The sequence below is a fragment of the Delphinus delphis genome, chromosome 11 (assembly GCF_949987515.2).
Source record: "Delphinus delphis chromosome 11, mDelDel1.2, whole genome shotgun sequence".
Lineage (NCBI taxonomy): Eukaryota > Metazoa > Chordata > Mammalia > Artiodactyla > Delphinidae > Delphinus > Delphinus delphis.
Genome location: NC_082693.1, coordinates 26,054,381 through 26,323,435, shown reverse-complemented (window position 1 = coordinate 26,323,435; position 269,055 = coordinate 26,054,381). Strand labels below are relative to the sequence as shown.

Here is a 269,055-nt window from a genome sequence, read left to right as displayed (position 1 = left end):
GTCTGATAACAATTGAGCTATCATCTGACCTTGTGATTTTTGCCTTTAAATATGTGCCTACATTTTTGTACACGAGCCAATTCTCTAATAACTGGACACTCTTGCAAGTGCAAGTAAAAATAATTTATCCCCGTACTCAAATTTGTTTTTAAGCGTTTTTTGAACAAGTTATTTAATTATACTTATTAGTTGTATGTCCTTGGGCACATTATTAAACCTTCCTAATGAAGGGGATTAGGATATGCCATTGTGGCACAAGAATTATTTTGAGCGAAAGAGTTTCTGAAATCTCTTATCTGCCTAAAGCTGACTCTCCCAAAAGAACTCAACTGTCATAAAACTCCTCCTTGAGAACAACTTTAATCTTCTTGGACTTGAGAAGTGGGCACCACACCCAAACAGACATTGTCTCAAGGCTATCATATCTCCTATCTACTCTCCTAAAAAAACATTTATCTTTACAAAAAGTCACTCCCATAAGTGCCCTTTCTCTCCTTCCCCATCACCTATGATGAAATAAAATATATGTTTTCTAAGGCAGGACAAGAGAATTTAAGCATAGCAGATGCCCTTCCTGACAGGGCTCTTCCTAATGTGCAGTATGCATCTACATTATACATTAACCAGATCTCCTCAAAGGCAGGAATGTCTGCTCAACCATAAAGATCATTTTTTCCCCTTCTTCTGACGCCAGCAATATAACTCCTTAGAAGATAACATTCTTTTCTTAATCCTGTAAGGGGTCATGGTGACCTGCTGCTCCCTTCCTACATGTAGGTCTGGACTTTGTATCTCTGGTTAACGTTATGTAAAATGTCAGTGTGTCATTTTGATGAACGATCCTTTGTCTCAAAAATGTATATAAATGTGCTTTCGACTTCTAACTAGGGGAACAGTCCTCAGAGTTTTCTGAAAGACTGTCTCCAGGGTTATAATCCTCAGGTTGGCTCGGAAAAAAAACCTCTATTTCTTCTTTAGATTGACTATTAATTAATTTTTCATCAACACCTACTAAGTTAGGTATATAAACACAAAATTTTAACCACCCCCTATGAGTTATTCATCACTGAATTCTCATGTGCCTATGCACTGCATGTGTAAACTCTGTTTTTTTTCTCCTGTTAATCTGTCTTTTGTCAGTTTAACTTGCAGATCCCAGACACTGAACATAAGAGGGTAAAGGAAAGTTTTTCCTCCCCTACACTAAGTATCAGTGTTCTCCTCTGTAAAATAATAATGATGATAATAATAATGTATTGGGAGGATTTAATGGGATAAAAAGTAAAGTGCTTAGCACAGTTCCTGGCATATCGTAAACGCTGTGATTATCATTATTGGAACTATGGAGTTAGTGCTGGTAAGACGCAGACTGGAGGCTGAAGATCAGGTTTTCAGCGAAGAGTGAGGGGATCAGATTTGAGTTTTAGAAAACCGTTTTAAGCTGCTGGTATCAAAGAGAGAGGTTGGATTGAAGGAGACATCCCTTGAAGAATGTGGTGGTAACCCAAGCAAGCACTGATGAGGGCATGGAAAGAATTGGACACATCTGAATGTGACTCAGGAAAAGCCATTAGCAGGACTTGGAGAGCAATTAAATATGCTTGCTTAACCATAATGAGAGACAATCTAAGGGAAAGATATCATTTTTTCTTTATCAACTTGACCTGAATGACCGTGCTATCTGATCTCATTCTTCCTTGCTTGAAAGCCTCTCTGGCTCCCCATGCCTTCAATATCAGAGCCGAATTCCTGATCACAGCTTCCGAAGCTCTTGGTAATCAGTCCCTACTTACCCATCCTGCCTTGTTTCAGAACCCTCCCCTCCTCTACACTTTGCTTTCTTGTGGCAAGCCCTTGTCCTCTCACTCCATGCATAGCTTAAGACAAAGTTGCTGGGGCCACCACACATACACCCTCTCCTCACTGACCCTAACCACGTCCTTACCCTTCAGAACGCAGCTCAGAGTTAAGGCCCTCAGAAATGGCCCCTACACACACACTGATCTTGACATTTTCTTAGCTTCCTATAGATATATCTGTAAGGCCAACTGGCCCGAGGCAGGGGAACGCAATCAGACTCACAGGTTGCATCAGACCGAAACTTTCCGGACCACCCAGTTCCAGGAACTGACCTGGGGACTTTCTGGACCACCCAGTTCCAGGAACTGACCTGGGGACTTTCCACCCGGCCCAGCCTTCCCGCCTTTCGAGGGGCGGGACTAACGGTCCCAAGACTGATGCAACCGGCACTAGATACTGCCACGATAGCCGAAAAGACCACCAAATAAGGAATACTCTGTGCGCCCTCCCGGATTCACCACACCCCTTTCCCTTCTTCCCCTATAAATTCTGCCCAAACCCTCACCCGGGCGCGACTTCTCTGGCCCCTTTCTCTCGAACCAGTGAACCTCGCCCGGGAGCGTACCCAAATAAAGCTTGATTAAGCTCTCCTCCGTTTCTTGCTGCCGTTCCTTACAATATCCAGCAAGAGCGCCATGCAGAACTGTCACTGCCTGCCTCCTCTACTGGGCTTAGAGGCAGACCATCTCATTCCTCTTTTACCTTCTGCCACAGTTAAGACACTCAATAAATTCTGTTAAATGAAAGAGAAAGCAAATAAAGGAGGAAATTAACAAATATATATCAGTGTCTCATTTCCAAATGTTATTTTTAACAGCTTTATTGAGGTATAACTTACGTACAATAAACTTCACATATTTAAAGTGTACAATTTGGTGTTTTGCTATGTGTATACCCTCGTGAAATTGTCACCAAAATCAAGAGACTGAACGTATTCAGGGCCCTGTGTTATCTCTCCCTCCTGTCCTCCACATCCCCTCCATCCCCAGGTAGCTGCTGATCTGCTTTCTGTCACTATAGATTAGTTTGCATTTTCTAGATTTTTATATAAATGCAGTTATACAGTATGTTCTCTTTTGTCTTTGCTTTCACTCAACATGATTATTTTGAGATTCATCTGTTGTTTCATGCATCAATTGTTCACTCCTTTTCATTGCTAAGTAGTTTTCCATTGTATGTATATATAAAATGTGTTTATCTGTTTATCTATTGATGAATATCTGGGGGGGTTGTTTGTTTGCTATTACAAATAAAGCTGCTTTGAATATTTGTGCACATGTCTTTGTATGGACATATGCTTTCTTTTCCATTGGGCAAATACTTAGGAGTGAAATGGCTCGATCACATGGTGGTGTGATTAACTGCAAACCTTCTCCAAAAGGGTTGTCATTTTCCATTCCCATCATCAGTGAATGAGAATCCCAGTTCCTTCCATGTGATGAGGAAAACAATTTCATTTTTCTGAGTTGCGGCCTAGTCGTTTTACAGTATAAAAACACCACTCACATCTAGAGTCTGAGCATTTAGAAAAAAACTTGAGTCGAGGATACCCACAGTAAGTACCCGCTTTGTGTTTCCCGGGGCACCTTTTAAAATAACCACTTTGGGTTAAGCCTGCTGAAAGTTAGTGACCTCTGCCCAACTACCTCATGAGTAATAGGTGCTTGCTACCCTGCTCTCCATCTCCTGCTCGCCCGGCTCTCCCTTCCCCCAGCTCATTGCACCCTCTTGCTTCTGGGGTCTGTAAGTAATAATAAATCTTGTGATTCTACTTCCTTTGAGTGGGTGTGCTGAAATTGCATCTTCAATCAAAATGACCTGTGGGGCTTTACTTTCCTAAATGGGAGCTCGGATGCTGAGGCAGCCTGACCCTGGATGGGTGTCTTGTGCCCCTTCATTCATCAGGTCATAATCTACATGTTCTTTTTTTTTTTTTTTTTTTTTTTGCGGTACGCAGGCCTCTCACTGTTGTGGCCTCTCCCGTTGCGGAGCACAGGCTCCGGACGCACAGGCTCAGCGGCCATGGCTCACGGGCCCAGCCGCTCCGCGGCATCTGGAACCTTCCCGGACAGGGGCACGAACCCGTGTGCCTTGGATCGGCAGGCAGACTCTCAACCGCTGCGCCACCAGAGAAGCCCCCTAGGCTACCTTTTAAACACCGGTCACTAAGTCATCCCTAAAAATTCCGGCATCTGGCCCTTTAAGACCAGTTTGTTGTAGAAAGGATTGCGCGCCCACTGAGAAGTGAAATCCTCAGCCAACTAAAGCTATAGTGCCATCTAGTGGTAATTTAGGTGCGTCTGAGCTAAAGTGGTAAAAATAAAAAAATAATAAAGAGCAAAGATTCTCACCCACAATTTGACCACACACTGGTATACTTGTTTAGTTGTAGGATGTGGCAGGAATACTTCTCACTGATAAAAGTTAAGGCCTGGGCCTCCCCTGGTGGCGCAGTGGTTAAGAATTTGCCAGCCAATGCAGGAGACACGGGTTCAATCCCTGGTCCGGGAAGATCCCACATGCCACGGAGCAACTAAGCCCCGAGCACCACAACTACTGAGCCTGCGCTCTAGAGCCTGCGCACCACAACTACTGAAGCTTGTGAGCCTAGAGCCCGTGCTCCACAACAGAAGCCACCGCATGAGAAGCCCGTGCACTGCAACGAAGAGTAGCCCCCACTTGCCTCAACTAGAGAAAGCCCACGCGCACCAACGAAGACCCAACGCAGCCAAAAATAAATAAAATTGATTCTTTAAAAAAAAAGAAAGGAAAAAACGAGTTAAGGCCTAAAATTTAGGAAAGATTTGGTATCACCCATGACACATTCTCCATCTCTGGCTGTCTCCTTCTCTCTCTCTCTCTCTCTCTCTCTCACACACACACACACACACACACACACACACACACCACACTCCACAACTAACCCCCCAGGAAACCTGTAGGCTCTACCTTCAAAATATACCCAGAATCTGGCCTCTCTTCACCACCTGCAGTACTTCCCTCTAGTACAAGCCACTATCACCTCTAGCCTGGATTATCGTGATGGTCTCCTAACCAACCCCTTGATTTCTGCCCTTGCTCCCTGTGGTCTATTTGCAACAAAAAAGCCAAAGTGATCCTTTTAAAAGGAAGTTAGGTCCTGTCGATGCTCCACTGGAACCCTCCGACATCACCCCGTTGCCCATTCCCGTCACATCCAGCCCAGCCCCTTCTCTGACATCCACTCCTACTGCCTTCCCCTTTCGACGACTTTTCAAATACACTCGACCAAATTTTGTTTTGCTTTTGCTGTCCTGCGAGGCTTGTGGGATCTTTTTCTCCCCACCAGGGACTGAACCCGGGCCCTCCTCAGTGAGAGCACGGAGTCCTAACCACTGGATGCCAGGGAGTTCCCTCCGCCTACAGTCTTGATGTTTTGCAAACACACCTTGCTGTTTCCTGCTTCAGGGTCTTCACACTTGCTCCACCAACAGCCTGGGTTGGTCTTGTCTTAGACGTGTGCACAACTAACCCCTCATATCCTTGATTTTTGTCAAATGCTTTTTCTGCATCAAAGAGAGGATGGCGTGGTTTTCCCCTTCACTCTGTTAATGTGGTGTATTACACTGATCAACTTTTGTATTTGAATCATCCTTGCCTTCCAGAGGTGAATCCCACTTAGTCATGGTGTATAATCCTTTTAATGTGCTGCTGAATTTGGTTGTCTAGTACTTTGCTGAGGATTTTTACCCCTCAACTCCTCTAAGTCTTTGCTCAAATGCTACCATCTCCATGAGGTCTGACCACCCTATTTAAAATTGCAAACAATTTCCCATCTTTGTTTTTTTTTAATTTATTATTATTATTTTTTAATATTTATTTTTGGCTGTGTAGGGTCTTCGTTTCTGTGCGAGGGCTTTCTCTAGCTGCGGCAAGCGGGGGCCACTCTTCATCGCAGTGCATGGACCTCTCACTATCGCGGCCTCTCTTGCTGCGGAGCACAGGCTCCAGACGCGCAGGCTCAGTAGTTGTGGCTCACGGGCCTAGTGGCTCTGCGGCATGTGGGATCCTCCCAGACCAGGGCTCGAACCCGTGTCCCCTGCATTGGCAGGCAGACTCTCAACCACTAGCGCCACAAGGGAAGCCCCCCAGTTTTGTTTTTCTCCATAGACATTCATCACTTATTTGGCTTGTTGAACTCCCACGAGGACAGGGACTTGCCGTGAGGACAGAAATTTGTTTCCTTTTTCCCTTTTTTCTAATTGAGGTCTAATTCACATAGGCTGAAGACACAAATCTCAAGTGAACAGTCTGATGAGAATTTTGAAATGTAATGCACGTAACCATGTAACACACACCTATCGAAACAGAACATTCCCGTTGCCCCGGGAAGTTCCCTTCTGCCCCTTCTCAGTCCGTCTCACACATCCACCCACTCACTGTGTTGATGTCTATCACCATAGGTTAGCTTTCCTTGCTCTGGAGTTTCATATAAATGGAGTTACACAGTTTGTACCCTTTTGTATCTGGCTTCTTTTGCTCAGCATGTTTTTGAGATTCAGTCACGTTGTTGCTTGCGGTGGTCCTTCGCTCCTTTTTCTTGTTCAGTAGCATTCCACTGTGTGAACATAATTCAGTTTGTTTACCTCTTTTTCTGATTATTGACATTTGTGTTGTTTCCGGTTTGAGGCCATTATTGATAAAGCATCTATGAACATTCTTGTAGAACTCTTCTTGTGGGCATATGTTTTCATGTCTTTGGGGTAAATAACTAAGAGAGGAATTGCTGCACTATAGGGTAGGTGTATGTTTAACTTTATAAGAAACTACTGAACAGTTTTCCAAAATGATTATAACATTTTAAGATTCCTACCAGCTGTGTGTAAGAGCTGCACATCATGGACTGTGGTGTCAGCCATCTCAATTTTAGCCATTCTGCTGGCTGTGGGGTGGGATCTCATTGTGGTTTTTAACGTGCATTCTCCTATGACTTATTTCCACATGCTTTTTTTTATATATATAAATTTACTTATTTATTTTGGGGCTGTGTTGGGTTTTCATTGCTATGCGCAGGCCTTCTCTAGTTGTGGCAAGCGGGGGCTACTCTTTGTTGCAGTGCATGGGCTCTAGGTATGTGGGCTTCAGTAGCTGTGGCACGAGGGCTCAGTAGTTGTGGCTCACGGGCTCTAAAGTGCAGGCTCAGCAGTTGTGGCACACGGGCTCAGTTGCTCCGCGGTATGTGGGATCTTCCCAGACCAGGGCTTGTACCCGTGTCCCCTGCGTTGGCAGGAGGATTCTCAGCCACTGCACCACCAGGGAAGTTCCCTCCACATGCTTATTGAAGGCTGGGATTTTGTCCATTTTATTTATTGCTTTATTTCCTGCCCATTAGTGCAAGGTGGAGCCCATATTAGGGTATCAATGAATATTTGTTGAATGAATTAATCAATGATTTACTCTAAGAAATAAACAAATTAGATTGGATTCAAGGTTGTTATCCCTTAATAATAACCCAAAGAACATTCTCTCTGACTTGGATTTTGAAATCTTTCTTTAGTGGAAGAGAAAAGATATCCTAGCTTAGTTCACTAGGAATGATATTCAACTCACAGCCCATTTTTCCCATTATGAACTAATATTACATTGATAGTCATGGTAGTTAGAATTTGCCATAGTGCTTTAGTTCCCTAAAACTTTGTTTATATTTTTTCAAATTATTTTATGCCCATAGTGCTGTTGCTACTTTTGAACATCATCAGGCTTTTATAGCTTGGGGAGAAAAAAAAATGTAAGAACTTTTAATAAAATTTAGGTAACTAATTGGAAATTATCCTTGGGTTTTTATTTGATACGCTCAGAATTCTTAAAGTGTAATGGCTACCATTTGCACAAGCTTTCATAAACTATTACCTTATTTAATAAAGAAAAATTAGGCTGGGAATAGAGGTGTTAAACTATAAGAATCTCTGAGGTTAGAATTTCTAACAGTAGTAGGGAAAATTTTGTTTTAATGGAAAACTATGCATTGTATAGCCTACAGCCTCTCTCAGTCATCCGAGTCTGATTCTCTGGGAACTATTTTACAACTTTGTAAATTGTAGACAGCTTATAGCAATCCTAAATAAATCCCAACCATAGTCATGTAAATCTTGTCCTGTCCAGTTTCCTTCTCTCCTGCTCTACAGAAAAAGAAGCTAGTTTTGCCTCCATCTGCAGATTCATTTCAATTCTCCTGCTCTATGAATGAATCTGTTGGAGTCCTCTTTGAACTGGTTGTAACAGCTTACCTGTGTCAAAAGAAAATTCAGAGGGAATTCCCTGCCGGTCCAGTGGTTAGGACCCAGCGCTTTCACTGCCGGGGCTGGGCTCGACATCTGCTCATGGTACTAAGATCCCACAAGCCAGCGAGGTGCGGCCAAAAAAAAAAAAATTCAGAGAGCTTTACTTGATATGAATATTTTATTGAGCAAGAAAAACTTCACAAACTGGGAGACTTGAAAACCAGAAGGGGTAAGACACTCACTTTCAGCAGCTACAGCTCAGTTAAATGAGGAAGGATGTTGTTTTCTATCGCGATTGGTTAATAGAAACTTACATTCTTGCAGGGAGTGTAGCATCGCACAAGCTTACCTGTTTAGAGCTAATGGGCTAGGAAGCTGTAAGGGCATGCTGATGTGAAGAAAGCTTAAGTTTTGTTTAAGGTCAGAGTCAGCATCTGGGGGAGATCAGGACAGTTGAAGCTTTGGTTATGGGGCTAGGTGTGATTGCTTAGGGTATATTCAAACTGTGGCCTCCATGATGGTTTTTCTTTGACACCAGCTTCCTCATTAATGAGTTTTTAAAAATATTTTACACACGTTCGTTTCATAATATCTGTATGGGAGTAATAATTTTGCCCTTTGGAGGATAATTATCCTTTAATTAAATAATTGGCTGATCAATTAAAGAATTAGTTAACCATATAAGAAGGCTTATAATTAAGTTCTAACTTTGGGAATCTGGTTCACCTACATGCATCATTAACAGAGAGAGGAACTGTAGTAACTGGGATCTGGCTTAGTTTAGCCAGAATTAGTTTAGTTGTTTTTTCGCCCTACACTTACCTACTGATCAAGCGGATCAGATTGCAGAGAGGTAATTAAGGTAATATTTGATCAGAAACTTGGTCTTCATATATAAATAGATAAATAAAAGGTCCTACTGTGTAGCACAGGAAACTATATTCAATATCTTATAATAACCTATAGTATAAAAGACTGTGAAAAACAATATATATATTCATATATATACATATGGCTGAGTCATTTTGCTATATACTAGAAGGTAATATGGCATTGTGAATCAACTATACTTCAATTTAAAAAGCTTTATATTACAAAAAAAAAAGAAAGAAACTTGGTCTTCAATAGACATGGTTCTTATGTCTTTTAAAAACGAAAGTTGTCTAAGATAGACTAGCTCTATATTTTCTCTGCTTCAAAATATATTTTAAATGTGGCTTGTGACAGGAGCTATTCTTAGAAACAAACAAAATGCTATCTTTTTTCCAACAGTTTCATATTAAGAGACTGAATATACAAATGAACAATGACCAGTCTGTATGACAATAGACTCTGAGTCACAACCTTGGCAGCAAGCAGTCCCAGGAGCCAAATCACAACCTCTGCAGCTATTAGTCCAGAATGATCAGATGAGGTCAATGACTGCCAGCTTCCTTAATATTTGCCCCACTTCCAACTCAGGAGCTACCGGAGAAAGGCAAAATGCTCCTCAGACCAAAAGCATAAGATGCCCTACTCTAGTCAGCCCACCTCCTGCTTCCGGTGCCAGCAATCTCCAATCACTGCTCACCTGGGGACTCTCATGCCCCTGTGGGTCTCTGCCCAAAGTAAGAGATGCTGGCTGATTCCCTTGCTAGAGCAAACTCCCAATAAATACCTCTGTTCATTCTCATCTGGGTGCCCTTTGTTTATTTTCACATAATACATTTACTTCACTAGAGAATCATGAAACTTACATGAAGAATTTATTATTGGCCCAGAGGAAACACTCAGAAAACTACAGGTTCATTCGTTCTTCCTGGAGATCAAAAAGTAGCTAGAAATTCCTCAACTATATTACTGATATGAAATCATACAGAAAAGTTGTGGGACAGCAAACAAGAGAGTTGAACTCTAAGGCCAGTCATTTTTGTTATAAATAAAGCTAATATTACAAATGAAACTTTAAAAATAAACTTGATTTTAATTTTCAGTACAGGAAAAAAGGTCCCTTGTTCCCAGTTTCTCAATCTTAAAGGTGAAAGGGACTTGTCCCTTGCCGAAGTTCGTTGTTTACAAAAGTCAAAATGGAGATCTGGGGAGATGACGCAGTTTACCAGAGAGCAGCGGGGAACCCCAAGGATAGCCTGGGTGTCTTTGGCCATGAACCCTTTCTCCCAGTAGCCTCAAATAAGCAAACACCCTAAGAAGAAACCATTTGCAAATAGTTTCCAAACACGTCCCCCAACATTCCTTCAAGTCATATTGTAACCCCTAAACTCTGAACCTCAAATCTTACTTACTCCTACTTCAGTTTTCTTTCTACAACATCACTTCACCTTCGTCTGTTTCCAATTTTCTCATCAGCAAAAACTGTTTCAAATGAAATATTACCCAGAGCCCAAGAAAGCACGTGGGCTCCTCTTCACAGGTGCCTCGGTGCCTCCCCTCCGGAGGGCGCTGCACTTGTCTTGCATAAACGTTAGGAATCAGAATTAGAATACCTGCACCTCCAAGTACCCCAGGGCAGTGCTTTTCAAACCTTAATATGCAGACCAGTCACCTAGGAATCTCGTTAAAGGTCAGATTCTGGTTCAGGTCCTGGTGGTGTCGGAGAGTCTGCATTCCTGTCGAGTTCCCAGGGAAGGCAGTGCCAAGCCCCACCTGAGAAGAGTTTTAAAATCACAGACATGGGGCTTCCCTGGTGGCGCAGTGGTTGAGAGTCCGCCTGCCGATGCAGGGGACACGGGTTCGTGCCCTGGTCCGGGAAGATCCCACATGCCTCGGAGCGGCTGGGCCCGTGAGCCATGGCCGCTGAGCCTGCGCGTCTGGAGCCTGTGCTCCGCAACGGGAGAGGCCACCACAGTGAGAGGCCCGCGTACCGCAAAAAAAAAAAAAAAAAATCACACACGTATATCCCTCACTACTAGTTTAGGTGCACATATTCAGAGCAGAATCTGGGAGCTGTCATTTTAAAAGCTCCAAGGACCAGTTCTGTTTACAAACACAGTGCTACAACAACGTATTCCAAACTGCCCTGATGATAAGAACCACCTAAGACACTGGATTCAATGCTACTTCTCAGGTCTTCGCCTGGAGGTGCTGATTTAGTAGGTTTGGGGTGGAACCCAGGAATCTATTTTAAAAGGGACACAAATGACTAGCAGCCCAAAAGTTTGGCAGACGATGGCCCTCAAACACAATTTATAAACCATTCCATTCTGCTTTCCAGCTTTTGGATTTCTTCATTCTTTGATTCATTCGACTTTGTCACGACCGTCTCGGATCGGGTGGACTCCGACTGGGTCCTTTCCTTGCCCAGTGCCGACGGTGCCAATTGAACGAGACCAGGTTTGGCAAAGCAGAGGAGAAACTATTTGTTGATCAAGGAGTGGGCAAGGGAGAGCTCCTGCTCTGAAGACCCCTTCTCCCTGCTGGGGGGTTGGGGAGAGCAGGAAACTTAAGGGGTAAGAGGTGGGTGCACCACCAGAATTTTGGGAAAGGGGCGGAAAGTTCCAGAAACAGCTGGAACATGTGCAGTCCCTTGAGCTCCCTTGCACACGGACTAATTGTGCCTGGCAACGTGCAAGTCCCACCTTTGGGCGGAGGTCCTAGCATGGTAAGGGGCAAAGGCAACTTTTAGACACTTTGGGGCTCTTCTGTGCAGGCGCTGCCCTCATGGTCAGGCTGGAGCCGGTTCAGGGCAGTTGACTGTCCCCATCTTGGGCCTTTCTAGCTCTGCCTGGTTCTGCGGTTTTGCTTATGTGGCATCTGCCATAGTTCCTGTTAAGCGAGCACAGCTGTGGGCATAGATCAATGGATTGTGGTGGGAAAAGAGAAAGTAAGTTAGTCTCCATACACGTGTGGGTCTCCTCCCTGTGACAGCTTTGGTGTTAACTTCTGAATTATCTCCTCCAGGGCTTGATAAACTGCTGTTTCTTCAACTTTGCCATAATCAGACTTTCAGGTGGTGATTCTGAAAGGACCCTAGGCATCCCTCAGGCATTTTGGAAAGTTTAATTATTGTTTATGTAGAAAAAAATGAACCACAGAATCTAAGCATGAGCCTTTATTTGAGAATACCTGGCATGAGAAATCTCAAGAGGTGCAGTCAGTTTAGGGGAAAAGAGTAGACTGTTTTTTGTTAATTTTTATTTATTTATTTTTGCGGTACACGGGCCTCTCACTGTTGTGGCCTCTCCCGTTGCGGAGCACAGGCTTCGGACGCGCAGGCTCAGCGGCCATGGCTCACGGGCCCAGCCGCTCCGCGGCATGTGGGATCTTCCCGGACCGGGGCACGAACCCGTGTGCCCTGCATCGGCAGGCGGACTCTCAACCACTGCGCCACCAGGGAAGCCCGAGTAGGCTGTTTTACGGGACTTCAGCAAGAGGGGTCTGTCAAAATCCAGATCGTTCTGGGAATAGAGAAGAATTGCTCTTGAAGATTAGCAGCCATATCTAGCCATCTGGATTTTGCTTACAGTGCTGGGAAAGCTGATAGGAGCTAAAGTCCTGTGCAAGAGGGTTGGGCAGAAGAGCCATTGGGACAAACACCTGCCAGGTTCTCAGTGGAAATTTTCTAGTCTTTCAGGGTCTTGCAGTCCCTAATTTTGGTCGACATGGATACTGAGTCTCATATCTAGGTCTTACCACATCTTGGTTTGTTCAGTTCACTAGATCTATGTTACTCCTGACGATTGCTATCTCAGACTCTGCAAAGAACAGGCACCCAAGCTTCCCATGACTTTTGCCTTTGTAACTCCAGTCACTTGACAAGTGAGTGGTTGCACAGAGGAGAATATAGCAAATGACTGTGGAGACAAGTATTAGCATGAGATTTATCAGAAGACCTTGAACAGTGCCTCTCAGTCCTGTTAATACTGGCTGTCATGGACCGCATGTTTACATCCCCCCAAATTCAGATGTTGAAACCCTAATCTCCAATGTGATGGAATTTGGAGATGGGGCCTTTGGGAGGTAATTATGTCATATGGGTAGAGCACTCATGGTGGGGTTAGTGCCCTTATAAGAAGAGACAGGAAGGAACTTGTTCTCTTTCTGCTCAGCACCATGTGAAGATACAGCAAGAAGATGGTTGTGTGCAGGGGCTTCCCTAGTGGCTCAGTGGTTGAGAGTCCGCCTGCCGATGTAGGGGACACGGGTTCGTGCCCCGGTCCGTGCCGCGGAGCAGCTGGGCCCGTGAGCCGTGGACACTGAGCTTGCGCGTCCGGAGCCTGTGCTCCGCAACGGGAGAGGCCACAACAGTGAGAGGCCCGCGTACCACAAAAAAAAAAAAAAAAAAAGGAAGATGGCTGTGTGTAAACAGGAAGAGGGTCCTCACCGAGAACCCAAGCTGCTGGCCCCTGAGTCTATAGAGAAATAAGATTCTAGATTAACGGGTCTGTGTAACACTCTCTTTGCTCATCTTTCTCATTTTCCCAAAGTAACAAAGATTAAGGGAAGAAACTTTATGAATTTCACTTTAGCAATAAGAGGTTTAAACTAACAGAGAGAGAAAAGATAGCCAAGCAAAGGAAGAGAAAGAGACCAAGAAGAGTTTGGCAGTCACTTACTCCAGGTATGCCTGCATCCTGATTCCCAGGTCTTGGGTAGAAACTGCTCATAGATAGCCACCTGCTGTGTAGTCTGAGGCTCTTGGGAAGATGGTCTCCTTCATGATGCTGCTGTTTCTGGTAACATCCCAGTGATGCTCAAGACAGTCTTATATTGGTATGATTTTCAATAAGCCAAAGTCTCTGGGATGAAGGTCATGCAGAGGTTCCTATAGTTTACCTTTTGGAAAAGCTGCTGGACCCATTTTATAAACTGGGATATTCTGCATTCACCCTCTATCACCTTTTGCCATATTGGACTGTACAAGAACAGAGTCAAGGATGAGGGTGAGATCCACAGACACATGGAGTATTCAGCGAGCAGCAGATGTGGGGATTGTCTATGAGTTCCTGCTGGAGTGACCCGAAAGGCCATTAGAGCCTTTGGCTGTAGTAGCCAGAGTTGCTCTGGTAGTTTCATAAATTACCATTTATTCATTTAATTTTCTCTGAGGACTATTGGTGATAAGGCAGCAAAGCTTACGTGTGACAGGGCCCTAGAGATTTCCTTAACTACAATTTCAGTGAATTGGGTTCCTCAATCACTAGACAAATTAGGTGAGTTTTCTTCAAGTGGGAAACATAAATACTAAAAAAAATTTTGCTACTGTCATAGCAGTTACTTTACAATAAGAGAAGACTTCAACCCAAGCAGAAAACAGAGACGGAGTAGTAAGAACACATTTAGAATCCCATGAGAAAGAGACTGAATTAAATCCATCTGTAGAGTTTTAAAAGGGCATAAAGGTTTTGGCTCATTTCAATTTTCCTTCTTTACAGTTTTCCCAGGAGTGTGGTTTGGATGGATGGATCATTCCAGAGATATCCTCTGAAGTCTTATGAAAGATTTCCCACAAAGGCTTATTGAAGACTCTGATATAGTAAGATATGTGTGTTTGGTCTTTGTTCCTAGTACATGTTGTACCTTCACCCTATCTGAAAAAAGTTGGGGTTAACAGTGAATGCAACTGTATTGCCTGGTGTTAGAAATAGCCCACTAATCTTATAACCCTTCCCTATGTGACTCAGGGTGCGCTGGGGCAGAGGTAGTTGCTAGACTAGTATTGCTGCCTGCAGTCTAAACCAGCACAGTGGCCAAACCTAATGTCCCTTCCAAAGGTGGAAAAGTTTGGGTATAGGTAGAGAGAAGGAGGAATAGTAGCTGAGGGTAGAGGAACAAATAAAAGAGTTATGAAATAAGGGAAATCCAGTATTACATTAATACCTCAAAAGAGGCTCAGAGCAAGAGATGACATTGTCTCTCAGCTCAATTTATCAGGAGCCTAAAAGGGTAAAAGCAGATATTGCTGACAGCACTCCTGCTTTTAGAATCTGACGAGATGGAGTGGAAGGCTGCAAACCTGAGGGGCCTCACCCTGGAGACATTTTCATACAATATGGATCCTGGACCGGACTAATTATTAATGACTGAATGGGCTCTAGTCATGTGCTGCATCTCTTAACTGTTAGGATCCCCAGACCTGTGGTGTATTTTTAAATATATATATGGTCTTTGTCCCCAGTTCCTGGCACAAAGCTTCTAAAACCCTTGGAATTTCCTGCGATAGGAGCATCTTTCATTCCTCATAACAAGCCCTTTTCAACCATCCCTGAGTTTAGGTTGATGAGGTGACTCTTGGTAGACCTTTACTTTTTATTATTATTTTTAATGCAGTTTTTTAAAGATTTTTTTTTGATGTGGACCATTTTTAAAGTCTTTATTGAATTTGTTGCAATATTGCTTCTGTTTTATGTTTTGGTTTTTTGACCACGAAGCATAGGGGACCTTAGCTCCCCGACCAGGGATCAACCCACACCCCCTACATTGGAAGACGAAGTCTTAACCACTGGACCACCAGGGAAGACCCTTGGTAGACCTTTAGACAGCTTCAGGATGGGGGCTGGTCAACAGAGGAACCACCCTTATGACTAGAGGGCTGGAACTTTCAGCCCCATCCCCAGAACTCACGGGAGCAAAGACAGACTGGAGATGGAGTTCAATCACCAATGGCCAGTGATTTAGTCGATCGTGCCTACATAATGGGACCTCCATAAAAGCCCCTAAACGATGAGGTTCAGAGATCTTCTGGGTCGGTGGACGCATCGAGATTGGGGGAGGGTGGTGCACCTGGAGAGGGCATGAAAGCTCTGCCCTTCCTCTCTCCCCAGTACCTTCTTCTATGCATTCTTCCATTTGACTCTTCCTGAGTTGTAAGAAACGGGTAACAGTAAGTAAAGCCCTTTCCTGATTTCTGTGAGTTGTAGTGGCTTATTGAAACTGAGAAAGGGATTGTGGGAACCCCTGACTTTGCAGCCAAGTTGGGCAGAAGTGTTGGTAGCCTGAGGACCGGGTCCTTGTGACTGGTGTCTGCAGTGAGGGCAGTCTGTGGGATTGAGCCCCTGGACCTGTGGGGTCTGATGCTAACTCCAAATAGATGGTGTCAGAATAGAAGTAACTGGGCACCTAGTTGGTGTTCAGAGAATGAGAAAATTGCAGAAATATGAATTTTACAGTTTTCTTTCTGTGTTGTTTGATTTCCACATATTTGTGAATTTCCCAAGTTTCATCTGTTGCTGATTTTTAATTTCATTCCATTATGATTAGAGAACACACTTCGTATGATTTAAGTACTTTTGAAATCATTGAGACAAGTTTTTTTCACCCAGCATACTGTCCATCCTGGAGAATGTTCCATGTGCACTTGAGAAGAATGTGTATTCTACTGTTATTGGGTGTAATGTCTATAGATGCCTGTTAGGTCTAGTTGGTTTTGTAGTGTAGTTTGTCTTCTATTTCTTTGTTGATCTTCTGTCTAGTTGTTCTAGCTATTATTGAAGCTATTATCAAAGTCTCCACTTACTAAATTTTCTACTTCTTCCAGTTCTGTCAATTTTTGCTTCCTGTATTTTGGGGCTTCATTGTTAGGGTGTATGTGTTTATAATTATAATATATTCTCAATGGATTGGCCCTTTTGTCATCATATACTTTCTTTCTTTGTCTTTCATAACCATTCAGTATTTTTGTCTTAATTGTCTGTTTACCTAATATTGTTATAGCCACTCTAGCTCTCTTTTGCTTACTCTTTTCATGGAATATCTTTTTCCATTCTTTTATGTTCAACCTGTTTATGTCTTTAAATCTAAAATGAATCTCTTGTGGACAGTATATAGTTACACCATGGTTTTTTAAAAATCCATTCTGCCAATCTCTGCCTTTTAATTGGTGTTTTAATCCATTTAAGTGTATACTGTTAAGGAAGGACTTACTTCTGCCATTTTGCTACTTGTTTTTTATATGTCTCATGTCTTTTTTGGTCTCTTATTCTTCCATTACTGCCTTCCTTTGTGTAAGTAGATCTTTTCTGATGTACTATTTTAATTCCCTTGTTGTTTGTTTTGGTATATATATTTTTAGTTATTTTCTTAGTGGTTGCTCTGGGATTACAATTAATATATTAACTTATAAAAACATAGCTCAGATTAATACCAACTTAATTCCAATAGTATACAAAAACTTTGCTCTTATATAACTTCATTTCTTCCCCCTCTTTCGTGCCATTAATGCCCTACATATTACATCTTCATTCTATGCCCATTAACATAAATTTGTAATTATTGCTTTCTATAGTTGCCTTTTAAATCAGATAGGATAAGAAAAAAGTGTTACAAACCAAAAAACATTTCTAGTGTCCTTTCATTTCAACCCGAAAGACTTCTTTTACTATTTGTCTGCTATTAACAAATTCTCTTGGTTTTTGTTTATCTGGAAATACCTTTTTTTTTTTGGCTGCACTGGGTCTTGGTTGTGGCACGCTGGATCTTCTTTGCAGCACGCGGATCTTCATTGCGGCACACGGGCTTCTTAGTTGCGGCATGTGGGCTTTTAGTTGCGGCATGCGGACTCTTAGTTGCAGCATGTGGACTTCTTAGCTGCAGCATGCGGACTCTTAGTTGTAGCACGCATGTGGGATCTAGTTCCCTGACCAGGGATCGAACCCGGGCCCCCTGCATTGGGAGCATGGAGTCTTACCCACTGGACCACCAGGGAAGTCTCTATCTGGAAATATCTTAATTTCTCTAAAATAGACAAATTCCCTCAGCTCACGACCCACCTTCTTGGTAGTCACCTTTTCTTCAGGCCACAGAGGGGTCCCAGCTCTGTTCTAGAGGGTTGGGTTCTACCAGCTTGTCTGTACTATGAGACCCTGCCTCCTGATTCAGATGGCCTAAGAAAGAAAATGACTGAATTTGGACTTGGAACCAACTGACTCTTAGGAGTTGTCAGGGAACATATTTCCCACCAAGCAAAATGGACAGTAGATGTAGATAAAGCCGTGCGTGGAGAGTATAGTGTATCCAGGGCCTATGGAAGATACAAAGAAGTATCAAACACTGTTCTTATCTTCAGGGAAGTGTGTCCAGGCCATAAGGTAGTCCTTAAAAGTCAATGATAAATGAATCAAGGTCCTCAGGAAACTTATTGTCTCCTGGAGAAAATTAGTAGAAGGACTAATTGTATTACAGTTTGATCAACACTAGCACTGAGCATAGGGTGCTGCAAGCACTCAGAGGAGGTCCTCCTAATGCAAACTCAGGGCCGGGGAAGGAGAGGGTTCAGTAAATGCTTTTAAGAGAAGCCGACATTAATTCTTGTATAATAGTAGTTAACATTATTAACAGATTACTATCTCATTTAATCCCCTCTACAGCCCTATGTGGTAGGTACAAACATTACCCCCAAGTTACAGATGAGGAAACTGAGCTTTGGTGAAGTTCAGGGACTTGGCTAAACTTCCCAGTTCTGGCAAGAAGGTCACACAGCTGATAGTGGTAAAGCTGAGCAGCCCTAACCAGGCATAATGAGCTTTAACCACCCATATTCATAACCACTGTGTAGCATGACAGATCACTAGTAGTTCACTAGGCTGGAATGGGAAAGGGGAACTTCAAGTCAAAGGAGTCAGGAGGAGAAAGATGGAGGGGTGAGAGTACAGGATGTGTTCTGGAAACTGAAGTAGTTCAGTGTGGCCGGATCAAGAGAGTAAAGGGGGAAATTTTTGGAAAAAGGAGGAAGAGGTAGGTTGGCGGAGGGACTCATGAAAGAGAACCATTGATGATTTTAAGCATCAAGAACTAAGATGAGACTTTTAAGGTATGCAGAATGGATTGTGGAAAGGGAAGGTGTATGACTACTCAAAGAAACAAGGCAGGATGACAGTTGCTTAGTCCCCAGCAAAAAGGATGATCTTAATTAAAGTTGTAGCAGGAATGGAGAGGAAGTACAGATTCAAGAGATGCAGAGACATTATACTCAGAAATGTGGCAGTCAGCTGTTTTTCTACCTGAGCACCACACTCTAAGGGGCCTTTTCAGATTTTTGGTAAAATCTAGAAATTTTGCAGAGAACTAAGGCAAATGCACTGTGGACTTTTTCCTTTGATGATAACACCTAGCTTTCTGACTTGAAAAACTATATGTAATTAGTGGCAATACTCCCCTGATTAGAGAAGTACAAGAAGAGGATTTGGGGTGGAATACATAAATTCCAGTTGGGTTCACCTTGAGTTTGAGGTAAGTAAGGGACTCTGGGATTAAGGGAAGCTCTAGAGGCAGTTGATATACTTCTGGAGTTCAAGAGAGTTCTGGTTTGGATGTTGTGTAGACAGTCTGCAAGGTGATCAATCCTCCCAGGTGCCCAGGACTGAGAGCTTTTCTGGAACATGGGACTTACAGTGCTAAAGCCAGGAGAGTCCCAGGCAGAGCAGGACAGCTGGTCACCCTAGGACTGGTCTGGGGCCCCAGAGAGAAAGCTGAGTTAGAAACATATATGTGGGCAGCACCAGTCTGTAAGTGACAGCAAGGAAGGGATGGAATCACCCAAGAAGAATGTGGTGTAAATAAAAAACTGCCAAGGAACGAATCCTGAGGCATGCTAACACTAAATGAAAAGGTAGGGAAATAAAAAACTGGCCAAGGTAGTATGGCTCTGTTGGTTGGTTACCGAGTAGCCATTCTCCCTTGTGGCTGGTCCCAGCCAATCGTGGCAATCCTCTCCCCCTTTCCATGTGGGTCTAAGGGTGGACTTGTGACCCAGTGCTGACAAATGAGATTCTTTGGTTCCTTCAGCAAGCGGGGACTGATTGCCTACCAGGTGCCAAGGCTGTGGGGATACAGATGAGAAGAAAATCCTTGACTTCATGGAGTCTACTTTTTCATGGATGAGAAAGATAATAAAGAAATAAAGGCATATGTCAGCTATTGATAATACCTAAGAAGAAAAAGCAGAATAAGGGGAATAGGGAAAATGGGTTGAGGTACAGTAACATTTTATATGGAAAGTCAGGAAAGGCCTCAGTGGTAAAATGGCATGAAATGTATGGGACACTGTCCTGGTGGTAGGTACAAATATTACCTACCAGGGGTTTCAGCGCCACCTTGTGTCCACAGAGGGAGGTACCACTAAACCATGTCCAAAGGAAAGAGCCTGGATTCTTGATTGATATCACTGAGCAGCCAAACCCATCCCTACTGATACAGGGATGGAAAAGGAAAGAAAGAAAGGTGGGAAGAAAGTCAGAAAGAGCTGTGTCCTAGAACTAAGGGGAAGGAGAGTTAACAGTTTCAAATGCTGCAGAGAGGCCAAGGAAGATAAATGTTTGAAAGTGTCTAATGGTGACCTTGACCTGGGCCGTTTCAGCAGAGCCACAGGGAAGACGGGAAGCACATGACCACACCTTTTCGAGGACCTTGCTGTGGAAATCGAAGGTGAGGAGAGGACGCAATCTCCAGATGAGGGGATACAAACCAGAGGATGAAATTCCTAAATTCATAACTACGCCTAAGTTTGTTTTACATTGCGGAAAAGTAAAAAAACAATAGACAGGGAGAAGCTGAGCATATGGGAGTTAATTGATAGAGACAGTACCCAGGGGGAAAAAAGCCACAAATGTACAAACTGCTTTTCTTCTAATGAAAAGCCAAAGTCCTTCTTGGCTTTCAAGGCCCCCACTAGAGCTCTCCTCTCATCCCCAGCCCTCTCCCCACCTGCCCTCTGAGGATTTGGTCACCTGGCCTTCTTGCTGGTCCTCCCACTAGCTGCTGTTCGCTCTTTCCCCAGATATCTAAGCTCTCCCTTCGTTCCATGCTCTGCTCACAGATGATCTTTCTAAGCAGTCTCCTTGACCAACCGATATAAAATAACAACGCCATGCCCGCACCATCATTCCCAATCCCTCGCCTAATTTTTTTCTGTCGCATTTATTACCACCTGACCTACCATACATCTCACTTACTTAATCGTCCACTGCCCGTCTCCCCACTAGAACGCAAGCTTCATGAAAACAAGGCCTTCACTTTGTTTTCAGCGTTGAGAACATTGTGTGGCACATGGTAGGCATCCAACCAATATTTGTGGAATGAACAAATATGTGGCAAAGGAGTAGCAGAGACAATACGTGAACTTAGAAAAAGGAGTCATTGTGACACTGGGCGATCACAAAAGGCTCAGGTCCAGGAAGGCAGCATGAGCAATGGCAGCTCACATTTCTTGGCTACATACTACCCACTAGATACTGTTCTAAGTGCTTTACATAAATTGTCTTTTAAGCTTCAAAATGGGTCTAGAATGTGGGCGCTCCTGTGACTTCTGTTTTACAGGTAAAGACGGAGGCGCAGGGAGGGTAGGTCATGTGCTCAAAGTCTCATAAATAATTTGCAGCAGGGCTGGGATGACGAACTCAGGCAGAGCTGGGCATGTAAAGATCAGGCTGTAGTCCCTTAGCCTTTAAGGATTTAGACTTGCTGATGAGAAAGGAGAAAGATATTTCAGGCACAGCATTTCTGAAAGGCCAGAATTTACAAGTTCATTCTGGAGAGAATAAAGAGCCCAGTCTGACTAGAGAGGATGTTCAGGGGCTCCAGGAAATGGGAGAGAAAATTAGAAAGATAGGGTGGGGCCGGCTGGTGGACAGCTCAATTGCCAGGCTTGGATTCCATTAGGAATTTCAACTGGGAGTCATGGTAGGTGTGTGATCAGAGGAGTAACAAAATGTAAACAGCAGTTCAGTAGCTGTCAGCATGTTAACAGCCTCTGAAAACAAAGCAGACACAGTAAGGAGTATTGGGAGGGTGAAAGAAAAGCTTTCTCATCACCAAGTTCAAACTACTCTGTATTTTAATTATGCATTTTAAACAGATGAAAAGGTAGCCTGGCAATCCTCACCAACTTTCCCTGGCTCCAGCAGACAGATTTAGATGTCCCAGTCAGTAATTAGCCATTGTTAATAGTGATGATGCAGTCATGACCGTATCACCCGAGTTCTACATTTCACATCCTTTACATAAAGTATTTCATTTAATCTGCACAGCAACCTGTCCATAAGAGGAAACTGATGCTCAGTTCTAGACTCATAGACTGTTAGAATGGAAACAAACTTTAATATCATCCATGCTATGGTTCAGTTTTCTCTGCAACATCTGAAACTCACCAGAGTCCTGCCTGATTCTGAGAGGGGGGATGGGCAGCATTTCATAAAGTCAGTCTCTCACCCTCAGCCCACAGCAATCCTCAGGAGCTACAAGAACATCAGAGGAAAATATCACGAATATCTCAAGGGTACTAAGGGCTGCCTGTATTTGCAGTTGCAAAAATCTTTATCCATATAAAAATGTAGTCCAGGAAAACTTAGTCTATTTTCCCCTTCTGGACTCAGCCTATTTCTACCTCATCATTTTTTCATATGCCAGAAGTACAGGAAGGGAATTCAGGGGAAAGTCAAACAATATGTATCATGTGTGACTGTATGGCAGGCTCTTTACTCACAATATCTCATTTACTTCTCCTAACAACCTTGTGAACTAGATTACTAATCTCAGTTTTAATACAACATAGGGAAACTGAGGCCAAAGAGCTTAAGTAACTTGCATAAATTCACCTGGGCCTGGCAGTGGCAAGAACCTGGATTCTGATCCAGGTCCATCTGGCTTAAGACTTCATCTGCATCGCGTCCTGTGCACTCTCTTCTCTCTTCGTTGCTTCTTCCAGTATAGTCTCCAGTTGTACCCAAATTGCTGTCCGTCAGTAAGCTGCTTGGACAGCTTTTGGCTTCAACACATAATGCCTTTAACGTCTGTACCAGTGCTGGGGAGGAAACAGCGGGCCCCACCCACTAGAGACAGCATCCAGAAGCATCTCCCACTACCCTTACTCCCACCCGATCGTGTGGCAAAACACTTCAAAAGGGAAACCCAGGAACTATGCCCTCTCTGTTTACTTAGGTGACTTCCATAAGAGCTCACATCACACACAGTGTCCTGGCCTCACCATATTTGGCAGTGATCAGCAGGTAGAACCCAAGGTTTTACAACAGAGACATGAAGGTTGAATGGGTGGGACCAGAGCAAAGAAGGTGCATCGGGTATAAGGTGCCCCCTGACCCGGTCACATACTGCTAAGGGCTGTGGGCTGTGTCCCTCCCAGTCAACTGTGGAGGCTAGAGGGACTCACCTAGGCCAGCATCCCAAGCTACTCGTCAGCTCTTTGGATTAAATCAACATTTACAGCACTGAGGTTTTTCACATTTGCTAAAGTATGTCCCTCGGGGGCATATTAAGAACACAGAAACCTTGTGTATGATGGACAATAGTAACCACTAGAGAGCGGTATCCCCAACTAGCTCAGTTGTCAACAACTCTCTTTTGAGAATCTGCTAGGGGTGGACGCTGTGGGAGAAACAAGAATGAGTAAGGCTTGCTGCCTCCCTTCAAGGAGCTTGAATATGAATCTCAGTAGTTAACTGCCTATGTGACAAAATAAACTCTATAAAAGAGCAGAGTACAGTGGCTCTAAAGGCAAACTGTTCCCCCACTTAATAGCTCTGTGAGCTCGATTAAGTGACTTAACCTCTCTGTGCTTCAGCATCCTTGTCTATATATAAAACAAGATAACGAGAGGTAACTGTCATAGGGTCGTGATGAGGATTAAATGAGTCAATGCTTATAAGCTTCTTAAAGCAGCGCCTAGAAGACAGAAAACATTCAATAAATATTTATAATAATTATTATTATTTAAAATGCCAATAAGTATATCTCTGCATGAGTCAAATCAGCTAGAATATTTATAAATTAGCACAGGAAGTCCTCATCTGTTCATTGTTTCAGGAGTTAGAATATGTATATCTTTATACAGAAACATTGTAATAGATGTAATAGATGACGTTTAGTTCCCAGGCCCTCAAACAAAAGACTCTTTAAGCCATGCTATCACTTAAGACTTTCATGTTTGCAGTTTAAAAACAAATTTTAAACCGTTCTATTGTAATAATAGAAAAAACAAAAAAAGATTTAAAATATAATCAGCTTTTTATTTATCTTGAAAGTTGACACTTTAAGAAAAACAGGGTAGATTTTTAAAAATATTTATTTATTTAATTTATTTATTTGGTTGTACCAGGTCTTAGTTGCAGCAGGCGGCCTCCTTAGCTGCAGCTCCAGGGCTCCTTAGTTGCAGCACGTGGGCTCCTTAGTTGTGGCATGCGAACTCTTAGTTGCAGGATGCATGTGGGATCTAGTTCCCTGACCAGGGATCGAGCCTAGGCCCCCTGCATTGGGAGCATGGAGTCTTATCTACTGTACTACCAGGGAAGTCCCCAGGGTAGATTTTTAAATGGATGAAAACGAACATGGAAATTTCTGACAAGATGAAAAGAAACATCTGGGTACTTGAAAGGCTTTAGAGGTCGACACTCCTAAGTTTTTAGAAAGTCTTATTTCATTCAGGACTTATATGGCTTTTTTTCCCAACCACTATTAGCAGTGGTTTTGCACCTGTACCGGGAATTAAAAAGAGGCAGAAGAGGACGAAATATTTTCCTTAAAATGATATGTATACATGTGGAAGAAAAAGCTGTCTGGAATGCAGTTAACTCCATTTAAAGAAAAAAAAAAGCAGGATAGAATCCCCAAAAAGAAAAATAAAATATAACAGTCACTGATTTTCAACCACTGCACATTTCAAACCTGCACTTTTACATGGTAAACAACGGTACCCAGCAAAATGTTGGAGTTGGGCCCTTGTTTGAGGTTTCTGCCAGCCAACTTTACAGGATGTCATCTTTGGCAGTTAGCCCATATGATTTAATACCTTACTCTGTTTTCTCTTATTTTAATTAAAAAATCAGAGAAAATTAAAAAATAAAGACCATATTAATAGAAAACAATTGAAACAGAGATGGTTCTCAAAGGAACACCTCCTAAGTCTCAGTTGAATGTCCACTGGTCAAGCTGTGAAGGAAAAGAAGAAAATTAAAGACTATGTGCCCAGTATTAGAAATATATATTTGAAGAGTGTGAAATACAATTAAAGATTTGATTTTCCGTTTTAGTTCTCTAGCAATGAAAACTCCCATAACACATAAGTTCATATAGACCACATAAATCCAACTTTTTAACTTTTGATTTTCAGAAATGCTGCACATCGGTACAAGAGTAAAGAGGTGGCCAGTACAAATCAAGGAAGCACCTGTGCCAGGTGATTCTCCATGGTGGCCACCAGGAGGCACCATCAGCTCATTCATAACTGCCTTGGTCGGGGAGCTGTAAGTGAGGGAGGGCGTTTCCAGTGTGGTTTAAGAAGGAAAAAAAAAAAAAAAAAGGCTTCCCTGGTGGCGTAGTGGTTGAGAGTCCGCCTGCTGATGCAGGGGACACGGGTTCGTGCCCCGGTCCGCTAAGATCCCACATGCCGCGGAACGGCTGGGCCCGTGAGCCATGGCCGCTGAGCCTGCGCGTCCGGAGCCTGTGCTCCGCAACGGGAGAGGCCACCACAGTGAGAGGCCCGCGTACCGGGAAAAAAAAAAAAAAAGGAAAAAACAAACTGCTGTTTAAAGCATTCATTCAGCTGGGACTTTTACAAATTAGTATTTGTAACTGAGAGACTGCCAGAGATTCAGAATGTGTTTCAGCAAATGATTTTGCTGTCACTGACATCCCTTGTATAAATGCTTTTAAATGCAGTCTTGAAGGTAACTGATTCTCACTTCTCCATTCTCTCAAGAGCCTGTAGAATTATTCCAGTTCTGACAAGTCCCCAGTAGCTTTGTCTGCTGGAGTAGATTATCTTATCTCTTTGAACCCTGAAACACCAAATCTAAGTAAGAATCTGACCTTAGATCTTTATTTAAATTTGATAAACTGTCGCACTTACATTTATCTGCGTAAGTGCTATTGGTGTCAAGACAGGAGTCAGATTCTAGACTAAATCAAACCCCGAGTCAAGAAAATGGCAGTCATGCAGCCCCTCTCAGTTCCCAGGGCTCCACTCCCAGGAAGACACCTAGTGTTGCTGCGTGATGGCTATAGGCCCCCCTTCTCTTGCACTAATGTTGTCCAGTATGCTTTCCCCTTTCAGCTGTTTCCTATTGCTGACAATCTGCTTACTTTAAGGCCTAAGTTACTCTAAACTATTTAAAAGACAACTGGGCTGTGTGAAAAGTTTTGGCTGGTAAGCCTTGCCGGCTGCTAAAGAAGGTCTTCCTGGGAAGCAGAAAGCTGGTGGGGACCTCACAGTCGGGGTCTGGTCCAAAAGCGAACTTTGGCAGGGCACAAAGATGGAGTCTTATACTACCACATTCCCAAGAGACTATGGTACAAAGAACAATACACTGCAACTTATTACATCATAATGAACAAGTAGGGCAGAGGAGCACTGATGGAGGCACACGGTTTGATGGAAAAAGCTCTTAGTTATTGAGTTGTTTCAACTGATAGTAGCCAAATCCATTAGATGTGGGTTTTGTTTGCTGATGTCTCAGGGGACACATCATTTCCACATGTGGGGAATGCATTTTCCTGTAATGTCCCGCACAGACTACAGTATGAATGTGCCTTATTTTACAGTCACTTACCACACTGTACGTCCCACATGCTGTTCCTTTGCTCCAGTGAAGAGTAAGGAAGATCACAGCACAGTGTTAAGATAGGCTAGGCTATACCGGGTAACAAACGAAACCCTGAGCTCTCAGTGGCTGAACAGTATAACAATTTGTTTTTCATTCATGCTGATGTTCCTGGTCAGAGCATTTTCCAGGACAGCTGTTCTCTAAGCAGCAAATTCAGGGATTGGCGCTTCTCCTATCACGTGTTTCTGCCATCTTGGAGTCTTCACTTCCAGCAGCGCAGATGGAGAGACAGCCAGACTGAAAGAACGTGAGAAAGTTTTATGTAAGGGATGCTGGGAAATGTAGTCTTCCTCTGAGCTCAAAAAGAAAATGAAATGGTTTGGTGGACACATATAATCAGCTCTGCCATGATCATGAATCTTTATTTCTAACAAAGGACCTTTCTGTAAATATCAAGTTCATCTTTCCCTTTCAATCCCACCTTCTGGGATTCTGTAAAATTTCTAGTAACAGGGAGAAATTAAATAAAACTTCTGCATCCCTGTGAATTTATCACCTATATAACCTACACAAGCATCTTAATCTACATAAGATTTCACTTAACCTGGAAGAATATTCTAATTATAAGCCACCCTCCATAGATGGAAGAACAATGACCACACTCCGCCTCACCCTACCATTCCCACCTTTAGACTTCACACCATGTTACACTTAGAACCTACAGCCATTTGTAGGGTCTTGCTTCTCCACATTTGCAAAGCCTTAATCCCACCCCAAACACAACAAAGAACATTGTTTCCAAATTCCTGACAGATATTAATCTTTGGGATTTAGGGATGAGATATCAGAATTCCCAAGAATTCCTGAAACCATAAGTTTTTCTTAAAATACTGCCAACATTATTCCTACTCTTTATTCACGATGATGGATATAGGAAACAAATTTATTTAATAATTAATAAATATTACGTTTAGTGGTATTACAGAGAACTACAGTCTATGGCAGATATCCAAACACTGAATAAACGTGGGTGAACATTAGTAGATAGTATTTGAATAAGGTAACAGTCATACCTCCCAGCAAGGTTAACAGCACTACCAGAATCACGTGAAGAAACTGCCAACCTAAGCATTTGTTTTGCTTCCCAAATGTGTTATTTTTTGTAACACCACTCGCAGGATTTGTATAAGGTATATGATGCATATAAATGTATTGATATTTATTTTATTTGCAAGAATGACTCACTGTTAGCAGCAGATGGGGCCATGAACACACACCTATAACATGGCAACAGCTACAAGCAACATGGGCTGATTGGATGGTGACCGCTTCTCTCTTGACTTCAACCTTCAGCTCCACATGTCAGCAAAACCTTACGGAGCAAAGCTCAATGGAATTCTGACGCAGACGTGGTAAATCAGGGCAAGTGCAACCAACTCCCGTACCAGGACTAGCTCGCGCTCACTGATTGCCAGTCTCCTGCCTGCTGTGGCCGACCTTTGATGAGTCCTTTGCCTTTTACCCTCTTCCCAGCACTGACTACTTCCCATTCACTTGGTGAGACCTCCTGAGCTCTGAATGCTGCTTCCCTCCAGCTGTTCCTTCTCAGGCTTCCCACACACACTTCCCTGCCTTACCTACTGCCTACCTGGCCTTGGTCCCGCTGCTTAACTCCAAGACCTGAGCACTGCCAGCTCCCATTTCCATCGATGCCCTGTGTAACACACTGATGATAACTCACCTTACCTATGTGGGCCTTAATGGAAAATACATATATAAATAATATCTTAGGAAAAGGAACCCTCCTACGCTGTTGGTGGGAATGTAAATTGGTGCAGCCACTATGGAAAACAGTATGAGGTTCCTCAAAAACTTAAAAATAGAGTTACTTAAAAATATAAAAATAGAGTACTTAAAAAACTTAAAAATAGAGTATACTTAAAAATATAATCTAGCAATCTCACTCCTGGGCATATATTCAGAGAAAACCCTAATTTGAAAAGATACGTGCACCCCAGTGTTCACAGCAACACTGTTTACAATTGCCAAGACATGGAAGCAACCTAAATGTCCATCAACAGAGGAATGGATAAAGAAGATGTGGTACATAGATACAATGGAATATTACTCAGCCATAAAAAAGAATGAAATAATACCATTTGCAGCAACATGGATGGACCTCGAGATTATTATACTATGTGAATGAAGTCAAAGAAAGACAAATATTTGATATTACTTATATGTGGAATCTAAAATATGATACAAATGAACGTATTTACAAAACAGAAACAGACTCACAGACATAGAAAACAAACTTATAGTTACCAAAGGAGAAAGGAGGGAGGATAAATTAGGGGTTTGGGATTAACAGATACAAACTACTATATACAAAATAGATAAACAAGGACCTACTGTGTAGCACAGGAAACTATATTCAATATCTTGTAATAAACCACAATGGAAAAGAAAAAAGCAATAGCTTAAATTTATATATTGTACTTCATATATGATCTCAATCCCATGACACCTCTGAGAGACAAAGATGATGGCGGACTTTATTTTCTCCATCTTAAGATGAGAAAAATGGATGCATATGGAAAGTGCGATAAATTTCAGTGGTCAGCTTTTCATAGGGCTGGACTGGGACCCGTGTTTCTTTTTTATTCTTTGAATAGATATTTGAATGCCTACTAGTGCCAGGCACCTAATGCAGTTTTTATTTCATTGCTTTATATTCCCTAGGAGGGAATGTGCTTATATTAGTGGTGAAGAATAACATTCTACCACTATAACATTTGAACCAGATATTCGTAACAAGAGGTTATGGAGGTAGAGTCTGTGTTGGTTGAATGTTATTTAGAAAGCATTAATCATATCTGAGCACTTTCATTAATTGTTTCTTAATGATTGATACTAAGAGCTGATTCATCCACTTTTACAGCCCAGAGAGGAAGGCATGGGGCACTGTCAGAGACAGGCATGAGGAGCACTTTGCAGCTTATAAAGTGCTTTCACTTATATGTCCTCCAATACAATCCTCAATTTTCTGAAGGAATAGGGCCAGGATTATCTTCATTACATAGATGAAACAAAGACAGCAGCGTAAAATGAGATCCAAGGAAAAACCTACTTTTTCACTCTTGATAAATTGGAACAGTATTTGGGGAATCACACTGGGGGTCAGCAATGTGGCAAGAAAGTGATTTTGAAGAAATATTCCCAAATTTAATTTTACCCAACTGACAAAGACAGTTAAGTAAATCTTGCAGTTTGGAGAAACCCACCCTAGTTTTTGACAGTGCATAAAAGCTTAGATCTACTGCATTTGTTGCTTCAAGTTACTAGCACTTTCTACTGTGTTCCTATTGTGTTTAGACCACAGCAAAGCTTTGCAACAGCCCAGGTTCAGGTGCACAATGTTACCGGGGTGACCACCATTGCAGTCTCATCAGCCACCACTGAAGAGCCACATAGCACGAGCATGTAGCCCACTCAGCTCCTGTGGTTAGCAGACCGAAAAGCATCTGGGGTGATACTGAACTGGCCACTGGCAGGCGATACAGGGTCGTGATTGAGAGTTTGGGACAGAACCCAGAGAGCCTGAGTTCAAAATCTGGCTTCATTATTCACCAGTGGTGCAACTTGAACAGCTACCTCCTCTGTGATTCCGGCACCTTATCTGTAAATGGATAACTGATGGTATGAGCCTCAAAGGTTGTTGTGAAGATGAAGGGTGGCCAAATATGCCACCCCAAAACAGGCCACTTTGGCTTGAGGATGATTTCGAGCTAAAGGTACACAGCAGATGCTCTGACTGGCCCCCTTTTCTTCCTGAAAGCAGGAGATAAACTGCCCTATGGGAGACGTCCAACAACCGTATCATCAAGGGTGGGAAGTTGAGGGCAAGAGACTTCTTTGCAAACAGACCTTGTTAAAATAACTCTTAGCTTTCTTTAGCTTCCCCGTTTCCTTTAGTTGCTTTTCCACAATCGCCTGTCATTGTTCAATCTAGTGTAAAGGCATTTAGGTTTGCCACTGCTTGGGGTCTTTATTTCCTTATGAAGGCTCTCATGTCACATAAAATTTATACTAAATAAATTTGTATGCTTTTCTCTGGTTAATCTGCCTCATGTCAATTTAATTCTCATGCCCAGATGAAAACTCTAAGAGGGTAGAGGTAAAATATTGCCTCCCCTACAAGAATTAAATAGTGTATCTGAAACGCATCAATATGGAAGAAACATTTACTATTGTTATCTGCAAAATATGTGCGTATATGTGAGTGTAAATGCAAAAAAAAAGATCTGGAAGGGAGCACACAAAAGTGGTAATAGTGGTTATTGTAGGGAAGGGGAGTGAGATTTGGGGGAGGGGTTGGGACTGATGGGTGACTTTTAACATTTACTCTGTATTTTTCTGAATTTTAATTTTTACATGAGAATTTATTTCTCAGTGAATTATTTGTGGAACTTTAAAAGTGATGTATAGACATGAACTGTCAGTCATTGCAGTACTATTAGAAAATATCACATCATATACTAAAAAAACCTATCATTTCATTAAGTAATACAGGTTTTGTGTTTTCTAAAATAACCTGAAAATATCTAGAAAAAATACAAATCTGAAAAAATTCACATTGATTTTTACCATAGGAGAGGATTGCTTTAGGAAGTAGGTAAAGCAGTGTCATAGAAAACTGTATTAATGTGCTCCAATCACATAATTTAAGAAACGTCCTGTGGTGTAATTATAACGGAAGTTAGTACGTGACGATGCCATCCATTTTCATTACCGCGTTGCCATGTAGAGCAGTCATCGCCTTTAGCCTGCTGCAGTAATATCATCATGTCCATTTGAGTTTCCACATCACCATCTTATATTCATGTAACCAAAAAAAGTTCCAGAAATGTGCTGCTGTCATTATTTCATCTGGGCCACAGCCATGGGTTGTTACGTAGGACATGTTTTATTATAGGTAATAAAAGAAAGTCACAACAAAAATAAACTTTTAAATTTAGAGACAATATTCTGCACTAATCCAGAGGTTTTTATTTTTTTAATTATTTATTTATTTTTTTATGGCTGCGTTGGGTCTTTGTTGCTGCCCACCGGCTTTCTCTGGTTGCGGCGAGCAGGGGCTACTCTTCGTTCTGGTGCGCGGACTTCTCATTGCGGTGTCTTCTCTTTGCAGAGCGTGGGCTCTAGGCGTGTGGGCTCAATAGTTGTGGCACGCAGGCTCAGTAGTTTTGGCTCGTGGGCTCTAGAGCTCAGGCTCAGTAGTTGTGGCGCACAGGCTTAGTTGCTACGTGGCATGTGCGATCCTCCCGGACCAGGGCTCAAACCCGTGTGCCCTGCGTCTGCAGGCAGATTCTTTTTTTTTTTTTTTTTTTTTCGGTACACGGGCCTCTCACTGTTGTGGCCTCTCCCGTTGCGGAGCACAGGCTCCGGACGCGCAGGCTCAGCGGCCATGGCTCACGGGCCCAGCCGCTCTGCGGCATGTGGGATCTTCCCGGACCGGGGCACGAACCCGTGTGCCCTACATCGGCAGGCGGACTCTCAACCACTGCACCACCAGGGAAGTCCCAAGACTTTGTGTGTGTGTGTGTGTGTGTGTGTGTGTGTCTTTTTGTGATTCGTGTTTGGGAATATTAGTAAGAAGAATAATTTAACTGAACACTTTTATCCTTCATTTCAAGGGTGCAAACTTTGGGAAGAGGAGCTGTGGTAGAGATGCTTCTGGAGTTCCTATTCCCACAGGGAGAGCCTAACTGTACCCACAGAGGCCTCTGCTGACCCCCTTCCTCCCTTTTCAGGTGTATTGAGAAAGCACAGGGACTGTAAAGGCTGAGGCTTGAGATTCCCCAGCTGGTGAAATTGAGTTGAAGATAACTAAGTTAGAGAGACCTCTTCAGTATGGTAAACAATTCACACTATCCCAAAGGAAATAAAGCCTTTTCCAGAGGGAGACTGGGGGATGGGGGAAGAGAGCTGGGGGAGAGGTTAAGAAGAGGGAAGGAGGAGGACTGCAAGGCAGAGAGGGGAAAGGGAGTGGGCTTTGAGGAACTTCCCAGACAGACGCTCCTGCGATTACATGATACAACCACCAGGTGGCGCACAGCCCGCCAGGTTCCCACCTGTAGTCAAACAAAGCAAGGGCGACTGTAAACACCGTGGAACGGTGCCGCATCTAGACAAGAGAGAATTGGGAGGGCTTATAATAGGATTGGGGTTTCTGTTAGATGATTTTGGGAAGCGTTCAGCAGAGTGAGGATTGCTCCGGATTGGGTGCTGTCAGAAAGTGGGGGTATCAAAAAAAAAAGAAAGTGGGGGTATCTTAATGATTTGGTGATTGAGTATCTTAATGATTTTCATCGAAGAGGTGACAGGAACGGCATCTAGCTAACGCTGTCACCCGTAAAGAAGTGGTAATTGCTCATGTTAACCAGGAAGGCGGGGTGGGGGCGGGGGCAGGGGATGGGGGGTGGTTGTCTGCTCGTTTCTGTGGTTCTCTCAGCTGTTTTGGCTTGTGCTAAAGGCACAGTTGCAGAGTGGTCTCTGTCTCACCCCACAGAGTGATCTCAGGAGACAGTGCTAGTCTGCGAAACGGTTTAGGATTGGTAGGTGTAAAACCAGTTCCCAGCTGTGGAGGCCAAGCCGGTTCCCAGCTGACAGCTGTCGGGATTCTTTTTCTTTCTTTCTTTCTTTTTTTCACATGCTTCCTATCCACAGGGGTGCCAGCTGTTAGAAGGAGCATCCCAGGAAGTCATCCCCAGGAAAGCCCATGGCATGATGGCTAAATGCCTGAACTGTGGCCTTGGACCGACCTGACTTTGCATCCCAGCTCTGCCATTCACTGGCTGTGTGACCTTGGATAAGTTATTTAACTTCTCTGTGCCTGTTTCCTCTTTTGTAAAAGAAAGTAAAATTAGTACCTATCTCTTCTGGAAACTGGGGAAATTAAATGAGATAACATGTAAACACAACAGTGCCTAACACATGATAGGCATTTAACTTAGACTAATCTACCCTATTCATTATGTGTCAGAGGTCACAATGGTCAGTGCACTCTGGAAACCCATTTAGGAGACTGAAGAATCAAACAATTATTAAAAAAAACTTCTACTATCAGCATATGCTCATAAAGGAAGCTGATGGGTTGTCTTTCATTTCTGGTTTGTCCAAAACATATATATTCCAGACTTAGTAAGGTGATACTTGTATTCAAAAGAATTATTGCAAGGGGTGAGAGGAACTACTGCTGTGAGAGAGGGCTGTGACCATAGATCTGCAAACATCTCAGAGTTAGGCAAAAAAATTTTCCTCGTTATAGAGAGGAGTAAACAAGCCTGGAAAGAGCTGGGCTCGGGAAAGTGGGATGAAAGAGTGGCACGAGCGGATGGTAGATCAGAGAACGTTTGACCCTGAGGTCAGCCTATTCTCAGAAGCTGAGGGTGGGCCAAAGTTCAAGGGCCTGGAGGAAGAAGAGAGCTTAACCAAAGTTTGGTTAACAGTGTTTTGTTGCATTGATCAATGGGGACAAGCAGTTCAGCTAATCATTTATGAGGCAAAGAAAGGGAATCATGAGGGTCTGTGTCTGGCCTTGTCACAGGTGAACAGGGGGCATCTTAAGTCAGATGAGAAAGGACCGGTCTTGGCATTAAGCAAAGACTGTTGGGGGATTTCTTAATCCTCACCAACGTGTTCCAGGATCCCAGGGCTCAGGTAAAATTCAGCGTTGTCAGGTTGCAAATTACATGTTTCCCATTTCTCAAAGTGCTGTGTTTCAGATAAAGGATGAAATTTGGGCTTTAATATGACCTGAGAGATCCTGGATCCTTACACAGAGGCTGAGGTCTGTAAGGCAGAAGGGCCAGGGAAGAGCAGGTTTATTTGCAAAGCCCTCGGCCAACTGGACTGTTTAGAACATACGCGTTGTGTAACTTGTGTGGCTCTTGCATTGCTTCTGACCTACAAGTGGATCAATAAGAAATAAAACTTGAAATGAGGCAACATCAGCACAAAGGCTGAAACCGTGCTTTAGTTGAACCCGTGTTGAGGGCCCAGCTCTCTGCTGGTGCTTTGGGGAGTCTCAGCGCTGAAATGCTGTTCCGCCCACGCCCCCTGCAGAGCACCCTCTGCCCTGCCCACCCACCCCCAACCCCCCGAAGTAAGCTGTACTGCTTTCTTCACTTCGCCTGTATGGGTTCCAGCGTTTGGCTGGCGTGTCAGGGCTTTCCAGCCAGGGCACCCTGCACCTGGAAAATCTCCCTCTCATTCTGTCCTCTCCTTGCGTAGCCTTTCCTTCTCCGTTGACACGGCTTGAGGGCTGCTCATATAGTCCACCGTGGAGAGGGGCAATCTTGTAATTCCTACAATTTGCGATGTGCCCTGGAGGCAGCCTGGATCTGGGGTAGACCCTGAGAGGCTGCCCACGCCTGCCCCCCACCTTGCGGAACGTCCTTATTACACGCTCCTGCCACGTTCTGAGCAGTCAAGCTTTGATTTACTTTCCCTTGCAAGAGCCGAAGGAATAAAGCTGTCAAGTACAAGCTGACGATCTGAGCTAATTCTGCGGATTTATGAAAATGCTCAGAATCCAAGCGGGGTGTGAGAAGCAGCAGCCTGACGCTTGCAGCTGGGAAGTGGGCGCAGTGGGTCCCGCCACCCTCCCAGCCCCGCCCCTTCCTCTTTCCCGAAGGGATTTGTCTCCCCTGCTCCCTGCCTGTCAGGAGCCAATGCCCTCTCCCCTTCTTGAAAACAAAACCAAACCCTGCCTGTTCTGAGAGAGGGTGTGAATCAGAGGATCCTGTAACGGGCGGGAACTTTACTGACTTGTCTGATCCACCTCCCTCCTTTGGGAAAATACCTGTCCCTCCGCTTTTGGAAAGCTGGCTCTGGCCCTTTTTCTTTACATCTAGGAAGGTTCTAATTATGAATCTTCCTAGGGGTGGAAGGAAAGAAGTAACCTTTCATCTGTTGGCCTCCTTCCTTCCCCTAGAGGCTGCTTCCTCCTATAGAGAAGGGTAGTCTGTGGCATCTCAAAGGAGACGTGACCAAATATTTAGAAATATCCTCGCATCCAGCGCATTAAAGGAAGGCTGAAGCAGTGTGGACCGCGGGCGTAAAGATAACACTTTTAGAGGGAGGCATTGATTAAATAGAGGGGTGGGGGTGAGCTGAGTATTTAGTCAAATGAGGTTGTGAACCAATACTGCTCTCAGTGATGCCCTACTGTCTGCAGAGAATTCCTGCAAGGGGGGAGAATGTGTCGCTCGTAGCACATCTTGGGCAGAGTACCCCCTCCCCCACTTCTAGTCCCTGTGCTCCCAGTGACGCTGACTCAGCACCGGGCATAGAACTTGGGGCCCAGCTTAAGCCAGTCAGTACATCCTCATCCCCAGGCCACCACAACTGGTTCAGAAATGGGCGCAAGACCTCAGATGGTCCAGCCGTTGAATCCCGGGACTTGTGCTGCAGCTCTCTGGAGCTCTCTCTCTCTCCCTTTCGTTGCACTTGAACCTAAGAGGCTGTGAGGCTGGAGCTACTGCTTCAACCAGCGACTCAGAGCCTGAGAACAGAACCAGCACACAGAGGAGAGAAGAGTCAGCCAACAGAGAAATCTGTTTCTTCTTCGCGCTCTTTGAGCCCTGAGTTAGGCCTTTCCTGAAACCAGTCCTCAATTCTGTGTGCTGATAAATTCCCATTCATCTGAGCCCAGTCTGAGTTAGTTTCTGTCACTGTATACTCAGTCCTAACTGGCAGAATCAATATGCCTAACACATAATAGGTTTTGGAATGAATGTATGATTCAAGCATGTGTTTATCTTTGATGTACTGGGCAGGTGTCCCCACACACTCCGTCCTCTCTGGTTCCTTTCTTCACGTGAGTTCAAAGAGCATCATGTGTTTAAATTCAAAGTAGGTGAATGGTAAGTATTAGTTTTGCTTGAAGATGAGCAGAGCTTAAAGTGGGGGGAATAAGACGTGAGGCTCTCTTAGCCTCAGAGGAGCATTGCCGCCTGAACCATCCCCATGCCCTGACCACCCCGCCCCCCACAGTCTGTGGAAAGACTGTCTTCTGTGAAGCTGGTCCCTGGTGCCGAAAAGGTTGGGGACCTCTGGTATAAACTGTTTCGATCCTGTTAGAAATGCTTTTGCCAGCATTTAGGAAAATTTTTTTTTATCTTTGACCTATGTTTCAAATACATATTACTAGCTAACTATCACAAAATGTAGGGCTTAATACAACCATTTATTTGCATGCGGTTTTACAGGTAAGGAGTTTGAGGAGGACTCCCCTGGGCAGTCTGTCCGCCTGCCTTCATGTGGGGCCGTCAGGTCTGCCCCTACACTTCTGAGGTGGCGTGTTTGCTCATGGGTCTGATGTCTTGATGCTCCTGGGCTTTTCTTGTTGTCCACCTGGGGCTTCAGACCCCAGAGCTTCTTTATGTGGCTTGGGCTTCTCATAGCATGGTGATCTCAAGAAAGTTGCACTTATTAGGAGCAGGAAATAGATGTTACTAGGCCAATTAAGGGCTGTACCCGAAACAGGTGCACTATGGCACTATTGCCATATTCGATGGTCAAAGCAGTCACAGAGCCTGTGGAGGTCTAAGGACAGTGTCAAGTTCTCGTTGCAGAAGAGCAATGGGTTTGGGAGATATTTTGTGGCCATCTTTAGAACATACAGTCTGCCACAACCCATAATCTTCTAAGGAATGTATCACATGGAAATAATGAGAAAGACGGTATAAAAACACAGAAGTTCATTATGACTTTTGTAGAAAAAAACCCCAAAACAGTGGAAACAATCTACATGTCTACCAATGGCTAAATGACTAAGTCAACTGTCACACACCAACTAACAGGAATAAAAAGCCATAATAATTGAGAAGATTATGAAACAACATGAACAAGTGTTGCTATAAAAAGAGAAAATGTAAAATTCAAAAGCACATGCAGGGGCTTCCCTGGTGAGGCAGTGGTTAAGAATCCGCCTGCTAATGCAGGGGACACAGGTTCAAGGCCTGGTCCAGGAAGATCCCACATGCCGCGGAGCAACTAAGCCTGTGCGCCACAACTACGCCTGTGCACTACAACTACTGAGCCCGTGAGCCACAACTACTGAGCCCATGTGCCACAGCTACTGAAACCCGCGTGCCTAGAGCCCACTCTCCGCAACAAGAGAAGCCACCACAGTGAGAAGCCCGCACACTGCAAAGAAGAGTAGCCCCTGCTCATCACAACTAGAGATAAACCCGTGCGCAGCAATGAAGACCCAACTCAGCCAAAAATAAAATAATTAATTTTTTTAAAAAAGCATGTGCACTATGATGATAATTATGTAAAAACCTGCACACATCTGGACAAAGTCTGGAAGGAAATATGTAGAAATGAAAATAATTGCCTTGAGGTGGTAAGATTCTGCATGACTTCCATTTTCCTCTTTATTGTTACAGCTTCATGAAAAATGAAAATGAGAAGGAAAGAAGATAATTAAAGCTTTAATTGTCAGTGCTCAGTACTTGGCAGGTACCTGTACTGAAGACGTGCAGGAAAGATATAGGGAGAACACAGTTCTTCCTGTAGTTCACTCATTCAGATAAGCTGCCAGGTCAGAGGATCCACAGATATACTTATTTATAATTAACTTTCTGTTATGACCTGTCATCTTCGGTATGCTGATTGTCACGGAATCAATAATTATTATATTACCCTTGCTACGTTCCTAAGGCTGTTCATGATATGAGACTGAAAACGCTTTAAAAAGCTACTATGACATGTAAACATAAGACGATATTTTATTTAATCTTTTTCATAATGACTCCATCTTATCCAGAGTTTCTAAGATTGTCAGTGGTAATTTAGTGTGGGAATTTATCCTAGAATGCTCTAGTGAGAACCTAGTTTACCTCCAGTCTCACGGCCCCTGTTTGCCTGGGGACTCCATGTTTTGTATGTGAAGAAAGAGGCTGCGGAGTCTGGAATAGTCTATGCTAATCAAACTGCATGTGAAGTTCCTGGAGTGGCCCCGAATTTAACCTGGGTCTGGGAGACTAGGGACCAACCAGCCCGCCTGGGACTATGACAGTCATAGCTGTAGGCGACCTCCAGCCCTTCACAGCCAAATCCAACCTTTGAATGGGCAATGCTCTCCAATGTTTTACTTGCCAGTCATTACTGTGTCTTTTTTTTGAAGGCCTTTTAAAACTTATTAAGGAAGGTGAAAGAAACTGCAATAAAGGTCAAAGTCTTAAAAAAGTCTGATTAAATAATTGCAAAAACAAATTTTAAAAAAGAGCTATCTGATTAGTTGTCATGACCACTAGTTGTGTTTGAATAGTTAATGACTGGAGAAAACCTGGAAGAGGGAAGTGTTTAGATTACTTTGATTTAGGGCGATTGCCTTTTGGCGAGTTAAAAAAAAAAACAAACTTATCTACTGGTTGATTAACGTAACTGCTGGTATTCTTAGAATTAACATTTCAGTATTCTTTTTTCCTGAAATTGGAGTTTTATTTAACAAATGCTTATCTACCAGGCATTATGTGGCATTATCCTGTACTTTACAGGTAATAACTAACTTAATTCTCAAAAACCCATAATGCAGGTATTGTTTTACAGATGAGGAGACTGAAGCTGGAAAAGGTTAAGAAACTTGTGCAAGATCACCAGCAATAAGCATCTGACCAGGACTCAGACCCATGTAGCCAGACTCCAGAGTCTTTTACTACTGTACTGTGCAGCCTGGGTAAGGATTCCCTTAGAATTCCATGTTAACAAATAAAGCTACAAAGATCTAATAAATCTAATAAAATATTTCCATATCTAGGTGTATTCTTTTCAATCAAATTGCAGCAAAGACTCCTGTACTCAAAATAATTCATAAGCTTTCTCTTGTTCTTATTCATACAACTCTACATTAGGAAAGATACTGTAATTTGCAATACAGCCAAACCCTTTTAAGAGGATTTACTTGCTCTCCAGCTACCAGATGGTCATAATAATGAAAGGTTAAATGTACTGTGCCTTTGCATGGTGTGCTTGTCAATTTCACTGGTTCGCCCGCCCAACCCCATGAAACACTCCTCCTGGTATTGAAGACCCTATGTAGTCCCTTGAATCTGGGCTAGCCTTGTCGACACTATTAACCAATAGAATATGGCAGAAGTGATGCTGTGCTACGTCCAAGATTATGTCTTGAAAGGGCAGTAGCTTCCACTTTTTGCCGTTGGGAGCCCTGGGCTGCCGTGGAAGAAATCCAATTACCTTGTTGTAGAGACAAATGAAGAGGTCATGTGGCCAGGGAGAAGGAGGCCCCACTGAGCCCAGCCCCCAGTCAATATGCCAGCTGATTGCAGATACCCAAGTGACCACTGGCAAGATCAATAGAAAAATCACATAGCTGAGCCTAGCCAAATTGAACAGTTGTTTTAAATCACTAAGTTTGGGGATAGTTTGTTATGCAGCAATAGATAACTGGAACACCAGATGCCTTTGCCTTTTATTAATGTGCTCATTCCAAAATATTTATTGACTGTCTACCATGTGACAGTTCTAGGAACTGGATATAGTGGTGAAAATTAACAATTAAACAAATAAGTAAACACCTTCTAAGGAAGTTGCTTTCAGGTAGAGATCTGAATGATTAGAAGGAAGCACGTTCTGGAGGTGGTGAGGAGATGCAGTCAGAGAGGTAGGCCGGGACTAGATTATGTCTGGGCCCTGGAGGAGTTTGGATTTTATTCTATGTAGAATGGGGAACTATTGGAGAGTTTTACAGAATGGAGTGATATTCTCTAATGTGATCTCTGAAAAGGATGGCTCTGGCATCTGCGTGGAGTAAAAACTGTAGGGGCACCAGGCAAGATCAGGGAAATTAGGCAATGGCCCAGGCAGTAGGTGAGGATAGCTCAGACTAGGGAAGCGATTCTCAAAGTGTGGTCTTGTCAGCTTAGTGTTTCCTCAAACAGTTAAACATAGAGTTGCTCTATGACCTAGCAGTTCTACTCCTTGGTATATACCCAAGAGAACTGAAAATACATATCCACACAAAAGCTTGCACATTAATGTTCATAGCAACATTATTGATAATGGCCAAAAAGTGGAAACAACCCAATTGATGAATAAATAAAATGTAGTATATTCATGTAATGGAATATTATTAAGCTATATGAACAAATGAAGTACTGATACATGCTACATATGAACTTTGAAAATATTATGCTAAGTAAAAGAAGCCAGACAGAAAAGACCAACTAAAGTTCAATTTAACTTTTATCAAGCACCCAGAATTGGCAAATCCATAGAAAAAGAAAGTAGATTAGTGGTTATCACAGGCTGGTATGAGGGGCAATGGGTAAAGACTGCTAATGGAGTGATAAAGATGTCTGGAATTAGATAATGGTGATTATTGCACAACTTTGTAAACATGCTGAAAACTATTGAACTGTCGATCTTTTCGTTTTTTCTTTTTGGCTGTGCCACACAGCTTATAGGATCTTAGTTCCCCGACTGGGGATCGAACCCAGGCTCCCAGCATTGGAAGCGAGATTCTCAACCACCGGACCACCAGTGAATCCCCTGTTGATCTTAAAAAGTATGGTAAGTGAAGTTTATGGTAAGTATAGCTCCATATTTTTAAATGTTAAAAAGTGTTGTCTGGGGAGACCTGGAGATCCCTCTGAGACATTCTAGTGGGTCTGCAGGGTCAAAAGTATTTTCATAATAACACTAAGACATTACTTGCCTTTCTTATTCTCCTTCTTTCATGAGTATACAGTAGAATTTTCCAGACGATGGGCTTCCCTGGTGGCACAGTCCCCAATGAAAGGGACACAGGTTCGATCCCTGGTCCGGGAAGATCCCACATGCCATGGAGCAACTAAGCCCATGTGCCACAACTACTGAGGCTGTGTTCTAGAGCCCTTGAGCCACAACTACTGAGCCCACACACCACAACTACTGAAACCGGTGCACCTAGAGCCCGTGCTCTGCAACAAGAGAAGCCACCGCAACGAGAAGCCCGCGCACCGCAACCAGAGAAAGTCTGCATGCAGCAATGAAGACCCAATGCTGCCAAAAATAAATAAATAAAAGAATTTTCCAGAGGGTAGTGACATGTGATATTGCAGCAGATTGAACGCAGAAGTAGATGTGAAAATGCAACCTTTTTTTTTTTTAAAGTCAGACATTAAAGAGATTGGCAAAAAAGTAAAGCAATGCCACTATTCTCTCTAAATTTTGTGAGGAGATATGTCTACTTAGAAAAATATATTATTTATATTAACATGATATGGACTTATTTTTTAATGGGCAAATAAATATTTTAAATTGTTTCAGCTCAGATTTCTAATACTAATGATAAGTATTAATATAACTCACATAAACAAAGGTCTTGGGAGTCCACAATACTAGTTTCCAAGAGTGTGAAGGGACCCTGAGACCAAAAAGGTTGAGGACTGCTGCTGAACTAGAATAATAGCAATGGAGGTAGTACAAAGTGGTTTGAAGGTAGACTCCATTCCTGGGGGTTTAGATGTTAGTAGTAAGAGGAAGAAAAGAGTCAAGAATGGCTTCTGGTTTGGGGCCTAAGCAAATGTGGATGGTGATGCCATGAACTGAAATGGGGAGAACTGTGTGAGGAGGAGGTTTGGTACCGAAAATCAAGTTCTACGTCAGAAATTTAGACGTTTGGACATTGAAAGATGACCTCCTTTAATACTCCCTCCAATCCAATGAGTTAGATATTACTGTCTCCATTTTACAGGTGAAGACATTATAATTCAGAGTTTGCCTAGAACGCAGGAGATAGATCCTGATCTGAACCAGGTCTGACTCTGAAATCCTGGCTTAGCTCAGTCGCCCTAAACTAAATTCACCTGAACTCCCAAACAGGAGGAAATAATAAAGGGATTTAGGTAAAAAGTGACATTTAATATAGGTAACAACCAGCGTGGTACCCTGTGGAGGCTGCAGTTCCCAGGAGTAGCAACGGCAGGTTTTCTGTGGGATTGCAGAGGGTGAGGGGGACCAGGTGGGCATCAACCATGTCCACTAGGGTGCCGGCAGAGTTGCCAACCAGAGCCCAGGCCTGCTCCACTCAGGGCAGGAGAAGCCAGTGGGCGGGTTGGGGGAGGAGGAGGAGGAGGCGCTAAGGTAAGTTCTCACATTTTAAGAGGAATTTTAATATTTTAACAGAGTGCAGCTATAGCAGTGTAAAGCCAGCTGAAAGTGAGCTGTGGTGCTGGGAAGGTGGATGTTAAAATATTTCTCCTCTCATTCCGGGTTCAGAGAAATTGTTTTCAAAAGCAGAGACGTGGGCTTCCCTCGTGGTGCAGTGGTTGAGAGTCCGCCTGCAGATGCAGCGGACACGGATTTGTGCCCCGGTCCGCGAAGATCCCACGTGCCGCGGAGCCGCTGGGCCCGTGAGCCATGGCCGCTGAGCCTGCGCGTCCGGAGCCTGTGCTCCGCAACGGGAGAGGCCACAACGGTGAGAAGCCCGCGTACCGCAAAAAAAAAAAAAAAAAAAAAAGCAGAGACGTTGGGTTTCCGTTTTGCTCTGTTTCTTGTCCTGTAAATAATCAACTTGCTTCATTTCTACTCCTCGGATAAAATCAACCACCCAACCAACCAACCTATCACATATGGGAATGTGACTTATAACAGATACTCATTTTAACATAATTTCAACACAATAAAACAATACGTGGAAATACTTAAACTCAAAATTCAAATTCCTGCAACTTCAATCTGAAAAAAAATTTTGTATTACTACTATTATCTAAACTAGGTGACTATCAGTAAGAATTTTAATATTACTTACTGTATATTATTATGATTGTGCCTTTAAAAAAAGAGTCAATCTCTTAGATATACATACTACAGTATTTTCTGGTGAGATGATATTATATCTGACAGTTGATTTCCAATAATCTAGTGCAGTGGGGGTGAGGAGACAGTGGGGTTATAAATGAAACAAGATAGACCACATATCGATAAATGTTGAATCCAGGTAATCAATACATGGGGACTCATTATTCCGTTCTTTCTTTCTACTTTGTGTGTTTGGAAATTTCCAGAACAAAAGTTTAAGAAAAGAGTTCAATATTTATCCAATGTTTAGAGACTGTTGCTGTTCAAAAAAAGGACACAGGATACAAGACTGTAAATTGTTTTCTATATTTCACTTGCTTTAGGGTCTTTTTTCTTTAAAGGATTCTGTAAAATTGTACATTTCAAGACGAATATAAAAAGTAGTGTGTATTTATCCATAATCTCCTTTATCGCAGCTTCTGGGTGCCTCCTGTACACTTCCAATTATAGCAATGAGAGTAAATAATTCCCCCTAATTTGGTCTTAATGTTCAACTGTTGTCACATTAATTGCTACCTTTGTGTAGCTACTGCCTAGTAATACATCACTAGACAAGACAGACATTTTAGTGTCTAAATTCAGATGTTAACCATGCAAGTTTTTCATTTTTCAGTAATTTACTTGTTTTAGGTGAAAAATTTTAAATTCTGTTTTAACTTAGTTCATTATTGTAATCTGGGCATATTTTGCCTTAGAGGCGTCTCCAGAACTCACTTTTTACCCAACGATGTTGAAAAGGTGGTTCCACAATATTTTAACATTTCTAGCTATAAATTATTTTTACACCCTGAATAAGATACTCCTGCCACCACCACCCCCTCGCCACACGTGAAGACGCAACTTGAAGACGGCCGTCTGCAAACCAGGAAGAGGGCTCTCCCCAGACACCCAATCTGCTGGCACTTTGATCTTGGATTTCTCAGCCTTCAGAACTGTGAAAAATAAATTTTTATTATTTAAACCTCCCAGTCTATGATAATTGCAGCCTGAACTAAGACAAGGAGTTTGGTGTTTTATAAGCCTAGATAGCAATTTTGTAAAGTGATAAAAAGTTAAGCAAACTTAACTTTTAACTAAATTTAAGGACAGGACAGCTTAATACAGAAAGTTGAAGTTATGTTATCCATCTCAAACCTTGAAGAAATGGGAGTATAAATTTAAAATGGTTGTTTCATGCTCTTGGTTCTTCACTACTAGATAATGCTCTTTCCTACTCTTAGTTAATAACATGCATATCTAAAATTAAGCCTCTTGTGTTGCCTTGGATTCTGTTACTTTAAATAGGCACCAACCAGATTATAATTTTTACTTGTTTGAAGGTTGTTGGAGTCTGATATTAATTTCTTTCCTGCCAAAAAAATCACAATGGGCAAGCTGGAAGTCAGAAACAATTATTCAGGATAGCACAATTAAATTGGCTTTTCTCCCGGCATCTTTCTTGTTACCTTTACTTATCGCTGGAGTCTGAAGTTCAAGGAAATAGTCATAGGAGAATTCTTTTAAAAAAGTGAGAGAGAGAGAGAGAGGCTATAGTTTTCCTAAAACGGAATAGGTACTTTCCAGAATGTATTCCAAAAAGTATTATGTAATCTAAAATTGCTCCCTAGAAATCATGGAGGGGGTTCTAAGCTTGGAGGATAACAGTTGCTTAGAAGCAACTAAGATGAATAAACATGCTGCAATTTCCTCCTAAGATTTCAAGCCTAATTCAATGATGGGATTATGTCTAAATTGCTAAGCTTAAAATAATTGCCTCACGAATAGTCGTATTGATTATGACTGAAAAACACAGAGGATCTGTGTTCTATTTTTAGTTTAAATGTACACTCTTTGCTGAGGAAGCTGAGGGATGCATTTACAGTTTTCTGAAAGAATAAACTGTGATGTGTGGATGTGAGGAAAGAGAAAACAGTTCTTGACCTCCGTAAGCTCTCAGCTGCACAAGTTGGAAAGAAAAGATTTATATATCTGAATTAGTTAATATTGCAAGACTAAATTGTGTGGGACTAATTACAAGTGCCTCTGAATTCAGGGTGGGAGAGAATTGATGAGTGAGATTTCTGTGATTTAAAGGAAGTATTAGAAAAATTGTATATGAAGTCTGGCACTGAGAACTCAGGTTTACGTTCTGGCATGTGGTAAGGGTCTAAAGATGTTGGGTCCAAAACACGCCCAAATCAAGATCCGTAGTTTTATTTAGCTGGCTCTTCAATTCAGTGCTGTCAGCTGTGAGGTTTATAGTTGAAACTGAAGAAGGTTACACATTTATAACACGAAATCGAGTTCATCACTGAATAGCCAAATTAAATGGTTTTGATGATTGAAAATTATACACACATAAACATTATACTTTGCTACATTTCGACATTTATAGTTACTTATATTCTTGAGACTATCTTGGATCTCATTATGTGCAACACTGTATATCTATAGGACGCATTGACATATCACTAGAACACTGCCTGGCATACGGTAGGCACTCAATAAGAATTGTTGAATAATGAATGAATTGTCAACATTCATACTCCTTTATGCATGCATGTGTATATATGCATATATGAATATATCTATAGTCATTCAAATTGATCTTAAGAATAAGTCAATAAAAGAGTTACAAGTTTGAGTTATTTATGAAAATAATCATGATTCACAATGTTGACAATCTTTTCTCACAGAAAAATACACATACACACTTAAAAAGGAAAGGTTTTGAATTACAAAACTGCAACAGATGCCTGTTGTAAAATTTTTTAACAATTTATAAATTTCATATTTGAGATATGAAAAATAAAAAGTGGAAGCTCTTCATATTTTCTAAGCAAAAACATAAGTATAGAGTTTCTTTTTAACACAGGATCATACTCTATATTTTTCTTTCTTGATTTGATATATTTTATATATTCAACCATACAGTAGATAATTTTTTTTCTATCCGTGCATCCTTCTTTCTTACATTACACCACATAGATATACCATAATTTATATAACCATTTCCTTTTGGTAGAAATAAGATTGTCTCCATTTTTTTAATACCATGAACAATGTTTCAGGTCATATCACTGCACACATATCCTTTGCTTGTGTATTTTTGTAGGAGAGATTCTGAGAAGCAAAATTGATGAAACAAAAGGTAGGAGTGTTCTAAATTTTGATGGAAGATCTGTATTTTAATCGCTACTCTTATATTCTCAATCTTGGTTTAGAGAAGGAACCCATCCAACCAAGGAAACTATCCTCTACAGCAGACTGTTAAGATTTCTTCCTCATCCTATGGTCCCTGATTCTCAGGTGGAGCCTGACCTAGCTGCCTGAGATTCTAGTGGCATATTGTTGTTACCTCCTTGAGAAGAGATAGCACTGGGGCTTTTTCCAGAATATGGAATTATATATTCTTTCCTTTTAGATTTAGAATATGTATAATTTTATTTTTAACTGGGAGGGAACTTACAGATCAATCCCCTTATTTGGGGGGCATACTTTTAGTTGCTAGTAAAAGAAAATAACTCAAACCGGCTAAAACAATAAAAGGAATGTATTGGCTCACATTAACTGACAAATCCCAGATATTGACCTGGCTTCTTGTGTGATTTGATCCGGAGTTCATGATATAATCTGCTTTTCAGAGTTCCTCTAGTCTCTGCCCTGTTCTGTATGTTGCCTTCATCCTTGGCCTGGCTTTCCTTGTAGGGCTACCAGCAATTCTGTATACTTCCTCATTTACATCCAAGACGAGAAGAGGTTGTTCCTTCCTCCAGTTATCAAATGAAAGTTCTGAACCTCACACTAAGTAGACCAGCTTAGGACAATTGTCCATCTTCAAATCATTAACCCTTAAAGGGACATAGGTTCACAAAGCCTCACCCTAGAGCTAGCAGTAAGGCCAATCCCACCCAAACAACATCAAGGCTAAACAATGAAGGGAGCGGAATGGATTCTGATTAAACAAACACTCCTTAGGGAGGAACTTCCTTTCCTCTTGCCTCTTTTCCATAAGGAGGGACTTCTACTACCGTAACACTCATGGCCCCTCCTTTGCCCCTTGCTTACTATTCTCTTGAATGATGGATAGCAAAGTCTGACATTCATGGTCCTCATTTCTCTGCTGGATGGAGCTAATCTAATTAAAGGTTGTAAGCATTGAAGATTCAGCTATTTTCTTTCCACCTGGAGCTTATGTGGGGCAGCAATACTAGGGTAAATGTAGATGTTCTGCAGTCTCAAATGTTCCCTTCTGTGTGCCGTGCCAGGGTCTGGCTTGGGGGAAGATTTCTGAACACAAAATGTAATCTATCAACAATTGAAAAAATAAGTTTATGATATTTTAAATATAGTCTGCTATTGTTTCAAGAAGTAGATAAGGTACAATTAGTTTTTATAGGTTTATGTATTTATAGTTATATAAATCTTGAAAACATATACAGAGTTACAGCTTCTCTTCACGTCTTTTCAATTGGGGTTGGGTGGATGCGTAGAGAGGTATTTATACCTTTTAGCCTGGGGTAGCCAGAAGGTTTTGCTTAATCCTTCCTATCAATATTCTCCAGGCCAAATCACACTTACATATATGCTCTTTTGGCTGCAAGGGGCAGAATCCCAATTTAAATTACCTTAGGCAAAAAAAAGTCAAATTCATGATAACATTAGAGGATGCTTGCTCCATTTGTGTCCTCTGTCCTGAGTGTCATCCTCATTCTTCTCTCTTGCTGCAGATTATCTTTCTTCCCATAACAGAAACATGACCACTGGTATCTCCTGAGTTTCTCAGCTTACAATGCTGGCCACCTGCAGAGAGACCACCTCAACTCTCTAGGTTTCAAGTCCAAGACCAATGAGAAATTGCTTATTGGCCCAGCTTGGGCCACAAGGCTTCTTCTAGACCAATCAATTGTTTTGAGAGGAGGGAGAGATGTGCGTGTGTGTGTGTGTGTGTGTCTGTGAGATGTTGTATCACATCATTGTATCGATAGCTCCTAAGAGAGCAATTTGGTTGGAATAAAAGGAACAGGGTTCTCAGAAGAAGGAGGCGGTCCTGAGAAAATAATTACACATAAATCTACTATAGTATTATTGGAAAAAAGAGAAAGAATAGGACTAGATGATGGATAGGAACTAATGTTTGGTATTTTATATGAGGTAAAGGGAGAAAAGAAGGTCTAGAGATTTCATTGAGAAAGTAAGGAAACATTCATGTGAAACTTTTTTTTTAACATCTTTATTGGAGTATAATTGCTTTACAATGGTGTGTTAGTTTGTGCTTTATAATGAAGTGAATCGGCTATACATATATCACCATATCTCCTCCCTCTTGCGTCTCCCTATTTTTTTTAATTAGGATTTTTAAAAAAAAATTTTATTTATTTTTGGCTGCGTTGGTCTTCATTGCTGTGCGTGGGCTTTCTCTAGTTGTAGTGAGTGGGGGTCTACTCTTTGTTGTGGTGCATGGGCTCCTCATTGTGGTGGCTTCTCTTGTTGCGGAGCATGGGCTCTAGACGTGTGGTCTTCAGTAGTTGTGGCTCGCGGGCTCTAGAACGCAGGCTCAGTAGTTGTGGTGCTCTGGTTTAATTGCTCCGCGGCATGTGGGATCTTCCCAGACCAGGGATCAAACCCATGTCCCCTGCATTTGCAGGCGGATTCTTAAGCACTGCGCCACCAGGGAAGTCCCCATGTGAAATTTTAGATAGTACAGACATACTCAAAATGTTGACAAATGTTATGCCTTATTACTTTCAAATACTTCAGTAAAAAACAGATGAAACAAAATGGCAAAATGTTAATATTAAAACTAGGTGATGGGTATATATGTGCTCATTATCCTAGTCTTTCTGTATGTTTGAAAAATGTTCATTTCAAAAGAAAAAAATAATCAAATTCCGAAGTGGATCTCTGAAAAGAAGTCATAAGCAGCACAGAGGGGAAAGATTAGTCAACTCAAGTAAGGAGATGTCATAGACTTATCAACATCAGAGCTGAAAGGGCCTTAAGATATCCTACAATCCAGTCTTTTAGGCTTTGTTCCTGTCCTGCCACTAACAATGTGTGTTTGGGTAAGTCACGAAAATTCTGTGGAACTTAGACATTTTTATTTGTAAAGTGAGAGGGCTGGCTTAGCTGATTTCAAATATTCTGTGTTAAACTCACTCAAAACTAGCTAAGACTAGGGACTTCCCTGGTGGCACAGTGGTTAAAAATCCACCTGCCAATGCAGGGGACATGGCTTCGAGCCCTGGTCCGGGAAGATCCCACATGCGGCAGAGCAGCTAAACCTGAGAGCCACAAATACTGAAGCCCCTAGATCCTGAGTTCCACAACAAGAGAAGCCTGCGCACCACAATGAAGAGTAGGCCCTGTTCACTGCAACTAGAGAGAAAGCCCACACACAGCAACGAAGACCCAACACAGCCAAAAATAAATAAATACATAAATTTATTAAAAGAAATCATTAGCTAAGACTAGCTCTCAGGTATCAGTAAGACTTTAAGAAAGTGAGTCACCCCCATTTGCCTGGCATTGAAGGCTCTTCATGCTCTGGCTCCAACTGAACTATTGTCCTCTATGCACTTTTATACCCCAGTCATTTCCTCTGTGCCTGGAACGTCTTCCTTCCCATCTCTACCTGATGAACTCCTATTCCTCTTATAAGGCCACCTCAAATATTACCACTTTCTTGATGTCCTAGTGGATTCCTTAATAAGATTTGACCTCTGCTCACTAAATCCTACATCACTTTTTGAACTTGTCCTGTGGAATATACGACATTTTACTTTTTATTATCTCTTTTTGGTATTTTAATTATTATTATTAATTTTTTGCGGTACATGGGCCTCTCACTGCTGTGGCCTCTCCCGTTGCGGAGCACAGGCTCTGGACGCGCAGGCTCAGCGGCCATGGCTCACGGGCCCAGCCGCTCCGAGGCATGTGGGATCTTCCCGGAACGGGGTACGAACCCGTGTCCCCTTCATCGGCAGGCGGACTCTCAACCACTGCGCTACCAGGGAAGCCCGGTATTTTAATTATTTTTGAAAAATATTTTCCTTCCTGCTAGACTCTAGACTCCTGAAGAAGAGGGATTGTGTTTTATTTAGTCTCATATTCTCAAAGCATTAGCATAATGACTTACATAAAAGAGATTTTTTATAAACTTGGACCCATTGTATACAGTAGAAACAGATTTATGCAAAATCGCGAGATGGCTGTTTTGCTACCAAACTCTTATTGGCATAAACTGACACTTTTTCTGAAACTAATGATGAGGGAATATGGTTATTGATTTTCCAAATAACTTTTCATTGTGATAAGATTTTCCCAGAAAGCTAAAACCCTGGCAGAAGAAAATGTCACTCAAGAAAACGTCACTCACAAAAGAAAATCTTTTGTTGGAATTGTGATTATTTGGCATGTTTTGTGCTATGTAGAGGTTAAAGCTGGGATTGTTTTCTCCATTGCAGGTTCCCAGTCAGGCAGCATATGTACAAGCAGAATGCAAGGCCATGCTCTAAGTATTTGATCAATGATCTGCTGTCTCTGAAGGACTCTCTGGTAAAAACTCCAATGGAGGGCATCACTTATGCTTGGAGAGGCTCAGCCATGCCAGGGTCTGCTGCCTGCAGGAAGCACAGGAATGAGGAATTGACTGAGCACGGCTAACCTGGTGGCATATCATGTGGTGACTCTGACTACTAGTAAAATGCGGTCCAATGAACATCTGGGACTCTGAATAGTTACTTTAGCAATCCCATCTCTCTTGGTTGTATGTGTGGATGACATGGTGGAAATGAAGGACGGTACCGACAGAGGTTGTCTTAGCATGGGAATAGGGATATGATCTCTCCCCTCAACACAACTTAAATATTTTGTAAGATTTAAGTCATTTTTGTTCACTTAGCTAATTTATTTCTATGTCATTATTTTGGAGGAAAACATGTATGCAATGATATATAGTTAATTCTTGGTTATCCTTTCAGCTTTTTTCTTTTTTGTTTTTTGTTTCGCGGGCCCCTCACTGCTGTGGCCCCTCCCGCCACGGGGCACAGGCTCCGGACGCACAGGCCGAGCGGCCACGGCTCACGGGCCCAGCCGCTCCGCGGCATGTGGGATCCTCCCGGACCGGGGCACGAACCCGCGTCCCCCGCATCGGCAGGCGGACTCCCAACCACTGTGCCACCAGGGAAGCCCTCAGCTTTGTTTAATTGCAGCTTAATGCAGAATATACCTACACATTGTCATTCTGAAGTGATAATTAGAACATATCCAGGTATCTTCAAATTAGAGTTTAATCTTGTAATGTGTGACAATTCTCTTGAAAGCCTTAGGGGCGATTTTAGAGATTTTGTCTATTTTGATGAAATTTATATATCATAATTGAATGCATAACATTTGAAAAGTAACTGACTTATGAGTTTGTAAGCCCTGCATTACAAACTCATAAGTCAGTTACTTTTCAAATGAACAAAAAGTGACATATCCCTTGGCTAGTGCAAACAGTAAATTAGTTTTCTATTGTGCTTTGTTTTATTAGTCTAGAATCTAACAAACAATCTGTAAGGATCTACCAGCAAAGACAGGAGAAACATACACAACCTGTCATTCCCTCCCCCCACCATTAGTGAAATTGTTTTACGTATTTCAGTACTCTGTATATGAGAAACAGCAATCATTGTATAATAGCAAATTAGCATATGTTCATAAATATGTCACAGATATTACAGTTTCTGTATTTTCCTAGTAGCATCAACAACTTGTTACTACCTAGATAACCACCCTTCTTTCATTCATTCTATAAACATAAATTGAAGGACTACATGGACCAGGGTTCTGATAGATACTAGAAATAGGAATAGCAGGATGGTGACTCCTGCTGTGTGGAGCTTACAACCCAGATGAGCAGACAGACACAGAAAAAGTCATTATAAGCGTTTTGAGGGAAAAGTGCAGGGTGCAACAGGAGCTAATGGTGCGTTTCCCAGGCTGTGGCTCATTCTGATTTTTTGATTCTTCTTACCCTTCAAACTTGGAGAGAAAGTGAGGGTACAAGCTACAGTAATTGATGGTATGCATGCATACATATCTTCCAGGAAGAACATTATTCAGTCAAATAATTGAGGTTCGTCCTCTCAGTCCACCTCCCTGGAAGGTTTGCTTTTGTGTCTAGCAGCGTTGTTCACGATGCACACCCACACGCCCCCCCACCCGCCCCGCTCCCTTATCCCCAAATCCCGAAGGAAGAGAGTACGGAGTGGTGTGGAAGGGATGACACTGTGGAGTGGGATGGATTCAGTTTTTCACCTTTCAAGAGAGGAAGAACTGACTGGTGAGCTCGTTCTGAATAATGTGAAGTCAGAGGAAAGGGCAGGGTAAGAGAGCCATAGTCTTGCGAAGAGCAGAGTTCAGGGTCTAATTCCTGTTGCTTTATCAGCCGCTGATTGTACCTGCTGGGAGAGCTGATAATATCAAATGAGTACAGAGCTGGGGAACTGGAGCGCCTTGGCTACTTTACACTGACCTGGAAAATGTCAGGATAAATTACGGAATGGGTCGAGGAGGGGAAGTTGGTAATTGAAGTCCTTTTAGAAGTCTCAAAGCTTTGTGGATATTGAGTATTGTTCCCCCCCTGCCCCCTTCACCATTGAGCTGGCACGAATTCAGTGAGGAAGGATGGCTTGTGAATGGGGCTGAGGGCTGGGAGAAGGATTCAAAGACTAGGATCTTAAAATGAGATTGGCATCTGCACTTGTCACAGTTTAAAACATGTTGATGGTCCAGATCGTCGTGGGAAATGATTTCAGAGCGCCGTTAACCTTTCCCAAAGCTGCATTTCTTTTTTTAAAAAATCAGGATAGGTAGCATCCCGTTTAGAAAGCATAATCCTGCTCTGCGGCTTTGCCTCTTGCGGGCAGGTGGAGGCCAGGAGCCGCGTGTGTGGGGTCGCCCCCGCGCCGCAGCCCCCGCCGGGGGGCGGGCACGAATCCCGCCAGCCCTGGGCTCTCCCTCCGAGCCCGCTGCACGCGCGCGCACACACACGGCCGAAACGCGCGCTCCCGCCCCTCGCGAGCGCGCCCTCCTCTCCGCGCCCCCGCCCCACGCGCCGGTCCTCCGCGCCCCCGCGCTCCCACAGCCCGAGCGCCGGCTCAGCTGACCCGCGGGCGCCAGACGCCGTGGCTCCCAGCTCGCGAGTGCAGCTGCGGCGGCGCGGGCCTCTCACGGCGACACTCCGCCCCCCCCGCGCCCCTCCCCCACCCCGCACCGACTGCGCGCGAGCTCGCGGCCCCTTCCCCGGCGCTGAGCGAGGAGCCAAGCTGCGGTGACGAGCGGCGGCTGCGCGGCCATGGGCGCGCCCGGGTCGCCCTAGGGCGGGCGCGCGGAGACCAAAGCCCGAGCGGCAGTCTCGGCCGCGAGCCCTCTCGGGAGGCGGCGGCGGCGGCGGCAGCAGGAGCAGCGCAGCCGGGATGAGCGGGAGCGGCGCGGCGCCTGGCCCGGGCTCGGGCTCCTCCCCGGCCGCTTGCCGTTTCGCGCACTACTTCGTGCTGTGCGGGATCGACGCGGACAGCGGCCTGGAGCCCGACGAGCTGGCGGGTAAGGCCGGGCTGCGGTGGCGCGGGGGTCCCTTCAGGGACGCGGGGGGTGCTGCGGGGACGCTTGGGAGGCGGCGTGCGGGCTCCAGACAAAGTCAGCTCCCGGCGGCGCCCGCTCTCTGGCCGGTAGGGCTCTCGGGCGGCGATTAATGACATTGTTATTTATTCCGCGTGCAGGGTGCGCTGCTGAGCCCGCGGGCGCCCGCCGGGGGCTTTTGCCTGACGGGCGCGGGGTTAGGAATAACGGGTGCGGGGGCAGTGTCGGGGTCGGCCCCGAGGGCACGGCCCCAGCCCGGCGCGCCGGCCCCCTCGCCCGCAGCTGCCCGCGGAGGCGGCCGGTGAGTCACCGGGCGCATTAACTCCAGGCCTCTCTGTGCTCCTGCGGCTCCCGCCCGCTACCCTCCACCCTCCGCCCCGGCTGCGAAGTTTCAGCCTCGGCACGTGACGTGGCGCCCCGGCCCCCTCGGGGAGGGGAGTTGGAGGCCGCGGGGTTCGCGCCCACCCAGGTGGTGGTGGCCCGTGGGGCGAGCACCGGGCGGGAGGCTGGTTGTACTTCATCCCTGACTGTTCCCGGTCTGCGCCGCCTCACGCCTCGGGTTCTGCGATGACCGTCGAGTCACCTTTTGGAATCCTGTCGGTTTGGCAGTGTCACCGGAGCTGGCGACGATCTTTGAACGCTCGGGTCCCGGCACGACGCTTTGTTGACACCGCTTATACTGTTCCGAGTTTAAGTAGTTGGATATTTCCCCTCAGTTGGGTGCACCGAGTGTTGCCGCCTGGGTTTTCCTGGAGGGGCATTGGCCCGTCCTCTTGACTCAGTTGGTGGCGCAGTGCAGGACTGAGCTGGGGAACCGACGCTGGGAAGGGGGGCTATTAAAGGATGGTGGTGGAGGGGCCGGGGGTGAGTGCACAGTGTCTGGAGGAGGCCGGGGAGAAAAGGCTGATTTCATTTTTCATGCCTGTGTCTTTCTGCTTGCCTTCTTGGGATCTGAATCTGGATTTTTTTTTTTTTTTTTTAATGGGTGAGATAAGTGACATCTACCGCTTGAACTTTATCTGTGTCAGTGTTAAACACTTAGGTCATAGCCTTTCAGAGCAGCTTCTTTTGGACATAGCATTCTTGATTGCACCAGTGTGTATTTTTCTTTTCTTTTCCTTTTTGGAGGGGCGGACTGGGAAGAATGTATTAAATAATAAACAATAGTAAACAAAACTGTTCAGCCTTAAGATACAATACCCAAGTGACCTCTTAACCTAAGTGAATATCTTAAGTCGGTTTCGCAGCAAAACATTTTCAACAAAAACTATGTCTAGTTTTACTTAATTTTATTTTTTGAAAAGAGAGAGGAGTACCAGGTTTTCTCTATGTGTAATTATATATTCATGTTGTTTCTTCAGTTAAGATTTCATGTACATATTAAGAATGGCTTTATTAAGGGTTATGGAGTTAGAAAAAAATGTTTGCAGAGGAATTTGGAGAGATTCCTCTTTTGGGATTGGTGAAGGGATTATTTTATGTTTCTAGAATCCCTTTTCCCCTAAACATCTCCCTAAGCATTTGTGGCACTGAGGCTCTTGGAGACCTTCTGTCAGTGGCGACTGATGACTGGAAAAAGCCTGTATTTTTTTCTTCATCAAGTCTGTATGCCTAGTAAAGCTAAAACAACACCTGTAAGTGTGGCCTGGGACTCTTTAGGCATAGTGCAAATGGCTTTAACAAAACTAAACAGTAAAAAAACTTTTAATGCTTTTTTTTAAGGCACAAACTGGCTTCTCCTTTTGCAGTACTATGGGTGAGTGTGGGTGTTGTTTGAGATTTCTGCCCCTCATAATACTTGGTGTTTTGAGGTAACAATTTTGTCTGATAATATTTTCATTCGTTCATTCAGCAAATAGTTTTGAAAGCCTTTAGGTGTAGATTGTGTTCTAGGCCCTGGGCTCAGCTGTAATCAAAGCAGTCAAAAAATTCCTGCCATCATAGAACTTACATTCTAGCATGACGAAATAATAAAAATATATAGTTTGTCAGAGGTTAATAAGTGCTATGAGGAAAAATAAAGCAGGGAAATGATGGTAGGGCAGTGCCAGCAGAATGGTGAGACTTGTGGGGTCGTAACGATTTTAAATAAGATGGTTAGGGAAGGCCTCACTGATAAGGTGATATTTGAACAGAACCCTAAAGGAGGTGAGGAAGCAAGCCATGTGGATTGTCTCAGGGAACAGCATTGTAGGCAGAGGAAACAGCACGTGCAAAGACCTGAGGTGGAAGGGTGCCTAGTTTTGCAGGTAACAGCAAGGAGGCCAGTGTGGTTGATACTGAGTAAGAGGGAGGTTAGTAGATATGATCATTGAGAAGGGGTAGGGGAGATTCTGTAGGGCCTCATAGACAGACTTCTACTCTGAGGTGGAAAACCATCTCACTGGGTTTTGAGCAGTGTAATGAGATCTGATGTACCTTCTGAAAAGATGGCTGTGGCTACCATGTTGACTGGAGTATATCAGGGGCAAGGATAGAGATGGACCAGTTAGGAGGCTCTTTTTCACTGTTGGAGGTGAGAGTTGTTGGTGGCTTGGACCAGGGCAGTAGCCGTGAAGTGGTTAGAAGCTGGATATATTTTGAAGGGAGAGTCAGCAGGACTTGCTGATGAATTGAGTATGGTATTCATACTCAAAGAAAGTGATCAGAGATGACTCCAGGGTTTTCTGCCTAAGCAATTATAAGCACCTTTATTTACTAAAATTGGAAGACTGATGGAGAAGCTGGCTGGAGAAGATTAGTTTAGCTTTGGACATGTTAAGTTTGAGGTTCCCGTTAGACATTCAAATGGAGATACCAAGTAGGCAGGACATATTTCAGGGGTCTGAATTTATTTTTAGATATGAATCGAAAGCCATGAAATTGGGTGACATCACCCAGGGAGTGGGTGTAGATAGAAAAGAGGATTGAGTCCTGGAGACATTCCAACATTCAGAGGTGAGAAGGATGAGGGGAAAACAACCAAGGAGGTTAAGAAATGTGACCAGTGAAGGGCTTCCCTGGTGGCGCAGTGGCTGAGAGTCCACCTGCCGATGCAGGGGACATGGGTTCGTGCCCTGGTCCGCGAAGATCCCACATACCGCGGAGCGGCTGGGCCCGTGAGCCATGGCCGCTGAGCCTGCGTGTCCGGAGCCTGTGCTCCACAACGGGAGAGGCCACAGCAGTGAGAGGCCCCCCCGCCCCGCCAAAAAAAAAAAAAGAAATGTGACCAGTGAGAGGAGAGGAAACAAGAGAATGTAGTATCATGTTCCAGCTAACAGTCTTCTTAACTGTTTCCACAGAGTTACATTTAAGGATCAGGAAACAAGGCCAGTGAGTTAGGCAAATTAGTCAGAAGGTTGTTTCTGTTTTGCTGCATTAATTTCAAAGTTAATGATAGTTAAGTTTCTATTTTACTTTTCTGGAGCTGATCCATTTTTATCACACTGTTTCTTAGCAAGTTGTCACCCTGCCTGTAGAAGATCTTAATTGACTTCTATTAAACGTAAATTCTACCAATTGCTTTATAGACTTTTTCTTAACATATGCATATTCCTAGAACTCACACTGTGCAGGTGGTGGGACATTGTTATCAAATGAAGGACACAAACCATATGATGAAGTAACAATTAAATAGACTGAGACTTTATGAGAAATGAGACCTTTACACTCCTCCAGTAAGGTGCTGCTTTACCAACAATGGAAAAGACTTCTTTCATCTCAAATAGGTCTTTTAACAGCAGAAGATAATTTAAATATATATAAATTTAAAATATTTTAAAATGGAAGACCTAGAAATTTTACGGAGATATCTCTCTCTATGTATACTGTTACAGCAGTATTGCCTATTGTCCTTTCTCTACCATGTCTTAGCTGTTGTGCTTCTCCTACTCACTGTATGTTTTCAAGATGTACTTTATCCGTAAACAAAATTGTCCCTTAAATGTTAAAGCAGAAATGTTTAAATTTCTCTTAATGTTAAAGAAAACAAAAAGTTTCAAACTGATTCTTTATTGCATAAAGAAGAAAGGGGCTGTAAATAGAAGTCACTGGAATTAGTTGATGTGAAGGGAAGAAGGTGTCATTTTGAAATTTTCTTTTATGTCTCTCATTTCCTCCAATACCTAGCTGTAGGAATTTATGTGGCTTGATTTACAGCACAGATCTTTCAGGCAATGGAAAAGTGAAGGATGTGGGGCTTCCCTGGTGGTGCAGTGGTTAAGAATCTGCTTGCCAGTGCAGGGGACACGGGTTTGAGCCCTGGTCCGGGAAGATCCCACATGCTGTGGAGCAACTAAGCCCGTGCGCCACAACTACTGAGCCTGTGCTCTAGAGCCCACGAGCCACAACTACTGAAGCCTGTGTGCCTAGAGCCTGTGCTCGGCAAAAAGAGAAGCCACCGTAATGAGAAGCCTGCGCGCTGCACGAAGAGTAGCCCCTGCTCGCCACAACTAGAGAAAGCCCATGAGCAGCAACGAAGACCCAATGCAGCCAAAAATAGATAAATAAATAAATTTAAAAACAAAAAACAAACAAAAAAAAAAGAAAAATGAAGGATGTAATTAGACCTTTATTTAAGTAACATAAATATGCGAACCCCCAAGAAGGAAAAGCCTTTGCCTCTCTCTTTCATAGTACCTTATACATAGTACATAGTGTTTAATAAGACTTACACATGAGTCTACAAATTGTGTGGTGACCAGAATATTCTTAAAGCTTTCCCATGGTAGCTTGGATTCAGTACTGCTGATAGATATGGAAGTCTGATGGGTGAGCACTGCCACAGACCTTTGTTTAGAAATCTTCCTTGGTGCCTCCAGCTGTTTATTTTTAGCCTTGGTGTCTTGGCTCTGGTTTCCAGAAGAGTTTAGAGGCAGTGGAGACCATGGTCTAAATTCAAGTATAAAATTTAGTTGAGACTGACAGTATCATGCCACAGTAGTGCTGGAAAGGATCTTAGACATCATTTAGAGTGAAGAAACCAAGGCTGAGAGTTTAAGGTCTTAGAGATCACATTTGACCAGTGCAGGCACCAGACTAAAGCCTGTTTTTTGGGTTTTTTTTTTGCCTTGTCTCGCGGCTTGTGGGATCTTAGTTCCCTGATCAGGGATGGAATCTGGGGTCTCGGCAGTGAGCGCTGAGTGAGTCCTAACCACTGGACTGCCACGGAATTCCCAAGCCTGTTTGTTCTAATACACAAAGCTCCATAGTTATTTAAGCTCAGAAAAAAGATGAGGTTTACTCAAATTGCAAGCATTTCAGGATTGCCCTTAATCCAGACTGAATGTCAGTAGTCAAGTCTGTGCTAAAGTCTTTTAAAAACTGCCGCCAGGTGTACGGGCGTGGGTGGGGTAGGAGCTTCCTTCATCTGACTACATTGGTGGTGCCTCAGTTGTTAGCCTTGTGGACATCCCTGGCCCGCAATAGATTATGTTTGGGAGTTTGGAAGGTCTGACCTGGTAACTGGGAGGCTGGGGAAGGAATAATACAAGGATCAATTTCCATTCTAATGGGGCCAAAGAAGATTCAAGGTCTGGTTGCTGTGGTATAGTGATAACTTGATTTTAAAAATCCACTGGGAGGGACTTCCCTCGTGGTCCAGTGGTTAAGACTACGCACTCCCAATGCAGGGGGCCTGGGTTCTATCTCTCGTCAGGGAACCAGATCCCACATGACACAACTAAGAGCCCACGTGCTGCAACTAAAAGGTCCCGCGTGCTGCAACTAAGACCCGGTGCAGCCGAATAAATAAATATTAAAAAAAAAAAAAAAAGTTTAAAAAAATCCACTGGAAATAAAATTCTTCATGGTGAAATTGGCCCAGCAGTGAGAGCAGCTAAGTCCCTGTGGTAACCCTAGGGCTCAGGCACCTGCTGCATTGGTTAATGCAGGACCTTCCAGCATAGGGAGCTCAGAAGACCAGAGAAGACAAGATGGATAGGGAGAGGGGAGGAGGAAGGGGCATAAGTGTCTTTGGAGGAGGAGAAAATAGTAAGAGAAAGGGGAAGAAAGGGGACGGGAAGAGAAGAAGAAGGCTGGAGGAGGGCAAGTACATAATATCCACTGCTAAGGAGTTGAGACATACTGTTCTGAAATTCCTGAGTATATCCTTTTGTTTGCATTTCCACTTCTGGTCACAGACACTCTTGGAGTAATAGAAGTTAGTCATAATTTCCATGGAACTCCATATGGAAGAAAACATTTTCTTCTTCTATAATTTGTTAGAGGGTAGAGGTGGTTCCTACATAAGGTACTTTAGTCTTCTATACTTCAATTAAAAAAAAAGTACTTTAGGAAACAAGTGTTATATGTCCAGATCCTTAACAGTTTTGATTAATAGTGACCTAAATTTTGTTTTTGGTAAAGCTGTAACTACTATTATGCTTTGGATTAATTATTCAATTTTTTTTAAATGAATTTATTTATTTTCGGCTGCGTTGGGCCTTCGTTGCTGTGCAGGGGCTTTCTCTAGTTGTGGTGAGCGGGGGATACTCTTCATTGCGGTGCATGGGCTTCTCATTGCGGTGGCTTCTCTCTATGTGGAGCACGGGCTCTAGGCCTGCAGGCTTCAGTAGTTGCGGCACGCAGGCTCAGTAGTTGTGGCTCACGGGCTCTAGAGCACGGGCTCAATAGTTGCGGTGCACGGGCTTAGTTGCTTCATGGCATGTGGGATCTTCCTGGACCAGGGATTGAACCCGTGTCCCCTGCATTGGCAGGCAGATTCTCAACCACTGCACCACCTGGGAAGCCCCTAATTATTCAATATTAAATGCTTACAGTGTGCCAGGTTGAGGAGTATATAGGTGACACTCACTGTTCCGAAAAAATCTACAATGAAATAGCAATAATAAAATAACATTTATTTAGTACTTTCCACATGCCAAGCACTGGCATAATACTTCATGATTATTACCTCATTTAATCCTGACAACAACCTTAGGAAGTGGCACTATTTTCTCTATTTTCCAGATGAGGAAACAGGCTAGAGAATTTAAGTACTTTACCTAACTTCATATAAGAAGTGAGAAACCTGGATTAAAATCTGACATGATCCATCCATGCTCATAACCACTACATTTGCTGCCTCCTTAGTAACATATACTGTATCACACAGATTATAAAATCTACCAGTACTCTTCATGGATAACCTTATAATCAAATGAGATTATTTTTTAAACTCCTCTGTAGAGGAAAGATATTAAGAGGGAGAAGACTGGTCTTTATGATCTTTAAGACCTGACTTGACTTGTCTCTTCTTAAAGGTGGCACTGCATGCATTCTATCATTCATTTATTTAAAAAAAAAAAAAAAGAATATATAATTGATTTACTTTTGTTCTTTTCTTGTGGTATTAAATTTTTAAAATATCTTTATTGGAGTATAATTGCTTTACAATGTTATGATAGTTTCTGCTGTACCAAAATATGGAATGCTTCACGACTTTGCGTGTCCTCCTTGCGCAGGGGCCATGCTAATCTTCTCTGTATTGTTCCAATTTTAGTATACGTGCGGCCTAAGTGAGCACTACTTTTGTTTTTATTAATGTATATTTATAAAGATAAGATATTATATAGGTATAAGGCATTTACTGCATAAATAAAAATACCACTTTCAAAAAAATCTTAAACCTTTTCATTCTTCTTACTGGGTTTTATACCTGTCTTTTCTTAGCATAAATTACTTGTCCTTAGGTAAGTTTGTAGTTTTGAAGAGGAATGTTGGTTGCTTGTGAAACCATGGCTTGCGTGGCTGTCAGTACAGTTGTTAAAGCTGGATGCACAGTCAGAAGCTGAGAGTCCCATCCTGGGCCTGTTACATAGGACAGCTGTGGGCCTCAAGTGTTTTTTTGTTTTTTGGGTTTTTTTGAATTTTATTTTATTTATTTTTTTATACAGCAGGTTCTTATTAGTCATCCATTCTATACACATCAGTGTATACATGTCAATCCCAGTCTTTAATTTTTGCCAATTTGATTACTATGTGTTTCGGTGTGTTTCTCCTTGGGTTCATCCTGTATGGGACTTGCTGTGCTTCCTGGACTTGGGAGGCTCTTTCCTTTCCCATGTTAGGGAAGTTTTTGACCATAATCTCTTCAGATATTTTCTTGGGTCCTTTCTCTCTCTCTTCTCCTTCTGGAACCCCTATAATGTGAATGTTGTTGTGTTTAATGTTGTCCCAGAGGTCTTTTAGGCCGTCTTCATTTCTTTTCATTCTTTTTTCTTTATTCTGTTACACAGCAGTGAATTCCACCATTCTGTCTTCCAGGTCACTTATCCGTTCTTCTGCCTCAGTTATTCTGCTATTGATTCCTTCTAGTGTAGTTTTCATTTCAGTTATTGTGTTGTTCATCTCTGTTTGTTCTTTAATTTTTCTAGGTCTTTGTTAAAATTTCTTGCATCTTCTCGATCTTTGCCTCCATTCTTTTGCCAAGGTCCTGGATCATCTCCACTATCATTATTTTGAATTCTTTTTCTGGAAGGTTTCCTATCTCCACTTCATTTAGTTGTTTTTCTGGGGTTTTATCTTGTTCCTTCATCTGGTACATAGCTCGCTGCCTTTTCATCTTGTCTGTCTTTCTGTGAATGTGGTTTTTGTTCCACAGGCTGAAGGATTGTAGTTCTTCTTGCTTCTGCTGTCTGCCCTCTGGTGGATAAGGCTATCTAAGAGGCTTGTGCAAGTTTCCTGATGGGCGGGACTTGTCTCAAGTGTTTTTATCTGTCTCGAAGGGGTTAAGTGAGATTATTGATTTCTGAACTTACCACTCCTGTCTTCTATGGGCCTGAAATTATTTTTGAATGAAAAACTAAGTATATCGGTTTTTTAAAAGATTAATCCTAAATGATATAGAACATGAAGACTGAATATACCCCATATTTCACATGAGGACTGATGGAGTAATTATAATTTCATCCACAAGGAATGGAAAAAAATAAGTTAGTCTATGCAGTGCCCTTTACAGGAAAGGTGCAATTTTTAGTAAGCTTTTTGAAATATTAGTATCAGTTCATGGGCTCTCAGTTGTTATCTGCATGGACTCTTAGAAACCCAGAGATCCCTGTTTGAAATGACGATATTATATAATCTCTAGAAGTCTATATTCTAGCATTATGGATGATACTGCCAATTCTCCACAAAATAGCCAGTGGGATCTGAGAATAATTTTTTCCACTTAAAATTCTTCAATAGATTCCTTTGTATTCAAATTCTTTAATGGTATCTTAGTTTGTTCAGGCTGCTATAACAGAATACCATATACTGGGTGGCTTATAAACAGCAAGAATTTATTTCTCACTGTTCCGGAGGTTGGGAAGTCTGAGATGAAGGTGCCGGCAGATCGGCTGTCTAGTGAGGGCCCACTTCCTGGTTCATAGATGGCTGTCTTACATGAAAGGGGTGAGGTTGCTGTCTGATGTATCGCTTATAAGAATATGTATGAATCCCATTCATGAAGGTTCCACTCTTATGACCTAAGCACATCCCAAAGGCCCTACCTCCAATGGTATTCATCACATTGGGGGTTAAATTTCACCATAGGAATTTTGGGGAGGGACACAAATATTCAGTCTGTTCACCCTGGTTGGCAAAGCTGTTCATGATCTGCTTTCTGCCTGCCTTTCCAACCTTCTCACTCTTTCCTGCTACATTGGTTTTCTTGCAGGTTCTTAAACACAGCAAGCTGCTTCTTTTTTTTAAATTTTAATTTATGTATTTTATTTATTAATTTTGGCTGTGTTGGGTCTTCATTGCTGCATGTGGGCTTTCTCCAGTTGAGGCAGGTGGGGGCTACTTTTGGTTGTGGTGCATGGGCTTCTCACTGTGGTGGCTTCTCTTGTTGCGGAGCACGGCCTCTAGAGCGCAGGCTCAGTAGTTGTGGCTCGTGGGCTCTAGAGCACAGGCTCAGTAGTTGTGGCGCACGGGCTTAGTTGCTCTGCGGCATGTGGGATCTTCCCAGACCAGGGCTCGAACCCGTGTCGCCTGCATTGACAGGCAGATTCTTAACCACTGCACCACCAGGGAAGCCCCAGCAAGCTTCTTATCTCATGGCCTATTCATCTTCTGTTCTTTCACTAGATCCTCTTCCCCTAGACGAGCATCGTCCATTGTAAATATAATGTGAGACACGTTTGTAGTTTTAAATTTTCTAGTAGCCACATTTAGAAAGGTAAAAAGAGACAGGTGATATTAATTTTATTTATATGTCTAGGAGATTATTTCAACATATAATCAATATAAAAATTATTCATGAGATATTTTACATTCTTTTTTTCTTACTAAATCTTCAAAATGCAGTGTGTATTTTACTCTTTCAGCACATCTCAATTTGGACTAGCCACATTTCAAGTGTTTAGTAGCCACATGTGGGCGGTGGCCACCCTTTGGGCAGTGCAGCCCTACATCTTTGCAAGAGTGGCTTCTTCTCCTCGTTCAGGTCTTTGCACAAGTGTTACCTCCTCAGAGCAGCCTTCCAAGACCACCCTGTATAAAATAGTATCCTTCCTCTCCCTGCCTGCCCCACCCTGCAGTCGCCCTGCTGTATTTCCCTCACACTTATTACCACAGCACTTATTAGTACCGGACAATATATTGTGAATGCATTTGCTTGCTTTTACTTTTACTTTTTATTTGTTTGTTTGTTTATTTTTGGCTGCATTGGGTCTTTGTTGCTGCACGTGGGCTTTCTCTAGTTGTGGCGAGCGGGGGCTACTCTTCATGCAGTGCATGGGCTTCTCATTGCGGTGGCTTCCCTTGTTGTTGTGGCTCGCGGGCTCTAGAGCGCAGGCTCAGTAGTTGTGGCGCACGGGCTTAGTTGCTCCTCGGCATGTGGGATCTTCCCGGACCAGGACTCAAACCCATGTCCCCTGCATTGGCAGGCGGATTCTCAACCACTGTGCCACCAGGGAAGCCCTGCTTTTACTTTTTAATGTCAATCTTCCCCATTAGATTGTCAGCTCCTAGAGGGCAGGACCTTGTCCCTCTTGTTTAGTATTGTATACCCTTTGACTAAAATAGTGCCTGGCCCATTATGGGGACTCAGATTGTTTGAATAAATGAATGAGATAACTTGAGATGGACAAATATAGAACTTTTCCTTTTGTTACCAACAATAAAAGTTAGTATATTTGTTTTTTTTGTGGGTTTTTTAACCTCTAAAATGGACTAGAGTTTTTTTTTTTAAATGGGAAGCTTGAAATTGATTAAAAAAACCGAGAGAGTGGATGAATGATTAATTTTTTAAAAGGTGTATGTCAGCTTTGTGGAAAGCTACTAAAATTTCTTATGTCTGTAATATTTATTAGCCTAATCCTTCCCTCTTGAAATAAGGTATGATAAATAGATAAATAAAATTAATAAACTTTTTTTTTAAACACTAGTTTTATGCAAGCAAGCATGCAGATACCAGCAATGCTTTGATTTTTTTTTTTTTAAGCAAACAACATGTCTTACTTATTTATGAACTAGTGCCAAATTATGAGCACATAAATGGTGGGTAGTGTTTATGAAATTTCAGAAAGTGTCTGTACAAACGAGCACTGGTAGCTTCAGTTGTGTCTTTAGAGGAATACCTTAGGAAATTGCATTCAGTTTCCTTCTTCATGGGCATCCACATCAGTTTTGGGCCTGATCAGCCAGGACAGTTCTCTTCTATAAAGTTTAATCCTTTGTATTTTTTTTCCATTTATACTCTGTCTTTTTTTTTTTTTTTTTTTTTTTTGCGGTACGCGGGCCTCTCACTGCTGTGGCCTCTCCCATGGCGGAGCACAGGCTCCAGACGCGCAGGCCCAGCGGCCATGGCTCACGGGCCCAGCCGCTCAGCGGCATGTGGGACCTTCCCGGACCGGGGCACGAACCCGTGTCCCCTGCATCGGCAGGCGGACCCTCAACCACTGCGCCACCAGGGAAGCCCCTATACTATACTCTGTCTTTATCGTACCTTGTATAATGTTCTGTTCTGCCTAAGGCTTGACTTTTTAAGATGGCACCATTTAATAACCTAGAGATTCCCAAAATTTTCAGTATGAGGCTGTCTTCTACATTACTTTTCAAACAGAATGCAAGGATATCTGTCTTAGTGTGAGGAGGGTAAGAACTGAGAATTCTGGGAATAAAAATGGAAGTATTTTATGCACTGCTGAGACAGCACGTCATGAGCCTAGAAGAACATGAAACAGTTGCTTTCCCCTTCATTCCTGTACCTTTCCCAAGAATCCATGATTTTTACTAACTTTATTCTAAATTAAATATTGTGACTATTTTAATTAGTGGATTTCTTAAGTTAATGCCTTTTAACTTGTATAAAATGTATACAAGTTATACATATATATCATGTATATAAAAAATATATTTCTTATATATAAAATGTATAAAACTTGTATACATCACTGGTACAGAAAGTTTAATTTTGAAATAACGCTTTCTTTAAATGAACTTTCAAAGATAACGTGCTAGCACTATTAAGTCAGAAGTAGTTCCAGGAAATCACCTTTATATGATGAAGCTGTGAAAATAGTTAACATTTATTGGGCCATGAACTGTGGTTGGTTTATAAACATTGTCTTTAATCCTCACGATAACTCGAAGGTATTACTATCATCACTTTACCGGCGAGGAGGCTGAGGTTTGGTGAGTTGTTGCCCAAAGTAACAGAGACAATAAAGGCCAAAGCTGGAATTGCATCCCGGTGACCCTCCTCCACTGTGCCCTGCTGCCCCTCCAAGTCTTCCAGACCAGCTGTCCTCAACTGCTGGGTGGTGACATATTACCGTGCCTGGCAGTTGTGAGTTGGGTCACAAGTAATTATTAATAATAGTTGAAACACTGAGGTTGTAAATGGTATGTATTTTTAAATAAGTGGGATGAATTCAAGGTCTTCCCTCTAATGATGTCAGTCTCACTTACATTCCTATGTGCTTTTATTGAGTGGAAGAGAAAGAGGTGGCATTACATGCACCATACCAGCAATTGTGAATAGCCCCATACATGATGGGAAATCTATCTTGTTAATGCTACTGCCAAGCTAGTTATTGATGAGCTGTGAATAGTTTTCATATATTCATGTTCTCTTAGGAATACCACTGCAAAAGTAGTCTATTTGCTTCCCTTCCCTGTATATTTTTTTAAAAATTTGTTCATAGTCCAAGGACACACATGGGAGTATGTTTTTCAACACTTAACATTGATCTAGATTGTTTCTAGATACTTTTCTCAATTATAAAATATGACAGTGATTTGCAAAGAGCTTTTAAACTATAGAATACAATAAAAATATGAGGTAGAATTATAATTTTAGAGTTGTAGAATTTTTAAAGTTCAACCCTGCTGTGGACTAGTAGTCTGAATCCTTAGATACAGCTTGTAGACCTCTAGGTTTTAAACTGTGAAACCCAGTTTAAAGATATTTTAAATAGTTTGTTTTCTATATCCCAGAGGCCTTGTGATGTAAATCCACCTGTTTTGCATAATTGTCTCCTGCCCTGGCCTAGAGAATCCAGGTTTCTGCTTTGAAGATCATGTTTTCTTGCCTTCCCTGTCTCCCTCTTTTCTAGTACAACACACTCTCAATTTTAACACAGAAAATTATTCCTATAGTTTGAGGAAACATTCATGTAGAAGTGATATCTAAATTAAGTTTCCAATAGTCAGCATGGCACAAGTTTGCTCATAGACCAGGCTTTTGTACTTTTTTTTTTCCCCTAATCCCTTCTTCACAGATCACCCTTATTTTCATCTTAGTCCTCTTAAAACCACAACCTGCTCTTTTGGTTCTTTTTTCTATAACAACGTGGAGAAGGGGAAATAATTTTTTGGCAAAAATTTTCACTGTCATTAACATCTCATAGTGAAGAAATTGAGGTCTCATGAATCCTCCAGTTACCTTCATCCCCAGCACAAACAGGGAGGAGGTTTGTTTGTTTTTTGGGCTGCGCTGCGGCTCGTGGGGTCTTTGTTCCCTGGCCAGAGATCGAACCTGGGCCCCAGCAGTGAAAGCCCCAGGTACTAACCACTGGATCACCAGGGATTTCCCAGGGAGGAGTTTCTAATTTAATTTTTTTTAATGAATGCATGCATGAATGAATGCATGCATGAATGAATGAATTTATGGCTGTGTTGGGTCTTTGTTGCTGCACGTGGGCTTTCTCTAGTTGTGGTAAGCAGGAGCTACTCTTTGTTGTGGTATGCAGGCTTCTCATTGCGGTGGCTTCTCTTGTTGGAGCACGGGCTCTAGGCACACGGGCTCTAGGCACATGGGTTCAGTAGTTGTGGCGCACGGGCTTAGTTGCTCCGCAGCATGTGTGATCACATGCCAGGGTTTGAACCCGTGTCCCCTGCGTTGGAAGGTGGATTCTTAACCACCGTGCCACCAGGAAAGTCCAGGGAGGATTTTCTTATTTCCCACAGCTATTCAGGTTCCATACTTTCTGTTTCTAGTATCCCTTCAATTTCCTTCCTTTTCCTTCCCTCATAGGCCTTTGGGAAAACAGGGACAATCTGCTAGATCAACAATATTCTTTCTATATATTAAATTTATATCATTTTGTTTCCTCCCAGCACTAAAATAACAAGGAGAGATTGTTTCCCCGTAGGCAGATGAAATGTGAATTGTTTTGGGGGAGGTGAGCATCCCGTACTCTCATACAATTCCCTGACGTGGAAGTCCTCCCTGTCATAAGAATCAGTACCAGCATATCAACTGGAATTCCATGAGAATGAGACTTTAATAAGAATAGTTTGGGCAGTAGGAATTTAGGACTGCTTAGTAGGTTTAAAGCTTATGGATGATTCACTTCTAGGACCACAGTGTTTTGTTTTACTTTCCAGGTTAGTTTTCTTCACTGTAAGTTTAACCCTAACTTTTAAGGAAACTTAAGTGGCTGGGGTAACAAGATAACAAATTGTTTAAAAATGTTTCCCCATCTCCAATCTCAAGTGTGTCTTAATGAACTTTTGTCCAAATTTCAAAATATTCTGGCTCAGCTCCAGGAAAATGAGCTTTCGTACTTGATTCCGTTTGCTTTGTGCCATTGTTCATGAGAACAATGACTGTGATTTCACAGTTTATTAAACCATAAGCATCCGTACCATTGAGGTGTTTATGCTAAAATAGGTTATTTTGTTTAGTTGTTCTCACTCCTGTCTGGCAGTGCTTATTTTTCCATTGGCAGCCCTAGTTACAATTTTATTTTAAATAAATACATGAAAGCCTTGTGGGCTCGAATGTAAAATCTTGTGTATTCCTCACAGTGAAGGACTGACAGGCCTCGTTTACTGTGAAGCACTTGTAAACCATCTTGTCCCTGGTGGAAGGGGCCGGTGGAGAGAGAGTTAAAGTGTGCGCGTATAGAGCATGGAAGACAAAAACTTAAAACCACACCTGTTATTCCAAAATCCTCTTTTCCTGATCTCATTGATCTATCTCTTACCCTCTCTTCTACATGGAACACAGATTTTGTGGTTAGAGTGCGAGAAATGGTACAGAGATATCCAGACAAATGCCCTAGATCCTGGAGTGCCCACAGTAATTGTGCTAGAGGAGTCATTACAGGGTCTTCTGTACAAATGTCACACCTGCTAAAAGTTTAACAGAATCATGTTCACTCTTCCCTGGGATGAAATCTTCTCTAACTAGGAGTAAAGATGTAGCTTTTTCTGAATGTGGCCATAAGGCCAAGAAGTAGACATATTTTGTTGAATCATTAGAGGGCAGAGGCCTTGCTGTGAAATGTCTGTTGACATGTATGCATATTTAGTAGTTATTTCCGTGCCCCCGTGAACCCTGTTGAATAGATCAGGTGACAGCTTTTATCTGAAAGTCAGTCTTTGAGGGGCAGCTGAAGCATGGATGTATGTGTGTGAGAGATTGGTGTTTTTTTCAGTGTAGGGGAAAGAAGTAACTTCTTAAATTCCTTGCTCTTAAAAGTAAGGAATTCCTTCATAAAATTCAGATTTGCTTTGGGACTTAAAGGAAATGGTTGTATTATTTTAGTGAACATGACTGAACAGTTTTTGAATGTCTTCTGAGATAATGAGATACAGCCTCCTCTCAAGTGTGGGAACTATTTTGCACCCTGTTCCCCTGTTCCCTGACCTCTGCCTTTTGACCCTGCTGCTTTGTGTGAGATTATGGGCCTTTGAGCTTTTCACCAGTCGACCCAGGTTTCCTCATACAGAAACATAAAGCTTTAAGCTTCCTTAAAAGGTGTTCTTAGAATTGGGGAGAACATTCAGATTTAATTGTGGGCATGACTTTTGTAAATATTTTTTCTTTAAAAAATCTGCTTTTTTCTGTCCAAAGTATCTATATATTTTCTAGTAGGAACTCTAAAGTTTTGTGACTGTGTATATGACTAAATATGTTTTTTTCTTTGGAGAAAAGTGTCACAAAGTAAAGGTGTTTATTTAGGGAGAGACTTAAAATTCGAGCTTTCCAGGATAAGGGAACCCAAGAGAAACCCAACTGTTTGCTCCCTATCGTTGTTTCTTTAGGTATGAGAAGTTAAAAATCTGTATTCATAGGGTGTTATGCAAGAGCAACAAATCGAATATTTTCAGAGAGAATCAATACTTTAACCTGCTTATCTTTCAATAAGCACTTTTTAGACAAAAAGTGAGTAGGAAGAAAATTAGAGACAGACAATAGGAGATGAACGCATTTAGTTTTGCTACTTGTTTGTAGTTAATGTTTTTGTTTTGTTTTTGGACAGAGGGTAAAATTAGTGTCACAGATAAAGGTTTGCAGATTGTCTATGTATTTTATTATTGTTTTGCATATACTGTCTTCAAGTTTATCCAGAAAACTACGCATTTGCTCTGTTTTGGACATTTTAGTAGGACTTTCTGAGGAATGTGTGTTTTACACACTGTCCGAAGGCTTTATAATAATGAAGCTTTTGGACTTTTGTTTACATGGCACTTTGCTGCTACTGAATATCCTACCAGAAGTGAGGATAGGTAAAATAATTGGCTTGAAATAATAAAAGACAATAAGTGCTTTTAAAAAACGTATGTGGCTTTTAAATTATAAAAATAATATATGCTCAATTCAAAAGCTGAAGAACTGAGGATTGTATTAAGAAAACACAAGGATCTGTTATCCCAAAGGGGTGGAATTTAAATTAAGAAAAGAAGTTCTGATTTCTGGTCACTAGTTAGAAGCCAGAGTGACCATTTTACTGAGGTGTTGTGGTTAAATAAGCTGAGCAATAATCTGAGAAACACAATAAGATTTTCTTTTGTCCAAGTCATTGCCGTTGATTTAGTAAGACAGTTGTGATGATCTCTGTGAAGAATTGTTGGTTGAAGGAGTGAATGAATAAATAGTATGGAGTTGTCTACCTCAGGTGTTTACTTTGAGAGATAAAATTAAATCCTTAGTACTTACAACACAATCTTTTAAAAACCAAAATCCTCTAAGATCAGTAATTAAAATGAAATGGAAAAAGAAAGAGTAGCTTTGAATCTCAGGAGTTTAACACTAAAATGATATATTAAAATTTTTTTTTCATTTTGGAAAAGAAAGAGGAAAGCACTGGTACACAAATGAGATGGAAAGACAGAGGAAAGAGAAGCTGGTAAGCAAGAGACAGTTCAGTGACAAATGAGATAAAGTCTTGATCTCCATCTTACTGGGAATCCAATTTATTCGTAGTCACATAGCAGAATGGAAATACGTTTAGATGGCATAAGAAACCTCTGATGGAAAATCTGGTTGTCTCCCCTCAGGTTGCTGAGTCTAGAAGCAGCAGCAGACCTGACACTTGTCCCTCACAGCTCCCTTCCTGTCTCCCACGTGGGGGCTGTGTAAACATTTCAGGAGCAGTGCTGGCACTGGCCTCAGAGAATTCAGAGAGCAGGGCCTGCAGTTTCCCTTTTCATGTAGCAGAATAATAAGAACAGGGACAATTTTTTGATTGTCTTGCAATGTTTTGGCTGTTGGTTCTTTTAGATCCTTTCTGTAAATTACTTTCCTCCTAAAAGACACTTAGTCATATGTTTAATGTGTTTAACCAACCAACCAGAGACACCTTAAGATACCAAAGAAGGCATGTTTGTCATTGTAATTGGAAAAACTTTACAAGGACAGATGTGTTTTTCTCATTTTCTTTAAACCTGTCAATTTCTTGCCATGAATATTAGTTTTGTTAGTAATGACCATGCATTCTAAAAATTTTGAGTAAATGAGGCAAAATGTTTCCTCCAAAGGAAATTTTTTTAAGGACAGAGAGAGAGGGAGAGGGAGGGAGAGGGAGGGGAGGAGGGAGTTCTTATCTGGAGAGTATTATTTGCATTTTTGTTTCTGTTTAGTTGTTTTTTAGGAGGGCTGAATTGAGGTGAATATTAGTTGCTCCAAACTCTGAGACTAGCAGTGGTTCTTTAAACCAATTTTTGAGAATATTAGCACATTGACAAAAGAAAGTAGAGGGGCAAACCATGGGGCAGAGGGGGTTTATTTATGCCCAGATCTCTGCTCCCACTGTTTGTTTCTAGAACTGAATGTATAGCTTACACATTTAAAAGAGGTATATAGACTAGCCTCCTTTAAGCATTTCATGGAGTGGAAATGAGTTGTATCCAGCTTTTAGAAGACTTTTCTATCAGAATGCTTGTGACTATAGGTCAAACAGGACCTAAGAAATGAAGGAATTTGGCTGGTTCACATAACAGTTTTTTTGGGTGGAGGTGATCAGGTATAGTTTAAACAGAGCTCTCGCCCAGGCTCACTGCAGTTCTTTATGCTCCGTCTGTCCCCATCTGGCTTCACATTTGCATATCACATCTTCACTAGAGGAGATTTAACTTTTCCTCCTCCACTCCCCATTCTGGGTCTTTGCTATGACCAGTCCACTTTAGGTCACACTTCCCTAAGGCCATCCTTGAACCATTAGCGTGGCCAAGGAAAATGGGGTTAAACTGACTGTTTAGAGACCAGTTTGGGATGAAAACTACAGGGCAGCTTCACAATGGAAGAGTGGGGGAGTGGCTGCTGGAAAGCATCCTTGCTGAATGCTAGACTCTGAAGACAGAAAAAAGCCCCTCAGAGGTTTTTAACAAGGGAATGGCATGCTCCAGGATGAGGGGTGTAGAATAGAATTAAACTGGGAGCCAATTAGGAGATTGTTCTCCAGAACAAACTAGAGGGGAAAGGCCTGAATTAGGATAGTGGCAGTGGGAGCAAAGAAGCAAGGATGGTTGTAGGAGATAGGGTAGACATAGGATGAACTGCACTTGGCAACCTTAGTGTATGTGAGGTTAAAGGGGTGGTGAGATGCACATGACTCGACTTTGGGCCCAGGCAACAAGGATATAAGAATGTCATTCATAGAAGGAACACAGGAGGAAATAAATTTCAGAGGATGTGGGTGAGTTTGGTTTTGAATTTGTGGTAATGATGGTGCTGGTATGACATTATTTTCCTTTGTAGCAGGGTGGACCAAAACCACTTTCTCCACATCTTATTATAATAGTAGTGATTAACTATGTTGAAGGATGTGTGTGTGAGCAGGTAGTGGAGCTAGAACTTGAATTCAAGCCTTCAGACCCAGAATTCCATGATCTTTATATTATGTCACACTTACTTCTATTTATAGATATAACTCTTTTCTCTTCCTTTTCTCTCCCTCCCTCCCTCCTTTTCTTTCTTTTTCTTTTAAGGGAGCCAACAATGTGTGTATGTTAATTTAAAACTGTGTTTTTAAACATGAAGTGTAAAAATACCATAATTAAGAAAAATATAGAAACTGCCCAGGACACAAGCTGAGAGACTTATTTTTGAGTTAGGGTAATTTGTTGGGCATTAATTAGTAAGCAATTTACCTTTCTCCTGCAGTGCTTCAGTTTGTAGTTAAAATGCACAGTTTTTGTGGCAGGCTTTAGTAGAGCATTTAGAATGCGTCTGTATTCTTCAGCTATGAGGCAGTGAACCATATGCTGCATAAACTCTTTGGAGTTTGTACAGCAGACAACTACCCGACCAGTACTGAATGTCTGCGAGTGCTTGTACTGGGTTCTAGGCATTCCCACCTAGAACGTTCAGGTCCTCTGGTACTCCTGTAGAACTATGCATACCAATTGGCTGAAAATGCTTGTATAGTGGGTACTGTAGAGGCTGGTGAGATATAATTGCTCAATAAGCATCAGCTACTACCCTCTTTAACATAATTGGTTGGATTAAACCTCAGACACTGGTGAGATTTAAGATGTTGCTGGAATTCTCCTTTAGACATTAAAAGATAATTCCTAGGATTGCATCCTTTTTTTTAAATGACAGCTAATCTTATCCATTATTTTTAAATACGTAATACGTTTACGTGGAATCATTTTCAGAAGATACAAAAAGACTATGTTAAACAATATGTCCCCTTTCCTCAGCTGTCCAATTCCTTTCCCCAGACACAACCATACAGTTATCACTTTCTTGTGTATACTTCTAGAGATATACTGTGTTCCATGACATGTTTCTTATTAATTCCAGAGTATAGTCTTACTTTTGAACTTTGATGTATTTCTCTTACCCATGTTATTGCCCTTTTACCTCACTTTATTTAGTAACGTTAACGATAAAGGTATTGCTCAAATTATATTTTTTATTGCTTATAGCAGGTCAGGTACAAACCCTAGTTTGCAGTTGGCAGTCGTGTTCAGAGATGTTAAATGACTTGCCAAAGTTTGCATTGCTTTTGTAGAATTAGAACCAGAGGAAGGTTCTTCTCCAAATTCAGGCCCCCTTCCCTACAGAAGAACTTAACTATTCTCATGGGTAAAAGAGCCCACCCGTTTTATCTATTGGAAAGCAGAGCGCTTATACTTAAAAAGAACGATAATAAACTCATTAAACTTAAATCGCATTCTGAATGAAAGCAAGACCAACTTTGGGCTGTTGTATGCATGAGAATTACAGATTTTGTTGGTTGCCCATCTATTTTAGGAATAGATTATCTACACATACGGACATACCTTGTTTTATTGAGCTTTGCTTTATTGCTCTTCACTTTTTTGCGTTTTTACCTTGTGTCCAGCAAGTCTGTCAGTGCCATTTTTATAATAGCTTTTGCTCACTTTGTGTCTCTTTGTCACATTTGGTAATTCTCGAAATATTTCAGACTTTTTCATTATTACTGTAATATTTGTTATGGTGATCTGTGTTAAGTGATCTTTGATGTTACTGTTGTAATTGTTTTGGGGCACCACGAACCAAGGCCATATAAGATAGAACTTAGTATATGCGTGTATTCTTTTTTTTATTTTTAATAGAGCTTTATTGGAGTATAATTGCTTCACAATACTGTGTTAGTTTCTGTTGCACAACAAAGCGAATCAGCCATATGCATATACATGTCCCCATATCCCCTCCCTCTTGAGCCTCCCTCCCATCCTCCCTGTCCCACCCCTCTAGGTCATCGCAAAACACCAAGGTGCTGCTTCCCACCAGCCCACTATTTTACATTCGGTAGTGTATATATGTCCATGCTACTCTCACTTGGCACCAGCTTCCCCCTCCCACCCCAAGTCCTCAAGTCCATTCTCTATGTCTCCCTCTTTATTCCTGCCCTGCAACTAGGCTCATCAGTACCATTTTTTTTATATGCATTATTTGTTTTTCTCTTTCTAACTTACTTCACTCTGTATGACAGACTCTAGGTCCATCCACCTCACTACAAATAACTCAGTTTTGTTTCTTTTTATGGCTGAGTAATATTCCATTGTATGTATGTGCCACATCTTCTTTATCCAGTCATCTTTCGATGGAGATATAGGTTGGTTCCATGTCCTGGCTATTATAAGTAGTGCTGCAATGAGCATTGTGGTACATGTCTCTTTTTGAATTATGGTTTTCTCAGGGTATTTGCCCAGTAGTGGGATTACTGGGTCATATGGTACCTCTATTTTTAGTTTTTTAAGGAACCTCCATAGTGGCTGTATTAATTTACATTCCCACCAACACTGCAGGAGGGTTCCCTTTTCACCACACCTGTTCCAGCATTTATTGTTTCTAGATTTTTTGATAATGGCCATTCTGACCGGCGTGAGGTGACACCTCATTGTAGTTTTGATTTGCATTTCTCTAATAGTTAGTGACGTTAAGCCTCTTTTCATGTGTCTCTTGGCCATCTGTATGTCTTCTTTGGTGAAATGTCTACTTAGATCTTCTGCCCATTTTTAAACTGGATTGTTTGTTTTTTTGATATTGAGCTCCATGAGCTGTTTGTATATTTTGGAGATTAATCCTTTGTCTGTTGTTTAATTTGCAAATATTTTCTCCTGTTCTGAGGGTTGTCTTTTTTATGGTTTCCTTTGCTGTGCAAAAGCTTTTAAGTTTTATTAAGTCCCATTTGTTTATTTTTGTTTTTCCATTACTCTAGGAGGTGGGTCAAAAAGGATGTTGCTGTGGTTTATGTCAAAGAGTGTTTTTCCTATGTTTTCCTCTAACAGTTTTATAGTGTCTGATATTCAATTTAAGTCTTTAATCCATTTGGAGTTTATTTTTATGTATGGTGTTAGGTAGTGTTCTAATTTCCTTCATTTACATGTAGCTGTCCAGTTTTCCCAGCACCACTTATTGAAGAGGCTGTCTTTTCTCCACTGTATATTCTTGCCTCCTTTGTCATAAATCAGGTGCCCATATGTGTGTGGATTTATCTCTGGGCATTCTATCCTGTACCATTGATCTATATTTCTGTTTTTGTGCCAGTACCATACTGTCTTGATTACTGTAGCTTTGTGGTGTAGTTTGACGTCAGGGAGCCTGATTCCTCCAACTCTGTTTTTCTTTCTCAAGATTGCTTTGGCTATTTGGGGTCTTTTGTGTTTCCATACGAATTGTAAAATTTTTTTGTCCTAATTCTGTGAAGAATGCCATTTGTAGTTTGATAGTGATTGCATTGAATCTGTAGATTGCTTTGGGTAGTATAGTCATTTGCACAATGTTGATTCTTCCGATCCAAGAACATTGTATATTTCTCCATCTGTTTATGTCATCTTTGATTTCTTTCATCAGGGTTTTGTAGTTTTCTGAGTACAAGTCTTTCGCCTCCGTAGGTAGGTTTATTCCTAGGTGTTTTATTCTTTTTGTTGCAGTGGTAAATAGGAGTGTTTCCTTAATTTCTCTTTCTGATTTTTCATTGTTTGTGTATAGGAATGCCAGAGATTTCTGTGCATTAATTTTGTATCCTGCAACCTTATCAAATTCACTGATTAGTTCTAGTAGTTTTCTGGTGGCATCTTTAGGATTTTCTATGTATAGTGTCATGTCATTGGTAAGCAGTGACAGTTTTACTTCTTCTTTTCCAATTTGTATTTTATTTCTTTTTCTTTTCTGATTGCTGTGGCTGGGACTTCCTAAACTATGTTGAATAAGAGTGGAGAGAGTGGACATCCTTGTCCTGTTCCTGATCTTAGTGGAAAAGCTTTCAGTTTTTCACCATTTAGTATGATGCTTGCTGTGGGTTTGTCATATATGGCTTTTATTATGTTAAATTAGGTTCCCTCTGTGCCCATTTTCTGGAGAGTTTTTATCATAAATGGGTGTTGAATTTTGTCAAAAGCTTTTTCTGCATCTATTGAGATGATCATATGGTTTTTTTCCCTTAATTTATTAATATGGTGTAGCACATTGATTGATTTGCATACATTGAAGAATCCTTGCATCCCTCGGATAAATCCCACTTGATCATGGTGTATGTTTCTTTTAATGTGCTGTTGGATTCTGTTTGCTAGTATTTTGTTCAGGTTTTTTGCATCTATGTTCATCAGTGATATTGGTCTTTAATTTTCTTTTTTTGTGATATCTTTGTCTGGTTTTGGTATCAGGGTGATGGTGGCTTCGTAGTATGAATTTGGGAGTGTTTCTCCCTCTGCAGTTTTTTGGAAGGGTTTGAGAAGGATTGGTGTTAGCTCTTCTCTAAATGTTTGATAGAATTCGCATGTGAAGTCATCTGGTCCTGGACTTTTGTTTGTTGGAAGATTTTTTTTTTAATAAATTTATTTCTTTATTTAATTTATTTTTGGCTGCGTTGGGTCTTTGTTGCTGTGTGCAGGCTTTCTCTAGTTGCAGCGAGTGGGGGCTGCTCTTCGTTGTGGTGTGCGGGCTTCTCATTGCGGTGGCTTCTCTTGTTGCAGAGCACAGGCTCTAGGTGTGCAGGTTTCAGTAGTGATGGCGCACGGGCTTAGTTGCTCCGCAGCGTGTGGGATCTCCCCAGACCAGGGATTGAATCTGTGTCCCCTGCATTGGCAGGTGGATTCTTAACCACTGTGCCACCAGGGAAGTCCCTGGTGGAAGATTTTTTTTTTTTTTTTTTTTTTTGTGGTACGTGGGCCTCTCACTGCTGTGGCCTCTCCCGTTGCGGAGCACAGGCTCCGGACGCACAGGCTCAGCAGTCATGGCTCACGGGCCCAGCCACTCCGCGGCATGTGGGATCTTCCTGGACTGGGGCACGAACCCGTGTCCCCTGCATCGGCAGGCGGACTCTCAACCACTGGACCACCAGGGAAGCCTGGAAGATTTTTAATTACGGTTTCAATTTCATTACTTGTTATAGGTCTGTTTATATTTTCTAATTCTTCCTGGTTCAGTCTTGGAAAACTGCACCTTTCCAAGAATTTGTCCATTTCTTCGTGGTTGTCCATTTCATTGGCATATAGTTGTTTGTAGTAGTCTCTTATAATCCTTTGTATTTCTGCAGTTGCAATTTCTCCTTTTTCATTTCTAATTTTATTGACTTGCATCCTGTCCCTTTTTTTCTTGATGAGTCTGGCTAAGGGTTTATCAGTTTTGTTTATCTTCTCAAAGAACCAGCTTTTAGTTTTATTGATCTTTGCTATTGTTTTCTTCGTTTCTGTTTCATTTATTTCTGCTCTGATCTTTATGATTTCTTTCTTTCTACCGACTTTGGGTTTTCTTGTTCTTCTTTCTCTAGTTGTTTTAAGTGTAGGATTAGATAGTTTATTTGAGATTTTTCTTGTTTCTTGAGGTGAGATTGAATTGCTGTAAACTTCCCTCTTACAACTACTTTTGCTGTGTCCCATAGGTTTTGGGTCGTTGTGTTTTCATTATCATTTGTTTCTATGTATTTTTTTATTTCTTCTTTGATTTCTTCAGTGGTCTCTTGTTTATTTAGTAGCACACTGTTTAGCCTGCATGTATTTGTGGTTTTTTTACACTTTTTTTTCCTATAATTGATTTCCAATCTCAAAGCGTTGTGGTCAGAAAAGATGATACAATTTCAGTTTTCCGAGGCTTGATTTGTGACCCAAGATGTGATCTATCCTGGAGAATGTTCCATGTGCACTTGAGAAGAAAGTGTATTCTGCCACTTTTGGGTGGAATGTTCTATAAATATCAGTTAAATCTATCTGATCTATTGTGTCATTTAAAGGTTGTGTTTCCATATTTATTTTCTGTTTGGATGATCGGTTCATTGGTGTAAATGGCGTGTTAAAGTCCTCTACTGTTATTGTGTTAATGTTGATCTCTCCTTTCATGGTTGTTGATCTCTCCTTTCATGGTTGTTAGCATTTGCCTTATGTATTGTGCTCCTGTGTTAGGTGCGTAATCATTTAAAATAATTGCTATATCTTCTTCTTGGATTGATCCTTTGATCATTATGTAGTGTCCCTCCTTATCTCTTGTAACAGCCTTTATTTTAAAGTCTATTTTATCTGATACGAGTATTGCTACTCCAGCTTTCTTTTGATTTTCATTTGCATGGAATATCTTTTTCCATCCCTTCACTTTCAGTCTGTATGTGTCCCTAGGTCTGAAGTGGGTCTCTTGTAGACAGCATATATATGGGTCTTGTTTTTGTATCCATTCAGCCAGTCTGTCTTTTGGTTGGGGTATTTAATCTGTTTACATTCAAGGTTATTATCAATATGTATGTTCCTATTGCCATTTTCTTAATTATTTTGGGTTTGTTTTTGTGGATCTTTTTCTTTTGTGTTTCCCACCTAGAGAAGTTTCTTTAGCATTTGTTGTAAAGCTGGTTTGGTGGTGCTGAGTTCTCTTAGCTTTTGCTTGTCTGAAAAGCTTTTGAGTTCTCCATCGAATCTGAATGAGGTCCTTGCTGGGTAGAGTAATCTTGGTTGTAGGTTTTACTCTTTCATCACTTTAAGAATATCCTGCCACTCCCTTCTGGACTGCAGCGTTTCCTCTGAAAAATCAGCTGATAACCTTATGGGGATTCCTTTCTATGTTAGTTTTTGTTTTTCCCTTGCTGCTTTTAATACTTTTTCTTTGAATTTAATTTTTGTTAGTTTGATTAATATGTGTCTTGGTGTGTTTTTCCTAGGGTTTATCCTGTATGAGACTCTCTGTGCTTCCTGGACTTGATTGACTATTTCCTTTCCCATGGTAGGGAAGTTTTTGACTATAATCTCTGAAAATATTTTCTCAGACCCTTTCTTTTTCTCTTCTTCTTTTGGGACCCCTATAATTCGAATGTTGATGCATGTAGTGTTGTCCCAGAGGTCTCTGAGATTGTTTTCAATTCTTTTCATTCTTCTTTTCTTTATTCCTCAGCAGTTATTTCCACCATTTTGTTTTCCGGCTCAGTTATTCGTTCTTCTGCCTCAGTTATTCTGTTAGTTGATGCCTTCTAGTGTATTTTTTTTCTTTTTTTTTTTTTTGCGTTACATGGGCCTCTCACTGTTGTGACCTCTCCTGTTGTGAGGCACAGGCTCCGGACGCACAGGCTCAGCAGCCATGGCTCATGGGCCCAGCTACTCTGCGGCATGTGGGATCTTCCCGGACGGGGGAACGAACCTGCGTCCCCTGCATCGGCAGGCGGACTCTCAACAACTGCACCACCAGGGAAGCCCTTTCCAGTGTATTTTTCATTTCAGTTATTGTGTCGTTCATCTCTGTTTGTTTGTTCTTTTGTTCTTCTAGATCTTTTTTAAACATTTCTTGTATTTTCTCAATCCGTGCCTCCATTCTATGTCTGAGATTCTGGATCATCTTTACTATCATTACTCTGAATTCTTTTTCAGGTAGATTGCCTATATCCTCTTCATTTATTTGGTCTTGTAGGTTTTTACCTTGCTCCTTCATCTGTGACATATTTTTTTGCTATCTCTTTTTTTTTTTCATGAGTGGGATTGTGTTCCTGTCTTACTGGTTGTTTGGCCTGAGGCGTCCAACAGTGGAGTTTGTAGGCTCTTGGGTAGAGCTGGGTTTTGGTGCTGATATGAGGAACTCCCTGAGACCTCACTCTGTTGAATATTCCTTGAGGTTCTCTGTTAGTCCAGTGCTTTGTAGCTCCCACCGCAGGAGCTTTAGCCCAACCCCTGGCTCATGAACCAAAATCCTGCAAGCTGTGTGGGGTGGAAAAAAAAAAAAGCGCACAATAACAAAGTAAAAAATAAAATTAGACTAGGAAAGTAACAGATATGTTAGAAAGAATATAAAAATAAAAATATAGATGGATAAACAATCGGAAGGTACATTAGTAACACAATAGTAAAAAAGAGGAGGAGGGAAAAGGAAAGAAACAAAAAAAAGATGGGGAAAAGGCCTTGGCTGTGGAGGGTGGGGCCTAAGCAAGGGTGAGGTTTGGGCAGTGGGCAGGGCCTGTGCTTAGGACCCACAGGGCAGGAAAAGGCCCTGGGGTCCGTGGGGGGTGGGGTTTAGGGTCAAGGAACAGAAGGGGCCCAGGCGTGCCCCCCACCCCTGGTCTCAGAGTGCAGGGGCCCATACCTGGGAGCCCAGCAGGCTTCCTGGGCTCGAGTGGGCAGGGCACATGCCCTCCTCTCCTCTCCTCTTCCGGTCTGGTAGGGCCCCTCCTGCCTGCCTCTCCTGATCTCCCCAGCCTCAGGGGCGCCGATCCTGTCTGGCCTCCACTTCTCCTCCCCTCTCAGTCCCCCTACGTCCTACCAGTTCACTTTGGGGTTCCTCCCATCTCCTTGAGTGTTAGAGTTTGTCACCACCGGCCGGCAGGCCCCCTAGTTGTGGGGAGACACTAACTCCGCATCTTCCCACGCCGACATCTTGACTCCGCCTCCTATGTGTGTATTCTGACTGCTCTGCAGATCTACTGTTCCCCCGTCTCCCTCTCCTCCGGCCTCCCTGTTTCCTGAGACACAGCAATATTGAAATTAGGTCAGTTAATAACCCTACAGTGGCCTTTAAGTGTTCAAGTGAAAGGAAGAGTCGCATGTCTCTTGCTTTAAATCAAAAGCTAGAAATGATTAAGCTTAGTTATTAAGGCATGTCAAAAACCGAGACAGGCAGAAAGCTAGGCCTTTTACACCAGTCAGCCAAGTTGTAAATGCAGAAGATTGAAGATGTGACTGAATTTCTGCAATCTCACGATTAAACGTGAATGGATGAGGAGTTCCTTCTTATGGATGAGCAAAGAAAGTGCTTTCTGGAGATGGAATCTACTCCTGGTGAAGATGCTGTGAAGATTGTTGAAATGACAGCAAAGAGTTAGAATATTACATAAACTGAGTTAGTTGATAAAGCAGCAGCGTTTGAGAGAATTGACTCCAATTTTGAAAGTATTCCCACTGTGGGTAAAATGCTGTCAAACAGCATTGAATGCTACAGAGAAGTCGTTCATGAAAGGAAGAGTCAATCGATGTGGCAGACTTCACTGTTGTCTTATTTTAAGAAATTGCCACAGGGGATTCCCCGGCAGTCCAGTGGTGAAGACTCTGCGCTTTCATTGCCTAGGACGTGGGCTCGATCCCTAGTCAGGGAACTAAGATCCCACATGCCGCAGGGCAACTAAGCCTGTGCGCCGCAACTACTGAGCCTGAGTGCTCTGGAGCCTGCGAACCATAACTACAGAGCCCAGGCTCTCGGGAGCCCGTGTGCCACAACTAGAGAGCCTGAGCGCCGCAACAAAGAGCCCTTGTGCTCTGGAGCCCAGTGCCACAACTAGCGAGAAGCCCGTGTGCCACAGCGAAGAGCCCACGTGCTGCAGCTAAGACCCGATGCAGCCAAAATAAATAAATAAATAAAATAAATTCAAAAAAAATTTTAAAAAACTTTATTATCGGGAATTCCCTGGCCGTCCAGTGGCTAGGACTCAGTGCTTTCACTGCCAAGGGCCTGGGTTCAATCCCTGGTTGGGGAACTGAGATCCCATAAACCACGCCACATGGCCAAAACAAACAAACAAACTTTATTATCTAAAGAAGTACAGAACACATGTTTTGGTTTAATTAACCTTTTTCTTTGGTAAGATACATTTCTATAAATTATGTGACATCACCTGGATTTCATGGAGTCTTGGTATGTTAAGTGGAAGTTTTGATGGATTATGGTAGTTAAGTAGGAAATTAGTGACTTCCCTGGGGGCGCAGTGGTTAAGAATCCACCTGACAATGAAGGGGACACGGGTTTGAGCCCTGGTCCAGGAGGATCCCACATGCCGCAGAGCAACTAAGCCCGTGCGCCACAACCACTGAGCCTGCGCTCTAGAGCCTGCGTGCCACAACTACCGAGCCCACGTACCACAACTACTGAAGCCTGCATGCCCAGAGCCCATGCTCACAACAAGAGAAGCCACCACAATGAGAAGCCCGTGCACCACAACCAAGAGTAGCACCCGCTCGCCACAACTAGAGGAAGCCTGTGTGCAGCAACCAAGACCCAACACAGCCAAAAGTAAATAAATAAATTTGTTTTAAAAAAAAGTAGGAAATTAGCCAGTGTAGAGTATGTTTTGTTTTGTTTTGTCTGCTTAGAAAAAAAACCAAAAAAACAACAAAAAAACCCCCTCATTAGTATGGAAAGTTTGAAGCATACATATAATGGATCCACTTGTGCCCATTAACTAATTATCAGCTTACTGCCATATTATTTTATCTTCACCCTCCTCCCTCCTTACTCCTACCTACCACTACAGAATTATTTTGAAACGAATGCCAGATTTTGTCATTTCAACCATAATCTTTTAGAATGTTTCTCTAAAGATAAGTACTCTTTTATGTACACTTTAATGAAATGAGTTTTGGTTTTCTATTTAATCTTCAGGTCCCAGGTACAAACAATTTACGTAATGAATAAACAATATGAAATGTTTCATTAACCAAATGCAATAATTAAGTCAAGAAGTAAATCTTGTGTGTGCTTTTAACATTTTGAAAGTTAAATTGACATAATTTTAAAGATGTGACTAATTTTTTTTTTTTTGGGGGCCATGCCACGTGGCATGGGGGATCTTAGTTTCCCGACCAGGGATTGAACCCGTGCCCCCTGCAGTGGAAGTGCAGAGTCCTAACCACTGGACCACCAGGGAATTCCCAAGATGTAACTAATTATTAAAAGCATCAATGTTATTCTAGTTTAGAAATTTAGATTTTTTTTTTCCTGTGGTCTTTCTCTACTTTTTTTATTGAGATATAGTTGAGTTACAATATTGTATAACTTTCAGGTGTACAACATAGTGAATCACAATTTTTAAAGATTATGCTTCACTTATAGTTATTATGAAATATTGTCTATATTCCCTGAGCTGTAAAATAAAAGGCCCTTTCTTTTAACATCTTGTTATAAGTAAGCTGTCAGTAGGGCCTCTTGCTTGTATTAGTTAACTATTGCTAAGGAACAAATTATCCTAAAATTTAGTGCTGAACAGAAATGTGTATTATCTTGCATACTTTCTGAGGGTCAGGAATCCAGGAGCAGCTTAGCTGGGTGCTTCTGGCTCAGAGTCTCTTTTAAGGTTGCAGTCAAGCTGTTGGCAGGGACTGCAGTCACCCCAGGGCCCTGCCCAGCTGTGGCTGAAGAATCTGCTTTTACACTCATTTGTGTGGCTGTTAGCAGGCCTCTGTTTCTCACCACTTGGGCCTCTCTGTAGGCTGCCTCTTTGTCCTAATTACGTGACTGCTGGCTTCCTTCAGAGCAAATGATGAGAGAGACATACAGACAGACACAGACAAACAGATGGAGAGAGGGCCCATGATGGAATCTGTGGGTTTTTTATAACCTTATCTCAGAAGTGGCATACCATCATTTCTGCCGTATGCTGTTCGACCCACAGTCCAACCCTATTTCACTGTGAGAGGGAGTTCCTCAGGGTTGTGGATGTCAGGAGGCAGGGGTCATTGAGCCATCTTGCGGGCTGGCTACCACAATAATTTTGGCAATATTAAAGCTTTTAAATCTCTGATTTAGGACTTAAAACCTTCAGCAGTGATTTTAAATAGAGTATGTCAAAGCTGTACTAGTGGGCAGGATTTGAAGCAATCTGTATTTGAAAGAAATAATACCGATCTGCTCTTTTAGAGAGGCAGCAGCAGAGTTTGAGTGTAGGCTCTGAAGCTGACTGCTTTGGGCAAGTTACTTAAATTCCCTTTACCTAATGATAATAGTACTCTAGCTCCTCTTGGGATTTGTTGATCAAATCCTACTATGCCTGGCGCATAGTAGGCGCTTACGTGTTATTTGTAATTTTAATTTTTATTGTTAAAAGAACTTGAGTGAACTCAGCTGCTTTTGTCTCTGGAATATAGGGTACAGTGTTGGAAGATGAGTCTGGAGAGGTAGGCGGGGACCAGTGTGCTCTGGGAAGGATGAGCTTTCCCCTCTGTCAGCTAAGCAGAGTTGATTTGTGCTTATGTTTGATAACGCTTGGCAGTTAGTGTTTATTTTAAACTACTTTGTTTACGAAAGAGTGGTTAGGCTTTTGTAGCACTTCCTTTGTCCATTTTTGCTTCAGCAGTAACACCTAGCTAGACTCATGCTTTGGCCTCAGCAGTACAGGGCGCACAGGTGTTCTTTTCTTTTCTTTAAAAATTAAAAACAAAAAACAGTCCCACTTTGAAAGAGAAATGATGGTGGTATTGCTCTTTAAAAAAGAAAAGAAAAAGGAAAATGAAAAAAAAGAATGAAAAGGGTGGTAGTAGAAGGGAACTGAAAAGTGCTTGATAGATTATGTAAGGAAGCATTTGGCTTTGGTCAGAAATTTAGTAGTTAGCCAGCTGCAAGCGAACCCATCTGGCACCCTTTTTCATTATTTTTCTGAAATATTCATGGGCTCTAACAGTCCCTACCTTGTTTCCATTAGAGTCTCACATATTCTCAGTTTTGGTAGCCAATCTGGGGTGGCAGTGGGTTGCCCTTGTTTTCTTTCTTTGTTGTTGTGGATGTAATCAATAAAGAATAGACACTCAAGGAAAAGTTTGTGTATACTCAAATTCTCTTGAAAAATAAACTGTGAAACAAATTAAATAATGTCAGATTTGAATAAAGTAACCACTACAGTTCATTATGCTTAAAAGTACGTATGATACTCTAAGCATGTCTGAATTATGACTCTCTTTTGATCTTTAAAGAGTACCCTTCATTTTCATAAAAGAAATTTTATTTTTGATTTAAAGAGCATATGATTAGTAAACTTAAAAAAATTTGTTTGTAAAAGACATTTGCATGTTTCTTATTTCTTAGAGATCTCTTGAAATCATTCAGAATGTAGATCAAGAGAGAGCACAAGGAATCCTTTTATATTTTAAGATTAGCTTTCTTTATTGAATTACAGTTGATTAAAAATATTAATTTCAGGTATACAACATAGTGATTCAATATTTTTATAGATTATACTCCATTTAAGTAACGGCTGTATTTCCCTGTGCTGTACACTATATCTTTGTTGTTTATCTATTTTATACATAGTAGCTTGTATCTCTTAATCCCATACCCCTAACTTGTCCCTCCCCCTCCCCTCTCCCCACTGGTAACTGCTAGTTAGTTCTCTGTGTCTGTCTCTTTCTGTTTTGCTATATGTATTTGTTTTAGTTTTTAGATTTCCACATATGAGAGAACGTAGATTGTCTTTCTTTGACTTATTTCGCTAAACATAATACTCTCTAGGTCCATCTATATTGTTGTTGCAAACGGCAGGATTTCATTCTTTCTTATGGCTGAGTAATATTCCATAGTGTGTCTGTGTGTGTGTGTGTGTGTGTGTGTGTGTGACATCTTCTTTATCCATTCATCTGTTGATGGACACTTAGGTTGCTTCCATATCTTGCCTCTTGTAAACAATGCTGCTATGAACATTGGAGTCCATGTATCTTTCTGAATTAGTGTTTTCATTTTTTTCAACTATATACTCAGAAGTGGAATTGCTGGATCATACAATAGTCCTATTTCTAATATTTTGAGGAACCTCCATACTGTTTTCCACAGTGGCTGCATCAGTTTACATTCCCACCAACAGTGCACAAGGATTCCCCTTTTCTCTACATCCTTGTTATTTCTTGTCTTTTTGACAATAGCCTGTCTGACAGGTGTGAGGTGATATCTCATTGTGGTTTTGATTTGCATTTCCCTGATGATTAGTGATGTTAAGCATCTTTTCATGTGCCTTTTGGCTATCAATATGTCTTTGGAAAAATGTCCATTCAGAGCTTCTGCCCATTTTTTAATTGGGTTGTTTGGGTCTTTTTGATATTGGGTAGTATGAGCTGTTTATATATTTTGGATATTAACCCCTTATCAGTCATATCATTTGCAAATATTTTCTCCCATTCAGTAGGTTGTTTAACTTCTTTTACCCCAGATCATTGATACTAGAATTATTAGTTAACATTCCAAAAAAACGTTCTGAAAATTGGTCTTACAAATTACTCTCTAAGCTCATGAAAATGCTTTTTTCACTCATCTAGCTATTCCTACTTCTTTTTTTTTTTCTTTTTTTTGGTTGCTGTTGTTTGTTTGTTTGATCTCAAACTCCCTTGATTTGGGCTTTAATGGAGGGACATCCTGGCACTTTGGAGGCGATGCTGTTGTCTTAAGAGGGATGCCTTGTGAAAAGCTTAAAGAGCCCCCTTACCCAGTGCTTCTTTTTCATTATTTTTTTGTTGTTGTTTTCAATTTTATTTTTTCTTTTTACTTTTGGACTCCCTTCATCAATTTCTCTAACTCCACCTCCCACCTCTGGCAACCACCAATCTGTTCTCTGTTTCTATGAACTTGGTTTTATATATATATAAAACTATACATATATATATATGTATAGTTTTTAGATTCTGCATATAAAAGAGATCATACGGTATTTGTCTTTCTCTGACGTATTTCACTTAGCATAATGCCCTCGAGGTCCATCCATGTTGTCATAAATGGCAAGATTTCATTCTTTTCTTATGGCTGAATAATATCCCATTATGTATATATATATCTCACAATTTCTTTATCCATTTATCCATTGATGGACACTTTGGTTGTTTCCATATGTTGGCTATTGTAAACAATGCCGCAATTAATATTGTGGTGCATATATTTTTTCAAGTTAGTGTTTTAATTTTCTTCAGATAAATACCCAGAAGTGGAATTGCTGTATCATATTGTAGTTCTATTTTTACTTTTTTGAGGAGCCTCCATACTGTTTTCCATAGTACCTGTACCAATTTAAATTCCTACCAGCAGTGCACGTGGGTTCCCTTTTTTTCCGGCCCCGCCGCGTGGCTTATGAGATTTTAGTTCCCTGACCAGCAATCAAACCCAGACCCTTGGCAGTGAGAGTGCACAGTCCTTACCACTGGACCACCAGGGAATCCCCAAGGGTTCCCTTTTCTTCACATCCTTGCCAGTACTTGTTATTTATGTTCTTTTTGATGATAACCATTCTGACAGGTGTGAGGTGATATTTCACTGTGGTTTTCGTTTGTGTTTCCCTGATGATTAATGATGTTGAGCATCTTTTCATGTACCTGCTGGCCATCTGTGTGTCTTTGGGAAAATGTCAATTCAGATCTTCTCCCCATTTTTAAATTGGATTGTTTGGGGTTTTGTTTTGGTTTTGGTTTTTTTTTGGCTACTGTAAGAGTTCTTTCTATATTTTGGCTATTAACCCCTTACCAGATACATGATTTGCAAATATTTTCTCCCATTCAGTAGCTTGCCTTTTCATTTTGTTGGTGGTTTCCTTTCCTGTGCAGAAGCTTTTTAGTATGATATAGTCCCACTTATTTATTTTTGTTGCTTTTTCTCTTGGTGTAAGATTCAAAAAATCATCGCCAAGACCTATGTCAAGGAGCTTACTGCCTGTATTTTCTTTTGGGAGATTTATGGTTTCAGATCTAACATTCAAGTCTTTAATCCATTTGAGTTAATTTTTGTGTATGGTGTAAGATAGTGGTTGAATTTCATTCTTTTGCATGTGGCTGTCCAGTTTTCCCATCATGATTTGTTGAAGAGACTGTCCTTTCCCCATTGTATGTTCTTGGCTCCTTTGTTGTAAATTAATTGACCATTTATATGTGGGTTTGTTTCTGCATGCTCTACTCTGTTTCATTGATCTATGTGTCTGTTTTTGTGCCAGTCACATACTATTTTAATTACTATAGCTTTGTAATATAGTTTGAAATCAGGGAGTGTGATGCCTCCAGTTTTGTTCTTCTTTCTCAAGATTCTTTCCCTCTTTGTTCTTCTTTCTCTTCTTCTTTCTCTTTGTTCTTTCTTTCTCAGGTTTTTTTGTGGTTCCTTACAAATTTTGGGATTATTTGTTGTTTCTTTGAAAAATGTCATTGGAGTTTTGATAGGGATTGCACTGAATTTGTAGATTGCGTTGGGTAGTAATCACATTTGAACAATCTTGATTCTTCCAGTCCATGAGCGTGGAATATTTTTCCATTTATTTGTGTCATCAATTTTTTTTTCATTAATGTCTTAAAGTTTTTGATATCCAAGTCTTTCTCTTCCTTGGTTAAATTTATTCCTAAATATTTATTCTTTTTGATGCAGTTGTAAACGGTATTGTTTTCTTTATTTCCCTCTCTGATAGTTTGTTATTAGTGTACAGAATTGCAACAGATTTTTATGTATTGATTTCATATCCTACAACTTTACTGAATTTATTATTTCTAACAGAATTTTGATAGCTTCTTCAGGGATTTCTATACATACCTACTTCTTTTTTTTTTTTTCTACTTCTTTTTTTAAGAAGAAACTTTTCCACTATTTAGGAATGTCTTCAATGGTCAAATATGACTTTCTTCTGTTAGCTCCCTGTTTTACATGGGAAGAAAACCCTTGTATATATTTTTAAAGAGGTTAGCAGTTTTTATTCATACCAACTGCTGAGATTTTACCTAGTTGAGTGATAGATTAAGATTTTAAAATCAGAGTGGGGTCAGTCTTTTCATTTTTGTAGGTTAACATTGTGAAGGCAGTGTTAAAAAAAAGTAGGGGCTGTTTGTGTCACAAATTTGTATGATACAGATTTTAATGTTTGTCTGATCTTCCTTTGGTTTCTCTTCTTTTAGCTTTGGCTTCTTTGTCTGCTCTGGTCTTGCAAGATGAAGAAACATAATGGCTTTATTGGGGTCAGTGCTTCTCAGAAACCTGGCTGGCTTTATTGGTCAATAGGACCCATTTGCCACCTTTTAAACAAAGGAATTGAAGGCCTTGCAGGCTACCCATCTGTCTTAGGAAGCTTTGTGTAGCTAACGTGTAAAAAGAAGTTTTACTTAGAGGCAGAAGGAAACCTTTTCTACATAAGTATTTAGAATCTGTGAAAAAAAATTTCTAGGTGAATACTTAAAGTGGCTTTCAGTTTTGTGCTATATTAAAGTCACCTGATTTTGTTCCCATGTGTTAGGAAGAGATGAGTTGGACAGAATTGGAGGTCTTGTCACTGAAGTAATTAAATTGAAGTTATTGCAAATCGGCCTTTTTAGAGTAGAAAGGACTTAGTTGCTTTTATCTATTATTGTCATTCATTTTACTTCTCTTGTAAAATTGCTGTCATTATGTAAATCATATACAACTATAAGCTATTTATTTCTTTAAAATTAAATTTGTTGGGGTTCCTTGGTGGCGCAGCAGTTAAGAATCCGCCTGCCAGTGCCGGGGACACGGGTTCAAGCCTTGCTCTGGGAAGATCCCACATGCCATGGAGCAACTAACTCCGTGCGCCACAACTACTGAGCCCACGTGTCATAACTACTGAAGCCCACACACCTAGAGTCCGTGCTCCACAACAATAGAAGCCACCGCAATGAGAAGCCCGCGCACCTCAATGAAGAGTAGCCCCCGCTCGCTGCAACTAGAGAAAGCCCGTGTGCAGTATCGAAGACCCAACACAGCCAAAAATAAATAAAAATAAATAAATTTAAAAAAATTAAATTTGTCCTTTAGGGAGTAATTCTGTAGTATAAAATGTGTAAATTCTTTACTGTAGGTACTTAATTTGCCATTTTTATTTACCGGGTAGACTTTTGGGCACTAATGAGATGGCGCTGGCCACATGTATTAACATTATTTCTGAGCTTATCTTTCTGCTCTCCAGACTTGAAGCTACTTGAGGGAAGCAGTTTAGCATAACAGTTAAGTACATGAGTCCTGGAGTTTAAAGTGCCTGAGATTAAACCCCAGCTCTGAGACTTGCTAATTTTGCCTCTTAAATTTTCTAAGCTTTAGTTTATCATCTCTAAAACAAGGATGTTTAACTCATAAAATTGTTGGATTAATAAATGAGATAATATGCAGTGTCTGGCATACAATTAACAATAAATATAATCTATTATTCACCTTTATAACCCCTGAGCATCTAGTACAGTGCCAGAATGTGTACTCATTATCAATATAATTGATAAATATGCTTAAAATAAAAGCAAATGCTCATGTGTTTGATATTTGTTCCTCATTTTGACTATAGTCACTACACTCAAGGCCATATCAGCTCCTATCACAGGCCTGACAAATATTAGGTACTCAATACATGTTTGAATAAATTGTTGATTATTCACTTGTCCTTGAAATGACAAGTTTTTCTGTTTGGCACTTCATGTTATGCTAAACTGATTGGAGCTTTAGGTGTCCTTTTTGAAAACTGAAACTATGAATTCAGGAAGTTAGATGTTGGCTAGTCAGATTGCAAAATGATGATGAGGTTTTTTTTGTTTTTTGTTTCTAAAGCTGAGCATCTCAGGTAAGAGACAAACTGTTACAGGTATACGGAGCAGAAATTATTTAATTTATTTGCATGTACCTGGCATTGAGATATATTTCCTTGCTGTTTCTCTTTTGCCATGTGTAGGTAAGGAAATGGTTTGCTATGCTTTAAATTGTGTTTGTTTGTTTTCCCCATGAGCCTCTTACATTAGTGTATACCAGATATATATTTGTGACTCAGATAGGGCCTCTGTGTATAGATCCTTTTTGGTAGCAGAACTCCTCTTTTCTTTGTCCTTTGCACATAGAGTTCTTCAAGTCTCTAAACATGACTAGGGTCTTGATGAAGGGTTCCAGCTAATCTCCTGTTCCATTTTCTCATGGGAATATACTCCCTCTAGTACTAGTACTTTCTTCCACAGTCTTTGCAAGGTGAGATGAGTTCACTGAGGGTGAATTTCTTCCTCCCTGCTTCCCTTCTTTCCTTCCTTCTGCTATATTAAGTAGAGTGGACAGGGTAGGCCTCACTGAGAAGTGATCTTTGAACAAAGACTTGAAGGAAGTAAGGGAGTTAACCGAGTGAATGTTTGGGATAAATGCCTTCCAGGCTAAGAGAACAGGAAAAGCAAAGGCCCTCAGTGGGGTTCTGGTGGTTGTCTTGTGACTTCAGGGAACCTTAAGGGGCCTGGAGAAATGAACAGTGGGAAGAATAACAGGAGGGGAGGGCAGAAGGGTCGCACATGAGGTCAGATCATGAAGGGCTTTGTATCATTGAAAGGGCTTTGGTTTTAACTCTAAGAGAGATGGGCAGCCATGGCAGGGTTTGAGTAGAGGAGAGACCTCTGACTTAGTTTTAAAAGGATCATTCTGGCAGCTGTATAAAGACGAAACTGTAGGGGTATTAGGGTAGAAGAAGGAAGATCTGTGAGGAAGCCTGCAGTAATCTAGGCAAGAGATGGTGGCAGCTCAGAACATATGGTGAGATATGGTTAGTTTCTAGATATATTTGGAAGATTGAAGCAATAGGATTTCATTACCAAATCATGGGATGTGAGAGAAGGATAGGAATCAAGAACAGTTCCAAAGGTTTTGACTTGAGCAACTTGAAAAATGGAGTTGATGTCAGCTTAAATGGGGAAGACTGTGGGTTGCATTGGTTGGAGGGATGGCAGTGCAGATCAGGAATTTATTTTTGGACATGCTGAGTTTGAAATGCTTATTAGATATCTTGGTCAAGTATGTGGTTAAATGTATGAGTTTCAAGTTAGAAAAGGCTGAGCTGGAATTATAAATTATGCATGTATTTAAATCCTTGAGCCTGGATAACATTACCCAAGGAGAGAACTGTAGATAGAGAAGAGGAAAAGTGCCAACGAGAGCTCATGGACACTCTAGCATTAATTCTGTATCTAGTAAGCACATTTAAAACATTTTTAGGGAAAAATTATGAGTATTTTTTTAATATATATATTTAAAATTTTTATTTATTTATTTTTGGCTGCATTGGGTCCTCGTTGCTGTGCGCAGGCTTTCTCTAGTTGCGGCAAGCGGGGGCTACTCTTCGTTGCAGTGCGCGGGCTTCTCATTGCGGTGCCTTCTCTTGTTCCGGAGCACAGGCACTAGGCGTGCAGGCTTCAGTAGTTGTGGAGCACGGGCTTTAGGTGTGTGGGCTTCAGTAGTTGTGGCACGCAGGCTCAGTAGTTGTAGCTTGCGGGCTCTAGAGCGCAGGCTCAGTAGTTGTGACTCATGGGCTTAGTTGCTCCGTGGCATGTGGGATCTTCCTGGACCAGGGCTCGAACCCGTGTCCCCTGCATGGGAGGCAGATTCTTAACCACTGTGCCACCAGGGAAGTCCCGTGAGTATTTTTTTTAAAGGATAGAATAGTAAAGGATAGTGGCTGCACTCAGAGTATCTCTTTTCTTTTCCCTCTTTTTCCTTCTCTTAGAAAATTCTTAAAATTTTTCCTTTGGTAGTAAGCTCAAGGTCAGAGTGAAGATACAGCTCACCCTTTTCCTGGTGGATTAACATCTTTTGATTGTGTTCCTTTAACTGTTTCAGTGATGTTCTAAAATCTTTGATTGAACTTCAAGTATATAATTGCTAAACAGATAGTAATAAATGCTTACTTTTCCATCACACTTTCATTAAGCTGAACAATGAAACAAAATATAGGCAGAATATCTTCACTGGTATAATTGATATATTAATACTATAAATTTTGAAAATGACTAGCTGCTGGACATAGTAGGGTTTAAATTTTTTTCTTGTGATTTTATTCCTTGCTTGAGATAATGCCAAAATATTTGTGATTTGGCAACTTGGTGTGCTTAAGCAGTGTATCATAATGAATGATAGAAAGTAGCTGATCTAGCTGATGGAAAATTCTTACTGATAGTTTCAATTAGTTGAATGGAGCCGATTCTGAACTATAATGTGGCTTAGGAGACCATGTCCTTCTTTCTTCTCTCTTCCATTCTGTGTCCCAGTTCTTGAGCTTGTCTCTGAATTTGTTGAGGAAAAGTAATTTATGGAGAGTAGCTTGATGTGCCATCAGTTCATTTCCTCTACTAATGGAAGGGTTCAACTAAAATAGGTTAGAGACTGATTATTTTCCCTTCCCTCAGTAATAAGGATTATCTGTCAGTACTAGGATGGTAGAAAATTTGCTTTTCATTTTTCACCTGTTATTAAAACTTCTGTTCTAAATAACGTATTTACCACTGAATGAAGGTGTATCTGGTGATTGAATGACTGATATTTGGAAGGACAAGTATACTTTTTTTTCTCCACACAGATAATGCTTCAACAATGCTGATTAAGTTGGCAGTTAAGAGTCTTAAATCACTCCTAATGAGGGATGAAATTGTGTCAGTTGCATTTGTTAATAGAAATCAATATCAAACTATATTCATGAGGTTTCTAGTTTGAACAACCACAGAGTTTCAAATACTAAAATAAACCTTCAATTGCCAAATGGATGCGTAGTCAATTCTTAGATTGATTAGATTGATTGGTTTTTTGGGCTTTACTACTGTAATTAAGCCAGTCCTTTACGGGAGGGAAACAAAGGGGAGTTGATTTAGAGTACTGTGCAAAATGTGTTTCTCTACATCAGTATGGGTATTTTTCTTGTTTTATTCATGGAGTAATGAGTTCAAAGAAGTTTTAGTAAAATGCCCAATTTTATTTGCGAAGTCAGAATAAACCTTGAAAATAAAAGCTTGTGATACTTGGGTACAAACTAAAAGACTAGGGTAGGGAGTTATTTGGATCTTGCATCTAAAATTTAGAAGTTCTAGAGAATAGTTTCTGTTTGACCTTGGACATCTATAAGTCTCCATAGATCAAAGGTTTGGTTTTCTTATTTTGCTGTTCCTTCAGCTTCACTGCGGTAATCTTTTTTGTAATATTTATTCAATTATTTATTTGGCTGCACTGGGTCTCAGTTGCGGCATCTTCGTTGTGGCATGCAGGATCTTTTAGTTGTAGCATGTGGACTCTTAATTGCGGCATGCATGTGGGATCTAGTTCCCTGACCAGGGATGGAACCTGGACCCCCTGCATTGGGAGCACAGAGTCTTAACCACTGGCCCACCAGGGAAGTCCCCTCACTGCAGTAATCTTTGTGAAGTGATATCATTGCAACTGCTTTTTGTTCCAAGCCCAGGAAAAAGAAAAAAAGGAGGGACAGGGAAGTTTTGACCCATACTGATACATCATATATGAAGAAATTTAGAACTGCCCTCTATGAGGAATTACTGAAAATAACAGTAAAACTCTGTGATATACTTCCATGTAACTTCAGAATGGGCTCAGTGTCTGAGGATGGCCAAAGCTAGATTATCATGATAGTGAGCTGCTGAGACTAGTCTGTGTGGCTGGTTTTGTTTCGGGGGGAGGGGGGTGGTAGACTTAGGAGCACCTTCCCGTGCTATGCTTCTGCTGTGGTTAAAGTGGTGAGCTTCTCTGTGGTGTAACAGGTTGCTCACTGTTGCCACCCTTCAGCTCTTTTACTCATTTCTCCTCTTCCCTATTCTCCAAAAGACCTGAAGTGTAGTAGGCAGGTGGGGAGGGCTTTTTGCTTTTATTATTTTTTTTCCATTGTTAAGCTTCCTTATTCACTCTAAGCCTTGAATTTGTACTTCTACTTTTTGCCTTTTAAACAAAATGCATATAATTGTATTTTTAAACTGATTGTAAATATATTATACATGATTTTATAGAAAATTCAAGCAGTACAGGGAAATATAAAGGAAGTAAAAATGAACAGCAGCCCAACTGTTGAGAGGTAACTACTGATATATTTTATTGGACATCATACTTCTCTCTATAGGTGAAGATACAACATATAATAAGTAATTTATTTGTTTATTTAATAGTAACTTTAATATATGACTTAAATGTTTTATTTAATATATTTTCATAATCATAATATGATTTCATTATATAAAACACTATCTTAATCTTTTCAAACTGAATAATATATTTTGGAGGTGATTTCATTTTAGAGCTGCATTATCCTTTTAAGAATAGAATATCATGTACTTTATGATGCACTTATTTATTTACATATTGTCTTCCGATAAGTTCTTGGGTTATTTTGAATTTTTTATTTATAAACAGTATTGCACAAAACTTCCTAGTAGGAAAACCTTTGCACACATTTTAAATTATTTCTTTAGGTCATATTCCTAAGGGGGAAGCTACTGGATCCAGTGGCATATATATTTTATTTTTTAATGCATATTGCCAAACTGCCCTCCATAAGGGCTGTACCGGTTTACTCTACCAGTATTCTTTTTTTGCGGTACGCGGACCTCTCACTGTTGTGGCTTCTCCCGTTGCGGAGCACAGGCTTCGGATACGCAGGCTCAGCGGCCATGGCTCACAGGCCCAGCCGCTCCGCGGCATGTGGGACCTTCCCAGACCGGGGCACGAACCCGTGTCCCCTGCATCGGCAGGAGGACTCTCAACCACTGCGCCACCAGGGAAGCCCTCTACCAGTATTCTTGAAGAAATATTACTGGTTTTGACATTTTTAAAAAATCCTCCATTATTTATTTTGTTAAGAAAAGACACTCCAGTGAAAATTTCAGAATCTCTTTATTCTATAGGAAATAGCTTTCTTACTAGTGTCCTGCAAAAGCCTCTGGAATTTCCAGGTGTTGTAAAGTTCTCTTTTGAAAATTGAGTGTCCTCTTCCAGAAACCCATGTGACAGAAATTTCTTTTTCTAAAAAAATACATAGGGACTTCCCTCGTGGTACAGTGGTTAAGAATCCACCTAAAGATGCAGGGGACACGGGTTTGGGCCCTGGTCTGGGAAGATCCAACATGCTGTGGAGCAACTAACTCCTTGCGCCACAACTACAGAGCCTGTGCTCTAGAGCCCGTGAGCCACAACTACTGAGCCCACATGACACAACTACTGAAGCCTGTGTGCCTAGAGCCTGTGCTCTGCAACAAGAGAAGCCACCACAATGAGAAGCCCGCGCACCACAATGAAGAAGAGCCCCTGCTCGCCACAACTAGAGAAAGCCCGCACGCAGCAACAAAGAACCAACACAGCCAAAATAAAAATAAATTAAAAAAAATACATAGGTACCATAATTAAAGAAACATTTGCCTTTTAAAATAATTTTTAAAATCTTAGGTTTTATTCACAACTTTAAAAATTATAATTTCTTTTCTTACAATTAAGAAAAAAAGACAATGCCTTTTTAGTGTAACAAGGAGACTTGGTTATCACTGCTGATGTGAGTAGATGGTACATTTTAACTCATTTCTGAACTTTCTTACTGAAGCCATAATTAGAAAATGAGTTTGGCTTTCAGTACTGTGCTTATTGATCCTATGCTGAAAGGCCCAAGTTTTCATCTGCACGCAGTAATATATTCTCTGTGTAAGGAAACTATAGTACTCACCATTGAAAAAATACCTAGCCATAAATTAATTAAATTGGTCCCCTTGAGGGCACTCTTGCTGAAAAGGTCCATCCTTTTACCCAAAGAAGGAAAAGGTTTGATTAATTTACAGATTCTGCTCCAGCATATTATATATTATTTGGGAAAATATCAGGCTCTCATGAATTTAAAAAAATTATCCTATGGGAAATTCACTTACCTGTTTATTGAATTAGTTTCCAGAAGGATATGAAAGCCTCAGGTCTTGTGATGGGAGGCAGGTTTGTTGAGAGACAGCGTGTCATGTAAGGAAAAAACCTGGTCTCAGAGTCAGATATCCTGGGTTTTACTCCTGTTGGGAGACTCACTTGACCTCTCTCGGCCTCAGTTTTCTCAACTGAGCAGAGTTGGTTCAGCCGCGCTTCGCGGAGCTGAATGAGCATGTCAGTCACTGGGAGGCAGAGTCTGGTTCAGGAGGTCTGGGCTGGGCCTGAGGTTCTGCATTTTGAACAAGCTCCTGGGTAGTAGCAATGCTGCTGGCCCAAATATCACAATTTGAATAGCAAGGAAATAGATGATATCTTTTTCTTCTAGCTCCAAAAGACTAATTCTAACTTAAGCTGTAGTAGACATTGTTTAAAATCTTAATATTTTAAATAAATATTTTTTTGGCCACACCAAAAAATATATTTTTTGGCCACACCTTGTGGGACCACATCCCACATGTGGGATCTTAATTCCCCGACCAGGGATCAGATCCGCACTCCCTGCAGTGGAAGCATGGAGTCTTAACCCCTGGACTGCCAGGGAAGTTTCCATTTTAAATATTTTTAATACTATTAGGTTTAAGTGAAAGAAGACAAGTGTCTTTACAACTTTTAAGTTTGATAGCAAGAGACTTTCTTCTGATCATGTCCAAGATTTGTTTTAAAGTATTCCACTCCCTCCCTTAAAAAAGTTGGGGGGGAATAGATAAAACAAGAATAACAAAATATTGGTAATTGTTGAAGCTGGATGATGGGTACACAGAGGTTAATTATACTTTTCCCTTATTCTCTGTCCTTAGGTGAAAGTTTGAAAATGTATTTTAAACAAAGAAAAGTAAAACACAAACAAAACTAAATGTGAATTTACCAGGATCACAGACTGATGATATATATATACATATCTGTATCTATTTAGCTTTAGGCACCATTTCTCAGTACTAACTTGCCTAATAGGAAGCAATGTGGCAGTGACCTGAGAGAGTCTTTGAAGGAAAAAAGCACAATGGCTAATGAAGCACATTTGCTGGAAGGAGATAAACTCAGAGCTGCCATTCTCCATGTGCCAATCTTAGGCTGTTTGTTTCTGTTAAACATTGCAGATGTGTCTCTGCCAACTAAACTTGAATGTGTTAATGTGATATTTTTGGAAATTCACTTTGCAAACTGTGAACTCAACATAGATTTTGGTTGCTGTTGTTGAATGTATCAATCAGATATCGCCATTTTTTTTAATAGGACAAAGATACTTAAATTAGTGTACAGGAAATACACATTCAACAATGTTTTCTGCTATTCCAGGGGCTTTTAGATGTGGGGTTATAATGTTGCTTTTATTATTTTTATTTATTTATTTATTTTGTATAAACAAGGTTTTAAAAATTTTTTTTAAATAAACTTATTTATTTATTTTTGGCTGCACTGGGTCTTCGTTGCTGTGCGTGGGCTTTCTCTAGTTGTGGCTAGTGGGAGCTACTCTTCACTGCGGCGCGTGGGCTTCTCATTGTGGTGGCTTCTCATTGCGGAGCACAGGTTCTAGGTGCACAGGCCTCAGTAGTTGTGGCACGTGGGCTCAGTAGTTGTGGCTCGCAGACTTAGTTGCTCCATGGCCTGTGGGATCTTCCCTTGCATTGGCAGGTGGATTCTTAACCACTGCACCACCATGGAAGCCCAATGTTGCTTTTAAATCTAGAGTGATTTTACACTCTGAGCAGAAAATCTTGATTCCCACTAAATATGTATTTTTCAGGGAGGAGTTGAAAACAAAATGGAGAAAGATTATAAGAGAGCTTTGTTTTGGTAAGGTTTCGGGAAAATGATCAGAAAATAGTTATAGGATGACAACCTGTTTAGGAAATAACATTTTGATATGGGATAAACAAATATACTCTAATATAAAGCTAACTATCTAGATTAGTTATTTTATAGGTCATTATATAGTTTATAATTTGAGAATAAATATTTAAAAAGCACAAATTAATGCTAAGTTAATAACAAAAACTAGAAAATAAAAAAAATAAAATATTTTAGAAGTGTAAACCCCAGCCACAGCGATTGTTAATATTTCATTGTATTTCCTTTCTGTTTTTAATGTGATTTTATATAGTTTTTCTCCTACCTTATATATCCTTTTATCCTGTTCTTTCACTGACTGTTGTAAAATATGCACTTTTCATTATTATTCAGTCTTTTATAAATATAACCTGAGTAAAGTAATTCTCTTTCAGGTCAGAGTGAAGACCTTCATGGTCCCCAAATGGGTAGCTTAGAAGTATCTTTCTGCTTTGATTTATTTTTAGACTAGGTCTAGATTGTTTATTATGATGAGAGAAATGGGCATAGGAAGTCATTTTCTGTTGGAGAGATCAAGGCAGTTGCGGAGTCCATTCGATATTTGAGTTTTGAACCGAAAGAGATTCTTATATTCATCCTGGAAAGAATGTAATCCCAGGTTGAACAGAGCCACACTAGACCTTTAGTCCAGACCAGTGACAACTCTGATGCCAGGATTCAGGACTTGGAAGACTCTTCTTGGGGAAGTCACACTTCTGAATCAAACCCCAAAGTGAACCTTTGGGTATAATTAGGATGTGATACAGGTATTTTTTGTCAGCCCAGGGAGTTCAAGCCTCAGCAAAGGACAAAACAAAATAAAAGATATGTATACACATACATGGATTAAGTGAGCTAATACAAATAAAGTGCTAAGAACAATTCTTACCACTTAGTTAGAATATAAATGTTAGGTATTGTGTAAAGAATTGAGGAGACTTTAAGTCAGCTTTTATGTTTAATGTTAAAAGTAGTTACACACTTTAGGGCTTCCCTGGTGGCACAGTGGTTGAGAGTCCGCCTGCCGATGCAGGGGACACGGGTTCATGCCGCTGAGCGGCTGGGCCTGTGAGCCATGGCCGCTGGGCCTGCACGTCTGGAGCCTGTGCTCCGCAACGTGAGAGGCCACAACAGTGAGAGGCCTGCATACCGCAAAAAAAAAAAAAAAAAAAAAAAAGTAGTTACACACTTTTTAACAAGAAAGTGTGAATTTCTTTGAATACTGAATAAACTGAACCAAGTTGAAAATAATGATTAAGGCTGTTTCTGCCTCTTCTTCTCTTTCATGTTTTACCCATTTTACTGAGGACCTTCCTCAGTTTTACCTATTTCTCTAATTTAAAAGCCTTTTTTAGATGCCTGAAGTAAAATGGGAGGTAAATCTTGGCTGATTATTAGAAGCAGGGGGAATTAGCTAATCTCACTGGTAATTGAGAACAGGAATTTAAATGTAAGGTCTTAGGCTTCTGTTCCTTTAAGGTTTAAAGTTTTCAGAAGTAAATGTACTTGTTCTGTTAAGGAATTTCTTTGGAGCATGTTTTCATAAGAAAATTTTCATGGTGTCTAAACATGACTTGAACTTGACAGATTTCCCTTATCATCAGTGTACTTGCTTTTAAAGATGTGAAAGTGTGTATTCTATTTTTAAAATCCAATAAATTTTTAATTTTGACACATTCAGTTTGTGCTTCGATTTTCAGATCTCTAGCAATGTTAATTTTCAAGCCTGAAAGTTTAAACTATGTTGAGATCATGGATCCCATTGAAAATGTAATAAAATGTTTGAACCTTCTTTCTAGAAAAATGTATGTACATTCAAAATGTTGTATACAGTGTGAGATTTTTCACGAATATCCTGAAACAAAAATCCACATATTGTTTTTAAACTGTTGCACCTCCTAAGTTAAAAAACAAAATTAAACTAAATTAAATTAAATTAAATTAAATTAAATTAAATTAAAAAACAAGGTTCCTTCTACCGGGGGAAAAAAACCAAAACTGTTGCTCCTCCTTAGATATGTTACTAGTCTGTTTCCATTTAGTTAATGTCTCATTGTATTAAATTTCATTAAAATTGAACTACAGTGCTATAGTGTTTAGTTTGCATAACACAAAAGTTCTAGATTGTCTCTTTGGAAGCAATAATAAAATAGAGGAGGGGCGGGACTTCCCTGGTGGCACAGTGGATAAAAGACTCCGTGATCTCAATGCAGGGGCGCAGGTTCAATCCCTGGTCAGAGAACTAGATCCCACATGCATGCTGCAACTAAGAGTTGGCATGCCACAACTAAGAAGCCCATGTGCCACAACTAAGGAGCTGCCTGCTGTATCTAAGACCCGGTGCAACCAAATATATAAATAAATATTTTTAAAGAAAATAGAGGAAGGGCAGTTGTGCTAAATGGATTTTTTGGAGGGTGCAGAATTCAAAGCAATGACTACTGATAAGGCAAATATAGCTATCCCTGTTTTATATACTTTATATATTTGTATATACTTTGTCTTTTAAAAATGTAATATAAGAGATTCTTAATAAAAATTGTCATCATTTTGTGTTGGGCATTTTTTTAAAAGGTATTCTCTTGAGTGATGGATGTTTTAATTCTTTTTGTAGGACTTGGAATGCTATATAGCAGTATATATTGTAAAATTTGGGGGAACCAGAAAATCTTTCAAGACATTTAAGTAGTCTGGGCTTCCTTCAGTGGATCAGTTTCCTTAAAGAAATGCTGATAGCTCCATCCAATCTTAAGATGACTGAGGTTATAAAATTTTCTTTGGTTCTTTTCTGCCCTGATGTGTACCACTTTGTGATTTTATAGGTTGCTGTAACTGTCTCCTTTGGTGATCTAGTCCAATATCATGACTTCAGTATAATCTTATATTAGCACTCTACTGATGAAATGTTAAATTTATATCTCTAGCTTAGAGTTTTCTCCTGAAATCCAGACTTTTATCTAACTGCTTTCTTAACATCTCCGTTTTGAATTAGTATCTCAGAAGTAGTATGTCCAAAACTGGAATTCTGTTATTTCCTATAAAAAGTATTCTTCCCCTTCTCAGTTGATGGTAGGTCAGTCTCAAAGCCTTGGAGTCATTCCTGATTCCTCTCTTTCTCTCACACTTCACACTCTGTTTAGTCTATCAGTAATTACTGCCTCAACCTTCAAAATACATCCAGACTCCAGCCACATCTCACCAACTCCACTGCTACCACCCTGGTTAGAGTTACTATCATCTTTTGCTTAGATTACAGCTTCTACAGTCTTCTGCTTCTTCCTTTGCCCCCTCTAGTGTATACTTAAAATTTTTTTTCCTGCACATTCTTATTTTGAAAAATATCAAATCTATAGAAGAGTTGAAAGAATAGTATAATAAAAACCCATAAACCCTTCCTGCTAGATTCACCTGTTGTTAACATTTTGCTACATTTGTAAGTTATCTAGTGAGTGTTCTCTCTCTCTATATGTGTATTTGTTTTTGCTATACAATTTGAAAGAAAGTTACACGTTTTATGAAAGTTCATCTCTGATTCTTTCAATATATAACCCCTAAGAACAAGGATATTATCCTGTAACTGCAATCCTATTATCACATCTAAGAAAATTAATGTTAATTCAGTATCATCTAATGTCTAAGAAACATCTTTTATACCTTTCCCTTCTGTAGTAGGCTGAATAATAGCCCTCTAAAATATCAGATCCTAATTCCTGGAACCTAAATGTTACCTTACTTGGAAAAAATATTTTTGCAGATGTGATTAAATTCACAATTTTGAGATGGAGAGATTATCCTATCCTGGATTATCCTGGTGGACTCTAAATGCTTTTCACATGTGTCCCTGTAAGAGGGAGGCAGAGAGAGATTTCACACACACACACACACACACACACACACACACACACACACACGCATACACAGGAGGAAGGGATGTAAAGACAGAGGTAAATATTGCAGTGATACAGCCAACAAACCAAGGAATGCCAGCAGCCACCAGAAGCCAGGAGCAGATTTTCCTAGAGCCTCCAGAAGCAGCACAGCCCTGCCAACACCTTGCTTTCAGCCAGTGATACTGATTTCTGATATCTGGCCTTCAGAGCTGTGAGGCATTACATTTCTGTTTTATGTCACACAGTTTGTGATATTGTTATAGCAGCCATAGAAAACTAATATACACCCCTTTTAAGGATTTCAGTCGAGGTTCATTTTGCTTGGTCGTTACGGCTCTTTTAATTTAAAATAGTTCCCCTCACCCTTTTTTTTGTTTTTCATGACACTGACTGTTTTAAAGAGTTCAGGGCTGTTGCTTTGTAGAATGTCCCATATTCTGGAATTACCTTATTGTTTTCTCATGGTTAGGTTCAGGCTAAACATTTTTTGGCGAGAATACCACATAGGTGATGTTGAGTAAAGAGTATTTTTAATACAACTGCCAGAGTGATTCTTCTAAAACATTAAGTTGGGGCACAGTACTCTGTGCAGTCTCCAGTGGTCCCCATTCTGTTCAGAGGAAAAGCCAAAGCTCTCCTGTGGTCTGGTTCCTGAAACCTGCCTCACCTTCTCCCCTCCCACTCACCCCTCACTCTGTGCTGCCTTCTCACTGATTGTGGTGCCGCTTCCTGAACAAGCTGGGCGCGCTCCAGTCTTGGAACCTTTGCTCTAGCTGCCCCGTTGCCTGGAATGCTCTTCCTCCAGGTATCCTTTGGCCTGCTCCCCCTCATGTCTTGCTCAGATGTCCTCTTCTCAGTGAGGCCTTTCCACACCACTATTTTAAAAAATCCATCTTTCCTTCCCTCCCCCACTTCCGATCTCCCAACACTGCTTTACTGTTGTGTTTTTTTCCGTAGCATTTATTACCTTCTCACACACCACATAACTTACTTATTAAAGTTATTATTTATTGTCTGCTTCTCCTACTTGAAATACAAGCACCACAAGGCAGAAATCTTTGTTTTTTGTTCACATATTCATCCCATGATCTTATGTTCATAGCAGGTACACAACATTTGTTGAATAAACGTGAACGAACTTTAGATGAGTATATCTAATTTTACATTACTCCACAGTAGAGAGTCTGCTTTAAAAAAATAATAAGCAAAACACTTTACTTTGAAATAACTTTATTTATTTAATATATTTATTTATTTATTTTTGGCTGTGTTGGGTCTTCATTGCTGTGTGTCAGCTTCTCATTGTGGTGGCTTCTCTTGTTGTGGAACACAGGCTCTAGGTGCCTGGGCTTCAGTAGTTGTGGCACATGGGCTCAGTTGTTGTGGCTCACGGGCTCTAGAGCGCAGGCTCAGTAGTTGTGGCGCATGGGCTTAGGTGCTCCGCGGCATGTGGGATCTTCCCTGACCAGGGCTTGAACCCGTGTCCCTTGCATTGGCAGATGGATTCTTAACCACTGCGCCACCAGGGAAGTCCCTGAAATAACTTTAGATTTGCAGAAGAGTTTCTAAGACACTACAGAGTTCCTGTATACCTTTTATCCACCTCTCCAGATGTTAACGTTCCACGTAACCATGGTACATTTATCAAAACTAAGAAATTAACCATGGCATAATACTGCTAACTAAACTACAGACTCTATTTGGATTTCACTAATTTTTCCACTGCTCTTCTCTTTCTGTTCCTCTGCCCAATCCAGGATACCACACATTGCATTTGGTGGTGTCTCTTTAGTGTGCTCTAATCTGTGGAGAGACTGATTCAAAAAGACTGTAAATCTTTCCCAGGAATACTACCTTGTGTAAATTATTGTAAAACACTGCAACTCGTGCATTATTTGAGCAAGTGGCTATTTCAAGGGAAAGAAAGATGGTAAAACTCAGGAACACCAGAATATGTAGCCGTGGGGCATTGGTAAACTTCAGACAAGAAAATCATAGGATTTGACAGTATTTTCTGGTTTAGGTGCAGAGTATACCTATCTAGTCCATTTTCTTCTGCCATCAGAACTTCCCACCCCATCCATGCTATCACTTGAAGAGATGAATCCTAGAATAACACTTAACCATTTTTGACTTTTTAACAGGTAAATTTGACTCAATATGTTTAATTTCACTCATTATTTGCCTATGTTACTCTTTGAGGGTAATTAATTCTGTAGTACACTAAAGATACATTGAGTATCTGCTCTATGTAATGCACTGCCTTAGGTCTTGGGAAAGTGGATGCAAAGAAGAGTAAAAAGTTTTTTACTGTTCAGAAGCTTGTGCTCTAATATAGGTAACATATAACTAACAAACTATAATAACAACTATTTTGACAGTGTAGAGGAAATTATTAATTTTTGCTAGGAAAGGTAAGAAATGGGGGAGGATCATATTTGAACTTGCCCTTAAAGTACTCATAGAGCTTTTAACACAGTTTAATTGAGATGTAATTCACGTACCGTACACATACCAAACATACCATTTAAAGCAAACAATTCAGTGGCTTTTAGTATATTCACAGGGTTATGAAACCATAAGCACAGATCAACTTTAGAACATTTTCATTATCCTAAAAAGAAACCCCATATCTGTGTTGACTCCCTATTCTTCCTTCCTTTCAGCTCCTGGCAACTACAAATCTACTTTCTGTCTCTATAGATTTGCCTATTCTGCACAATCCATATAAATGAAATCATACAATATGTGTCTAACTTATCTCAGCATAATATTTTCAAAGTTCATCCATGTTATGGTACATATTAGTACTTCATTCCTTTGTATTGCCAAATATTCCATTGTACTGGAAGTATTATATTTTATTTTTCCATTCATCAGTCGATGGGTATCTGAGTGTTTCTACTTTTTGACTATTACGAATAATGCTGCTGTGAATATTCACGTACAGGATTTTGGGGGGACATATTTTCAATAGTTTTGGGTATTGAAATTGGGAGTGGAATTGCTGGGTTGAGGAACTGTCAGAATATTTTCTAAGGTACCGTTTTACATTCCTACCAGCAGTATATGAGGATTCCAATTTCTCCACATCCTAGCCAACACGTGTTCCTGTCTTCTGTTTTTTTGGTTTTTTTTGGCTGCCCCACGCAGCTTGTGGGATTTTAGTTCCCTGACTAGGGACTGACCAGGGTCTTCAGAAGTGAGAGTGCAGAGTGTGGAGTCCTAACCACTGGGCCTCCAGGGAATTCCCTAGGGGTTTTTTTTTTTTTTTTTAAATTTTAGCCTAATCCTAGTGAATGTGAAGTGACATTGCATTGTGGTTTTGATTTGCATTTCCCAAATGACTAATGATGCTGAGCATCTTTTCATGTGCTTATCAGCCGTTTGTAGATCTTCTTTTGAGGCATAGAATTTTAATAGATAAAGAAAGGAAAAGGGAAGGGAGCACTTCAGCCTAACAGAACAGGGTCAAAGGCCTGAGAAATGGTGAAGAATCAGTAAAACTATAGAGTAGGGTCTCCAGAAGAAGGGAGTGAGAAAGGACACTAGAAAATTTTAGGGATGCTTGGGTCTCTTAAGTTTATTTTTTGATGAGTCAAGTCACACTGTCCTCTGCTTCTCTTAAGCTTAACATTGCACGAATTTGAAGGATATTCCTTCTTTTGTAAATGTCAGTGTGTTGTGGTTAGCGCATTTGATTGATTCATCCAACCTTAAATAAAGAATTATTGAGGGCTTACTTCATTCCAGGCGTTCCAGTCCTCACTTAGTAAGAGGGGTAGATCAGTGAGCAAAAACAGGCAAGGTCCTTGCTTTTCATGGAGCTTATTTTCTAGTGGGGGTGATTTTTTTACCAATAAAAAACTGCCTGTTAGAGGCTGCCTTTATCCAGCATTTCTGGGCTCGGTAAACAAATCCAGGTCTACTTTGTTCATGCTGTTGCTGATTTTGTTGGCTTGGGTCATAGCCCCTTTCAGCTTTCACCTTTTCAGACCTAAAGTTTAATCTTTAATCATCCCTTACACAGCAGCATCCTGAAATCCCTCTTGGCATCCTTGTTTCTCTTTTTGGGACTGTTACACTTGAAGTTTTTTCCACTGTCGTTTGTACCAATTAATCAAAAAGACTGAAGAACTATAAAGAAAAGTTACATGAATATTTTAAACATTTTCTCTTAAAACATACTATGTGTATTTCATAAATGTTTGTTTTAGGACCAAGGCTTTTCCTTTGAATAAGGATCTGCTGACTATAATTTTCTATGATGTCTCTTATTATAAAGCCCGCATATAATGAATCATCTATGATTTTTAGTTTCCGTTTCTTTACAGTAGAGTGAGAATTTAAAGCCATTTCAAAGAAATCTGAGTGCAAAATCCTTCTAGATTTTTATGATTTTCCATTCCACTCTTTAGTATTTCTGTATCTAATTAGACAGCTTATTATTATTATTATTTGGGGGGAGTCATTTTAATATTTACAAGGAACAAATCAGCAGAACAAAATTATATCAGATAGGCTGTGTACAGTAGCTGCGGCTTATAAAACATACCAGTAATCTGTACCTGGTGAGTATAAAGAGAACCATGGTAGGATTCAGATGTCTTTACAGCCAAGGGAGTACACATGGCATTAACAAATTAGAGGACAAAAAAAATTCACATTTTCTACATTAAAAAAAAAATTACAGATCTCACAAATGTCTGTGAAGACAAAAAAAAAATTTAAAGTTCTTTGAAGGGTGGGAAAGAAGAAATCTGAAATGGAACTCTAAATGTAAAAAGAATTTTACTTCACAAGACCAATTTTCTTGGCTTCTGTTTCATATATCAGTAATCTCCACATCTTGACTATAAAAACTTCTGCTTCTTCATCAAGTACCATGGCAACATCATCTAAAATGCTCTGAGGTGAACTATGAGCCATAACCTTAGAACAAACAAAATCAACTCATGTAGCTTCTTCTCCACCTATGTATTCTATGATTTTTTTTATTAATCCATGGCCTAATTTGTCGTTCCATCAACATAGAATCCACAATAGACCAATCCAGGGGATAAGCAAAGAGCTCAGGTTTGGCTGTAGGGATTTTTTTTTTTTTTTTTTTTTTCCGGTACGCGGGCCTCTCACTGTTGTGGCCTCTCCCGTTGCGGAGCACAGGCTCTGGACGCGCAGGCTCAGCGACCGTGGCTCACGGGCCCAGCCGCTCCGCGGCATGTGGGATCTTCCCGGACCGGGGCACGAACCCATGTCCCCTGCATCGGCAGGCGGACTCTCAACCACTGCGCCACCAGGGAAGCCCATTGCTGTAGGGATTTTTTCAATGAGACTCTTAATGTGTTTGCGCTTTTTTTTCAGTGTTCACAGTGCCTTTGGCAGCATTTTTATTGTCTTCACCATAATCCAAGGGAACCAGTTTCCTTTTTCGGGGTACATCATCACTGTCTTCATTCTCAAATTTGTTAAAGACACTATCTACAGGTAGTTTCTTTCTCTTCACAGAATTAGGCTGACCAGGACTATTGGAAGCACCCAGTTTAAGACTCAGTCTTATTTTTGGCCTATGCTCCTCAGGTTGTTGTTGATCTGGTGAATTTTCATAAGGGATAATAATACCACAGGGAGACTCATCTCCAGGAGTGTTGGGAGTTGCATTGCCACTGGCAGAGGAAACAGATGGGGCAGAACTGATGGACCTCAGAGTTGGTTTGAGACAGGACGTTTGCTCTGGCTCTTCTTCCTCTTCCATGGGTTCCTCTCGTTTTTCTTCTTTTTCTTGCTTTTCTTCTTCCTCTTCCTCTGATTCTGGTTCTTGCTTTATTTGTGGTTGTCTGTGCCTCTCAGCCTCTTGTTCCATCCTCTGGAGCTCTGCATCTGGATCCAGGTGCCCTTCGGCCAAAAGGCGCTGCCTGATTTCCTCTAGCTCTTCCTTCTCTCTCTTCCTATCCCGTTCATCTGCTTCCATTTCCTTTTCCCTATCACGCAACCTTTTCTGAAGAGCGCTTCCTCTATAATATTTGGGATCATCTCTATCATCATCATAATCTTCTAAGAATTCTTTTAGTCGTTTAGCTTCTTTTGCCATTTCTCTTCTTCTTTCTTCTTCTCTCTCAGCCTCTTTCTCATACTCCTGGGTTTTCTTTCGTTCTCTGATTTTCCAATTCTTAAGGTGCTCTTGATAAGCAGCCTCTTTCTCTCGGAGCTTTCTTTCAAGTTTTCTTCGTTCATATGCATCTTCTTCATCCTCTTCTCGGTCCCGCTTCTTGTCTTTTTCTCTTGCGTGCTCCCGTTCCCTTTCTCGCTCTCGTTCTCTTCCTTGTTCCCGTTCTCTCTGTCTCTCTCTCTCTTTACCTCTCCCGTTCCCTTTCACGATCTCTGCTCTTTTCTCTTGATCGACTGCGATCCTTATTCTGATCTGAACTCCTTTCTCGATCACGGTCCCGATCTCTCTCTCGATCCCGATCTCGATCTCTCTCTTTTGTCCGGTCACGATCCCTATCCCATTCTCGTTCTCGCTCCCGTTCCTTCTTCTTTTCTCGTTCGCGTTCTCTTTCCCTTTCTCGTTCCCGTTCTCGCCTTTCTCGTTCCCTTTCACACTCCCTCTCTCTTTCTCTCTGTTCTTTCTCAATTTCCTGTCTTTCTTTTTCCTTTTTGCCTTTCTCTTCTTCCAGTTTCTTGTGTGTCTCTGAATTTGCTGATCTCTCAGGATATCAGGTCTCTTTTGTCTTCTTCCATTTCTATAGCATTTATATCCTGCTTAGTGATGAGTGGATAAGGGATCAGTGGGGCCACTGGAAATCTGCGAAAAATGTCCTCCTTCTTTTCCTTCTTCTTCTTCCTGGGGTGAGAGTCAGATTCTTGCGAGGGGGCATTGAGCTCACTGGAGTATTCCCGTATTAAAACTTCAGTGGCCCCTTTGATCATCTGATCTCTTCTCTTTGTGTCTTCATCTAAGGCTTCTTTGTCATCATTAGTGACGGTTTCTGGCCTGGCATTCCCATTAGAAGCTTTCTTCTTTGCTTTCCATTCATCCAATTGTGCCTTTGTCTTTGCATCAACTTTAACAAGTAGCTTCTTCTCTCCAATCTGCAGGTCATGCAATAACCTGAGTGCACGGAGGGTTGATTCAGGCTCCTTATACTCACAGAATCCAAAGGCTTGAAGTTTTCCAGATGTGCCTTGTACTCTCTTCCAGCTCAAAACCAAGCCACATTTAGCAAGGAGCTGTCTTATAAGCATGTCTGAGGCTTTTTCAGAGATGTTGCCAACGAAAACTGTAGTAGTGGGACCACAGTTTTCATCATTTTCTTTAGCCTTCAAGCCTGGATGATCCTTCCGTGCTCCCAAATGTTTTCCAACCATGGACACAGTGGGTACTAAGACAGTTGGAGCAGGAGCCATAATGCTTATTGGTACAGGAATCATTGGAGTCCCTGGAGGTACAGGTGGTGGAAAGCCAGGAAACTGTGGGGGTGGGATCCCTGGTGGGAGGGCTGGGATTCCCATGGGAGGACGATTCAAATGAGGGGGGAAAGACATTCTTACCACAGTGGTCCGCCGCTGAGGAAATTGTACTGTCTTCGCGGCCTTCTGGGCTCCAGGTTATGAGGGGGTTCCACCAGCTCGAGATTTCTGCACGCCGCTAGCCGGGAGACTAGTGCCAAAGCACCTACTCTCACAGGCCGCCTTATTATTTTTTTAGCAGCTTGCCTATGTACGTATTCAGCTTCATTTTCATAGAAATTATGAGTGTTTTCACAATCATATTTCATAATTTACTTAATAATTAAATTATGAATTCAGTATCATGTGAAACTGGATAAACATGTTGGGAATGGCTGTGGCAAACAAATTCAAGTACAAGATGTGGAAGTGCTACTGGCTATGAGCACTTTTGGCCTACTGTGGACATCAGCCGTTATGTTTTTACAGAAGAAACAGTGTTAGTTCAATCCAAGCTATTGGTTAAGGAGAAATTGCTTAGGACAGCTGTTTCTGTATATTGCAAGTTAAGTACTCTTCCACTGCTTTCTCCTAGCACTCTATATAGACCTCTTTTATAACTTAATTCACTGCTTATAATCGTCTACTTGTTTGTCTTCCTTATGGGATTTCATAGTCTTTGAGGGCAGAGGTATACTCTCTTGTTGTTACATTCATAGTTCCTAGTATATTCTTGGCATGTAATCACTTAATTCACTTTAAAAAAAAAAGAATTGACTGGGACTTTCCTGGTGGTCCAGTGGTTAAGACTCCATGCTCCCAATGCAGGGGGCCTGGTTTCAATCCCTGGTCAAGGAACTAGATCCCACATGCCACAACTAAGATTCCGCATGCCGCAACTAAAGATCCTGCACACCGCAACAAAGATCCCTTGTGCTGCAACTAAAGACCCGGCATGGCCAAATAAATACATTAATTAAAAAAAAAAAAATTGACTGCAAGCTCAATATAACTCAATAATATGACCAGTTCAGTATGATTCCTAGGTTGCACTAGTTGTATGTGATGTTATGTTCGGAATAGTTCCACTGTACTTATGTTGTCTTGAACGAGGGTGATAGATTTTAAGATACATATTGACTAACTTGAGCACATCCCCTAAAAAGTTAATTCAGTGAGACTGAGATTATGTCTGTTATTCACTGCTATATCTCCAGTACATACAATATAGAGTATTAATGCCTGGCAGACCAAAGGTGCTCAGGTTTTTAATTTTTTTAATTACTGAATCCAGGGAATAGAGAATAGGATGGTGATGTTTCTTTTTTATTTCTTGAGGAATGATAAAATGAATAGGGTGTGCTTCCTTAGAAGAGGAGATTAGTGAATATATCAACCAAATTTGAAAATTTGAGGCCTAGTCATACAGAAGAGAATGTGGACCTCAGTAGCTCTAGAGAACTGAACTGGGACTAGAGAGTATAAATTATAGGAAAGCAGATTGTATGTTGAACTATTTTCTAATTATTAAGCCTTTAAAAAAATAGAATGTATTATTTCATGAGGTCACTGGAAAAGAAGTTTAATGACTTATTTGAGGGGTGTAAAAAAATAAATTTTTGTATGAAATGTGCAGTTGGTTTATCTGTACAAACTTAAATTCATCCTAATTTAAGCCCTGTAATCTCTTGTTTCAGTCTTCCATAACGTTAATATTCTTTATCAGTTATTGTCTTATAAGCTATTATAGGTCTCATGGTCTTAAGGAGAAATAAATGACTTTTTATCTCCCCGTTTAATTTTTAAGTTTGGTGGAGAGCAGATACTGTATCTTATTACAATAAAAAAATTTTTAATGGTATGCTTGTAATCCAGAAATCTTGATGGATCCAGAAATCTTGATAGATTTTGAATAGCCCCAATTGTCTGCTTCATTATTAGCGTTATGGATGGTGTGCCAATTAATCTAGCATCAGATTGCTGATAGTACCATAACGTTTGTTGAATCTGATGGGTGCAATAGTCATTACACCCCTCCATATGGTATATAATGAATCTTCATATTATAATGAATAAGTTCTATGAGATATTACTATGAAATAGTACTGCAGAAGTCTGGATTTTTTTTTTTTAATCTTTGCTGCTTTCATAGCACTTTGCAGAGTATCTTATTCATATAAGCTATTCAATAAATATTTATTAAAAGGCTGGAAGATCTCTTGAGTCCTTAAAAAAACCAGTCACCCATTTGAGGAATTATTTCTTGTTTTACAGAAAGTTTACAAGCCAAAAGTACTTTGGTCCAAATGTCAAGGTTATTAAATTATATTGTTAATTTATTCTTATGTCAACAGGGCTTAATTAATGATGCTCCATTTATTTATTCCAAACTTAGATAGATAGCTATAAAAATAATTTTCCTCTTTGTCTAACTTCCAAAAAACTTACTTGCTGTGTACTTCCTCTGCTTTCTTTAGATGGACTTATTCCTGTTTTGCTATATTAACAGTTGTGGGGTATTCCTTTTTGAACTGTACCCCATGTCTAGAGTATCACTTTTCTTACAGATTCACATGTGTGTGGCCAAAGGAACAACTCCATGTTTTCTAAAAGGCCTAGAGAACATGTAGCAGGTACCTCTCATTTGCCTTTGTGTTGGTCATTTTTTACAAATTACTGGAAGTTGGTGGTTCCCGCTGACAGAACCATAGGTTAGTTCTTAAACATCATCTGGAATCTTTTGTTGGGCTTCTTTTGCTTAACAAAGTGTCACTGAGATTCATCCATGTTGTTGTATACATCAGCAGTTTATTGCTTTTTACTACTGAGTTGTGTTCCATTGAATGAATATACTACAATTTGTATATCCTTCTGCTTGTTGGTGGACATTTGAGTTGTTTCCAGTTTTTTTGCTATTATGAGTAAAGCTGACAGTCTTGTGCAAATAATTTTGTGGATATATGCTTCTTAGGAGTAGAATTGTAGGTGTATGGGTTAGGTATAAAACTCACCAACAGTTTTTTAAAGTGGCTTTGCCATTTTATAGTCCCACCAACAATGTATGAGTTCCAAGTGGTCAAGATCCTCACCAATACTTGGTATTGGTATGGTGAGTCTTTTAAATTTTGATCATTCTAGTAGGTTTGAGGTGGTGTCTCATTGTGGTTTTAATTTGTATTTTACCTGACAACTAATGATGTTGAGTATCTTTTCATTGGCTTATTGACTTTTTGTATATATTAAATTTATTCTCTTGTTCAGATCTTTTGTCCATTTTTTAAAAATGGGTTGTCTTTTTAAAAAAAATTATTGATTATAGGAATTCTTTAAATATTCTGGTGATGAATCCTTTGTCAGATATAAGGACTTTTGGTTTTGAAAATTAGTAAAATATTCAGTCTAGAGGTTTCAAGATTCTTTGGGCATCTAAGTAATAGGTCAATTTATTATCGGCAGAAATTCAATTCCAATTTTAAATCTAGGGTTGTAGAAGAAAATTGGTTAGGGGGTATGTGGATTTTTCGGTTATCTATTGCTGTGTAACAGTGTATGCTGTATTCCATAGTGGCTTAAATCAGCAGTTATTTACTGTTTCTCACAATCCTCTGGGTCAGCTAGGCAGGTCTTCTGTTCCACCCAGTGCCTACTTGGGTCGCTAATTTGGCTAGATGTCCAGGATGGCTTCTCTCACTTGACTTAGGTGGCTGAAATGTCTAGTGGCCAGGTGGGCCTCTTCTGCTTCTCCATGCCATCTCATTATTATTTAGTAGTTTAGCCCATGTCTCTTTATGTGGTGGTTTGATTCTAAGAGAGAAAAAACAGGAGCTGTCAAGACTCTTAAGTGCTAGGTCTGGAACTGGCACAGTGACACTTCTGTCACATTCTGCTGGTTAAAGCAAGTCACAGAACCAGCCCAGATTCAAGGGGAGGAAAATAGAACCCTTCTTTTGATAGAAGAGGCAGCATGCACACATACAGGGCAGGGAAGAATTTTTGGTGGCCATTTTTTGTGATATTTTATTACAGTGGAGTAGATGTTTAGAATTTCCTAATAAAAGGTGATTTCATTAAAAATATAATTTGTAAGTTATTCCTATATTTCTAAGTATCTTTCCAATTCTTTTTTTTTAATTTCATGCATTTGTTTATCCCTTACTGCATATATTCTGCTACCAACGTTTCTAAGATATGATTCAAAATTGGAGATGATAAAAAAAGGCTCAGTGGTGTATAACAAGGAGGCTTACTGAGCTATTAAAGATGTTAATTAGGATTCATGTTCTTTAATATGCTAGAAAGAACGTTCTGATGCCACTTTGCTGATGAACAAAATGAGCTTAATCACATCCTGGGCACTAAGTATTCTGACATTATAATCTCTTCTCTCTGAGCCCATCACAGCAGTCTTAGGATTCAAGATCTAATCCTGGGCAACATTATAGGGCCAAGTGTGTCATATACACACAGTGAAGGAAAGTAGGATGGCCTTGGTAATCCTGCAGTATTTTTCTTATCATATACTTGATTTTCATTTTCAAAAATTGAGGTAAAATTCCCATAACATAAAGTTAACCATTGACCATTTAAAAGTGTACAATTTAGTGGCATTTAGTACATTCACAGTGTTGTACGTCTCCTCATATACTTTTTAAAGGAAGGGTTTATGTCAGGGAAATGAAGAACAATAAAATTATGGCAAAAAAGACTAATAAGATGTCCAAACATTAACTCAAAAAGGACACTTCTGGGCTTCCCTGGTGGCGCAGTGGTTGGGGGTCCGCCTGTCGATGCAGGGGACACGGGTTCGTGCCCCGGTCCGGGAGGATCCCACATGCTGCGGAGCGGCTGGGCCCGTGGGCCATGGCTGCTGAGCCTGCGTTCCGCAACGGGAGAGGCCACAGCAGTGAGAGGGCCCGCGTACCGCAAAAAAAAAAAAAAAAAAAAAAAAAAAGAACACTCCTTTGGTGGAATGGTTTAAGAGATATGCTGGGACCACTGCCTTCCCACTGAAGTGCCAGCGTCTGGTCAGCAGCAGCATGGCCTAAGCAATCTCCTTCTTGCCTCCTGCCAGCCTCGTAAGTCCTCTAAAACTGCAAGGTTAGTTCAATTTTATCTTACCTTCTCTCTTCTGAGGATGGTAAGCAGTCTCAGGGAATCTACCACCTTGGTCCCCTCTATCCCAAGGCTTGGGAGTTTCACAGACCCATTCTAGATCTGAGAACAGCGCTTTTCCGGGGAGCAGGGATTGTGGGCATTCATTAGCCTCTTCCCGTCCTTTTCTATGCCTCAGAATGACTGACCCACAGGTTGTCCTGAGGGCCAAGGCTATCTGCAGTAAACTTGAAGTTTCAGGTTACTTGCAGGCCCTGCTCCCTCTTCTCCTAAAAATGGAAAGATATTTAGATACTTTTGTCATTGTTTTACTGGGGTCAGGTAAGGACTGAACAGATGTAGTAAGTCATTAGAGATTTAAAGATGTTTTTAAAATTTGGCTGTACTCTCCCTCACACACCTACAATAGTCTCAAGACTTACCTACCACCTCCCTTGACCTAAAAAGGGGTGGAGGGATGGGGGAAGGAGGAGACATCTGTGAGGAAAAAGAAATACAAAGAAATACTCTGCCCAGAAGAATCGATCATTCCAATATCCATCTTAATGATTAGAATGGGATAGAATAGAAGCAAGAAGATTAAAGAGAAAATAACCTCCTTAGATAGTAGAAGCCCAGTGATTTTTTTTTTAACAAAATGTTGGAAAAGTAGTGCTGATGATTATGGGATACATCAAGAATAATGTTAGCAACCCTACTAATTAAAGTTTAATACCAGTCATAACTTATTTGATATTTCCCTCATCTGTGAAATGGAGATCTGCCTTACTCCTAGAGGAAGGTGCATTTAGGACTGCAGAGTACAGCAAATTTCAATTCCCAATAAGGCCATGGTATCCTAGGAAGTTTCCAGAGGTAATTTGACTCTGATTTTAGCCTTACATGATCACATTAGAGCCAAACCCTTGTAAAATTTGACTCCACTGCACAATGTGATAGATGCTGAAAAAGGGGGTTTAGAGGAGTGCACCTAATGTTCCCTGGCAGGAAATGGGGAACGTTTCCCTGAGATTGTGTCACTGAACTAGGAGCAGATGTTTGCTAAATTAGCAGGGATTGAGGGGAGAATGTATTAAACTGAGTGAAAATATTTGTAAAGGCAGAAGGAATTTGGATTTTTATTCAGCATTAAAGGGCCACTGAAGGATTTTATGCAGAGGATTGTAATGATCAGACTAGCATAATAGCATATTAAGAAGATCATTTTGGCAGCAATATGGAGGCCAGATTGACAAGGAGGCCAGTTAGGAGTCCACTGGTATATTCTGGGCCAGAGATGATGAGTACCTAAACTAAGGCACTCCTTTATGATGAATTGAAAGAGAAACTAACTTCAGTAATCTAAGGCTGTGCTGCTGAGTGTGGGAGCCACTTAGCCACACATGGCTATTGAGCACTTGAAACTTGACTGTTGCAAAATGAGATGTGCTGTAGGTGTAAAATACTCACCAGATTTCAAAAAGCCTTGGTATCTCAGTAAGACGTTTTTGTATATTGATTACAAGTTAAAGCAATATTTTGAATACATTGGGTTAAGTAAAATATATCATTACAATTAATTTTTCCTATTTTTCCTATTTTAAGAACGTAGCTACTAGAAAATTTTTAATTATATGTATGGCTCACATTATATTTTTATTTTTTTCATTGCTGACTAAATTTATTTCAGTTCAGTTACTTGCCTAACTTATGCTAGCCGTTTGATTAGAAAGTGTTTCATTATGGACTTCCCTGGTGGCGCAGTGGTTGAGAGTCCGCCTGCCGATGCAGGGGACACGGGTTCGTGCCTCTGTCCAGGAAGATCCCACATGCCGCGGAGCGGCTGGGCCCGTGAGCCATGGCTGCTGAGCCTGCGCGTCCGGAGCCTGTGCTCCGCAACGGGAGAGGCCACAGCAGTGAGAGGCCCTCGTATCACAAAAAAAAAAAAAAAGAAAGTGTTTCATTTTAACTCATAATAGGTGTGGAAACTACAGAAATGCAAAATGGTTTTCATATATTTGGGAAACAAGGTTGAAAAGCTCTGTAAGACCGTATTTTTATTAATTAATTAATTTTATTAATAAGAGTGTCAACACAGAGTATCTGCAGGAAACTGGCTTTTGCAGTGAGGTCACAGTGCATTTTTAAATCCATTGTTAGGTAATGTTTATTCACTCTTCTGCAAATAAATTATTTCTGCAAGATATGTTCCAAAACTGGTGCATGGGTAAGACTGGACTAGAGAAAAAGTTTATTTGAAAAACACTTTTTGAAACTTTTTAAGTGTTGTCTGAACACTCTGGAGTTTTTTTTTTTTTGCCATGTTCCAATTGACAAAGGCCAAGAAATTCCCTCATAGGTAACAAACATTCATAGCTAACAGGGATGGCTGTTGTATCAAAAACTCTGTCTACTAATGGGTACAGAGTTTTTTTGAAGTGATGAAATGTTCTAAAATTAGATAATGGTGATGGTTGTACAACTCTATGAATATACCCCAAACCACTCAGTTGTATACTTTAAAAGGGTGAATATTAGGGTTATGAACATATCTCAGTAAAGCTGTAATAAAAAAAAACCCTCAATCTTTACGTGCACATCTGTTGCAGTTACTGATTTCCTAGTTATTTAATGAGAATTATGTGAGCAGACACACAAAAAGCAACCATATATACAAAAATTCCTGTGATCACACAAAAATGGTCTGTTCTTTTTTGGCTTCTGTACCAGCCTCACAGATCTGGTGGTAGATGGGAAGCTTAGTGGCCTTCTTTGGTGGGTATTTGTGAAGTTATTAAGCAGTGTTTATCTAGCTTAAGGGATTGAAAGATTGACTGAGTACACTAGATTCTCATTCATATTCTGGTACAAAATGAATGTGATACACTGAAAGGTGTAGACTGAATCCAGCAGGTTAGTAGAAAAAATAATACTCCAATATTTGATCATTTGATGTTGAGGAATTTTCTTTTTTTTTTGCGGTACGCAGGCCTCTCACTGTTGTGGCCTCTCCCGTTGCGGAGCACAGGCTCTGGACACGCAGGCTTAGCGGCCATGGCTCACGGGCCCAGCTGCTCCGCAGCATGTGGGATCTTCCCAGACCGGGGCACGAACCTGTGTCCCCTGCATCGGCAGGAGGACTCTCAACCACTGCGCCACCAGGGAAGCCCGATGTTGAGGAATTTATTCTTAAAGTTTTTAGGCCAAGTTAGAGTTGGTTTATATCTACCTTGGATCTTGTTAGGCATGTCTCCTGTTTCTTGTATCTCAGTTCATCCTGTAGAAAACCATGCCATCTAACTCACTAGATACCCAGAGAACAGCCATGCAGTGTTTTCAGCTACAGAGACTAGCAGAGGATGCATTTACTGTTTCTTTCCTGTATGCTGCCATCTGAAGTAAGATTTTCTGGCTCATCACCAAGCACCTATCATCCCAGAAAGGAAGAAATAGAGTGGATTTGGTGCATCTCTTTTCTCTCCATAACCTCTTTCCAAGTCATTTCCACAGAAGTGCCAAGGCACAGGAGAGAAGCTGAGCCCCGGTTTTTCTGTTAAAAGCAGAACTCGTCACAGATTTTTACACAGCTGCTGCATTTGTCCTAATCCCTTTCCTGCTCAGCCTTGTTACTGCGGCCTTGCTCTAGGGCTGCTTTCAGCAACCTTTCTGACACAGGTTTAATGCTGATTAGTCCCAAAACAATTCTAGGGCAGAGCTCCCTGCCAGGATGAAGAATGAACAAAATTGGTTTGCACACAGGCCAGCTGCAGTTGCTGCAAGTAGAGTCTGTCAAATGCGGACCATTTTCTTGTTTACCAAGATGAGGTTAAATTAGCACAGCATGAAGCAAAATGGATAAAAAAAAGAAAAAAATTGCAAACCATCCATGCTAGTTGAGTAGGATGCGGTGAGTATGGAATTCAGGTGATTTTAAATTAGGTTGAAAAGGTAAGGTAGTATACAGTACTAAAAGCTGATTAAAAGTCACTTGAAAGATTTGCTTGCTCCAGGTGGGACAGGGGCATAGGTGGACTGTATAATCTTTTAAAGATTATTCAGGTCTCGTATGGTATGAATTACTCATTTTTGCAGTTATTTTCTAAAATATTTGAATCAGATTTTATGTGTTTATAGAGCGGTCTCTGGTTGACAGACTTGCAGACTAGATGAGAAAGCAAGGTGAACTATGTAAGGAAAGAACCCCGAAGCCAAGAGGTCTCTGACTTCCCAGGCTTCGGTGCACCAGGCTCTCTTCTTCTTCCTTTTGTGCAGAGCCTGCCCACAGATCCTCTCTTGGGAACCCGGGCTTCTCACCCTAGCATTCAGGGCCGAGTTGAGGGGAAGAGGGGGAGTAATTAGCTGAGGAGCAGAAGTATCGGATGGGAAAGGGGGGAGAAACGGCAAATACGGAGAGTATGAGACGAAAGACACAGTGTCTCATCTGACTCCCGGCCTCTATGCTTCACCCCCCTAGTCCTTCATCCGCTGTGGGTTTGAGAGCTCCTGATCTTCTCTGCGCTCTGACCTTTCCTGGCCTGGGTCGTGAGGTGTTTTACCCCTGCTAGTTTAGGGCTGGGGAGATAGGGAGACTTAACCACCTTATAACACTGTTCCTAAGGGAAATGAATTCTCTTATAGACCAACCCCTGAATATAACCGTTAATGAAATAGACTATTAAACTGCAGCTTGTGTGGTTAGAGAGAGATCCTTCCTTTTACCAACTGTGTACTTCTCACTCAGCACTATACTGTACATTTCATGGCCCTTCACCTCCACTGAGATAATTTACCTTATGTCTCAAGACCAAGGAAGCAACAGGAGTACTAAATTAAGACACAGAGCAGCGTAGTCAGGGCGTTACCTACTCACAGGCCATTGTAAGTTCAGGCTGGAGGGAACTCACAGAAAAAATAAAGATCTGGCTATATTGGAAATAAAGTGGGTTGGGTTTAGGGAAAACAGGAATCACTGTGGGCTACAGTAGGGTAGTTTATAATTTAAGCTGCATCCTGAAAGAGGATGGGCCAAGTGAGGACAGGCTGGTGTTCTAAGCTCCAGGCCTAAAGGGGCCAGGGAGGGGCACAAAGGGGACTTTTATTCCATCTCTAACGTTTTATTTCTGTTTTAAAAAATTGTGAAGCAGATACCGCAACGTGTTAACATTTGTTGAATTCAGGTGGAATATACCCACACAGGTGTTCATTATTTCTGTTCTACTTTTCTCTATGTTTGAAATATTTTTTAATTACAAAAAGGAAAAGAGGAACTTCCCTGGTGGTCCAGTGGCTAGGACTCTGCGATCCCAATGCAGGGGGCCTGGTTCGACCCCTGGTTGGGTAATTAGATCCCACATGCCACAACTGAGACCCGGCTCAGCCAAATAAATAAATAAATACTTAAAAAAAAAAAAAAAGAAAAGAAATAGCCTTAAAGCTAGGCAGTACAAGAGACAAATGATAGAACTTAAATAACATACAAGTCAGTAGCCAGCTCTTGAGTAGGCAGGTGGGTAATGGTAGTCATTTTATCAAGGGTCTTGAAGGAACATACAAATAATGTATTTTTCTGCAACCAAAGAACTGAAAAGTGATTAAAATCACCCATCATGAAAGAGCAAATTAATGAAGAAGTGGAAAAAATAAATAACAGGCCAAAGCTTCTCCATGGTTTGGACTTAACCTCCTTTAGGTTGAGTAGGATGCAGTGAGATATGCTAACACAGAAAATACGTTGTACATCATTGGAGGAAATGAATATAAATAAATGATATATTTTAGTCACTGTCATCGAAAGGAGCAAGTTCAGGAACAAAGGAAGTAAGTATAACCTGTACACCTAGTTTTCACACCTATATATATATCCGTGAAAAATAATCGTAAGCATAAGAATTATTTTTCTGAGAGAGTGGCTTTAATACGTATATTTAGGGAATTCCCCGGTGGTGCATTGGTTAGGACTCCGCACTTCCATGCAGGGGGCATGGGTTCGATCCCTGGCTGGGGAAGTAAGATCCCACAAGCCACACGGTGTGACCAAAAAAAAAAAAAAAAAAAAAAAAGACCATATATTTAAATTCTGTAAAAATATACTATATAGCCTCTCTTTTGTGATATAATTGTCTCTCTTCGCCAGCTTGAATTATTGCCTTTCCAGGAATTTCTTCTATAAGCACTGAGGGAAGAACCATTACTAATAATTTTTCTGTATTCCTAATAAGTTTGGTTAAGCTCATAGAAAGAACTGGATATATTTGTTGGTTGGTGATATAGAATTGTGAACAGTCTGTTAACTACCAGTAATACTGTGTTCCTAGTGAAAAAATAAGTTTAATCTTACTGAAAAAAGTATGTCCATGTAACATAGTTTTTCTAAATGACAAACTACTGATTATTTATATGTAATTGAATGAAGTTTGAGTTTGTTGGATTTTTGTTCATTCATTCATGCAAAATGGAAAGGCCTTTAAAACTTATCCTAAAAGTACCCCTCACCCATGAGGATGGCTGCTATCAAAAAACCAGAAAACAGCAAATGTTGGTGAGCATGTAGAGAAATTGGACCCTTGTGCACTGTTGGTTAGAATGTAGAATGGTACACTTGCTATGGAAAACAGTATGGTAGTTCCTCAAAAAATTAAAAATAGAATCATCATATAATCCAGTAATTCCACCTCTGTGGGTATATACCCAGAAGAATTGAAAGCCAGAGTCTCAAAGAGATATATGTATCAGGTTCGTAACAGCATGATTCACAATGGCTATAACAAGGAAGCAAGCTAGGTGTCCACCAGTGGATAAATGGGTAAGTAAAATTTGGCTTATACTATACAGTGGAATATAACTCAGCTCTCAAAAGGAAGGAAATTCTTCAGTATGCTGCATCATGAATACACTTTGAGAACATTATACTAAGTGAAATAAGCCAGGCATGAGAAGACACTCTATGATTCTATTCATATGAGGTGCTTAGAGTAATCAAAATCATAGAGATAGTAGAATGGTGGTTGCCAGGGCCTGAGGAGGCGGAGGGAATGAGGAGTTATTGTTTAATGGGCATAGAGTTTCAATTTACTAGATGAGAAGAATTATAGAGATGAGTGGTGGTGATGGTTGCATATTATAAATGTATTTAATACCACGGAATTGTATACTTAAGAATGGTTAAGATGGTAAATTTTATGTTATGTGTATCTTACTACAATAAAAAAGTTGAAGGAAAGAATTCATCCTAAAAGAATTTGACTTATTATATTCTCTCACAGAAGTACAATTTAACAAACATTTATGACAATTAAATTTATCCACTATACAAGTATATCTACAAAATTATAAGTATCTGGAATGGTCATGCAGGAGCACAAAATCCATAATGCAGCTTCCCTAGTTATTTCTCAGCTATTTCTACATAATATTGTGAAAGAAACAAATACTTTTACAATGATAGTAACGATAATTTTAATTTATAATTTCGGTATAATTATAATCGCAAGTCTTAAATTCTTACTAAATGACCTTCATACTACTACAAAACTATTATTCTAAAATTTGTACAAACAAGATAAAAATCTTTACATAATGTCAGTAACAACTCATGTTCTTTCCACTAGCCTGTGTTCATAATTATTCATTTACTTAGTGAATGGTCCTTGAATTCATGTTATACTAGGCACTGTGTAGGCTCTGGGGATTCAGTGGAGAACAGCTCTTACCCTCATAGAGCTGCAGTCTTTTCCAGAAGAAATGACTATAAGCTTAGATCTGAAGGGCGGCCAAGAATTTACAGGTGGGATGGGGAGTGGGGGCAATACTGGAAGAAGTATTTGTGGCAGACATACAGCATGTGTGAAAGTGGGCTAATTTGAGGGAGCGAGGTACATATGGTGAGCAGCTAGTAATTTCCTCACGGCTGGAGTATAGAATACAAAGGATATGGAAAATCTTGTAGAAAGGGTTAAGATATAAGCAGTCAGATTATGAAAAATTTTGAAGCAGTGTTAGGCAATTTGAGATTTAAAGTTAGGATAATGAAGCACTATTGAAGGGTTCTGAAGGGGAGTAACCTCGGATCTATATTTAGAAAGATTTCTTGGGCTGCATTATGGAGTGGGGGAGATGGGTGGTAAGCCTGGCAGCAGGACGTGATGATGTTTGTAATAATTCGGGTGAGAGGCGACATTGGATTGGACTAGAGAAGTGGCAGTGGGGATGGAGAGAGTTGGATAGATTTAAGAAAAATAGAAGGTTAAATCAGTAGGATGAAGCAATGGATTAGATGTGGGGAATAAGAGGGAAAGAGGAGTCAAGGATAATTCCAGCTATACACCTTCAGCCACTGGGTGAATGGTTGTACTACTTGAGCTGGAGAAATTACCAGTCAGGGCTTTGGAAGTGATTCCCTGTTTGATCTCTAAGAACTCTTCCTATTGTGAGTGTAAGAATTTCTGATTCTTGACACTTCTAAGAAAGCTCATTATCTAATCTACAGATTAGATCATTTTTACTGCTACTTACGTAAAAGTCATTCCTGAGATGTCCATATCCCTAGTTACTCTCAGAGTTCAAAATAATATGTGAGGTTCATTGTTACAGCTCATTGGTTTATTTATTAAAGTAGAGAGAGTATTGTTTTCTGTAGGCAGTGTATAATTTTGTCTAGTTACATATGTAACGAAGTTATACATAACCCTTTATAGTCAATGTAGCCATGTGTCAAATAACTCAAAAAGTAACTGTAATGATAACAGAGCCACTGTTGACAAGCATGACAACATAAATATATCTAAATAAATTAATAAATGTTAAAAGTAAACACTTGACAATTCTCCTTCATTGCCAGTGGGAATGCAAAATGGTATAGCTACTTTAGAAGTCATTTTGACAGTTTCTTACAAAACTAAACATACCTTACCATATGATTCATTAGTCACACTCCTTGTTATTTATCCAAAGGAGTTGAAGGCTTATATCCGCACAAAAACCCTTACACATGGAAGTTTCTAGCAGTTTTATTCCTTTTTTTTCTTTTTTAATGTCTTTATTGGAGTATAGTTGCTTTACAATGGTGAGTTAGTTTGGTGTATAGCAAAGTGAATCAGCTATATGTATACATATATCTCCATATCCCCTCCCTCTTGCACCTTCCTCCCACCCTCCCTATCCTACCCCTCTATGTGGACACAAAGCCCTGAGCTGATCTCTCTGTGCTATGCGGCTGCTTCCTACTAGCTATCTATTTTACATTTGGTAGTGTACATATGTCATTGCCACTCTCTCACTTCGTCCCAACTTCCCCTTCCCCTTCCCCATGTCCTCAACTCCATTCTCTACGTCTGTGTCTTTATTCCTGTCCTGTCCCTAGGTTCTTCGGAACCTTTTTTTTCCTTCAGATTCCATATATGTGTGTTAGCATACAATATTTGTTTTTCTCTTTCTGACTGACTTCACTCTGTATGACAGACTCTAGGTCCATCCACCTCACTACAAATAACTCAATTTTGTTTCTTTCTATGGCTGAGTAATATTCCATCGTATATATGTGCCACATCTTCTTTATCCATTCATCTGTCGATGAACACTTAGGTTGCTTCCATGTCCTGGCTATTGTAAATAGTGCTGCAGTGAACATTGTGGTACATGACTCTTTTTGAATTATGTTTTTCTCAGGGTATATACCCAGTAGTGGGATTGCTGGGTAGTATGGTAGTTCTATTTTTAGTTTTTTAAGGAACCTCCATACTGTTCTCCATAGTGGCTGTATCAATTTACACTCCCACCAACAGTACAAGAGGGTTCCCTTTTCTCCAGCATTTATTGTTTGTAGATTTTTTGATGATGGCCATTCTGACTGGTGTGAGGTGTTGCCTCACTGTAGTTTGATTTGCATTTCTCTAACGATTAGTGATGTTGAGCATCCTTTCATGTGTTTGTTGGCAGTCTTTTTATCTTCTTTGGAGAAATGTCTACTTAGGTCTTCTGCCCATTTTTGGATTGGGTTGTTTGTTTTTTTGATAGTGAGCTTCATGAGCTGCCTGTGTATTTTGGAGATTAATCCTTTGTCAGTTGCTTCATTTGCAAATATTTTCTCCCATTCTAAGGGTTGTCTTTTTGTCTTGTTTATAGTTTCCTTTGCTGTGCAAAAGCTTTTAAGTTTCGTTAGGTCCCATTTGTTTATTTTTGGTTTTATTTCCATTTCTCTGGGAGGTGGGTCAAAAAGAATCTTGCTGTGATTTATGTCATAGAGTGTTCTGCCTATGTTTTCCTCTAAGAGTTTTATAGTGTCTGGCCTTACATTTAGGTCTTTAATCCATTTTGAGTTTATTTTTGTGTATGGTGTTAGGGAGTGTTCTAATTTCATTCTTTTACTAACAGTTTTATTCTTTTTTAAAGAAAGATTAACTTTATCTTCTTTTTTAATTAATTAATTAATTAATTTTTGTCTGTGTTGGGTCTTTGTTGCCCCACGTGGGCTTTGTCTAGTTGTGGTGAGCGGGGTCTACTCTTCGTTGGGGTGTGTGGGCTTCTCATTGTGGTGGCTTCTCTTGTTGCAGAGCAAAGGCACGTGGGCTTTAGTAGTTACGGCACAAGGGCTCAGTGGTTGTGGCTCATGGGCTCTAGAGCGCAGGCTCAATAGTTGGCCACACGGGCTTAGTTGCTCTGGAGCATGTGGGATCCTCCCAGACCAGGGCTCAAACCCATGTCCCCTGAATTGGCAGGTGGATTCTCAACCACTGAGCCACCAGGGAAGTCCAGCAGTTTTATTCCTTTTTTTGTTTGTTTGTTTTGTTTTGTTTTTGTGGTATGCGGGCCTCTCACTGTTGTGGCCTCTCCCATTGCGGAGCACAGGCTCCAGACGTGCAGGCTCAGCAGCCATGGCTCACGGGCCCAGCCGCTCCGCGGCATGTGGGATCCCCCCCGGACCGGGGCATGAACCCGTGTCCCCTGCATCGGCAGGCGGACTCCCAACCACTGCGCCACCAGGGAAGCCCTACATTTTTTATGATATAACTTTACTCATCATTGCCATTTTTCTTTCTGGAAAACACAGAATCAGTAGTTTACCCAAGGTCACATATAGCTTAGTCATTCTATATTTATGCTCCAGAAACAGAAAACTAAGATTTATTCCCCACATTATGAGAATATTGAACCCTCTTTATTACAGAAAACACTTTGTGTGCGAGAGGAATGTTTATTTCTATTTACTTCCATTCTGTTTTCCTCAGCCTTTTTCAAGAGAGGAGAGAGTCAATCCCTGGCCTTGACTTGGGTGAGTCTTGGTCTGTCCAATGTGATAGCTACTAGAAATGTGTCTTATGCAACTAAGGAACTGAATTTTTAATTTTATTTATTTTTAATTAATTAAAATTTAAATAGCCACATGTTAGTGGCTACTTTATTGAACAGTGCAGCTCTAGATTACCAGTTAGAAGACAGGGCCAGGTTAAACCATAGAATGGGAATGCAGTCGACAAAATTCAAACTGTGGGAAACTCTATCAACAAAGAAACCCCAAGAGGGGAAAAAAAGATGTGGAGTAGAAACCCTAAGATTAAAAGAGACTTAAAGGGGGCTTTCCTGGTGGCGCAGTGGTTGGGAATCCGCCTGCCGATGCAGGGGACACGGGTTCATGCCCTGGTCTGGGAGGATCCCACATGCCACGGAGCGGCTGGGCCTGTGAGCCATGGCCGCTGAGCCTGCACGTCCAGAGCCTGTGCTCTGCAGCGGGAGAAGCCACAGTGGTGAGAGGCCTGCGTACCGCAAAAAAAAAAAAAAAAGAGAGAGACTTAAAGGGCATATCAACAAATCACAATATATGGACTTTATTTGGGTCCTGATACAAACTGTTAAAAATAATTATTACATTTATGAAATAATTGGAAATTTGAATAATGGCTAGATGTTTGATATTAGGGAATTACTGTTTATTTTTTAGGCATAATACATTGTGGTTGTCTTACAGAAGGAGGAGAGTGAGTCATTATCTTTCAGAGAGATGTTGAAATATTTACTTTCTGCCCTTACATTTACTAAGTTTTTCATGAATGACCTATTTTCTTTTAGCATTAATGATTTTAAAAAATTTTCATATGGAGAATTTTGAACATATGTAGGTAGATAGAGTAGTACAATGAACCCCCATATACCCATTATACAGATTCAAGAATTATCAACTCATGGTCAGCATTGTTTCCTCTTCATGCCCCTGTATTATGTTTTAAGCAAATCCCAAACATCATGTGATTTTATTTGAAATATTTCAGCAGCTATCTCTGAAAAATAAGGCTGTAAGCAGTTAGGGTAGGTGGTTCCCGGAGAAAGAGAACCAGCCATTGCTTTCTTGATATAAGAGAAGCCAGTTTTGGCCTAAACCATTTTGTGATCTAAGTCTGGCCCAATGCTTGTCCTTGAACAGGTCTCAGAAATGATCTTTTTTAAAAAAAGAAAACTTTATTTATTTAGGCTTCACCAGGTCTTAGTTGTGGCGTGTGTGATCTTTGTTGCAGCACGTGAACTTCTTAGTTGCGGCATGCGAACTCTTAGTTGTGGCATGCATGCAGGATTTAGTTCCCCTACCAGGGATCGAACCTGGGCCCCCTGCATTGGGAGCACGGAGTCTTACCCACTGGACCACCAGGGAAGTCCCAGAAATGATCTTAAGGGAACAAAAAAATGCAGAAACAAACTGTTATCAGGCAAAAGAAGTAACTTTGCTGTTGTTGCAAAGATCAGTTGTAAAGACTCCCAGTTCTCTGTCAGTGGTATAGGTTAACCTGAAGTGCTCAACCACGAGATCAGTTGGAACCCAAAGGATGATGATGTTGAACTTTTCTGACCCTCCTGACTTCAGTCAGCTAAAGCTTGGACTCTGTAGACCTGTAAACTGCCCAATCCCCTTCGCAAATATGCATGTATCTTTAGCTTAAAACTTCCCCAATTTTGCTGTTCAGGAGACAGTACTTTGGGAAAGATCCCTGGTGTTCTCTTTACTTGCTGTAAGAAATCCTTCCTTTCCTCAATCTTTGGCCTGATTATGTCTTTTGGCTTGATACCCACCAAGAGGCAAACCCAATTTTCAGGTAACAAAGCCTCTTTGTTTTTACATTACTCTAGTACAATTATCAAACCTAAAATTTTTAAATAATATCATTTTAAAAATATTATCTAGTTAATATTCAAATTCCCACTTGTTTCAAAAATTTATAGTTTACATCTAAATGACCAAACATGACAATTCTGTGAATAAACGAAGTTACATGATCCATTTTACATTCACAAAGTGGCAATGTAAAACAAATGCATAAAGTTACTAACTGTGAAAATAATTACGCAGAGCTTTGTGACAGTTATGAATTAAGCCAAAAATAAAACAAGGTGACATTGCATTTGTCAAATTGATAAATCTCTTTGTAAAGATATTTGAAATGTAATGGGAAAACTTTTTAAGAAATAAATAAGATATTAGAGTAGAAACTACTCGAAGGCCTCTGTAAAGCTTTTTTTTTTTTTTTTTTTTTTTGGCTGCATTGGGTCTTTGTTGCTGCACGTGCAGGCTTTCTCTAGTTGTGGAGAGCTGGGGGCTACTCTTAGTTGCAGTGCACGGGATTCTCATTGTGGTGGCTTCTCTTGTTGCGGAGCATGGGCTCTAGGCACGTGGCCTTCAGTAGTTGTGGCACGCAGGCTTGGTTAAGTCCTATAAAACTCTTTGGTTTGGACAACTTGAATCATAGAGTTTATGAGAAATTTAATAATGAAGGTACAGTATAGGCAAGAAAATGGGATAAAATGAATAAGCTGTAAAAGTAATTTACCTTACGTGTTGCTGAAAGGGCATAGTGAAAAGAGACTCCTAGAGAATAGGAAATACATATTTTTCTTTAAAATGCCCTCCTATATTATACTACGTAAATTGTTTAGTATTTGAAAGATTTAAGACCATCCAAAATAAAATATTCTGAGAAATACGAGAATTCCACAGAAATATGGATATACTTAGTTCTTGAGTATACTCAGATCTTGTCTTGAATATACTCAGTTCTTGTCTGTGTCTGGGATGGATGAGTTTCCTAAAATCTTTTCAGATGAGGGAAGGGTAGGATAAAGTTATTTGCATTAAGAGTTTGACCTATTTTGCAGCTACATTTGTACAAAACTATTTGTACATTTGTATAAAATCAGCAGTTAATAAGTTTATAAAAACATTCTTGGCATCTTTTCTCCAAAGATTTCAACAAAGATGCTAAAAACTGTATCTCCCATTGCCCCTCCAGGCTGAGAATTGACGACTATGTAAAGGTAGGCTGGTAGAGTGGAGGGGAAAGGTGCAATCCTAATATGAAAATATTAGGCAACTGCTGAAAATATTACAAAGAACAAATACTTCATAAGATATTGTTATAAAGAAGTTTAAAAATGTATTTATAAACTAGTATTGTAACCCTTCTCCTATTTAAGTAGTAGTTAAAAACAGGTTAGTAGTTAAAAACTTCTGAAGGGCCTAGAAGCAGTGATACCCCAGTAGGAATGAGCACACCTAGTGCCCAGATCTTGTTTGTAATACCATTCTCCAGTTAAAGGATTGAGGGATCCTTGAAGAAATGGCTAACTCTGGAAATGGAGCAGGACGTATTCAAGATGAGCCTGGGGCATCTTATAGTGCCAGAAATTAAGGAAGTGCCAAAACCAAAACCAAAACACAACACATAGATGAGAGTATGTCAGTGGGCCCCAAGAGACAAATGAAAGAGTTCCCAGTGGCCGTGTGAACAACAAAATAAAAGTACATTGGATTATGACCCACAATATAAAATATCCATGAGTTCATACGATGTAAATAAATGATCAAATAAATTAAGGAGGGGAGAGACACATCTCCCTTGCACTAGAATTCCAAATAATTTATGTAGCTACTCTTCCCCCAAGGACATGGAGCACAATGCTCCACTCTAAGTGTGGACTGGTTATAGTGATTTCCTTCTAAAGATTATAGTTGGAAAATGGAGAAAATAGAGGAATTTTACAATGGAGAAACATTGTCTCAGTCCGGTGATCAAGGTGATCATCAACAGTGATAAGTCCTATTGATGTATATTCCTGATATCATGTGATGAAAACGGCACTTTACCTCCATGATCTTTTTCCCAAAATCCTTAACCTCAGTCTAATTATTAGGAAAACATCAGACAAATCCCATTTGAGGGACTTTCTACAAAATACCTGACAAGTACTCTTCAAAACTGTCAGTGTCATCTAAAACAAGGAAAGTCTGAGAAATTGTCCCAGCCAAGAAGAGCTTAGAGACATGACTAAATGTAATGTGTGTATGGGATTCTGGAACAAAAAAAGGACCTTAGATAAAAACTGTGGAAATGAATAAAGTATAGACTTTAATTAATAATAATGTATCAATATTGCTTCATTAATGGTAATGTAATGTTTACAGATGAGGGGAAACTAGTTGGAGGGTATATTGGAACTCTATACTATCTTCCCAATTTTTCTGTAAATCTAAAACCATTCCAAAAACTAAAGTTTACTTTGAAAAAAAAAGTTAGCCATGTAGTCCTGGATTCAAAGCAAAGAATAATAAACTTCTGGTTATGTGATACCACCATGGACATATGATACAGTAATAATATCCTTATGTTCTTATGTTTGAAATAAGGTAGGTGTCAACTTCTAATGTACAAGTCAGCACAAATTGGAAAAGAAATAAAATGTTCTAAAGAAAATGGGCTAATTTTATTCCTTTACTTAAATTACATTTCAGTTTATATAGTCAAAGTTTTGAAATGACTCATTTTCACAGCTACCAATTCTTTAAATAAGTCTTACAAATTCTAGAGTATATGATTCAGACGTGAGAACAATTTTCATTCATTTATCCATTTATGCAACAAACATTAAAGAACATATGTACCAGGCATAGTATTAAGTAGGTGTTGAGGAAGTAAGGATGAATAATGTGTTGAAGAGATTAAAGTCGAAAGGAGGAGATAGAATTGGACAGTGGATAGCAATATGCAGAGTAGTTACAGGAATGGAGTTCCAAAAACTAAACGGTTCTATTTCCTTTAAAAAAAAAAAAAAGGGCATTATAGTTATGTGCCAACCAAGAAAAGAAGAGAAATGCTGTGTTCTGAACCTTAATATCAGTGAGTTTTTATTTTAACACATCAACTAATAGGTATTTAGTACAATGTTTGTACAGTAGTGATTCATTTAAAAATTAAGCTCATGGAATTTAAAAGATGTTGGACCATAAAAATGATCTGTTCTAATTTGTAGTTTTATACTGTGTTATGGAAGAAACTCTTTACTTTTTTTGTGCTTAAAGACCTGTAGGAGCCCAGCAGGGGCCAAATGCAAGGACCAGAGTGAGGCCTTAGGTGCTAAGGGCAGCCCAGCTGACAGGCAGTAAGGGAATGGGGACCTTAGCCCTATAACCGAGTGGAACTGAACTCTGCCAACAACTGGGGTGAGCTTGGAAATGATTCTTCCCCAGAGCTCAGAAAGGAATGCAGCCCTGACAACAGGACGACTCCAGTATTGCGAGACCCAGAGCAAAGGAACCCTTTGGGCCACACTATGCCCAGACTTCTGATCCACAGAAACTGATAATAAGTGTAGGTATTGTTTTAAGTTGTCATGTTTGTCATAATTTATTAAGGAGGCAATAGAAAACTAATATGAGGGAAGACATTCCGGACACAAGATGATGGTCCTTAAAGGGAACTGCAAGTCATTGAGCTCAAGTGCAGGTGTATTGGGAGTGGGGAGTTCGGAAGCCAGAGCTGCACATGTAGACTAGGTCTAGATCACGGTGGTCCTCAAGTGCCATCTGAGGAATCTGGACTGTGGGTGACAGGGATCTGAACTTATGAGATTGGTGTCTTAGTTCACTTTGATTTTCCTGAGAGATAAGGTTTATTCACTTCTTTAAGTCTCTGCTCAGACATCATCATCTTAATGAGACCACGTGACCTCCCTATTTAATATTGCAACTGGTGCTGTGTACTGCTCTCCTCTTATTTTTCTTTAACTTTCCATTGCACTTTTTTGTCTTTCAACATACCGTATAATTTATATTTATTATTTTTGTTTATCTCCTCCTAAAATACAAACTCCATGAGGACAAGGATTTTTTTTGCCTTTTTGTTCACTGTTTGTTCCAGTTACTTATTGTTGCATAACAAACCAAACCACCTGAAAACTATCTGCTTAAAATGACAGTCATTAGTTTTGCTCACAGATCTGCAATTTGGGCAGCCCACCATGAGGCCCACTTGTCTGTGCTCCATGCTGCATCAGCTGAGTGGCCTGACTCGGGCCAGAGGACACAGTTGCAGTTGGCTCACTTCAGGGCTGGTGGGCTGTTGCTCACTGTTGGCTGGGCCCTCAGTTTCTCTCCTTCTCACAGCATGTGGCTGTGTTTTAAGGGCATGTGTCCCAAGAGAACGAGGTGGAAATGCATGGCATTTTTTTATGACTTAGCCTTAGAAGCCATAGCCTCATTTCTCTGGTACTCTTACGTTTGAGGCAGTCGTAAGGCCCTTCTAGCTTTAAAGGCAGGGGACATGGACTCCACCTTCTAATGGAGTTTCAGAAGAGCATGTAGAACAGGAGATATTGTTGTGGACATCTTTGGAAAATACAGTCTGCTGTGCTGTTACATCCCCAAAGCTAGAATAGTGCCTTGGCTCATAGAGCTCCATAAATATTTGTTGAGTGAGTGAGTAAGTGAGAGAGAGAGAGAGAGAGAGAGAACAAGAGGAGAGAGATGATTAGAAGGGGAGTACAATGTACAATGTATGGCAGGGAGACTGTAAGTTAGGAAGCTGTCTAAGTATTCTGAGGCTGGCCTGAGATTCAGAATTAACAAAGTGGCAGTGAAAATAGAAAGGAAAGGATGATTGGGAGGGATATTAAAGAGGCATAAATTATAAATGTAATGGCTATTTGAATATGGAAGGAAAGGAGCCGGGTCCAGGTGAGGGAAGGGGGAGAAATCTAGACTCTAAATCTAGAATGGCTCCCAGTGAGTCAGATGTCCCAGCTACATACCAGGTAGTGCTCTGGGTGCTAGAATACAAGTAGTGGATGTGATACCTTCTTTTTTTTTTTTTTTTAACTATTTTTAAAATTTTATTTTATTTATTTTATATTTGGCTGCATTGGGTCTTCGTTGCTGTGCGCGGGCTTTCTCTAGTTGCGGCGAGCGGGGACTATTCCTTGCAGTGCACAGGCTTCTTATTGTGGTGGCTTCTCTTGTTGCAGAGCACGGGCTCTAGGTGCATGGGCTTCAGTAGTTGTCGCACGTGGGCTCAGCAGTTGTGGCTTGTGGGCTCTAGAGTGCAGGCTCAGGGCTTCCCTGGTGGCACAGTGATTGAGAGTACGCCTGCCGATGCAGGGGAAACAGGTTCGTGCCCCGGTCCGGGAGGATCCCACATGCCGCGGAGCGGCTGGGCCCGTGAGCCATGGCTGCTGAGCCTGCACATCCGGAGCCTGTGCTCCACAACGCGAGAGGCCACAGCAGTGAGAGGCCCGCGTACTGCAAAAAAAAAAAAAAAAAAAAAAAAAGAGTGCAGACTCAGTCGTTGAGGTGCACGGGCTTAGCTGCTCCGCGGCATGTGGGATCTTCCCAGATCAGGGCTTGAACCCATGTTCCCTGTATCGGCAGGCAGATTCTTAACCACTGCGCCACCAGGGAAGCCCGTGATACCTTTTTGATAGAGTTATTTTTAGTGTTAAATTAACTCTCTTCAGAGATGAATAGTAAATAGTAATATTTGATAACTACATGGGTTATGGCACTATTAACAGAGGAAAATCTTTGAGGGAGAAGAGGAGTTAGCTTTGAAAGTGTTGAAGTTGAGGCTGCTGGTACTGCTGAGATGAGTGGAGATTCTTGATGAGAAGTGGGAATTGTGAATTGAAACTCAGGGCTAAAGATCACCTTGAGGGTTTTCTTCTGTGTTTTTCTGGTGGAGAGGGGAAGGAGGAGTTTGTTTTTCCCATAGAGAAGAGGAAAATTCTACTCCCCCTCCCATTTTTATCCTTCTTGGTGGGTTTTGTTTCATGTTAATTTTGAAACCTTAAAAAAGTGGTTTTTCCCCCACCAAAGGTGACCTTCTTCTTTCTTAATATGCTAGACAGTAGCTTTAGGAATCACAGTCTCTTGTAGAAATGGGAAGATCTTGGTCATCTTACAGGTCATGTTCCCCCCATGCCCCCCTCCTTCCCCATGTATGTGGACCGTGATGTCCTGGGTCTGTGCTCAACCTTAATACCATTTTAAAACCTAGAGTCTCGTTAGTTCATTTTAAAGCCTGAGTGTTCTATCTCACATTCAGCATATTAGAGGAGGACCTGGAAGGCCTTTGGTGAAAGTGCACACTGATGCACAGAGACTCAGAGGCTGTCACATCAATGGACCATTCTAGCTACCAGCAACTTCAGGTAATTCTTGGAATAATACTGCTTCTTTTTGATTCTTATAGGAAGATTCTCTTTCCCAGTGAATCCTGTTACTAATATTTATTTTGCGTGATTTTGCTCATGTTAGAATAATTTCATACACCATGGGGCAGTAGCATTAGTAAAACAAATGTTTTACTAATGAAACAAAAGAAATAATTTCTTTTCTTCAGAGAACATGGTTGAATTCTTATGCAGGAATTTTTTTTTTTTTTGAAGAGGGTAGGGGGAATAAAGTGGTATTCCTGTGTAAGTTAATTGATATTCCTGTGCAAACTAAACTGGGTTACACGTGTGTCTGAACACCTTATAATTTTTTTTTTTTTTTTGGTGAGAGCATTGGCAGCAAAAAGTAACGAATGTAAGTGGAGTGAAAGGTCTACGTTAGCTCTGTGCAAATAGCTGCTTCTTTGATTCAAGCAGCAGAAAAGCTTCCATTTGAACATCTCAGAACTCTAGCTCTGTAGTATTACTTGTCAGCTATAATATTTTAATGGTAGGTGACTTTCTTTTGTTCCTAAAGGCAAAGGGTGGCTCTCTTGGAGGCTCTTTAGCAGAGAATAAGTTCTTTAGCAATAGGAGAAGATTTGTTTTATTTTGTATGATAAAATGCAACATGAAGAATAACATTAACATGCTTTCCCAGAAATACATTGGGTAAATGATTCTCACAGAAGATAGATATCTAATAATACTGCATACTAATAATGTGTTATTATAGTAATAAAATAATCTGTATATTATGTATGAGGAAATTTTTGCTCAAAGAAATTGTGATTTGCCCTAGGCTACTAGACTCCAGGATATTCAACTAGAACTGGAACCTTGTTTTCTTTTTTTTTTTTAATTTTATTTTTTTATTGATTTTTGGCTGTTGGGTCTTTGTTGCTGCGCGTGGGCTTTCTCTAGTTGCGGCGAGTGGGAGCTACTCTTCGTTGAGGTGCATGGGCTTCTCATTGCGGTGGCTTCTCTTGTTGCGGAGCATGGGCTCTAGGCGCGCTGGCTTCAGTAGTTGCAGCACGTGGGCTCAGTAGTTGTGGCTCACAGGCTCTGGAGCACAGGCTCAGTATTTGTGGCACACGGGCTTAGTTGCTCCATGGCATGTGGGATCTTCCTGGACCAGGGATCGAACCTGTGTCCCCTGCATTGGCAGGCGGATTCTTAACCACTGGGGCACCAGGGAAGTCCCTAGAACCTTGTTTTCTTGGCTATAATTATTATTTATAACAATTAAATAATAAATAAACCCTTTTATATTATTTATAATAATTATAATAATAAACCCTTTCCTCTTAGAGAGTTTCATGATGTCAGTTATACTACTTCAATGGCTTTTTAAAGCTTTTTTCTTGTTTCATATTTTATTACAAAAGGGATAGTATGACAAGCATGGATTAGGAGCAAAACGGTTTGTTTTTTCATCATTAGCAGAGGACTATAGATCCTGGCTTCATTGTTAAGGTTATTTTTGCAAGTAAATAATGTACTGTTGTGTTCTATGCTTGGTGGTAGGATGCACAGTGCCTAGTAAGAATTTATCTGGTCTTTGTCCTGAGTTCCTGGCACAGAACTTCTAGAACCCTGGGGATATCCTGGTAATAGGAATATTATCCTAATGAGGCAACTAATGATGGGACTCCTAGATAGCTTCAGGTAGAGGTTGGTTACAGAAGGACATTGAACCAACTTAGGAGAGGGGAGGAGATTAGAGACTGAGTTTCGATAACATGGTTAATGATTTTATCAGTTGTGCGTATGTAATGGAGCCCCAAACTTTATTTTTATTTTTTTAATACTAATTAATTTTTTATTGAAGTATAGTTGATATACAATGTTGTCTTAATTTCTGCTGTACAACAAAGTGATTCAGTTATACATATATATACATTTTTTTAATATTCTTTAGCATTATGGTTTATCATAGGATACTGAATACAGTTCCCTGTGCTATACAGTAGGACCTTGTGGTTTATCCATTCCATATATAATAGCTTACATCTGCTAACCCCAACCTCCCACTCCATCCCTCCCCTAATCCCCTAGGCTCAGGTTTTTTTCTTTTTTTTTTTTTTAATACAGCAGGCTCTTACTTGTCATCAGTTTTATACACATCAGTGTATACATGTCAATCCCAATCGAGCAATTCATCACACCCCCACCCCCACCCCACCGTGGCTTTCCCTCCTTGGTGTCCATACGTTTGTTCTCTACATCTGTGTCTCAGTTTCTGCCCTGAAAACTGGTTCATCTGTACCATTTTTCTAGGTTCCACATATATGTGTTAATATACGGTATTTGTTTTTCTCTTTCTGACTTACTTCACTCTGTATGACAGTCTCTAGATCCATCCACATCTCAGCATATGACCTAATTTCGTTCCTTATTATGGCTGAGTAATATTCCATTGTATATATATACCATATCTTCTTTATCCATTCATCTGTTGATGGGCATTTAGGTTGCTTCCATGACCTGGCTCTTGTAAATAGTGCCACAATGAACATTGGGGTGCATGTGTCTTTTTGAATTGTGGTTTTCTCTGGTATATGCCCAGTAGTGGGATTGCTGGGTCATATGGTAATTCTATTTTTCGTTTCTTTTTTTTTTAGACTTTCTTCTTTTTTTTTTTTAATTAATTAATTTATTTTTGCAGTGTTGGGTCTTCGTTTCTGTGCAAGGGCTTTCTCTAGTTGTGGCAAGCGGGGGCTACTCTTCATCGCAGTGTGCAGGCCTCTCACTATCGCGGCTTCTCTTATTGGGGAGCACAGGCTCCAGATGTGCAGGCTCAGTTCTTGTGGCTCACGGGCCTAGTTGCTCCGTGGCATGTGGGATCCCCCCAGACTAGGGCTCGAACCCATGTCCCCTGCATTAGCAGGCAGATTCTCAACCACTGCGCCACCAGGGAAGCCCCTGTTTTTCGTTTTTTAAGGAACCTCCATACTGTTCTCCATAGTGGCTGTATCAGTTTACATTCCCACCAACAGTGCAAGAGGGTTCCCTTTTCTCCACACCCTCTCCAGCATTTGTTGTTTGTAGATTTTCTGAGGAAGCCCATTCTAACTGGTGTGACGTGATACCTCATTGTAGTTTTGATTTGCATTTCTCTAATAATTAGTGATGTTGAGCAGCTTTTCATGTGCTTCTTGGCCATCTGTATGTCTTCTTTGGAGAAATGTCTATTTAGGTCTTCTGCTCATTTTTGGATTGGGTTGTTTGTTTTTTTAATATGGAGCTATATGAGCTGTTTATATATTTTGGAGATTAATCCTTTGTTGATTCGTTTGCAAATATTTTCTCCCATTTTGAGAGTTGTCTTTTCATCTTGTTTATGGTTTCCTTTGCTATGCAAAAGCTTTTAAGTTTCATTAGGTCTCATTTGTTTCTTTTTCTTTTATTTCCATTACTTTAGGAGGTGGATCAAAAAAGATCTTGCTGTGATTTATGTCAAAGAGTGTTCTTCCTATGATTTCCTCTAAGAGTTTTATAGTGTCTGGTCTTACATTTAGGTCTTTAATCCATTTTGAGTTTATTTTTGTGTATGGTGTTAGGGAGTGTTCTAATTTCATTCTTTTACATGTAGCTGTCCAGTTTTCCCAGTACCACTTATTGAAGAGACTGTCTTTTCTCCATTGTATGTCCTTGCCTTCTTTGTCATAGATAAGTTGACCATAGGTACGTGGGTTTATCTCTGGGCTTTCTATCTTGTTCCATTGATCTATATTTCTGTTTTTGTGCCAATACCATACTGTCTTGATTACTGTAGCTTTGTAGTATAGTCTGAAGTCAGGGAGCCAGATTCCTCCAGCTGCGTTTTTCTTTCTCAAGATATTTTGGCTATTCGGGGTCATTTGTGTTCCCAAACACACTGTGAAATTTTTTGTTATAGTTCTGTGAAAAATGTCATTGGTAGTTTGATGGGGATTGCATTGAATCTGTAGATTGCTTTGGGTAGTGTAGTCATTTTCACAATGTTGATTCTTCCAGTCCAGGAACATGATATATCGCTCCATCTGTTTGTATTGTTTTTAATTTCTTCATCAGTGTCTTATAGTTTTCTGCATACAGGTCTTTTGTCTCCTTAGGTAGGTTTATTCCTAGGTATTTTATTCTTTTTGTTGCAGTGGTAAATGCGAGTGTTTCCTTTATTTCTCTTAGAGATTTTTCATCATTAGTGTATAGGAGTGCATGAGATTTCTGTGCATTAATTTTGTATCCTGCAACTTTACCAAATTCATTGATTAGCTCTAGTAGTTTTCTGGTGTCATCTTTAGGCTTCTCTATGTATAGTATCATGTCATCGGCAAACAGTGACAGTTTTACTTCTTCTTTTCCAATTTGTATTAATTTTATTTCTTTTTCTTCTCTGATTGCCGAGGCTAAAACTTCCAAAACTATGTTGAATAATAGTGGTGAGACTGGACATCCTTGTCTTCTTCCTGATCTTAGAGGAAATGCTTTCAGTTTTTCACCATTGAGAATGATGTTTGCTGTGGGTTTGTCATATATGGTCTTTATTATGTTGAAATAGGTTCCCTCTATGCCCACTTTCTGGAGAGTTTTTATCATAAATTTGTGTTGAATTTTGTCGGAAGCTTTTTCTGCATCTATTGAGATGATCATATGGTTTTTCTTCTTCATTTTGTTAATATGGTGTATCACATTTATTGATTTGCATATATTGAAGAATCCTTGCCTCCCTGGGATAAATCCCACTTGATCACGGTGTATGATCCTTTTCATGTGTTGTTGGATTCTGTTTGCTAGTATTTTGTTGAGGATTTTTCATCTATATTCATGAGTGATATTGATCTGTAATTTTCTTTTTTTGTAGTATCTTTGTCTGGTTTGGGTATCAGGGTGATGGTGGCCTCATAGAATGAATTTGGGAGTGTTCCTTCCTCTGCAATATTTTGGAAGAGTTTGAGAAGGATGGGTGTTAGCTCTTTTCTAAATGTTTGATAGAATTCACCTGTGATGCCATCTGGTCCTGGACTTTTGTTTGTTGGAAGATTTTTAATCACAGTTTCAATTTCATTACTTGTGATTGGTCTGTTCATATTTTCTATTTCTTCCTGGTTCAGTCTTGGAAGGTTATACCTTTCTAAGTATTTGTCCATTTCTTCCAGGTTGTCTATTTTATTGGCATAGAGTTGCTGGTAATAGTCTCTTCGGATGCTTTGTATTTCTGCGGTGTCTGTTGTAACTTCTTTTTCCTTTCTAATTTTATTGATTTGAGTCCTCTCCGTCTTTCTTAATGAGTCTGACTAATGGTTTATCAATTTTGTTTATTTTCTCAAAGAACCAGCTTTTAGTTTTATTGATCTTTGCTATTGTTTTCTTTGTTGCTATTTCATTTATTTCTGCTCTGATCTTTATGATTTCTTTCCTTCTGCTAACTTTGGGTTTAGTTTGTTCTTCTTTCTCTAGTTCCTTTAGGTGTAAGGTTAGATTATTTATTTGAGATTTTTCTTGTTTCTTGAGGTAGGCTTGTATAGCTATAAACTTCCCTCTTAGAACTGCTTTTGCTGCATCCCATAGGTTTTGGATCGTCGTGTTTTCATTGTCATTTGTTTCTGGGTGTTTTCTGATTTCCTCTTTGATTTCTTCAGTGATCTCTTGGTTATTTAGTAACGTATTGTTTAGCCTCCATGTGTTTGTGTTTTTTACGTTTTTTTCCCCTGTAATTCATTTCTAATCTCATAGCGTTGTGGTCAGAAAAGATGCTTGATAAGATTTCAATTTTCTTAAATTTACTGAGGCTTGATTTGTGACCCAAGATGTGATATATCCTGGAGAACGTTCTGTGCACACTTGAGAAGAAAGTGTAATCTGCTGTTTTTGGTTGGAATGTCCTATAAATATCAATTAAATCTATCTGGTCTATTGTGTCATTTAAAGCTTCTGTTTCCTTATTTATTTTCATTTTGGATGATCTGTCCATTGGAGTAAATGTGGTGTTAAAGTCCCCCACTATTACTGTGTTACTGTCGATTTCCTCTTTTACAGCTGTTTGCCTTATGTATTGAGGTGCTCCTATGTTGGGTGCATATATATTTATAATTGTTATATCTTCTTCTTGGATTCATCCCTTGATCATTATGTAGTATCCTTCCTTGTCTCTTGTAACATTCTTTATTTTAAAGTCTATTTTATCTGATATGAGTATTGCGACTCCAGCTTTCGATTTCCATTTGCATGGAATATCTTTTTCCAGCCCCTCACTTTCAGTCTGTATGTGTCCCTAGGTCTGAAGTGGGTCTCTTGTAGACAGCATGTATATGGGTCTTGTTTTTGTATCCATTCAGCAAGCCTGTGTCTTTTGGTTGGAGCACTTAATCCATTCACGTTTAAGGTAGTTATTGGTGTGTATGTTCCTATGACCATTTTCTGAATTGTTTTGGGTTTGTTTTTGTAGGTCCTTTTCTTCTCTTGTGTTTCCCACTTAGAGAAGTTCCTTTAGCATTTGTTGTAGAGCTGGTTTGGTGGTGCAGAATTCTCTTAGCTTTTGCTTGTCTGTAAAGCTTTTGATTTCTCCATCAAATCTGAATGAGATCCTTGCTGGGTAGAGTAATCTTGGTTGTACGTTCTTCCCTTTCATCACTTTAAGTATATCATGCCACTCCCTTCTGGCTTGTAGAGTTTCTGCTGAGAAATCAGCTGTTAACCTTAAGGGAGTTCCCTTGTATGTTATTTGTCGTTTTTCCCTTGCTGCTTTCAATAATTTTTCTTTGTCCCTAATTTTTGCCAATTTGATTACTCTATGTCTCAGTGTGTTTCTCCTTGGGTTTATCCTGTGTGGGACTCGCTGTGCTTCCTGGACGTGGGTGGCTCTTTCCTTTCCCATGTTAAGGAAGTTTTCGACTATAATCTCTTCAAATATTTTCTTGGGTCCTTTCTCTCTCTCTTCTCCTTCTGGGACCCCTATAATGCGAATGTTGTTGTGTTTAATGTTGTCCCAGAGGTCTCATAGGCTGTCTTCATTTCTTTTCATTCTTTTTTTTTATTCTGTTCCACAGCAGTGAATTCCACCATTCTGTATTCCAGGTCACTTATTCTTCTGCCTCAGTTATTCTGCTATTGGTTCCTTGTAGTGGAGTTTTCATTTCAGTTATTGTATTGTTCATCTCTGTTTGTTTGTTCTTTAATTCTTCTAGGTCTTTGTTAAACATTTCTTGCATCTTCTCGATCTTTGCCTCCATTGTTTTTCCGAGGTCCTGGATCATCTTCACTATCGTTATTCTGAATTCTTTTTCTGGAAGGTTGTGTATCTCCACTTCATTTAGTTGTTTTTCTGGGGTTTTATCCTGTTTCTTCATCTGGTACATAGCCCTCTGCCTTTTCATCTTGTCTATCTTTCTGTGAATGTGATTTTTTCCCACAGGCTGCAGGATTGTAGTTCTTCTTGCTTCTGCTGTCCCTCCTCTGGTGGATGAGGCTATCTACGAGGCTTGTGCAGGTTTTCTGATGGGAGGAACTGGTGGTGGATAGAGCTGGCATTGCTCTGGTGGGCAGAGCTGTAAAACTTTAATCCGCTTGACTGCTGATGGGTAGGGCTGGGTTCCCTCTGTGTTGGTTGTTTGGCCTGAGGCAACCGAACACTGGAGCCTACCTGGGCTCTTTGGTGGGGCTAATGGCGGACTCTGGGTGGCTCACGCCAAGGAGTACTTCTCAGAACTTCTGCTGCCAGTGTCTCTATCCCCACGGTGAGCCCCAGCCACCCCCTGCCTCCGCAGGAAACCCTCCAACACTAGCAGGTAGGTCTGGTTCAGTCTCCCCTGGGTTCACTGCTCCTTCCCCTGGGTCCCGATGTGCACACTACTTTGTGTGTGCCCTCCAAGAGTGGAGTCTCTGTTTCCCCCAGTCCTGTCAAAGTCCTGCAATCAAATCCCACTAGCCTTCAAAGCCTGATTCTCTAGGAATTCCTCCTCCCGTTGCCGGACCCCCAGGTTGGGAAGCCTGACGTGGGGCTCAGAACCTTCACTCTGGTGGGTGGACTTCTGTGGTATAATTTTTCTCCAGTCTGTGAGTCACCCACCCAGCAGTTATGGGATTTGATTTTGCTGTGATTGCGCCCCTCCTCCCATCTCATTGTGGCTTCTCCTTTGTCTTTGGATGTGGGGTATCTTTTTTGGTGAGTTCCAATGTCTTCCTGTCGATGATTGTCCAGCAGCTAGTTGTGATTCTGGTGTTCTCACAAGAGGGAGGGAAAGCACGTCCTTCTACTCTGCCATCTTGGTTCAGGCTCCCAGTCAAGCCCCAAACTTTAGACACCAAAGCTCAGTGGAGCTTCCTGGTTGATGAACACATTGTTGAGGGGGTGAGGTGGTGTGTAACACACCCTGATTCCACAAGGAGAGAGCATGAAAGTTCTGCAGTCCTTCTCAGACCTCAACCTGTGTGTATCTTCATTTGTCTGGTCCTTCTGATTTGTATCCCTTGTAATAAAATTATAATCATAAGTATAGCATTTTTCTGAGTTCTGTGAGTTATAAATTGTCAAACTAGAGGGGCTTGTGGGAACTTCCAAATGTATTGCCAGTCTGTGAGAAGTGCAGGTGGCCTGCGGAATCTCTGAAATCAGGGCAGTCTTATTGGGCGCCATGCCCTCTAATGGATAATGCCTGCACTAACTCCAGGTGGTTAGGGACAGAATTAAATTGGGGTACCTCCAGCTGAGTTTGAAACAGAATATCTGTATTGTGTACTCCTTTGGTTCCCAGTGAATAAACTTCAGTAATTGAAGGGTATTTATATTTAATGTTAACTAAATAAAGTATGGCTCTTTAAATTTGATGTAATCAAGAAGGAAATATATTATGAGTCTCTTAGAAATTCACAACTTACTGGATGGATGTTGATATACTTTTATTAAGATCTTAATCAAAATAAACTTTTAGGATTACCAGAATTCAGGTTTCTTTATCGACGAACATTTTTCAGTAGTGTCTATGAATTTTCAGAGATCCCTCCAGCTTCTTTTGCTTGATTCCCTTTGTGACCAGCAGCCTCCATCTGCAAGATCACCAGCTGGATCTAGAGGTTGTAGATTTAGAAAGGCTAATAGGCCCATCGTGAGTTAAAACCTGTGGTCTTGATTAGTAGCTTAGTGGTGGGTATATGGCTTCTTCTGTGAAAGGTAGAGAGCATCCATAGAAAGTGGGCAAATTCTATCCCATATTTGAAGAACTATAGTCATCATGCATTTGAGCACAGTAGCAGGCAATGTAGAGCATTACCAAGGAAGAGAAGGTGCAGTATAGTCAGGAATTGCTTCTGATTATAGTCAGAAGGTCAAAACTAACACAAAATTCACGCTAATCCAGAAATACAAAAATAGCTAACTGTTGTAATAACAACCCTAGACTATCAGTGGCTCAAAACAATAGAAGCTTATTTCTCATTCATTGTTTAATCTAATGTAGGCCAAGGTGGGAAGGGGCTCTGTTTTGCAGAGGCATTCAATGAGCCAGGTTTCTTCCATGTGTGGCCTTCCCGTCTTTAAGGCCCCATTTCCATTTGCATTTAGCTGATGAGTAGCAGAAGAAAGACAGGTTGTGTGTCTCAAGCTGGAGGTGACACCCATCACTTCTGCTCCCATTTCATTGGTAAGAAATAGTCTTTTGGCCCCCACCCAGATGCAAGGATATTGGGAAGTAGAGGAGAACATGGATGTTGGTGAGCACCTGCTGTCTGTCATAAATCCAGGACCAGTAATAGCTGTTCACTGGTGCTAAGATAATTGGCATGGCTTATTCAAGTGAGAATGGTTTGGGACTGTCTCAAGGAGTGCCAGAGGGAGAAAAGATAAAGTGGCGAGAGCGCATCCCCTCGTGGATTCAGTGTCCTGTATAAATGTTATCAAACTCAGGTTTGGCTGCTTGATGCTTGAAAGCCAATACTTGAGAGACAAGTGCTGGTAGGAATGGAAAGGTTGCTTTATTCAGGAGGCCAGCAACCTGGGGAGAAAGCGGACTCATGTCTGAAAACCAACTCCAAAGACTCTGCTCTACCGTGAAATTTTTAAAGGGAGAATTATTTGAGGAGGGTGTCAGAGTCTTTGTTCTCTTCCACTCTGTGCAGACTTTCTTCTGATTGGTTGATGGTAAGGTAACAGGGCGGTGTTCCAGGACTCTTGTGCTCAGCCTGAAGTTACCATCCTCCATCTGGGTGGGGGCCTTAGTTCCTGCAGAAGAACTCAAAGGTATTTTGTTAAGTATATTCCTGTGATGGAACCAGGACCCTGCCCTGTGGCTACACCACCCTTTCTTGACTGCTCCTCCTTTGTTTCTGCATTCCCTCCCTTCCCTGATAAGCAACTGTTTGAATCTGCCCTTTGGGACTCAGGGAAGGTCAAGGAGGCTGAATGACGCCTATTTCCTGCAAACAAGAAATGGGTGACATGGAAAGGATTTGTACCTGGGAGGGCTTCAGAGGGTCCTGTTCTGTTTCATAAAGGCTTACAAGGATAAAGTAGGTAAGCTGTATGCTGGGGATAGGAAGTGTGGTTGCCTGGGGAGTACACCCTGTATCAGCCATAACGTAGTATGGAATAGGCAAACCAGCTCTCTGTGTAGAATTAGGAAGGCAAGGTAGGAGAGTGAGAGATCCTCAGAGGATTGGACTCTCCTGATCAGGCCTAGAGCATCAGTCACTGTGTCTGGCATAGTGTAGGCACACTGGAAATGTTGCCTGAATGAGTTAACATCCTCCTGTCTTTAACAAAACAAAACCTGAAACCCTTCCCTCAACCCCACATTCTCCTCCAATATTATCCCTTTATCATCTTTCCAGCAGAACTCCTCAGAAGAGTTGACTATGCTCTCTGCTTTGACTTCCTCTCTTTGCAGTCTTCCTTGGAACAACGCCAGACAGGTTTTCTCCCCCACACCACACAGAAATCTCTTTGTCAAGGTCGCAGTGACTTCCTGTTGTCAGCACCGTCCTTGTTAAAACATTTTCTTTAACTTGGCTTGCATGATGCTTCTGGTTTTCTCTTACCTTACTGACGGCTTTTTCTCATTTACCTTTTTGCCAGTTCCTCATCCTCTTCCCAGCCTCTCAGTGTTGCTTGAGTTCCCTAGGTCTGACCCCAGGCTTCCTCTCTTCATCTACAGTCATTTCCTAAGTGATCTTACCCAGCCCTGTGATGTTAAATACCGTCCTTTTTATGTTTCTAACTCTTCCCCTGAATTTAAATTCGTATATCTAGGGGCTTCCCTGGTGGCACAGTGGTTAAGAATCCGCCTGCCAATGCAGGGGACACGGGTTCGAGCCCTGGTCTGGGAAGATCCCACATGCTGCGGAGCAGCTAAGCCCGTGTGTCACGTCTACTGAGCCTGTGCTCTAGAGCCCGTGAGCCACAACTACTGAGCCCACACACCACAACTACGGAAGCCCGCGCGCCTAGAGCCCATGCTCTGCAACAAGAGAAGCCACCGCAATGAGAAGCCCGCACACTGCAACAAAGAGTAGCCCCCGCTCATCGCAACTAAAGAAAGACCATGTGCAGCAATGAGGACCCAACACAGCCAAAGATAAATAAATAAACAAACAAATAAAAATAAAAAAATTCGTATATCTAAATGCTTATTCAAAAACTTCTCTTGGATATCTAATAGGCATCTCAGAGTTGACATATCCAAAACTGAATTCTTCGTTCCAGCTCCCTGACAGCCCTCCTCTCCACAGTAAAATCCCTGTCTTCTCCATTGTTCCTTGTTTCAGTAAATAGCTACCCTATTCATCCAGGTGCTTAGACCAAAATCCATGGTATCACCATATCCTTCTTGACTATTCGCTTCTCTCATATCTAATCCATCAGCAAATCATATATAATACTTTATGCCTTCAGAATGTATTCAGAATCTTATCACTTCTCACCACCCTAGCACTCTCTCTCTAATCTGTACTGCCGTCATCTCTTGCCTGGACTGTTGCAGAAGCTCCTAGCTGATCTCTTTGCATCTACCCTTGACCACTACAGTCTGTTCTCTCAGCTGCCAGGGTGATCTTTTAAAAACAAAGTCACTTCTCTGTTTAAGACACTCCAGTTACTTCCCATGGTACTTAGTATAAAATCAAAAGTCCACACCACAGCCTACAAGGTCCTGTTTTATCTGGCTCCTGGCTATCTCTCTCACTTCATTTTCCACCACCTCACTCAGATGCATCGGTGTCCTGGTCTTGCTGAATCTCAGCTGGGACAAGCTCACTTGTACCACAGGGACTGTCCACTCGCTATTTCCCTTGCCTGAAATACTTCTCCTGAGATGACCTCGTACATAGAATTAAGAGCACAGACTCTGGAGTCAGACTGCTTAGGTTTGAATTTCCTCGTTATCTGACCTGAGCAAGTTATTTAACCTTTTTGTGCCTCAGTTTCTACATCTGTAAAATGAGAACAATAATGGGACCTACTTCATAGAGTAATTATGCTGATGAAATGGGTTAATATATGTAGAGCACTTAGAATAACACCTGCCTATAGTAAGCTCTGTGCGTTAACTATGTGATGGCTACTACTTCATCAGGTCTCTGCTTATACGTCGCCTGCTCAGAGATGTCTAAATAGTTGGAGAATTATCAGAATGAATGGTGAATATGCAGCCTCCTGGGGCATGTGCTTTGAAGGGGACAGCTTACTGTGGTGTAGAGACAGCACATGTGCAGGAAATGTCTTTCTGTGAAAGGAGTGCCCCTTTATTTTAGTTACCACCGTGAAGGTGCCCACCTCTCCTCACCCACCCCCATTTCTCTTTCCCTGGTCAGTCTCTTGTAGGACCCATTGCTGCCTAGTATTCCCTCTCCCAACTCCTGCTCATAGTAATTCAGGCTGGGTCTTTGGAGATAGACATTTGGAGACCTGTAGGGTTAGACATGGGAAGGAGAAGAGTTACCTCACCACCATATCATCCCTTTTTCTTTGCCTCAGCATGGACTTCTTAGGCAGCATCCATAGTATCTCCATTTCCTCCTCTCACCTTTATCAAAATACTGAGGAAAAATTACTGACTGTGAGTATTCTGTCCGTGTGTGTGTGTGTGTGTGTGTGTGTGTGTGTGTGTGTGTGTGTGTTTTAACTTTACCTTTAGAGAGAAAAGGAACACAGTGAAAAAGGGACAGGGCAGAAGAGATTACCTGTTTCAACTTCCCTTCTGTTTTCATTATTCCTATCAGCAAACTTTCTTTAAAGCACCTAGGCTTCAGTGATATCCCTCAGGGACAGGAGCATAGGGAAGTATTGGGAGACTTGGCCTTGTTTTGTGGAGAAATACCCTGTTCAGAAATAGACTGGTGGAAATGGACAACAAGGGAGGGAACTCACTGGGGCCCTAGGAGTGGGAAGGTTCAGAGAGGAGATGAGTGAAGAAATATGTAACAGGGTCTCTCAGCCTGAGAAATAGCTTCAAGGTTCACAGATACCCCTCTACTTGCAACCTCATGCACAGACTATAGAAATCCTCACCAGTGACTTGGAGCTGGGGGCAGGGTCCCTGACTCCCAGTGCCAATTGAGAGGAAGCATGGAGCTACCAAAAGGCCAGATCTCGTGCTCCCAGCCACAGGGAGAAGAGGTGTATTTTTGGTATTCTAACATCATCTACAAAGTAAGAAGAGGATTAGATTCTTTGTAATATGACATATTTCAGAAACTTTATGAGAGTTAAGAAAGTTTTAGATCTCAGTCCTTCTAGACCTGCCCATATACATTCTAGTATGTTAAGTAAAAATATTAGTTACATCTTTTTTTTTTTTTTTTTTTGGCCACGTGATGTGGCTTGTGGGATCTCAGTTCCCTGACCAGGGATCGAACCCAGGCCCTCGGCAGTGACAGCCCGGAGCACAAGCCACTGGACCACCAGGGAATTCCCTAGTTACATTTCTTTTATAGTTATACATTATCTTTTTAAATATATATGCTATAAAGTAGACTTTGAAATCCAAATTTGGTCTAATGGTGATTCACATTATAGCTTTGCATGAAGCAGATGCACTTATTTCACTGGAAATTCTCTGAATTATTTAGGCCATAATTAATTGGATTTTTGTAATCTGGAGGCAGTAATAAAATAATTGAATCTCAAATCTGTTAAAATTATTTTTGCTTATGTACCATTCTCCGTATAACTGGCCAGAGTAAAATGATCTGGAATAGCTTTCATATTTTTTCTTTTTGTCCAGTAAAACCGGAAACAAAGGCTATATGAAGTAATTGGTAAATATAATGGCAGTGATACTCTGAACACAGCCAAGAGTTTACACCTTAAACAGGGCAGGATAGGCTTTAGATAAGAGCTCTGTAGAATTATCAGACCATTGAATGGATTAGTTTCCCTACTTTGTGTCTCATTTCTGTAAGAGGGATATTCAGCGTCATTTGTCAAATTTATGCTTGCTTTTCTAAATGGGGAGATATTTGTGTCACTTGGAGTAAGTAGTCTAATACTACCCTACCCTGCTACTACTCTAATTAGTAGTTGTTATTCCCCTGACCCAGAAAGAGGAAGCTTGTAGTATATATTCAATGAGTGAGGTCTGCTTCTCCACTTCTTTCATGTTAGTCCCAGTTGTAACAATATTGCCTCCCAGGAGTATGCAGTAACCTGGAGGAGTGCACTGACTTGTGTGCCCACTGGGGCACCCTCAACCAAGGGCTTTGCACACTGGGTGTATTTTGGGGGCCTGTTCAGAGGTCTATTTTGGGTCATCTATCCCTGATGATAGATGGATGTCCATTCACGGTTCTGGCTGTCCCTAAAGATCCAAATAACTTCTGTCGTGATTTCAGGGGGCCCTTAGCCATTTATAATGAGTCAGTTCCTTTATTCCTTCAGTTCAGGAGTTCCATAGGTAGCTTTCCCAGCCCTGTTATTGTTGTTTTGTGGAGGGAGAGCATAGAAAATTTCTGCAAACCTTGTTTGGGATCTAGAACTCTCACAATATCTGTGGATAGATAAATAGCATCCCAAAGTAGAAGCTTAGCCTGTGCTACTCTCTTGGGATCGTTCAGACCTTTGAGATGTGGATAGGAATGTTCCCTGGCTATTCGGACCCTACAGTCATCATTATTTGGCTCTTTAAAGGAAAGACTCTGACATCTCTAAGACATACAGAAGTTTACACACCCTTCAAAGCTTCAAAGCACCCTTACAGAGCTCTAGTGTGAATTTTTTAATACCCTGTGTCCTCATTGTAGTAAATTTTCCCCAAGACTTGATACTTCTTAGTCAATGGTACATAAGAGGATAGTTGACTAATGGAATCTCTGTAGCGAGCAAACTTGAGCTTGTGTTTGCATAGCTTATTTCTCTTAACTGTTACCCTGTACCAAAATAATGAGAGTTGCCATTTTGCTGGAAGTTGTTACTGTGGGGCCTAGCCTCATCTTTGGTGAAGACAGTGCTATAGGTATTAAGAGGAACACAACTGTTAGTTATATTTATGAGACTTGGAGGAGCACAGACAAGCTTCTGATTAAAATAGTGAGCAAACAGCAATGACAGAAAATAATTTATCAGCTGCTTATGCCAGCAAATTAATGGAAAGATATTTTAGAAAAGAGTGCTTAAATGAAGCAGTGGAAAAATGGATAAGAATGTAAATAGGTTACAACACTTAATCTTCTTAAATTAGTAATATATTTCAAAGTATAAATTATTCTGTGAGAAATCAAAATGGTGTCCAAAACTAGTTTCTTACTACAATATGAATCCACAGTCATTTGGAACAAAATGCCACACTTGATGTGTTTTATTACTTTTAATCATTTGGATGGATTAACAGTGAGATATCTGTGTTAGCCTTTACAAAAGGTAGACTACTTATAAGATTGGATATAATATATGTTTTTGTCCTTACATTAAATATTGGAATGTAATTTTTAAAAACAGACTTGATTTTTGGAACAGTTTTAGATTTACAGAAAAATGGAGAAGATAATAAGAGAGTTCCCATATACACCCCACCACACCTCCCTCCATGCACAGTTTTCCCTGTCATTAACATCCTAGGGTAGTATGATGCTTGTGTTGCAGTTAATGGATCAATATGATACATTATTGTTAACTAAAGTCTATACTCCATTCAGATTTCCTTTTGTTTACTTAATGTCCTTTCTCTGTTGGAGGAACCCATCCAGTATACTACATTACATTCAGTTGTCTTGTCTCCTTAGGCTCCTCTCAGCTATGACAGTTTCTCAGACCTTACTTGTTTTTGATGACCTTGACAGTTTTGACAAGTATTCGTCAGGTATATTGTAGGTTGCTCCTCTTGAAATTTGTATTATGTTTCTCTACTGATTAGGCTGGGGTTATAGGATCACATAGTAGGACTATGTATAGCCTTGTAAGAAACTGCAAACTGTCTTTCCTAAGTGGCTGTACCTTTTTGCATTACCACCACCAATTTACGAGAGTTCTGTCTCTTTGCATACTTGTCAGCATTTGGTATAGTCAGTTTTTTGGACTTCAGCCATTCTGATAGGTTTGCAGAAATTGGGGTGCAATTTCCATAGTTGGTCATTTAGTCTTACTACCATATTTTATTATATCTGACTATAGAAACATTGGCTTTCTCCTGATATTTCTCTTTAAATTAGCATTAAGAAAAGTGTGTACTTTTTCCCATATGAATAACTGTTACAGATGTTTCAATAGCATTTCGCTTATTACATTAAAATACAATTACCTATTTTCTTTCCTTTCTTATTACTAATAGCTTATAAGCTACGTACTATTAGTGTTAAGCTGTGTTCCGTTGATGTTAATGTCTCATGTTTAATTGCTTTTGTTTAATTTTTTAATTCTCATTTTCCATTCTTCACAGTCATTTTTGCTTTTTTGTTTGTGTTTCTTTGTTCATAAAGCTTTTTTGTTTCTGTTACATTATGTAGTTTTGTACCAATGGCTAGAAGCAGATCGTCATGGCAAGAGCCAAGGTGCTGCAAATACGACTTCAGGTAAAAATAAAAATAAAAGTTGAGGTGTTAGAAATTATTATTTTAATTCATCCCAAGCCCATCAAATTGCTTCTTTATTCACTTTTGTTTAGGCAAAAAAAAGGTATTATTTTGTATTTCTGTTCTTTCATTTGCATCTTAATTTTTGTAAAGACCTCATTTGCTTCAAGCCTTGAAGAAATTATTTATTCATTAGTGTTTAAGCTCTCTTGGCAGATATGTCCTATTTTCTTAGGAGAAAAGTCTTCATTGTAGCTTAAGGTCAGTAGGAGGTTACTTGGCAATATTACTTGAAATTAAGTCCACTTGTAGTTGTCATGGGGGAATATTAATATTTGCACAAATTTATAATCCTTGTTTATTTCAGGATAATGTTTAAAAGGTGGATTTTAAGTTAAGTAAAGCATACTTATGTAATTTCCATTTCCTGGGAATCCAAATTCTTAGACTGATTCATTTTTCCTGCTAAGTCCTAGCAATAAATTCTGTTAGAGGTTTATGGGTTCAAAGTGCAAAGGTTAGGTTGCTGCTCTGTCTCACACCTCCAAAAGGCATCTCCAAGATTCTCTTCTTTGACTGGTACTAGTAGGAATAGCTGCATTTACTCACTTCTGAATCCTTAACAGTGTTATCAGAATTATCACTCAGATTTTCTCCAAATTTTCTTCAAAATAATATTTGCCAAGACAGCTGTGTATATAGCAATGATCTTACCCCCTTCTAAAGCAGTCTCATAAGAAGTGATGGTGGTGGTGGTGGTTCTGTTTTTCTTTTGTTAGATTTGTATTTCTGTTTCGTGGGTTTTTGTTTTTGTGAAATTCTTCTTCCCTGGAGGTGGTTTTCCTTCTTTCTCTTCTGGTTGATTCATTGTGCTTCAAGGGGGTGTGGTGTTCCTTCCTTAACAGGACAATTATATTGAAAATGGCAGTATCATGACTTTTCTGATTTATTTCCTGACGCATTAGTAACTTGATATATGAATGAAGATAATGTTACTATTTTAACCAAACTGAGGCAGGAATTCATTAAAAGGTAAGTTGCAAGGAGTTATATCCTGCATTATATGCTGCTTCTTCTGCTCCTGCGGTATTTCATATTTTATTTACATTTGTGAATGATAAAATAAGCATTTTTGGTATTTGAGGGTGGGCGAAGGAGAGGGTTTCTTGATGGCTGGGTATTATCTGAGGATATCCCGTTGCTGTGTCACTAGCACAGTCAGCAGCATAAACCTTAGAACCAGGAGAGAATTTTTGTTTTTCTTTTTCTCTGACTTGAAGTGAAAAGTAACCTTTCTTTTTTTAATGAAGAAGTAAATAATCTAAAAATTCTTAGCATTTGCATGAAAATCTAGTACCAGCTTAAAGGTACCATTTACCCTTTCTGAAATCAACCGTTTGATTGATTTCAGAATCAATCAATCAATCAATCACTCCTTTCTTCAGAGTAGTGACCCATGGATGGTTTCACATTTTCCATTGACTTTCCCATACCCTAGAGGCATGGTGCAGAAATTGATAAACTTTCCTTAGGGGTGCATTTGACAGTTTCTCTTCTAGAAGTGAAAGCTCTCTATCTCTTAGAAGATGGAAATATGAGGTAGAAAGACATAGAGATGAAGTGCTTGCCTAAATAAGTAAGAGGAATCCAAAGGAAAATGATCATTAGCCAAGGGCTGAAATTAGAAGTAAACGGTTAGTTGTTGCAGTAAATCTATTTAAATTATGTGCCTTTATTCAAAAACGCTCCTGTGTATTTTATATTGCAGTCTCCAACAAGATTTTATAGTGTGGCTTTTCCCTCCTTCTGTGATCTGATAAGTTTTGCACTGAAAGGTGTTTTAGTATATGTCTTTTATATTTTTACCAGAGTTGGAAACTGAGTCTAACTAGGTGTCCAAATATGACTCATGAATTGCTTTATGATATTTTTATTTGTACAGATACTGGTAGGTGGCATTTATCTTGATACATCAGCTTGTGTTTTGTACTTACTTAGAACTTAACAAGTAGAAAGAACACAGGAGACAGAATGGTATTGCTCCCAAGGTCTTCTAATTCCTTAATCTCAACTTTCTGACACTGAGAATTTGAGATCCATCCATATGAAAATATTTTGTGAAAGTAAGGCATTTGGAGGTAACAGGTCCCATGGGTGTTAATTTAGTCAAGGACATAAAGAGCTAACAATTATTACTGAATTTTCTTATATATAATAATCAAAGGATAGTCTTTTTACCTTTCCAGAATTTTAACAGGTGATAAAATTGGCTTAGAATAGCTTGTTTCTTTTCAGAGGTTAGTGTGCTTAATGTGTTCTGTCTGCTAAACCAGACAACTCAGTAATGATGTTTCTGATTCTATTAATAATGTTACTTGTAAAAGCATGGAGATGCAGTCAAATTTACCAGAGATTTTTGTGGGAACTCAAGCAAAGTTGCCTCCTTTGGGCACTGCAGCATTAAGTCTATCCATGTACAAAATTTCAGGATCTTAAGAAGTATAATTAGCTTAATTTGAGATGTTTCTTTAGTGAGTTAAATGTTTCCAAATAGATTTTTTTTTTTTTTTTTTGGTCACCACATGTTGAAATGAGGACAGTAATTAGGTTACAGCAAGGATTATTTTAGCATGTCTTGATTTTTAGTATCAGTTGTGTAGCCAGGATTTTAAAATTCAGATTCTGAACTTTTAAATGCAGATCTCTTATTAACAGTTCCTTTTCAGTTGTCCATTGAAAAATTTACAACTGAGACTATTAGAGGTAGAAATTGAATCAGATTTCAACATTATCAGTCAGTATATATACAAAATAAAAATAAAACTATGACATGCTTTTGAAAAAATTCTAGATATTAACTAATTACTAATTATCTGTTGTAGGTGAAAATTTTGACCAGAGTCCTTTGAGAAGAACATTCAAATCCAAAGTTCTGGCCCACTATCCTCAGAATATAGAATGGAACCCTTTCGATCAAGATGCAGTAAACATGGTATGTGTTTGTTTTTTTTTTTTTTCCTCTTCAGCCTTCTTTTTATTTTAAGATGACAATAGTGACTATATTTTGAATGTCTACATTATTTCATTTAATTTAACCCTTTAAATAAAAAATTCTTTAAGATATAGTATCCTCATTTTACAGATGTAGAAAATGAAGCTCAGAGAGGTTAAGTAACTTGCCTAAGATCCCCATAGCTAATAAGTGTATATAACAGACCCTCAAAGCCCATTTTCTTTTCCGGCTATTAAGCTGTGTGGTGAATTTGTATTACTTAATACATAGATACTTTGGTAACAGTGATATCATTTTCTTGGCCTGAAGTGGAGCCTCATGGAAGGAGCATGATTACAGTTTTCATATTTCAAGGAATGTTTTATGATGGGTCTTTAATTTATCATATTCACAAAGTAAGGTAGGAAAGGAACTTCAATGCATCATTTAGACATTAGTAGGAATTTGTTTATAAGGAATTTAAATTAATGTAATGAGTTACCAGTGGTGATTGTAAGTCCCTTTAGAGGTTCTTAAAAATACAGTAGGTCATAATTTTCAGGTCATTTAGGAAGGGTCCTTCTTAGAGGCCTGCATGATATTTTGTTCCTCCATGATCTCTGTGATTATAAAAATCAGGGGCCCCCAAAGTGAGTAAATCAGGCGCGATAGGCACAGAAGTGATTAAAAGTGGACAGGGACTTCCCTGACGGTCCAGTGGTTAAGACTCCACACAGGGGGCGTGGGTTCCATCCCTGGTCGGGGAACTAAGATCCCGCATGCCATGCAGCGCGGCCAGAAAAGAAAAAAGGGAAGGTGGAGTGAGACACATAGTTGTGGTTCTTTTTGAGTATTTTAAAGGTGGAGCCAAAAGACCCCATTATGATGTGATACTGTAAGGGAAGAAAATTAATATTTAGTAGTAGATGCCTGCTAGATACGTCATGAATGTTACTTTCACATACATGCTCACATGTACCCAGTGAGGATTCTTATTCATATTTTACAGAGGTTAAGTTTACTTGCCCAGAGTTATACAGGGAGTCTCAGAGGTTAAATCCAGATCATTTTTACTCTCTAGCTCACTTTTTTCCCACCTGCATGCTGCCTCCCCCAAAGAAAAGCTATGTAACTTGGTTTTGACATGCCCCAAAATGATATGGGTCACATTGGATCCTTTGCAGTATTTCTCTTATCACAGTAAACCCATTCCAGTCTGGACTTATTCCAAGGATGGAATAGCATGGTACTTTTTCTAAGGACAGATGTCTAAGGCACTTGGCAGTTCGACTTTGATTCTTTACAGAGCACAGTGTACTTATTTCTCTTGACTGTTACCCTATACCAAAATAATGAGTTGCCATTTTGCTGGAAGTTGTTACTGTGGGGCCTAGCCTCATCTTTGGTGAAGACAGTGCTATAGGTATTAAGAGGAACACAACTGTTAGTTATATTTATGAGACTTGGAGGAGCACAGACAAGCTTCTGATTAAAATAGTGAGCAAACAGCAATGACAGAAAATAATTTATCAGCTGCTTATGCCAGCAAATTAATGGAAAGATATTTTAGAAAAGAGTGCCTAAATGAAGCAGTGGAAAAATGGATAAGAATGTAAATAGATTACAACACTTAATCTTCTTAAATTAGTAATATATTTCAAAGTATAAATTATTCTGTGAGAAATCAGAATGGTGTCCAAAACTAGTTTCTTACTACAATATGAATCCACAGTCATTTGGAACAAAATGCCACACTTGATGTGTTTTATTACTTTTAATCATTTAGATGGATTAACAGTGAGATATCTGTGTTAGCCTTTACCTCTATCTGCATAACATTCATCTCTAAAGCAATTATCAGCTTCCTTGATCTGTCTTTGATATTTTCTTTACCTCTTCTCTCTGAGTTATTTTACGGAAGCAGAAAACATTTCCCTCTGAAGAATAGACACGTAGGCTTGTGTTTCGACGCTTAAGCACCATACAACATTTTGTTTATTGCTGCAAATCTAAAGGGATTTGCTGGTACTCCTTGAAAATCTCTGAAAAGCATCGCATTAAACTAGTCTGCATTTGGGTCATAGATTTACTTCCCTTAATTTCCTCTTTGATTTATTAGTAAGTACATTTGTATGAAGCTATAATTTATTCCTACCTAAAGGTATAAAGCTTTGTTCTTGCCTTTAGCAAAACCCCACTCCAATAAATTATTGCCTTCTGTAATATCGCTCATTCTGCTAACAAAGTGGAGCTTTGGATAAGGGTCATGAATTTCATACAAATTAAGTACCCCAAAGCAATGAAACTTGCTAAATAAAAAAAAATTCCATGTATAAGAGTGCAGTGCATTTATAACAGAAAATAGTTATGTGACATTTGAAATTGCTTCTGAATTAATTGCTTTTATTCTCTTTTGGTTGTGGATTCCCAGATTTTTGTGGGGAAAAAAATGGAAGTATCATAAAACAGAGAGAACAAAACAAGTCATATACCCATCACCCAGAACTAACATGTCAACATTTGACAGATTTGCTTCAGAGTCATACCTTTCCTCTTAAATGAAACAAAACATTGCAAATGGAGCTGAAGTTCCCCTGTCTTCCCCTCACACCCCACCGCCCCCATTTCAGATCTCTTTAAGGAAATCTGCATATTGGCATCCATGACCGTCTATGTAATGTTCTAATTAGATGGAGCTTATCCTTAAGAATGTAGAGAACCTAGGAACTGTTAGGAAGAAAATACGGTTAATACTTTTTAAAGCAAGTTTTACGAAATATAAAGATTCTTTTTTGTATATATGTCCTAAATGAAACATCTGATATATGATATTTCAGGTAACTAAAGAGTAATGACTATTATATAGCTCTTTATAATCTGTAAAGCTCTAAGTTTACAATTTACTATTTGATCACAAAGAAGCATGGAGTGGAATGATGAGCGAAGAGTAAAGGGTAAAGGGTTGGCTGGAAAATACCTATTTAGAGATCCGTCTTGCAAAATGCAAGGAAAAAGAGCACTATATACTTTTGGCAGACTCAGGAAGCACTTGAATTTGAAATGGATAACCCTTAGTTACATTAATAGATCTGACATTGGAATGAAAGTAAGCCCTCATTTTGACCCAGCTTTAAGTTCATGTCTCACAATAAAATCAAAGGAATGGGGGCTTTAATCCAGCCATTACTGGGGGAGCCCACTTGTTTTCTTAACATCACAGCTAGAATATTTCACCGGCATCTCAAACTCAGCATGCCCAAAACTGAATTCACAGTCTTCCCACCAATCTTGGTCAGTGAATGGTACAACCATCTACCTAGGTGCCTAAGCCAAAAATCTAGCATCATGCATGAAAGTTCCCACTTTCTCACCCTCTCCCATATGCAATCAGTTATCATCTACTTCTCTGCGCTTCTACATACCCGCCTTAGTGCAAACCAGCAAGCTCTCTTACCTGGATTCCTGCAATAGCTGTCTAACTGGCCTCCTGCCCCTGTCCTTTCTGTTCTTCACACTACAGCTTCTGCTTCTGCTTTCACCTCTCTTTGGAAGGCTCTTCCACTTCTCCTTCCCCTAGTGAATTCTTCGTATTGACCCTTCAGATTTCATTGTAAACATGATTTCCTCAGAGAAGCCATCTCTAACCACCACCTTCCATCACCCTTCCAGCATTCAGCCAGGTCCCCTTAGGTTCTCTTGGCACCTTGTACCTTTTTGTAGCACTGTTACAGTTGCAATTAATTAATTATGTAGCTGGTTGTCTACTCCCTGTCTCCTGCTATAAAGTAAGTACCATTAGGACAGGAACACTCTCTTTTATTCATTGCTATATCCCTAGCTTTGCACATAGTAGAGGTTCTAATCATTGAATAAATGAAGGTCTATATGCTTGCTTACAGTACTTCCATTCCCTGTCTTTGTTCAGGTGTCACCTCCACTGCAAAACCATCTCTTAAGCAGGAATGGTTAGGTGCTCTGTCTTCTCTATTCCTATAATACTTTGAACACACTCTGTAGCAGTATTGGTTACATTATTTTGTAACTGCTGGTTTATATGTCTTTCTTTCCTATTAGGCTAGAAGCTCCCAGAAGTAAGGGGTGATTTTCATATTTGTGTTTTGAGTTATCAAGATCTAATGCAATACATGACATGAAATAAATGTTTATTAAATGAAGAAAGGAAAGAGAGAGGGAAAGAAAGAAGCAAGAAAGGAAGGACAAGCTGACTCATTGAGAGTTTTATTTGTATAGTAAGAGAGAAGGAGTGGGATTAATAGAACTATAGAAAATGGAAAAAAGAATTGTTAAAATTCTAGCCACACTGCCTAAAAGAGTCCAGAGAGATAATAAGGACATTTGGTCACTCAAACCAGGAGAGGTACACAGCATTGTGAGCCCAATTTGGCTAGAGTAATCTGATTGCCAGCGACAATCTGGTCAGCAGTGACAACTCTAAATTTCTAGTTGTTGTGGGAGAGTAGGGTGGGGAGGGATATTGTTGGTAGACAGCAATATCAGGGGCTAAAAGATGTTGTTGAATGCCATGGTGAGCAAATCTTGACTTAACAGTTTAGGATTATGAAAAATAAACTTGACAAATCATATGATTCTCACTTTTAAAAATGAAAAAGCAATAGCATTTTCCAATTTATGGTTCCAAGATTAGAAATATAATTCTTAGTTTTGTTGATATGTAGAAAGAGAATTTAATAATTCTTACATCTGTTATCTGTAACATAGAAAGTCATTCTTCATTTTGAGCACAACTTTTGGCAGGCTCTTCCTGTAGATGTTTGAATGCATGCTGACGAAAACTACAGATCCTTCAGGGAATATTTGGCAGCTGTTCAAAAACAGTTTGAGCTGGAATTTTGTGGTTTATGATGTCAGGAAACCCTGTCAATTAAATGAAGTCTTTATGTTGACTTTGGAGATCACTGTGTTTCTGTGTGCCTATTTGATGTAAAAAGAGAGCTACAGATTGAATGAAGAGATGAACTAAATCTGATCCTGTACCCCGAGCTGTTGTTTTTGATTGTTTTCTTGTTCATTCATTTATTCATTCAGTCAGTCAACAAATACTTCTGTGTGCCATGCACTATGCTATGCAGGTTTGAGCTTAGCCTGGAGCAAGACTGATTCAGGTCATCCTTCCTACAATCTTTATTGACTATAGTAAATGTGTCAGATGAGTTTTCATTCATAATCAGTAGAAGATCTCATTGACTTGTTATGGTGAAAGCAGCTTTAATTATGAAGGCCTCTTTATGAAAATATTCTGCCATGGCCTTTTATTCCCAAGATTAGGAATAAGCAAAATTTCCCCCAACAGATCGAGGTATTCATGTGTGTTACCTAAATCTATATCTTATTTTGCGCAAATGTACACAGTAATTTAATTTTTGTCAACATACGTATATAATAATAATTAAGTAAAGCTACCGTAGCTCTTTCCACTTCTTATATTCAGTGATATGAAATATAAAGACATTTTCACTGGGATACTTAGCTGAGCTTCACAATTTTTGCTTTTTATCTTTATCAGTCACCATTTACTACAGCCCCAAATAGTGTATTGTTCCATGTGTGGTACTCTTGAATCGTTAAGGCTATTACGAGTCCTTGAGTAGTTTTCAATCTAGAGATGAAACAAAATTTGAGAAACTACTGTGTGTCATTATACAGTGTACATATGTATACTATGGTGCAAGATTTTAACTACTTCATTCAACAGAGACTTTTTAGAGGAGAAGTGACATTTTAACGGCATTTATAGGATGAAAACACTATTTTTTATGGAAAAATAAAGGAAGTCCTCTTTAAGGTAGTATTTATATGGACACTTACAGGAAGTAAGGGAGTGTTTTGGGTATATATAGCTCTATAACAAACCATCCCAATGTCACTTAAGTGGCTTAAAACATAGGCTGGCAGGGGTTTTTTTCCCACAAAGGGCCAGATGGTAAATAGTTGAGCGTTGTGGGCCATGCAGTCTCTGTTGCAGTTATTCAGCTCTGCTGTTGTAGTGCAAAAGCAGCTGTGTAGACAGTGCTTAAATGGAGGAGCGTGATTGTGTTCCAATAAAATTTTATTTTCAAAAACAAGTGGCAGATTGGATTTGACCTCAGGGCTGTAGTCTCTTGATTTAAAACAACAAAATCATCGTTTTGCTTACAGATCTGCAGTTTGAGTAGGGTTTGGCAGGGTAGCCCCTTTGCTCTACTGGATGTGAGTTAGGGTGGTTCCAGGCCGAGGACTGGGATTGTCTGAAGGCCCCCAGCAGAGTAGGTGAGCTGAAGAGCAGGTTTCAGTTCCCCAGAACCTCACATTCTGTCTTCTGGGCTTTTGCACGTGCCCTCTCTGCCTTCTCTTCATCTCACTAACACCTATACACACCTATACTTATCCTCAGGTCTCCGCTTGGGCTTCCTTCATTTTTTCCCCTGGTGGCTTCCTCTTTTCTCATTTATGTCCTCCTGCTGTGTTTTTTCCTAGCAGCCTATATTTACCCTATCGTAGCACTTCCAATACTTTATAATTTTTTTTTAATAATTTTTTAATCATCTGTCCTCCTTACTGGACTGGAAGCTTCAGAGGAGCAGGAACTGTGTCTTTCTCACCATTGTATCACCATCACAGGGCCTAGCTCAGAAAGGCACTTAATAAGTGTTTGTTCACAGTTTGGATGAAGGACATGTAACTCTTAAGTGAATTACATCTTTTTGGTGATGTGGGGATTTGGGAGAACTTCTAAGTTTTACACCAGATCGACTATTAAATCTGAAAAAAAATGTCATAATGTATGGTAAAATTATTTCTATGCAGAAAGTATATTGTAATACAAAAGTAGAAAGGAATAATAGAAAAGTTAATAATGATCATTATTTTAGGATAGTTGAATTACAAGTCCTGTTTTCCTTAGTGTATTTCACATTTTCTGTAATTTGTTTAAAATGTTTTAAAGACTTGATTTTATTTTCTTGTGCTTTGTAAGTATCTTAAATATAGCATCTTTAATTCCTCATGTAATTTTATTCCCAAGTTTGACTCAATCCTGGGTAGTTCCCAAGACCTGGGACATGGTCTCTGCTGGAAATAATCTAAAATGTCTTGTTTCTGCCCTTCTGCTTCAGTAAATAAAAAATCATTTAATTTTCAAAGCTTATTTTCCTAAGGATAATATTGTTCAAAATGATACAAAAATGATACTGTTGTTTTTATTATTCTATGTTTAACTTTTTTTCCATTTATCAAATGAGCCTTCACCTGTCTGTATTCCTCTGAGACATTATCAACATTACTCTAAAAATAGTCCTTAAATACTAAATATTTGTGAAGTGCCCTTGCATATTTTGTCTTCAAGTCACTGATGCAGCAAATGTTGTAGATAAAGAAACCGAGGCTCAGAGAAGTTACATGACTTACTGAAGGTCACAAGCTCAGATGGAGCTTCACAAACATTTTTTTCTGGTTTGAAGTTGTTTGTGTACTGCCTTCTGATGCTTTTCTTCTCCTTCCTCCACAGTTGTGCATGCCTAAAGGACTATCTTTCAGAACACAAACTGACAATAAAGACCCTCAGTTCCACTCATTTATAATTACCCGGGAAGATGGTTCTCGTACCTACGGTTTTGTTCTCACTTTTTATGAAGAAGTTACAAGTAAGCAAATCTGCACAGCAATGCAGACGCTCTACCAGATGCACAACGCAGAGCATTACAGCAGCTTGTACGCGTCATCCTCCTGCAGCATGGACTCACTGGCAAGCAGTATTGACGAGGGAGATACAACTTCCCTTTTGAAACTCCAGCGATACAACTCTTATGACATCAGCAGAGACACCCTGTATGTTTCAAAAAGTATATGTTTGATCACACCGCTGCCTTTCATGCAGGCCTGCAAGAAATTCCTTATTCAGCTTTACAAGGCAGTTACCTCACAGCAGCCACCACCCTTGCCGCTTGAGAGCTACATCCATAATATTCTCTATGAGGTGCCCCTTCCTCCTCCAGGGAGATCACTGAAATTTTATGGTGTTTATGAACCCGTCATCTGTCAGAGGCCGGGCCCCAGTGAACTTCCTCTCTCCGATTACCCGCTCCGAGAGGTCTTCGAGCTCCTGGGCCTGGAGAACTTGGTACAGGTGTTTACCTGTGTTCTTTTAGAGATGCAGATCCTTCTCTACTCACAAGGTAGGTCTGCCCTAGCTTTTAGGTCTCCCAAAAGCAAGTACTTATGCTCTCAACTACTGGGGTATATTACTAGAACCAAATAATTAATGGTCCGAAGTCTCTTCTGTCTCGTGGAAAGGAGAGGGTTTTAGGTAGGACCAGAGGCTGAGAGGTTACTTCTCTTTTGGATGGCAGTGACTGTAGAGAAAAAAAGGGAAGGAATATAAAAGCATTAACTTGGCTGACTTGAGTGTATTTGTTTTTTAATGGAAGTAGCCCTTTTTTTCCCTGATAATAAACATAATCATCATAAAAGAAACATATTTCTTTTTATAATGAAAGTGAGAGAATCCTCTTACTACCGGGAACGTGTAGACTTCTCATTTTTTTACAGGTTAGTAAAAGTTCACATCAAGACTCAGCTGACATTGGAAAGGGTTAAACGAAATCGTTGACTCTGCGGTTTCCTAAGGCGATCAACTTTGGATGGGTTGATTTCATGTAGTGAGAGAAAGGGGTACAGGCGTGTGGAACAGACACGATTCTCCTAGGTCTAATAATTCCACCAAAATTATGTGGGGGTTTTTTGTTTTGTTTTTAATCCCAAAGGAAGTTATCTTTGTGATATTTTTCATTCAAAATTCTCCCAAAACATACTTACAAAACTAGCAGAATTTGGGTTTTATTTTACCAGTGCATCTGTGATGACTAACTTTGAGCCTAGACTAGAGCACTGGTTCTAGTCTGAACGTGAATTTGCAGAGGAAATAGAGATGCTGTGGGTTTTTTGTTTGTTTGTTTTTGTTTTTTTGCGGTACGCGGGCCTCTCACTGTTGTGGCCTCTCCTGTTGCAGAGCACAGGCTCTGGACGCGCAGGCTCAGCGGCCATGGCTCACGGGCCCAGCCGCTCTGTGGCATGTGGGATCTTCCCGGACCGGGGCACGAACCTGTGTCCCCTGCATCGGCAGGCAGACTCTCAACCACTGTGCCACCAGGGAAGCCCGAGATGCTGTGTTTTAATGGATAGTGAATTGAAGGAAAATATAAAATGGTACCTGTGCCTTGATGGGTCTTTTGAAAAATGTGGCACAAATATTGGGTTAGCATTTTGCTAACTTGTACTTAGGCTGACGGAATTGTAGTGCAGTCTCCTGACTGTTGCTGTCAAGCTTATTTTACCAGTTTCCTTTTTTTCTTTTCTATTTTAAATTATAAATGAGGCTGAGCCAAGTAGGCTATATTTGTACTTCCCCATCTTGTGTGTATGTTGACACTGTTTGTGTGTTGACAGCCCTTCATGAGGTTGTATTTTCTTCAGTTTATCCTACATAACGTTCTCTGATAATGTGTTCCAGTGACTCAATTTTTGTTGTCAGGAAGTTCTTCTCTAATGACTAATCTAAATTCTTTCCTGTCCTCGTGCTCTCACTTTCTTAGTGCTGGTCATTACCACAGATCACATCCTTTTGTATCTGAAAGATTTAATGTTAAGTAATCCTTTCTTCTTTTCTGCGTCTTCCTGTCTTGCTTTTTTCCCTGAAGGAGATAGGTGTTGGAGAGTTGCTTGTTGGGGCAGGGGCTTGAAGCTTAATACCCTCAGGTATATTAGCTTATTAGTAAAAAGAATTTAAATCCTAGATTTTCAAGAGATCTTCCCAGTCATTTAGTTCCATTTCCTAATGTTCTGCCTAGAGAAGCAATTTGGGGCAGAAAGAATATTGGTTTTTGAAGTGATAACAATCATGGGTTCAAATCTCTGTTCTGTCACTTACTATCTGTAACCTTGGACAAGTTACATAATCTTCCTGAGTGTCAATCAGTTCATCTTTATGGGGATAACAGGTTTTTTCCTTCTTCTCTCACTGATTTATTGTGAGCAAGTAAGAAACCTGTGCTGACTAAATGATAGCCCATGTTGTTGTAATTATTATCAGTTTTATTAGCCCTACATAATCCTCTATAAAATTATGCACATCTTAAGTTGTGAGGATCTGACATATTATTGCATTCAAAGTATAACTTTGTTAAATTAAATAGTCAAGGCATTTGTTTCAGGGTTGAGAACTTAATAAATGTTCTCTTATACTGAATGTCATGCTTCTTAAAGAAAAAAGCCCTTAGTTATCACACTTCCTGTTTTAAATAGCACTTTATGTCTCTGTGCTCGTGGTCTGTCTTGAGCTCTCATCTTTCTTCTCAGCTAGATTAGCTTGTCGCATTTAGTTTATGGAGTCTGTTGAAAAGTTATAGTTAATTAATATCTACGTATTAATTTCAGTTTCAAATTAAGAAGACTGAATATGAGCATGTTTTTGTACTCAAATGAGTATTTTTTGGTAACTTGGTCTTTTATGCTGAACACAAGAGTCAATCTTGAGATTGTAGAACTCTCATCATACATATATTTTTAAAGTGTCATACAAAGAGAAGGCTCATAAAGTAATTTTTTTTTTTTTTTTTTTTTTTTTTGCGGTACGCGGGCCTCTCACAGCTGTGGCCTCTCCCGTTGCGGAGCACAGGCTCCGGACGCGCAGGCCCAGCAGCCATGGCTCACGGGCCCAGCCGCTCCGCGGCATGTGGGATCTTCCCATACCGGGGCACGAACCCGTGTCCCCTGCATTGGCAGGTGGACTCTCAACCACTGCGCCACCAGGGAAGCCCTAGTAATTTTCTAATCATTCACAGAAATCACTCTATATTAGGAATTGTACTATTAAAGTGCCTTGTACATTTTGGTCTTTTTGCCCCCTGCATTTAATCCTCTCAACAATGAGTTAGTACTGCACATGCTTTTATGAAGGAGGAAATTGACGCTCAGGGAAGCTTAGTAACTTACCCAAGATCACACAGCTATTAGGTAACGTGGTGGAGCTGAGAATGGGCTTGGATCGGTCTTTATCCAGAACACTTACCCATATGTTAGCTGTATTGGACACTGCACTTAACCTTTCCTTATCTGTCTCAGTATTTATTTTAAAATTATAAACTCACCTCTGAGGGTCTTTTGTAAAGGTACCATGTTAAATAATTGTAGATTATCTGTGTAAATGCAAATTTTAACAATGGCAACTGTCTCTCCCATTAGAGAAAGAAGGGAATGAATTAAGTGTTGTTATATTGATTTGTACTCTGGTGCCATTCTTCATTTCTCCTGACTGTGTTAAGGGGTTTTAATAACATCTGACACTTCATTTCTTGTTCACTAATGCCATAAAATTTAAAAACATTGCAAGTCTTGAACAATTACCATGAAAACCCAAAAAGAATAAAAGTAGATGGATTTCAGTGATGAAAATGTCCTTCTAGACTGATTTGAAATTCTTGTCCACAGCCCTTTTTTTTCTTTATTTTTAAAAAAATGCTGCTGCACACATTCCTGGGCCCTGTTTGTTTGTTTGTTTGTTGGCTGCGTTGGTCTTAGTTGCAGCATGTGAGATCTTCGTTGCGCACATGGGCTCCTCTCTAGTTGCGGCACGTGGGCTTCTTTCTAGTTGTGGCATGCGGTTTTTCTCTCTCTAGTTGTGGCATGTGGGCTCCAGGGTGCGTAGGCTCTGTAGTTGTGGTGCATGGGCTCTGTAGTTTGCAGCACGCAGCTCTCTAGTTGAGGCGCCTGGGCTCAGTAGTTGTGGTGTGCGGGCTCAGTTGCCCTGCAGCATGGATCAAACCTGAGTCCCCCCTGCATTGGAAGGCGGATTCTTTACAACTGGACCACCAGGGAAGTCCCCCACAGCCCATTTAAATCTATCCAGTCTGGGGACTTCTCCAGTGACGCAGTGGTTAAGAATCCACCTGCCAATGCAGAGGACACGCGTTCGAGCCCTGGTCCGGGAAAATCCCACATGCCGCAGAGCAACTAAGCCCGTGTGCCACAACTACTGAAGCCCGCGTGCCTAGATCCTGTGCTCCGCAACAAGAGAGGCCACCGCAGTGAGAAGCTCGCACACCGCAATGAAGAGTAGCCCTCGATCACCACAACTAGAGAAAGTCCACACACAGCAACGAAGACCTAATACAGCCAAAGATAAATAAAAGTAAATAAATTTTAAAAAAATCTATCCAGTCTGTTATTTAGAGAGTGTGTACATCACAGTCACTTTGCAGTGGTAACTGGCTAGAAATTTTAAGCAGGGAATGAACCCAAGAGGTAAAGGCTCTTTTCTAGAACCCCAGATCAGAAAAGAGTACTTTTCTTCTGCGGCCTAGAAATACTTGGAGCAAGAGAGTGGGAAGATTGGAGTCTGATCATCTTTTCAGAGGAATAGTGGAGGAATAAAAGGGGAATTTAAAACCAGGGTCCAACTTCTGATACCAATAATTAAGGTCTCAGGAACATTTTTGGATCCTTGCTTATTACCTTCTTTGACTCTTCACGATGGAAATAAGCAGTTACCCACAGCCCACGCTGCACTGCCTGCCTGGGAGCCTTCACAGTACTCCTCTCCCTTCCCCTCCCTTTGTAAGTTGTACATGAATTAACCTTGGCAGAAAGTAGAAGCTGCTTGAAGTTTTCTTGAAGAAGTTGGGAGCCTTGTAAACACAAATTGCTAGTCATGCTCAACTAAACGTTATAGCTTATTGGTTATGGAGTTGATAAATCATAAAGTCAAACTTGATATTTTGATGGCAGAAACTGGGTTCCCATGACCTGTATCCAAAAAGCATTAGAATTTTAACAGCTTTGGCCAATATTTTTATAATACTAGTTTTACTTTGTGATAAACAAAAACTTAATATTAAGACATTTTTCTTAATAAGTTTTCATTATATATTCAAGAAGCTAATCCTTGGTCAGTTATATGAGAAGCACATGTCTCCTTCCAGTTCGTGGCTGTTAATTTTCTTTTAGGGATCTTTTGATGAATTAAGATACTCTTAATCATAAATTCTCATTTACAAATCTTTCTTATGACTTAACTTTCTGTTCTATTTAAGAAATGCTTCTCTATTCTGAGTTTGTAAAAATAGTCTACATTTTTTTCCGAAATGTTTTTAAGTTATATTTAGCATCTCTAAGAAATTGATTTTTGTTTATGTTATGAGGAAGAGATCAAATTTAATATTTTAGAAATATCTGTAATTAGTTATTCTATACTAGTTATTAGATAGACCATTCTTCCTCCCTCTGATCTGCAGTGCCACTTCAGTCATGTATAGTTCCTGTATGTGAAGTTCCTCTATGTATTTCTGGGCATTCAGTTTATTCTGCTAGTTTTTCTGTCCCTGTAGTAAATCACGCTGTTGTAATTACTATAGCTTTAAAGTAAGTCTTGGTATCTTATAGGACAGTTCTCTTCACCACCTTCTTTTTACTGAAATTTCATTGAATGTAGTTTTGAGACAATTAACGTATTTAGAATGTTGAGTCTCCCCTCCATGAAAATGATGTAATCTCTCCATTTATAAGGGCTTTCTTTAATGTCTTTAGGTAGTTTTATAATAGCAAAGTAGGTGATAATGTGCAAATAATGATGGTTTTATTTCTTCTTTTCCAGTCTTTGTCACCTTTATTTCTTTTGCTTGCCTTTTAGTACTAACTAGGCTTTTCAGTACAGTATAGAATGGAATTGATAATAACAGGCATCCTTGTCTTTTTCCTGATGTTAAAAAGAATGCTTTTAATGCTTCACTGTTAAGATGCTGGCATAGTACCTGTCCCTTTGGCATTACTGCTTAGTTCAGTCTATCATCCTACTGCATGAAAATGTCTCCCCGAGCAAGGCCACTGAGGTTTGCAGGGTTCCAGTACAATACATCTTCTCAGGTTCCAACTGCAGCAATATACGGCTTCCCCCTTTCAAGGCATCCGGTATAACTGAGCTAAGAGACAATGTCATCTCTTGCCCCGAGCCTCTTTCAGGGTGTTAATGTAATATTGGATTTCTCTTATTACCTACCATAACTCATTTATTTACTCCTTTACCCTTAACTACTATTCCTCCTTCTTTCCATTTATACCCAAACTTTTCCACCTTTGGAAGGGACATTAGGTTCAGCCACAGCGCTGGTTTAGATTGCAGGCAGCAATAGTAGTCTAGCAAGTACCTCCGCCTCAGTTCACTACCATTCATATTAGGGTAAGGTTACATAGGTACAGAACTAGTGGGCTGTTTTTACCTCCAGGCATTATAGCTGCATTCACTGTTAACCCCCATTTTGCCAGATGGGGTGAAGGCACAGCCCACCCCAGCAGGCTCTTAGGAATTCTGACATAAAGGTTTAAAAATAGAGTTTCATCCCTGCTTCTGGCACTTGTAGCTGTAGTCCTGGTCCTGCATCAGGTAGGAAAAACAAAGCTGAGATGATGTGGGGAAGAAAATAAAAAGTATATTGTCATACCAGCATCCTTACTCCTTAGGAAGAATTGTAGTCATACCAGCATCCATCTCTATCCCCTTTTCCCCAGATCCACCAGAAGAACAGAGGTATCTATCTAGTGGGGACTCTCCCTTAGGCCCCCTTATGTTGAATGTGAGCACACACTTGTGAACGCATGAAAGTCAGCCCTTTATGCTTTTATCTCACACATTTTAGACAGCAGATGTTTCAACTGCCTGTTCTAATTCTCAATTAAACCATTACTGTGAGGGTGATAAGCAACATCATATATCCATTTGATGTGGTATCTTTTCACCCACTGTTGGACACTGTGTGCTGTGAAGCGTGTTGTGTCCCATAGCCTGAAGATGTGTAACTTGGCGGCCCACATTGGTAGAGTATCTTCTGTTCCAATCCTCTAATGGTATTTTAAGCATCTACTGCCTCATATGCAAAGCCCAGTCTGAAGTGTCTATTCCTGGTAGGACCCATTTATAGCCCCCCCCCACCAGGGCTGCTGGCATTAATCCAGTGTAGTCTGCTTGCTGGCTGTGTGTAGTAGGGCCTTCCCCCCCGGGGAGTCTTCCCCACAGCCATCTGCATCCTCTGTCTCTCCTGTTGGCAGACAAAACAGTTCTTGTTGGCAATTTGTGCCTCAGAGGGTATAAGAGGATTATGTCTAGATTCAGCCCATCTCTGCATTGCTGCAGTCCCCCAGGTGGCCACGTGAAGGGAGTGTACCAAAAGGTCCACTTGGTGGTTACATCACCTCCCAAACCTGAAAGTGGGTTCTTCTGATGGGCATTAACATGTTCTACTTTAAAGTGGCCCATAAATTCCCAGAGGGATTTCCATATGGCTGCACCTTATACAGGCATCCTTTTAATAGTCCAGTTTTCCGTTGCCCATGAGTCAGTAAAAACCCAAGCATGTGGGCTTTACCATTGTTCAGTTCTTCCATCACTGCTAGGAAAACAGCATGTAAGTCAGCCCACTGAGCCCATCTGTGTTTACCTTCTTTGATCAGAGTGGTGGCCATTCACCTTGGAACTGTCATACATAAACCAAGCATCTCTTTGTTGGTCAGTTGAGAGATATTTATACTGTCCAAGTGACAACAGAATCTGGCAACTCCTCACTCAGTTCCAGAGTCAGTCCTCTGGGAAAAGAGGCTCCTCATTGTATCTCCTCCTTGCCTTCTCCTCATAACGAGCTCCTCTATAAACAATCTCCATTTAATTATGGAACTCTTCTGTGCACTGCCTTCCTCATTAGAGTGTTTTTCTGACATTACCCAAGACATCATGGGTATCTTGGCTTTCAAGATTATTTTGTCTTCCAGTCATAGGGGCAGTTTAGACTAACGTTCAATAGCAGGCTAGTAATTGCCTCTCAAATGGAAATGCTCCAGTTTGTCATCCCAGTAGTTGTCACTGGGAGGTGCTCACAGGCTTTTGCCGTAAGCCCCAGTCTGCGCTCTATGTAAGGCTCCTGTACAGAGTTTGTCTGCCAGGCTCCAGCTTCTTGTCTATAACACTGTGTGGGCTCCGGCAGTCTTATTCCCATTTAGCATGATGTCTAATTAATATTGCTTGGATTGGAGAGCGAGTGACATGCCATCTGTTTTACTTTGGGGGGAGGTGTTCCCCATTTAGACATAGTATCCATTCCCATAAACCATTCAGGTAAGCCTGTTTAAACATTCCAGTTTTCACCCAAACTTCCACCTTCATCAGTCAACCTTAACTTTTTTCATATTCTCTCAATCTAATTGTAGCCTGCGTTAAGACTTCACCAAAGGGTTTTGGTATCACAGTGCATGAGGTCCCATCCCAGTAAAGGACTCCTAGAAACTTCTCCACTCCCTGACCGTTTTAGCCAGCAGGGGGTTTGAGCCAAGATTAATCTGCCTGACTATTGCCCCAGGTTATGTCAGGTCTGGTTTCTCATTATAATCATTGCTTTCCCGTGTCTTACATTTCTCCAAACTAGGGTAAACAAACTCAACTTGCTTAGAGCCCTTTAATGTAGGGGGTCCAGCAGGGGTCCCTTTGATCCACCCAGTCTCAGATAGTACTGTATTAAGACCTTTATTTCAACCCCATCAATGTCAATGTCCATTTTATTCATCCCATTTCTTTTTTTTTAATCTTTTTATTTTTAAGATTTTTAAAAATTTATTTATATATTTCTTCCTTCCTCCCTCCCTCCCTTCCTTCATTTTTGACCGCGTTGGGTCTTCCTTACTGCACGGGCTTTCTCTAGTTGCGGTGAGTGGGGGCTACTCTTTGTTGCGGTGCGCGGGCTTCTCATTGCAGTGGCTTCTCTTGTTGCGGAGCACGGGCTCTAGGCACGTGGGCTTCAGTAGTTGTGGCTCGCGGGCTCTAGAGCTCAGGCTCACTAGTTGTGGCACACAGGCTTAGTTGCTCCACGGCATGTGAGATCTTCCCGGACCAGGGCTTGAACCTGTGTCCCCTGCATTCGTTGCATTTCTTAATAACCATCCACAGATTTCCATCCTGCTGGGATGAGTCTCTTGACACCCTTCTTTCTTTTTCCTCTTTCCCACTTCTATCAACATTTGCTTTATTCACTCAGTTTCTTAATAATTGTTTAAAAATTTCCACCATGCTGGGATGAGTCCCTTGACTCTTTCCTCTGCCTCTCCACATTTTCTTTTAAATTAATATAGTGTTTTTATTAGCATCTGCTAAGATTCATGAGGGGAAGCTGAGACAGGCTTCTCTGACTCTAAGGTTACATGGGCTGCTAATGCAGAAGGGGCCCACAGTATTTACCATGACCTGAGTAATGGACATTTTCAGTTGTGAATATACTAGTTATAACACCAATCCCACATGGCTTACATATGAATAATAAGGGGTGAATTCATCTGGGGTGTTCCACTTGACATTTTTAAGGGGAGTCAGGTAGTCCCCCTTCTTTGAATAAACACTTTACAGCAGTTTTTATCCAGTGCACCAGGCTGGCTGCTCCCTCAGGAGTAACCTGCTCTGTGTCTGTATCATGGATAGCCATCTGTAGTTGTCCCATAGTTAGCTCTGGGTCCTGCACCAACCCTTCCACTCTGCAGCATTTAAAAATGAATATACTGCTCCAGGGACTTATCTGGTTGTCCAGTGGTAAAGAATCCACCTTATAATCCAGGGGACACAGGTTTGATCCCTGGTCAGGGAACTAAGATCCCACATGCTGTGGGGCAACTAAGCCCGCGTGCCACAATTACTGAGCTTGCGTGCCTCAACTAGAGAGCCCGCGTGTTGCAAACTACAGAGCCCACATGCTCTGGAACCCGTGTGCCACAACTACAGAGCCCACTGTCCCTGGAGCCTGCACACCACAACTAGAGAAGAGAAAACCCGCACGCCACAACTAGAGAGAAGCCCATACACCACAACAAAGAGCCCATGTGCCGCAACAAAAGATCCCACATGCCTCAAGGAAGATGCTGCGTGCCACAACTAAGACCCAACGCAGCCAAAATTAAAATAAATAAAATAATAAATCTTAAAAAATAAAAATGAATATACTGCTCCTAAATTTCTCTCTTTGTCCTTTTTAGTAAAGCTTCTTCAGGAAGCTGGTGATGCCAACCTCCAAAGTGAGACAGCTCCTTCACACTGAGCCCCGTGGTCTCAGTAGTTTCTTGGTTTTGCCCTTCCCAACCCCACACATGAACTTTGGTGACCAGCAGTCTTGAGGTGCTCTTTGTTGTCCCTGAATAACTTTTCATTTTGGGGGGCAGCTTTGAAGCTAGTTGGCCCAGCATCAAAATCTGACCCAGCACTCTCTTTTAATTTCATTTTAGCTATTATAACTAATAATAATCAAGGGATTGTATATTTCACTTTTCTCTTATTGGTTTGTATTTCTTTATGCATCCGTTGAAACAATTCCCCAGGAGTTAGGTCCATCAATAAATTCCATCGATAACTTTTACCTTCAGTCATTTATCTCAGCATAGCTGCTGCCCTACACCATGATTGATCATGTGGCCACCCAGGAGTCAAAGGTTCCTCATACCCTGCCCTGTTGCTCATCCTTTCACTTCCTAAACTACATGCTTCTGTGAGCCTGTGTCATTCTACTGAATTCCACATTTTATGACACTAAATGAGAGCTACTTTCCTCCCTGACATCCATCAGATCTGATACCAGCAATTTAGTTCACTTCTGACACGAACAACCTGGAGTTAACATCAGATTCCACAGGTTTAAGGGTTTGATCCTGCAAGACTACCCTCACTTCAGGCACCAGCCACAAATAGGGTGCCCAGGCTACCCACATTTCTGCCCAGCCAACTACGAATTCAGGATTTCCCACGACCCCACTTTCGGGGGGGGGGAGATTTTCCCACAAACCCACTAGAACGACTCACAGAACTCAGGAAAGCACTTTACTTACTGTCACCGTTTACTATAAAGGATACAACTCAGGAACACCCAAATGGAAGACATGTATAGCAGAATGTATGGGGGGGGAAGGACACAGCGCTTCCGTGTCCCTCAGGCACATCATCCTCCTGGCACCTCAGTGTGTTCACCAACCTAGAAGTGCCTCTATTTCTTCTTGAATCAATTTGTGTTCATTTCTGTTTTCTCTAGGAATAATTTTCTTAGCTTTCAGTTTATTGACATAAAGTCTTAATATTTCTTTATCTTCTTAATATCTGCTGTGTCTGTAGTTTTGTCCCCGTTTTCATCCCTAATACTATTTATTTATGCCTTCTCTCTTTTTCCCTTGGTTGTTTTTCCATAAAGTGTGTCAATTATGTTACTCTTTTTTTTTTTAACATCTTTATTGGAGTATAACTGCTTTACAATGTTGTGTTAGTTTCTGCTGTATAACAAAGCGAATCAGCTATACATATATCCCCATATCCCCTCCCTCTTGCGTCTCCTTCCCACCCTACCTATCCTACCCCTCTCGGTGGTCCATATATATGGGATCCATATATATGGGTTAGCATACGGTATTTGTTTTTCTCTTTCTGATTCACTTCACTCTGTATGACAGACTCTAGGTCCATCCACCTCACTACAAATAACTCAGTTTCGTTTCTTTTTATGGCTGAGTAATATTCCATCGTATATATGTGCCACATCTTCTTTCTTCATTCATCTGTCAGTGGACACTTAAGTTGCTTCCATGTCCTGGCTGTTGTAAATAGTGCTGCAGTGAACAATGTGGTATATGACTCCTTTTGAATCATGGTTTTCTCAGGGTATATGCCCAGTAGTGGTATTGCTGGGTCATATGGTAGTTCTATTTTTAGTTTTTTAAGGAACCTCCATACTGTTCTCCGTAGTGGCTGTATCAATTTACATTCCTGCCAACAGTGCAAGAGGGTTCCCTTTTCTCCACACCCTCTCCAGCATTTACTGTTTGTAGATTTTTTGATGATGGCCATTCTGATTGGTGTGAGGTGATACACTGTGGTTTTGATTTGCATTTCTCTAATGATTAGTGATGTTGAGCATCCTTTCATGTGTTTGTTGGCAGTCTATATATCTTCTTTGGAGAAATGTCTATTTAGGTCTTCTGTCCATTTTTGGATTGGATTGTTTGTTTTTTTGATGTTGAGCTGCATGAGCTACTTGTATATTGGAGATTAGTCCTTTGTCAGTTAGTTAGTTTGCAAATTTTTTCTCTTTTCTGAGGGTTGTCTTTTTGTGTTGTTTATGGTTTTCTTTGCTGTACAAAAGCTTTTAAGTTTCATTAGGTCCCATTTGTTTATTTTTATTTCCATTTCTCTAGGAGGTAGGTCAAAAAGGATCTTGCTGTGATTTATGTCATAGAGTGTTCTGCCTATGTTTTCCTCTAAGAGTTTTCCTCTTAGAGTTTCCTCTAAGTGTCCGGCCTTACATTTAGGTCTTTAATCCATTTTGAGTTTATTTTTGTGTATGGTGTTCGAAAGTGTTCTAATTTCATTCTTTTACATGTAGCTGTTCAGTTTTACCAGCACCACTTATTGAAGAGGCTGTCTTTTCTCCATTGTATATTCTTGCCTCATTTATCAGAGATAAGGTGACCATAGGTGCGTGGGTTTATCTCTGGGCTTTCTATCCTGTTCCATTGATCTATATTTCTGTTTTTGTTGCAGTACCATACTGTCTTGATTACTGTAGCTTTGTAGTATAGTCTGAGGTCAGGGAGCCAGATTCCTCTGGCTGCGTTTTTCTTTCTCAAGATTTTTTTGGCTATTCAGGGTCATTTGTGTTCCCAAACACACTGTGAAATTTTTTGTTACAGTTCTGTGAAAAATGTCATTGGTAGTTTGATAGGGATTGCATTGAATCTGTAGATTGCTTTGGGTAGTAGAGTCATTTTCACAATGTTGATTCTTCCAGTCCAAGAACATGGTATATCGCTCCATCTGTTTGTGTTTTCTTTAATTTCTTCATCAGTGTCTTATAGTTTTCTGCATACAGGTCTTTTGTCTCCTTAGGTAGGTTTATTCCTAGGTATTTTATTCTTTTTGTTGCAATGGTAAATGGGAGAGTTTCCTTATATTCTCTTTCAGATTTTTCATCATTAGTGTATAGGAATGCAAGAGATTTCTGTGCATTAATTTTGTATCCTGCAGCTTTACCAAATTCATTGATTAGCTCTAGTAGTTTTCTGGTGGCATTTTTAGGCTTCTCTATGTATAGTATCATGTCATCGGCAAACAGTGACAGTTTTACTTCTTCTTTTCCAATTTGTATTCCTTTTATTTCTTTTTCTTCCCTGATTGCTGTGGCTAGGACTTCCAAAACTATGTTGAATAATAATGGTGAGAGTGGACATCCTTGTCTTGTTCCTGATATTAGAGGAAATCCTTTCATTTTTTCGCCATTGAGATAAATGTTTGCTGTGGGTTTGTCATATATGGCCTTTATTATGTTGAGATAGGTTCCCTCTATGCCCACTTTCTGGAGAGTTTTTATCATAAATTTGTGTTGAATTTTGTCAAAAGCTTTTTCTGCATCTATTGAGATGATCATATGGTTTTTATTCTTCAGTTTGTTAATATGGTCTATCACATTGATTGATTTGCGTATGTTGAAGAATCCTTGCATCCCTGGGATAAATCTCACTTGATCATGGTGTATGATCCTTTTAATGTGCTGTTGGATTCTGTTTGCTAGTATTTTGTTGAGGATTTTTGCATCTATGTTCATCAGTGATATTGTCATGTAGTTTTCTTTTTTTGTGACATCTTTGTGTCATTTTGGTAGCAGGCTGATGGTGGCCTCATAGAATGAGTTTGGGAGTTTTCCTCCCTCTGCTATATTTTGGAAGGGTTTGAGAAGGATAGGTGTTAGCTCTCCTCTAAATGTTTGATAGAATTCACCTGTGAAGCCATCTGGTCCTGGGCTTTTGTTTGTTGGAAAATTTTTAATCACAGTTTCAATTTCATTGCTTATGATTGGTCTGTTCATATTTTCCATTTCTTCCAGGTTGTCCATTTTATTGGCATAGAGTTGCTTGTAGTAATCTCTCATGATCCTTTGTATTTCTGCAGTGTCAGTTGTTACTTCTCCTTTTTCATTTCTAATTCTGTTGATTTAAGTCTTCTGCCTTTTTTTCTTGATGAGTCTGGCTAATAGTTTATCAATTTTGTTTATCTTCTCAAAGAGCCAGCTTTTGGTTTAAGTGACCTTTGCTATTGTTTCCTTTATTTCTTTTTCATTTATTTCGGACCTGTTTTTTATGATTTCTTTCTTCTTCTAACGTTGGGGTTTTTTTGTTCTTCTTTGTCTGATTACTTTAGGTGTAAGGTTAGGTTATTTATTTGAGATGTTTCTAGTTTCTTGAGATAAGATTGTATTGCTATAAACTTCCCTCTTAGAACTGCTTTTGCTGCATCCCATAGGTTTTGGGTCATCACGTTTTCACTGTCATTTGTTTCTAGGTACTTTTTGATTTCCTCTTTGATTTCTTCAGCGATCTCTTGGTTTTTTAGTAGCATATTGTTTAGCCTCCATGTGTTTGTATTTTTTAGTCTTTTTCCTGTAATTGATATCTAGTCTCATAGCATTTTGGTCAGAAGATACGTAATATGATTTCAATTTTCTTAAATTTACTGAGGCTTGATTTGTGACCCAAGATATGATCTATCCTGGAGAATGTTCCATGAGCAGTTGAGAAGAAAGTGTATTCTTTTGTTTTTGGATGGAGTGTCCTGTAAGTATCATGTATGTCCATCTTGTTTAATGTGTCATTTAAAGCTTGTGTTTCCTTATTTATTTTCATTTTGGATGATCTGTCCATTGGTGAAAGTGGGTGTTAAAGTCCCCTACTATGATTGTGTTACTGTCAGTTTCCCCTTTGATGGCTGTTAGCCTTTGCCTTATGTGTTGAGGTGCTCCTATGTTGGGGGCATAAATATTTACAATTGTTATATCTTCTTCTTGGATTGATCCCTTGATCATTAAGTGGTGTCCTTCTCTGTGTCTTGTAATAGTCCTTATTTTAAAGTCCAGTTTGGGACTTCCCTGGTAGCACAGTGGTTAAGAATCTGCCTGCCAGTGCAGGGGATACGGTTTCAAGCCCTGGTCTGGGAAGATCCCACATGCCGCAGAGCAACTAAGCCAGTGCGCCTACAACTACTGAGCCGGTGATCTAGAGCCCATGAGCCACAACTGCTGAGCCTGTGTGCCACAACTACTGAAGCCCACACGCCTAGAGCCCATGGTCTGCAACAGTAGAGGCCACCGCAAAGAGAAGCTCGTCTGCCTCAACAATGAGTAGCCCCCACTCGCGGCAACTAAAGAAAGCCCATGTGCAGCAGCAACAAAGACCCAAAGAAGCCAAAAGTAAATAAATTATAAATAAATTTTAAAAATAAGAAAATAAAAAATAAAGTCTATTTTGTCTGATATGAGAATTGCTACTCCAGCTTTCTTTTGATTTCCATTTGCATGGAATATCTTTTTCCATCCCCTCACTTTCAGTCTGTATGTGTCCCTATGTCTGAAGTGGGTCTCTTGTAGACAGCATATATATGGGTCTTGTTTTTGTATCCGTTCAGCCAGTCTTTGTCTTTTGGTTGGAGCATTTAATCCATTTACATTTAAGGTAATTGTCGATATGTATGTTCCTATTACCATTTTCTTAATTGTTTTGGGTTTGTTTTTGTATGTCTTTTCCTTCTCTTGTGTTTCCTGCCTAGAGAAGTTCCTTTAGCATTTGTTGTAAAGCTGGTTTGGTGGTGCTGAATTCTCTTAACTCTTGCTTGTCTGTAAAGGTTTTAATTTTCCATTGAATCTGAATGAGATCCTTGCTGGGTAGAGTAATCTTGGTTGTAGGTTTTTCCCTTTCATCACTTTAAAAGTATCCTACCACTGCCTTCTGGCTTGCAGAGTTTCTGCTGAAAGATCAGCTGTTAATCTTATGAGGGTTCCCTTGTATGTTATTTGTTGCTTTTCCCTTGCTGCTTTTAATATTTTTTTCTTTGTATTTAATTTTTGATAGTTTCATTAATATGTGTCTTGACGTGTTTCTCCTTGGATTTATCCTGTATGGGACTCTCTGCACTTCCTAGATTTGACTTACTATTTCCTTCCCATGTTAGGCAAGTTTTCAACTATAGTCTCTTCACATATTTTTTCAGGCCCTTTTTTTTTCTCTTCTTCTTCTGGGACCCCTATAATTCGAATGTTGGTGCGTTTAATGTTGTCCCAGAAGTCTCTGAGACTGTCCTCAAGCCTTTTCATTCTTTTTTCTTTATTCTGCTCTGTGACAGTTATTTCCACTATTTTATCTTCCAGGTCACTTATCTGTTCTTCTGCCTCAGTTATTCTGCTATTGGTTCCTTCTAGAGAACTTTTAATTTCATTTATTGTGTTGTCATCATTGTTTGTTTGCTCTTTAGTTCTTCTAGGTCCTTGTTAAATGTTTCTTGTATTTTCTCCATTCTATTTCCAAGATTTTGGATCATCTTTACTATCATTACTCTGAATTCTTTTTCAGGTAGACTGCCTATTTCCTCTTCATTTGTTTGGTCTGGTGGTTTTTTACCTTTCTCCTTCATCTCTGCATATTTCTCTGTCTTCTCATTTTGTTTAACTTACTGTGTTTGGGGTCTCCTTTTTGCAGGCTGCGTGTTCTTAGTTCCCATTGTTTTTCTTGTCTGCCCCCAGTGAGTGGGTTGTGTAGGCTTCCTGGTGGAGGAGACTGGTGCCTGTGTTCTGCTGGGTGGGACTGGATCTTATCTTTCTGACGGGCAGGGCTGCATCCATTGTTATGTTTTGGGGTGTCTGTGAACTTAGTATGATTTTAGGCAGCCTCTCTGCTAATGGGTGGGGTTGTGTTCCTGTCTTGCTAGTTGTTTGGCATGGGGCGTCCAGCACTGGTCATTGGGTTGAGCTGGGTCTTAGTGTTGAGCCAGAGATCTCTGGGAGAGCTCTCGCTGATTGATAATACGTGGGGCCACGAGGTCTGTGGTGGTCCAATGTCCTGAACTTGGCTCTCCCACCTCGGAGGCTCATGTCCGACACCCAGCTGGAGCACCAAGACCGTGTCAGCACACGGCTCAGAAGAAAAGGAAGAAAAGAAAAAAAAAATTAAAAAAAAATAAAAAGAAAAATTAAAAGAAGAAAAAATAATAAAATAAAAAAAATTTTTAAATAAAAGAAGAAGAGAGCAACCAAACCGATAAAGAAATCCACCAATGATAACAAGCATTAAAAACTAAACTAAGATAAACATAAAAATCAGAAACAAATCAGTCACAGACAGCAAACCCCAAGTCTACAGTTGCTCCCCAAATCTACCACCTCAATTTTGGGAACATTTGTTGTCTATTCAGGTATTCCACAGATGCAGGATTCATCAAGTTGATTGTGGGGATTTCATCCGCTGCTTCTGAGGCTGCACGTAGAAATTTCCCTTTCTCTTCTTTATTTGCATGGCTCCTGAGGTTCAGCTTTGGTTTTGGCCCCGCCTCTGCATGTAGGTCGCCCTCAGGCATCTGTTCCCCACCCAGACTGGAGGGGGTTAAAGCAGCGGCTGATTAGGGCTCTCTTGCCATCTCAGGCTGGGGAGAGGGAGAGGTATGGTAGTCATAATTGGAATGCGGGGTGGCCTATGGTGGCAGAGGCCGGCATGACATTGCAACAGCCTGAGGCACTCTGTGTATTCTCCTGGGCAAGTTGTCCCTAAATCTTGGGACCCTGACAGTGGCGTGCTGCACAGGCTCTGGGGGGGTTGGGAGGGGTTGTGGGTAGTGACCTGCGCTTGCACACAGGATTCTTGGTGGCAGCGGCAGCAGCATTAACATTTCATGCCCGTCTTTGGGTCTGAACTGATAGGTGCAGCTTGCGCCCTTCTCTGGAGCTTGCTTAGGCAGTTCTCTGCCTTCTATGGGCACACAGGGAAGGAATCCCCTTTCCTAGCGCACCCCGAAACAATGGTCTCTTGCCTCTTCGGCAGGTCCAGACTTTTTCCTGGATTCCCTCCTGGCTAGCTGTGGTGCACTAGCCCCCCTTCAGGCTGTGTTCATGCAGCCAACCCCAGTCCTCTCCCTGCGATCTGACCACCAAAGCCCGAGCCTCAGCCCCCAATGCCCACCTGTCCTGGTGGGTGAGCAGACAAGTGTCTCAGGCTGGTGAGTGCTGGTCGGCACCGATCCTCTGTGCGGCAATTTCTCTGCTTTGCCCTCTGCACCCTGTTGCTGCGCTCTCTTCTGTGGTTCCGAAGCTTCCCCCCAACTGCCCATCCCACCCCCATCTCACGAAGGGGCTTCCTAGTGTGTGGAAACCTTTCCTCCTTCACAGCTCCCTCCCACTGGTGCAGATTCCGTCCCTATTCTTTTGTCTCTGTTTTTTCTTTTTTCTTTTGCCCTACCCAGGTATGTGGGGAGTTTCTTGCCTTTTGGGAGGTCTGAGGTCTTCTGCCAGCGTTCAGTAGGTGTTCTGTAGGAGTTGTTCCACATGTAGATGTATTTCTGATGTATTTGTGGAGAGGAAGGTGATCTCCGCGTCTTACTCCTCCTCCGTCTTGAAGGTCCCCCACTATGTTATTCTTTTTAAACTTTTACCTTTGTTTGTACTCTCTTTTTTATCTTTGTTTTCTGTTTTATTAATTTCTGGTTTTGTTTTTTACTTCCTTTGGACCCATCCCACCCCCAGTATTAGCATCTTAAGTATTTGAGTGTTACGTTAGTTGCATCCCACAAGTCTTAGTATCTGGTATTTTCATTATTCAATTCTAAGAATTTTTAAATTTTCATTTATTTTGACCATTTGCCTTTCTCCCTCTTTTTTTTTCTTTTTTGCCTTCTTTTGAAATAATTGAAACGTTTTTTCTCATTGCAGTTTTTTTTTAATTTAATTATTGTAGGTGTTATATGCTCTGTTTCTCTTTATTAATGGCAAACTTTGAGATTTTAACATGAACACTCAGTGTTATGTTAATCGGAATCTTTAAAATACAGGTACTCTAAAAATGCTTTGACTCCTATCACCCCCATCATGGCTTACTTGTTATAGTTGTTCAAAATTTTGATAATCCCTCAAATTAGGTATATTTTATGTACTTGATTTTGCTTAAAATTACTCATAATTGCCATTTTAAAAAAGATTCACATTCGATTTTGTATCTTAGGTATTTCTTCTGGGATTAGTCTCCTTATTCCTAAAGTGTATCCTTACAAGTTCCTTAAATGAGGTGGCATTGTCTATTAGATTTCGTTCATCTGACAGTGTTTTAAATTTGTCCTTGTTTTTGAAAGATGGTTTCATTGGATATTAAATTCTATGTTGAAAGTTTGTTTTTCCTCTCCCTCTTTGCACATTATATTCTACTGTCTTTTGGTTTCCATTGTAGCCATTGAGAAGTCATTTATCACAATCACTCTAATTGTCATTCCTTGGCCAGAAATCTATTTTCATTCTGGCTATATATATGATTTTCTGTTTGTCTTTGGTGTCCTGTATTTTGACCGTGATTTATCTAAATGAGGGTTTCTTTATTTGTCCTGCTTGTGATTCATTGTGTTTCCTGAATTCTAGGGTTAATATTTTTCACGTGTTGGAAAATTCTTAACCATCTTTCTAAATTTTACTTGCATCTGTCTTTTTTCTTTTTTATCCTCCTGAACTTTAATTAAACGCGTTACTCTGTCTTGCTCAGTCTTCCATATCTCTCAACCTCTTTTTCTATCTCTTTGTCTCTGTGCTGTATTCTGGTTGATTTATCTCCCACCTTATAAATTCTCTTTTTATCCATGTTTAATCCATAGTTAACCCTTCCTTTGACATTTTAATTTCAGTGGTCCTATAAATAGTCTTACTCCTAATTCTTCCTTTAATTTCCTTAAACGTATTAAACATACGCATTTTATATTCCTTCTCAGATAAATTCAATATCTCATGAGTTGAGGATTGAGGGTTTATTCCTCCAGGAAGGGTTTGTATTTTCTTTCACCAGGCACTTGAATTCACTGGCAACACAGGTTTACTTTAAGTTAAAATTCTCACTCTTAGTCTTTCTTTGGGCCATACAGATAACACGAGAGCCCCCAAACATCCTTGAAAACCAGCCAGTAGGTAGGAATTCACAGGGAGGCTTTTTTCCCCCTTCCTCCCTGGGCCTCGGCCAGGGCCAGGACAGACTACTTTCCTTGGCAATACAGATTTTGGTTTTGTTTTTTTCCTTTCTACAGGTTTTTGCCCTTTTAGGTCTAGCTTTTTGCAAGAGGATCTACCATCTTAATTCCAGCCCTTCTTGGACTTTGTCCCTCAACATGCACAGAGGTAAAACCAAAGCTCTAGGCCACCTTAGATCAGTAAACACTCCAAAGACAGCCAGATGTTTGAGTTTTACCACACTGGACTCTTGCTCACATTTTGTTCCCAGCCTCCAATGACTTCCCTTATTTTTATTTTTTTTAAATTTATTTATTTTATTTATTTATTTTTAACTGCATTGGGTCTTCATTGCTGCGCACGGGCTTTCTGTAGTTGAGGCAAGCGGGGGCTACTCTTCGTTGCGGTGCATGGGCTTCTCATTGTGGTAGCTTCTCTTGCTGCGGAGCACAGGCTCTAGGCATGCGGGATTCAGTAGTTGTGGCTCGCGGGCTCTAGAATGCAGGCTCAGTAGTGGCGCACAGGCTTAGTTGCTATGCGGCATGTGGGATCTTCCCAGACCAGGGCTCGAACCCGTGTCCCCTGCATTGGCAGGCAGATTCTTAACCACTGCGCCACCAGGGAAGCCCCAACTTCCCTTATTTTTTTTGGCAAATTCATAGTCATGTATTGGATGTTATATAGCTATTTTATTTACCATTTGTAGACTAGTTTTGGAGTCCTAGTCTACAACACTGCCATAAATAGAAATGTTTAAAAAAGATCACTGAACTAAAATTAAAATGAACAGATTGAGTGTGACAGTTATTACAGAATGTAACAACTGCTAGGCATATTAATGTAACTACTAGTAATGTAAAATAGGAAAATAATCCAGATCTTTTTTCTCTTTTACCAACAATTACCAATTATATCTAACCTACGTTAAATGATTTAAGTACATAGTATGTGCATAAATACTTTGTTTTAACCTTCATTGAAGCAATAAGATACTACTTTTCACATATCCTCATGAGTGTTAGGAAATTATATTTTTATGAATGTATAGATATATATATTTATAGGAAGCTATATTTTATTTAAAATTATGAATTAAACAAGACCTGTTAATTTAGAAAACAATTCTCAATGAATATATAGTTCATTGCCTATTTTGCAAGCCTATTTGACTTTGAAACATATGTATACTTTTTTAAAAAGTCATCTCATATCAAATACATCCTTTTCAAGTCAGATTCAAATTATTTATTCTCATGGATCCATTTTGGGGGGATTCTACTTCCCACAGATTATTTCCATATAGATTATATTCAGCAAGTTTTAAAAATTGTGATAAGAGGGGCTTCCCTGGTGGCGCTGTGGTTAAGGATCCGCCTGCCAATGCAGGGGACACGGGTTCGAGCCCTGGTCTGGGAAGATCCCACATGCCGCGGAGCAACTAAGCCCGTGAGCCACAACTACTGAGCCTGCGCGTCTGGAGCCTGTGCTCCGCAACAAGAGAGGCCGCGATACTGAGAGGCCTGCGCACCGCGATGAAGAGTGGTCCCCGCTTGCCACAACTAGAGAAAGCCCTCGCACAGAAACGAAGACCCAACACAGCCAAAAATAAATTAATTAATTAATTAAAAAATAATAAAATAAAAGCTCCTTTAAAAAAAATTGTGATAAGAAAAAAACCCCATAAATTTACCATCTTAACTATTGCTTAGTGAAAAGTTCAGTAGCATTAAGTATATTCCCATTGTTGTGCAACCAATCTCCAGAGCTTTTTTCATCTTGCAAAGCTGAAACTCTATACGCATTAAACAATAACTCTGCATTTTGCACTCCTCTTAGCCCCTTCCTGACAACCACCATTCTTCGTTTGTTTGTATGAATTGACTACTTTAGATACCTCATGTAAGTGGAATTATACAATATTTGTCTTTCTTTGACTGGCTTATTTCACTTAACATAATGTCCTTAAGGTTCATCCATGTTGTAGCATATGTCAGGATTTCCTCCCTTTTTAAGGCTGAATAACTTTCCATTGTATGTATATACCACATTTTGTTTATCCATTCATCCATTGATGGATGCCTGGATAGTTTCCACCTTTTGGCTACTGCGAATAATGGTACTATAAACACAGATGTACAAATATATCTTCAGCACTCTGCTTTCAGTTCTTTTGGGCATATACCCAGCAGTGGAGTTTCAGCAGGTTTTTAGTACTTAGCTGCTTCCTGCTGCTGCCAAACACACTTTGGTTTTCCATGTTGATAATATAGATATACTTTTAATAGCTTCAGTGTATTTCATTATATAACTGGCCATAAATCTAACCCTTTTGTTAGTTACTTAGGGTATTATAAATAGTTTATTGTTATAAATGACACTTTATACATCGCGTCCATGTACATATGTTTTTGTATATTTGTGTGATAAATTACTAGAATTGCTGGGTCAGATGATCTGTATATTTTTTAAGCTTTTGATAGATACTGCCAAGTACAAAGCTCTAGCAATTTATGCTGCCTTTATAAGGCAATGTATGAGAATACCCTTTTCTCCACACCTTTGCTGTGATTTTCTTTTTAATCTTTGTCAATCTGATTAAAGCAAAATGTAGCTCACTTTTCAGCCATCATCGAGGGTGATTTTTTTTTAATGTTCATTTGAATTTGTATTCTGCCTTTTGTGATATCTTTGTGAACGAGGAAGATAAGCTGAATTATGCATGGGTCCAAGCCCTCAAAGCCAGCCTGGCTCAGTTAGTAACCAGTCACTGCCTCGAGTTAGTAAATGTATAATCTTTCAGCTGCATCAGGATGTTCACCAGAGGTGTGCTGTACACCACCATCCTCACACCTCCACTGGCAGTGCTTCGCAGTATGTAAACCCCAATAATCATGGCCTTTTCATGGGGCATTGCACCACCAGGCAGCGCTGGACCTGCTCTGTGTCACTCAGCCATCTCCTCAGCCTGCAACATGGGTCCTGTGCCCCCAACCTCAGCTCCAGCCCCAGGCCGCTGGACTGTCCCCAGGGGGCTGACCTTATTCTCCACAGTGATGCTGGTGGACAGGGGCCGAGACCCGGGGATGAGACAGTGGAGGCCAGGCCATCTCAGAGTCTTTGCCTGTGCCACTGCTAGGCAAATTTTTGGCAGTATGTTTTATTGTATAACGTAGGCAAGCATAATGTCCAATAGTTTTATTTCATTTTACATGTCCTAGATGTTAACATATTAATTTCTTAGTACACATTCATTGATCACTCACTATGTAGTAGGTCCCGTACCAAGTGCTAGAAATTCTGAGATTAAAAATATAGTCATTGCTCTCCAGCAGGTGAAGGTTAGCAGGGAATAGTGGAGAGATATATGAACAGATAATTATAATTGAATTTTAATAGTTTTAGTGAGAGGAATAATTAGTGTGATGGAAATAGAGGTGGGGTACTGTGGAAGCATGTGGAAGGGACTCTCTTGACAATAAGTATTCAGAGAATGCTTTCCAAAGGAACCATTGCCTAAGGAAAAAGTGGAACTTAGCCAGGTACTGCAAGGGGAAGAGATATTCTGGGTAGAGGGAAGGGGTGTACAGAGGCACAGGGACCTGTGAAAATATTTCATGTTCAGTAAATGAATTTTAAGCAGATAATGTGACTGTATATGTGGTGGTAAGAAATGAGGCAGGAAAGGGCCAAGTTATGAAGAGCCTCATACGCCGTGCTGAGGCATGTCTTAAATGTGGAAACTTATTACACATTCCTCACTTTGAGTATCAAAGAAAAAATAATTTTCCAAATTATTTAAATTTTTAAAAACATGCTTAAAGAAGAAAACTACCTTTTATTTCTTGATTCAGTTAAAAAGAATTGTCTTGTTTCTGCTAAGTAACTGCATTATTAAAATGTGTATGGCATTTAAACCAATCTTGAGAAAGCAGAACTGGAAAAAAGAATAGACATAGAACACCCACAAGTTGGTGGAATTGTGGTGAAGGAAAAATAAACCATGTGTATCAGTCTTTCATGTCTACTAGAAGAGGGGAAAACATATAATTTATTTTCACTTCCCAAGTGAAAGTTTACCATAATCAAAGCAAGAAAATAGCCCAAGATGCTGGTTTCCATTCCTTAAAGAATCTGTGTTTCCTTTGAGATTGAACATTTTCCATCAACAGCAAATAAAGTAGCCAAGCTGCTAGGGATTTGATATGACGGCTTAAAACCCTCTGCCTTTCAGGATAGGTCCAATCACGAGACAGATTAAACCACACAGTAATTTAAATAGAGGAATGTAATAAGAAGAATTGTTAAACTATAATAGGAAACTATAAAGACATGAAGAAAACTCTAAAGGGTACCCTAGGAAGGACAAACTTGGAAGGGGACCCACTTCCCAAGGCTGAGGTTCATATCTCACTGAAGAAAGTGTGGTGGCAGCTCATTGGATGGTGGAGGTCAGTGGGTTGCCTGGGCCAGAGCTGATCCTCAGTCACCAGGCAAGCAGAAGACAAGACAAACCTCCCAGGTCCAAGTGAGCTGTGGCTGGTGGGCAGGCACACAGAAGTTGTCAGGGCGCCAGGTGGCTGTGTGAGATATGAGTGTGCCGTGTCCGCATTAGGAGGGCCCAGTCACTGAGGCTGCCCACTCTGGGCGTGTGGCCGGGGAAGTGGGACACCAGATGTCCTCACATATCCACACCAGTGATCAGCCATGCAGAAGGAGCAAGAACACACAAAACACTGCACCTTGCCCACTACACTCCAAAACCAGGGAGGAGAAGCGCTTCCTCCTGCAGTGTCTCTCTGCTGTCCTCTCTGGCAAAGTTTTCTGGTGTGTTCACTATAAAAGAGAACATGCTTACGGTCCAGTCCATTTTCATAGACCACCTATGGAGTGATTTGGAGCTCAGTAAATAGATCAATAGATAACTGGCACAGGATCTGACTGTTTAAGACCCTGAACCTTTCACCTGTGTCTGGCTTTTAAATGAGAAAGAAATTAAAAAGCCCCTGACACCCAGGAGCTGATCTAGCTCTCAGCTCAGCCTCCCTGTCACTGTAGACTGACTGGATGCTCATAGCTGAGCCACGTTGCTCTGTAGAGCATAAACGGTCTCACGGGACCATCCACTCCAAGCAAGGTCACTGTGCAACCCACAAAATACCAAACACCCTCTTCCCTCAAGCTGCCTGGTATTTGTTGTTTTTTTTTTTTTGCGGTACGCGGGCCTCTCACTGTTGTGGCCTCCCCCGCTGCGGAGCACAGGCTCTGGACGCGCAGGCTCAGCGTCCATGGCTCACGGGCCCAGCCACTCCGCGGCATGTGGGATCCTCCCGAACCAGGGCACAAACCTGTGTCCCCTGCATCGGCAGGCAGACTCCCAACCACTGCGCCACCAGGGAAGCCCTGCTATTTGTTTTTTAGAAGTATTCCTGTAAACAGGTTTTCACCTAAAATTTTATAATGAATCAAATAAGGAAAATTATAAATACATGTAGGCTATGGATAGCTGATGATTCATGACCAAAATCCCATTGTAGACTATTAAAGATAGTCATTTACAGATTATAAAACAACACAAGAAAAAATTTTAATGGAAAACATCCTGCTTTTGCGTGGTTGGGTGTTCTTTGAGTTTGATATGAACCAAGTAGCATCGGATCATTTCCCTTAACCTTTTTAAAAAGACTTCCCCAGAGTCTTACTCCCCCAGATTTTACTGTATTTGTGCACAATAAATCCTGTGAGAGAATTATTACAATTCCACAGTATCCATTCTGAAAACCAAACTTTTTTTGGAAACTCATTTATCGGCAAAATCAGATCTGAACCAAAGTGACCCCATTTAAGTTCTTTGAGTATATTGGGACACTCATATAGTTTGCTGCAGAAACATTAATGTATTTGATTATAGGGTGCTGCCCTGGATATTTCAAGTATGTGTGGTATGCACAGTATTACCTTTCTAAATTAAAAAAGAGAAAATCTGAATTCTGAAACACGTCTGCCTCTGAAGATTTTTTTTTTTTTTTTTTTTTTTTTGCGGTATGCGTAGCATCGGCAGGCGGACTCTCAACCACTGCGCCACCAGGGAAGCCCTGCCTCTGAAGGTTTAAATAGGGATATAGACATATGTATGTATAGCATCCATGGCAGAGTGGTTTTAGAGGGCACTTTATTTGTAGCTATGTGAGTTGATGAATGTTAACTAAACTTATTGTGGTAATTTATTTTGCTGTTTATATATATATCAAATCATCATGTTGTACACCAAATGTTATATGTCAATTATATTTCAATAAAACTGGGGGTGGGGTGAGAAGGCACTTTAATACTGTGGACAGTTTTTAGTTTTGATAAATTAGTTCATGTAAACAAAACACAACAAAAAACCAACCTCTAATTTTCTGGTAGCTTTCACTTTGTCCCTAGATTTGAGTTGGAGGTTAATGTAGGAAGTGTGACTATGAATGCATATATCTGTTGACTTCTTGTACCCACAAAATGAAGGCTAAAATAAATATAATAAGGATACCTATAGGCTATAGCCATGATCATTTATACAAGAAAAACAGAGCCTCTGAATTGAGGATTGCATAGATATACATGTATATAAAAAGTGATCAGTAGCAATATTCTTACACATTTTCAATGGGAGAAGTGCCAAAAGCAATTTTATTAGTTCTTATTTGCTTTGCATTTTGAGGGAACGTCAATACACATACCAGTGTTTTCAGAAGCAAAAAGCTTAATGATGTTTCCCACCTACTCATACCCCCTTAAAACCATTCAATGAAACCATTTAACTCTTTAATTATGGTGGAATAGAGCTGACCTCTTTTCTGCATGGTCATGAAGAAACATTTTACTTATTTATTAGCACACGAATTTTTTCTGGAAATTCATATTTTCAAGCTTAATGCAGTGATTATGTTTTGACTTGTAATCTTCCCTACCATTTTTGTTGTTGCTGTTCTGTACAGATTATCAACGCCTGATGACTGTGGCGGAAGGCATCACCACACTTCTGTTCCCATTTCAGTGGCAGCATGTTTATGTGCCCATCCTCCCTGCTTCTCTGCTACATTTTCTTGATGCTCCTGTCCCTTATCTGATGGGCCTTCAGTCAAAAGAAGGAACTGACCGTTCTAAGCTAGAACTTCCTCAAGAGGTAAAAACTTACAGTGAACGATGAAGCACTTGCTGTTGTTGATTTAGGTCAAGCCCACTTTTGTTAGATAGCATTGTCTTTGTCTGAACTGAGTCTCTGGCTATTCTGCATCTTCCAAGTAGGTCTAGGTCTAGGGCAGAGGCTCAGCCATAGAATGCAGATCCTGATTCCTGATGATTATTATATGACATAGTCATTAATTAAACATGGATCAAAACAGGACAGTGGCAAATTTTCACAGCTGTAAATTTGTGAAGATGGAGCAGTAGTAGTATTATCTAGGAGCTTTATTATTTTAATAACATTTTATTTCTTTTTCCCTATTCCTGTTATAAATTTTGTTTTTAAGTGGTACAGCCCAATTTTAACATCCTTCAAATTATTGTATTAATTGAGGTGAATTTGATTCTTGACCTCTACCAAATGAAAAGTAACATCTTTCAGCAAGCTAGGGATCATGGAAATATTAAATACTTTAGCAGTCTGTTTTCAGACGTAAGGCCAGTTATCAGCTTTTTCTAAATGTTAGCTTAGCTCTCTGGTTGAGATAAAAATTCTAACCCTTAGCTTTTAGTCTACCTTAAGATTACTGTGCTCTCTGTGTGCTATATTTTCAAATGTTGTTTCAGAAGAAAATAAACAGGAATTCTTGAAAGCATTTTGAATCTAATTTTTAGCTGTTGTTAATGGTACTCAGAATTGAAATGTAAAGCCTTTGAATTGAAATATTGATGAGAGTGCCATGGCCTATTAAAAAACATAAAATGGTTAATTACATTATATTATTCGCTGTTTAATTAGCACCTTTCTTAATAAAATCTTTCATGCTGTGCTTCACTCTTTTTTGTTATTACCCATAGAGATTCTCATTTTAATAAATGAATTTAAAATAACACACTAAGCCACGGACGTTATACCCAGTAATGATTCTTGTAATCATCCACTGCTTACTTTATTCTAATGAATGTTTCCCTACGAAAATTAACATTTTTGTTCAGGGGCAAATAGCTTGATTCAGATCATATAAAATACACATGCAAACTGTTTTGATCTTTTTTGAGCTTGTGCACGTTCTCTGCTTCTCCCTCTCTCTTATACCTCTTTTTTCTAATACCTGAACTCTCATTTTCTCTTTTATTAAATTAATCTAAGTATCTTGTTAGTTCAAAGAAGTAAGTCCTTTAAATTTTTAAGGAAAAAGAAATAGACTAGCCAAATGCATTTTGTTTTCTTTCTTTTTTTTTTTGGCGGTACGTGGGCCTCTCACTGCTGTGGCCTCTCCCGCTGCGGAGCACAGGCTCCGGACGCGCAGGCTCAGCGGCCATGGCCCACGGGCCCAGCCACTCCGCGGCACGTGGGATCCTCCCGGACCGGGGCACGAACCCGCGTCCCCTGCATCGGCAGGCGGACTCTCAACCACTGCGCCACCAGGGAAGCCCATGCATTTTGTTTTAAAGACTTAAACAGTGACATGTTTTAGCTTCTTGTTGAGTAACTGGTCTCTTTGCATGTTAATTAAATGATATATTTTTAGACACATAAATATTATCTTTCCATTTTTGCATGAGTAATAATTGTTGAGCAATTTTAAATGCCACCTTAATGTATTTGTCAGGAAATCTTTCTGTCTCTATGCCTGTGTGTATACTCTGACTCTAAAAATAAACAAACTTAAAAATTCTGAAAGCTGTTACAGTAATGTCCGTGATTTTCTAATTTTTCATTCACTAAACCAACACTATTTAATAAATATACATACTCATGTATTCATAGAGTAGAATAATAAGAAATAACCTGAATCAGCTGTGAAAATAACACTGCTTCTGTATAGAAAGTATTCATTAGAGCATTACTGTTTTATAATAAAAGGCTAATAGCATATCACTTTGCTCTGGTTTCATTTTACAGTGAGATGAAAGAATCTACTCCACAGAATTTGGAGGAGGAAGTGGGTATAAAAATAGTCATTTTAAAAAAGTGACTGGTAATACCCTCCCTTGCTTTGAAAACTGTAAAATATACTAATAGCTAAAAATAGTGAGAGGGCTTCTTAGAATAGTTGTGAAAATAAGTTTACAAAATGATTATTTTAAGAAGACATGATTTTAGTTGTTAGCTAACTAATGTAACTACATAGACTTATAATTAACTACCCACTCACTTGCCCCATGATTCCAAAATGACAGGCACAGGTAGCGATTTGTTATATAGTTTTGGTCGGGGGAGCGGGGGAGAGTGATGGTGGAAGGATGTGGCACTGGGGATTAGTTGCATAGACTGTACCTCATTTTCTACCATTCTTGCTCATCTTTACACTGAACGGTAGACAAAAAAATCTAGGGAAAAACTGAAACAGCATTGCTTTTCTACTTTCTTTTTGTCATATCTTGCCCTAAAATTTTATGAAAATGTTAAATGTGCCCCTCTGGCTTACCCTTATACCAGCTTAACTTCAGCTATTGAGAAACCAGGACTCTTACCAAACATGAAGAGGGCTGTCCTGGACTCACATCCCTGGATACTTCTTCCTCTTGCCTATATTTTTAAGGTTCCACAAAATGACAATGTCCTTAAGCCTTACTCATTCATTCATCAAACAGTTGTATCATACACTACTAGTGTACAATATACGGGGAGACATCTAGAGAAAAATGTCACCTTTAAGAGGTGATTTCTGATTTCCAAAGTAAGACATTTACAAATATCAATAACACAGGCTAAAAAAAAACGAATAAGAGGAATGAAAGAACTAAGAATATATACAGAGGAAATCAAGATGCCTTTAGGATAGGAACATGGGAAGCCTTCATGGCAGAAGAGATCATTAAGCTTCAAGTCTTTGTCGCCTACTTTTGAGGGAATGTTTGTTGTTTTTAATTGGAAGTAATTACAGATGAAGGCTTCTGGGCAGTGTTAATCAGTAAAAATATAGAAATATTTAGTTCTAGGGACTTCCCTGTTGGTCCAGTGGTTAAGACTCCGCACTCCCAATGCAGGGAGCCTGGGTTCAATCCCTGGTGGGGGAACTAGATCCCACATGCATGCCACAACTAAAAGCGCCTGCATGTCACAATGAAGTTCTCGCACGAGGCAGCGAGGATTCCGCGGGCCGCAACTAAGACCCGGTGCAGCCAAATAAATAATTAAATATTTTTTAAAAAAGAAATAGTTCTAAAACATCATAAGATTGAGATGTTGAGTATATTTTTTATTCTTGAGTTCTTAAAATTTTTTTTTAATTTAATGGTATTAAAAGTGAGAAACTGACTTAGAATACTCTATTGTATGGAGTTCTTATCTGTTTTAGAAAAAGGGCTTTTTGGTTTTTCTTCAATAAATTTTTATAACACAAGTTTACATTCCCTATTTCTACTTTGTAATAATCAAAGCCCCAATTCAGGCTCCTGTAAGTCAGCATAGGAGGGTGAGAGGGACTTGCGGGAACATGAAGACAGGCCCGTAGCTGTGGTGCTGGAACATCCACCTTGCCGCACATTTTTGGCTCAGCAGTGATTACATGAGCATAACAAGCTTTAAAATTTCCCCAAATGTATCATTTTTCTCTTTTCACAGGGGAAGGAGAGGTATAGAAAAGGATAGCAGGAAGGCATTAATGAAGGATACAGTACAAAATGTAAGTGGTGAGAGGTTGCTGGTTAACATTTAGATTAGCAAGTTAGTGAATTTTTTCTTCCGTTTTTAAAGACATTGAATCATCCATTTGAATTATGGTGACCTAGTTTCTCCCTTTAAGGCTTACAGTATATCCTACTTTCTACAGACTGTAGAAACATATATAAAGATGTGGATTTAAATAAAGCTGTAATAGCACTACTGTCTTCAGTAAGATGTGACTTCAGCTCTTACTCTATATAGAGAAAACTATTGACATTGGAGATGAGGCATAATGGAGAAGAAAAAAATCCCTTAAGCTACCAGGCTGTTTGAGGGTGTGTACCTGGAACAGGTGTCAGGAAGTCACCTACCTTCTTGGGCCTCAGTTTCTTCATCTGCAGAATTAAAGGGTTGGATTCAAAGGTTATTTTAGGCTTGAAGAATCACTGTTGATTCTGTTTTTGGATGGTGGAAAATCTTGAGTTTTTATCAATCTTAATTTGGAATTTTGCTATACTTCTTGCTCATCAGTATCTAATATGAAGAACAGGGATCAAACAGAAATAACAGAGACTTCCCTGGTGGCGCAGTGGTTAGGAATCTGCCTGACATTGCAGGGGACACAGGTTCAAGCCCTAGTCCAGGAAGATCCCACATGCCGCAGGGCAACAAAGCCCCCGTGTGCCACAACTACAGAGCCCATGCACCACAACTACTGAGCCTGTGCTCTAGAGCCCGTAAGCCACAACTACTGAGGCCCGCACGCCTAGAGCCCGTGCTCCACAACAAGAGAAGCCACCACAGTGAGAAGCCCGCACACTGCAATGAAGAATAGCCTCCCCACTCACCGCAACTAGAGAAAGCCCGGGCACCGCAATGAAGACCCAATGCGGCCAAAAATTAATTAATTATTTTTTTTAAATTTGACACTAAAAAAAAAAAGGAGAGAATAACAGAAGCCTAATTGTTTGCTCTGCTCTTTTCATCTTACCTTGGCATTCAGGATCAGAAGACAGTATGAATTCTCTCCTTGCTGACCTGGGGGCATTGTTGAGGGGCGGGGAGATGGGGAAGCATGAGGTGAGGCTTCCTATTCTGTTTACTGACTTCACCCCATGCCTTGTGTCCAGCTACTAATCCAGTCAGGATCAGTTTTATGTGATGGACTACCTTGCCCCCCTCCTCCTCCCCAGTTTAGGAGCTTAGTTTTCCTTTACTCTGACAACCTTGTTCTGATCAAGAGGGTATGGACAGTAAAGGTAAAATACTGTTTTTGTATATACTGTCATCAAGTACCTGAGGGACAATGCAAATTTTAGGCAGGTACTTAGCCCCTTGAATTTTCTATATCTGAAAGATATTTAAAAGTCTTTTAATTCAAAATCCAAAGTGTAAACAAACTCAAAAAACATTTCCTCTTATTTCTGTCTCCTCTTTTCCTCAACTCAAAAATGTTCAAGTCAAGTCTGAGTTACCCAAGGGTTGGTCACTTACCTTTCTCTAGGCACTTGCCTCCACTGCTCTCTGCCTCCTGCTCTTCGTCCAGTGGCTTCTGAAATGGTTTTGCCATGTAAGAGGTTGAAGCTAAGTTTAGATAAAGTGAAAACTTGTGGGTTTTCTGTGGACTGGATTGCCCTTTGCCAGTTTCATTCCATTTTGGGATACTACAGCTGCTAAATTTTAGCAGTTATTGCGAATTCTACATTATAAACGGTGTTAGAGCGGTGGAATGGCATAGAAAGTTCAAGCTCAGTAAGCATTTTATTTTCCCCAGTGCCTAATTTGTAAGGTACTATGAGTCTGTGTGCTTTTACCTGTCTAAGGAAAGTCTGTTCGATGCCATGTATTACAGAGTTATATCCGGATTATAATAAACTGATGAGACACAGGGGAAATGATTCATATGTATTAAATATATACTTATATATTCCCTCACATAGGGAAAAATGCTGGCAACAGAGATTTATTTTTAAAGAGTAAAATATTCTTAACCCTGAGAAGGTTAACATAAAAGGCAGTGCAACCTTTTCTTTATAATAGTTGATTTTGTTTATAATAGTTGGCAAGAATATTTTAGAACATAAAATTACTATAAAACCTTTGTATTTCTTAATTGATACTTTTAGCATTTTATTAAGTAAAAGTTTTTTTAATTAATTTTTTAATTGAAGTATAGTCGACTTACAATGTTGTGTTAGTTTCTGCTGTACAGCAAAGTGAATCAGCCATACATATACATATATCCACTCTCTTCTAGACTCCATTTCCATATAGGTCATTACAGAGCACCAAATAGAGTTCCCTGTGCTATACAGCAGGTTGTTATTAGTTATCTTTTATGTATAATAGTGTGTATTTGTCAATCCCAATCTCCAATTTAAAAACCTTTGTATTTCTTTTTCCTCTTTCAGGCTAATTTGTGTTTTGTGGATATTGACAACCATTTTATTGAGTTGCCTGAAGAATTTCCACAGTTCCCCAATAAAGTAGATTTTATCCAGGAACTCTCTGAAATTCTTCTTCAATTTGGGATCCCTCCTGAGGGCAGCCTACATTGTAGTGAGAGTGCCACCAAGCTAAAGAATCTGGTTCTGAAAGACTTGGTCAATGACAAGAAGAACGGCAACGTCTCTGCTAATAACATTAGCATGTATGAGTTACTGAAGGGCAACGAAACCATAGCCCGCCTCCAGGCTCTAGCCAAGCGGACTGGTGTGACCATGGAAAAAATGGACCTCTCTGCCTCTTTGAGTGAAAAAGAAAAAGATTTAAAACTGCAGTGTGAAGAGGCAGAACTAAGGGACTACCAGCTCAACGTACAGCTCCGAGAGGTCTTTGCTAACCGCTTTACGCAGATGTTTGCAGATTATGAAGCGTTTGTGATTCAGACTGCTCAGGACATGGAATCTTGGCTGACCAACCGGGAACAGATGCAGAACTTTGACAAAGTAAAAAGAAGCAGAGTTTCCCTTTTCATGGTTTTTAGTGGGCTATACATTACTGATTTTGTTAACTTTTTTAAAATACAGATTTTTCCGCCTCTCCTTTCCCTTTAAGAACTCTTTTTTACCAGTATTTTATACTATATAAAATAATTTCACTGGAAAGTATAAATCAACTAGCTCATTAAGCTGCTCATTGAATTATGTATTTAATTGCCTTTAACCTTATTTTTAACTTTTCTATACTTTGAAGATGTTTGAAATGAAACTTAAATTCCATGTTTTTCAAATCTGTTAATACTGTCTCACTTTGTACACATTTTATTTACTCATATTTTAGGATCAAGTCTAGTTAAATGAGGCCTATTCCTTTTCTAATAAATCCTTATTCTTATATTTTGTCTTCATCCTGCAATGAAGTCACAACTTCCCCATGTAAAGGTAACAGTTTACTTTCAGAAGGTAAATTTTTATCTCATCTTAGGATCAAAAGAGAGAAAAAGGGAGGTTTTATGAGAAAAATGAGTTTTTATGACTTTAACCCTCTGTTCCTAAGATTTTGGAAAGGGAAGACAGAAAACGACACTAACTTTTGATTGTCCTGCTGAAATTGAAGCTGCTTTCTAAGGTTTACTATAGAGTATTCTTCTGCCGGTTTTTCTGGACATATCCACCAATTTTTTTTTTCTTCCAGACAAAAGCACTTAGGGGTGTGCATTAACTCTTTCAGGTCACTAGGGTATAGTTCAGTCCCTTGCCTCTGTGATTGCCAAGGCATGATATTGCTATTAGAATGAATTATGGCTTTTTGCTAAATAGTACCTTTGTATCATGAAAGACCTCTCAAAGGGGCTAATATGTTCTAAGAGGCTAATCTACAATCTTGGAGCATCTGACAAATAAGAATTAATAAAAAATTTTGTAAAGGTGGGTGGTATAAAAGATTATTTTCTGACTTCATCAGATTTTTTTAGATGAGTTATATAAACCACATTTAACAGTTAATTTCTGATGCACTTTATGTTTGAGAAAACTTCTTTAATAAATTAAGAAGCTTTCACCTCTCCAAATATGTTCTTGCTCTTAGTTTCCATTCTCATTAAGCTTAACCATTTTTCCACATTTTTTCCTAGCCAGCTTGGAACTAATCTGTGTATACTCATGATTTATCCTTGGAGCAATTCAAATTCTTATCTAAATCGAGCACTGGTGCTTTCTTCCTTCTTAATCTTTATGTAGCTTCAAACTATAAATGGAATTCTTTTTATATAACCCCTAGAGAAATGAAAGTTTCATGTTGGATTCCAGAAGGCTTGTAATCATCTCATTTTCACTAGGAAAATTTACAGGACTATCACATAGTAGTCCTGCAAGCCAAGTCTTTCCTGCCTTAAGTGATGTAGCCCACAAGGATCTAAATATCAAAAGCCAGACATTTGGTCCATTTAGGAAAAAAAGGCTGTTTGCTCTGTGAAAAGTAAAATTGCTATTTATCTGTAAAATATCTTTTGAAGAGGTGAACTGTTTCTGGAGATGACTGTGAACCTTTCTTTGGTGATTCGGATTTGTGTAACTCCATCTGAACTATGGAGGCACTTAAATTGAATAAGTGGATTTCTGTAAGGAAGTTTTTCAAAGCTATCCTAAATTTCAGAATTTATTTCCTAAATAAATATGCTAGGAGGAAGCTAGTGAGTATTAAGGAGAGTAACCTTAGGTCAGAACTTATCCTTCCACCTTTCCCCTTCTGGCTTTTGCCACATTGCACCTAATCAAAAGAATGAAAAGCAAAAGTAACCCCACAGCTGAAATAGTAATCCACTTCCAAATTTTAGCTAGTGTCACATTGTGGCTAGAATTCCTCTACACACATGGACCTGAAGAGCCAAAGGAAAAAAATGAACCCTTTGAATTAGAAACTGATTACAATTTACTGAACCGTTCCATGCAAGCAGAAAGGCTGGTAACAGGACCATGTGGCTGGTTGTACATGTTTTCCAAAGGCTTGGCTTGCTTTGGATGGTTTTTCAGGCAGTGCTTTTTTTAGTTGTTAAGGCCCAAACTATTCTTTCAGCACAGGTCTGGATGGAGTTTGATCTTTAACTAATACTCATCCATCAGTTTTTAACTGGGGGTCCTAGGAAAACATCCCCCTGAACCAAAGATTTTACCCATAAGCACAAATTCCACGTTGTTGGATTTTTTAAGGTTATTGCTTATGTATATCTTATTATTGTATCAGTTAGTCACCTCGATGCCTTATGACTTGGAGGTATTTGGCACAGGCTAGGAATAGAGAGCAGAAGAAATTACAGCTCACTGGGGAAAGGGGTCAAATTTAATGGTAAGTGAAGAGAATGATTGATGATCATGTAGCAACTGATCCACCATCTTTCATTAATGATGCTCTTTTTTCTGCATAATGGTCATGAGGACCAGAACGTAAATCAATTTTGAAAGGTGGGATCAGTGCTGAAGAACTAAGTGACCTAAATTCTATGACTTTAGAAGATAGGAAGAAGAAGTGGAGTTTTAAGGATTTTTAAATTTCAAGCATCAGTTTTGTGTGTTATAAGATTGTGAAAAGGAATGATCTTAGCAACAGATAATTTTTGGATTTATCATGTAGTATTGAGATGGTCTCTTTGCACTAATAATTGCCTAATTATCTCATTACAGGCTTCCTTTCTGTCTGACCAGCCTGAACCTTACCTGCCATTTCTTTCACGCTTCATTGAAACACAGATGTTTGCCACCTTTATTGATAACAAAATTATGTCTCAGTGGGAAGAGAAAGATCCTTTGCTTCGAGTCTTTGACTCTCGGATTGAGAAGATAAGACTGTATAATGTAAGGGCACCCACCTTGAGGACATCTATATATCAGAAATGCAGCACTTTAAAAGAAGCAGGTACATTTGTTATGCCTTTTAAAATTAACTTAAAATCCACGATCATATCTTTTTACACATCGTTGGCCTTATAAACCACAGAATTAATTTTCAATGTTAGACTTCTTGGTTAACCCTTGTACTGTATCAAGAGATGCTTTCTATCGTTTTGTTTCCTTCTGTTTTGTGAGCTAATGTCTGTCCTGTTCCTGCTTGACATTCCTCTTCCCTCAGAAGATGAAAAACAATAACAAATTGAATGGAATACAACTATAAGGTTGCTGTGAAACTGTTAATTTCTGTCTTGCTGCTTATTTTGCCTTTTTGCTTTTTACCTATTCTCTCTTCATCCAAGGAAAGATAAGTATTAATTTGAAATAGTAAATTTGAGTTGCTGCCTAATTTACATAACTAAAACAGTATATTTACTTCAGTGGTGCCATTAATTAAAATAGCTTCATTTACTGAAATTAAACTCTAGATTCTTGTATTCAAATTAGAGGTTCCCAACCCTGACATTAGTTTTTTCTCTCAGAGAATTATGAGTCTTGGCCAATCTTGTCTGGCAGTGTGATGTAGTCCGTTAAATAAATAATCATATTAATAGTCAGTGTTTACTGAGTACATACTATGTGAGGGACATAATGCCAGCTGTTTTACATGCATTTTGACATTTGATCTTAATAATGAGGGGGTATAGACACATTTTATTGTCTGTTTTATCGCTGTCGTCATCTTACAGTTGAGAAAACTGAGAGGTTAAGTAACTTGCTGTGATTGCATAGCTTGTGGTTGGTAGAGCCCTGATTTGGACCAGAGTTTGACTGATTCTAGCCCCTGGAGCCTCACTACCACATTAGCTGTTCATTCAATAAATGAACATGTAAAATGTACCAGTCCACACAACTTTATACATTTATACCTGGTTCCTAACTCTTTCTTTGCCAAATAAAGTGATATCTATCACTTGAGTGCCCCTTCCTTTTATTTCTTCCCCTTCGTGTAGAAGTTATTTGAGAGCAATTTTTTTTTCCGGAGCAAAAAGGGGCAGCAAATGTGGATTTTCTTTGCTCTGCCTCTGTTGCTTGCCTTTCTCACTTTATTTTAAATAGATCAAAGTTACAGGAGTGGTGATGCTGTAGTTGTAGCATATTTTAAGGAAAGAAGTATATAAATGATGTCTCTTGTGTAGCCTTAGAGGTTTCTGATGACTCGCTGAAACATCCTTCTGTTGTATCCCACCTATGAGGATAGATCCTTGGAGCCCCTTTAGGAAGTGACAATTGTTTCTGTGTTTCTAGAAGTTGAGGGAGTAGAGTGAATGAAATTGTCTATGCCTATTCAGAGAATAGTATGACTTTCAGTGCTTTAATAGCCATGTAAATAGTGTAATGCCTTGTTGAGCAAATTTTATTCTTCCCTTCCTGACAGAATTTTTTAAATGAAGTTAAGTGCTGATTGCTATATTTGTGTGCTTCTAGAAAATCTTTTCAATTAAAATAGATTTTCTGTCAGCCTCTCAGAGTTTTATACTCCTACTGTCATTGCAGAAATTATATAAACTGTTGAAAATGTACCATTATAGCTTATATATGAAGTCCTTTTATTTTATTTATTTATTTTTTTTAACATCTTTATTGGGGTATAATTGCTTTACAATGGTGTGTTAGTTTCTGCTTTATAACAAAGTGAATCAGTTATACATATACATATGTTCCCATATCTCTTCCCTCTTGCATCTCCCTCCCTCCCACATGAAGTCCTTTTATTTTATGATGCTATGAAAAAAGCATTGACAAACAGACAATATGTACCCAAAACACTTCTTTACTGCTTTTATATTAAAAAAGCTTTAAGAACAACAACAACAAAAACGTACCATTACAGGTTTAATATATATGAAAAAGAGATTAGGCTAATTTAGGAATAGTCTCCCAGGAACTTAATTTATCAAAGACTTTCTTAAAAAGTAAAAGGAGGGCTTCCCTTGTGGCGCAGTAGTTAAGAATCCACCTGCCAATGCAGGGGACACGGGTTTGAACCCTGGTCCAGGAAGATCCCACATGTTGCGGAGCAACTAAGCCTGTGCACCACAACTACTGAGCCTGCGCTCTAGAGGCCGTGAGCCACAACTACTGAGCCCGTGTGCCACAACTACTGAAGCCCACGTGCCACAACTACTGAAGCCCACATGCCTAGAGCCCATGCTCCACAACAAGAGAAGCCACTGCAATGAGAAGCCCATGCACCATAATGAAGAGTAGCCCCCACTCGCTGCAACTAGAGAAAGCCCGGGCGCAGCAACGAAGACCCAACGCAGCCAAAGATAAAAATAAAAATGAATAAATAAATTTATTTTTAAAAAAAGTAAAAGGAGGCAGTCAGCTGTAACTATGTCTCACAGATGGTGCAGTTATTTCTTTTATCAGGTAAAATTGTCTCCTCCCCACCCTCTCCCACAACAAACTAGGATTTTTTGGTTGACATTGGATTTTATTGTGTATCTTGTTTTTTTTTTTCTGTCCTTTGTTGTGTTGCTTTTGTTTCTGTTTTGCCTCTAACTAAAAAGAATTTTGATTTGCAGGTGAACTCTTTAGGCAGAGGCTATCTGCTGCTGATATTGTGGCACCAGAACCTCATGATTTCTGTGCAGAAAGACACCAAGTTGCTAGTAACGCAGAGTTTTCTTATTCCTTACTGATCACAGGAAATGAGTTTTGGCACAAACCCTTGAAAGTCTAACAACAGCCCCATGATCTCTCGAAGCAGGCATTTAATAATTTCTGAATGTTCAGTATTCACTGATGATACAATCACTGAAAAGTAGCATTGTGTTATGCTCCCTATGGCAATCTTATAAACCCTAGAGTAATTCATTGTGAATCATGATTTTTGTTTTTACAGAGCTTCCGAACTAAAGGAGAATAACTCAATATCAGATGGATTTTTTTCTGTCATTTTAAATCCAATGGAAAAACTGAAGCTACTTTTCCTTTTTTCCTTTTGTGAGAACAGAAGCACTTTTTGGCAGAGATGGAATTCTGTACTATTTCATGGAACATAAAATCGTCAGGGACTTCAGAGAATTCCATGCCATGAATCTAAGCATTATTTCTCTAACCATCTGTTAATTGTGTTTTATAAATATTAGGAAGCATTAAGAGTATAGATACGGTTGTGGAGAGTCAGGGGGCATCATTGAAAATTAAATATCATTTCACATTAAAACATGACATCCTTTTGCCCAGCCTAGAACATATGGACTATGTTTCACGAGAAGTTACAAGTTACACATTAAAAATAAAATGAAATTCAAAAAGTGGTGGATAAATTCATATGAGTTATAAAGAAAAATTAGGGAAGCTTAAAACAGATATCTAACATTTTGAAGTTTAGGGTAATAATGCCTTCTGCACACATGCCTTAATGTTGCAAATGCAAACAACTGGCTGGGAGGCATCCATCTCACATAAGATGGTCTTAAGCAGCTCCATTTGACAAGAGTGAATTGTGTCATGGACAGACCCCTCCCCATCCAAAACAGAAATTTTTCTAGAGTATATATGGGGAAGAACCAGCAATACTCAATCAGCTGGTATTGAGTGGGGCAAAATAAACTGATTCTATGAAATATTTGTAAAAATACCTGTTTACTTCTCTCAAATCCCAAGATTGGCAGTTCCCATGGTGTGTTCTGTTTATCACACAACCACACTTACTGCTTGTTCTCCTTGCAGTAATCTCTAGTCAAGGGATGGGAGACCTAATCTTGCTTCACAAGTATTATATTTTTTCTTGAAAATTCAGTTGATAAAGGCATTTAAGATCAGATTTTTTACCAGAGAAATAGTTCACTGTTTCCTGGGCCTTTGAAACATCTCTCAACTTTATGTGGTTTTAAAATAGAAATGTTGAGTAATTCCTATTTTTTAACTCTGGCCTATTTTATTCTTCAAAAGGCAGCTTCTTATCCCCTGGACATTTTCTAAATGCCTGCTTATTTTATTTTTCTCTGCATTATGCCTTTTGATCTAATAAACACTCCTAAATGACTCCTACTAATGAGAATGTGTTGCTAAAAGTGAGGTGATAAACTTTACACAGTTCCTTGTTTTTACAAATGGAGAAGCATGAATATTTAATGGATCTTTGCACAAAGAAATAAAGTAACATAAGGCTACAGTGCTTGCTTTTTTCTTCCCTTTATCTTTCAGCTCAAGGAAAATATTTTATTTGCCATCATTTTCTTTAATGTTGTACTTAGAACCATATTTTCATTAAGAATATTGAATTTCCCACTTAAGGGAAACTGTTTCAATACTAAATTATAGATTTTTTTTTAACCCCGCTGCCCTGCTTTTGACAAATGCAGAAAATAGTATGAAAATGAATTATCTAGTATTTACTTAAAACTAACCTTTTTATACTTAACATTATACGTGATTTCTGAAGAGCTTTTGTAAAAATCTATTTCAGACTATCAGAAAGGTCGAGTTTCTTGTCACTGCATGAATGGAGGAAGCATTATTTTTTAAGGTTTAGCCAGTGAAATGTCTCTAATATGTTATGAATTTAATTTATAGCCCAGTCAATTGAGCAGCGACTGATGAAAATGGATCACACTGCAATCCACCCACATCTACTTGACATGAAAATTGGTCAAGGCAAATATGAGCAAGGGTTCTTTCCAAAGTTACAGTCTGATGTCTTGGCAACAGGACCAGCTAATAACAAGTAAGCATGTTCTTCACTTAAATAGTTGGTTGAAGGAGTGAATGAAGGGCGCAGTGCTCTAATGGGGAATGCTTAACTGTTAAACATTTTATCAGTCATTACTTTTTCAAAGACCAAATTAATCTGCTTGAAATATGAATTGACACTCAATGAGTATTTGACTTTTAATTCCATCATGTAAGAAAATCCAAAGCCTAGATATTTTTCTCTTGTTGAAGTAATGTGCACATGGGAATAGTTTCATTTTAAATGACTGTGTTTTAAATATAATGCTAATACTGTCTAATGGAATTAGAAAAGTTATGCCTTCACTGTCTGTATTAGTTTCCTAGGACTGCTGTAACAAAGTACTATAAACTTGGTGGCTTAAAACAAGAGAAATTTATTCTTTCATAGTTCTGGAAGCTAGAAGTCCAAAATCAAGGTATTGGCAGCACCATGCTGCCTCCAAAGCCTGTAGGAAAGGACCCTTCCTTGCCCCTTCCCACTTCTGGTAGCCCCAGGCATTGTTTGTCTTACAGGAGCATAACTCAGTCTCTGCCTCCTCTTCACAAGGCTGCCATCCCTCTGTGTCCACTCTCCTCTTATAAGGACAACAGTTATGTTGGATTAGGGCCCACCCTAAATGCCCTCATCTTAACTTGATTACATGTGCAAAGATCCTCTTTCCAAATAAGGTGATATCCACAGGTGTTGGAATTAAGACTTCAGCATATCTTGGGGCTTCCCTGGTGGCTCAGTGGTTAAGAATCCGCCTGCCAATGCAGTGGACACTGGTTCAAGCCCTGGTCCGGGAAGATCCCACATGCCGCAGGGCAACTAAGCCCCCGTGTGCCACAAGTACAGAGCCCATGCACCACAACTACTGAGCCTGTGCTCTAGAGCTCATGAGCCACAACTACTGAGCCCACGTGCCACAGCTGCTGAAGCCCGTGTGCCTAGAGCCCGTGCTCCGCAACAAGAGAAACCACCACAATGAGAAGCCCGCACACCTCAATGAAGAGTAGCTCCCTCTCGCCGCAACTAGAGAAAGCCCGCAGGCAGGAATGAAGATCCAACGCAGCCAAAATTAATTAATTAATTAATTAATTAATTTTTAAAAAAAGACTTCAACTTATCTTTTAGCGAGACACAATTCAACCCATGACACCATTCTGTACTTTTAAGTATCAAGTGCAGAAATTACAAAACAACCAAAAATAAAGGTAAACCATATCATTTTTTATGGTAGATGATTCCACTCAGAAAATATCTGAATATGGTTAGAATTGAGAAGTTATTTGGATTTAGGGGAATTCTTGATTTTAGCTGAACACAAGAATGTAATAAAGAAGGATTTTACAAGAAAAGAACTCAAAGGAGAGTATTAATGGGGAATATGGTAAGTTGGAAAGAAGCCTTTGAATTGGAAATCAGCAGTTCTGGAATTTAGTTCATTCCTGACCACTAACCAGCTTAGGATCCTTGGACAGCTTGGAATCACTTGCCCCTTTTCTCATTTAATAACATTCTATAACATCTGTGATTTTATTAAAGAGGCTCAGAGAAGGAAAGGGAGGAGCCAGGCAGTGGCCAACAAATGAGATAGAAGACTGTGGTAGAGATTGGGTGTATAAAATGGAAGTGGCGTTGAGCCAGAAGGCAAGTAGAGAATCAGTGAGGGGAATAAGACAGGTGGAATTATGCCTTTTAATCTAAATGGCCCAATCTAAATAATAATATGCAAGTTCTTGAAAGATGGCTTTAAAGTATGCTGTTTCTGTCTAACATATGATCTGCTGAGCTACATGTTGGGGAAGTTTTGGTACTTAACCTCTTTATTTCCCGTAATGATTGTCATGATTTTATTGGTCAGGAAAAAAGAAAACTTAGTAAATTATCTTTATCATATGTGATGGTAATGCTTGGTTTAATTTATTAAACACATACTAAGCTAAGTATTGTGCTACTTGGAGTTTCTTGGGCTGCATATATATGTGGTAATATTTGTATATCTTGTGTTTGTATAGTTACTGTCCTATTTTTAATAACCTAAAGGAATGAAACCCTTACCATTTTCCCAGCTAAAGGTGTTCCTTTAAATGTGTTTCTGAAATGTGTCAAAATTACTGATTCATTTAGGTCTACACGTGAGAAAACTACAGTGATAGCAAACACATCAAAGGAAAAAAGATGGTGTATATGAATTAAGGAAAACAGTTACAGTACTATATACATTGCTGTTTCCTTTGCTTTCAGAGTCTAGTACTGGCATACCTCAGAGATATTATGGTTTTGTTTCCAGACCACCACCGTAAAGTGAATATAGCAATAAAGCAAGAAGTTTTTGGTTTCCCAGTGCATATAAAAGTTATGTTTACGCTATGCTGTTGTCTATTAAGTGTAGAATAACATTATGTCTATTTTTTTTTACATATACATATCTTAAAATACTTTATTGCTAAAAAACGCTAGCTGTCATCTGACAACACAGGGTTGCCACAAACTTTCAATCTGTAAAAAATGCAGTATCTTTGAAGTGCAATAAAATGAGGTGTGCTTGTGTGTATCATTATAAATATCTGCCCCTTTTGAGGTCTCAGTCAAAAAATTTGGAAATTTTCATCACTGCTTCACTTAAAGTAATTATCCTTCCTTGTAACCCATTTTTTCTGCTTTCAGAAAGCATTATCTTCCCTGCCAGTGGAGCCTTCTCCATTCCAAGAGAGTGTTGGTTGTGGAGATGCTGCTAATAGCTAATATTATTAAGCCAGTCTGCACTGGCGTCTCTTCTGACTGCATTAAGTACATTGCTCATTGATCCTTATTACAAGCATATCCCTACATATAAAGCCTATATTGCTTTACCCATTTTAAGATTGAGTCTCAGAGACAGTCAACAGCTTGCTTCAAGGTCACATAGTAGGAAGTGGTGAAACTAGGATTCAAACCTAGGTCTGCTGATTCAGGGGCCCAAGCACTTAACCATTATACTACATATACTGCCTGGCTCTGTTACTCTAATATAAAGGTGACGTGTGCCTTTTGTTACTTCTGGAATTGGATGTTTTGCTTTGGTAGCCCCCAAGAAATTTTGAATAGCCTAAAATATGGAACGTAAGGGAGTTTAGCAACAGCCTGTCATATCAACCTAATGATCTTTCAGAATGAAAGAGCCCTCAGATGCCTCACTTCTACCTCACACTGGGCTCTGTTAAGAGGGGTGGACCCGGGGCTTCCCTGGTGGCGCAGTGGTTGAGAGTCCGCCTGCCGATGAAGGGGACACGGGCTCGTGCCCTGGTCCGGGAGGGTCCCACATGCCGCAGAGCGGCTGGGCCCGTGAGCCATGGCCGCTGAGCCTGAGCGTCCGGAGCCTGTGCTCTGCAACAGGAGAGGCCACAACAGTGAGAGGCCCACATACCGGAAAAAAAAAAAAAAAAAAAAAAAAAGAGGGGTGGACCCAAAAGAAGATAAGATAATAATTTGGGAAGCAAGATACATTCTCAGGTGCCATCTTGCTTCATGAAGAAAAGATTGAGATCAAATAGCCTAACCCCGAAGTAGTGTCATCGTTATATGTTGGTAAGAGTACACTTTTGGGTTAATGGCAGGGTTAGGATTAGAACCCAGGTCTCCTTATTCCTGGCACCACGTTCATGGTGTCTCATTCATAAAAACTGTGGAAAGGTCTGGAAAATCTTCAGTACCAGCATTCTTTTACATATTTGGAAAAGGATCACTATGCAGTAAAGTGAAAGAATTGTGGATTTTTTAAAAGCTTTATTTGATTGAACTCTTTTATTTAAATAGGTTGTTTGAACTTTAATGAAGACAGTAAAGGAGGATGATTCACTAGAAAGGCGGCCCCTCCTGTAGAAACGCAAGCGTTTATGCTAAAGTCTTGGGTAGGAAGGCTGTAGAGAGAATTTAATATGCTGCTTACAAGATGGAGGTAAATAGCTAATGACTGAAAATTTTACCTTACTTACCTTAGTTAATTTACAGGGTTTCACCTTCTAGTGAAGAGCTATCCCTGCTTTTATAAACACTGAACTTAAAATGTGCTAAGAGATGTTGACCATTATGGGGATTCAGACTTTACAGATGATTGTACTGGATACAGTGTTCTATTTTTCAGAAGTGAATGACTAGTCATCAGTTTATTCATTTTTTTCTTATGTTTATAGATTATCCTAATTTTTTGAATCAATTTGATATGAGTAGACTATTAATTTAAATGGTTTTTATTTCCTTTTGATAGCATTAGAGTGCTCATTCATTCATTTGGCAAATATTTATGGGACCCCCTACTATATGTGAGACACTGTCCTGTTCATTGGGAGTTTAGCAGTGAACAAAATAACAAAAATCCCTGCTTTCAACATGAGGACGCAAACAAAAAAACTTAATATGTAAAATAAGTAACCTGTCAGAAAGCGATAAGGTTTGTGAAGAAAAATAAAGGAAGGGAAAGGAAGTAAGGAGTGCTTAGAAGGGAAGATTTCAATTTTCAAATGCCATATTTTATTGCTTTTAATCTTATATATAATCTCCCCATTTCCACACAGAGCCCCAAGCATTACATTTTCAGCTAGATTGTAGTCTGAAAGAGAATAGATGTCAGAACTAATTACAGGGTAAAGGGATTTATAACCGTGCCTGTACAAATGGTTGATCAACTGTAAGAATTTCATACACTACTTACAAAGCAAAAGCAAATAAGCAGTCTTTAGCATTTCAGCAAATGTGGTCATCTTTGGTAAAATTATGCTTAGAAATGAGGTTTAATTATGCAAAGAATAAATTAATTACTTAACAAGACCAGGAATATGTGGACTTCATAGTAATTTTCTTAAGTAGATGCTCATTTCCCTGTTTTGAAAATAAAATTAAACTGGGCGTTTTGTCTCACAGAGTGAGATGCTAGTTATATCCTGTAAATTAATATTTATCCTTATCTTCTGTGCTTTTCCACTTTGCCTGCCAGGAGAAATGTTCATCCATGTGTATTCTGCTCCTTCCTTTATTCATTATATAAGTTTATCAGCTGGTGTTTATAATCTATTTCATATTTTTGCTATTTATTTGAACCACCTTGCCCAGTAACCCTAATTTTTTAAAACCCTGAACAAATTTTACTATCTTACACTGACTGTTTTTTGCTACAAGGCTGTTTCCAAGGCCTCCAGGTCTTTGTACATTGTGTTACTTATATTTTACCCTTCCTCTTTATTTATTATATAAGTTCATCAGCTGGTATTTATATTTTGCTTCAGAGCTGTTAAAAAAATATTCATGACACTTGTTGAAGATGGTAAGACAGACTTTATTCAAGGCGGAGGGGCACCTTTATTCAAGGTGTAGGGACCACCGCAATGGGGTCTTGCAGTGGAGAGGGAGATTAGAGGCTTCTCTGAATACTGCATGGACAAGTGGGAATTTATCACCAAGGAGCAGAGTGGAGGTCAGCGGATAGAAAATTACTAAGAGGAAACATCATGGGTATGGGGGATTCTGACTAAACTGACCTACCAGGATTCTTGTGGAAGGCAGGCCTAGGTGATTAGACATCACCTGGGGGATGGTGGAGAATTCAGAACCTGATCAGATATCCAGAATGATCATATAATGAGAGGGGAGATGGTTTCTGCTAAACTGACTTAGCTAGGTTCTTGCTAAAAGTGAATTTTACAAAGAAGTGCACAAATGGGCTTAGGAAGGGTTAGGAGTCTGACTAAAGTTTGGTCAAGCAGAGAATCTTTGTCAGTGTCTTGATACGCTTTTTTTCTGGATCTTCCTTTTCAGTCACCCAATTCTCTTTGTATCCTTTTTACAGTCTTTTATTGATCTTTTGCTTTAGGGACATTTCCAAGGATTCTACTTCAAAGATCTGTCACTAGATCTTTGTACCTTTTTTTCCTGCTATAAACCTATTCTTTAGAAAAAAACAAACAAACACTATTTTAAGAGGGGTTACCTTCCTTTGCTACCATTTTTATAATAATTATTCAGTGTTCCTCTAAATAGCAGACTGAAACGAGATGATTCGTCAGTTTGAAACTAAAGCCATGCATAAGTTATTTAAAAAGCAACAAAAGAAGCAGCATTCTCATTTTAAGCTTTTTGTAAATTGGATACTTCATTAATAAGAAAATTTTAAATTGTGGATTGTCAGTAATGCAATATGACTTTCGCTGAATGGCAAAAGTATAAATTCATTTCTTAACTCGTGTATAGCTCTGTGCTGTCAGGGATATACTCAACAGTAAATATTTTCTAGAATAGTACAATGAATACAGTCATGGGGATGATAAGTCAAGACCTGAGAAATCTTTTTAAATAGTTTGATATATGAAGGAAACATAGGCAGAACACTCTTTGACATAAATAGCAATATTTTTTAGATCTGTCTCCTAGAGCAAAGGAAATAAAAGCGAAAATAAATAAATAAGACCTAATTAAACTTAAAAACTTTTGCATAGCAAAGGAAACCATCAACAAAACCAAAAGACAAGCTACTGAATGGGAGAAAATATTTGCAAATGATATGACCAATAAGGAATTAATATCCAACACAAATAAACAGCTCATACAACTCAACATCAAAAAAACAAACAACGCAATTAAAAAATGGGCAGGGCTTCCCTGGTGGCGCAGTGGTTGAGAGTCCGCCTGCTGATGCAGGGAACGCGGGTTCGTGCCCCGGTACGGGGGGATCCCACGTGCTGCGGAGCGGCTGGGCCTGTGGGCCGTGGCCGCTGGGCCTGCGTGTCCGGAGCCTGTGCTCCACAGCGGGAGAGGCCACAGCGGTGAGAGGCCCACGTACCGCAAAAAAAAAAAAAAATGGGTAGAAGACCTGAATAGACATTTTTCCAAAGAAGACATACACAGATGGCCAACAGGCACAGGAAAGATGCTCAACATCATTAATCATCAAAGAAGTGCAAATTAAAACCAGAGAGGTATCAGTTCACACCTGTCAAAATGGCTGTTATCAAGAGGACCACAAATAACAAACGTTGGTGAGGATGTGGAGAAAATGGAACCCTCGTGCACTATTGGTGGGAACGTAATCAGTGAGGTCACTAAGGAAAACAGTATGGATGTTTCTTAAAAAACTAAAAATAGAACTATTTTATAGTTCTACTGCTATATTTTATAGCATTTCCACTTCTGGGTATTTACCTGAAAAAACAGAAAACACGAATTCGAAAAGATACATGCACCCCAATTTATTTATTTTTGTTTGCATCGGGTCTTAGTTGTGGCATGCGAGATCTTTTGTTGTGGCGTGCATGCTTCTCTCTAGTTGTGGCGCACAACTATAAAAATAAATAAATGTTCATAGCAGCATTATTTATAATTGCCAAGATATGAAAGCAACCTAAGTGTCCATCAACAGATGAGGATACAGAAGATGTGATGTGTGTGTGTACACACACACACACACACACACATATACACACAATGGAATATTACTCAGCCATAAAAAAGAATGAAAGGGCTTCCCTGGTGGTGCAGTGGTTGAGAGTCCGCCTGCCTATGCAGGGGACACGGGGTCGTGCCCCGGTCTGGGAAGATCCCACATGCCACGGAGCAGCTGGACCCGTGAGCCATGGCCACTGAGCCTGCGTGTCTGGAGCCTGTGCTCCATGGCGGGAGAGGCCACAACAGTGAGAGGCCCGCATACCGCAAAAAAAAAAAAAAGAATGGCAATTTGCAACAACATGGATGGACATGGAGGGTATTATGCTAAGTGAAATAAGTCAGAGAAAGACAAATAATGATATCACTTATATGTGGAATCTAAAAAATAAAACAAATTAGTGAACATAACAAAACAGAAACAGATTCACAGATACAGAGAACAAACTAGTGGTTACCAGTGGGGAGAGCAAAGCAGGGAGGGACAAGATAGGAGGAGGGAATTAAGAAGTACAAACTACTATGCACAAAATAAATGTGCTACAAGGATAATACTGTACAACACAGGAAATGTACCCAATATTTTATAATAACTGTAAATGGAATATGATATGACCTTTAAAAATTGTGGCTCACTTTGGGACTTCCCTAGTGGTCCAGTGGCTAAGAATCTGCCTTCCAATTCAGGGGACATTGGTTCGATTCCTGGTCCGGGAACTAAGATCCCACGTGCCCCAGGGGAACTAAGCCCGCGCGCCACAACTAGAGAGAAGCACGCACGCCACGACGAAAGATCCCGCATGCCACAACTAAGACCCGATGCAAACTAAACTAAATAAATAAAATTTTTTAACTAAAAAAAATAATAAAAATTGTGAATCACTTTGTTGTATACCTGAAACTTGTATAATATTGTATATCAACTATACCTCAATAAAAAATTAATTGTAAATAAAAATAAAACCACCTATAATGCCATCACCATGAGATGTTAACATTTGGTTTTATGCCCTTCCATTGCATGGATCCTGATATGTGTGCATGTCCATACTTGTTTTGTTTTTTACAAAAGTAGAAAATGCTTACACAGTGTTGTATCCTGCTTTTTCATTCATTATTGTATCATGAGTACTCTCCCATATTATTGATATTCCTAGTAACTTAATTTTTTTAAATGACTATATGATGTTTCATTATATAGCACCTCCTACTGTTGAACATTTGGGTTGCTTTGAGCACATTTACTTGATTCTAAGTAACTGTTGGTTGTAAGATCTGCTATTAATTCAAAAGCTTTTTGGAAAAATTATACTTTAAACATGTATATGAAATAGTAGATTCATCCTAGTTTCAGGAACATTTAAAAACCAAAATGTGAGTCTTAGAATAATGGAAACACAGAATTGGTTATTGCATATATGCTGTGATGAACGTCTATAAACCTAAATATTAGACTGTGTCTCTGATTACATTTATTTAGGGTATATTTATAGAAGGGGCAGGTGATGTAGTTGACTCTGCAAATAAAATGGCTGAAAGACATGATACCAACCCTTCAAGCGTTTATAGTAGAGAGGATTGTATAGAAAATAGAGATAAGTAATTATAACACACTGTGATAAATGCTACAATTGGAGAGTATAAGAGGGGTAGCTAATTCAGATTTGGAAGAACCATAGAAGACTTCCTGTGTAGCATCTAAAGCTGTCTGAGAGATGAATAGAAGTTGGGAGAAAACTTCATCTTCAGAGGCTCAAAGGTGAGAGAGCTTATCCTATTGGAAGCACTGAGGTAGTTGAAGACAACTGGAGTTTTAAGGTAGAAAGGGTGATCAGCAGAGAGTTTAAGTAAGCTAAGAATTGAAGAATAGCCATTGGATTGGCAGTGAGGGCTATAAATGGCTTCAAGAGCATTTTCAGGGGAAGAAGCTGATTTGAGATGAACAAAATATCCAAAGATAAATAAGTAGAGGCCTTACATCTAAACTTTTCTTAAGAATGTTTACATGAGAAGAGTGAGGAAACAGTTTTAAATGTAACTATCGCATGTCAGCATACTTGTAAGCTGAAGGGCAATACTCAGTTGAGAGAGAAAAATTGGAGATATGGCACAGGAGGTTTCTAATGGAGCAGATTGGAGGAGGCAAGAGAGAACTGGTCAGGGATCCTGGTGGAAGCAATAGTTGTGGCCAATATACATTATACTTTGGGATTAGAAGAAAGATGAGGGGTTTGCGTGTGTGCGTCATTGAAGTAGAGAGTAGGAAGAGGGAGGCAAGGCTGGGTCATCAGTTGAGTGGAGGCTCTTGAGGATAAAGTGAGAGGTTTGGGAATGGCGAGTGAGGGAAAGTTGATAAAGGGCAGGTAAAGTGGTTCATGGTAGTCATGAGGGAGATCAATAACTAATTTGCATGGATATTTTAAAAGGAAGTGAGAGGGTAGTGCCTATCCAGGTTTGGGATTCTGTTGGGCAGATAAGGTGGAAAAGAGAAGATCATTACAGCTACTGTGCATTTTTTAACCTTGGTTTCAACAAAGCATTGATTGTGGTGATGATTGCATATCTCTATGAATATACTAAAAACCATTGAATTGGTTACTTTAAATGGGTGAATTGTATGTATCTAAATGACATCTCAATAAAGCTGCTATATATTTTTAAAAAGAATTGATTGAAAAATAAGTATTGTTGGTCTTTGGTTTTCAACAGTACATTCTTTCTATTTTAAAGACAAGTGATCACATTTTTTTTTGTTGCGTTGTTTCTTTTAACCTACCCCTTCTGTTCTTTCAGTCGCTGGGTAAGTCGGAGTGCCACTGCACAGCGCCGGAAAGACCGCCTTCGCCAACATTCCGAGCACGTTGGGCTGGACAACGACTTGAGGGAGGTATGTGGGCTGCCCTCCCGGGATGCCTTGATGCAAGAACTGTGAACTAGGCTTACTTAGCCCAGCAGGTGTCATTGTGTAGGTTCTTTTGTGTTCTTCTAAAAGAATCGGTTCAATTTTGTTTTAAAATAGTAATCCTTTTATACTGACATAGCTGAAAGCACCTTTTTTTCCATTTTTTGTAATTTTAATACATCTAAAATAAGGCTGTAAAACAAGTCACCCTGTGTACCACATCAAGTAAAGGCTAAGCTTAGGATACATTTTTGGTCAGTGTGTCTCCCACAGGGAAAAAAAGCTATAAGAAGCGTAGACTTTCTAAGTTTCAAGCATAATTTAAACTTAGTAAGTAAAGATACATTTGCCTGTGCTTTGTCCTTGGCTTGCTGACACCATTTTTAGGAGTGTTTTTAAATTATTTTAAATTGAGATCTTTATGCTTTATTTGTACTACTTGAAAACAAAACGGTAATTACACATTTGAATAATGATAATGATAAGTAAGTTTTTATTTTTTCTTGTGATCAAAAGAAAATACAGTCAGAAAATCCGTTAACTATTTTCTAAACTCAGATGGGTAGAAATAAAGCAGAAAACAGCATTCCAAATATATATATTGCTCTTTGTTGATGTGTTCATGTATATATATATGATTTTAAACATTTTCTTAAGAACTGACGCATAGCCTGTCTACTGCTTTTCTTTTGTGCTGCTGTATTTCTTCTCTCCCTTCCCTTCTGCTGTGACTTTATCATATGCATGCTTGTTTTGCTGTCTCTTTCTCCCTGTCCTTTTCTTTTTTTGCTTTTCTGTCATTGGCACTTCTCCATCCTCTTAGCCTTCCGGGGAACTTGTGGTCTGTCAGAACTCCATGGCATTCTGGGAGTGGGATCAGGGTCCACCTCCTCCTGCACGGCTTCCTAAAAAATCCTTCTCTGAGTGCTGCCTGGTATGTTCTATGCCTGAAAGTGCTTTGCAGATGTTCCTGAACCTTGTCTTTGGTGTTCCTCGAATCATCCACGTGTATGAGTGCACATAGCTCTAGAATGCCTCACATCACCTTGTGACGTGAACTGTTAGCTCTCCACTTCCTTTTGTGATTGGTACCTTTTCATGGTGGTGTGCGCTAACAAGAGTAATTCTATACCATTGGCAGATAAAACTGATTATTTAAATTCCCTATCAGTGGTGTTTTTGAGGGGGAAAGGGGGGACTAGATTTAACACAATTGTTTTTCTTCCAAAGGGGAAATACATTAAATATTCAAATTTTATTTAAGCATTTTGCAAAAGTGCAGAAGTGATTCATTTTCAAACAGCTTTTCTTTTGCCGAGTTTTATCTCCACAGTGTTTTTTGTTTTTTTCTTTTGTGGTACACGGGCCTCTCACCGTTGTGGCCTCTCCCATTGCGGAGCACAGGCTCAGCGGCCATGGCTCACGGGCCCAGCCACTCCGCGGCATGTGGAATCTTCCCGGACCGGGGCTCAAACCCATGTCCCCTGCATCGGCAGGCAGACTCTTAACCACTGAGCCACCAGGGAAGCCCCTCCACAGTGTTTTAATTTACCTTCCTTATTCCTGGTCTGTATTTTATATGGTCAGAAAATCAGATCATCAATATAGAATCTTAGTGCTAAGAGGAACATTTGAGGTAACTTTGTCCAACTTGACATGATTTACCTGAAGTCTGAGAGGCTTGCCTAAAGTCAAATGGACACACAAAGTCAGGCCTAGGCCCACAGGCCAGGCCTCCTTACTCCAAGCCAGTGCTCTTCCCAGTAACCCTGCACACTGAGTTGCACTGAACAGCTACTCACCTGAGGGCCAGAGTTACTTAGGACTCCTGGTTGTATTTTTTCCCGTAACGACATATTAATATAAATTTACTTAACTTTACAGTGGTCTGCTCTTCACAAGCTCCATGCTGGTTAGAGGCACAGTGTGGTTATTAGAAAATTCAGGGAAAGCCTGTACTAAAGAGCAGTTATTTCAGTGTTTACTGAATAATAGGATATATTTTCCTAGGTAGCTCCTACTGGTTTGCTTTTGGCTTAGGCAACAACGACGAAGAGCATCGTAAAAATCTCAGCAGAAACCTGGGGTGACTTCCCTCTGTCGGGAAATCGACTTTATTATAAAACCAGTCCTTGTGAAAGATTTCTCTTTCTTCTCAGTTTTTTATCTTAAAGTACACCTTTTCTTCCAGCGACCCCAAAGAAAATTACATTCTTATCATCACTTGTTTACTGTAAAGGCACTGCTCTATTTTTGTAGTATACAGGGGCAGCCTCACTGCTTGCTGTGAGGAAGGGCCTTGAGCCACCCCTGTATCCATTCTGTGCATGTCTGTGGAACGTTGCTTATTTTGTGGCTTCAGCAAAGGTGCTCAGAAGGAGAGTTTGCACGTGGCCCGGTGGAATTCACTGTTGGCTAATACTACATCTGCCCTGTATGTGCAGGGTGATTGGTGAATATGGCCACTAAAGGACAGCTCCATTCTAGCTTGCTGTCATTTATAAAATAGAACATAAACTTTAAACAGTGCTTAATTTTTAATCCAATTACTGACTTTAAAAAATCTAATTATGCATATTTTTCAGAGAAAAGAAAAATGCCTGTGGCTTCTTCCTAGCCTCTTGCCTGACCATGTACCTCACTTCTTTCCTTGTAGCCAGTGTATTTCTTCCTAAGCCAAGTTTAAGACTTAACCCTTCTTGAGAATTGAGTGTTGTAGTGGGTCTCTCTGCGTTTGCACAAGTCCTAAAGATGGAGGAATTGAGGCTGGGGGAGAAACAGAACTCTTTTAACATTTAACAGTTAACATTTGTTTTTACCAACTATTTATCTCTAATTTGTAATGTTCCAGTTAACATTAGTACAACCTGAAATGATAGGAAATGCAGGTATTATAATCTCATATATGATCCCTGTCTTATATCTCAGGTTTGTTTTTCTGAAACTTTTCATTTCTTGATTTTATTTATGTGAACATTAACCTTCAGGATGTTTTGCTAGACCTTGTTACAGTTAATTTCCCTAGTGGTGATAATTGACTCTCATTGTCAATTTTTCCTCTTTCTTTGACCCTCTAAAAAAGATTTGAAGCAGAAAGAAGTATACACAGCTGTTATAGAAACTAAATTCTTGCAGAGTTCATTTCAGTTTTTAATCTGTTCTTAAAATAATTACACTGGAAAAGAGATTATTTTGTTAATGCTGCGTTTCGTCAGGAGGGCTGGTAGAAGTAGAAGGTAAATGGATTCGTTGAATCCCTAGTTGATGAGATTTTTAACGAATTGTACTAGATTTAGCAGGTTATTTTTCTTCCAAGGGGGAATGTATTAAATGTGCAAACTCTCTTTTATTTAAAGAATGCAAAGGATTTTACACATCTTTTTCTTATAATATCAAATTTCCCCTTAAGATAGAAAAGATAGACTTCACATATGTATCTGTGGGAGGATGTGCTGGCTTGCAATCTCTCTCTCTCCAATAAACTGCTGGTTTTACTGTATAATTTAGAGCAATTATTCTCTAAATATGGACCTAAGAAGATACTTAGACTTTTTGGAGATTCTGCCCTGTGGTCCTGACAAACATAAGGTATCTGATGAGCTTTTGCAGGTACCACAGAAAGAAGAGAGACAACAGCTGTCCTGCGCTAATTATGTGTAGTGATTTTTTTTTTTCCCCCCCTGGAAGTTCATTAATCAAAGCTCAAGAGCAGTGGTCTGAGTTTCTGTGGTCCTCTCTGAGCCATCGATGTCTCCTAAAATGATATTTCTTATTTCTTTTGACTGTGGAACAAGGCAAAGGAGGGATGTAGCAAAATGTCTTGGAAACAAGAGGCCTCCTCCTGCATTTGGAGCACATACTTTTCAGAGTGATCTCATAGCTTTCTGTGAGGCAGGTGGGCTTGTTTTATGCCCATTTTATGAATAAGCAGATATGCCTGAGGTCATAAAATTGGTTGCAGCCATTTTCCAGAGCTCCTGATTTTACTGTTGTGACTTGATTAGAGCAAAGGGTTGGGTTGGACAGCACTGCCCAAGAGGTTAGAAGCATGTCAAGGCTCTTGTTTTGTGGGGAGATGAGTGGAGGAAACCAGTGATCTGAGAATCACTGGGTTCCTGGAGAGCCTTGGATTTGTTATTCAGACATGCAAATGTTTCCATCCCAGCCATGATCCTGACTAATCACACCCCTGGGTATTCCCAATAAAAAGACTGAACTAGATGAAACTCCATCTCATTTTGAATGAGCTTTTACTTGGTGTGGCTTCTGTCACTCTCCTTTTCACGGGGTAACAGTAGAGGGGGTGGGAATACCTTCTGCCTTTCAGTGTGCTAAACCTTGAACTGCTGTTGCACGTATACACTTATGGCCTTTTTTTTCATCTTGTTGTTCCCGCACTTGTTTGTAAGGTTAAGTAGGTCAGAAGAATATCTGATGTTTATGCATTAAAAATACTCTTTAATTTTTAGAAATACATGCAAGAGGCACGAAGTTTAGGAAAAAACCTGAGGCAACCCAAATTGTCAGACCTCTCTCCTGCAGTGATTGCACAAACCAACTGGAAATTTGTAGAAGGCTTATTAAAAGAATGTAGAATGAAGGTATGTATTACTCACTGTGCAGGACAGTGTACATTCATGTTCAATCCATGTATGAAGCTAAGATGAGCTGAGCCAACCCCCACTTGAGCCTGTAGCTTCCCTAGAAGGACACTTTTACTGGGGCATAAACCTCATGTGCTCTTTACTGAGGGCATGAACCTCGATGGGTTCTATTACCCACAGAATCAGTGACATGGGAGCCCTGCATGGTTTTTCTCACCTTTCAGCCATTGCTATCTTCCTCTCCAACATGACAGATATTAAACCAGTCAGAAGTTGTGTCAGGGATGTCGTCATCTTATGTGAAAGGCAACACATTTTTTTGTATGTGTTTATACGTGTCTCTGTGTGCACCTGTGTAGAACCTTATCTGTGCTCATATGTGTGTGCGTATATCCATAAAGAAGAAGACCTTAGCTGTGTTGTAGTTTTGTGTATATTACACATGAGTCTCCTCTCAGACATCTGTGTTTATCAGAGGTAGCAATACAAATTGACAAAACTCAGAACATCATTTTAGCCAATAACTTCATTCATTTATTTGACAGTCATTTCTTGAGTACCTTCTCTGTATTCAGTAAATGCACTATTTTAGCATCAGCTTACAATGCTGAATCACACAGACAAGGTCCTTGCCTAGAGGAACTAGATTCTCTCTCACTTTACATTTTATGAGGGCAGCTAAGTCTGCTGTAACTTAACTTACTTGAAACTGACTTCCATTTCCTTTCCATTTTCTGGTACATACTCATAGCAGAGAAGAGATGAAAGAGAAAAAGAGGAAGGAAAAAAAGAGGTCTGCTTCACTCACAAATTAGACAGCTCTGAAAAAATTTAGAGCTGCCTGTTTGTATTGTGGTTTTTGCCTAAATGCAATCAAAACTAAGTGTGAATACCTTTAGTATGCTAAGATGAAGTGTGAGTTGTGGCAGGTTGGGGTTTCAGATTCTACAGTGTATTTTCTAGGCCTGGTGTAATCCCCCAATGTTATTCAAGCAAGTAATCTGAAAATTGTTGTACATAAGCATTTACATGAGGATACTTTAAAATAGCATCAGAGTCTCTCTTTAGTGACTCTTTCTCTGACAAAATAGTAAAAGTATACATAATATTACTTGTTAGTTGACCACAGAGATTAAGACACTTTTCCCAAGGTGATTCAAAATCTGTAGTTAGAAGTATAATGAAGGGGAACCCAGATCTCCTGATCCAGGAATTGACTTGATGGCTTTTGGGCTCACTGCTGGGGTTAACACTTGCGACCACATGTGATGTTTTCAGACAAAACGCATGTTGGTGGAAAAGATGGGACACGAAGCAGTGGAACTGGGCCATGGGGAAGCAAACATAACCGGCTTGGAGGAGAACACCCTGATCGCCAGCCTCTGTGACCTGCTGGAAAGGATATGGAGCCATGGCTTGCAGGTCAAGCAGGTAACAGTCTCAGGAGGCCCTGGTGACAGGGCGAGTTAGGAGCTCTGTTAAGAAAAGTAACAAAAAGAAAAAGATATTATAAAAATTCAAGGTTATGTCCCTTTGTCACAGGATGACTAGAAATACGCCCCAGGCATTTTAATTCCAGAAAAAGAAAATATAACCCATGATTAGCAGGCAGTTTGGGGCTCTTTTCTGGTAAACAGGAAAAGATAAAACAACACATTCACTGTGGAGGCTGTATCCCCTGTAGATTCCATTAAGTATCTGCTTTCATCGCTGTCCAAGAAAAAAATCTATTCGCCAGAATTAACAGTTCTTTGCCATTTTAAGTTATCTGGTTATTCAAGGCAGAAACACAGATGATTTCTTTGCTTTTGTCCCTCATTTCCCTTTCTGTTTTTTTTTTTTTCTGTTCATCTTCCTCTCTTTGTCCCCTCTTCTCTTTCTCCTCTTGCCCCAGTTTTCTTCCCTCATTGCTACTGCATACATCCAAACATATTTTGCATACAGAAGTACATTCTGTGCTGCTGGAGCCTTTAATTCTGTGCTTGCTTGTGTGGCCAATGTAGACAGCCCTAGTTACATACAACTAAGTAACAACTGAGCTGAAGTCAGGAATTTCCTTGCCTGCCCTTCCGCCCTTTGCTTAGCTGCCCTTCCCCAGGCTGTTGCCAGTCTTGTCAGTGAGGCAAAGGACGACCCTCACTACACATGGAGTGGGGTGCTCAGAATGTCACACAGCTAGGAATGGATGAGCTTGGGTCTCCCAGCTTCAAAAAATAGGCATTTCAGTGTGAATAGTTTTGATAAGTTATTTTTTGATGAATCATTTCTTATAAAATGAAAAACTTTATATGCCTTGTACTTTCAGGGGAAGTCAGCTTTGTGGTCACATTTAATTCAGTTTCAGGACAGAGAAGAGAAACAAGAGCACCTTGCAGAATCACCAGGTGAGAATTCATTGGCTTGATTGTTTCTACAGCACTGGCAGCAGTGAACCATGTGAAAAATCAGCACCTGTGGCTTTGTCTCCACCTCTGTCAAGCTGACGCTCATCCCATCTTGGGGTAAAGTAGAAGGAGCAATATTACGTACTAGCTATGAGACCTGGGAAAAGTCCCTTGACCTTTCTGATCTTCAGCTTCCTCATCCACAAGATAGGGAAACTAATATTAGGCATGCCAAGGCTGTAGTGTTGATCCAATCAGAAAACATTTGAAAACGTCTAATGAGTTGTACTCATAGATCATACAAGTAGTATACCTTACTCTCAGCAGTGTTAGGGTACGGTGTATACTGGTTTTTTCCTTAAATAAAAGTTTATTCACATCATTAAAATCTTTCAGAGGAGAAAACATGTATATATGTTTCAAAAGTATTCAGAAATCAGATTTCTTCTTCAGTTTATAACAAGACACCTCATGTTACAGTATCGTGAGTCATTAGCTAATAATGGTAAAATAACCATCTATTTCACAAAAAGTAGAAGTAACAGTGGAAAGCCAGTAGAAGTAAAATGTTTTATACTGAGTCAGCTATTTGGGAACATTTTCTAAAATTATTGATTACTTTAGACATAGAAAAATGTGGGAAAAAAAGTTTTATTTTTTTAATAACTCATAAGCCAACCACCAGCGTAAGAAATAAAGCATTGCAAATATGATTGAACCACCCTATTTCCATTCCCCTCACTGCCCCTAGAGGGCAATACTACCCTAAATGTGGTGTTTATCGTTGGAAACCTAGTTTTTCAATGTATCCAATAAAACAGCTAGGAATGTGAATTTGATACAACATTGCCCTGGAGCCCCTCTAAACAGAATGTCAAGGTTCTGATGTCCCAGGATGTAACTGTATTTATAAAGATTTAGATCGAGTTTAAAAGCGTTCTCTAGTGTCCATCTATCTCCGTTGTCCATTTTTCTATTGACAAAGTAAAAGTGCATTGGCATAGTCCCTGAAACTATCTCTAACGTTCACCCACGTTCATAGAAGATTTAGCTGTTCAGATGTAAGGCCATAACCAAGGTAGTTTACCCTAATTAGAATAAATAAATTCCTAGGAAGAAATAACCATTTGTAGGATGAAATGTTGCAAAGCCAAGCTCAGTTAAGCAGGGAGGTGGAAGCATTTGACTCTTGTGCTGAACAGGCATGTGAGAATGTCCAGCTGTTAAAGTGAGCAGCTACCAGGCAACACCAGCAAGTTCATGGCTTTGAATGGTCAAATTGTGGGTGGTTGAGCTAGAGACCAGAGACTCAGCTGTTTGCAGGGCCTTTCAGTCAGTCAGTAATGACACCAGTAAAACTCTGAAGTCAAGGCTCAGAAATATGGAATGTGTCAAAGCCTCATGCAGTCCCTGTGCTGCACTGCCAGGTGTCAATGAAGGGCTGGAGATCTAAGAACGAACATAAGCTAAATATTGTACTGATCCTAAGTAGGATTAATGTAAGCTGTGTAGCTTTTGAAATCAAATTTATTGTCTGTTTGAAGGGGTGGGTTTGATAAATATTGCTCTAACACTTCTGATAATTCAGCCCACAAAGTTAGGACTTAAAAAGATGACAGTGTGAAATGTATTTGAAAAAATCAGTTTAAAAGTAAAATCATTCATTGTTGAGAAACAGTGTGTTCTAATTATTTAGAAATTAGCAGTTACTGACTTTAATGATTTTAAATCTGGGTATTTGTTTTTTTCCCCAAAAAATACTTTTTGTTTGCCAACTACTTAGCTTCCTAATTAATGGCAGTAAACAGTCTGCATCTTCATATTAAGGAAAGATCCTCCAAGTCCTTAGAGATTCACAGTGGGTTTGAAGACAGCTCTTATTAGCATCGAACCAGGATGAGATTAGGTGATGGTCATTACTGTTCTTTCAGAAGCAGCGCTAAACAGGAATCAGACATTTTAAGGGTTGCAGAAGAATGGAAAAGATCTCTTAGTAAGAGGACCATAGCAGGGTAGACTGTCTTGAAATTTTTTTAATAGATTTTATTTTTATAGCAGGTTTAGATTCATGGCAATATTCAAGAGATGGTTCAGAGATTTCCCCTGTAGCCTCTGCCCCTACACATGCATAGCCTCCCTCATTATCATCATCCTCCACCAGAGTAGTACGTTGCTTACAGTTGATGAACATACATTGACATATAGTCACCCTAAGCCCATTGTTTATTTACATTAGGATTCACTCTTGGTGTGTTGTGCAGACTGTGGGTTTAGACAAATACATGTTAATGACATGGACCTACCATTGTGGTATCATATAGAGTACCTTCACTGTCCTAATAATGGTGTGTTCCTCCTATTTATCCCTCCCTCTCCTCTAACCCCTGTCAACCACTGATCTTTTTAACTGTCTCCATAGTCTTGCCTTATCCAGAATGTCATATAGTTGAAGTCATATAGTATGAGGCCTTTTCAGATTGGCTTCTTTCACTTAGTAACGTACATTTAAGTTTCCTCCATGTCTTTTAAAACTGTCTTAATTTTGACCTAGTCAAATTTTGACCAAGTCACTGTACCTAGTAGTTAAAAGTCCCATTTTAGAGAAAAGATCTCAGAATGCAATTGATTCTAGAAAGAGGACTGTTGTTGACATATCACCCCAAAGTTTCTACCCTTAAGAATGTTGACCAGCTTAGACATAGGGGGTGGGGTAGGGTGCAGAAGGGAGTGGAAATACCATTTTAAACAGTTATTCTGGATCTAGCCAAGAATTTGGAGTCACTCTTTAAACGTCTTTATCTTCATCAAAGTTTTCTTTAGTTACTTACCTGCCTGTAGACTATAAATGGCTCTATAAAAATAATATATGCAATCTGCGCTCTACAAACTTGCTGTCTATGCAGTAACATTGATTCAGGCAGAATACAAAGGAATTCCTATGGCTAAGTATTAAATCCATGAGTGTTTATATTGAAGGAGAAAGTAGCCTATTGCATTTGAGTATAGTGAATTAAGAAATACTAATAGAGAGAGTCCCTGGTGGCCTAATGGTTAGGATTCAGGGCTTTCCCTGCTGTGGCCCAGGTTCAATCCCTGGTTGGGGAACTGAGATCCTGCAAGTCATGCAGTGTGGCAAAAAAAAAAAAAATATATATATATATATATATATATACACATATATATACACACACTAATAGAAATACACATTTTTAAATAGTTCATAAATTTCTCTTCTGGCTAGAGTAGACTTCATGGAAACTTCTTAGATTTTAGATCTCTAGATAAAAAGTATGGCCTTACTCCTTTATTCCTAATCTGGATTTTTGTTCACAGGCTTCTAAACTTTCCTCCAAAGTTACTAATAAAATACTGTATTAATTTCCTGGGGCTACCATTATACAGGACCATAAACTGGGTGGCTTAAACAACAGGCATTTATGATAGAGGTACTGGGCATTAGGACTTCAGCATTTTTTTGTTGACAGTTAATCCGATGTTATCATCCAACTATCCCATTAGCAGATTTTTCATAAATCTCTATCTCCATCCCTAGTTCCTAGACGTCCATAGCCCACTGGAACCTCAAACTCAACACATCCTGAAACAAACTCATTATCTTAGCACCTCTCCCTCCTGTCCCAGTCAGGCTTTCTCCCTTCTTCTCTCCATTTCACTTAATGACATCAGTACCCTCTTGTCGGTCAAACTATAAGCCAGAAAGTCATCCTTAATGTAACAGCCCACTGGACGTGACATCAGAACACTCTGCCCCTTTTAATTAATGGATATGATTGGGCAGGTTTCTTAACCTCTTTGAGCCTCAGTTTCTTCATTTGCAAAATTAAGGTTAAAAAATGTTAAGGAAAGTTTTAACTATGGGATAGTATATATTAATACAGTTTATATTCATACTTAATATTGTTTGTGACTCTTGAGTCCTGCTTACCCTTAATCCAGTCATTTAAGTCCACTGCATATTTCTCCTCTTCATTCTCATTGGCTGACACTGTCTTAGTTCATCCACAGGCTGGCCTTTGGAACAACTTCTAGCTCATCTCCCTTATAGCCCTTATACCATCACACTATCACTCTAGTTAACTAACTAAAAAGCACTGAGAAGCATATCACTTCTTTTCAAAATTTCTTTCCCCTCCCTAGGATTTCTGTAAATTTCTAACTTGTCATTTAAGGTTCTGCTGTCTGGCCCTAAATAATCTCATCTTCCTAGTGAGTATTTGCTGTGCATTTTGAGGGGCCCTCTGGATATTCTCAGAACAGGATATGACCAAGCCTCAAGAGGCGTATAATTTAATAGGAGTAACAGAAGTGTTAAATTGTGGTAAGTTTGTGATAGAGGTTCAGTTTTACAAGTCCCATGAGAGAGAGGGAATGACTTATCCAACAGTGTTCCTAGGGGAAAGAGAATATTCAGGAAAGATTTCACACAGAGGCAAAATTAAAGCTAAATTTCTTTCCTTTTTTTTTTTTTGAGAACTTACTTTATGCCAGGCACTATTATAAGTGCTTTACATCTATTTGAATATGGTAGGTATTGTGACTGTCCCCAATTTGCAGATGAAGAAACAGACCATAGAGGGGTTAAACGACCAACACAAGGTCAGCGAGCTATTAAGTTCTCTGTAGGGCTTGAGAAAGCCATGTTCTTAACCATGAAGCTATACTGCTCTCAATCTGAAGTGATAAATAGGCTATAAACAAGGAGAAAGATACAGAATCACTAAAGGATGAACCAGAGACTTTAACGAATTGCATGGAGACATGAAAAAGTATATCACATGTTTAAGGAATATTGATCAGTGAAGGGTGGCTAGAATACAGGATTCCAAAACAGGATTCCCAGAACATGGTTAGGCCTGTGAGTGCTCTCATTGTGGTTGCTACCACTTCTTTAAATGTCAGACTCCTCTTTTATTAAGTCTCTCGCCTGTTCTCTGCTCCCTGAGGCATGATTCCTTGTATTTTATGTCTTCTTCTGGCCAAGTTGTCAGATTATGGTCTCAGCTCCTTTCTCCTGCCTCATGATCTTTTCTTTTTCTCTTCTCAACCTATTTCATTTTTTTAAAATTAATTCATTTATTTATCTGTTTTTGGTCTGTTGGGTCATCATTGCTATGCGTGGGCTTTCTCTACTCTTCATTGCTGTGTGTGCACTTCTCATTGCTGTGGCTTCTCTTGTTGTGGAGGACAGGCTCTATGTGTGCGGGCTTCAGTTGTTGTGGGCACATGGGCTCAGCCGTTGTGGCTCACGGGCCCTAGAGCGCAAGCTCACTATTTGTGGCGCACAGGCTTAGTTGCTCTGCAGCGTATGAGATCTTCCCGGACCAGGGATCATACCCGTGTCCCCTGCATTGGCAGGCGGATTCTTAACCACTGCCCCACCAGGGAAGTCCCTCGACCCATTTCTTATTACGTGTGTGGCCATCTTTCATGCTGTCTAATCATCTGGAGTGTAGAGGCATTCTCTGAGGTATTTCACTTTCTCCCCCAAAAGAGGGATGTGCTTTCATTAATTAGCACACTTAAGTGATGATAGTCTCAGACAGGAAGACAACCAGCACATTCCCTGCAAGTCTGTGGAACAATGTCTTCGGTGTCTGTTACCTCTTGGGTATCAAGATGAACCAGTGTTTTCAGTGACCCATTGAAAACTCCCTCCCCAAACTGCCAAGACAAATGCCCTATTTGTTACCTGCTTGGTAGGGAAGGCCCTCAAAAGGACTGCCTTTGGGTTGGTCTGGCCGCATTCTCTTTGTCTTGGCAACGCCATCAGTGCTCATACCTGCCAAGTATCAGCCCAGCTTCTTTCACCAAGTGCCAAAAACTTGCAGATCCTAATCCACCAAAATGTCCCCTATCTTCCTTCAGTGCCAGCTTCATGTATATTTATGTGTTCTGATATTGTATTCTAGCCCCCCGAAGTAGAATGGATCTAAAAACTGAGAAAATGCAAGTTTAATATACAACGAAAACTCACATTCTAAATTCTGATTTTATCAATGCATTTGCCAAGTGTGATGTTGCAATTTACTTTTCATTTACAGGTGGGAAAATGGAAATAAAGAAAGGGGACAAAACTCCACAGCATCTCATTTAAAGTGAGATTGAGCACTCCAACTACAACATATTAACCAATAATTGATTGTTTAGCCATTGCTATATAAGAGAATAATCTTTCCTTTTATAAATGTTAGCTCTTCAGACTTCATAGGAGAATGGCTCATAGACATTATACTTCTAACTGTCCGTTAAGATTACTCACTTTGCATGATAAACATACTGTAGTTTGGATTCTGAACTTTGAAGTAGAAACTTATATCAGACTAAAGAATCCAAACTCTTAGGTTTTTCTTTTTAAACCCTCTTTCAAAAGGGGACTTGTATGATTGTAGTTCACAAGCCCAGAGATAGTTCACGTACTTAGTAGGTTAATTTACAGACATTACTTTCCTGTAATTATTTGGACCTATTAGAATGATAACTTTAGAAAGTGACTGGCCCTTCTGGCCAAAATGTGCGCACATTGTCTTATTTGCTAAGTGGGCTTTTATGATTCATTTAAAATTTTCAAATACAGCCCCATATTAACTAGAAAGAAAATAACTAGTTTACTGTATTAATAAAGTAGGAACATTCAGGTAAACAAATTTGAGCTTTTCTGTTGTCTTTAAAATTTGTTCACATCAAAATAATTTCAAAGTATTTATTTATGGAATGTGAACCATGTAGTTTTTTTAAGTCTTAACTGTTATTTTTCTAATACTTTGCTGATATTTTTCTACATAGTTGCCCTTGGACCAGAAAGAAGAAAATCTGACTCAGGAGTTATGTTGCCAACACTCAGGGTCTCTCTTATCCAAGACATGAGGTATTTGATATATGTGCTAGCATATGGTGATAACTTTGAAATATTTATGGCTTTCATTTAAATTGCTCAAATAACTGTGGCTATGGTATTTTTTGCTTATGTATTCTGAAGAAAACCTTTTTTATAATCTTATTTATTTTACTTTTATACTATTATGTGTTTTCCTGACATTAAATCCAAAGGCAAAATGCAAGTGAGAAGAATTTTAAAATAGCCCTATTTTAAATTGTAAATTTAAATTGTAAATTTAATTTAAAAATTTTAAAATAGCCCTATTTTAAATTGTAAATTATTTTACAATTTCTTTGGTTCTTTTTTTTTTTAATCTCCTTGAATTCCTTCTGCCCCCAAATATAAATCAAAAAATCTGCAAATAATGACAGGTTACTTAGCAGAAAAATCACTGACAGGTAGATTTTCTTTGAAGCAAATGCAAATCTGAGAATTATCACATGCAGTTACTGGCTTTAGAAATCATTAGAAGGCATCAACATACCTAAAATAGATTTATTGAATGAGGAAGGCAGAGGCTTTTTTCTTTTAAACACTTTGGGTACATTTTAGTCAGCTTTTAAAATATGTGGGTCTAAAGTGAATGTTATAACATTTATAACGCTTGAAATTTTTCCTTTGTGGTATGCTTTAATATTAACTATTGATGTTTATTTGATTTGTCAGAGGCTTACAAGTGAAAAGCATAACTTTTATGAGTGGCATCATAGTGCAGTGGTGACATATCCTGGCTTCACACTAGCTGTGTGATCCTAGGCACTTTTTGTAACTTCTCTTTGCCTCAGTTTTTCCTTCTCTCAAATAGAGATAAGAACAGTTATCTAGCTCATAAGAATTAAACTAGTTAGTCCATTACACTAAAAAGTTTCAAGAAGTACTCGGGTCCTCCTGAGAGTTCAGTAAATGTTGGATTTTGCTATCTGAATCAGTTCCTATGTTTGTATCTTAAATGCCCTTATTCCTTGATAGATGTAATGTAGTTGTCCTCATGTAGCTTATGATTCCTTTTGATGGTCAGCATGAGATGAATAGTTGTAACTTTGAGGGGAAAATGCACTCCAGCTCTCTTAATGGAAGCATAAAACCATCTGTTCTGCAGTGATTTCACAGTAGCCATCACTTTAAGGGGATGATTGTCAAAAGCTTTGCAGTGGTGACCTCAGGGCCAAACTTCTGAAACCTAATTAGGAGATGGTGGCATCACATAAGGCTGCCCCGCTCCTTCCAGTTTCCTGCTTATTTACTTTCATCTGCTTCATGTTGTTGGTTTTTTGTGGGGAGGGATGTCCGGCTTCAGTAAACTCCCTTCACTTTATAAGAGGCAGTCTAGCGTGCTGGTTAAGACCTCAGGCTATGGAACCAGCCTATAAAGGTTGCTATTTTAGCTCTGCCACTCATTAGGCTCCGTAGCCAAGGGTAGTTCCTTATAGTCCCAGTTATCTCACCTGTAAAATAATAGTGTTTCTCTTAAAATTTTGGTGTAAATATTCAGTGAGTTAATAAGTGTAAAGCACTCAAAATAGGCCTGGAAATAAATCTATGTTTATGAACTCACGAATACACATACATCTATATTTATTTCTGTTTCTATGTTTATTTATATGTGTGTATATGTATTTTTACACACAGTTAATTTTTTTAAGACCATAAATTCATAATGATATCTCTGCTTCCAGTTCAGTACCACGGGGACCATTCTAGCCTTCTCCCTTATTCGTAATTTTTTTCTCCAACTATGAGACACCTGACTCTCGTTATCTGCAACATATTCACTTATTTGTGCAACCTGTATTTTCGGAATTGCTACCCCAGCCCCTGTAAGGAGCAAGGTTACTAGTTAAGTTTAGTGCTGTGCACAGCTCCAGTTTTCTTTGTCAATAGCCTTTCAGTATCCAGTCAAAATACTGTTTTCCAAAACTTAGTTTAGTTCTTTTTTTCTCCAGTCCCTTCAGTGTGGTTGTATTATTCATTTTTAATAGTGTTAGGGTTATTTGTTAGCTTGTATTCCGTTTGAGGTTCCCTCCACATCCTAGTGGTTTTTGTTTTGGGTTTTGGTTAAATTTATATACAGTAAAATTCATCCTCTTTTGGTGTGTAGTTCTATATGTTTTCATAAACACACAATCATGATACAGAACAGTTCCATCACTCCTTTCGCATCAACATCTCTCCCAGTTTCCTACCGTTGGCAATCAACTGGTATAATTCCAAGCTCTTTCCACTGAGAGGGCCTCAAAGTAGTAATACCCCAGTAACAATGAGCACAACTAGTGCCCACATATTGGTTTCCAAATACCATTCTCCAATGAAAGGAACCATGGCTCTCTAGAGAAGTGGTTGATTCCAGGACTAAGGAAGGGAAAATATAGGATGAACTTAGTGCATCTTTGGTAAGGCCAGAAAGTAAGGAAGTGCTCAGAAAGTATAGGATCAGGTAATAAAGACATAGGAGGGACATCCCTGGCGGTCTAGTGGTTAAGACACTGAGCTTCCATTGCAGGGGGAGTGGGTTCGATGCCTGGTCGGGAAACTAAGATCCCACATGCCACATGGCATGGCCAAAAAATAGGAAAAAAAAAAAAAAAAAGACATAGGAGCCAGGCTGAAAGAGCTCCAAATGGCCAAAGCTGAAACAATTTGAGCAACAAAATAGATAACAGTAGTAATAGAGCATAACCCATAAAATAAATATCCAAGAGCCTATTCTAATTAAATAAATAGATGAAAGCAATGGGACAGCTCTTTTTTACAGAAGCATTCCAATTAATAAACGTAGAAGAATGAAATAGAAAAATTAGTGGTTGAAGGGTCTAAGGTGAAACCAGAATATCTGCATAGTCTCAAAGTATCCTCTCCCAGGAATTTATTAATTACAGAGGAAAAAATAGTAAGTTTACAGTGGAGAAACCCAGCAGACATCTCTTTAAGCAAGTGATCAAGGTTAACATCACTAGTAATAAGACAAAACTAGTAATGTACCCCCGATATGATACACCAAGAAGAGAACATCACTTCTGCAGTGTTCCTACCATAAATGCATAAACTCAATATAACTATGAGAAAACGTGAGAAAAATCCAAATTGGGGGTCATTCTACAAAATAGTTGACTAGTACTTTTCAAAAGTATCAAAGTCATAAAGACATGAAAAGGCTGAGGAAATATCATGGATTGGAGGAGACTAAGGAGGTGACAACCAAGTGCAATAGGGTTGCTGGATTAGATCCTAGAACAGAAAAAGAACATAAGTGGAAAAACTGGTGAAATCATTCTGTAGTTCAGTTAATAGTGTTGTACCAATGTGAATGTCTTAGTTTGGTTATGTAAGATGTTAACATTAAGGGAAGCTGTGTATACAGGAACTCTGTACTACTTTTATTTTAATTTTTTAATTATTATTTTTAACATCTTTATTGGAGTATAATTGCTTTACAGTGGTGTGTTAGTTTCTGCTTTATAACAAAGTGAATCAGTTACACATACACATATGTTCCCATATCTCTTCCCTCTTGCGTCTCCCTCCCTCCCACCCTCCCTATCCCACCCCTCTAGGTGGTCACAAAGCACCGAGCTGATCTCCTTGTGCTATGCAGCTGCTTCCCACTAGCTATCTGTTTTACATTTGGTAGTGTATATATGTCCATGCCACTCTCTCACTTTGTCACAGCTTACCCTTCCCCCTCCCCATATCCTCAAGTCTGTTCTCTCAGTAAGTCTGTGTCTTTATTCCTGTCTTACCCCTAGGTTCTTTATGACCTTTTTTTTTTTCTTAGATTCCATATATATGTGTTAGCATACGGTGTACTACTTTTAGAACATTTTTGTAAATCAAATTATTTCCAAAAAATGTGTGTGTGTGTGTTTTTTTGGTTTGTTTGTTTTTTAGTAAATTTATTTATTTATTTATTTATTTACTTTTGGGTGTGTTGGGTCTTCGTTTCTGTGCGAGGGCTTTCACTAGTTGCAGCGAGCGGGGGCCACTCTTCATCACGGTGCATGGGCCTCTCACTGTTGCGGCCTCTCTTGTTGCAGAGCACAGGCTCCAGACGCGCAGGCTCAGTAGTTGTGGCTCACGGGCCTAGTTGCTCCGCGGCATGTGGGATCTTCCCAAACCAGGCTCGAACCCATGTCCCCTGCATTGGCAGGCAGATTCTCAACCACTGCGCCACCAGGGAAGCCCGCGTATTTTTTTTTTAAACCAGGCCTGGTACAAAGTAAATGTCTAAGGGCTGTTATTATTATAGCTATGGAGTAGATAGCTTATTTTTTTAAAATACTGTTTTCTGGGGGTTGTTTTTTTTGTTTTATTTTTTAATTTATTTACTTTAATTAATTTATTTATTTGTTTTGGGCTGCGTTGGGTCTTCATTGCTGCGCACGGGCTTTCACTAGTTGCGGCGAGCAGGGGCTCCTCTTCGTTGCAATGCGCGAGCTTCTCATTGCGGTGGCTTCTCTTGTTGTGGAGCACAGGCTCTAGGCATGTGGGCTTCAGTAGTTGTGGCATGCGGGCTCAGTAGTTGTGGCTCGCAGGGTCTAGAGCGCAGGCTCAGTAGTTGTGCCGCATGGGCTTAGTTGCTCCGCGGCATATGGGATCTTCCTGGACCAGGGCTCAAACCCATGTCCCCTCCATTGGCAGGCAGATTCTTAACCACTGCGCCACCAGGGAAGTCCCTGTTGTTGTTTTTTTTTAATTTTTTTGGCTGTGTCAGGTCTTAGTTGAGGCACCAGTGATCTTCGTTGTGTCATATGGGATCTTTAGTTGCGGCACGTGGGATTTTTAGTTGTGACATGCAAAGTCTTAGTTCTGGCATGTGGGATATAGTTCCCTGACCAGGGATTGAACCCGGGCCCCCTGCATTGGGAGCACAGAGTCTTAGCCACTGGACCCCCAGGGAAGTCCCAGAGTAGATAGCTCATTATCCAGGGGTATAATTCTTGGTACAGCTGCTGCTCACCTCTTCCTTTGAATGTTAGATCAGTGAGCTGTGACCTCTCTAGTCTAAGCCCCTAAAATTTCTCTCCTGGATTACATCATGGTCCGCATATTTCAGTGCTTGCCCTACTGTAATTCATCCTCCTCACTGCTAATATGGTGATCCTAGAATAAAGTGCAAATCACTTACCGTGACTGGCAGGGCCCTACTTGATCTGACGCCTGTCTGACTGCAGTATTATTTCCTATCACTCTCTCTTTTTTGTTTCCTCCAGCATGCCAAACTTGTTTCCTGCCCTGGGGCCTTCTTTACCCATTCCCTTCACCTGATAGCTTTTCCCTGAGTCCTACCCCCATAGGATCTCCACAGCTAAGGCTCCTTCTTGTCATTTGCATCTTGGTTCAAATGTCACTTCCTTCCACTAGCCATCCCTGACCACCTGGTCTACAGCAGCAATCCAGTCACTCTCTTTCAAATTCCCCTATTTTTTAAAAAAATATTTATTTATTTATTTGGTTGCTCTGGGTCTTAGTTGCAGCAGCTGGGCTCCTTAGTTGTGGCAGTCAGGCTCCTTAGTTGTGGCTCACAGTCTCCTTAGTTGCCGCATGCAGGCTCTCAAATTCCCTTATTTTAATTCTTTGCATAATAGCACTTATTTGCTTGTTTGTTTTTCTAATGCTACTTATGAACTTCATGAGAGAAGGGAATCTATCTGACATGTGAAACTGTTGAATTGCAAGTTAGTGTTAACAGAGTGGCACATAATTGGTGCTCAATTAATATTTGTTAAATGAAGGATTTGCCATATTTTAATCTCTTTGAGTGTGGGTAAGAGAATGTGTGTGTGTGTTCATGTGTATGTGTGTGTGTGTGTTTATCTAACATATATACGTGTGTATATATATACATATATATATATATATATCTCCTTATAGCCAAACTGTTACTGAATTATATTGGTTACAGTTTTGAAGATTTAGAAAGGTGGTGATTGCTGAGGTACTTTTTACTAATCAATTTAAAATTTAGAATATAGAAGAAACTTGAGAAGTCATATTGCTTAGCTTCTTCCTTTTATATATGTGGAAACTCAGGCGCAGGCAGATAAAGTCTAAGACCATATATATAGCCAACTAACAGCAGAAATGGAACTAGAACTAAGGTTTCCTGACACAGTTCATGTCTCTTTCTAACTAGATTCAAGTTCTCAGCCTTTGCCTTGTCATCAGAAAAAATGCCAGGTGTGACTAGGCACAAACAAGTTGGCAGTAGTGCATGGGTGCACATCACCCTAAATATAATTTAGTATAACCTTGAAGAGTCTCTATTTGTTCAGGATACTCAACAAAAAGTGGATTTCCTATGACTTCTCACTTAAGGGTTACTTCGGCTTTTAATTTTCAGACTGCCTGAAAGAGACCCCTGGGTACCCTAAAGTGATGTTTTAGCCAAATGATAGATACTTTTAATAAAACTTAACTGGTTGATTGCTTTCAAAAGGTGTCTAGTATGGTAGAAAGGCATTGCCGAGAAAAGACAAGCTGACTTCCTAGGGTTTTTCCCTAAGATTTTATTATTAAAAATTTTAAACATACAGCCAAGTCAAAAGATTTTATAATGAATGCATCCATATACCCACAACCTAGATTCTACCACTAACATTTTTCTATGGCTTTTTTAAAAAATGGGGTAAAATATATATCTCATAAAATTTACCATTTTAACCATTTTTATGTGTATAGTCAGTGGCATTAAGTACATTTGCAGTAGTACAACCGTTACCTCTATCCATCTCCAGAACTTATTGTCATTGTAAACTGAAACTCTGTACCCATTAAACAATAGCTCCTCAAGCCCCTGGTAACCACTGTTCTGTTTCCTGTCACTGTGAATTTGACTATTCTAGGTACCTCCTATAAGTGGAATCATGCTTTTTGTGTCTAGTTCGTTTCACTTAGCATAGTATTTTTGTGGTTCATCCATGTTACAGCATGTATCAGAACTTCCTTACTTTTTAAGGCTGAATAGTGTTCTGGTGTATGTATATACCACATTTTGTTATTCCACTCATTCATCGATGGGCATTTGGGTTCTTTCCACCTTTTGGCTGTTTTGAATAGTGCTGCTATGAATGTGAGTGTACAAATATGTGTTTGAGTTCCTGCTTTTAGTTCTTTTGGGTGTGTACCCAAAAATGGAATTGCTTGATCATACAAAAAATAATAATAATAGGCTGAACTTGGGTCATCTGTCCACTCTTGTCTAGTCATCTATGACCAGGTAAGGGCATGGTCACAGGAAGCCAGTTAAACCAATTTATTATTTCCTTAACCAGAGGACATGATATTCTTTTTTTTTTTTTTTTTGTGGTACCCGGGCCTCTCACTGTTGTGGCCTCTCCCGTCGTTGCTGAGCACAGGCTCCGGACACGCAGGCTCAGCGGCCATGGCTCACGGGCCCAGCCGCTCCGCGGCATCAGCAGGCAGACTCTCAACCACTGCGCCACCAGGGAAGCCCCAGGACTGGATATTCTTTCATTGATAAAGATAGGCTCTGCCTGGAAGCTAGATCAAAATCAGAAGTCTACTTGCTGTCCTCAGGAGCAGAGAGATGGATGCCTGATCACCCAGTTCCATGCCATTGATCCTCATACTAAGGGGACTGATGTCATCTCAGAAAGGCCCTGCAGAAACACTGCCCGTGGTTCTCTCTCCCTTTTCTCTGCTTCATTTTGCCTCTTTAAGATAACTTTATATGTATTGTTGTTCTTATTCTTGATACGTTTACTTTAACTCTCAGTGCACGGGCTTATTTCTGTTTCCAAGTTCTTGGCAAGTACTTCATTGTAATCCCTAGTTGCTAGCGCGATAGTTGATGTAGATGCTTTTCCTTAAAGAGAAACACCCAAGTAATATTTCTAAACTTCGGTTTCTTTCACTATGGGCACTTAAAAACTTGTTTTTTAAAGATTAGGTAGCAAAGATATCTGAGTTCACGCATTCTGTGGGACACATTCCCTGGCAGTACCTCCTGTTTCCCACATTTCTCTCTTGAAGCAAAGCCACTGGCAGTGTAGAGACTTTGAGTCCTCATAGTTGTCAAGTGTCTTGGTACCAGATTGCTTAGCAGCTGGCATGAGTCCAGACATGTCTACAGGCTATCCCCTGTTATCTCTGACAACTCCCCAGGACCTTCATAGATGCCGAGTATCACCATACTGTCAGTTATAGAATGATTCTTTTCTTCCAAAGAGAAAGGCTTGGGACAGTAAATATTAATAATTGTACAAGTTGTTGTCTACTTATAAAAGAGGAGTATTACCATGCCGTTACCATTATTACCAATTTCTTTCCAGAGTAGCTGTGCATATATCATCTAGCCATTCAAACTAGCACAGGCTTTCTCTAGTTGCCGTGAGCAGGGGCTACTCTTCATTGCGGTGCGCGGGCTTCTCATTGCAGTGGCTTCTCTTGTTGCGGAGCACAGGTTCTAGGCACACGGGCTCAGTAGTTGTGGCTCTCGGGCTCTAGAGTGCAGGCTCAGTAGTTGTGGCACACAGGCTTAGTTGCTCCACGGCATGTGGGATCTTCCCAGACCAGAGCTCAAACCCGTGTCCCCAGAATTGGCAGGCGGATTCCTAACCACTGCGCCACCAGGGAAGTTCCCCAACTTTTATTCTTAATGACAAAATGCAATTAATAATGAGGGGCATAGTAGAACATTACATGATGGAGGAGATTGTGAGTACTATAATCCAAGTATAGATATTCTGAATATGTAAACAAATGAACAGGATATCTGAGTAAACCCTAGAAATATCTGGTTTACGATGGGAATAAATTACTTGAGGGTAAATTGGCTACTCACTTTATCTTTTTATAACTAATGTCTGCATATGAGCTGTGAGCATCTGGCTTTATTCTACACTAAAGTTAAATAGTCATGATTGATTTTGTTACCCTCAGAAGGAATATTTGAGGAATTTTTATGACTATACAGAATGTGGGCTCACACTAAAATTGGCTAATTCCTTAATCTCTCTAATAAATATTATTGTGTTTCATTGGTGATACAGTGAAATAAGCACCAGTTTTGGACTCAGGAAATGTGGATTCAAATTTAGTTGCTGCTACTCTCAGGAATCATTCAGTTTTAGGGAACAGAAGCCCGTTCAAACTAGCTTCAGCAGAAAGGAGGATTTATGGGAGATACATGAGGGTATTTTCCAGAATCCAAGCACAAGAACTGTGGCTGGATTGGAAACAGTTTTGTCCAAGGTTACTCTCCATCTCAGAAGAAGCAAATTGTCCCTGCTTTTCCCTCCACTTCTGCTGGTTTTCCTCCCCTCTGTCCCTTTCCCTCCTTTTCTGCTTTACTGTGAACATGCTCTCCCAAGCCCTGGCCTTAACATCCCTTATTTAAGCATTCAACAAAAACTAACTTGGTTTTTCAGTGTACTAATTTCCAGTTTCTGAGAGAAAATCTGATTGGCTCAGCTTAGATCAGGCAGATAGATGCTGCTTATCCATTCAGTTCTAGCTGAAGGATAAGGAGCATCGTCATGGTGGTACCTGAAGTTGTTGCTTCTGGTTCTTCTGGGTCTGTAGAAGGAGAGCTTCTCCAAGAATGTGAGTACCAGGAAGAAATGATTGGTAAAAAATGGGTGGCATCTCTAGAATATGTACTATTTCTGTGACCTTGGGTGGGTCACTTAGTCTCGATGAATCTCAGTTTTCTCATTTTTGAAGTGAAATAATGATGGTCTCCCTCTCACTAGTTATTGTGACAATCAGATAAGACAGAATACATAAAAATTAGAAAGCTTTGTACCAGGGTTGGAAACAAATCAAATAAATAAGCTATTTAAACCACACCATGTTTGCTTTTCTGTGAATTAACAGGATCTGTTTTATTTTAATTTTTATTTTTGGCTGCATTGGGTCTTCGTTGCTATGCACGGGCTTTCTCTAGTTGCGCCAAGTGGGGTCTACTCTTCATTGCAGTGCGTGGGCTTCTCATTGCAGTGGCTTCTCTTATTGCGGAGCATAGGCTCTAGGCACACGGGCTTCAGTAGTTGCAGCATGTGGGCTCAGTAGTTGCAGCATGCAGGCCCTAGAGCACGTGCGCCTCAATAGTTGAGGCGCATGGGCTCAGTAGTTGTGGCACGTGGCCTCAGTAGTTGAGGCTTGTGGGCTGTAGGGTACAGGCTCAGTAGTTGTGGCACACGGGCCCAGTTGCTCCACGGCATGTGGGATCCTCCCAGATCAGGGATCAAACCCGTGTCCCCTGCATCGGCAGGCGGACTCCCAACCACTGCACCACAAGGGAAGTCCCCAGGATCTATTTTAGAAGTAATACTTGTATAATATTATGCTGAGTATCATTGTAATTACCTATAATAAATTATTCCAATTAAAAAGATTCAAATGGGGGCTTCCCTGGTGGCGCAGTGGTTGAGAGTCCGCCTGCCGATGCAGGGGACATGGGTTCGTGCCCTGGTCCAGGAGGATGCCACATGCTGCGGAGCAGCTGGTCCCGTGAGCCATGGCCGCTGAGCCTGTGCGTCTGGAGCCTGTGCTCTGCAATGGGAGAGGCCTCAACAGTGAGAGGCCCGCGTACTGCAAAAAAAAAAAAAGATTCAAATGGTATAACTACACAGAAAAAATTTTAATAGATTTAAAGTTGAATAACACAACACATATAAATTGTTTTAAAGCATAAAATTAGATATAGATTTACAAAGCAACAGAATTTTTTTAGCTTTTTATATACACTAGGCCCTAGAGGGAGCAAAGAAGGATTCAAGGCTAGTAAGAAGTATTGGGTTCCTCATTCTCAGGGAGCTTTTGTCAAGCTGAGAAAAATGTATACCAAGAGAAAATGATAAAAGTAGTAATGCACAATAAATGCAAATCAGACTATAGAATTCCGTAAATTAGAGAGGTCATTGAAGGCTGTCATGGTCAAGGAAAGCTTTCTAGAAGAAGCTGGGATTTCAAACATGAATAGAATCAAATAAGGAAGCTAGAAGAGAGTAAGTACTTCAGGTAATAAAATACAGAGTCTTATAAGTTAACTGCTTGGAATAGAATTTTTTAATAGGAAAATATGTTGAGGCCAAGGGGTAATGGGTCTTGAATGCAGGCCTGAGCAGTTCAGGCTATATCCTGTGAGCTTTTGAATATTCTGGGACAAAGGAATTACATTAGGAGGCAATTTTTTAGGCAGAGTAATTTCCCTGGTGCCAGTGAACAAGGGGCTTGAGGAGAAGAATCTGGTGGCCTCATCTCCTCATTCCCATGCTTCCTGACAAAAAGAACACAAAAAAACAAACAAATAAACAAAAATTAGTGCAAATATTTTTATGATGGGAGTGCTGATAGCCACCTAAATAAAAGAGGTTTCACTTTATGTATTCCAATCCTTCCCATTTTCCTTTAACATAACATTGTTTTTCAAATAATTATTTCCCATTTTGACATTCTTCACCTATCATGTCTCCAGATACTTAAGACCAGCATGAAACTAATTTCAGTAGACTTTACTGTTTTAGAGTAGGAAGAACACTTAGGGAAAGATTATACAACATACGTACTTACCAAACCTCATATAGATTCATTTCTGGTGGATACACTTTGATCAACTTGGTATTCCTGGATCATGTGAGCTCTAACCTGGCACTGCGCTCATGGGGGGACCTTGTACATACTGTGGAACTTTAAGTGGTAAATACCTGAGCATTTCCCCCTTGTTGCTTTTAGTCAACTGTGTCATCATTTGGGCAATGTCAGTAGTTGAGGAACAGCCAGTGCTGTTTCCTAGGCTCATTTTGGAGGTGCCCGTGTGGGTCATCCTACCACTGCCGCCACCACCAGAACCAGGGTCTAAGCGGGACTTGCCTGACACCAGCTTTCTCCATTCACGACCGTGTGTAATGGTATTAGCCCTTTAAAGATAAATTGTCATAATTTCTGAAAAAAATTCTTAGAGGTGAGGTTGGTTAACGAAACGGCAAGAGAATTTTCTTTTATTTCCTCATTCTGACTTGTTTTTAAGCCATCTCTTTAAGCCTCACTTGTGTGATGTGATAATGCTTTACATTTTATCAAGAGTGTTTGATCAGACGCAAGACAGGCTGCCCCAGACGGGAAGCCCGAGCAGCCAGCCGAGCCACCCTGCCCCTGCTGAGGGAGGAGCCACAACGAGGCTGCCTAATGGGGCTGGTTTGACCTGAGCAGGTGACCAATGGCCAGGGGGCGAGGAGGTGAGGGGGTGGGGCTGCAGAAGGCCTGCCTACAAATGGAGTCGAGGGGCGTGACCACACTGCAGAAGTGGAGCCCTTCCGCCCAGGACTGGCGAGAAAGCCAGATTGCAGGGGCGGGGTGGGTCAGGGATGTGGACCTGCGCGAACAGCATGGAGATGCACGGGCACTCACGAGGCATCCAGGACATGGAACAGCTGCGCTGGGGACCACAGGTGACCCGTGGCCCGGCAACCAGCGCAGAGAGCATCATGGCAGAGCAGGTGGCTCTGAACCAGACCCAGGTGTGTGGGATACTACGGGAAGAGCTGTACCAAAGTGATTCCTTCCACCAGTTTGATACACGTATCTTCATCATCATGGGCGCATCCAGCAACCTGGCCAAGAGGAAGATCTACGCCACCATCTGGTGGCTGTCCTGGGGTGGCCTTCTGCCAGAAGATACCTTCATCATGGACTACGCCCTCTCCCACCTCACAGTGGCCAATACACGCAAGTGGAGCGAGCTATTCATCAAAGCTACCCCAGAGGAGAAGCCCAAGCTGGAGGAGTTCTTTGCCCGCAACTCCTATGTGACTGGCCATTATGATGACGCGGCCTCCTATGAGCGCCTCAACAGCCACATGAACACCCTCCACCAGGGAACGTAAGCCAACCGCCTCTTCTGCCTGGCCTTGCCCCCCAAAGCCTATGAGGCTGTCACCAAGAACATCCACAAGACCTGCATGAGCCAGATAGGCTGGAACTGTATCGTCATGGAGCAGCCCTTTGGGAGGGACCTGCAGAGTTCCAACCACATTTCCTGCCTGTTTCATGAGGACCAAATCTGCCACATCGACCACTGCATGGGCAAGGAGATGACCCAGAACCTCACGGTTCTGAGGTTTGCCAACAGGATCTTCAGGCCCATCTGGAAGTGTGACAACATGTCCTACGTCATTCTCACCTTCAGGGAGTCCTTTGGCACTGAGGGCTGCTGGGGCTACTTCAATGACTTTGGGATCATCTGAGACGTGATGGAAGATCACATCCTGCAGATGGTGTGTCTGGTGGCCATGGAGAAGCCCCTCTCCACCGACTCAGATGACATCCGTGATGAGAAGGTCAGGATGTTGCAATGTATCTCAAAGGTGCAGGCGAGCAATGTGGTCCTGGGCCAGTACATGGGGAACCCCAACGGAGAAGGTGAGGCCACCAAAGCATACCTGGACAACACCATGGTGCCCCGCGGCTCCACCACCGCCACCTTTGCAGCTGTCATCCTCTACGTGGGGAACGAGAGGTGGGACAGGTGCCCTTCATCTTGCGCTACGGCAAAGCCCTGAATGAGCACAAAGCTGAGGTGCCTCTGCAGTTCCGAGACGTGGCCGGTGACACCTTCCAGCAGCAGTGCAAGCACAGCGAGCTGGTGATCCGCGTGCAGCCCAACGAGGCCGTGTACACCAAGATGATGACCAAGAAGCCCAGCATGTTCTTCAACCATGAGGAGTCGATGCTGAACCTGACCTATGGCAGCAGATACAAGAACGTGAAGCTCCCAGATGCATATGAGCGCCTCATCCTGGACATCTTCTTTGGGAGCCAGACGCACTTTATGTGCAGTGATGAGCTCCAGCAGGCCTGGTGCATCTTCACACCACTGCTGCACCGGATCGAATGGGAGTAGCCCCAGCCCATCCCCTACATCTACAGCAGCTGAGGCCCCACAGAGGCAGATGAGCTGATGAAGAGAGTGGGCTTCCCATACAACGGGACCTACAAGGGGTGAACTCCCACAGGCTCTGAGCCCTGAGCAACTGGTCCCCACTCCCACCCACCTTGGCCCTGTCTCTCTGTCCTTCCCACTGTCTGACCCCACTTCAGGAGGACTTCGGGACCATAAACGTCAGCCTCACATTACCAGCCCCGGGCCTAGGCCACTCTGTGCCACTGCTGCCTTGGGCCCAGCTACATTCCTCAACCACCAAGCCTCGGAGAGTCGTGCTGTGACCATCCCCAGCCACCACTGAGCCAGCTCGTGTCCACAAGACTGAGCCCCAGTGGAAGGAAGGAGAGTGGCTCTTCATCTATCCTGGCTTCTTCCAGAGGCCTGGAGTTAGGAGCCACAGGGAGGGGCAGTGATAGGCCTCATGATCTGTATAAGTCAAGTCATTATGTTGTACACCTTAAACTTATACAGTGCCATGTATCAATTATACCTCAATAAAACGGGGGGGGGAAGAGAATGTGTGTGTTTTACTGGGAGGATATTCCTTACTCTGAATGCTTGGAATCATCAGAGAAAAGGGTTTGTTGCAATATTTATTACAGCTGAGATGAGTCATTCTGTACATTAAAAAAAAAAAAATCAAAGGAAGGGATGGTGGGTCACAATCACAAAGACTTTTCAGTGAGTCATTGTAGTGGTTCTATAATTATCCTGTCCCTTAGGCTTGTCCTTCCTGCTCAATCCTTCTTTCTCCTTAGGAGGAGAATCATTAGATAAATTCAGTCCTGCTGGGTATGGCATCAGCTTCTACACAGAATGCTAATATATACATATATGTAACATTCATTTGGGGGTTGACCACACAGTTTGTTTGTGGCCACACAATTTCCTAAGTCTCTCAAATTTTTAAGAATTTTGAATTTATTAGTATAGTACAGCTTGTATTCTAATGCCATAGAAAATGTGATTTCATATTTTCCATATGTTGTCAGGGCAATTTGAAAAATGATTCAGTGGATTAAAGTTGTAGCAGATACTTCAACTGTAGAACAATTATTCTGAATAAGAACTTGAATATTCAGCCTGTTTTATTGCTTTTATTTTTCTGAGTGTCAGGAATAACCAAGTGCCAGTTTATAGGTATCTATGAGCCTGAAACAAGAATAAATAAAACCTGAAAGAGTGAATGAGTGTTAAATGCTTTATCTTACGATATTGCCTGTGTGCTCGTGTTGTAATGGTAATTCTGATGTTGGACTAATTTCATGATTCAGGTGGAACACTTGAAGTTTAATCAACATAAATTGTGTGTTGCCTGTTTCTTCCTCAGTACAAAATAACTTTTCTGTGCAAGGTGCCGTAACTCTTCAGTTCTTTTCCAGTTCAAGGTTAGCCTTAGGATTTACATCTTTGCTGTTTTACTATTCTTTAGGCATATTCAAAACATGAGTGAGATCAAGACTGATGTCGGACGAGCTCGAGCATGGATAAGATTGTCTCTAGAAAAGAAGCTCTTGTCCCAGCATCTCAAGCAGTTGCTCTCTAACCAACTGCTCACAAAGTAAGAGATGGCCTCTTGAGGCATTTTTGTTTCCGTGACCTGTGTGCTTACAAAATACATTTTATAGGCTGCCACGGTGGTTTCTTCAGCCTGAGTTGCTGACTCCTCTGCACATGAACTCTTCCTTTCTAACAGGCACATGCTTCAGAAACTCTGTGTCATGACCTCCTATTTGATTATATCTGGGAGGGTACAGATTTCAGAGCCAAGGGGCAGATTGTGCTACTCTGTTCAGAACAAAAGCTGATAGTCCCACAGCTGAGAGTAACATCCAAAAGATGGGTGGAATTTATGTAAACCGTATATCATATTGTAAAGATCACAACAAAACCAGGAGTGGTAAAAAAATAAAAAGGTCCACAGGAAAGGGCTTCTCTGAGAGTCTTGCTAATACTTACATTTAGTAGTTTAGAGCCAGGAAACCAGTCAAGTGCATATTAGTTAATAGTTAACTGTTTTGATAGTTTCCCTTTACCCCATCAAGAAACCTTGGATGAAATGCGTCATCCAGCTAATATGTATAGTAGAACTAATTTGAAGGTTGAGGACTTTGAGTTCTCTAGACCAAAGGTATGCAAAGAATTCAACAGAGACCTCAAACGTGACAGTGTTGGAATGCCAACAAAACCCAATTCTTTTTGTGATTTTGCATTTGTACATATCACTGTTGGGTTAAGTTACTCTCTGGAGCATTTTAGGATGAGTCTTAATGTCCAAAGAATAGGTTTGATAAAGAGTGCGTGATGTGAAGTACAGTCTGTGAACCTGACCTTGTTCTCTTAAAACTGATTACTCTCCCCACACCTTATCCCCACCCATAAGTCACTTGCCCTCTGTGGCCAAAGCACAAAGAAGAAAATGATAATCATTTAAAATCTTACTGCATAAAGGTGACTACTAAGTATTTCACATGTTTTCTTCTGTACTTCCGTACATGTTCTCTTAGTTAAGATTATACTATATTTGCAATTCAGCATCATCTTTTTTTGGCTTAATATTATACCATAACATTTTCTATATCATAAGGATTTAGCCTCTGAAATCTGAATGCCTATGTTCAAATACTACCTTTACTATTCACTATTTGAATAGCCTTAGACAAAATACTTAACTTCACTGTATCTCTGTTTTCCTCATCTATAAAGGGAGAATGCTAATAGACTTACCTCTCGTGGTCACGAGAATTAAATATATTAATAATTTTTAAATACTTGGAAAATGCTTAAGTGTAAGTGCTTAATAAAAAGTTATTTATTATTTTGGGGAGTAGTAGTTTTGTTTTTGTTAAAACTCTTCCTAAACTTTATTTTTAATGGGTATACAATGATATATTTTTACTTTTACAAATAATATTCAAGTGGACATTTGTGAGTAAATCTTTGCCCACATTTCATATTATATCCCTAGGACTGAGCCCTTAAAGTAAAATTAATGAGTCAAAGAATATGATTGGTTCAAAATAATTATTACCAACAAATTTCTTTTCTGAAATTTTCAGTTCCACTTTCTGTTATTCACTGCCACCCCCTACCCCCCATCAGCAGTGGTCATCACTTTTAAATCTTTATTACTTTAAGAGACAAAATGGATTCATGGCAGGTTATTTCTTTAATTACTAAATAGATTTAAATTTGTTATTAACTGTATATGTGTTCATTTTTGTGAATTGTCTGTTCTTTCTAGATTAAAGTTTCTACCCATAGTTTGTCTAAGTGGAGATGTTTATTTTTAGTAGAAGACATAATGAAAAATATACTATACTATTATTTTGTGCTTGTCTTACCCTTTCCTAGGAAGCTTTATAAACGTTATGCTTTTCTACGTTGTGAAGAAGAAAGAGAGCAGTTTCTTTACCATCTTCTTTCCCTCAATGCTGTGGACTATTTCTGCTTCACCAGTGTGTTCACCACTATCAGTAAGTCTGGAGAATTGACTGTTAAGTGAAGAGTTGCTCAGATGACTAATGGAATAAGGGTTTATAGTTTTTAAAACGAGACATATCACAGCACAGTGAGTCACACACTGTGACATCCACCACCACCCCCGCCCTACCCCATCTCCATTTATGAATGAAGGTTGTGCCCCAGCAGCCGGAGATGCTGCTGGAAGACCACCCTCAGCTGTCAGCTCCTGTGGGGAGTGTCTCACCAAAGAAAACTACCTTGCCTGAAGCTATCCCTCCTACCAGAGCTGGCCAGCATCCCTGCCTGATCCATGGGCTGTCCCAGAACTCACTGTGGGACCAGCTGAGCACTCACAGCATCAGAGCTCAGCTTCTGCCTCAGCCCATCCTGCTTTCTTCCTCACATTCTGCATGCTAATTTCTGACTCAGAGTCTGCTTCCCAGGAAACCCAGTCTGCAGTAGGAATTGGGATGGATGTAAAGAAAAATGTTTTATTAAACAAATATTCCAATATCTTACCTGAAACACATAAATTCAAAGAATCAGTATATGATAATAAACTTATATAACTGAACATCATTAAACTTTGAAGATTCAGAAAGACTTCAGGATCTTGCTGGGTGTTGTAGGTCTATAGAGGGAGGAAATGATGGTTGGAGATGTGTTTTTGATAAATTGAATTACAGCATTTATTCTGTTGCAGTGCATCCCCTTCCCTACTTTGGAGAATTTTTACTTGTATCAGCAGTTTTATTCAGCTGCAAGTATCAGAAGCTTGGAAAATAGTGGTTTAAAGAACTCGGTTGTTTTAATTTTCTTACACAGTGATAAGTCTTGGGGTAGGCAGTCCACAGTGCTATCACGGACCCAGGCTCTTTGACAGTTATCAGTGCGTGCTGATCGCCTCCAGCGACGGCTGTTCTCAGTCTACCCTCCAGCCCAAAGAGGGAAGGAGTGCCAAGGAAGAGGGGTTAGAATCTGTGCTAGAAAAACATAGTTTTCTAAGAAATCTCAATAAATATCACCAATATTTCACTGGGCACAGTTGTGTAGGTTTTGGCCTTCAAAGTCTCTGGTAGAGGCAGACAAGGGGGAAATGGAGTTGGAATGGTTATTGGGCCAACCTGTATTATCTTTCAAGCTACTATTAGTTTACTAGAAACTAAGATGTTATATACAGTTTTGAAAGAGAAGAGTTAGGATCCTAAGTTCCTCCCCATATATGCAGATTTCTCTTCATCTGAGGAGCTCTTTCAATTAGAGGAATCGAAATACTTCATGAAATAAATATGCTGAGTTTAATAATATTGCTCTTTTTCTACTTTATGAAATCATTGTTGTGCATCTGTGAGCCCTTTGCAGCCACAGAACTGCTGACCTTAAACAGGCCTTTTTCGGTAGCTTTTCTAATCCTGTCAGTGAAAGAAATGAAAGTAGCCTCTGGGGCCTAAAATAACATCTTGCACTAACCTCTTCTGCTTTCAGTTTCGAAAATCATTTGAGTCTCATGATTACTAAACCATGAAAGTATGGCCTTCCCTCTGACATTTTCCTTTCCTTCAGCGAAAATAAAAGGACAAAAAGGGAGGTTATTCACCCAACAGAAAGTCGTCTATGTAAAGTTAGGGAAATGAACCATTTATCCCATTCATTTCGCTCATCTAAGAGCACATTGAAGCATGAGCTCCTATTGTGAGGCTGTATCTGAGCCTCTTATCCAATAAATGTTTTTAATTCTACGTGTAGTTCTTTCAAGGAGGGCTTTCTGTTAGCTCTCTTGTGGCTGAATGAACAGAAATCCTGAGAATACCAACCAAAATATTGATTCTACCCTGCTTTAAAAACAACAAAAAAGTATGGCTCTGAGGGATAAAAATATGCTAATGTGTTTGAGCCATCCCCATTTTTTAAAGGAAATGGAGGTATGTTTAATGCCTGGGTGGTTTCCACATTTGAGCAAAGGATGGTGATAGGACAGTGACATCTAGTGGTGTGCCTTTTGAAGAGCCCTCAGAGGCGAAAGATTTCTTACAGATCCCTTTCCATATCCTGATTCTTTCCCTGGGGCACCTCTTGTACGTGAGTCACCTTTCCAAGTTGTAGTTTATAGACTTCATATTATGTCCAGAATGGAGGTGCTGTTGTTTATTATTCTTGGCTTTGCATATTGGACTGTAAAACTGGGATGGGAAAGTTCTGGAGTGCAGTGCTTTTAAGGGTTGGCCAAGAAAATCAGCAACAAGAGGATGCTATCCAAGAAGTCATCTACCACCTTTTTTTTTTTTTTTTTTTTTTTTTTTTTTTTTTTTTCCGGTACGCGGGCCTCTCACTGTTGTGGCCTCTCCCGTTGCGGAGCACAGACTCCGGACGCGCGTACCCAGCGGCCATGGCTCACGGGCCCAGCCGCTCTGCGGCACGTGGGATCTTCCCGGACCGGGGCACGAACCCGCGTCCCCTGCATCGGCAGGCGGACTCCCAACCACTGCGCCACCAGGGAAGCCCATACCACCTTTTTTTATATGAAACCATACTAGTAACTGTGCTCATTTATACTCGATTCTGGAACAAAATTAATAAAAAACATTAAAACAATGAAAATACTATATAACACAGTCACTGTTTATGTCCTCAGAGATTCTGGTGCTAATGCCTGACATTGTTTATAAATGTAGTGGTAATGGTAAGCATGTCATGTACACATGGTGTTGTATATGTGTGGAAACCACAAATATTGGGACTTTTGGCTTATAAACCAGACCTCATCTTTCTAGACTGGAGGAGGTTATGATCTATCTTTTTGTTTAAGTACATCTTGATAGATCATTAAAAAGCAAATTATCTGTGAAAGCCAGCCGAGTTCTTAATGTATATTTGTTTTGTTATCAGGAGAATTGTGTTGTAATTTCGTATTAATTTCAGCATTTTTCTTTCAGTGATTCCGTATAGGTCAGTGATCATTCCCATCAAAAAGCTGAGCAATGCGATCATCACATCGAACCCTTGGATCTGTGTATCAGGAGAACTGGGAGACACGGGAGTAATGCAGATTCCCAAAAATCTCCTCGAAATGACTTTTGAAGTAAGTTCAGCTAAAACCTTTCTTTCCTTTTTTTTTTTTTTTTTTCATTACGCGGCCCTCTCACTGTTGTGGCCTCTCCCGCTGCGGAGCACAGGCTCCAGACGCGCAGGCTCAGCGGCCATGGCTCACGGGCCCAGCCGCTCCGCGGCATGTGGGATCTTCCCAGACCGCTGCACGAACCCGTGTCCCCTGCATCAGCAGGCGGACTCTCAACCACTACGCCACCAGGGAAGCCCAGCTAATACCTTTCTTAGCACAAAGTGTCATACATAGTTCTACACAACGATGCCAGTTTCACTTTTTCATTTTTCCTCGAGTCAAATAATATAAAGGAGTAATTAAGTACACAGGATCATTTTTGGGATTATATACCTAAAGTTGTCTTGAACACGTGAATTTTTCTATTTTTATTGTTATTTTAATTGTTAAGTTCTATTTTTCCACTTATAATGGTGCGCTTTGGGGCTTTGCCAGGTCCTATTCCATAATTCCCAGTGCCTAGCACGGAACCTGGCAAGTAGAGAACATTCAAGTAAATGCTTTCCCCACAGTGGTTCTCTTCCAAACTGTAAATTCACCCTGCCTGAACCTAGACAAAGGAACAGGGAGCTGCTATCCATGCTTTTGGTTTTTAGACCACGTGGTGATATTTATAAAGTGATTTTGCAAAAATAAACCTTTCACTATGGTAGTTTTCAGGTCTTACCTGGTGAAGTATTCTCATACTTTTGAGCCCACATGCTGGTTGATCCTGGCATGCAGGAAGAAGACAAACAGCTGTTCTTGTTTCAGGAGGGAAATGGTGCTAATTGAAATGTCCTGTTCTCATGTTCCTTGGAGTCTAGGAATAGCAGTTTCCACTCAGAGTCATAACACTGCCCAAGAGCTTATTTTGACACTATCTATCTAGTGGGGTCACAGCCATCTGTATATAAAAGATTAAAATCCTTGGCTTTTCTTCGACTACCAAGTACGGAACATAAACTGCATTATAAGTCCCATCATTGCTGTTTCTAGACTCTCACATCTGCCTACTTCTTTCCATCTCTGCTGCCACAACTAATTCAAGATGCCATCCTCCCTCACCTAGATCGCTGTGATTCAAAGACGTCAAGGACTTTGAGAACTCATAGTTCTGATGTCTATGATCTGGGGTCTATGTCAGGGGTAGACCCCAGATCTGGGGTCTATGTCTGGGGTCTATGATCTTTTATCAGAATTTAAAAGTCAGAATTTAGCTGACATTTATTTTCACCATTCCTATTATCATTGCTTTCTTTTGTACTTGTCCACAAAGGGTCAGGAAGGACACTGATAACTATGTTTTTGTTTTTTTTTTTCTTTTTAACAACAGCTTCAAAGACTTCTAGGTGAGGTTTGAAGTCAGTTCTGCCTTAGTATTTTATTAGAAGCAGAAAACTAGTCATGTTGGTGATTTTTTTGTATCTATAATTGTTTCTCTGACCTCTCTGCAACTAAATCTAAACAACATCCTTTTCCCACTTCTTGAGATTCTTCTCATCCTTCATAGGCACAAATCACTGACTCTGCAATGTTTCTGGGTTCTCCAATTAGAAATCATCGTTCTTTCCCCAGTGTTCTTCAAGTACCTGTTTACATCTCTACTCTAGGGCATTGTGCAGTCCCTCTCATTTGATAGTTAATGATCCTATGTCTCCTGTCTCATTAGAAGGGATCTATTAGGTGTGAATATTTTCTCTAGTGCACAGCAGAACACATTATGCAGAGTGGGTCCTCCGCAGTTGTTAAATTGGATGGAACCATGACACCACTGCTAAAGCTGAGGGGTAGCAGGAAGGGATCAGGTACTGAGTAACCTGTGGTCCTGTCCCTGCAGTGCCAGAACCTGGGGAAGCTGACTACTGTTCAGATTGGTCACGATAACTCAGGACTGTTAGCCAAATGGCTAGTGGATTGTGTCATGGTCAGAAACGAAATCACAGGACATACATACAGGTAAGTAAATGTCCTTGGGAGCTCAGACTTCTTTTAAGACTCTTTAGACAAGAAAAGGTTTGAGAATTATTTTCATTCCAAAGCTTTCCCGCTGCCTTCTGAATTTTGGTTTAGTTTTTTGGGTGGTTTTGTTTATGTCATAACAAAATTGTGTTATTTTGTTCCAAATACAAAATTGTCCCCAAAATACTTTTAAGAAACTGATTGTGTTTGCTGCTAATGCTTAGTCCACAAGTGTTGAAAATGATTGGTGGAAGTCTGATTAAAAAAAAAAAAAAGGAAACAAAAAAGAAGCTTAAAATAATGTCAGTAAGAGGAAAGGGTCTTTCAGATGCTCCTGGGCAAAGCCAGCACTCTTCTTTGAGAACATTCTCCTCTTTTCTCCTGTAACTTAACTCCCACATTAGCATCTAGTTTGAAGATATTGTTGTTGAAACTAACCCCAGAATTTTAATACAGACGAGGTATGAGAAAATATTAAAGAATTATTTTAATTTGATGATAACGATTTATTCTCTTTATATAAGAGAGAATATCTTTAGTTTTCAGAGACTCATACTAAAGTGCTTGGGAGTAAAATGTCCTGTTGTTTGTAATTTACTTTAAAATACTTTTAACAAAAAATAAAAATGAAGCATATGGCAAAATGTTATGTTTAAGTCATGAGAAATAGGGTGTCTCTTATCTTTTCTACTTTTTTATGTGTTTGAAATTTTTCATAATGAAAAAAGCAACCCACAGGCACTAAAATGATGGGCTTCACCCATGGTGCCATTTAAAAATTCTAATTAAAGCTAGTAAGATATTGGTGATTCTGAAGTTTGTTTCTGTCCTACCAGGTTCCCATGCGGGCGGTGGCTGGGGAAAGGCATTGATGATGGAAGCCTGGAGAGAATTCTCATTGGAGAATTGATGACATCAGCAGCAGATGAGGATCTAGTGAAGCAGTGTCGGACTCCACCCCAGCAGAAATCACCCACCATGGCCAGGAGACTAAGCATCACTTCACTGACAGGAAAAACTACCAGTAAGTAGTTTTTTTATTTTCCAGTGCGTCATGTTGCAGGCATCATGTAGCCATTTCATAGAAAACTGTTGTATTAATGAATTACGGTAAGGAGATTGAAAAGAAAAAAGCTGAGGAAAATTAATTTGAGAGAAAGGCTTTAAGAGTGGGGAGAGAGGGCTTCCCTGGTGGTGCAGTGGTTAAGAATCCACCTGACAATGCAGGGGACACGGGTTTGAGCCCTGGTTAGGGAAGATCCCACATGCCGCGGAGCAACTAAGACCGTGCACCACAGCTACCTAGCCTACACTCTAGAGCCTGCAAGCCACAACTACTGAGCCCGCGTGCCACAACTACTGAAGCTCAGGCACCACAACTACTGAAGCCCGTGCTCTGCAACAAGAGAAGCCACGACAACGAGAAGCCTGCGCACTGCAACGAAGAGTAGCCCCCACTCACCACAAGTAGAGAAAGCCCACGTGCAGCAACAAAGACCCAATGAGGCCAATAAAATAAAATAAATTAATTTAAAAAAAAAAAAGAATGGGGAGAGAAAAAAGGAGGAAAAATAAAGCAGGACATTAACAAATAATTAAAAGCCCCTGAAGAATTTAGATGCTAAAATCCAACAAAAACTGCCTGCTTCTGTTTTAATTAAGCTTTGGAAGTATGAATAAATAATATCTTGCCTGAAACTTAAAGGAGGAATAAGGACAGTTACATGTTACAGTACTCCCACATCTAGTTATCCAGAGCCCCTTTTTCTAAGAGGAATTCTAAAAATTCCTCTCCCTACCCCACCCCCAACTTCCTGTAGAAGTGATAAAGCAAAATACTATAAAAAAGTGAATTCTGTGGATAGGATACTATGTTCATATGCCATTTTGAATAGTACAATAAACTTCTAATTTATATTAATGTGGTCTTTAATAGGCTGAATAATGTCTCCCAGGGGTATCAGATTTTAATCCCTGGGATCTGTAAATGTTACTTTATTTAGAAAAAGCGTCTTGGCAAATATAATTAAGTTAAGGAACTTGAGATGGGGAGATTATCCTGGATTACCCAGGTAGGCCCTAAATGCAATCACATGTATTCTTCTAAGAGGGAGGCAAAAGGAAATTAGACACACACAGAGGAAAAGACAATAGAAAGATGGAGGCAGAAATAGAAGTGATGCGGCCACAAGCCAAGGAATGCCAGAGCCACCAGAGCTTGAAGAGGCAAGGAGCAGCTTCTTCCACTGAGCCTCCAGAGGAAGTGCAGCCCTGTCCACACCTTGACTTCTGCCTTTGGAATTGTGGGAGAATAAATTTCTGCTTTTTTACGTTACCAAATTTGTGGTAACCTAGTACCAGAACCACAGAAAACTAATATAAAGAAGCAGTATGATTTAGTGAAATATCACAGAAGTTTATCAGTGAAGTGGTTTTATTTCAGTTTATAGACAGTAACCATGAGTAGAATAAGAGGTCCTTAGTTAACTAACAAAGCAGCTTCCTTAGCTATTATTATTCCATATCCATTTCTTAGTACATAGTAATATATTAGCTATTAGAATGATACAGTCTAAAATGTAAAGTTATTCTTTCTCAAATGATTCCCTGTATTCATAATTCTTCTCTGCCTTCAGAAGTAAACTTAACACACACACACACACTAGAATAGCTAAAATAAGGGTAGAGAACAGTGGAATACTCATATATTGCCAGTGGGAATGCAAAAGGAAAAACCATTTGGCAATTTCTTTTAAAGATATACACATACTAACCATACACTTGACCCAGCAGTCCCACTCTAGATATATACCCAAAAGAAATGAATACATATATCTACACCAAGACTTGTACTCAAATGCTGCTAGCAGCTTTATTCATAATAGCCAAAATGGAAACAACCCCAGTGTCCACCAGCTGGTGAGTGGAGAAGCAGATAGTGGTAGATCTAGTCAATGGGATACTATTCAGCAATACTGTGGATATATCTAGCATCACGGATGAATCAAAACTATTATGCCAGGTGAGAGAAACCAGACACAAAGGACCAGACACTATATGATTCCATTTGTATTAAATTCTGGAAAAGCCAATATAATAACGATGAAAAGCAGATCAGCAATTGACAGGGGTTATGAGCTGGGGAAGGGGATTGACTGAAAAGGGGAACGGGGAACTTTTTGGGTTGATGGAAATTTTCTATATTATGTTTGTGGTGATGGTTATATGTCTATACATCTGTCAAAACTCATCAAATTACACACTTAAAATTGGTGAATTTATTGTATGTAATACCTCAGCTATGCTGATTTAAAATCAAAAAGTGGATTTCAGTTCAGTCCTTCCAAATTATTACAACTTGTGAATCAGTCCAATTTTATGGGGTATTAATGTTTTGAGAGGCCTTATCCCCCGCTTCCAGTCATATTTTCTTTCTCAGTAAGCAGAAAATTTTAAATAATGTGAAACTCAGAGATGGGTACCATGGTGTTTTTTTCACAGTGTGTGCAAAGTGATATTTAGAGAACTAAACATTTTAAATTGGTTTCAAAGTAATGCTGATCAGCACAGGGTTCATTCGAAATGAATAAAAGCTTGCAACATAGATCTTCATGTTTAAAAGAGAAAGATACAAGTAAAAAGATTACTAGGAGCTGGAGATGACACAGTATCAGTCCTTCAATTATAAGAGGTTTCCATTTTAACAATTTTTTTGCATTGGTATAGAGAAAACTTACTTGAGTCTTACCTGGAAAATGTCTTATGCAAGAAATCCTCCAGCAGTATGAATTTAAAGAGTCTTAAATTCTAGACTGTATAGCATGTCATTTATAGTGTGATATGTGAGTTTGATTTAAGAGTTAATCACTACAAGAAAAGACCAATTATTTAATTTTTCTCTTGTTATTTAGTTCTATCCATGGATGAAACCTGTTTACCACCTTTTTTTCTTTTCCGTCTTTTTCTCCTTTTTTTTTTTTTTAAATCATTATTGGGCTTTGGGAGGCAAAGGTGCTTTAGATTCCATTCAAGAAACCCACCAAGCTCTCCCTCAGGAAGGGGGCCTAGGTCAGCAAGTACTGGCTGAGAGAATGAAGCAGTGCCCAGATGGACTAAGTGGCCAGAAAGAAACAGTTCTGGGCTTCGAGGCAGGGTGTCCCCATGTACCTGGCATCTTTAAACATATACCCTTTACTTTTAAGACAACAGCAAAGCACACGATCCAAATTAGACATTCAGAGCTCCAGAAGCCTTAGTCTGTGCCTACTAAGGACTCGGAGGTAGGTGGGATAAGGGGTACCTGAGGAGTGATGCTGTGGGTCTTTCCCACCTCTCTCCTTAGATCTGAGGACTAGTAGCACTTTGTGACAGGCACCATGCCAGATGATTTACATGTAATATCTCATTCACTTTTCCCTGTGACCCAAGAGGTGTGTGTTTTCCCTGTTATAGATTGAAGAAACTCAAACTCAGAGGAAGTTAGATAATTTGACCAAGGTTATGGATTGCAAGTGGTAAGGCTGGGATTTGAATCTTGGGGGTCTCTTGGTTTCTACTCCATTGTGCCAATATGCCTCTCCCTTGGCCAAACTGGCCAAGGCAAGTTTCACGGAACCCTGACAAGCCAGCCTGCTCTGGTGAAGTGTTTCCACCACAGGCAGGCACAGTTGATGTCCTATAGTACTTTGGTTTATTTCCCTTGCATGAGAATTCAGCCATTATTGATTATTTTTTAGAACCCAATGCTGGACAGATCCAAGAAGGAATTGGAGAAGCTGTGAACAATATCGTGAAACATTTTCACAAACCTGAAAAAGAGGTATGATGGGCTATAAAACTTACTATGGTAGGATTTTAAAGCTGCTTTATACATGATACATAAGGCAATAAAAGGTGCTTTAATTTTCATTTGTAAGCTTTCTAATAGCCACAAAAAATGCTTCATTGCTACTCTCAGCACTTGTTCCTCTAGTATTTTTCTTAAACATCGAGCAAGAGCTTATTCTCCGGCACTGTGTGTTGCGCTCCACAGAGAGGAAGCCTCACTGTGTTGCTGTGTGGAGAGAGTGGCTTAGTTGCAGCACTTGAGCAAGTTTTCCACCATGGCTTCAAATCTGCTCGCATCTTTCACAAGAACGTCTTCATCTGGGACTTCATAGGTAAATTAAAGCTGGTGTGTGTTGTTATAAGGTCATCAAAATGTTTCTTAGAAAACTCAAACTCAGGAATTGGAGTGAATAAGAGTTAGTGATAAGGGTGTATGTTTTTAAAAGTAAATATCAAATAAGCAGTATCTGTGCTTTTCATTCAGTCAACAAATATATATAAATGTCCACAGTATTCTAAGCAGTATTCTAGATGCTCAAGATATACATAAAGATAAAAGTAGACAAAACACAGAAATTCCTATGGTTGACAAATTTATAATCTGGTAGGGGCAAACCATACACAAAAACATAACAGATATGCAATTCATCTGATATATTGGAAGGTCATCGCTGATCCGGAAAAAAATAGAGCAAGGTGAAAGGAAATGGAGTGGGGGCACTCTTTTAATTGGGGTCCTTATAGACTTCGTTGACAAGGTAACATTAAGCAAAGACTTCAAGGAAGTGAGCCTTGTGAATACGGGGAAGAGGGCACTGGAGGCTGAAAGAAGCGCCCCGGCAGGCAGAGCAGGGTGGGGCTGTGCTTGGCCTTGCAGGGAGCAGCAGGGATGTTGGTGGGACCAGAGCGGAGTGCGGGAGAGGGGCTGGGATTGGGAGGACAGGGTGTTTACTGCCAGAGCCGGTTGTGGAGGGCCTTCTAGGCCTCTGGAAGCACTTTGTTCTTTGTACTGAATGGTATGGGAAGTCCTTGGAAGGCCTGGAGCTAAGGAGTGACATCATATAATCTATGTTTTAAAAGGATCACTCTAGTTCCGTGCTGTCCAATATGGTAACCAGTAGTCACGTGTGGCTATTTAAATTGGCTTAATTTAAATTAAGTTTAAAATTCACTCCCTCAGTCACACCAGCCCTACTAGTGGCTGTAGAATTGGACCTTGCAGATGTAGAATATTTTCATCATCATGGAAAGTTCTACTGGAATGTACTGCTCTAGCTCGCTAAACTTTGTGTTCTTTATTTTGCTATGCAGGTTCTTCTACAATTCCCAGTTTCTTTAACAGGGAGATTAATCATTTCATGTTTATAAATAAGGCCTGGATGAAGTAGTTGATTTTATCCAATAACTTTTAGACAAAGAAAGGAAAGTTGACAGAGCTAGGCCCCCTAGAGTGGGTTTTTTTTTTTTTCTTTTGGAATGCATAGACTCTTACTGCTCCTGCTTCTGATATGTATATACATAACTCTTCCTCAGATTTTTTTAAAAAATAAATTTATTTATTTTTGGCTGTGTTGGGTCTTTGTTGCTGCACACAGGCTTTCTCTAGTTGTGGCGCACGGGGGCTACTCTTCGTTGCGGTTCGCGGGCTTCTCATTGCCGTGGCTTCTCTTTGTTGCGGAACACGGGCTCTAGGCACACGGGCTTCAGTAGTTGTAGCACGCGGGCTCAGTAGTTGTGGCTCACGGGCTTTAGAGCGCAGGCCCAGTAGTTGTGGTGCACGGGCTTAGTTGCTCCATGGCATGTGGGATCTTCCCGGACCAGGGCTTGAACCCGTGTCCCCTGCATTGGCAGGCGGATTCTTAACCACTGCACCACCAGGGAAGTCCCTCTTCCTCAGATTTACTGAAGCAGTTCCATTTCAAGGATTTTGTCGCGCAGTGTTAGCCAGCCATTCTATAACTAGAACAAAGGGCGCCACCTCAATGGCTACCATGTCTTTGCTACTTTTAGAAGGCTCCAGTCTTAACAGACAAGTTCATGGGGTTTTTTTTCTTTGCTGTCAACTGCCATTTCTTGAAGGTATTCTAAAGAGAGTAAACTTTCCAACCGTCTGGAATGCAGTCTAGATTAGAAAATAAACTCCTGGGAGCATATTGTTCTACCGTGAAACATGGGCCTCTAGAATTTATTGTGAAACCAGGATAAAGTAATGGTTGTGGTTTTAGGACTGGCTATAATGCAAAGTGTCGTTAGTATTTCCAGAATAAACCAAGTGATTCATCTTTTTTTATTTGAAGTATTATGTGTATTGTGATACGACTCTGACTTCCTTCTCCAGAGAGAGCAGTTGCTTATTTTGAAACAACTGACCAGATTCTAGACAATGAAGATGATGTCCTCATTCAGAAATCATCCTGCAAAACCTTCTGCCACTATGTAAATGCTATTAATACTGCACCCAGGAACATTGGGAAGGACGGCAAATTCCAGATTTTAGTTTGCCTTGGAACACGGTATTAAGCCAGTTCTTGACTTTCCCTGTCTTTGTCACATGTTGAGCAAGAATTTAGAAAAGATTATACCAGATCATGCCCCTTCCAAAGCTCTCCCGTGGGTTTCTTTCGTACCAGATTTTATGAGACTCCTGTTTATTGGGTGCTTGCTATGTGTCGGGCAGTATGTTCAGTACTTCACGTACATTATCTTATTTAACCCTCCTGTTACTTCACCACCACCACTGCATGAAGTAGCAAGCGATATCCCCACTGTATAGATGAGAAAATAGAAAGTAGAAGAGGCACGGGTAAGTTAACAAACTTTCCCAAGGTCACACAGCTGGAAAGAGGCAGAGCCAAGATTTACACCTAGTCGCCCTCCAGAGCCCAAAGCTCTGAACCGTTACACAGTACTGCACCAGAGGTGGGTGGGTAAGTTAATAGGTAGATTGGTAGACAATTAGACACGCCAGCACATTCACACATATATATTTCCTGTATAGAGCTTGTATAGTGTGTGTATGCTACCATGTTGCTTTAATTTTAATACATTGTGGAATTCTTACTATCTAAGTAATTCTTACTATGGGAAGTCTTCTCCTTAAGACAATTTCCTACCCCTTTCTTTTTTTTAAATGACGCATAGGAGCTGTACACACCATTAATTTTAAAACGGCTCTCAGAATTCTAAGAAATGAACCACATAGATCTTTAGAAGATGTTTTATCTGTGCAATGTTTGTTTTCTTCTAAACCCCTAGAAGCCCCAGCAAGAGGTGCAGGATGGCCTAGCTGCCTTGTCTTGAAAGCTTAGCGAGAGGTGCTCAGTGAGGATGTCTTAGCTACTTAGCGACAGATAGCTCATGTCAGTTTAATCAGGAAACACTGAAGATTGAGATCCTGTCCTCCTGAAGCAACTGCTTTACTGAGCTAAGTTCTGTATTTCTTCTTAATAAAAGCTGCCCAATTTCAGCTGTGTTTTTTAAAGTTCCTTTTGAGTATGATCCTTATCTCCTTTTATCTCTTTACTTTTCTGATTTATTAGACCAGCGCAAGCCCTCTTTTGGTTTATAAAATCTACTTCATGTTTTTCTGCTTTGATTTTGTTCCTTACCTTGTAATGTTGTGTAAATTTAAAAAAAAAAGTGCTAGTCCCTACAATTAAATGGAAACTTTCTTCACAAAAGGTCAATATACTTTGGCATGCCTTGCCACAGATGTCTGATTAACATCCCTGTAAAAAAAGAATACAGAATGGCATTCTGCCTTTTTTTAAAGTGGTAGAATCAGAATAGAGAATTTCTTTAATACATCTAAGTCCTTAGGGCCAACTTGCGCAGACCCACTTTTAGAACCTGATGGGGTTCCTCGTTAGCTTACACTGTCTCATTACCTTATCTTTTTAACCAGTCATTATCCAGCTAGTTGACTTTGGTTTTGTCTTTGGTGACCTCAGAGCTTGGCTAGATTTTTCCCCATCCAGTCCCACACCCACACCTTCCCGTCGTCAAAAGCTCCAGTGTGTGCCTTGTTCTCCAGCGAGGGCAGCAGTGCTCAGGACTTGTTTCTGTTTGGGTCTGTAGGGATCGCCTGCTCCCACAGTGGATTCCGCTGTTAGCTGAGTGTCCTGCCATCACCCGAATGTATGAGGAGAGTGCCCTCCTGCGAGATCGCATGACCGTCAACTCCCTCATCCGCATTCTGCAGACCATCCAGGACTTCACTATAGTCTTAGAAGGCTCACTCATCAAAGGAGTGGATGTGTAACCCAATTAGCTAGAAACTCGCAGTCCAGACCCCTTGTTCCTGAGCCTTCCCCAATGACGGGGACCGATTTGGACTTGTCTGATGAGGTAGTGAGTCACTGCAGGGGGCAACACACCGTATCCCCCAATTTGAATAATGCTGACACTACAGACAAGGTAAAGTGCTGTATTGTAGTTCATTTGAACCTGGAATTTAGTATAAAATAGAGTATTTTCATGTGTTAGATGTGTGTAAATATGCTCTCTTCTTTGAGAAATTATATTACTCTAATAAGATAACTTTTCTTAGATTGAATATTCCTGTGACTTAAAATAAGTAGCTTAAAAGTATTGGGAGGTGGGGGGTGGGGGGAGGAGAAAGAGTGGTGCTAGTCAGGAAGAAGCCAGTAAACATGTAAATACAGTGCAACCCAGTGGGGCTTTTTTTTCCCTCCCGGTATCACAAAGGAACTCAGAATGCATTGTTATGTCGTAACCAGCCATCCTGGTGTCTGATCCTTTGTATTGTGAATGTAAACAGCTTTACCTACTGTAGGGGATAGTAGCCCTCACTTACAGCTTTTAAGTTTCACATGGTTTCATACATTTGAATTGAGCCACTTTTCCAGTCTTTTGGAAAAATTTTTTCCGTCAGCACAAGATATGATTCAAATATTTTAAATACTGTACCCCAGGAGCTTGGCTAAACTGGAAAGAGAACACACAAAGCCCTGAGAAGTGTGTTAACTTGTGGGATTATAACTTCTTTACACTTTGGAAAGATTAGCCTAGACTAACTTCATTCTTGGCATTTTTATTCTTGTTATTTGAGGTACTTTGGGGAGATGTGAATTTCAGAGTGTTGGCCTCATGGTCTTAAGAACTGCAAACAGCAATTTGATTCTGTACTTTTAATTTGGCCATCTCAACCCTGCAGTGGTCCCTTACCTCTTAAAGATAAACACAAACACGGTCTTTGTTTGGTTCCAATCACCCGCCTCCCCTCTCCCAGTGCACATCCCCCCTCAGGAAATGGAAAGAATGTTTAAGAAGGAGGAGGGCCCTGTGTGGCTTGGAATGTTTTTGTGAAAGTATTTGTTGACCATGATAATGCAAATAACAGAAGAAGAGAGAAAGAATGAACCCTTTCTGGGTGTTTCAGGGCAAGCTTTATGTTCTTTTGTAAGCAGGGGTGAAAATGGAAAACAACTGGCCCAGAGAAGGTACAGGCCAGTACTGACAAAATGGAAGCGAAACAAGAGGCAACAATTTTAGGAGACCAAACATTGTAACTTTCCAGTTTGGTATTTTTTAAGGAAGTTAAATAAATTTGGTATTAGCTCGTTACCTTAAGTCTTCATCTTACGGTCAGTCCTTTAAGTCTAATTAGGCATTTGCATGTTGTTAGCAGGGAAATTGCCTCAGCAGAGCTCCAGATTTTGTTCCCAGGTGTGGCTGAGAAGCAAAGCCATGGCCTCTCAGGACCCTTGTGAAATCTGAGGGTCCAGGCTTTAGCCAATAGCGTTGTTTACCTTTTTTCCTGGAAGAAGAAACTAATGATACAAGTGCCTCACTCCCTTTATCAAACAAACACTGTATTCAAGCAAGGCACACGCCCTTTTAATACGTGACTGAGTACTTGAGGGTAGGGAGAGTTGAAGGCAGCATTTAGAAACCCATGGAAAGGGTTTAAGAAGATGGTTCTGGGTGACCTGGGTAGACCAGAAATTTGTTTGCCTACAGCTGAAGTTTGTCCACAGTGGTGTGGCTGTTCCAGGGACATGGAAAGTCTGTTATGGGAGACATCCAGAACCTGTTGCACACTAGGCACTTACTGTTTCAGTGATGAGAAACCACAGCGTGATCCAATCCCGGATTTTGTCATTGTTACCCTTTCCAAAGGCCATGCTTCTGACACATTCTGGGCAAACAGAGAGATGGCTTAGGTTAGCAGGCTAGAATTGAGTCATCTAGTCTAGCCTTCTCATTTTACAGATGGGAACACTTAAGGGTCAGAGAGATTAAATACTTACCCGCACACCTGTGACAACACAGAGTCTAGAATTCATGTTTTTTATTACACCAGGCTGCATGAGACTGGCCTCCAAGGCATTCATATTAATAGTCTTTCTACCCTTGGTTTATTCATCCACCTATACAGGTAGCACAGGGATTAATATTCATTTTAACAAATTGTCCTTAAGTTATAGAGAATTACACCTATTTTAAAAAGTAGGAGCAGGAATTCTCTGGCGGTCCAGTGGTTAGGACTCTCACTGCCAAGGGCCCGGGTTTGATCCCTGGTCAGGGAACTAAGATCTCACAAGCCTCACAGCGCAGCCAAAAAAAAAAAAAAAACTAGGAGCAAAATTGGATTTTGGACCTGTGAATAATACCAATACTTTAAAAATTAATACCTCCCAAAAGAGTTATACCTAAAGTTTCATCCCACTTTCTATTATCTGACTATAGTAGTGAGATGACCAATTTCAAAAGAAGGAATCACACCAGAACTGACACATCCTCTAGAATGCTAGGCCCTTTAGAGTGGTCACCTTGGGAGTCCATATATGTATGCCAGTGATAAAGCCAGTGCTCCAGACACCTGGGGGACCTCCTTATGAGCTGCCTGAATGACCTACAGCCCATTCTTTTGAATACTGCCAGTGATGGGAAACGGTGGCCTTTCAAAAGAAATTTAAAATTTGAAACAACAAAAAGTCCTTAGGTTACAAGTTGATGAATGAAAAGCAAAGTTTGGGGTCACATAAGAAACACAATTCTAAAGAAATAAGACTTAGTTCTTGCATGGCTTATAACTACCTTTGAGCCAATATCAAAATATTTTGAGCGGGACAGTAGCAGAATCCTTAGAATAAATGTACATAGCCTTCTAAGCTAACTTCTGAAGGTCATTCAGAGGTATACTTTCTGCTCTGTTAACACTTTATTTTTTTTTCCTGTTAATACTTTAAACTAGTATATTGCTTTATCATCACACTTCAAAGTTAAAGTACATAAAAATCAATTTTGTAATTGACCTTTTTTTTTCCTCAAAATAAATTAAAAGTAATGCCTGGAATCATAATTAGTATTTTCACATAATAATAGTTAAGAAGAAATTGTTTTAAAATTAACTTGCCAAAAATATTATCTCTTGAAACATTTATCTTCCAAGTGTTTTTCAAATGTCCTGAAACTCCTAATATCAACCTTGGTGACATAGTAGCATTACACCGACATTGGTATTATGTGTGAGACCCTGAAGCTGTGCCCTGTCTGGGGGCTTACCAGCGCCTTAATAATGACTGAGGCTCAGTGTGGAGTAGTATAAAGTAGGGTTCTCAGTGGAGAAAAATGGGCTGCTGAGAACAAAAGGAAGGCCTCCCAACCTTATCCATCCTCTTTCCCACTGGGGGCAAGAATTTGATAGAAGAACCTAAAGCTTGCAAAAGTTTATGATTTCCCTCTAAAATTTATTTTAAATATTTCACACATTTTGTACCTTTTGTAACACTATGGTATTTACTTTAACATGGTTTTTTAAGAAATCATTTTAATGAACTTCTGTCACACTATATGAATGATACAGGGGAAATACTGAATTGCTCGTATTTCCTTTTTTTGGCAATAAAGCACTGTAGTATGTAAATGTAAGTAAAAGAGGGATAGAGGCTATACATAACAGTTCATGTGTAGTAAATGTTGACACCTCTGAGATATTTTGAAACATGAGGCAACAGACAAGGACCTCAGATTCCCCAGGGAAATATTTATTTGACAGCATTGGAAGTGTAACTCTTAATGATGAAATAGCTTCTTTCTGCTAAGAATTATGATTTTTTCAGTAGATTTTCATTTTGAGAACTGTGAGTATTTTCTCTGTGAGGTTTACAGAAACTAGTCTATCTTTTTCACCATTCAAAAGGACAGTCTGAACCGTAGCTATTTACATTTCAGTATTAACACACCTTCACTGATTGAGAATGGAGTCTTGAGATCATCTCTACTTTTTTAAAGTGAATCAATCCTATTTCCAAGTCATCCGTGTCATTTGAAGTCCATGTTTCTTATATAAGTATTTGTTACATTACCTTTTAGTGTAAAAGGAGGCAGAAACAAATAATAAGCTACTAGGTCTCTTATTCCTGTTAAAATACATTTATAAATCTCTTGAATCAAACTGATTTCCAAGCTTTTTGAAGAGGGTACGGATGGAGTGAGATCAGAGTAATCCAAGGAGAACCTCATCCTATCACATCTTACTAGACATGATTGTCCTCTCAAGGACAAAATAAAGATTGGCTCCAGAAAGTTATCACATTGAGCAGTTAATACCAGAGTGAAAAAAAATCGTCAAAAACAGTCTCCTCATTTGAAGGAATCCAGGGTATCCTTGGGTTATGTGGGAGGGAATCATGCTTGACCCAATTACCTAAATGTATTTACATGTGGCCCAGCCTTTATTCCAAACACTAGACAGATCTTATTAAAAGTAGAGAGGTATGGTAAGAGTTCCTGTTGTCAATCAAATGAGGGTGTTAAACTTATAAAAAGAATTCTCTGTGTTACACTTGAACCATGTATAAATGTACCCTGTGTATCTTTTTTTTTAAATGAGCATTTCTGCATTTAAATTATATTGTTTTCTTTGTATTGTTAACAAAATGCATCAGAACTGGATTTTTTTTCTCATCTGAGCATACTTAAAATTTAAAGAGTATTGTGATATCAAGCACTTTAACATATGTATCAGAGAAACTGATGTGGGTTTTTCAGGTTTTGGAGTACATTTAAATATGACTTTTCATGCTTCATTCTTTACAAATAAAACTGTGGGGTTGATACTTTGTTTTGCTTCATTTTTATAGAACCTTAATACTGAGCAGTTCACAGGGCAAGTGACTCCAGAAAGTAGAGGGATAAAACCATTATGAGAGAAAAAACTACATAAAACCATTATGTAGTAGAAATATAGCCTGCTGGGCAACTGGTTATCTAAAAGGGGTTAAAAAAAAAGAACCCTACCTCACACCATACAGAAAGATCAATTAATTCTTGGCTTAACAACCTAAATGTAAAAGGCAAAACAAACATTTTTGAAGAAAATGTAGAATGTATTTATGAACTTGGGAAAGGGTAGTATTTAAACAAAACACTCAAAAATAACTAGATTTTTAGTCTGTAGCAAAAATGAAAGGCAGAGATTCCTTGATTACCCACTATATGTTAAGCATTACTTTAGGTTAAGGACATAAAGCAGTTTAAACATACACGTACATCAGATTCCTGCTATCATGGAATTTATATTCTAATGAAGGAGTTACACAATAAACATGACAAATAGGTAATACATATAGTAGTTAGATAATAACAACAAGCAAAGAAGAAGGATTGAAAGTATAGTTGGGACTGCTTAGAGATGGACTGCAATTGTAAATGGGTTAGCCAGGGAAAACCTCACTGAAAATGGAGTTGTCTTTAGCAGAAATTGGAAAAAGCGTAAGAGAAACAAATTTACAGGAGGAACATCAAGAGCTTACTTTTGGCAGTAAGTTTGGCATGCCTGATAGACATCCAAGTAAAGATGCTGATAGACAGTTGCACATATGGATTCGGAGTTCAGGGGAAAGTAATGGTGTGTTTGTCGGGGTCCAAATCAAGAAACAGAAATCACACAGCAATTTGAAGAGGGGTAGTTTAATGTATAGAACTATGTTAGAATTCTCCAGAGAAACAGAACCAACAGGATGTGTGTGTGTATGTATATGTATATGTATATATAGAGAGATTTATTTTAAGGAATTGGCTCACACAATTGTAGAGCCTTGGTGAATTCAAAATCTGCAGGGTAGGCTGGTGGGCTGGAGACCCAGGGAAAGAGTTGTAGTTCGAGTTCAAAGAGGTTTGACTGGCAGAATGCCTTCTTGCTCTATTAAGGCCTTCAACTGATAGGATACATTATGGAGGGTAATCTGCTTTACTCAAAGTCCACCAATGTAAATGTTAGTCTTATCCAAAAAACACCTTCACAGAAACGTCCAGAATAATGTTTGATAAATATCTGGGCTCCATGGCCCAGCCAAGTTGACACATAAAATTAACCATCACAGACTACTGTAATAAGAAATTGGAATTATGGACTATTTGCTATTAAGCAATGAAAAGAACTCTAAAGAATACAAGAACAGCATATATAGGAAGCAGCCACTAACCGTAGGGCTGGGGCAAGGCAAACCTAAAAAAGCCCCCTCCCCCTTAGGCTGAGAGTCAGACTTTTAATATTAAGAGGGCACAGCCATGGCCCACTGGATGGTAAAGAAGTTTACTGAGATGCTGCACCAGTGCCACTTGTTTGGAATCTGCTGTCAGGCACCAGGGAAACATCCATGGAGAGGTGGCATAGCCCAGAACTTGCTGGGAAACCACTGGAGAGGGTGCCAGGGAAGCCATCCACTGGTGAATTCTATCAAAAATTTAAGGAAGAAATAATGAAAATTCTAATCAAAGTCTTCCAGAAAATGGATGAGGTATGTGTTAGTTTGCTAGAGCTGCTGTAACAGCAGCTGGCTTAAACCACAGAAAGCTATTTTCTCACTATTCTGAAGGCTAGAAGTCTGAGATGAAGGTGTCAGCTGGATTTGTTTCTTCTGAGGTCTTTCCCTTGGCTTATAGATGGTCGTCTTACCTCTGTCTTTATATGGTCTTCTCTCAGTGCATGTCTGGGTCCTAATTTCTTCTTCTTACAAGGACACCAGTCATATTGGATGAGGGCCAACCCTAATGACTTCTTTTTAACTTAGCTCTTTAAATACCCTACCTCCAAATACAGTCACATTCTGAGGTACTGGGGGGTTAGGACTTCAACATATGAATTCCGAGAGGACACAATTCAGCCCACAACAAGGTAATACTTCCCAACTCATCCCATGAGCCAGCATTACCCTGATACCTATATCAGACAAAGAAATTACAAGAAAAGAAAAATACAGACCAAGAACTCTCATGAATGTAGATGTAAAAATTCTTAACAAAGTGTTAGTAATTCAAATCCAGTGATAAAAATGATATGTCATGACTAATTGGGGTCTATCAAGGAGAGCAAGGTTGGTTTAGCATTCAGTCAAGGAATATAATCCACCACAGTTACAGATTAAAAAATAAAAATTTATATGCTCATCCCAATATACACAAAAAAATTTTGACAAATTATAATGTTCATTCATGGTTTAGAAAAAAAACCCCAAAAACTCAGTGGACTTCCTCACCTCAGATATACTGTGTTCATGGATCAGAAAATACTGAAAGTCATCTGCAAAAAACCTACAGCTAACATCATCCTTTATGGGGAAATGCTGAGTGCTTCCCCCATAAGATCAAGAACAAGGCATGGATATCCACTCTTAATACTTCTGTTCAACATTGTACTATAGTTTCTAGTCAGTGCAATAAGACAAGAAAAAAAAGGCGTAAAGTTTGAAAAGAAAGTAAAACTGTATTCACAGATGACACGATGGTCCATGTAGAAAATCCTATGGAATTTACTAAAAAGTTACTGATGCTAATAAGTGAGCTTATCAAGGTTGCAGGATATAGAGTCAATCTACAAAAATCAGGTGTATTTCTATATGCAATAGCATTGCAGTGCAAATCTGAAATACTTGGGGATAAGTTTGACAAAAAATGTGTAAGACTTGCTCACTGAAAACTACTGAGGGAAACTAAAGAAGTCCTAAATACATGGAGAAATATAGTGTGGTCCTAGGTCAGAAGATTCAATATTATTAAGATGTCAGTCCTCCCCAAATTGATCTATAGAGTCAATGCAATCCCATTCAAACTCCCAGCAGTCTTTTTCGTAGAACTTAACAAATTGATCCTAAAATTAATGTAGAAATGCGAAAGCCCTAGAAGAGCCTAAATAACTTGGAAAAAGATAAACAAACTCGGAGGACGTATATTACCTGATTTCAATACTTACATTAAAGCTACAGTGATTAATAAATACAGTGTGGGGAAATTGAGGTAAAGTCAGACAAATAGCTCAATTGAACAGAACAAAGAGTATGGTAATAGACCCAAACATATATGGTCAATTGCTCAACAAAGTTCAAGGGTTATTAAGCGACAAAGAGGGTAGTCTTTTCAGTGAATGGTCCTGGAACAATTGAATAGCTACATGTAAAAGAAATGAA

General features: G+C 40.1%; 1 protein-coding gene, 1 long non-coding RNA gene, 1 other non-coding gene and 2 pseudogenes across 4 annotated transcripts; 3 read left to right on the top strand and 2 right to left on the bottom strand.

Moving 5' to 3' along the window:
- Positions 1-39,239: 39,239 nt before the first annotated feature.
- Positions 39,240-51,977, top strand: LOC132434478 (uncharacterized). The gene is made up of 3 exons (XR_009521310.1): positions 39,240-39,356; positions 41,097-41,209; positions 50,926-51,977. It is a non-coding gene; the product is annotated as an uncharacterized lncRNA (long non-coding RNA).
- Positions 51,978-53,739: 1,762 nt separating this feature from the next.
- On the top strand, positions 53,740-262,966 carry DENND5B (DENN domain containing 5B). 2 transcript variants are annotated; one of them, XM_060024547.1, is made up of 22 exons: positions 53,740-54,049; positions 152,690-152,755; positions 155,638-155,747; positions 163,273-163,939; positions 190,807-190,994; positions 197,021-197,557; positions 200,231-200,462; positions 205,025-205,175; positions 215,373-215,466; positions 219,951-220,082; positions 221,364-221,516; positions 222,391-222,469; positions 229,274-229,355; positions 244,703-244,831; positions 246,625-246,746; positions 249,669-249,814; positions 251,673-251,791; positions 252,631-252,818; positions 256,531-256,613; positions 256,827-256,953; positions 258,960-259,134; positions 260,699-262,966. In XM_060024547.1, the coding sequence occupies exons 1-22, from the start codon at positions 53,923-53,925 to the stop codon at positions 260,880-260,882; spliced, it is 3,891 nt and encodes a 1,296-aa protein (XP_059880530.1). In that variant the 5' UTR covers positions 53,740-53,922; the 3' UTR covers positions 260,883-262,966. The 2 variants fall into 2 exon arrangements, with proteins under 2 accessions (XP_059880530.1, XP_059880531.1); XM_060024548.1 differs by lacking the exon at positions 152,690-152,755.
- On the bottom strand, positions 61,483-61,589 carry LOC132434679 (U6 spliceosomal RNA). Its single transcript, XR_009521394.1, has one exon. It is a non-coding gene; the product is annotated as a U6 spliceosomal RNA (small nuclear RNA).
- Positions 109,101-116,071, bottom strand: LOC132433581 (RNA-binding protein 25 pseudogene; annotated as a pseudogene).
- On the top strand, positions 241,730-243,330 carry LOC132434199 (glucose-6-phosphate 1-dehydrogenase pseudogene; annotated as a pseudogene).
- Positions 262,967-269,055: the final 6,089 nt, after the last annotated feature.

What these genes read in the sequence shown, in the direction of transcription:
- DENND5B (XM_060024547.1), top strand. Translation starts at nt 53,923, where the DNA reads ATGAGCGGGAGCGGCGCGGCGCCTGGCCCGGGCTCGGGCTCCTCCCCG. An exon ending in TGCTGCAAATACGACTTCAG is followed by an intron (nt 152,756 to 155,637) that starts GTAAAAATAAAA and finishes TATCTGTTGTAG; the next exon opens with GTGAAAATTTTGACCAGAGT. An exon ending in TTCACAAACCTGAAAAAGAG is followed by an intron (nt 256,614 to 256,826) that starts GTATGATGGGCT and finishes TGCGCTCCACAG; the next exon opens with AGAGGAAGCCTCACTGTGTT.